The sequence below is a fragment of the Poecilia mexicana genome, unplaced genomic scaffold (genome assembly GCF_051168715.1).
Source record: "Poecilia mexicana isolate PSO_F unplaced genomic scaffold, ASM5116871v1 scaffold_2, whole genome shotgun sequence".
NCBI classification, from domain to species: Eukaryota; Metazoa; Chordata; class Actinopteri; order Cyprinodontiformes; family Poeciliidae; genus Poecilia; species Poecilia mexicana.
Window position 1 is genome coordinate 17,514,542 of NW_028263371.1, and position 243,793 is coordinate 17,758,334.

At 40.8% G+C, this 243,793-nt stretch overlaps 7 protein-coding genes and 1 pseudogene across 9 annotated transcripts; 4 read left to right on the top strand and 4 right to left on the bottom strand.

Annotated features, from left to right (window-relative positions):
- Positions 1-11,839: 11,839 nt before the first annotated feature.
- On the top strand, positions 11,840-13,543 carry LOC148160527 (uncharacterized; annotated as a pseudogene).
- Positions 13,544-76,186: 62,643 nt separating this feature from the next.
- kcnh3 (potassium voltage-gated channel, subfamily H (eag-related), member 3) lies at positions 76,187-141,339 on the top strand. Its single transcript, XM_088012187.1, has 14 exons — positions 76,187-76,423; positions 82,349-82,483; positions 93,780-93,919; positions 101,613-101,859; positions 105,162-105,319; positions 105,730-105,931; positions 115,387-115,731; positions 117,705-117,904; positions 120,755-121,004; positions 128,846-129,060; positions 137,202-137,458; positions 138,201-138,301; positions 138,418-138,470; positions 139,215-141,339. The coding sequence occupies exons 1-14, from the start codon at positions 76,294-76,296 to the stop codon at positions 140,160-140,162; spliced, it is 3,381 nt and encodes a 1,126-aa protein (XP_087868313.1). The 5' UTR covers positions 76,187-76,293; the 3' UTR covers positions 140,163-141,339.
- Positions 141,340-143,745: 2,406 nt separating this feature from the next.
- armc8 (armadillo repeat containing 8) lies at positions 143,746-161,577 on the bottom strand. The gene is made up of 22 exons (XM_014972025.2): positions 161,272-161,577; positions 159,420-159,496; positions 156,878-156,949; positions 155,686-155,828; positions 155,512-155,609; positions 154,570-154,662; positions 154,383-154,463; positions 154,221-154,296; positions 154,049-154,139; positions 153,090-153,150; positions 152,802-153,002; positions 151,839-151,934; positions 151,659-151,741; positions 150,900-150,981; positions 150,719-150,805; positions 150,464-150,556; positions 150,201-150,350; positions 149,177-149,272; positions 148,929-149,024; positions 148,036-148,108; positions 146,062-146,155; positions 143,746-145,979 (listed from the first exon to the last, which is right to left on the bottom strand). Exons 1-22 carry the CDS (start codon positions 161,314-161,316, stop codon positions 145,946-145,948), a joined length of 2,022 nt encoding a protein of 673 aa, XP_014827511.1. The 5' UTR covers positions 161,317-161,577; the 3' UTR covers positions 143,746-145,945.
- Positions 161,578-161,800: 223 nt separating this feature from the next.
- Positions 161,801-167,587, top strand: dbr1 (debranching RNA lariats 1). The gene is made up of 9 exons (XM_014972027.2): positions 161,801-161,955; positions 162,783-162,980; positions 163,064-163,188; positions 163,254-163,334; positions 163,419-163,504; positions 165,297-165,521; positions 165,618-165,695; positions 165,772-165,917; positions 166,533-167,587. The coding sequence occupies exons 2-9, from the start codon at positions 162,784-162,786 to the stop codon at positions 167,212-167,214; spliced, it is 1,620 nt and encodes a 539-aa protein (XP_014827513.1). The 5' UTR covers positions 161,801-161,955; position 162,783; the 3' UTR covers positions 167,215-167,587.
- A 1,072-nt stretch (positions 167,588-168,659) lies between these two features.
- On the bottom strand, positions 168,660-174,606 carry rab5b (RAB5B, member RAS oncogene family). Its single transcript, XM_015011210.2, has 6 exons — positions 174,484-174,606; positions 171,828-172,128; positions 171,588-171,739; positions 171,358-171,480; positions 170,540-170,633; positions 168,660-170,423 (listed from the first exon to the last, which is right to left on the bottom strand). Exons 2-6 carry the CDS (start codon positions 171,991-171,993, stop codon positions 170,308-170,310), a joined length of 651 nt encoding a protein of 216 aa, XP_014866696.1. The 5' UTR covers positions 171,994-172,128; positions 174,484-174,606; the 3' UTR covers positions 168,660-170,307.
- Positions 174,607-176,572: 1,966 nt separating this feature from the next.
- Positions 176,573-183,155, top strand: lcmt2 (leucine carboxyl methyltransferase 2). Its single transcript, XM_015011207.2, has 14 exons — positions 176,573-176,823; positions 177,601-177,725; positions 177,832-177,913; positions 178,563-178,749; positions 178,829-178,985; positions 179,069-179,258; positions 179,555-179,662; positions 179,748-179,835; positions 179,911-180,129; positions 180,226-180,462; positions 180,633-180,730; positions 180,844-181,031; positions 181,799-181,934; positions 182,086-183,155. The coding sequence occupies exons 1-14, from the start codon at positions 176,719-176,721 to the stop codon at positions 182,269-182,271; spliced, it is 2,106 nt and encodes a 701-aa protein (XP_014866693.2). The 5' UTR covers positions 176,573-176,718; the 3' UTR covers positions 182,272-183,155.
- A 413-nt stretch (positions 183,156-183,568) lies between these two features.
- ankrd44 (ankyrin repeat domain 44) lies at positions 183,569-223,088 on the bottom strand. 2 transcript variants are annotated; one of them, XM_088012193.1, is made up of 28 exons: positions 222,536-223,088; positions 212,250-212,333; positions 208,249-208,327; positions 207,660-207,730; positions 206,250-206,450; positions 205,816-205,903; positions 204,898-205,040; positions 203,917-204,129; positions 203,738-203,816; positions 203,547-203,661; positions 203,380-203,462; positions 201,258-201,321; positions 200,912-200,980; positions 200,621-200,761; positions 198,827-198,892; positions 198,638-198,749; positions 197,831-197,902; positions 196,811-197,012; positions 196,522-196,609; positions 196,321-196,438; positions 195,009-195,231; positions 194,632-194,719; positions 194,465-194,548; positions 194,232-194,377; positions 192,684-192,766; positions 192,026-192,108; positions 191,030-191,121; positions 183,569-188,631 (listed from the first exon to the last, which is right to left on the bottom strand). In XM_088012193.1, the coding sequence occupies exons 1-28, from the start codon at positions 222,560-222,562 to the stop codon at positions 188,600-188,602; spliced, it is 2,946 nt and encodes a 981-aa protein (XP_087868319.1). In that variant the 5' UTR covers positions 222,563-223,088; the 3' UTR covers positions 183,569-188,599. The 2 variants fall into 2 exon arrangements, with proteins under 2 accessions (XP_087868319.1, XP_087868328.1); XM_088012202.1 differs by lacking the exon at positions 222,536-223,088 and adding an exon at positions 214,376-217,108 and having other exon boundaries at positions 183,569-188,728.
- Positions 223,089-226,353: 3,265 nt separating this feature from the next.
- Positions 226,354-242,011, bottom strand: sf3b1 (splicing factor 3b, subunit 1). 2 transcript variants are annotated; one of them, XM_015011198.2, is made up of 24 exons: positions 241,919-242,011; positions 240,243-240,418; positions 239,980-240,081; positions 239,751-239,865; positions 237,742-237,821; positions 236,766-236,951; positions 236,208-236,670; positions 235,720-235,841; positions 234,459-234,656; positions 234,269-234,370; positions 233,449-233,628; positions 233,276-233,362; positions 231,676-231,946; positions 230,958-231,103; positions 230,578-230,724; positions 230,176-230,301; positions 229,460-229,681; positions 229,175-229,357; positions 228,984-229,095; positions 228,423-228,543; positions 228,200-228,331; positions 227,837-228,109; positions 227,010-227,226; positions 226,354-226,904 (listed from the first exon to the last, which is right to left on the bottom strand). In XM_015011198.2, exons 1-24 carry the CDS (start codon positions 241,944-241,946, stop codon positions 226,746-226,748), a joined length of 3,948 nt encoding a protein of 1,315 aa, XP_014866684.1. In that variant the 5' UTR covers positions 241,947-242,011; the 3' UTR covers positions 226,354-226,745. The 2 variants fall into 2 exon arrangements, with proteins under 2 accessions (XP_014866684.1, XP_014866685.1); XM_015011199.2 differs by lacking the exons at positions 239,751-239,865; positions 239,980-240,081; positions 240,243-240,418; positions 241,919-242,011 and adding an exon at positions 238,171-238,528.
- Between the last annotated feature and the right edge of the window lie 1,782 nt (positions 242,012-243,793).

Consider the following 243,793-nt stretch of genomic DNA (forward strand, 5'->3'; position numbering starts at 1 on the left):
TTATGTAATCTGACAAGTAAGGTGACATTCTGAGCATCATCTGAGCATGTCTGAAGATGGTCATCTGTACAACTTTTAACCATTTTGGGAGGGAAGTGTTGCAGTTAACAATAATGTGCTACTTTGGGTTGATCCGACACATAAACAACACTGAAGCTTGTAGTGGTTAATGTGGCAAAATATGAAAACGTTGAAGGGATATGGATGTTTTTGTGAGGCTTCCTCTCAGGGAAAACAATGAGAAGCTTTTTCTCCTCTGAATACACAGCAGTCACGGCTTTTAGATAAACTATATGCTTTATGTTACATTCATACTCTGTAAATGGTGCTACACAACCAGAACCTGTCAGTGGGAAACTCAGGTGAATTAAATCCCTGAGAGACGAGAAGAAAACATAAGTTAAAAGATGCAATCACTTCCAGGTCAGTGTTTACATTTACATCATGTTATAATGTTATCTCCTCATAAAAAAAACATACCTGAAGTGTTTCCTTTACTCTTTCATACATGTTTGAGAAATCCTTTGATCTCCCATGGCAACTATCCAGCTGTGCAAAACGCCTGGGTAGGACCTAGCTCCGCCTTCGGGGCACAACCCCTCCCCAGAGCTGCAGTTTTCATGCTTCTGAACTTCCACATTACAGAGCCCTCATAAAGCTCCCTCATTCAGCTCCTTAAGACTAGCCAGCAGCAATTAGCAAACACCTGGTGGAACTGCATATCTACTGAGTTCATTATAGGAGCTATTTTTCAGTGAAACGCTGGTAAAAACGTTGTTAAAGGGTTAATAGAGGATCCATGTTGTGATGACTTCCTGAAGGTGGAGTTTCAGAAAGAGCAGGACCTTCTTAAAAAGACAAACACCCAATTTCAAGGCATCCAATTACAAAGTCAAATTATTTTTAGGTCATTTTTGATATATACAGCATTTCTATAACAACCAAAGCTGCTTCCCTGTTTGCTGGGTGGGCTCTGTTAGCTACAGCGCTAACTCTCGGCTGCAGCTCATTAGCTCATTAGCTAATCCATAAGCTGGATCTGGATCTGGATCTCTTTCCTCTATTTTTCGTAGCTTGATATTGTTGTCTCAGATTTGGGGGCATTTTATCTGGAGGCAATTCGGAAAAAAAACAAAAAAAAAAAACACCCCCCAAGTGATTTTAGATGTTTTTTCTCTCTCTATTGGTTTTCTTATAAGTCTGAATGTCCTCCTCTCTCTCTATCTGTATGTGTGATATTAATGTTCCATCTGCCTCCCTGTCTGTCCATCTGTTCATCTGCTGTCCATCCAAACCATCACTCTGTTTATCCACCTGTCTTACCATCTGTCCAATTATTATACCTGGCCATCAGTTGCACAGTTGTGCTGCTTTGATGGTGCAGCAGCAATCAATGAGGCTGCCTCGTGCTATTCGGTCCATTTCCAACTACCTTGTTTGCCCATATGGCTCATTAACGTGTGTTATGGTGGCCGTTCTTTCTTTTATAGCCTACTATATTTGGATTCTGTAAAATCCTGTGTTTGGTGTTCGTCTTTTCTCAACAATGAGATTCTCATAAGGACAAATCATAGACAAAGAAAGTAACACACTAAGAAGCTTGTTATGAGCAGAGTGGTCCAGTGTGGTGCGTTTTCAGAGAAACGACCTGGACAGCTGCCAGCACTACCAGGCTGTTGCTTGCAGGGTGCTGAAACGCTTTGGGAAGATTTTTCTTGTTTAATATCTGGAACTAACAAAGCCTTAAAAGGACAGTTCTGTGTAAAATGGAATCTTTATTTAGCTTTACATGATGTTATAATGTTATTCTGTCATCAGAAATATACCTGGAGTGTTGCCTTGATTCTTCTACGCATTTTATATCAATAATACTTACAAAAAAATAAAAGAAAAACAAAATTCTGGGTCTTCTTCCCATGGTAGCAGCCTCCACACTGAAACTCCACAGTTTGGTGGAGCTTAAATGAGATCCAAACCCTGGTCCGGAAAAAAAAAAGAAAATGGACTTTTGAATTTTTCACATAGAAGTTCACTGGTCAGGATCAACAAAACTGCAACAAAGCTGCAAGTTTTTCAATTCTTAGTACAGCTCTACTAATATTTATTTTCTTATTTTGTTTATTTAGTAAAAATAAATATAGCCTGAACTGGTGGCTATTTGCAAGCTCTGTTGCCTTGCAAATAGACGATCTTGAGTTTGAATTTCTGTCTGGGATCTTCCTGTCCGGCTCACTCCACTGCAGATTGGTCTCCTAAAAATGCCACTGTAGTTCTGAATGTGTGTGTGCATGGCTGGTAGTGTGCACCCAACCTCTCACTGGTACCAGCCCCTCAAAGATCCAGCAAAAGGTCTTCCAAATATACAAATGGATGAACTAAATTGATGGATGGCTTATGAGGGAAAACGCCTATAAAGAATATTCACTGATTCCCACTGGAATCCATGGTCTCGTCTGTTTCAATGGAGTAATTTGACTACCTGCTATTAGACCTGAGGAGTAAAGGCTGGTTTAACTCAGTAAGAGGTAGGGCTGTTGTAAACGAATATTTTAGTAATCGAGTAATCTATCGATTATTCTTACGATTAATCGAGTAATCGGATAAAAAAAATTATAAAATGAAATATTGGTAAATCTGGCATAATACCGGTGTTACTATCAGATATCAATATCAGTCCAATTTTTCATATTTGAGCATCCCTAACAGTTGCTTTTTTGTAGTTTAGAAAACTAACCTGTAACAATAATAGCTCACTTTCTAAGTTAACCAGAAGAAAAGTTATAGAAAAATCTGAAATTATATTGAATTTAATAACAGAGGCAGGCTCACAAATGTGCTTATAAAAAATGTCTACAATCCAGCTTTTAGTTTATGTATTCATCTTCAGTGAGTTTAATAGATTAATTAAACTCACCTTGCCACCTAACCTGTCACGCTTTGGGTTTGAAAATACGGGAAATGCCGCCTGGAGTGGGAGGAGAGGGCGAATGAACGAACGTAAGATGGGGTGGAGGGGAGGAAATAGACCAGCGGACTGACGAACCGTTAGACCGGGGGACGAACACGGGGGGAAGCAATACGGGATATTTACGACACCTTCACTGGTCACACTCAGAAACTCATCTACCAGCCATGTACGATGCGCTCCGCCACCCGTTTCTTCAGACCGGGATATGAAATGTATTGTGCGGTTCGTCGGTAAAGCTACATTTACACGGTAAGCATCAGCTACTCAGCCGCCCGCCCTGTTCAGTCTATCCGCTCACCTCAGCGCTCTTCCCGCCGTTCGCTTTCAACCAGCAGCCCCGGAGGAGAAATGCTGCCGTACTCCAGGCATTCCCCCAGTCATTTTAAGGATGCTTATTGGTTCCCCAAAAACGATAAAAAGTCGGGCATTATCATCAATCAATAAAATCCCCACGGGCCAATCTTGAAGATTGGACTTTATGCCGCTGAGACTTAGCTTTTGTCAACAACTCAGAGGCGGAAGTGAGAGCTCCGCGCAACGCAAATGAAGTCCCGGCCGGAACACGGTGCGCTAACTAATAAAACATAAATTAACGAAGCTTCGAGGCAGGTAAATTTTCCTCGAGGAATTTTAGTAATCGAGGTACTCGAATCATTCGAGGAATCGTTTCAGCCCTAGTAAGAGGTGTTTCCAGCTCTTTCTGGAAGAGTTTTAATCCCTTAAAGTCGCATCGCTCCTTCCATGCTGCGCTGACGAAACCGAAGCTCGTTAAAATCAGTTGAAGGCTCACGCTGCATACATGAAAGGTTTACACAAGCAGGGAGGAGAAAAAATATTCCCCCTAACCCCCCAAGTCACAGCTGATATCCAAAAAGCAAATCTCAGTGAGTTTTATGACTGTAAAGGGGAAAAAAAAACAAATCCTTATTAACATACTTAGACATCTCTAGTTGATCATGTATAAACCAGTAGGTTTAAGGACCATGTGGACACTCTGTAGACAGATGGTGAAAGGCTTCAGTGTAGGAGAGACATACACTCAGACAGAGGATGTGTTGGCATATTTTCATCCAAACTAAACATCACAAAACGTTACCATTCCCTTTCATGTTTGGTTTTGAATTAGTGCTGACGAAGAAAGCAAAAGGGCCGCAGAGACGAGTCAGAGCAGTTCGGTGGAGAGGCTTCCCATCTCGGGCTCAGCTGCGCGGCTTTGTGCCACATCTTGATCTGCAACACTTAGTCATTTCAGGAGTGCAGAAAGTCCATCTGAAGTGCAATTTCAACAACAAATACGGCGTCCTCTGCCAGCAGAGGAGCAGCACGTGTGCCAGTGCTCACAGGCTTTTTGTGCGACACGCTGTTGCTGTCGAGCCTGCGCCGTGGAGCAAACAGACAAATGTTCTAACCTTGAAGGACTGGCGGATTGGAAAACATTGCTCGTATGCTTGCTATCTGCTGCTCGTGGTTCTTTAACAAGGCACCGTCCTGAAGGAGATTCTGACAGCATGACAACGCTGAGTAAAAAAAAAAACACCATTGTTTTCTGCCAGTAGGCAATCAAAACAAGGATTCAGAAATTTGAAGATTTGGATTACTCGCCCTAATTAGTTTTACTTTAAAAATAAAACAACAAGAGAAAAGGTGGGTGGCAAGGAAGAAAAGAGTTTTTAATTGGCTACATAACACCGAGTCTGTCTCCGTGTCAATGACATTTGACACGAGGCTACTTCAAAAAAAGGTTTTTCTCGCCACAAGCTTTTATTTTGAAAACGTACAATTCTTATTCAAGCTCCACTGCAGCGTGTCTATCTAAACTGATCAAAATGATAGTTACTGTTTTTTTTTTAAAATTTATTTCATAAAGGTACCTGCATGCGCTCAAACATTTAAAGCTTTTTGAGATTTGCAAATTGACGCCCAACTGTAAAAGCACTGATTTGGCAAAAGGCTCCCACACAGTCAGGGATACTTCACTCCACCGAGGTCAAGCAGACCCAAAGTGGACACGTCTAACCTAAACCTAGATGTGTCTAGGTTAGACATGTCCTTATGGGGCAGTGGGTCCTCACAACGTGGCATTTCTTAGAAAAATGGGCCTTGCAATGAATCAAATACAAGGAACACACACAGGTTTTAAAGAAACAGAGGCCCGATTTCAAAGCATTAAAATACAAAGTCAAGTTACTTTTAAGTCATATTTGATAGATAAAGCATCTCTATAACGACAAGGCGTGAAATTATGGGGTAAAATTTCTTTTACGTCATGTTTGATATATGCAGCGTTTCTATAACTGAAGTTAACATAGCTACTCGACTGTGCAATAAAATGGCAAAACACATAACGTTTTGTGCGTCATTGCCTTAATGGCATATTTTTACCCAAGGCGATCATACATCACAGCGGCCCATGGCATTGTTTTCCTACAGATTAATATTGTCTTTAGAAATGCATGTGACAAATGTGTGTCAAGACGGAGCGTGGGCCGACTGTCGCAGCGCATGTATGAACACACACCTTTCACGGCATGTAACAGTTCAATCAATAAACATGGCTCTGCTTCCTGATTGGCTTAAAATACTCGCTGCAGCATGGTGTAATCACCTGTGTAAATGGCACATAATGTAGCAGCCAGGAGACACATGCCCTTCTGACTCAGTGAGCAAGCAGTTCAGCTGTAAGCCAGGCACTGTGCAACTCACACACTGTACACACACACACACACACACACACACACACACACACCGCTTCATCAATTTGCTAAGCCAGGGAAGGGGCACCACCGAGAAGCCGCCTCTCTCCTTTCCCCCTCCAAACGCTGGAAACCTCAGGTGGCTACGAGCATTTGGCAGATCGCTGGAACGGAGTAATGAACAGACTTTATGGACACCTGATGATCCGATAGATCGATACTGTATGTTGTTGGACCCAAAGGGAGTCAACGCGGCAGCACATTCACTCGCTAAATATTTTAAAACACCCCGAGTCACACAAGCATGCACCTGAGTATTACAAAACCAGGAACTTGTACAATCATCCGTCAAACTCTGACTGAGAAATGTAAATAATTAAGATCGTAGAAAAATATTTGTCACTCTGGCATAACGTGAGCCAGAACAGAATGAAGACTGAAGATTTTAACCATTTATCGCCTCTGCAACAACATGAACACCAAGAAAGAAACTACTAATCATCACCCATGATTTTTTTGTAACTTCAAGTCGCGCAGTGTGAGGTAGTCTAGTCAAAGGGTGAACAGAAAACAGCATCAGCGGCCAGATCCAGGTTCCTCTGGTGAATTTTATTGTTTACCATCTTTTGTTTCTGACATCCTGCTTTTTTTTTTTTTTTTTTTTTTTTTTTTTTACCAAATTGGCCTCACACCTGCACTTAATTAGACCATCCCATAATAAAACAGGTCAAAATAAACAACAAAATCTGAACAAAAAAGCAGGAATAAGATTATTACTCTAATTTACAAACTTTTCTACGTCACCAGATGGTCTGCAATATAAAACATTTAATACAGGGCAACTCAAAAGGTTACCTTAAAGAAAACAAACAATACAAAAAAGAAAACCCTCCATTTGGTAAAACACAGTGATGCAATCAGTGACATCACACACCCATTTAAACAGGAAGTGCTGGCCTGGCCCCTCATAGACATAAGAGTAGACCCCGCATGGACCTTACCAAGCTCCGCCCAGAAACGCCCTCGAAAATCCCTCGAAAATCCCACGTGGCTGCATGTCTCACAAACAAAGCCTCGCGGAGCTTAGTTTCCATGTGTAAACATGGCGTCTTTCACTTCGATTGACTCTCTACAAAGTATTTCTGAGTCGATTAGTGTAGCATTTCTGCTGGATTTTCAAAAAATATCAGCCACGACATGGACAGGGGAAGAAACAAGTTCATGTCATCTTTTTTGGAGGACATCAAGGTGTTTGAGCCACGCGATGCCTCCAACATTGTGCACATCGCAGCTAAATGCTACCGGACGATGAGGAAAACAGCAGATCCTCACACCCTCAGCATAAATATAGCTGTGGACAAGATCACTGATGCCTATTGTTCTTGCAAGGCTGGGTAAGTCGGCATTCATGGTTTTGAGGGTTACTTTTGGAATCAGTGATTTCTGTTGTTGGCAAACAACAACAGAACGGGATGAATGTGCCTAGGCCTGACACACTGTACTCGGTGCTAGCGTGGCTAACACTATTACAATTTAATAAAAAGCCTTTTCAGGTAAAACAAAATCTTTAATGCATGTCAGATACGGTACACATTGCATATTGATCTGCTCAGCTAACGTAAGACTATGTAACAGACGGGCTTCAATGTGTAGAAGTTGTATCGGTACTGCCATTATGCTGTACTTAGCTAAAAGGTTTTCATAGCGGATGTGTTAATTATTGACTTTCTTTTTTTCATTCACTAAACACAAAGAAAGCAAAGCAATAATACTTACACCAGCACACACTCCTTTGTTCTTATTGATCCTACGACGGTTGAGCTGCAAATGCGGTCGTGCACAAGCTTTGATCCAAGCAAGGCTTTCCGTTTCAGATTTTGGAAATCTGTTAATTTTAGTTCCACAAATACGATCAGGATACCTGACATCGCCTGAACAGATTCCCCACTGACAGTGGAGAACCATTCTTTTTCGAGTCCTGACGCAAAAACTTTCTGCCGGTCTGCTAGTCCACAATGTACATTAGCATGTGTTTACTACTGTAGCTTGTGTTTGTGAGACAGTCACGCACGTGGTAGCTGCGCTGTGACGTGAAATGGGCATTAGCCAATGAAACGCTGCCCCTGTGGTAAGGTCCATTGGCTGCTTCGGCGCAGAAAATACGGCGGCCATCTTGGAGCGGTACATTCTCGTACTTTGCTGAACCAAAACAGCAGAAGATGCCTCAGTTCTGCTCGGCTTATTCGTGTTTAAATCTAAGAACTGTTGATGTCAGGGACCGGGGGATAACTTTTCACAAGTAAGAATGACATATTATTGTTAGTATGTTGTGAATTTAATATTAATGTAGGCTACTGTATTTATGCCCACCAGCGAAATGACAGCAAATGTTAGCTATCGGTCTTCAGCCGGAGATTTGATGACAGGAATATGTTTCAAACAGGCCCTACTCACAATTTCAGTAGCTTTGGTTAATTATCATTATCAACAAATCTTAATCAAATTTGGAGTTTTATGTTCTTTGAAATATGAAGATCAAAAATAGTGAGTGTAACGTTTTTCTGAATGCTCAGCTTAAGAAGGCAACAAGACTCCATAGTTTCAACCGTTGCCTTTTAAATTGTGTACAAATGTAATGAACATGTAAATATTGTTGTCACAACAGATAAGTATGTGTTACATATATGTGTATATATATATACCTATAGACAATAGGGACAAAATGGGTTTTAATTTTTCCATATTTTTTTTGGTTATTTCTCAATTTTATGTATGCAAATATGACAAATAATGTTTAGGAAATTTAAAGATGCTAAGGTACAGGCTCCCAGTTGCAACATTTTTTTTTAAATATTACATTTTTAACCAACCTGACCTAGAACGTTGTCATCACTATCTGACAAAAATAAATAAAAAATTATTTTTAATGACCCTATTAGTGATATTTTTACTCATTTTACAGACAAATGCTTCTCAAGAAACAAAAGAAATATTATTTAAAACCAAAAACAACAAAAAATCCATCTGACAGAACTGAAGGTGGTGACAAACTAGTGAATAAAATGAAAAACTTGGTACATGTGAAGTAATGCAATTCATGTAAAATACATTAAAATGAATTAATTGCACATTTAAGTGAGATTTGACCACAATTTCACTGAAAGAGTCAGAAAAACTCTGATGGAGTTGACAAAATGCCAAACTACTTCAATTTATATGATATTATTCTGAAGGAGGCCATATTGTAGCTCATCAGGTCCATGAAATCTTTACATTATACCAAAATTAAGCTTTTATTTCACAAAATTTCATCAAAGTTTTGTAAATTGTCAGTTATGGAGTTGACACATCATGGTTGTGACAAGCAACTTAGGAATAAAACAGAAGAAAAAACTAAAGAATAACATAAGCTAACCAGAGCTAACTAGCGCTCTTAGCAAAGGAAGAGAAAAGACAACGTCATGGGGTCCTCAGAAGTTCTGGTGCCCCCCAATAATGCTTGATTTTGTTACATTATTTTCATTTCTGACGGTGTTGACAAAAACTAGGGACAAATTTCAATGGAGTTGGAAAATATATAAAAATGATTTTTAATTCAATTTATTGATACTTTTATAATTATTTATATTAATACTTATACTTAATTGTCACAATATATAATTTTAGTATTTCTTTAATTATTTTAAACTATTATAATGTATTGAGTTCTGCTCCTGGACAAGGGATTTTACGAGCATCATCCACCAACTACAATGTTTAAAGTAAAAAAATATTCAGCAAATACCTGGAAAATATACATTGCTGTGCTCACATGACCCAGGTTAGTTGAGTCAGATATTTAAAAAAATTATATTTTGTGTATATTTTATTCAAATTTTGTGCTTTATCCATAGGACCTGTTTTGTCCCTATTCTCAAGAATCATATATATATATATATATATATATATATATATATATATATATATATATATAATATGTATGAGATTATCTGAATATATACATAATGTTTGTGTGGATAAATTGCATCTTTGGTTGTATCTTGCAAAACATGTCATACTTTAAAATATTGTATTCCACCAAAATTATTTAAATATGCTATTAAATGCGCTGACACTTTATTGTGCCTGCCAAATGTATAACGCTGAGTGGAGTGGTGTACCGCTCCAAGATGGCCGCCCTAAATCTCGTCAGCTTCAATAGGCGAGAGCTGCCCATGAGGCGTCTATCCTTATATTATGTCTATGCAGCCCCTCCCACACACCGGTTCTGGATGCAGCATTAAAGGGACAAACAATGGTGAGTAGAAATTAAAAAATATATATAATAATTTTACCAGAAATGTACCCTGCAAAAAACCCCATACATATTTATCTGATGGTTTAGAAATTTTAGCTTTAAATAAGACATGAATGGATGTAGACCGCAACAACAAACCCAGGATGGTGAGTGAAGCAAAGTTTAAATTAAAACATTATGACCAACTATAGAAAGATTAAATAAAAAGAAAAAGAAATATACTTAAGGGGAAAATGGTAAATAAACAAACTTAACCACAAAATAAATTTGTCACACCCAATTTTATGGTTAATGGAAACGCATGGTCTGGGGTCAGTAGATGGAGAGGGGTTACTGTGCACAGAGGTCAGCAGCTTTCTGACCTCCACAGTTCATGAGATTTTCAGATCAGCTCAGGAACATTGCATAGCGAGCTCCATATGACGGTTTCTACGGCTGTTCTCTGGAACATGAACATACCTCTCGATTTAGCAAACCGCTGGCCAGTGGTGTGGTTAGTTTCTTAGTTCCAGTGACATGAACTCCTAATGCTACGGCCTTTTCAATTAAAACGGGATGCCATGAGAGGAGTGTGAAGGTCAACTACCGAATACGTTTGGCAGTAGAGTTTATGTGTGATGGTGTCACAAGCTAACGGTGTTAATTCAGTTTGCTAAGGGGCTAATTGGGAACTCAAAGCCGTTATGTGAACCAGTATCTGCAACATGACACCGCAGGGAGCCGATGTTCAGAAACTGAGATGGAGAAAAAACGAAACCCATTGCAGGGAGAGAAAACGACGGGCACATATTAGCTATAGAGTTGAGAATAATAGTAAGAGAAAATTAAAAGAGGGCTCCCCTGCAGAGGTGAAATGAATGTTCTGCGCTGCAGTGGGGGGGTGACATCTTAATGAAACAGAGCCAGTACATGAAACCTGATGCTCATTTTCACCCCTGGTTCTGTTGGACCGGACGGCGAGACCGTGGACGGCGGGCAGGACGCGTTGCCGACTTCGCCGGGAGCGGAGATGATAATCGACACGTTGCATCACGACCAACCGCACAAAGACGCTCGGGTTATAAAAAGGCTTCAGACAGCAGGGGCCCCCCATCACCTACAGGTTACATGAGAAACTGGAGCGGCACACAGCCCATGCTCCCAACTGTGTTATCATGCAGAGATAATGCAACCCTGACATTTTCAGAAAGGAGAACACTAGCCTACTGGAGATGTTGACAACTTGCTATGGTGACCAATAAATAAATAAATAAATATGATGGTTATTACCAAAGCCAGTAGCATCTCTGAGCTTTTGAACAGAGGAAGTGCTCATTAGATTCAGCTGGAACACAAAGGCAACTCCTTGATTCAAACATGTTGCATCTTTAGCAGAGTTTTTTTTCCGCTTCTTTCCAGACAGATGTTGTAATTTTCTCAACTCGGTACAGACATGATGAGACTTCACTAAAAGAGCTCACACATCTCAGCTCATACAACTCTATAAGCCAAAAGAAAATCAATTTTTCAATTGTAATCCTTAGCAAAAGATAAACAATGTAACTTTTTTTTTTTAATGATACAATAAGATTTAAAGAAACTTTAAAATGGTATAGGTTGTAGGTTGCTACCAAAATGTGGCTTGATTTGCCCTGGAATGCTGGTTGGTCAGTGTGGTAGAGATCTCAAACACTCGCATCATCATTCCAAAGATGAAGGAAAGCTCTGTGATGTCACAACTAGAGTCATGCTTGTGATGTCATCAGCACTGTATGTATGCAGCAAACTTCTACATTCTTGTCATTGCTTGCTACATTACTGACGTACGCAAAGCCCTTTGAGAGCCGAACAGTGAGTTTGTTTTTCCACGATTGATTTACACAAGTATTGTTTTGCCAAAGAATGTCCAATCAAAGGCCGCAATACTACAACGGTGGGATGAGACCCCAGCTGTGGGATGAGAGAGACGGACATCAACTTCCCATTGACTGCCAGAGAGAGCTGCAGAGACTTGTCTCTCTTCTGGAAATGGAGAGAGCCAGGTGGATTGAAGAGAACCAAAAAGTTGCCTATGTCCAGAGAGAACTGGACAATGCCAGAGCGGAGTTGAAAAGGCAGGAAAGACTGAAGGAGATGACAAGACGACAACCGACAGCAGAAGAGGTTTCCAACTCTCAGTTTCTCAGCTGTGTTGCCATCACTTCCCAGGTGCAGAATGGCATAAAGCGCAAGCGGAAAATGCAGCTGGAGCAGGACTTTGAGCAACTGAAGGCCGCTCATATCGCCAGCAAAGAAGCAATCCAGGCAGAAAAAGAAAAGAGTGAGGCCCTTCAACAGCAGCTGGACCAAATGAAGACCCGATACGAGGAGCTGCAAACAAAATGTGAAGCCGCATTTGAGGAGAACCTGCAGGTTAATATGCAGCTGTTTTATGAAGAGAAAATCAGGCATGAGCAACAAATCTCTGAAAATGTGAGAGCCGAGAAGGACGAACTCCATGAGAAACTGTCCAAAGAGATCGCCTGCCTGCAGGAAACAGAGAGACGCCTGCAGAGTCAGCTGGAGCTGTCTGAGACTTCGTATCAGGAACTAAACAGGAGACATGAAGCAGAAGTTTCTGCGCTGAGACAGCAAGCAGAACATTGTCAGTATGAGGCAAATTGTGCAAAAGAACTTAACTTGGAGAGAGCAAAGCATGATCACCATCTCATTAACACGCTCAGATTAGAAAAGAACAGTCTGGATCAGAGAACATCACAAGAGTTCACTCTCCTGAAGCAGCAATCCTCTGAGGCGATATAACATCTACAGAGTGAACTGGAGCAGGCTCGAGTTTCGTACCAGGAACTCAGGACCACATATGAGAGGGACGTTTCTGCTCTGAGACAGAAAGCAGAACTATTTGAGCAGGCACTAGATAAAGAGAAGAAAGCTCACTCGCTGGACATGAAGAGCAAAATTAACATCATCAACAAACTTGGAGCCGAGCTGGAAAACATGAAAACGGCGCTAAAGGACAGAGAAGAGCCCGGACCTTCAAGAAGAAAAGTGGCCAGGCGTCTAGAACCAAATGAGGAAAAAGAGTCTGACCCTGCAAAACCCTTGAGTGACGATTCATCCATGGATCTTTGCCATGGATCCAAAAAACGAAGAGAAGGAAGAAAATGTCCAAAACGTGCAATTAGCAAAAAGTCCAGATAAGTTCTGAACCGTTTCCAAAACCTCCAAATGCTTCTCACATTTTAGACCTAAAAAAAAAAAATGGCTGTGGGTTTTCTCCGGGTGCTCCGGTTTCTCCCAGATTTCCAAAACTCTGTAAATTGGGGTAATTGACGAATGTAAAGTGTCGTCAAGAGAAGCAGGATTAATTTCTTGCAAACGGTTCAGATTGGAGAAACATTTGTAGTGAGAGAAGCAAGAAAACCTCCAAAACATGCAATTAGCAAAAAGTGTCAAAAGTGCACAGTGGCGCAGCTGGTAGAGCTGCTTCCTTGCAGCAAGAAGGTTCTGGGTTCGCTTCTCCCTGTGCATGTGTGGGTTCTCTCCGGGTACTCCGGCTTCCTCCCACAGTCCAAAAACATGACTGGCCTCTCCAAATTCTCCCTCGGTGTGTGTGCATGGTTGTTTGTTCTGTCTGTTTCTGTGTTGCCCTGTGACAGACTGGCGACCTGTCCAGGGTGACCCCGCCTCTCTCCCAGAACGTTAGCTGGAGAGGTACCAGCACCTCCTGACCCCACTAAGGGACAAGGGTGTTAGAAAGTGGATGGATTTTGGACCCAAAAAAAAGAGGACAGCACGGTGATGCAGTGGTCAGCGCTGCATCTTCATGTTAGTGGGGTTTTCTCCGGGTACTCCGGTTCTCCACAGATTTCCAAAACCATGTAAATTGGGGTGAAGAATATAAAATAATGCATTTTAATGCTTGTGTGTGTGTGTGTGTGTGTGTGTGTGTGCGTGTGTGTGTGTGTGTGTGTGTGTGTGTGTGTTATGTCTACTCAGGAGAGGAGCTAGACTTTTAAAGTTGGGGGGGATGGGAGGGAGGCAGGGCTACCTCTGGGGGCGGGGGGTAAAACTTAAAATGATGTGTGTGTATACATCTATATATAGATTTATCTATCTAGTCGATAGATCAATATATGCATACACACACACACACACAGATATATATATATATATATATATATATATATATATATATATATATATATATATATATATATATTTCTCGCTCTGTTTCAGCGCAGCTACTGTATGGCTAGCTTGCTGTTACTGTCTCTTACTCTGCAGTTGTGGAGTCACAATGTCTGGGTTCATGAGCGCCCCCAGCGATGAGGCAAGAGAACTGCTTGCCTCACCTCGAATCTGTTCTCTGCCGTTTCTGATCGCTCCTCAGCACACGAAACGCATTACACACACAGTCGGTGACAATGAAAACACAGTACATTAAATACGTAAGCTAAATTATGGAAAATCTGTTCATACATTAAATGTTTTTAACGATTTTATTACCGGCATACAGACAGGAGGAGCATGCTCTCATAGAACGGCAGCCAGTGCAGTTAGCGAGAGGTTGTGCAATCCCAGGTGAGACTCAGCTCGCTGCTGCCTCACCGGCTTCGCTTCTGAGCATTTGAATGGGAAAATGCAAAAAATCAGCAATTTTGAAGAAAAAATAATCAGATTTGGTTAAATTAAATGAAAAATGGGTACTTTATAGTACAAACCACAGGGTGAAAATATCTTTATAAATGATTTTATTATTATATATTATTTTTCCATGATGACAGGTGAGGCTCTGCCTCACCTGCCTCCCCTGACCGCACGTCACTGATATACACATATATATGTATATATACACATATATGTACACACACACACACACACACACACATATTATATATATATATATATATATATATACACACATACATATATATATATGCAGTTATATAGGTCTCATTAACGGAATATTTGGTTATTTTTTTAAACGACTGGAAAATTTTAAGCATTTGACAGGTTTTAATTAACACCCTTGACTGTTGCACATGCGCAGACATTATTGACTTTACGCAAAGATTTCATTGCAGAGGCAACTAAAATCAATCAATAAAAAAAATCCTTTCTGAATATCATCTCATGGACTCTGAACTAAATGCGTCTTTCTGACCAGGAGCTGACGGCGTTATGGACCGGACGCTTTGGAGCGTCTGGTCAGAACGCTCATTGCAAACCTTTAGTTGAAATGGCGCCTTTAACTCCAGTCTCCAGTACAGAACAGAGAAAACTAAAGAGAATGCAACGTTGTTTTAATCCATTTATAGTCTAGAGGAGCCAGCAGTTTATTTTGGGGAAATAAATCAGGGGTCCCCAACTTTTTCCTGTGAGGGCCACATAACTTTTCCCTTCTCTAGTGGGGGCCGGAGTCAATTTGTAACAAAAAAAGTGTGACGATTGCAGGAGTGCCCAAATGTAAAAATTTATTGTTTCCCAGAAAGCACAATCAAATAACTCTCTCTGGGTCCTTCACAGAATAAATCCAGGAAATAACACTATTTATGAAATAAATACCATATTTTCTGGAGTATAAGCCACAACCCCAGAGTTTAAAAAAAAAAAAAAAAACCAGTAAACATACATATATAAGCCACACCGGGATATAAGCCGCAGATTTCTCTGCCATTCTAGGTTATATTTTTTACATTTATTTATCACGAAAAGATTAACAATAGATTTATATATGATGGAATTGTTGCATTTGTGGTTTTCCGTACATGCTGCAGCATAAATTGTCTTAAGCCAATTATCCGTTATCATTTTTAAACACAATCCTTTGGAAAGCTAACTGTAGCGTCGTACTTTGAGCTGAAGTCACAGCAAATAAACGGTCGTTTACATGCGATACCCAGCGGACCACCAGCGGTCCATGAACCACAGTTTGAGACAGACTCATCTAAAGCAAGTTATGGTCAACCTCACACATTGCTTATTGGACCAGTTCTAGTTATTACTTCCAATTGAGGCTGCATATTTTACTACAGCCTATGTTTTAAATATTTCTATATAATACATCCACATTATATATTTGCAATATTTTGTAAGCAATATTTCTACACTTGTATTACTTGTCTGCTCTTAGTTCGACACAGTGCAGTGTGACAGTGAACGAAAATGTAGTAAATGCTGCAGTCAAACCAAGCTACAACACTCAGGTCAGCTGGTTTTACTGCTACATGCGAGTCAAACTGCTCAGAAATTATAAGGACTTCTTGAATTGTTCTCTCTTCTGAACAAATCTTTTCTGTCCAAGGTTAGAAAACTTGCACACTATATTTCTTTCAGAAAGCAGAATTAACACAATCGACGCAGGCAGTACAGTCTGATCACCGGACCATTCCTGATGTGGAACATCTGGGCGTTTCCTGCATGTAGACCCAGATCAGGTCTTAAAGGCCCTGACTTGGTTTAAACATTCAATTTCTTCACTTTCATCAAACCTTATTGGATTTACTGATTTTTTTCAGGTGGCTATCATGTTGCAGGGTTCTGGTCTCATTCAGACGGAACTTTTTTTTTTTTTTTTTTTAAATCAGATGACCTCACATTTTTCCTCCAGCTGACCAGCTCCTGCTGTCCCAAGCATCCCTAAATCTGGAAACCTCCATGGTTTGTAGTAGCTATCCGGGTCCTTAATCTAAATTCTGCATCCGGTTTGTGCCATAAAGCCTTATCCTCTATTCAATTTTCCATTCAATTCAGTTTTAGACTAACCTGTCCAAAGAACATTATCCCAGAAGACCTGGTTTGATTGTCTTAGTTATTTTGACAATCTTCAGTCTGGTCTTTGTCTTTCTCCTCGAGAAAAAAAATATTTCTTCCTTGCAGACCTCCAACAGAAGTCCGCATAAGTTTAATGAAGGGTTATTGTTGTGGCTGTATGTCAGATTTCTTTGTGGTAAAGTGTCTTCCACCTGCTTCTCAAATGTCTGTAGATAATTTGTTGCCCCCTAATTAACTGATTTGTGGGACATCAAGGCTGCCTAAAGTGGTGGTCAGTGTCTCAGCGGTCAGGTCCTGATGGAAACACCTTCAGACTGCGTAGCAAAATCAAAATCCCTCTTTAAAAAGCACAAGATGTCCCTTTAATTCCTTACAGAGAGACCCAGCCAGGGTAATTAATTGCCAAGTGTCAACAGTCAACGGCATATTAATGAGCCTGGAAGACTGGAGTGGAAGCTTATTGGCTCCCAGTGCCAAGAGAGCGATGTGAGGGGGGAAGTGCTCTCTAACGCAGAGCCTCGTAAAGAAGCCCCCATCTTGCCAATATTAATCTAGCTCTGAGTTTAATTGACTTTGAGCTGATTTAACACAAACACACACAGGTTTCCCTAAACGTCTGCCAGAAGAAGGGAAAAGACACCAGCGATGCTTTTAGGCTGCTTTGTTTTATTTAGTCTTAATTTGCCGCGTCAAAAGAAAAAAGAATCCCAGCCAAAGGGGCAAGTGATTGGAATTGGTTCGTTCAGATTTGTTTGATGATTGACAATGTATTTGTGTGTTAGAATGAATTTTGTCAATGTAATTCTGTGGTAGAGGCAAGTAGTGACTTGAGTCGGTTGCATGTTATGAAAGGGTCCAAAATACAAAGCTGTAAAAAAAAAAAAAAAGATTGTTTGTTTTTGGTCACACAAACATGTTACAGCATTTTTAAACAATCATCCATCTAATCTGAACAGGTCACCCGTCCAACACAGTGACACACAAAACAAATCACTATGTACACAAACTTTGAGCTAAGGACGAGTTCACACTGCAGCCTGAAGTGCCTCAAATCTGACTCTTCTGCAGGGCAGGTGGTGTTTCCTCAATTTAATCAAAACCAACAGAGATCACCGACAAGTATGTTGAATGTCACGGAGCACAGTGGGCATTATGGGGAGCAAGACGCACGTTAGGGAGCTCTAAACTCGTCCAGAGAGAGGAGGCCATGGTGGGAGAGAGGTGGAGACATTCACACCTCCACTCATATTTAACAGAAGTATAATATCTGGAGCTTTTGTTCATTTTCCTCCCTTCATTTCTCTGTTTGGAGCAGGAGCTGTGTTTGTGCTCTCTGGACACACACTCACACACACACAACAGGCAGAGCCATGAAACCGGCGCCATGTCACTCTGTTAATTGTGTTTTATGACTCCAATTATAATTTGACACATGACTGGATTGGGCAGAATTTCCATAGTTGGACTTTTTTTTTTTTTTTTTTGCAAAAATACAAACTATAACATAAGTACCAGAAGGAGAGTTATAATATAGTTATGTAACTACTACTCTGTGTGTTTGTTTACCTTGTGCAGCCAGGTGAGCCATTACTCATGAACTGAATGAATATTGCTTTTATTGATATTAGATATAGTAGGCGATGAAACCCATCCCAACTAGAAATAACGTTTTTGTTGGGTTTTGCTAACAGTCCCTGTGTCTGGTTCTGTTTAATGTTCTGTTTGGCTCTTGAAAGAACAAAGAAGATTTGCAGAATACAGTGCAATGTTCACAACAGGTCTATAACTCAGTGTTTCAGCATTTTTGCAGTTTTTTGGATATTAGTTCTCAGATTAATAAAGTTTAGGAACTGAATGCTGGTCAAAAGTATTCATGGTGTCTGATTCCCACTGATGGGTTCCCTATGCAGTCTGGAAAAGTGTGGAATTAAATTTCAGTGTTTTCCAAGACTTTGAGGGACGGTCCATGGAAAAGTATTGTGTGTCAAGATTTATTGTGTTTCCCATTTTCTAAATACTATGTCCTTCCTTCTGTTTTCACCAGAAAACGTTCAGAAATTCAGATTTCATCGAGTGGTTCTGGTAATTCTCATCTTAACTGTGACAACTAAATGCCCACTCCTGGCAAGGAGGCTAGAAAAAATGTTTTCAGCATAGTTTTTATTTTATCTTCCAAGACAATTGGTTAAGCCTAACCTGCCAGTTTAGGCTGAACATAAAGTAAAACAAGATTCACTGTCATTACTGCAGGTTAAGATTTCAATGCAAGAACTGTCGAGTTCGGCAAAGAAGTTAAATGACAGATTTCACTTCCTGCTCATGAATTCATGTTATTCATTGGCTGTTCTACTCCTAACTGCACCGACTGAACAAATTAAAGTTGTTTGTATTTGTTTGATCAAGCCTGTGAAGCTGTTGGTCTATTTCAGTGTGCTATATAGCTGGGATATTGGTGCAAACTTTTAAAATACATTTGTAATTCAGTACCTATGTGTTTAAAAAAAAAAACCAATTCTAATCAATTCACTGTTTTTCTGTATCACATCGGTATCGACTGATACTAAATTTCAGATATCGGTATTGGAAGTGAAAATAGTCAATCAGTTGCATGACGTCTCCCAGCACATGCTGACCAAAACTTGTTCCTGGTAAGTAATGTACAGCCCTCCAACATACACACTAAATATTGCATAACACAGGAAGAAGAGGACTTTCATCTGTCACCTTTCTGGCTCTGTGAGCAAAGGGACCTGTGTGTGCGTGTGTGTGTGTGTGTGTGTGTGTGTGTGTTTTAAAGAATGAACTGGTATTGTGTGTTTTTGCTTGAAAGAGAATAAATGAAAAGCATAAGAAATTATTTAATTTGTTATTGTCGGAGCAAAGCTTTTAATAAAATATCCCTTCAAAGAAGACGAAGAAATACATTATTAACCACCTATCAAAGCATGAATGATTAATCACTAAAACTTTATGAGCCTTTTTCTCTGCTTCCATCCAGAGTTTTGGGATTATTGCTGAGCATTTAAAGAAGACGGCCCAAGTTTATTCAAAACGGACATCTTCGAATTATGTAATCTTTAAGGCATAAATGAGCTGGCTCTGGCCTAGTCAAAGTCCAGATACAATTCTGGTTGAGATGCACCAGAGTGACATTTAATGGACTGTTCATGCTGGAAAGCAGTCCGGTGTGGCTGAATTCAATTAATTCTGCAAAGAAGAGTAGAGCCAATAATCCTTCCCAGTGATGTAAAAGTCTCACAGAAATAGAAAAACAGGTGAAATCTGAGGACAAATGCTTATTACAGATCTACAGATGTCACCGTCTAATATTTACTGTAACATACATGAAAGTGCTGATTGCTTACACTTCAGTCCAATATGTTCTGTGCTTTGAAATTGGGTCTCTGTCTTATTAAGAACCTCCTGCTCTTTCTGAAACTCTCCCTCCATGAAGTCATCCCAACATGGCTCCTCTATTAACCCTTTAGCAACGTTTTTACCAGCATTATACTGAAGTATCTCCTAAAATGAGCTCAGCAGATGTTCAGTTCCACCAGATGTTTGCTAATTGCTGCTGGCTAGTCTGGAGGACCTGAGTGGGGGAGGGCTGTTCTGTAAGGAAGAAGCTTGGAAACTGCAGCTCTAAGGAGGAGCTTTGTCCTTGAAGGCGGAGCTAAGTCCAACAAGGCGTTTTGCTGAATGGTTCCCACGGGAGAGTAAAGGATTTGTCAAACATGTATATTTTATGAGGGAATAACATTATTATTTGGTGTAAAGCTCAAAAAGGTGGATTTGACATCTTACTGCCCCTTTAACTCTACATCTCTGAGCACAAAGTAAGTCTGAAACGCCATGAGAACCGTTCTGCTGACACTTTCACACGTGTCACAGACTCATCCAACAGTCTGGATATAAATATTTTCTTCCGCTGCTATGATACCGACTCTTATTTTTTTTTATTTTTCTTACTATCCTCCAGGCTTGTGACTAGATGCTCAGGCTGGCAGCCATGTTTTGTTTTGATTGTGAGGAGACCGTGTGGAAACAGGTGGTCTGGTCTTCTTCGTTTGTGCCGGGTTAGAATCAAAAGGCCTCAAACGTCTTCAGGATTCGTCACCAAAATAGATTCACACAGCCACCGTATAATTGGCAAGTGTCTCCTCGGTGCTGCGTAAGGAGCTTTCAGGGGCCCCCGGAGGGGCCTCACAAGGAATGATTTGTGCAGCAGTTTTGATTGTCGCTGGTTGTGTTCAGAGCCCCTCCGACATATTTCACCTGCTGTCGTTAGCTTGCTCCCCGCTCTCTGTTCTGGGATGGTGTGTTGCAGATTGCTGTGGGTGGATGGTGCTGGATGGAGTGAGAGGAAAGCAGCGTCACACAGGAGCGCTCCGGTTTGTGTGTGCATGTGTTCTTTGGTGCGGACTGGAATGTTGATGATCTGCTTTGTGAGCGAGCGCGGGTCGATGCTGTGACAGGAGAAGAAGAGAACGTCAGAAGAACGCAGAAACAGAAACAAGGGCGAAAATAGTTCCCAGCAGATGAAACCTCTGTGTGTAATAATTGTTCTTGGGCTCTTACAATAAAACTTTCAAACTTTAAAACTAGACTTTGCTGATTTGCTGAGACGCAGCCTGTGCACTGCAACACCATGACGTAAGATTTTAATACCAAACCATGTGCCTCCCAGTGCCAATATGACACTAAACACTTTGATTTCTTCCCCACTCCGAGCCCCGTAGCCCACAGAATCATTTCTGCTTTGTCCCCGCTGGCTCCCCGTCCGGTCTGTGTATGAGCACTCTGGGCGCCTGTGGCCTTTATCCGTACTGCTGTGTGACAGCTGAATCTGTTGTCACTTTTTTCTTTCTTTCTTTCTTTGTGTGTGAAGCTGTTAACTCAAAGAACAGGTTTCCATCGCAACTTAGCAGAGGAGAAAGGAGATGTGTAGAGGGGTTTGTAAATGCACCGTTAGATCTGAGACGATTTAGGGCTGGAATATTAATGCAGCGCTGAGCTGGGCAGGTTGTCTGGACAGACAGACAGCAGCTCCTCATCACTGTTTGTCTACTAGATATGAATCATCTATCTGGGCTATGTGCTGGATCCTTCATTTCTTGTTAATGCTGCAAAAATATCAAATGTCCACACTAGCCAGACAGATGGCTTTTCCTAAATTGCAACAGAAGTTGGCATCTGGAACCTTTATTTAAGATCCAAGTTAAAAAAAAAAATCAGATTGTCTCATAATCATAACTGGGTTGTTTCCGATAAAACTTGGTGTACATAATACTGCTGTTACAAACATGATGCAACACGTGATATGAACATGAATAATGAATAAATGTTTACGGCTGTTGTCATGGCGTTTCATTCGCTAAATAATGGCATTTTCAACGCAAAGTTGACACTCTTAATGGACTTGTATTACAAGCTTTAATGGAACTTTGCATTAAAAGTGTCATTATTTACCGAATGTCATAAACATTTATGATGACTCTGTCATGTTCATGAAAGGTGTTATGTTTGTCATTCTTGTACACACCCCTTCAACTAAAGGGTTATCTTGCAGTCCAACTTCCTTGTATTTAAAACTGCAGACATTTCTTTATCATTTTAAAGCAACTTAACAAAAAGTAAGAAAGCGAAGACAAGTTATGTCTGATTTATTTCTTTAGTGTTGTTACTGACAAGGTGTTTCCATTACAAATAAGTACAAAACTTTGTCAATGTTTCGCCATTGTCGACAAAACACAATTTCGCAATTGTGATGTTTCCATTCAATAAGAACTTAAATTAAAATCACACGTGTATAAGTTTGTTGGCACAATAAGTCATTAAAAACATGCTGCGCCATCATAAAAAAAAAAGTCAGCGAAACGTTTTACCAAAAAATTAATTGGTGTGTTTCCACGAAGCAAATTTATTTTCGATATGGTCAGTGGGAACACAGCTGTAGATGGTTTTGGATGTAGTCACCTTCAGCGTTGTCACTTTGTAGAAATACCTTTCGCTGCTGTCGCATCTGGAAGTCTCTGTTAGCTCGGGACGTCTAGATGTTTTTGTCCCGTTCTTCTCTTCAGAACCGAACAGCGTCGGTCCAATTAGAAGCAGCATCTCCCTGCTTTAAGCCTTGCCTGGTTTTTAGCTCCATCCACCTTCCTCGTCTAAATGAGTTGTAGTTGTGCCTCAGAAATCCTGAAAGAACTGAATCCAGAGCAAAACTGTGTCTCCTTCAGGCATTACAGTGTTTTCGTCCCTGAAAATGTGATTCGTAAGCCTGATGAGCCATAATTTGACTTGTACCAGACCGGATTTAAACTGGCTGGCCTCATGCTGCCTCATGAGGGATTTACTGATGACACGATGTCTTTTTTTTTTTTTCTCTTTTTCCACATTGGGTCCAGCAGCTGCGCTGCGTACTGCGTGTTGAGCGTACCTGCTCCTTGTATCGTGACCCTCTGACTCACGGGCGGCATGTTTTGACCACAGGATCGTTTGCTGCTTTTTGTCACCCGGGACTCAAATATTGGCATGTTAAGAATAATTAAAGTTGCCCCATGTGAGGCAACAACACAGCCAATACACCCTGAGGCTTTACTTGAATCGAGTTAGTCAATTTTATTGACTAATTCCAGTCATTACTGAAAAATGCAGGTCTGTACCTCAAGGGGAGACTGTCTTTGTTTCCACCAGTGTAAAAAAAAAGAAATATGTAAACAGAAACCATAGAGAAAATAATGCAGAGACATATAGACACTGGTAACAACTAAAGACAATTACATTCTACTTTTACTGTGAGTAATAATCTGGGAAACACCATAAAGATAATAGTTTCCATAGCGACACTGGGCACCAGCTGATCCAACCTGAACATGACCGAACACCTCTGCATGAACTCGGAGAAGCGGTGATGTTCGCAATGGAATATTTTAGTTCTCGTTGACGCCAACAGATTGAATGAATCGCGCTCTCTGTATCGCACTGTTAGGATTTTCACCTTCACACTGAACTGTTTTCCTGGAGCCGACATTTTCCAATGGAACCTCAAGTAACTCGGTCATTTATGAAAATAAACTTGCTTGATGGAAACACACCATCCAGGGGCTGGATTTTACCAGGCCTTTACTTTTAACTGCTGCCTCAGTGCTAGTCTCTACACAGCATGTCATATTTTCATCTTAGGACACCGTAACATGTTATCTCGTTGAGAAGTATGAAACAGTGAGAAGAACAAGCCAAGTCATCAATGAGCTGTAATGATTAGCCTTCACTGTTTAGATGCTGCTCCTGTAGCGAAGGCAAGTTGAAAATCTCATTTTCTTTTGCTGCATCGTCTCTGTGAAAACACTCATTTTAGAGGATGTGTGTGTTTAACGGTGTATGTGCATCCTTGCATGTGTCCCTGTGCTTGCGAGTAAGCGAGTCAGGGTAATGGGTTCTTACATCATTTCCATTTTAGCCCCTCGTCTTTCATGGCCGCCCCCGGCTGAAGCCGAGGGGATCAGAGCTCTGCGTGTCACACAGACTAAGAGCTGCCTGTCAACACAGCCGTACGCTTCACTTCCTCAAGGGCCTCCTGTTGGCTCGGGGTCGCTGTCAGAGGGGGGAGAAGGGGCTCCTGGTTTGAGATGTGACCAATGATCACTGTGCCGCGTTGGAGCAGCTATAGGAAAATTACATGCCCACCTAGATCACGCAAAAACTTCTAGACCTTTGTGTTTCCCTGCATGTAAGTGTGTGTGTGTGTGTGTGTGTCTGTGCATGTGAACACAGCAGGTTTCCTCATTGATTTTTTTTTCAGACTGAGGTAACTGTCATAATGCAGTGGTGATGAAAGACCAAGGAAATGTAGCGTAGCACTTGAGAACCACCTCCTGTCCATCCTCCCTTTCAGTTGCACTCACAAAACTCTCCGCATCTTTCTCAACATCTCAAAGGCATCAAAGAGGACACTCTATGGTTTCTGAGGAAGTGTTTTTCTACTCCAGTGTGTTTTTATGTTGAAAACTTTAAAATCTACAAAACCCGTCATAGCAGGGACCGTTCCCCAGAACAGAAAGTTGCGATTTTTGTCTCTTCTAGTCGAGAATTGGTTGCTGTGTTTTAAGTCAGTAGTTCCTTAACATTGACACTATCAGACTATTTCACCTATATTTCCACATGATGCAAGTGAAATGATGTACCAGTGGAACTAGGACTTTTTCGTCAACATTAGGGAATTACTGATTTAAAACAAGCTCCAATAACTTCCTGTTACTTGGAAGTTAGTTTTATCTCATTTGAAGAGTGCTAAGATATTTGCATTGGAAAATTTAAGATTTTGTGTTTTTGCAGTGCTGCATTTTAGATGCAACATCCACAACGGCAAACATTTCTAAACAGAGCTAAATGAACACAGTGAAGCTGTTGAATGGAAGGTTTTACTCAACAAAAAAAAACAAAAAACGCCTGAAACTGTTGAAAAAAAATTTCTTCTGTACTTTAAAACGGGGCACTACAGGTATCAATTGATTTTAACAGAACCACTTGTGTTTCCAGCAGCTCCAGCAGCTACCGTTTCATTTAATCCTCTGTTGCCACATCAATCCGTTTCTTATATATTCTGCTCTTGTAGACTCCAATCCGTCTCCTGGTAGAAGGTTTTTAGCTTGCAGCTTGGTAGGGGTGAAGAAACAATCTGCTTCTCGGCCTCAAAGAAAGGCTTTAGGTGTGAAGGGGCGCCCTGCTTTCTTCCTGCCTCATCTAACTTTCCTCATCAAATACAACAGATTTCTTCTAAGCAAGTAAACACAATCTGCAGCGATGGCTGAAGGTTTTGAGGTTTTACTGTTTGTTTTCTTTGCATTGATTGTAATTTCAGAGTTTCCCTAATTCTAAGCCTGGCGGGTCACCAGACTTTACTTGCACCCTGGCAGACTAAAGTTTGTTAAGTTTGTTTATTTATTATAGGTTTCTTTTTTTTAACAATGACGGCAAAGCGGTTTAAAGCGTCTTCTTGGGGAGAATCACATATAAGCATATAAGCTAAAAATAAAAACAACAAATGGTTCTTATCACTTTTATCATTATCACGATAACACCACAAAATATTGTTCATCTCACCCACTGATCCCATATGAGACCATTTTCAAGTAACATGTTAGTAACGGCATAATAATGCAAGTACACGCTCTCAAAGACCAATAAACTTTGATTTGTAAAGAACACTTCACACAGGAACTGGACTGTATCTTAAACTTCCAAAATAAAACATGACAATCAAAGACATTAAGTAAAAATCCCTTATATTCAAAAATATCAATGAATTGTATTATGACATCTGGCTAAACAAAATCGCCTTTCAAAAAAATAATTAGAAAGAAAACTATAGAGGTCATTTTAATTTATCATGCGATTAATTTATTAATTGCTTACTGCGACAGGCTTAGCTGCTGGTAAGATAGGATTCAGGACTTACATGTTCAAGAGGTGTAGTTGTTGTGAAAATAGATGGAGGAAGTCCAAAAGAGTCCAAAAAGTTTCTGGGAAAAAAACACTTTTCAGAAAAAAAAAAAAAATGTAACTACCATAAGAATCCCTTATATTCAATGAAGCATCTTCAGATGGTGTTGGTTAATGACGTTCTCCTGCTCTCTGGATGGTGTGTGAGAATCATGGTGCTGATGATAAAGTTCAATCTTTAAGATGTCTAAAATCTCAGAAAGCAGAGTGAGACTAAATGGGACATTGGAGACAGAAAGAGACCGGAGTTTGGTCCAAAAGCTGATATCCATTATACCTGATTGGACTGCAAAAGTGTTAAAAAAAGAAAGAAATGACCACACTGTTCAATGTTGATTTATTTTTCTACAAACTTATTGAGAAAAATGTTTTTATCACTTGTGAAATGCTTGGTACTGGACTCAAATATAACTTCCAAACATCTGACAAAAGAATCTAAAAAAAAAAAAAAAAAACACTCAAGCACCAAACCTTGAGAAAAACATTTCTGTTGGTTTGAACATTTTTTTTAGTCACGACTTTAAACCACGAGAAGCAGCTGAATTCATCTTAACCACTTAAGAAAAGCAACCATGGGTCGGTACAGCAGCGGTCCCAAAAGTCCCACTTTCCTTGAGTGATCATCTCTCATGGTGACGATCGGCGAGTTCTTGCTTCCTTTCCACCGTCTGCTTCGTTGCTTTCCTTTGCTCTGCAGCTGGTATGGATTTTAGCTTTGCCGGCTGTAGCTGAGTGAAGGATTTAACCAAACATGGAGTCAACCCACAGCTGCAGACATGAATCCGCCTCTCTGCGGACACCGAAAACCCGCAATAACACACCGGCAGGGCTGTGAATGCAGGTTCTTCAGTACACCGATTAAGGTGCATGCTTATCTCCGCTGCGTAATTTATTTTTTCCTTGCCTAAATGAATAAGAAATCGTCTCGGTTTGGGCAATTTGCTCGAAGAGGTCCGGCGCAGAATGGCTCGGCCAGGCAGCTGTGAGGTGATGGCTCCTGCTCAGGGACCAATTTAACTTTAAGACTGAGGAGTTAGCATTTTTCTTTTCCTTAACACCCACTGCTGACCGACTGTCTCCAGTCAGCCAGCCGTCTCCCGCCTGGTTCTGAAAACAATATGTAGCTCTAAGTGTTGTGCTGGGCAGACTGTGCTCTAAATCTAAACTCTTAACTGCTGACCAAGGATTTATTTCCCATCCAATTAAAGGGGACTCGCATCACGACCTCCTTTAGGAAATTAGGAAACTTTCTGCAGAGTAAATAAGCCAGCTCTGCTGCAGATAGGCGGATCCATTAGGCACAAAGATGAACCAAAGTTAGACCGAACCCCTCCTGTTTTCCACACCATGTCAGGAAGCTGTCCACCAGCTCTGTGGACTCAGTCCTCCTTCGTTTATCTCTGATACCAAAACCTCACTGCATTTATCAGAGTATTTCTGTTCATGCAGGACTCTCACTTGATTTGACAAGTGGCAAATGATCTCGATGACGGCGCATTTGTAATGAAGGATCATAAATGTCTTTGCCTCCTGACACTTTTGTTATTTTGCTTTTCTGTTTCACATCACCAAGCAAACTTTAGTGAAAGACGGAGATGACCTGAGTAAACACGATGCTGTAAAACATTTGAAGTTGATTTAACTTGAAAACGAAAGTTCACCTGCTGCCTTGAAAATACAATTTAAGTCGACAAGAAAGTTGTTTTGGTTTTTAACCCAGAAATTAAAGTTTATGAAGTGGACTTAACAAGAGACAAGTTGTCTCCACGTTGTTTTTCAAGTCCATTCATCTTGAATTGTAAGTTTTAACTTAATGCTGTAATTTAAACCAAATAATTATTTCACAATATGCAAGAAAAAAAAAACTGCCCTCACCCAGTTAAAGAGCACACATTTATTATTATTTTCTCTCACAATTTGACATTAAAATAACTACTTATTTTACTTTAGAATCCTTTAAAATCTTGTTTCAAGTTGCATGAACAAAACTTTTGGTCTGATAATAAATTTTATTAAACATCTCAATGAATTCAGCTCATAAGCGTTTAGTGTTGGTGAGAAAGGTTTTCAAACTCGCAGCTGCAAATTGTTGACAAGTTTTCCCTTAATAAAGCACAATAGTCATATCAATGTAACACACTTTCATCTCACTCACGGTGCCACACAGGATACAAAAACATGCCGCTAAGCACTCTGGGAAATGGTTCCCACGCCTGTCTTTATCTTCTTTAAGTTTTTTTAAGTGCTAACCTAAAATCTCTGGTTTATTCAACTCTTAGAGGTTTTACAACATTAATAAAAATTAAAAAAAAGTCAGCAACTTACTACTGTAAGTTTATCTTTTACAAACTCACACATTTAGGCTCAAAATCTAAAATTAGCTAAATTTCTTTGACTTAAAGAGTAGAATAATGGTAGAAACAACTAAATGCGGTTCAAATGTTTTACAGTGTAAAAGAGAAGAGATTCTCATTGGCTGCGTTTCGACTACAAAGCTGTTGATATTCTGCTAACGTCGAAACAACACAATGCGGTGTGTAAATTAAATAAGAAACAGTTAAAATCTCACGTAAATAAGTTTGTTCACGCGATGTTATTAAAAATCATGACATCATCCTGCAACTACTTCCTGTCATCTTTATGTGTTTTCTAATCTTTGTCTTTATCTTTTTAATAAAGACAAATTCACTTCTGGCATTTCATAGTTCATAAAAAGTCAAGTTCCAGTAGATCGTTCCCTCCGTCCACCTGCAGCATATTTATGTATAATGCCTAAAAGAAATATATAATCAATCCCCCGGATGTTTTATGCTTCTTATTACTTTCACAAATCAATCGTGACCGACGAAACTCCTCACATAGGGCCAGGCTGGTTCGGATCGTTTTCTACGCCTTGGAAAATCAAAAATCACGATTTAACGACTCCATTTTATGTTTACTCCAGTTTTCTTTATGTGGCATGAAATTGTTGTCGTTGATCTGAAACATCTAAGTTTGCGGGGGGAAAAATAAATAAATAAAGCAAAAACAAAAGCGACCTGTAAGTTTTTCACAGCCGTGTTTGAGCTGAGGTAAACAGTCTGAAAGTCTGAACTTTGCGTAGTCCTGGTGCCGAGCTCGACCCGTCCCACGCACACGCAGCAGCTCAACCTGCTTCATGTGTCGCCTCTTGAGACTTTGGAGGCGGGGGGCCGGGGGGGGGGCGCAGAGCGTCTGATGCCTCCTGTGATTCACGCCGTCCTGACCGGACCTTCAGAAATGTTCTATTTCTGGTTTTCCCTTTTTGAAAGATCAACTGAGTGTGCCACTTTATCACTTCCCCCATTCTCCTGTGTTTCTTCTTCTTCTTCTTCTTCTTCTTCTTCTTTAATGCCATACAACTGTCCACCAAACACCATGCTCTGTGGAGATGCTCTGATCTGTGGAAGTACCCAGGGTTTACCCCGGGTTTTCCTTGAAGGCGGTTCATGGTGTGGGGGTTCCAGCAGTGCTGACTTTAACGGCCTCCTTTTTCAGCATCCCTTGATTGCAGAACTGAATGTCTTGTTGCATCTTTGTAGAATGTGTCATTTAGTAGAGCAGCTCCATGAAAAAAAAATTAAATAAAGAAAAACGGTAAAGGAAATGTTGCTGTCTCTCTTAGTTTCTTTCCAGCTATGTTTTTGACCTCTGGCTTCCATTAATTCGCGATGTGGATGTTGTTGTTTTTTATTTTACCTGAGGCACAGTTTTTGTTGTGGGTGATAAGGATATCTGCACAGGGTGGCACACCACAGGGGGCAGACACCTATAGTCAATTTTAAACGCTGAGGCATTTCTGTGGCTTATTAGCGTGTCCCGTCAATGGGAATGGGAACCTACTATTTGGTGTATTTAGTGTGATCACCATAGAAAAATATCTTTGTTCAGTTCAGAGCTTTTAATTTAGTTTTAAATTGTTTTGGTAGCTTTTGTTTTTTAAGGAGTTTTGTCATTTCATTATCCGGTGAGATACACTGAGCATTGACAATGCACCTCTCAGTCTGCAGCCTGTCTTGCTTTTAGTCCATAACTGCTTTACTTTCTGATCACATCTACAGATTACGACTGGAGCTTGGTTGCTGGGGGATTACTTAGCGGTAACCAACATGATTGTACTCAGCAAGCACAACCGACTGATAACGGTGCTGAATAATCAGGAGAAGTCCAGGAATGTGCGCTCAGCAGGTAGCAGAGCACCTGCTGCCAGCTGTCCAAGAGCAGCAGAGGCGGCAGGACGGTAATGAGAGCAGGTCGGGTTGGAAACGGAGACGGTGACAGACAAAGAAACACATTTCTGAAGGTGACTCACAGTATGAGTAAAGGCTGAGAGCGAAAAGTACGGTCGTTCGAAGAGAGAAGGGAGGCCAGAAGGACAGGAAAGATGAGAGCAAAGCAAAGGACAAAGTGACGGAGTGAAGCTCTGGGTAACTTTACACAGTGTTATCACAGCATTGTCGAGTGAAGAGATTGTCTATTTTTACTTCAGCTCCTCCTTTGTGATTCTAAGTTGTTTATTTCTTGTGTGTGCTTCATTTCTTACCCACTCTAGTTTTTGTGACGTCTTCTTATTTTCGTTAGATTGATGCTCTAGTCCCCAGTGTGCTCTGTGGCACACTGGGGACACTGGGGACGCCCCATGTGTCACTTCCTTTTTCTCTCTCTCTCTCTCCACATTAGCTCATCAGCCCAACTCTTCTGTTCAGCATTGAACCTCGTCCTCAGTCACTCCTTGCTGGTTCCTCTTGTGGAATCCTGTTAAACCCAGTTATTTCCCGTTCTTCCTGCTGGCTCTTTGGTTCCTGATGTTTTTGTTCTTCTCTGGCTCCCTGCCTTCCCTGTGACTTTTGTACGATTTCTGCCCAGCCTGCTGCATTTGAGTCCTCATCACCAACACTCGTCATATCAGAGAATATGACATGAATATGTTGATATCAAACATTTGGAAGATACACACCCTCTACGTGTTTATCCTACAGCCTCCAACGGGCATGATGGGTCCAGAGGTGAGATGGAAGAAATGTTCAGAAGGGAAGTCAAGATTTAGATTACTGTTCCAGTAAAAGAACCAATGGTGATCGACTATCAGTTTTCTTATTGAGTCCATCAGGTTTTTGGCCACAAGTCTTGAGTTTATAACGATATGAACTCTCACACAGTTCCAGTGCCTTTAGAGGAGAAGGTAGGCCCACAGGATCACAGGTCCTCCACCAAACTTAACAATCAGCCTGAGGCATAAAATTCCTCCTTGTTTCAATGAGTGTTTGCTGCTCTTGCCATTCAGAAATTCCTAGAAGAAACAGTGTCTGTGTTTCCATTGAGCACATATTTGCGGAAATTTGAATTGCAGAATTAGAAAAAAATTCAAAACAAAGTTTTTCCTCTAGGAGGAGGCAATTTTTCGGTTGTAACGAAATCAGTGCATTTCACAAAATTGCAATGAAAACACCTTTTTCACATCACATGAATCATGTGATCAAAAACCGGATGGAAACGACAAAGAACACAACAAGAAGTGGAAGGAAGTTGACGATGCGGCATGTTTTGAACAAACCTATTTACATGTGACTTTAATTGTTTCTTATTTAACAGAAACACCTCAGTTGCAGGGCTATGTTTTTCCAATGTCAGCTGAATATCAACGTTTTGCGCACATTTGCAATGGAAACACAGATAGTGACATTTTGCACAGCCGAGAGTTTTCAAATTAAGAACAAACTTTTTGTTGTGAAGGCTAAACGTTTCCTCTTGGTCTGTCCAACTCTTCAGGGAGGAATCGTGCAGACAGGGCGAAGTTGGAGGTTTGTTTGCAGAATCCAACGTCGATGTGCAAAACTTTTTTTTTTAATATATATATATTTGAGCTGACATACTAACCTTCCCTGCCTGCTTTGCATTGATGCAGTGTTTAATAACTTAGCTCTGTTCATTGCGTGATCTGTGATGGAACTACACAGAGAAGAGGGATTTATCTGGGAATAACAGTTTGCTCTGACCTCTGCTGTGTCTTTGTAAACCATCAAGCTGGATCAAACTCCTAACTGAATGTGTTCTGGTGTAACTCTTGTGGTCGCTGGTTGAGAACAGCTCAACGTTTAGTCAGTAGGAAATCACATTTCTCCTCATCGTTCTCCCACTAAACCTGAGCACATCTTTACGGTCTGAACAAATGAAGAATATTCGTTTTGTTTAAGAGTCGACTCTTAAGACATTTTAATCTTTCTGCATGACAGAGGTCTTAGCGGTTGCTTTGTTGTGAACGGATCTCCACTGGTGGATAAACTGGTTTGCGTTTTCAAATTAGACAGCGGCAAAACGCTGCTTTTAATCTACAGCTAAATGGCTTCCTATAAGTCTGTCGTCTCCAGCATATAAAATCCCAACTTCACTCCTTTATTCCCGTTTTAGAGTTTAAAGCTGCTCTTGATTTCCCTCGCTGTTTCGGCCGTATTGAACATAATTGCTGCGCGTGCTTCAGGGCGCCAAATATACCTTAGCTAAACAGCGCACTGGGAATTTTTGAGCTCGTGTCACAATCACATCTCAGGCGGAAATGTTCCTGTATTGGTGGCCAGAGATAAGCGCTGGCTGTAATGCTGCTAATTAGAACCGTTCCATGCAGTGAAGTACGTTACCGCGATGCTCACAGCTGAAACGTAAACCGTCTGTCTCTGGTGGCATCGTACCACACGCTTCTTTTACTTACAATGTATACTTTTATAACCAGGGCTGGCCTTGTTTTCTGTGTGTGCTGCTGTGCAGGTTAAGACAGGCTGATAACTTTTGCCAAAGCCTTTGTCCTTAATTAGCTTGTTGAGGTTCTGAATCGTTCAGTCGTTGTTGGAAAAGGCCAGCGGATGCTAATGTACAACCTCTGAAAAGTCTTTGGCGCAACAGGCCTAGTCCAGTTTTGTTAGCTGTCAATGTGAAAGGAGAGAAGGATGAACGATACCATGGACCTGTGATCCAAACAGCAGTAGTGGAAGATGGTAAAAAAGAAAAAAAAATCCTTAGAAACCAAGGTCACACAAACAGACAAAATATTCTGATAAAGCTTTGATATTTCATATCCAAACAACTGTTTTTTTATTATTATTATTATTATTGAGCAGTTCTACAAACTGACTGAAATATTCCCCCATCCAGCCTGCATGCCGCTGTAACCCGTCAGCCTTTAGATGAGCTGCTGATTCGATTGCTGCCTTTACCCGTGTGATTAGTTCAAATCCACAATGGGAGGGAGAATAAAAAGAAGTGAATGGGAGAAGAGAGGCGCTCAGTGGCTGGTAAGTATTTCAACCCCCACATGGGTGTTGAATAAGCTCCGGTGATGACCCAGCAGGCTTTTATTGAGCCATCTCATCTTAGCAATTACTGGCAGAGTCGGTAAATAACCAACATGAAAAATTATTTTCTAAAAAGAAACCCCGAGATGAATAAATAACTCCCGCTGAGTTATGAAAGAAACGCTGAGTTATGAAATAAATTTCACGGACAGACTGTGGAATAATGGTTGCATTGCAGACTGGCCTGGCCTCCACAAAACATCACCATGATGGATCTCCAGAGGATGATGAGTAGGGCTATTTCCATACTGTCCTGCTGGGTGCTTCATCACATGGACATCCAACAGCATTTCATCTCTATGCTGCGTTTTATTGGTCAATATTTACTTGTGGATTTAAAAAATGTCCTGAGCACAGGTAGTCCTGTTCATAAGGCCTTCAAATTACAACGTAGTGTACAAAAACAAGACGTGAAACAAATCATTAGTTTGCTGCATAGTCACAGAAATAATTCATCAAAAGCCTGCGAGGCCAATTTCAGTAACCGTGAACGCAATCATCTCATCCCTCTTATCACGACCGAGCGGTTTGTTATCCGTTCGTTTTCACGTCGGCGCCTGTCCGCGTAGGCATGTAATTGTGAGCGATGGCAGGAACCCCGCCGGTTTCCCCGGAAGTGGCCGCACAACAAGAATAAACCAGGATGGGCGCAGAGCAGAAAGGACAGTGGAGAAAGAGGAGAGTAAAGCTTTGTGCTGATTTTCCTTTACGTACACCGAGTACAAATGTAGATGTCCCCTAACCGTCTCTTTGTTGACTAGGAGCCAAAATAAGACTAACAGAGGGAATATTTTAGATGATTTTAAAGAACCTTCTCCAATTTCAGAAATTTACTTTGTAAGCTTCTCATAACACTAATTTAATTTTACAATTTCTTTTGTTAAATAAAGTCGTACATGTGAAAGTGATTTAGGCAAACATGCATTATGAATAAATCTGCCCCAAAAAAAGAGAAGAGAACCTCAAATTTCCCAAAACTGCAATGGAAACACTTTTTTCACGTAACACGAGTCACATGATCCACAACCGGATGTTACTACTGGCAGAAAGGACAAAGAAGACGACAGGAAGTGGTAGGAGGATGATGGCTTGTTTTTGTTTATTCTGGCTCTCACAGCATCACACAGTTCATAAAAAGTTGTCATTCAAACGTGTTGAATAAGATGCCACGTCTCCTCTGATTGGCTGATAGATGATCAACGCCTGAATTATGAATACATCTCATATAACTGATCACGTTGCCATTATTTTTATGACATGAACAAACTTGTTTATGTGTCTTCACTCCTTGTTTCATGGAAACTACAATTGCAAAATTGTCTTTTTGCAACAGATATAACAGGACATTTGTAACAGATATAAATCTATCGGTGCTCCGATTCAACAGAGAGCATGACGAAGCGTCTCCCACATTTACGTCCCACTTCTATAGCCGTCTCATTGTTGATGCCATAAATGTTCTCCTTAAGCAGGACATTCAGGTTGGCTCTCTAAATTCATCCTTCATCTATATGTGCCACTTGGACTTTTTGCTGTCTTATTTTTCAAGAAATGTATATTTTTAGGAAAAACATAAATAATATTTGTCAGTGTGGGTTAAACGAGAAGCTGCTCTTTTGCCCCACATCCTTGTCCGAGTACAAAAGTTTCTTTGTGCCATCGGAGGGTTTAAAGAGCTGTAAAAGTTTAGAAGTGGGTCAGTGATCCCTGTAAATAAACCTGGAAACTATTTGGAAACCCTGGATGCAAGGTTGTATGCGTCTTTACTCATCTCTTTATTTCCCACTTTGGTGATTTGAAAAAATAATAAAGTTATCCTTGTTTCTTTTGTCTGTGTGTGTGTGTGTGTGTGTAGAAAAATAATTAGGAGAATTATTCTTATTTAAGTGGGATCATTAATTTAGTGATTTGCTAATATGCAAAGGCACTGTTAAAAAGATTTTCGTTTTCCAAAAGCACAATGCTGTGCAGTGTAATGTCATAGTGATAATTGTATTTCTTAGGTTATTTTATTAATAAGGGCTCTTAATTAAAGCAAAATATGTCTCTAGTAAATTGTCTGTATTTAAATTTGTATTTTTTTTTGTAACTTTTTGCCTGTACACATGGCGTAACCTGCATCCCAGCTGTATTGTTTGAGTCTCTTTGAACCTTTTACACTGAGCAACCATTTTACTTAAATTGGCCCACAGCATACTGCAGTCAATGGATTGAAATTTGGAAATTTTTATGTTTTATTTTAGATTCTTGAGGCCAAACTGAAAAGAAATGCCAAACTTACCTGGAATTCAGAAAAGGATTATGTCCGTTTTCACATTTAATAGCAGACAGATGAATTGATGAAGCAAAATATTGAAGTTCCATAAACGGATTAATCTGGGTTCTGCCTCAAACTGCAGGCTGTTGTGTCAAGTCTCAGCGTCTTTTTTGAGTCTGTGGCTCAGAGATTTGAGCTAATTTTTCTTTCTTTATGTTTCCGACTTCTACTGTGTCAAAGATTTGAGCACATTTGTAATTGAAGCACAGCCACCATCTACAGTGAAGTGGGTTTTACATAACCATGGTCTCTGGTGGTTTTCAGCCAAGAAGGAAGAACTTGGTTCAAAGTCTTTGCAGCTGTATTAACACACCCGAAAAAGTTGTAGAGAAATTCTATAATCAGATAAGATAAAATTGTGCGGATAAGTCAAACTGAGGTTTCCAGGAAACACCAACATCTGTCCACTGCTGGGCTACGGGGATTTGGTTGCTAGTGTGGCTGTAGCATTGATGGTCAAAGCCAATGTAATGATGAAACTTACATTGGCTACACTACATCCAAATTCTATGGCATGAATAAATAACTAGATTGTGGAAGGTTGGACAGAATTTAGTGTCCTAACAGGTCAAAGGTCATTCATGTGTGAGAGTAGAATTTGACACGATGCAGCTTTCCCTGTTCTAACAGTCCAGACTGAGGGTGGTGGTGTGTTGGTGTCTCAAACTGGTTTCTTGAACATGATAAAGAGTTCGGTTAAAACGGACTAAACAGGGCTGGTGTGAACAGACCTTTAAAGTCAAAAGAGAAGCCAACCAAGTGCTGGAAAGGTGCGAGTGCAGAGAAATAAACAAAATGACTTGTGTTGAACATGTTGAGTCCTCAGGGTCTTGAGTTATTTTTGAACTTTCACAGAAGAAGCAGGAACTATTCATGGCTGAAGTCCAGTTCATGTGCTCTTGATGCTCTACACGCCGACCCGTCAAATGTATATCAATCAGAAGAAATGAGATGTGCCAACTGAGCTCTCCTTTTAGGTCCCAATGTGTGTTTTTGTCTTCACAAAGCCACAAAGGCGGCTCTTCCAGGCATAAGTCCGGTCGTTATGGAGGCCTCGGTAGCTGGGTCGGTGAGTGAGTCATTTAAGAGAACACACAGAGAGCCCAGAAGGTGTCCACAGCGCCGGCTTGAAGTGTTTCTTCAAAAAGGACTAAAGATGATTCCAATTCGATGCACCATTGCGAAGGTTAAAAGGAACAGGGATCAACTTGTATTCACCTCACATATTGAGAAAGGTATCATCTGGCAGACCCGGGACTCAATCCGGCTGTAATTATTGCCTGATAGCTCTTCATAGTGGATGCTTTAGAAGCGGTATAGTACGGAGAGGAGCATGTCTGTCTCCTTCCCTGTCTCATTTCCCTCACCTCGTCTGCTCTGCTGCCTCTAATACCAACCTGTTAGCAGGCGCCTTGGCATCCTCTGGCTGTGGACTCTGTGGCTGTGCCCGCAGAAGGGGAACACCTCGTGGATTAATCACACGGTTGGCGGTTTAATGCCAGGATTCTTCCGCCTGCGTGTCAAAGTGTCCTCGAAGGAACCAGCGAGCCCCTAAATTGTTCCAAACGCCGCGGCCGATGCTCGGCGTGACAGATCTGTGTGGGAGGGCGTGGGTGAACGAGACGCTCCATGAAGTACTCTGTCCTACTTCGTTGTTAGAATGCCGTAGAAACGCAGCCTGAGCATTCAGCCAGTATTTTTCCCTCATAAACATACATGAGTTGTAGATGTGAGCAAAAGAACGGACATAATCCTCCACTCAGTTTCACCGGGCGGCATTCAAGTTGATCTTTGTTCTGTTTCTGAAACGCCACAGACCTTTTTTTTAGCGCCAACTTAAAAAAAAAAAAAAAAAAAAGGTGTTGCTATCAATAGTCACCTGGTGTGAGTGAATTGCAGCGCTTGGTGCCATTATTATAACTTTAATATTATCATTTAAGGACTTGAATAACAACCACTTATTTTTCAGAACCCTGCTGCTTGTATGTGTGGAAAAGGTGTCGTTTACCTGTTGTTACAATGTGCCACACTTCCCCTTTTCACAAAATTACCCAATAAATTATAGTCCGATTAATTTTCTCCCCTCAGGCAACCTTTTGTCCCTTAAGTTGAGGGAGAGAAATACTATTTTTATGCCAGCCTGTGTTGATTTAGTGAACAAATATTAGTTTTAGCCTGGTGGGTTGCTTGAGTTACCCATTTAAAGGTGAATTACACGATGTGCCTTTTAACTCAGTGATTTAAGAAGATATGATGCCACAAGTAAATGATGCTTCTCCATCATCTTATTACACATTTCAGTATACCTGCAGCTGCATTTCCATTACAAATGTCTACAAGTCGCTCTTTTGCTAATGTAAAAAAAAATGCAGTTAGTGTTTCCATTAAATAAGAAATCTAATTAAAAATCACACGTTAATAAGCTTGTTCACACAGTAAGTCGTAAAAAAAATATAATTGCAGTAAACAGTTATGAGATATATTCATAATTCAGCAGTGATGCTAGAGCTCATCATTTATGAGCCAATCAGAGGAGGCATCAGCGTCTTCTTCAGGCGTTGGCGCGACAGGCCCCGCCTACTTCAGAGGGGCTACGTATGCGCTGTTTTGGGGAAATTGTAGTCGGCCATTTTCTAACAGAAGTCCTGAAAGTTACAGGCTCAACATGATGGATTGACTGTGATGCTGTGAGAGCTCTGGTGGAACCAGCTGCAAACGTTGTCCTTCCCCCACTTCCTGTCGTCTTCTTTGTTGTTTTCACCAGCAGTAACATCCAGGTGTTGGTCATGTGACTAGTGTGACGTGAAAAAAGTGTTTCCGTTGTGGTTTTGTGAAATACATCTATTTCAATACGGTTGGAAAACCGTATAATCTCAGCACAAAATCTTTATCGAAAATGTGAATTTCTTCGAAATCGGTGTCGTACTTTCGATTTGTGCATTTCTGAATAAAAATGCAGTTGGCGGCTTTCTGCTCATAGGAAACTATCCACCTTTCCCGTTTTGAGAAGCTGACTTCCTCACTCATCTTGCAAACCGCTCCGTTCTGTTACAATCACAGCTGATGTGTGTTGTGCAGTGCTTCCCGAATTAGCCGTTTGACTTCCTGTTCTCGTTGTTGGCTCACGGTGCACTCTGCAGCCATTACAACCCCTGGTAAAGACGTGTGAAAAGGTTTAAAATAGGCTCATCTCCTGTGTAGACGATGAGATCTGTCTGAACTCTCAGTCCCGTCTCCCTCAGCATCCTCTCGGCTTGGTAATGGCTGGAAAAGCCAGTGGTTTTGAAAAGGCAGAGAAGCAGTGTTGTGATATTTTCTATCTCTAAAGCAAACAAAAATGTGTTTAGAGTTTGCAAAAAGGTGCGAGACTGATATTTTTCTCACCTTTGTATCAATCTGGGCTGCTGTTTCAGTCCTTCCTTGCATGGTTTCTATAATTGCAATGCATATCAGTTTGACTGATTAAAAAGCTGAAATACTTTCATGATTTTCACACGTGTCATAAATGTATCTGTAGGATTCGGTCGCTTTTTAATCCGTCTCTCCCTCAGCAGACGACAGTCATGCCCAGACACCGATGCAAAGGTCAGGATCTTTTTTTTTCTCCCTGCCATAATGTGACCTTTCTTTGAACATCCACCGACACAGCTCTAAGCTCCTCTGTCTTACCACACCTTGCTTCAAAAATAAGTTCAAGGTCTGTGTGAAAACATTTGTCGAGGCCGAATTTCAACCTCATCGGCTTCAAGCCACGTTAACGGAATGTTAGGAATTGTGGCTTCGTGTCTGGGACACGACATTTGGAGGGATCTGATAAACCCACGACCGGCTTGTTAGCTTTTATTTGCACAAGAAAACACACAGCTGTAAATGCGTAACGCTCCAGCGTTGAGTTCTTCTGTTTATAAATGAAGTCTGTTTTTGTTCTGCTCTCTGGTCTCCATGTCACTCATTGCTACTTTTCAGTGCTTTAGATCCTCGGTTGTCGCCTTTGTTTTTGGGTGATTTCATTTGTGGTTTCTGCAAGTTAACTTTATGTTTTCATTAAATCCTCGCAAACTTGATTCTACATATTTCCTGTCTGCATTTTGGTAGTGTATAAAAGGGAAAAGAAATAAAAAATAGCTCTGCCCAATTTATCCCATTTTTACTTGTTGTTTTTTTTTCAGTTCCATTTCTCAAAAAAGACTAATATCTCCTTATTTTCTTGATTAGGTAAGAAGCAGGTAAGTTCTCCCCGGGTCTCTGGCTTCGTCCCACAACCCAATAAAAATGCATGTTATGTTAACTGGTCTCTCTTAGAGGAGCAGTACTCTGTAAAATCTACTTTTTTGACCTTTACATCATATTAAAATGTTATTCCCTCATCAAAAATGTACCTGCAGTGTTGCTTTGATTCTTTCATGCACGGTTAAGAATCCTTTAATCTCCATGGCGACCATTCAGCTGTGCAAAACATTTGGATGGACCTAGCTCCGCCTTTGAGGACGAAACTCCTCCTCTGAGCTGCAGTTTCCAAGCTTCCCCCTCACAGAGCAGCCCTCCCCCACTCAGCTCCTTCAGACTAGCAAGCAGCAATTAGCAAACACCTGGTGGAGCTCACAAACTATACTTCTCAGTGCAGTGCTGGTAAAAACGTTGTTAAACAGTTACTAGAGGAGCCATGTTGTGATGACTTCCTGAAGGCGGAGTTTCAGAAAAAGTAGGAGCTTCTTAAAGAAACAGAGTCACAATTTCAAGGCGTTGAATAATGAAGTAAAAATCGTTTAAGCGAAATGTGATCATTTTTATAACTGAAGGCAACATAGCCATTTGATTGTGCTAGAAAGTGGCACTATGTGGCTGGAAAACACATAGCACTGCCCTTTAATTGCCCTTGGGTGTGACACATGGAGATCTCCGGGATGCAACTTGTCTCTCATTCGCTGCTGACAAAAGATGCGAAGCAGCAACGGTATAGAAAGCAGATGTCTGCTGGTTGGTTATGTAAATACTTGGGAATGAGAAAACAACACCAGAACTCCCAAATGAAATAATTTGTCCGCCTTTCTTTTCATGTCTTTCCTTACACATTCGTGTTCTCCCTTTGGGAGCGTGACTCACCAGGAGAGATCAGTATTTGGCAACACACAAAAGCAAACGTTTCCAGCACATCAAATATCAGCGGGTTCAGAATTCCAGATGGATAATTTAGCGTGCCTTTCTCATAGCATGTGGCTTAGCCGCAGTCTCGAATTAATTCTGTTATTGAACCACTATGTGCTTTCTCTGCTACTCAAGCTCCAGACAGTCGGTTTGACACTCAAAGAACTCTGACCAGAAGAAAGCAAAGTTTCTTTTACTGTTGAAAAAGGCTGGAGTATTTCTTATTCATCACTCGAAGGTGTAACGTGTTTCTGAGTTTGCAATGACAGCTAGCCTCCTTTAGATGGAAGTGATCATATCTGTGTGCATTATGCACATGGAGTCACATTATAATTAGACTGAAATGTTGAGATTAATTATAATCGCTCCTACAGTTGGTAATTAACCAGTTTAATTCCAAAATGTTTCCCAGACATAAAAATATTCAAATCAAGTATTATTGGCAGACCATCGAACCAATCAAGAATAAATCATTTTAAAAAATAGTGGAAATATATATATGAAAGATAAAAGTGCTTTTTGTTAAATAATTTAGATCATAATATATAAATAATGTCTCTTTATATAACTTGTCACAGACATAGTTTAATCACTGTTCTGTGTAAATACATGTTTCATACTTTATTTCGAAAGAATCAAATTTTCTCTCCACTTGACAATTGTGAACTTTTGAATGTTTGTTCCCACATGATGTGTCAGAAGTCCATTCAGAGGAACGAACAACACTGAGACAGCAGGAGGTGATGAATTATAATACCGGTGTTTCATAGCATTTAAATAGTCATTGGTTTATTGCTTCTAGCACTTGAACCATTTTGAAATTTGCCTCTGAACCTCATTTAATTTGGTGGTTGCATAATTTTGGGTGCTGCTGTAAATCCAACTTAATGCTCTTGGTTTTTAGACTCATTAGAGTCTAAAAACATTCCTGAAAGCAATAGAGCGACGGCGTCTCAGTCACACAGGAGCTGAAATGCACATGAAACTGTCGAGGGTCTATAAAGCAGATTGTTGTGATTGATATCTACCCAGTTACCAAATTATTTCTAGAAAAAAAAAAAAAAAAAAAAAACACTTGCAAATTGGATGGAAGGGATCGTGGATGGCATTAGCTGTTTTCCATTACAAATGTGTTTAAGAAGACATGATGCTGCAGCAAAATGAAGCTTCTGCATCATCTTACTATACATTTCAAGAAGTAGCTGGGTTTCCATTACAAATGTGCGCAAACCTTGGTAGCCTTTCTGCTAATGTAGAAGAACAAAACAAAAAAAACCTATTTCTTAATTGTGGTGTTTCCCTCAAATAAGAAATGAATAAGCCTGTTCATACGATAAGTTGTTAAAAAACATGCAGCGCCATCATCCTCCAACTACTTCCTGTCTTCTTCTTCTTCATCACTTCTACCAGTAGTAACATCCAGTTGTTGATCATGTGACTCGTGTGATACATTTATAGAATCTCCTTCTGTTTTGCATTTACTGGAATGACTGTCAGATGAACTTTGAGTGAGAAGTATTTGGGAGACAAAACATGTAGGCGAACTGCATCTGGAAGCAACATCTATCTGCCGCTGATAAAACGGCGGCTCCAGCATGTTAGCCTCGCCACCTGCTGAGCGCTGTGGCCATGCTCAGTGCCTCTGGTTACAGAAATCGGATTGACATTACAGTGACTGACATCCAGGCAATAGGAACTCCTTAATATTTTATGATAAGGGATTTTTGCTCCTAATTACATCTGATGACTTGGCTGAAAATGGAAGTTGATGGCTCTTATAATTAATGGGTAAACACACACACGCACACACACATAGAGAAACAACACATTACGACACAACTATGAGTCAATACTGACCATTGTGCCCACAATTCTTGGAAATCAATTTCAGATGGTCTTTTAGTGCCGCCTCACTGATCATTTCGGTTTCTCCTCTGAAACACACGCTGACACGCACAAACTCTCCATTTGTCTGCTTTATTTTCCGCCTCTCTCCTTTTCAATCGCCTTCCCTGAGTTCCTCTCTGCGGCGCGCTGCGAGTGATTTTCCTAATTGTGTTTTTCGTCAGAGAATTACAGCAAGAAAACACCGTGGCGTGCTGGACGAATCCGTCACAGCTGAGTGTCCCTGAACCAGCTCGCAGCGCTGCGCCGCCTAATGCTCCTGCTGCTGTATGCCGCTGCGGCTAATTAGCTGATAAGGTTCAAACATGCTGGATGGCCGGATGTCTTTTAAAGCCTATCAGTGATTACAGTCAGACGCGCACGGATTAAATGCCAGTAATAATTCAAGATGTATAGGTTTAGGAAATATTACTGTTGTGTTTAAAAGCCTAATGTGGAGGTGTAAAGTATTGTCTAAGCACATAGTGCCACTTTATAGCACAATCAAGTAATTATATTGCCTTTAGTTGTTATAAAAATGTATATTTCAAACATAGCAGAAATTTGACTTGACAATTTAGTGCCTTGAAATGGGCCTCTGTCTCTTTAAGAAGTCAAGAAGAAGTCATCACAATAATGCTTCTTGCCGTTTACAAGCGTTCTTAGGATTGTTGGACTGGGAAGTAGTTCGTATGATGAGCTCAATAGATGCACAATTCCACCTGGTGTTTGCTAATCGCTGCTGCCGCTAGTCTTAAGGAGCCAAGTGAAGGAGGGGCACTGTGTGAGGCGGACACTCGGTTGGAGACTTTGTGGAAATTGGGTGGAGCTTAGAGAGAGCAAGCGATCTGATCCAGAAAAACAACTGAATTGACTTAAAAAGTTTCCTTTTTAAAACACGCTGAATGTACTGAATTACAAATTGATTTGATAACTCTGCACCAGTACAGCACACTGAAATACACCAACAGCTTCATAATCCTGGCTAAACCTGTTAAAACAACACAACTTTAATTTGTTCAGTCAGTTGCCATTAGGAAACTATAGAGCCCATGTAAAATAAATAATACAAAAACTGAAACTGACAACGAACGGTTGGCTATCTTTGTCAAATATGTAAAAAATAAACTAACAACCCTCTTTCAAACCATTCAGAAAGAGCAATTAGGAAATCTAAATATGATGCAAAATAAATAATGAAGCACGATGTCACTCACAACACAAAGCATAGAATTAGACTAAATAGATCCACCTTATAGATCGGACACATCGTCACCAATACATGATTTTTTTCTTTTTCAATGTTGGCACCGATACCGATGTTAATATCTGATCGGTGCGTCTCCAGCTGGGTCCGTTTGTTTTCTATCCCTGTACAGTAAACTTGATGTGTTCCACCCTGTTCTCCTCTGCCTGTCAGGAGAATACTAAGTATAGTTTAGTAGGTGGAAAGCTCTCTGCTTTCCTTCTCTCGGTCTCTCAGTGCTCTGCTCCTCATGTGCCCAGCCTCCGGGGGATCCTAGTCAAACTCTGATCTGGCTGTGTTTCTCCACTGCCGTGGTTTTCAGGTTTGTGTCTCAGCGGGTGAATGATAGGCAGCCTGTTGGGAGCATAAATTGCAGCTGAAAGGGAAAGACACAACACAACATTTCTATCCAAGTTGAATCCAGGAACAGGACAGTCAGACGTAAAAAAGGGCGGAAACATAATATATGTGTTTAATCTATAATTCATCTTGGTCTGATGTGGTTGGTGAAGAATAAGGCTGCGTGGTTTTATTGGGTGAAAGTTATTTGATGCAGGGGTAGGAAAGCTGCAGGTTTGGGTCAAACACATCCAGATCTTAGATGAACACTGCACTGCAAAAAACAAACAAAAAAACAACAACATATTTTTGGTCTAGTTTCTAGTGCAAATATATAAATACACTTGAAATAAGACAAAACTAACTTAAAAGTACATTTTCTGTAAACCATAGGAGTTTAAGTAAATAATTCTTGAATATCGGTTTTGTTTTCACTTATAAACAGGGGAAAATGTCTTGTTTGACATAAAATAATCTGCCAGTCACACTAGTAGTTTTTAAAATCAATATTAATAAGGAATTATTCAATTAAAACAAGATCTTATATCTTGCTGAAAAGTCACTTGTAAGAATTTGTCTCATTTCAAGATATTTGCACTGGAAACTAGACCAAAAATACTTTGGTAACACCTTCTGCTTTTGCAGTGTCGACGCTCCCTCACACATTATGCAATCATCCGTTTCACACTCCCCTGTCATTGTCTCCTTCGCAGCCTTATTTTTCTGCTCCATCAGACGGCTCTGGATCAAACGGCGTTGAACCCACTTCACCGCGCTCTCAGAAACAACCGGGATCCGCGGCAATACGGAAAAGTAGGAAGTGTGGGGAACAGCGTCGTGTCGTGTTTGAGATAAAACGGCCGTGGAGGAAATGGTCTGAGTAATAAATACTGTCGAGCAGCAGTGCAGCTGAAGTGTAATGATCCAATAACCTGTCAGAAGGAGCTGCATGGCCCTTTGTGAAGGAAATTGAAGAAAAGTGAGTTTTTATTTCATATCAGCAAAAAGGAGATAAGAGGTAATAATAGCAGCTGTTTTACAGATTTATTCCACTGCCTCTGGAACAACACATTTATTTGATTGAACCATTTTGTTTTGGGGTTTTAGATGTTTATTGTGCACACATGCAGCACTCAATCAACACCACTTTTCCACAGCCTGTGTGATAGTATTTTAAAGGGGCAGTGTCATGAAAAATTTATTTTTAGAAATGTTATAATGTTATTTCCTCTTCAAAAACACACTTGAAGAGTTGGTTTGACTCTTTCATGCATGTTTCAGAACTCCTTGAATCTCCCGTGGCAACCATTCATTTGTGCAAAACACTTGGGTGACCCTAGCTCCGCCTTCGAGGCACAGCTAATCCTTCCGGGGGGAGGAGTTTTAGAAAGAGCAAGAGTTTGTAAAGCGACAGAAGCCCAATTCCAAGGCCTTAAACTACAAAATCAATCTGATATATACATTTTCAACTTAAGGAACTCTGTTATTTGATTCTGCTATAAAATGACTATGTGTCTGGAAAACACAAAATACTGCCCCTTTAAAGCATTATTTAGATTAATAACATTCAGATTACCGTTTGTATAATAAACGTGAAAATATTGTGGAGACTGATCAATCAAGTTCTTAGAAGATATGTTGAAAGAATGAATCCCGTTGTCATAATCACATCATGAGAAGAGCTAAATAAAAGAATTTCCAAAACTTTGTGGAGAACAATGTTGAAATCAAATATGTAAAGCTGGTGAGACCGAAGAAGAAAAAAGCTTTCGACACCAACGAGGGAAGTGGGTCACTTCTGTTAATCTTGTTACAGTAAATCGTCTCAATATAAACTTTGGAAATCCTCCCAAATAAAGCAGCAGCTCTCATTAGTGGAGCCTTTCTAGAGGAGGAGGAGAGAAATGAAAAGCAAACTGCTCAAAGTACTTTATACCTGAAGTGATGGGATGGAACCAGAGTCCCTGGTTCTGTGTTTCAGGGGCAGCAGCCATCCTGTAATCTGAAAAAAGTGGCGCAGTGTTTTGCTATTGTCAACACTCCAACAGCAAGATAACATCATCCAAAGGCATCGCATTTCACAGGTCACGAAAAAGCATTAATTAAAAAATATATTGAAAAGGTGGGAAGTAGGTCAGTTACACTAGCAAGACTTTGACAATCTTAACATGGATGTTCAGGTAAAAGGTTTTGGCGTTTGGTTGAGGTGTTTTTTTTTTAATAATATCAGCCCTGGTTTATTTTTCAAAAAGGAAATGGAAAACTTTTTTCACATCACATGAGTTGCAACATCAATCACCGGATGTTGCCACTGGCACAAAGAAGGATTTGACAGGAAGTAGTTGGAGGATGACGAGGCGGTATGTATTTTGATGAATTATCGCAGGAACAAACTTACTCACCTGTGATTTTAATCGCATTTCTTATTTAATTGAACTTCCTAGAGTTAAGGAGGATATGCCAACCAGAGAGTTTCCGTAATTGGTTCTGCCATGTTATAGCACGCTGCTGTTACAATGAAATCTGTATTTCACATTGAGCACTGACTTTTAGTTCATTTTACGTTTTCATGATTGCCGTGTCTACTATACGTTTAGTAGGGAATGTTGGGAATTTTCCCATGTTGGTGTGTGATGCAATTCACTTTTCATCCTAATATACCTGGAGCTGGTTCAACCCAGAGCCAGAGGTTCTGATACGACCACAAAGCTCATCCATCCATCCATCCATCCATCCATCCTTCCATCCATCCATCCATCCACTGCCTATGCCAAATTAATCAAATTTGGCCTACATATGTGCACCTACATATGTAGGTGTGTGACTGGTTGAAGGTTTTTCATGTTTTGTAATGACCCTGATGGAGACTACAAGCTGAAAAGCTTTGGTCTGTTATTCTAATTGGTTTTTCAATATTATCTACTGTCTACAATAAGGGGGAAAGCGAAGGACACCCTTCATGCTTCCATACAATTTAGAAGGAGGAAGAACAATTAGGTTCTGCCAATCAAATACTACTAATGCTCTGCGGTAAGAAAAAACATTCAAACCAAATGAGCACAAAAGACTCTCACCAACTGTCAAGTGTTGGTAAGATCATGATTGAGGCTTTTTTTGCAGCCACAGAACTCGGGCAGTTTGAGAAATGTTGCCGGTGACTTAATTGACCACATGCTCCTCGCATGCCAAACTATTTTATAGTCCGATGTGAAGGCCTCTGTTGGAAAGCGTAAGTCTGGCTGTCATGATTGGCTCATGAAGGGCACAACGGCCCTGAGCTCATCGGTAGATATTTATCAGAATGACAAGTGTAGCAGTCGTTCGCTGAAAGGCCAGACCTCAACCTGACTCAACCTTCAGAAAGCTGTGGATGAACAAATGCTTGCAACCAGAAGTGAGCGAAAACTACAAGCCGAACCCGACAATATCACGCAGAAAACAGATGCAGATGGGTCATCAGCTGGAGAGTAGTGAATTTTTAATATAATTCTGACAGACATGGAAACGTACATCTTCCTCTGACAGCAGGTCTTGTTGGTTGTGCTTTCCTCATACCTGTGGAAGTGATTGCAAACGCTTCCCACCAAGAGGCTTCAGCTGTCTCAAATAAAACACATTAAATATGATCTTATAAACCCGTGGCACAAAGATTAAGTCTAGTTCACACATTTGTGTGCGCTCGCGGCAAGTTGCTTCTTTGCTTTATAAATGATCTGCCATGTATCATGTGATAGATTACATGCCACCATTCTGGTAAAAACCTTCCTGGTATTGTGTAATATCAGGTGTGATATTCAGAGCAAAACATATGAATGATATCAAAGAATTAGAGTAAGCAAAGGCAATAATCGACAATATCGTTTAAGTAGGTGAATGTGTGAAAGCCTGTTGAAGTCTTGGGTTGCTTCCATTGTCAGCATAAAACAAAGTTTATCCAACCAAGCTATCTGGCACAATAACCAGGTAGGTGATCGCGTCATACCCAAATCATCAACGGCAGGTTTTACAAAAATGCTTAAAAAGTTATTTTAGGTTTAGATTGCATGTCTTAACGCTCTGGTCAATTTTTCTTTGTAATTCTGAATCGCGTTAGTTTGGAGTTCGTTCGACAAGAAAATACAGTTCTGTACAGTTATTTGAGGAAATCTGGACACCCTTTCAACCACAGAGTTCTGCACTAAGAAATAAAGTAATTTAGTTGACCTTGTTAAACAAAATTTATCCACAACAATTGTAGATATCTTACCCAGTGGAAGTTAGCGTAACCCCTTTGGTTGTAATACCCTAAAAGTAAGGCGCTTCTCCCAGTTTCTGTCATCAGTCTAAGGAGAGTTCGTCTACGTGAAGGGCAAATCAGAACTAACATAACAGATCTTCTCCAACATGCTTCCACAGGCGCCATTGTGGAATGTTATACTCCTACCAGTTTTAAAACACTTTACACTGTTCTGTCTGAAGGACGTACCATACCATACCAACTTTATTTATAAAGCACTTTAAAACAACCACAGCTGATACAAAGTGCTGTACATCAAAACACAACATAACAATAAAAAAACATAAAATAAGAACTTACAGTTTAAAAACAAAAACATACAATTTAAAACTAGATCCCGCTAGAGTTGAAAGCCAAGTAAAATAGATGGGTTTTAAGACGAGCTGTAAAAGTTCTAGAAAGAAAGACGTAGAAAGTTCTTACCCTGGTGTTCGTTCTTACTTTACTAGTGAGGGACACAAAGTGAAATGTACCTTCTTTGAAAACTTAACTCACCTTACTGAAGGTTTGTTAGCTTTACATCAATTCATTTATTTCTGTTTATCTTGGAGATGATTATTACCAAAAGGAAGCCCAATAACACTGATGGGTTGAGAACCCTGAGTTCAGAAAATCTGTTCATGGACAGCCAAATAAAAGGCTAAGACGATGTGATTAATAGTCAACTGAATACAGTCAGATACAATGGGCCTTTCTTTGAATATTTTCCATATGATTTGGTCAGTAAAAGCTTAACATTTACTTTCTGCACCTTTGTTACCATGGTGACAGTAGAGCCCAGCATTTGGGTGGGGAAGGAGGCGTTAATGATCAACTTTCCAGTGCAGCTCAAGTGCTGTCGTTCTGGCCGTTAACACGGCGAACGCAACGAAGATCCAGGATGTGGAAAATGAAGTGTTTGTTTGTGCTCAGGGTGTTTTTATTGTGCTCATACCTCTGTCACTGTGTGTTTGAGTTCAAGAACTCAGCCATCACCCACGAGCTTGTGTGTGAGAATCCTCTCTCTCTCTGTCTCTCTCTCTCTCTATCTCTCACACACACACAAACGCAGAGTTTGGTTATTAGTTCTATTCCAGGGTTCATGATTACAGAAGTTTGGTGAGCGTTACTGATTAGTGTTTGCCTCTGAGTGAATGTGTGTGATCTCTTCCCTTCTACCATTTCTCAGTAATCCAATTTGGTGTACCCCTTTGGGGCAGATGGGGGTCTTCTGAGGTGAATTTCCCAAATTAACTTTTTTTTTTACTCCAGCAACAATCTGAATTAACTGTATTTTGTACAAAGTTGACCTAAATGTTATTTCAATATAGGGGTGGACAACATGGCTGAAAGAAGTATTAAGATATAATCGTCTCAGATGAGTTGGTATGGATAATCATCGATTAGTTTTTGCCAAACTGGTGAGGTTACCTTTCCTGTTTCATCCACAGTTTTCACTCCACACTGTTGCTTCTCATTTTTAAGCTGTCATGAGGCCTGGCGGCGTATGCTACTCAGCTGGCTGTTGCTAAGTAACAAATAAGTAAGTTAGTTGATACCACCGACCTTGCTCAGCTGGCCGTGAGAAGTTGAGTGGCTAAAGCCTTTCCTCTGCCTACATCCCCCAGAATTCAGTGCAGTTCTGGATTACTAAACATTCTATCTGATGTGTTATCTATTGATATTGATCATTTATGGTTCCTGATTTATTATCCCGCCCTACATAAATCTTCATGTAATTTGTTTTTATTTTTGCTCTCGAACACAATTCAGACTAAGAATAAAAAACAAAGTGGTCAGATAGCCACCGTTACCACTTCCTGGGTTGTTTTCACGCTCTCTTGCTGTCTCTGTCATTTGATCGAGTGGAGGGTTGCCTCAATCAAAAGTCGAGGTACACTTTTGTTTGTATCCCTGCTCTGGTGCATCTCAGTTACCTCCTTGACATGTCAGGACGTTTTTTTGCAAAGTCCTGGTCATCAACCTTTTATTAGATTCGGGTGTTGGAGCAGGTATGTATCCCTAGAGGGAGAATGGCTCAGGGTGTTTTACCAAAGACAAAAGAGAAAACCTATGGCCGCTAAAATCTGATACTCTACTCCACGTGTTTCACATTTTATAAAGAAAGACGTTGTGCACAGTGTTGCTCAGAGGTTTTCATGTTATTTCCTCCAAGTGGTTCTTGGTGTAGCGCCCCCACAGGTGAGGAGTGGAACAGGCTTTTCAGTTATTGCAATTTTGGTCCTCAAACTCACAGAGTCTACCGGACTATCAGGTGTGAAAACACCCTAATTGTAAGTTAATGTTGATAAGTCTGTTTAGTAATAAGCCATTTCTTTGACTGTATCTTAATTGTGTTATATTTGCTTAAAGTCCTGATGATGACAGGAGTGAGGTTCCATTCAGTAGCTGCTCAAACAGAAAAAGCTCTTGCGCAAAAAAAACAAACAAAAAATTATACAAAGAAAACCGCTTCTGGCAAACCTCCCCTCACTTCACCCTCTGATTCTGATGTGATTAAAAGTTTTGGATTTGAACAAACTGGTGAAGTGAAGGTGGAGGGGAGGCGGTAATACACCATGAATAATTTTGTAGATAGGAGAAAGGGTTGAATATTTAACCATGTTTTCCCAATTGAGTTAACTATGTATTCATAATGTTGAACTTGATGATGCATATTTGCAAGTATCCCATATGTCTTCTGAAAGTACTTGGGCAGTGTCATGATTTTTTATAAGTTTTAGAGAGTCTGAACAAATGCAGCTTAGCCAGCGCTGTGACGAGTTAAAACTATCTAAGATGAATTCAGGACACAGACTGTGAGTGCTTCTTTGAAACTGTGGCGATTTGTGAGTTATTTCTAGTTAATCAGTCACACGCTTTGTTTTAAACCTGAAAGAGTTTTTTCTTATCTCAACATCAACCCCCACAGTTCATATCAATACTACTTTTTGTGTGTTTTCTTACTTGATCTGTGTAGTTGTGGAGGCTGCCTTCAGGTCTGCTTCTGCAGGCTTTCTAATGTCATTCACTGCTGTGTGTCGGGGCTTGTACATGTATGAGAGAGAGAGAGAGAAGGAGAGTGAGAGAGAGAGAGAGAGAGAGAGAGAGAGAGAGAGTGTGCACAAATCAAACGCTGTGTTCTTCTCATCAAAGCCCCGCCCTCCCTACAGTCTCTACGGAAACGCAACACAATTGGTACCTGTCGCCTGGCAACATTGCTCGGTATCTTTGGGACGCAGAGCTGCTGGCAGAGACCATACACACACATAGACACACACACACACACACACACACACAATACACTTTGTCTGCCACAGAGGTGGTTTCTTTTACATTTCTGTGTCCAGAAGTTAAATGGCCCAGCTCTCTACTCAGCCGGATTCTTGGACCTAACCCAAAGTTTAAAGTGTGTTATGGACTGAGACCAGTTTTACAAAGTTCATATCAAACATTAGCTTCTGTAAGTATCTAATTTTTAGACCTCATGTTGAGACACAGAAAACATGCTGATAGATTAATTTATTTAATGTTTTAGTTATTTGTGTGACATAGTTTGGCAAGCATAAAAACAATATTAGTACTTTTGACATAAGCCAGTTTAAATATGTGTTTTCATCTGCATATGGTTTTCATTTGCTTTTACAGTTTTTATTTAGGGTATTTATGTGACTTATGATAAAAATGTCATATTGTAAGTGAAATAACCTTCCAGAGTTGAGACATTTACCTTGTAATTTAACGGCTTGAATTTGGGCCTCTGTCTCTTTAAAAGCTTCTGCTTTTTCTTAAACTCCACCTTCAGGAAGTCATCACAACATGGCTCCTTTATTAACCCTTTAACAACGTTTTACCAACGTTGCTCTGAGAAGTAGCTCCTATAATGAGCTCAGCAGATGCACAGTTCCACCAGGTGTTTGCTAATTGGTGCTGGCTAGTCTGAAGGAGCTGAGAGGGGGCGTTGCGAGGGAGAACTGTTCTGCAACAATTAACCTTGGAAGTTTGGAAACTGCAGCTCTGAGGAGCAGCTTCGTCCTTGAAGGCGGAGCTAAATCCACCCAGGTGTTTTGCAGAGCTGAATGGTTGCCACGGGAGATTAAAGGATTTCTCAAACATGCATGAAAGAATCAAAGCAACACTCCAGGTATGTCTTTGATGAGGAAGTAATATTTTAACATGATGTAAAGCTAAAAAATAAAAAAAAGTCGATCTTACATAACACTGCCCCTTTAAGCTATGGGAATCCACTTCTAGTGACAAAATTTTCCAAAGTACCACAACAAGGCATTTATGCAGATGACATGCTGTCCCCACAAATCTCCTGATTTGTGCTTTGTTGTCTTAGAGTGCTGCTTTAGAAGAATAGCCAGGTGTGATTACTCACTGATTTAGAGAAAGTTACATGTTAGAAATATAAGTGGTCCAAAATATCAGCGTGTGAACTGTAACAGGGATGTCCACGTCACCTGCTACCTTTAGGTTTAATTACGGGTGCATGAGTCACTGCCGAATTTTATTGTTTTAATGTAATCACTGGGCAGAACATTGCTCCTAATGTAGAGGCAATTAAACCCTGAAGTTCAGGCCACTCAATAGAGGTGCAATTATTTCAGAACACCCCCCCCCCCCGTGTGACTGAAGAATAAAATGTCAGTGGGACGAAGCTTTCACATTAAAACCTCTCTGTCTTTCCGTTGATTCTCCATCAGTTAGCAGCCATGCTGGTTTGTGTGACTGGCTGCAGCTGCACAGCGAGGATCTGCTGTCAGCAGATCAGCGCGCACACACACACCGCTGCAGCAGAGGGACACGGCTCTGACAGAAACACATTTAGGAGACTATTTTTGCCCGTTCACACACTCACTGAGGCCGGGGGCTGGGTGGGGGGGGGACGGGTTTCTGTTTCAGGTTCTTAAAGGGCCGCCTCGCTCTACAGGTTTCTATGTGTAGGCAGCCTGGAGGTCTGACAGTATCAGGACCATGCTCAGAAAATACAAACACAATTATGAGAATAAGGTCTTAGAAGAATAAAGTCGAAATGATGGGAGAATGAAGTCAGACTATTGCCACTTTATTATTTTAATATTTGGACTTTATTCTTGTACAACATTATTCTGATGATAATATAACTTTATTCTCAAAATATTACAATTTTATTCTCATAATTTTATTTATTTATTTTTATTATTAATATTCAGTCATAATATCTGACTTCACCAATAGTCACATTTAAAGTTTATTCCAGCATCTTTAGATCCAATAAATACGAGTTTTGTTGGTTTTTGTTTGGCTTCTTTGTCATTGGCAAATTTTTGTCCTTCCTTGATAACTAAGTGTTAATTAATCTGATTAATTTATATTCATATTAGTGTTTGTTGAAAATTTCATATAGTATGCCATCCCTTTATTGCAATGCTACAATCCCACAGCATAATCCTGTCACCACCATGCTTTGCCTGTAGTGTCCTTAATGTCTGACAGCCTGACCAGGACTCTAATAAATATTTTATTGTGGCCAAATGCCTCAAGTTTTGTCTGATGGCTGTGTGAACCGTTTCTCCTGAACATAGCCACACAGTTTCCAGTTTCAACTTGAAGTTTTTCATGTTTTTCTTTTAATATTGGAATCATCTAACCACACATACGACCAAATCTTCTATTTTTTAATTTCCCATTTAAATATTGCTTCACTTTAAACGGTGATGCTGATGTTCCAGGTCATGGCAGACTTGAGCCCTGGTTGACCCTGAACATTTGAACCTCTGAGGGTGAGCGTTTGGGTTTTCTTCCCAACTTGCCAAGATGGCTGCAAGATGGCTCTACTTATAAACCCATAAGCGTATGTAAAGTTCTGACCAGAAGTGTGTACAGAGTAAACCAGCTGATGTTTGATTTGCATAAGAGAACATTGTGATGATTCTGGGTTTTGCGTCTCAATGGAACACATTTGCATCAATGCAGAGACGGAAGATGATTGAATTTCCAGCCTACACAAAGTGGCAGGAGACAGTAGTCAGCTCCAGAAAACAATGATTGCATTACGCCAACTCTTTGAAAAGAGAAGAAGCAGAGGAGACGCTTCCACGTTCAGCTGACTGAGATAATGGGAGGGAGACTCGTCAGTAAGAGACAGAAACTGTTTCTGAGGAGAGAATCACATGTTATGAACTACAGGAAGTAGAAAGAGATGCGGAGAGAGAAAGTTGTGGTCATTTTTCTTGGGATTTCGTATGACGGATTGAGCAAAGAAAACAAACTCTTTTGAACATTTTTGCAAAAAAAATCTGCAAAGTGTGGCATGCATTTGCAGAATGTGTCTGCCAGCTTTGTATGTCTAGAAATAAGGTAGAATCAGATTGGATGGTGATCATCCTAAAACACATTTGTATTTCTTGGCACAGACACTGAACTTGATTTTAATCTGGACTTTGACTAGGCAATTCTAGCACAAGAATATGCTTTGATATGCATTTTCATTACAACTCTGGCTGTACGGTTAGATTTTCTTGAGGTATTTCCCTTTTATTATGATGATGTCACCATCTTGTTTCGACGGCATTCTACTTTAGATTTTTTTTTAAAGAAAAAAAGGAGTGCTTTTCTGCAAAAAAAAATTAGATTAATCTCAGAAATTTTCCAGAAAAAAAAGACATAGAAATTTCCAAGTTTCAAAAGTTGAAAATGTTCCAAATTTTGGATGTTTCCCAGTGGGGGGGGGAGTGTCCAGAGGGATGGACAGAGTTAGCTTTAGCCAGCAATAGCACTTAGCTTGTTCAGTTTTGATCACTTCTAATCAAAACATCTTCTTCTACATGTGACAAATTACAACAAACGAGGTGATTTGCTAACAAATTTCAAAGCCAACAGAAATCTTCAATAAATATAGGAATTCTGTTTCTGTTTAGATCTTGCTGACCAAATAAGCCATCAAGCCTGCAGCAGAGCAAGCGTCGGTCTGAACCGAGATATGATCTTCTCAGATATTCACAGCGACGGTTTAAAATTAACTGACTGCGAACGTCAGGAAAAGGGTTCAAAGACGGAGTTCAAAGCGTCAAACCGAGTGCATCTGTCCTCACTGAAAGCTCCCCGTCAGAGACAAATCTGTCCACATGATGCCCCCCCCTCCACAGATGGCCGAGGCCCGACATGTGGCCCCTTCCACATATCTGGCAGAACCTGCAGAGCAGCAGATGAGCGCTTTGCAGTTTGACTCAACTTTCAAAGTATACTTTCCTCTGTTTCTTGTAGTAAAACCAACAAGCTTTCATAAGATACTTAGAAATAAAAACATGAGTAGAAAATATGAGGGATGCCGTGGGAGCTCGGCGGCTGAATGTGGACGAGGATGGAATGAAATCTGCTCGCTTCACATGAGCAGCTGCAGCGCAGAGGCCGATTATTTCTCCTTGTTAAGATACATATCAGTCAGATGAAAGGACAGAAACAGAACATCAGCGATCAGACACCAGTCAACAACTTTATCATTCACTTTGGAGCTCCGTCTGTTGTTGCAGGAATAATGGGAATATATATCTGAACAGACTTATTGTTTGTTCTTAAAAAAAAATAACTCAACCAAGGTGACCTTTGCTTAAAGCTGCAGTATCTATCAATCAATCAGTCAAATTTTATTTGTACAGAACCTTTCAGCAACAAGGCATTTCAAAGTGCTTTACATGATAAAAACATGAAGACACAAAGTCGTAACACACTGTCAGCAATCGAAACATTACATTTTGCCGTCGTTACACATCAGATTGTTGATTAATATTTAATTGATTATGTTTCAAAAGCAGCTATAAACAACTGGGTTTTTAAGTCTGGATTCAAAGGCACTCAGTGTTTCAGCTGTTTTGCAGTTTTCTAGAAGTTTGTCCCAGATTTGTGGTGCATAGAAGCTGAATGCTGCTGAATGTTTGGTTCTGGTTCTGGATGCAGAACAGAACCAGACCTGAGACGTCTGGAAGGCTGATACAACAACAGCTGTAGGTCTTTAATGTATAGTGGTGCTGAGCCTTATGTACTTTTACAAAAATATGTTTTTCTTAAAACTGTCCCTGTCACCAAGTAGTGACTGTATAAGATGAGTCATATAATCTGTGAGAAGATGGAGCTCCTCCCAATCCTGCCTGAGCTGCTGTCGCTGACTGAAGAAACACACCACTCCTCACCAAAAACAGCCAATCAGAGCCAGGGGGAGGGCCTTAGCGCTGCCAATCATCCTCATGTACGCTGCTGAATGTACGAATGGTGGAAAAACAACTTACCCTTACAAGAAAACCTTTTATCTTCCATCATCAGTGGCTGTACTAACTAGCTCAAGCGGTAGCTGGCTGTTATCAGGAGGGGGGTGAGCATGAGAGTGATTGACAGCACTAAGAACCTCCTCCTCGCTCTGATTGGTTGTTTCTGACTGAGTGGTGTGCTTCTATAGTTAGTACCAAGAGCACTGTCACAATATAATGATCATTTTAACAAATATTTGAAAACATTATTTTTGATCAAAGTTACATACTTTAAGGTATCATCACAGTCATGCGTGATAATTCTTTATTGTTTAGACGTTTCTATTTGACATCCTTACTATAATTTTTTTTAATATCCAGAGATTTAGTATTCAGTTCAAAGAACAAACTCCTCTAAAGCGTTCAGCCCCCTTGCAGGCTGTGGAACACTAATGACGTCTTCAAAACCTTTTCATGTCTCTGTGGTCAAAACATTTTGGGAATTTTTCTTGACATCGTCAAAAAAAAAAAAAAAAAGAGTATATGATTGCCTCTGAAATTGGAAAATCAATTTATTTAATCTTTTTTTAGGTCAAGCAGGACAGTTAGAGTACAGCGGAGGCAGTGATGTCATATTAGAGAGAGGAAACTGAAACCCACTGCGTTTATTTCAAGTCACACAGTCGGTAACAGTCAAGAGGATTTTTAAAGATGTTTTTTTTAAAAGAAAAAAAAAGAAATTGTTGGATGCAATTAAACACTTTGACAAAGTCTAAGAACTGAGATGAAACCAGACTGAGACACGTCAAAGCATTTGGTTATAGTTATTTGCAGACTCACTTTGTAGATTTTGCAGTGAACCTGAAGTTGAGTTTTTTTTTTTTTTTTTTAAGAAAGGAAGTTATCAACCAGCACATTTACTGAGTTACATGATGAAAGGGAGATGGGAGAATAAATTTGATTACAGGCTTCAGCTGAGCTGTCCTCAAAAAAAAAAAAAAACGTTTTATAATAATATCTCTTTGGGTAAGTGAAGCCGAAGGAAATGATGCTTTCAAATATAACAGAAAAATGATAAATCAGAGTGACGTCAATTACAGAGACCTTGGAAATATTTAGGCCCTTCATGATAATAAAGTCCAGAGTGTGTCCCTGAGTGTGTGTTGGCTGTTCAACATGTTGAGTCAAACTACAGTTCTTTAGTGTAAAGCTCAAATAAGTAGATTTTTTTATTTTATTTTTTCTTACTAAATTGAAATTAGTTTGTCGGGACGAATTTCACTATTATTTATGTAGATAAAACAAGTCCAGTGATTTTTTTTAACACCAGGTAAAGTTTTTTTCTCTCTCTGTATTAGAGCAGAACAAAACAACTGCTGATACAATAAGCTTATTTTGTTTTGCCTAAGAAAACGGCATTAGAAATGGCCTGCTTATATTTTCTCTTATGACATTAGTGCTGTGTGATAGTCATTGCTAAAAACCAAATTAAACCTACCTTTAAAAAAAAAAAAAAAAGCTGCTTGAGGTAACAAAGTCCACAGCAAGACGATTTTTAAACCTGTGTTTATTAAAAAACTAGCACGCCTAGCGGCTCTCTAACCGTAGATGTGTGACCTGCCTTTAATAATTCATCTTTTACAAGCAAAACTGTCACCACAGAAATGTCCAGCAGTTCTGTTTTTTTTTTGGGGGGAGGGGAGCTCTAACATGCATTTGAGTCGGTATGAGGAGAAAAAGGAGTCAACATGTCAACACCAGGAGAGAAGACACTTGTTTCTGACACCTTCAGGGCCGTTAACTTAAAGAGGAGAGAAAGGAGATGACAGCAAGAACAAAAAGGATGCTGCTGTTCACACGAGTTCCCTCCATGCCTCAGACAGGTCAGTCTGCCGCAGACTCCTGTTCCCTTTCATCTGACAGCCTGATGGAGAGGACTGAGGGTGTTGGTGGAGGGTCAGAGGTGAAACTGTGTGTGTGTGGGGGGGGGATATAAATTAGCTCAAATCTAGAAAATTAAAGCTCCAGCTTGCACATTTTGTGGTTTTTATGTAGGACTGGGCGATGAAAAGATTTTATCAATTCATCAAATTTTCTGTTTTTGGACAATTTAATTTCTGAAAAATCTGGATTTTTTTAATTTCATCAATGTATTTCTTTGGTTGTGTGAGTCAGCCGACCCAAGAACCACCATTTTGTTTGGCTGGAGAGTTTTACAGCTTCTAGTTATCAACTCAAAGAAATTATTGAAATAAAAGCCAGTTTTTTAAGATATTTTCTGTGATTTTTTATTTAATTTTTTAAGGAAAAAGGTAAAAAGAAAAAAAATTAAAATTGAAAATTACATTTAGCATAAATGTTCTACTTTTGTGTTTTTCCTACGGGGATCCTGAAGTCCAAACCACTTCATCAAATTGAATAACACAACGACATCGATGAAGCACAATCACAAATTCACTCCACCAGCGTTCTCTCAGCCCATCGATAACAAAGCAATAACTTTGCTTTGCAAAGTTTTTGACGCTACTTGAAGTTTTTTATTTTTTTTACACAATTTGTCCACTTAACCACAAACGTCTATGTATTTTACGTCTATGTGTTAATGTAAAATAAACACATAAATTTATTGTATGTATGTGTTTATTGACCGTTTTAGACGTGGTCTAAAATGACCGTGGTGTTTCCACCACCACTGGTAGAAACAAAGCTCCATTCATCTTCCTATTATCGGTGTCTCCGTATCTGGTGATGAACAAAAGAACCCCTCCAGCATGATGCTGCCATCACCAGAGGGACGGTGTGTTCAGGGTGATGTGTACAGTTAGTTTTTCACCTCACAGTCCCGTTCGCGTTAGCAGCAGCAGCTCAGTCTAATCAGCTCTGTGTTCTACATGTTTGCAAAAGTGAATCTACAACCATCACAGAGTGTTTACTAGAGGTAGAATTAAAATTTAGATAATATTGATACCAAGTCGGCATGGGTATTGGATGTATACTAGTGTGAAAAGATCACTGCTATGGTTTCTGATTTCTCAACTTTATACCCAAAAGAGATGTTGTTGTGATAATTGTTTGCACTTATTGAGGAAAAAACACACATTGGTGTTCTTCTGTTTTTCTGTTGATCTTCTTAATATCTTAAAGTATTTTGTAGATATCTCTAAACTTTGTTCAAATTCTTTACATAATTCAAAGGAGAAACCACAAAAATACCTAAATGTCAAAAGTCTGACATATCAAACCTAAATAATAAGTATCGGTATCAGTGTCAGTATTGTATTGATACCTGCAATAATCGCCCTGTATTGATTTGGTATCCAATCGATACCAACATGTGCAGTTTCACACACCTCTGGTATTTATAGACGTTGATGTTGAGACGTTTAGCATCATGTCTTCCTAATCTGCAATCCCATAAAACGAGGGTTCCCTGGAGTTATGCAACTCTCCCTTTCCAAGGGCATCAGAGGACACACGTCCACAAACACCCGCTACTATATCCACCTTTCAAAGCAGCAGCTCTTCAAAGGCACTTTGAAGGGACCCTGATTACCAAACTGCCTGTAACTATGATCCAGCCACAGCCTGCCCAACACAAAGAGAATGTCACCACAGACTCATGGGAAATCAACTACAAGATGAATTTTTTTGAATAGAAATGCATTTTGATATTCCCTCCATTTTACATCACCATAGAGGAAAGAAAATTATATTAGTGCTGTCAGTCGATTGAATTGAATTTATTCAGATTACTCACTCTCTAGTGTTGTGATTAATCACAGTTTAACTTTATATGTAAAATTAAACACAGTAACATTATAGCTTGAAATGTAAAAATGCACATTTTTAAAAAAAAATGTTTTATTGTCTCAAACCAAATTTGAGACAATAAAATTTGGTTTGGAAAACATGTTAGTTTTCCAGGTCTTCATATTCAGGAAGGTTTAAAAGAAGTAATTTTGTTTCAAATGTAAACATGTCTGTCTGTCTGTCACACTAACAGCCGTTCGTAATAATCCTGACAGGTTTCCAGTCAGACAGTTCGCTGCATATCAGCAGGAAAAGAAAAGTGACAAACAGGAAAAAAGGGAGAAACACAAAAAGCCACAGACATCAAAGTGAAAGGGAGGGGAAGGCGGAGTGGACCAGCACCGTGTGACCAGAATGAAGCTGCGTTGTGCTGGTGATGGATGCTGGCCTGCACCGTGCGGCTGGTCGGGTCCCCATCAGACCACCTGTGTGATGTGCTCTGCCAGTCAACGCATTCTGTGCTGGTCCATTTAAAATGACCTTTCGTCAGCAACCGGTGCGTCTCGGCCCGCTTCGCACGGAGCGCGGTTCGCCCTCATCAAACTGCGTGATCCATTATTGATTTTTCAGAAAGGACTCATCCTTTTTGGGGTATTCACAGCGGGGTTCAAGGGCAGCTTCAGAAAGGCGCTCTCGGGGTTTTCACGCCAAGGGAGGCAGTGTACAAATGGACTACACTTATGCAGAGCTGCAGTCCTATTGACCCCTCCAAAGTGCCTCACACTCTAAGCCACGCTCACCTGTTTTGCGCGTATTCGTGGAGCCCTTTTACCGTGGATGTTTTGCTTTTCATTGATACGCGTTTGCTGCCTGCGTCCTCGGCGGAGCCAGAGATCTCCTGATTCGCATACGAGCGATTCGACCTTCTGAGCCACGGCCGCTGTGGAAACTATACATGTAGCATAAGAGAGCTGCGGTCGCACTCAAGAACACTTCATCTACATGTCCAAGCACGGCAGCTGATGTCTGCCGCTGGAACATCTGCAGGAGTTAAAGCATTGGTCTAAATGAGGCGCAGCTGTGTGCATATGAAAGGAGTCAAGTGCTGTTTCTGTTTGTTTTTCCATCAGTAAAAGCTGTTTTGATTACAGCTTACACATTTTGTTTGCAGGACTAGAAGGAGATACGAGACATTCACTCCCCTCAAACCTTTCCACAGTTTGTGACGCTGCAATCAAAATGTAAAGGATCCAGCAAACGAGGAATAAGGTGCTCTGATGAGATGAGATTTTAAAAAAAATAAATAAATAAACGGGCGTTTGACGTAGGTACGAAACAAGATGAGAGAAAAGAGTCAAGATGAATCTTTGTTTCTGTTGTACCACAAGCAACAGATTTATTTCAAACTATGTAGAGATTAATAATTTTAAAAAAAAGAGCAGTGCAGCCATAAATTGGAAAGATTAAAATTGATGAAGACGAAACCGTTATTTCAAATGTGTAAAAGAACAAATCTCAGCAGAGAAAAATAAAAACTAATAGGAGTAAGAAATTAAACTTTCACATATAGTTTGAGAAGACTTGGGAATAATTCAGTAGATGAGTCTGGAATCCAAATATTTTCCACATTTTAAATCCTTAGAAATTTAGAAAACAGTCTTAATATTCTAACTCATAACACCCATTTGATTCAGAGAACATTTTCTAAACATCAATTTTTGGTAACTGGTTATTTCTGGTGCTGTACATTATTTGACCAGCTTTGAACATATTTGACCAGATCCATAAATCTGACCATGTTTACCTTCGTTTGTGATTGACAACCTGAACAACACATTACATACATACGTCTAAACTGTTACAGCGAGCCATTGATCAGAGTTATCTGCTAAATGCTGTGGGATTACGAAAGCTGATGCTGCACGTCACCTTGAACGCACCGTGGAGGAGCTGCTGCTCGGTGGATTCCCTTCACAGTCCACAGGCTGAGGATGAAATGATGCAGAGTTTACACAGTTAAATGAAATACGTTCAAGTTTATTGTGATGTGACAAAATATGATTAAGTTCAACTGAATACTGTATTAGGTCTATATTTTATGCACCTTATAAATGAGCTGAAACAGTTGTTTTCCATCAGAGCAGCATTTTTTCTTTCTTTCTATTGTGTTGGTCGAGGATTTCCCCATAAGCCTGGCAGCCTGCCAGGCTTTACTTTCCCTCCCCGCCAGTCTACATCTAGGTCTGTGGCTGACGAATTGAAGTGGGTGTGTGCGCCAGTTGCGTCGGCTGCTCCCCTTCACGTTGTCCTCAATTTCTTTTTTGTTTTTGTACATCGGCATGGAACAGGTTTGTTTGTGCCGGCATTTCTATAAATTCCTCGACTTGGGCTCGTTTTCAGAGAACACTGGACCTGCATGGCTGAGTCACGGTCGCGAGCTTAAAGGTTCACACTGAGCGGTGAAGCTTTTGCACTATTTTCTGAGAACGAGCTCTCAGAGGGGGTTCAGACGAGCTGCCGTACAGGTTAACCTGCTCTGCAACGGCACCTTCCAAATTCTTCAGCTCGAGTGTAAGATGGCGCTCCTTTGCACAAAACGGTAGGATTTAGGAAAGAAAACGAAACCTGAATACAATAAATACTTGAATTGTGTGCACAATAATATTTAGCTTTTTTTTTTTTAGTTTTCTTACTCATCACTATGCATATCTGGTAAAATCTCTTTCATTTATTTTGCTTTTAAATATGGCCGTCTTTACACAGTTTGTCTTAACTCATTGAATACTTGATTAGGATTTTAATCCAAGTGCAAAAAAATTACTTTTATTTAAATTGTATGTTTTGTGTTTTCCTAGTATTTTAACACTCTTTAGTTGGTGCTTCAATATCATGAATAATGTATTCTCATACCGCATAATTACCTAGTAATATTTTCACATTTCCTGTCAGGTTTTAATGTTTTGTTTTGTTATTTTTTTATCCATAAAATCAGCAGGTCACTGGTGGACTGCCCTGGCTTAGCGGGTTTTCTGAGGGAAACTGTGTTTATGTTATTTACTCGACATTTTTCTATCTTTGTCTCAGCAGGGTGTCTGTCTCCTGCTAAGTATCTTGCAGACATTAAGAAATGTAGCAAGGCCTGCAGGTAGTTTTATTAACTCTTCAAATAAACACAACTCCAACTGGCTGCAGGCTTTTTCTTTCAAACATCATACAAAGATTTTTTTTGGTCCAACAAAAGAGATTTACCAATGAGGTCTATAATAAGTCAGCTTCTTTGGAAAGCGTAGGAGAGCATGTGCAGACTTTAATGAAAAGAGTGTGTGTGTGTGTGTGCGTGTGTGTGTGTGTGTGTGTGTGTGTGTGTGTGTGCGTGTGTGTGTGTGTGTGTGTGCGTGTGTGTGTGTGTGTGTGTGTTACCCACTCATTCAGTGAATTTCTGCTTCCGATTAATCATCTTCAGTCAGTGGGCAAGAGGAAGTGCACACCCTTGAGTTTTCACCAATCCATCACAGAGCTAATGCAGAGAGAAACGCAACCAACAGTTCTGTGTTTCTGAACAGAGCAGAAACTCGGCTGAGCCAAACGTAAAGAAACAGAAACTGAAGGAGCACACCGTCTTCAATCACACAGCAGGCAGTAAGGAGTGCAAGGTAACGCTTTATTTGACCAGGTGTGCATAAACATGACATAACATCTGTCATGAACGTGAACGAGTCTTTATGAATGTCTATGACAGTTGTTATGAAGTGTAATTTGGTAAATAATGACACTTTTAATGCAAAGTTGCTTTAAAAGTTGCATTGAAAGTCCATTAAAAGTTCCAACTTTGCATTAAAGTGTCATTATTTCCAAAATAAGACAAAGTTGGCAATGTGCATTAATGGACATTTAAAGCAACTTTGCATCAAAAATGTCATAATTTTCCAAACATTCATAAACACTCTTTCATGTTCATAACAGGTGTTATGTCATGTTTATGACAGTGTCATGTCAGTGTTATGCACACCAATCAAATTGATCTTATTTACATAAAGCCAGCTCTAAGCAAATGATTCAGAGAACTTTACAAAAATATCTGGTTATTTAGCTATAAATATCTGCAAAAGAAAGAAAATAAGAATAAAAATCTTACTAAGTGTTTTTGGTCCAGTGCACTTCATATAGGACAAAACTAACTTACAAGAAGGAAGACAGAAAAACTTATTTTAAATCAATAGTCACTAATATTAAAAAGCAGATTATTTCTCTTATGGGAAAAATATATTGTATGTGAAATCATCTGTCAGTGGAACTAGAGCTTTTTACTAAGCCGTTACAAGCTCCTATATTTTGTTGAAAAGTTACTTGTAAGTTATTTTTATACATCAAGTGCATTGATGCATTTAAACTAGAAACTACACCAAACATACTTGGTAAGATTATGCGTTTTTGCTGTGTACAGAAAGATTTACTTCAATTTAATCATGCAGACAAACGTAAAGCCAGTCACATACATTTCAATCCAAAGAACAGTTTACTATCTAAGACAGCCCAGCTGATTGAACGCAGTCGCTGCGTTTTTCAGCAGTCTCCTCCGTAATGAGTGTGTGACGGCAGCGGAGGGGGCGGCGGCCCCCCTGCTAGGCAGAAGGACAACATTTTGTCCTCGACACTGATGTGTTAAAAGCATTGATGCACGTTGGTGTTTAGCTTGACCTTGTGATCTGAACCACTGAAGAAGATGATGCTGGTTCTGATAGAAGGGAATCAGACCACACAGTTCACCTCAGCTTCTGACATGTGTGGTTTTAATCAGGATGTCCTTGTTGACATCCATTCTCAGGCGAAAGCCTCTCTAATGGCTGAGCTTCAGAACTGGACAATGGGCACAAGACATAGCCTTGCTTCAGCGATGTTGTAGACGATGTACACGCTTTAATAGAAATGTCCATTTTCCCAAAAAGTTCAGGAATGGTTTACAGAGAAGGTTTTTTTTTTACTTTACTTCCAACTGAGCATCAATGGAACGTGCAAAACAACCAGGTCTGAACCCCAAAGGCTCCGTTTTATAAATTAGCATCTCACTCTTACTAGGGCGGTGTTACGTATTTAACAGGCATGTAATGTCATTTTATTGCATTATCAAGCCACTACGTTACCTTTAGTTATTATAATTGTGCTGTATATATCGAACATAACTTAGAAGAGTTGACTTTGTAATTTGACACCTTGAAATTGGACTCTGTCTCTTTAAGAAACTCCTGTCTTTCCCAACACTCTCAATCGTCATCACAGACTCACTGTGCCGTTTACAGACGTTCGTAGGCGTGTCGGACTGAGAAGTGGCTCCTGTGATGTGCCCAGCAGGCTTGCAGTTCCACCTGGTGTTTGCTAACTGCTGCTGCCGCTAGTCTGGAGGAGCTGAGAGGCGAAGACTGCAGCCCTGAGGAGGAGCTTTGTGGAAACAGTCGGGGCTTAGTGAGAGCGAGCGTTTAGCCGCCCCTGAATGGTTGCCAAGGGAGATTGAAGGATTCCTGAAACATGCATGAAAGAATCAATGCGACACTCCAGGCATGTTTTTGTTGACAATATACATACAAATTAATTGACTTTTAATCATATACATTTATATAATGCATTTGCTTTTAGTTAAAGGCAGTCATAGCAGTAAATATTTTATATTTTGACTTATTTTCTATTGCTATATAAATTTCAAAAAAGATGCACAATGACACACCATCTTTATTGGAGCCATTGATGCATGTTGGGTTTAGATGCCTGCGGCAGCAAATGGGGAACCAACAAGCTACGCTGCAAAAACACAACATTGGTCTAATTTCTAATGCAAATATCTTAGTACTCTTGAAATAAGATCAAATTAACTCAGAAGTCAATTTTAAGCAGATTATTTTTCAATGAAAAATCTTGGTATGAGAAATAATTGAACTATCACTTTTTCATCAATATTATGGAATTATTGACTTAAAACACGCTGCAGTATCTTGCTGAAAAGTTTCAGTTCTGTCTTATTTCAAGTGAACTGAGGTGCTTCCTCTAGAAACTCAACCAAGACGTCTTAGTATGATTTGCTGTTTTGCAGTGCGCCATGCAGTTTGTGCCTGGAAATAAATGAGAGTTCCTGACCTGAATTTGGTTAGGAATGACCGAACCGAACCAGGCCGCGGGTCAGCGCCGGCGTCCCTAATGATGCTTTTGAGCACAGGAGCTGCTCTTTTTTCATGCTGCCATATTAATCCGTTTGTTCTCCCGTTCTCTGTGACGACACATCCTGCTCTTCCAGATGTTCTCTAATCCAGTTACATGTTGGGTTGCTTTGAGGGGTGGGAAGGCGATTCAATCTCAATTTGGTTTCCAAATTCTGATAATCCAATAAGAGAGCAGCGCCACAATCAATTGGAGCTGCACAAGCAACACACTGAATCCTCCCATTCACATGAAACGCACACTTTTACTCACACGCACACACACACAAATACACTGTCTAATGTAATCATCTCACGTTGTTGCTGGGCCGGTGTGCTGGATTATTCATCAAAGCTGGGCAGCTGCTTTGCCTTCAGGCATGTTTGTAGGATGGATCCCTAGTTGGTCCATCTCAGCTTCTACTTCAAGGCTGCAACTCGCTGTGAAAACATCAGACAGCCCACTGGAAATAATCAATCCACTTCGCAAATGACGAGAGTTTGTGATGCTCTTTACTTTTCCAAGCTAATATTCTTCATAAGCAGACTAAACTCTCGTAAGTTCGTCTAACTCCTGCTGGTGTCATTATGGGTTCATTGCCTGAAGCGTCTTTGTTGTCTGCTGGATGTTTCAGTTGTTTGTTTCTTTCTGAATGAACGATGGATGCTATCGGGATGCTTATTCATATGTTTCCCTCCACCACGTTTTAATTTGAGTTCGTTTTTGTGGTGATATTGTACATGATTTTTCCCTTGAGATTGCCGTCACAGAGAATTGTTGTGTGTCCTGGGTTTTTTTTTGTTTGTTTGTTTTTTGCTGCTTTGCAAGGTTTGACCACACTGTTACTCTGCAAAAACACAAAATCCTACCAAGTGTTTCTAGTGCCAATATCCTAGTACACTTGATATGAGGAAAAAATACATATTTTCAGCAAGATATATGGCCTTGTTTAATGTAAATATTGATTTTTTTTAAAAAGTGCTAGTTCAACTGTCAAATTATCCCAATTATATCAATACATTTTTCCCATGTTAGAAGTGAAATTATCTGCCAATGGAAGTTGTGGTTTTGCATCAGTATTAAAGAGTTATTGACTTAAAACAAGCTCCTGTATATTTCTGAGAAAATACTTGCAAGTTAGTTTTGTCTTATTTCAGGTGTGCTAAGATATTTGCAATAGCAACTAGAGCAAAAACAGTTGGCAAGATTTTGTGTTTTTGCAGTGTGATATTGCTGATAAATCTGTATTTATTTAAATGGAGGATTTTTGTGTGTGTGTGTGTGTGTGTGTGTGTGTGTGTGTGTGTGTGTGTGTGTGTGTGTGTGTGTGTGTGCGTGCGTGTGTGTGTGTGTGTGTGTGTGTGTGTGTGTGTGTGTGTGTGTTATTCCAGTATTGAAATTTAAAGCAAGTACTGCAGGGGAAAAAAACAGCTAAAATCCTAAATTTGTTGCTCAAATCTATATTTAAAAACATTAGTTGGCTTTTTTTATTATTTTTTTTTTTAAAGTTCTTTAGAGCCACAGAAAGTCCAAAGAGCCACCTGTGGGGCTGGAACCACAGGCTGCAGATCCAGGCTCTCTGTGGAATAACTCACTTCGTGAAAGGAGTGAGGGGAAAAAATTAAATATTCTATGATATTCTAAAGCTTTGAGCTGGACTTGAATACTGAAGTTTGTTTTTTTTTAGTTGGTCCATATTCACCAGTAGAGGAGTTCTTCTTGTCAGCTCCTCTGCAAATTAAAAAGCACGACCAAAGGTCATGTATGGTTCATTTGAAGGGAACTTCAAACAGGAAGCTCATCAGTCGTCTTCACAGGACACGAGAAATCTAAGGGCCAGATATTCAGACAGAGAGAAAACTAATAAGGGAATGAGGAATATGTTGCAAGGCAATAAAATCTACTCTCACTGCTCTTTTCTTTCACTTTGTTGTCTGGGTGCTCTCAGTTTTTGAAGTGATCAGGCAGCATAAATATAAAGGAGAGAGGTTCATCTAAAGGAAAAAGATCACAAATATTTTCTCGGACTGGGTCTGGGAACTGCAGCAGAGCTTAACTGGCAACCGAGCGATTCATCTAATCGTAACTGTAGGAATAAACACTGCGTTGTTTTTTTGTTTTGTTTGTTTTTAGTAGTGCCTATTATATGACATTGTTAGCATGGATCTGAAACTCGTAGGTACCTCCTGTCCTGCCGCCTCACTTCCTCTGAACAAAGAGGAAGTGACGGCGCCCTATAGGTAACCACCTATAGGGCGCCCTGGGCCCTATAGGTGGTTGCCCAGGGCGCCAACTGCTGAAGAGGGCGTTGGTGGGCTTACTCGGAAAAAAAAAAAAGAAAAAGAAAATCTCCCAGAGTTAAATAAACAAAATTTGTATTTTTTGACAAAAAAAATGACAAAAAACAAAAAAACAATTTGTTTAATGTCAAACTGAAAACTGATTTTTACAAAATAAAAACAATTGAATAAAAATATTTAATATATGTCCAGTCCATCGCAGATGTAAGTGGAAGAAAGTTGTGTAGTCTGATGGGCCAAAATGAAGCTTTTCAGCTGTCAGACCAGATGTTGCATTCCTACTGTGAAGCATGGTGGCAGCAGCATCATTGTGTGGGGGAGCAGACCCTGGAGGGACTGCAAAGGTACAACCAAAGAATCGTCGACTAAGATACTGACTTGAAGGGGGTGAATATTTATGCACTCTATTGTTTTATGTCACTTTTTAAATATTACCTTTGTTTTTGTAGATGTCCACTTTCAAATTGACACAAAAAACAAAACACTAGATGTTTTTTGTTGGGGGGTTTGTTGCTATTTTTTGACAAATGTAAAAAAAAAAATAGTTTTATTGTAAATTATATTTTTTTAAATTAATGTAGGCTTGGTAAGTAGAGTCTCTACTTAGTTTTAACAGAAAATGATTTAAAAAAAACAAACAAACAAAAAAAACCAGAAAATATCCACAGATTAAATTATTGGACTGTGCCTTTATTGCTGGTGAGGAGCAGAGCTGCTCTAAATGCTGTTTGGTCAGAACGTCTCTCTCTTTATCAGGTTATTTTGCTTATTGGATGAAAAAGCTGCTCTTGTTTTTACGTTTAAGGTCTGGTTTCCTCATGCCAGTAACATTACCTGAAACCGCTGCTGTAGCTGCTGTGGAACTTTTTTTTTTTTTTTTTCACTTTCTAACTCCGTGATCCCAGCTAAATAATTTATGTTGAACACATCCAGGAGTCTCTCTGCTGCAGGTTCAGGTTCTGCTTGTTCTGTTCAGCAACAGGCAAATAAATCCAATCTACTTCTGTCCTGGACAGACGCAGAGAGAACACACATGGTTACTGTAAAAGCACATTTTTTGCTGTGCTAATAAATTGGTTAAAGCTTCAAACTTTTCCAAATCTCCAAAAGGACAAAAAAAAAAAAAAAAACAAACAAGGTGCACTGTAACTTCCGAATTTATTCCAGTTTTCCTTCTGACACAGTTTTCCCTCATATTTGACCTTCTCAAAAGCGCTCCATTTTAGAGGACAGATTTTTATTTATGAGTAAAAACTATCTCCAGATAAATAGCATGTCCCTTACTTTGAGTGAAAACAGCTGCAGCATGTAAATGTCTGTGTAATTTTGGAGTCGATTCATACAAAGGAACACTGATTGTTTTAAAAAAAAGAAGTCTCACTCACTTTTATTTTTTAACAATTATGAATTCATCTGATTAAAATCAGATGACTTTCATTGTCAGATTAAAGTCGAGGGACTTCAATCAGACAATGTCAGATTTCTGAGGAAAAAAGTCAGAAAATAAAAGTGAGAATTCCAAGAAAAAGAGAGGATTCTGAGAATTAAGTCAAGATCCTAAGAAAGAAGTCACAATCCTGAGCAGAAAGTCGGAGTTCTGAGGAAAAAAGTCTGAATTCTTAGGAAAAAAATCCGATTTTCTTTTTTTTTTTTTTTTTTACTTGAGTGGCCCCAGTCCTCTTCTGTATAAAGTCCCAGGAAGTGAAATAGATAACTAAACATTACATAATGTTGGTCCACTTCCTGTCCAAACCTCCCCAGCACTTTCTCAGCTTTAAATTAAGACTCCGAAAAACAGAATAGTCCATTCATGGTAATATATTTTTGAATGCTGCATGCAACAGTAACCTTGTGAGGATGTTTACAACCATGTTCTGGATCTGAGCTGAACTTTTCAGTTATTTCAACCATAACATTTTCTGCAAAAACAGATTATTTCACTTTGAACAATCATAACATTCTCTCCTAATCTTCTAAGGAAGGCCCTCTGACCTGAGGGGATAAACGAGCAGAAGGCGTTTACACAGCTTCTCGAATGACCTGGTATTAAATGTGTAGCTGCCTTTCTCTGGTGTCACTAAAAAAACTGAAAAGCGTCATTAATTTATTAAAAAGGCTCTTCTCTGCCCCAGAGTTCTCAGCCTGCTAACTAGAAGTTTGGGCTGCAGAGTTGAGGCTGCGGGAGCCGCTGATGAATGATTCATTAGATATTTTTTAAGGTGTGTTGGAGCAGAATGGAGGGCAGAAATGATGCCATCCTCAGACAGACGGGCTGGGGGTCTTTGATGAGCAGGAGAAGCGGTTCCTCCAGGCTCTGCATGCAGATCAGACTGATGTGGTGGAGAATAGACCTAGGCTCCTTGGATAATGGTTGACGGCTTGATGGGATTTTTTGCTATATATTGGCAACAGATCTTTAAAACTACCCGGTAACAATGCTTTCTTTGCACTTTAAGGTGAATGAATGATCGGACATCGCTTACAGCTGGTTGAAAAAAAACAACCAAAAATAAATTCTAAATATTTTTTTTTACATATGTAACTTTTAAGAAATAAATATTTCTTTTACATATTTGTTGAAAATGTTGTCGTGATAGTATGGTATGAGGCATAATCTGTGAAAAAATTGTGTTTCTCTGCTTTCTCCTAATGCTAACTAGAAACAACCAATCAGAGCCAGGAGGCGGGTCTTAGCGTGGTGAATGACCCTCTGTGTGGCGCTGCCCATTCCCTCTCACCTTCCCTCCCTTTCTCTGTGCTACGCTGCAGCCAGGTGGCCACTAGCGGTGGCTATGCTAACTAGCATGACACCGATGACGGCAGATAAATGGTTTTCCTGTAGTGGTAAATTGTTTCTCTGCTAGTGGCCCGTCGAGCAGCGAGTACACTAGGTTGATTGACAGCGCTAAGCTGCTTCTCCTGGCTCTGACTGGCTGTTTTTGGTCGGGAGTGGAACGTTTATTGAGACAGTAGTCACAGATTATTTGTCTCATAACAAGCTGTCGCAACAAAAACATATATATTTTATTAAAGTTAAGCTTTAAGGAAAGTTTTAAGTTCAGTTTTGCGTAATATTATCTTTTCTGAGAGAAATGTAGTAAAATTCCAGCACATCTTTCTGGACACAACACCGAGCGTCGCCGTGCGGGGTTTAAGCGCCTTCACTGATAAAACGTTGTGGTACAAAAGGCCAAGGACAGCACAAAGCGTCCATTGTGAACGATCCGTATCACATTTTCCTCTTTCGGCTCTGTTCTGGGCGGAAGGCTGTGCAGAGGGCTTCACCTGGGACAGAGCTCAGCAGCCTGACATTTGAGGTTTTTCCTCAGGTAGCCCGACAGACTCAGTCCAGAGAGAGTAAGGTGACAAACTGATGAGAATGAGGACGTAAAGCACATTACAGCGGCGTCATGGCTGCAGCATGTCATCTGTCTGGGTTAGATGAGGCCTATAAGGCTCAATTTCAGAATCAAAATGTATTCAGATGTTTGTTCAGTGAGCCCTTAAAATTGAAGATATTGTGCAAATAGTCAGACGGCCAGCGCTCCTTTACAGAAGGAGATTGTCCCTCTGCAAGATGGAGGGGCTGTTTCTCCATGGTTACTAATGATTAGGTGTGTAGCTTCTCCATAATGCAGCTCTTGGTTGCACCTTACTAATCTCACTTACTTATGAAGAACATGAATGTTAATCTTCTTACCTTGTAAAAAGTGTTTGCTGCCAGTCCTTCTGACTGACTGCTGCTATCCTTCTTCCCATGTCCAAAGTTTACAATAAAATGACAAGTTTAGTTTAAATCCTCGTCTGTTTCTGCAGCCGTCCTCCGTTACAGCAGCGTTAGGCCACCAGCTGTCTGTTTTCGGCCTGTGCACAGGATGTTTTAACGCCTGTGATGGCAGAGCAGGACGCTTCCTAAAGAGAGTGACATCATGTGCAAAGGGTCAATAGCGCCCTTTGATAAACATTTAATACGTATGAAATCAAAGCATCCAAATTCAACCAGTTTTGTGGGTGGAGTGGATTTGAACTTCCTCTTGATTCAAACGGTCAATCAGATGTGAAGGGATTCAGCCTGGGGTTAGGGTTAGTTCAGGAAGTGTTTCCATCTTGATCCTAACCCGACAACGTCCAACTTTATGAAAATCACATAAGTCCCACCACGTTCCACACGCCGACAGCCTCAAACGGTTCCTCTGCGTAACGCGAGTCCATACGTCGTCGGCTCTGATTGGTGTGACGGAACCAAATGACGCGCAGTCGGTGAGTCAGCGAGCAGAGGGTGATCTTGATGCTCTGACATTTGTTCGTGATGCTGGAGTTGCTAAGGAGACAAAAATAAATGGCAGCATATGTATCCAACTTCCAGTGTATTTCTGATGCTTGAGTATGGCCCCCCTCCGGCCCTCCTCGCCTCCCTCAACCCAGCTCAGTCTATTGTAGCCTTTGAGTTGCCGGCGTGACGCCACGCTGCCCGTCTCCAGCAGCAGCTTCCCACCTTGCTTCCTTTTACTCACTTCTAAACCGTCTTACAGGGAAAAATACTTCAGACATGCATAGAGCTGTGGAATATGCTGAAAGCTGTTTTTGTCTCATAGCATTAATAAGTTAAATAAAATGATGCAAATTATTGTTGCAATTTTTTTTTTTTTTTTGAAAAATAGACAGTACAGCTCATATTAAATTATAATATGTTTTTGCATTTTATTTAGGAGAAAAAAAACATACAAGTTTGTTTTTCTACTGTTTCTGGTTATCTTGTTAATATGTTTTTAAAGTATTTTGTGGACACCTGAAAACTTTACTCAAAATCTAAGATTTTAACAAAATAATGTGAAAGGGGGGGGGGGGGATCACAAAAACACCTATATGTCATACTAAATAATTAAAAAGTGCATCGGTATATCGGTATGTATCGGTGTTGGCGATACTGTCCCGGTATTTATTTGGTATCAAATCGATATTAAAATAGCATCGCCCACCTCTGCTGTACATAAAGGGATGGACCGCCAGCCTGTCACCTGTTGTTGTGAGGATCCAGGTGCTGGTAGTTTTTACCTGGAAATGCTGCCAAGCGTGGGACCCTGAGTAAACACTCCTGCAGCACATCCAGACCTCTGGGTATCCGGTGACGTCAGCACCGATTCCCAGTGGAGGAGGAAGCAAAGCAGGAAGGTGGTCCTCTCTTCTCCCAGGAGAACAAAAAAAAAAAAAAAACACAAGAGAGCAGGAAGGGGAAGAAAGGTTCATGTTTCAAACACAGGAGTAATTAGCTGATATGGATCGTGTAATGGTTGCTTGAGTGACTGATGGTCCGAAGGATATTACACGCTATTAACATGGGGATTCAGCCAACACTGGTACCCTCTTCACCGCGCGTTGATGTGGTCTTAGGATGGTCTTTTTATGCTCCTTTGATGAGTTCCTTTCCTCAGCACTTCATTTTAAGCTGCCTAATGAGCTCAAGGCACACACACACGCACACACAACTTGTGAATCAGCCATCAGATATTTAATATGTGTTCTTACGGGCCCTCGGCGCTGATGGATCGATGAGAACGACGGAGCTCAACGTAATAGATTGTCCCTTTCGGATGAACATCTACATGCGTGTGCATACACACATTTGTCAGGAGAACGCTGATTAACAGCCAGAATGTGTTTGAAGGCAGCGAGCAGCGTGTGCTCCTGCCTGATTGTAACCGGAGGGCGGACACGTGAGCTTCTGGTGGCATCAATTACAGAAAGCTCGCGGTTTTGCGATGACTCTTGTCATGTTTACTTCACCCGATCGATTCTCGTTAGCTGCCGTCTCCCGAGCCTCCAGCGGGCCGCCTGGGCTCTTCGCGTTGGAGTAAAAAATGGGCCCAGAACTCGCTTTAAGGATTTCTTTGTGTCTCCGTGTTTTAGTTCTCTGATTGCTGTGAGATTCAACCTGCAGGGCATAAAAATATTTGACAAGCAAATATTTTTTTTGCGTGTGTGTTTGTAGGAACCAGAAAAATGTCTTTGATGTACCTCAGTCGGCTTTCATGCTATTGGTTCTGAACAAATCTTTAGCTGTGGAAGCACACAGACCCAGTTCTGAATCTTTAGTTTACCACCATTTTTATTGGACCTCTAGTTTTAGAAATAGTCCAAAAATAATAATAATAATAATAATTTGCAGCACATTGTTGCATGTTGAGGTTCACTGCTGACAAAAATTGGAAGAAAAGAAACCCTGAAACAACCTATTCTGAGTCGCTGAAAAGCTGATGGATGCGGGTAGAAAACTGTTGTGTTTGTTGCATCACTTTGTCCTGCTGTCCTCTGTAACTGTCCAGCATCAGAGGTGAAAGGTCATATGTCAAACTTAAACGATAAAAAGCATCGGTATCAGCGATACTTGTCCTGTATTTACTAAATATGAGGCTGATACAAAAACTATGAAGCTTCACACACCTTCAGTTTCCTGTCAGTTTGCACATAAATGAGCTAACTCAGTTAGCTACAGCTAAAGGGCGCTTCCACCCAATTTTGCTCTGCCTTGAGTGTCTTTGATCTGCTCTAGTTTAAAAACGAAAATACTGGCACACGTCAGACCTGGACCAGATTACGCTACTCTGATAGCAGACTATTTAAAACTAGATTTGTGAAATATTGAGTAATATACAGGATATATATTTGATAAATTATCAAAAAATAAACCATTTATAAGTTGATTGTTAGGAGTGTATTGACATTAAGTAGTCAGCAGGTTCTAAAATGTAAGTGTTTGTTCTCATGCTTGGTTTTTAAAAATGGGGTATTAGTTACTGTAGACAGGAAATGAAAAGTTTCTTCCCACTAAACTCCAACCCCTAATCACCTTTATTTTATTAAAACGTTGACATATTGGTATCCCATGTTTATGGTGTTGCACAACACTCTCTATGAGTGTAATCTGGCTGTTCTGACCGCTGTCCTGTCTGTCCTCCGCAGACAGTAACTTTGTCCTGGGGAACGCCCAGGTCCAGTCCCTGTACCCCATCGTCTACTGCTCCGACGGCTTCTGCGAGCTCACGGGTTACGCCCGCGCCGAGCTCATGCAGAAGAGCTGCGCCTGTCACTTCCTGTACGGCCCGGAAACCAGCGACCGCTCCACAGCCCAGATCCAAGGAGCACTGGACGACAGGAGGGAGTTCAAAACGGAGCTGGTGTTCTACAAGAAGGAAGGTGAGACCAGAACCTGCAGAGTTCTGGATCCGTCAGCAGAAACACTGAGAGTCACTTCAGCTCCTTCTGTTTATCCTGGACGTGTTTATGATCATGTCAGTTCTTTGCTTTTCCTGAGTATTCATAACACTTCAACTTTCTCGCATTTTGTCGCAATATAAGAAGTTTTATTGTATTTTATTAGGATTTATTATTGCCATTGTAGATAAAAAAAAATACAAATTAAAATAAAAAGGAGAAGTAAATTCCCACCAAAAAACAGAAATTTTGAGATTTATCTCAGAAATTGTTCAGAAAAAATAAGAAATTTTCTGAGTTGCAAAAGTAAACATTTTTTTGTACTTTTGAGACTAAAATTTTCAGGGTTTTTTTCAATATTTTCTCCTATAAGTACTTTTTAACATTAAGTAATATTGAACATCTGACTGACCTTGAGCTGTTTTGCAAATAAAAACAGACAAAAATTTCTATTTGAAGATTTGAAGATGTCATCAGTATTTTGGCAGTATTTCCGATATTCAAAACAAAAAACTGACAATAATTATTGATATCGGCCGATATGATACCCTTACTTGCTCCATCCAAGAAAGACACATTAAATCCAAGAAAATTGACTTTGTAGCTGTAATATCTGCATTTGTAGCTGCATCACAAAATGCAAAAAAAAAAAATTTCCAGGGAATGGAAACTACAGCAAAGCACTGAGACCTGCTGTCCCTGAGCTGCTGTTTGGTCCATAAGACAAAAACAATCCCGTTTCTCATTCTGTTGCAGCCGTGTAGGAAGATGCATTTCCATGTGCAAACTGGAACGGTTAGCTGGCTGGTTGTCTCCACTAAGAAGCCACTTTTACTGGACGAAGCCTGCGTGTTGCAGAGAATCAGCCGCAGGGTCGAATCAGTTATGCAGACTCTGCTGAGGTTGTTGTAAACGTTGTCAGATTCGTTGTTGCAGCAGAACGTGAGAGCAAACGTTGCATCACTGCAAGTCATGATACTAAAAATGTGACATGATTTTTCTGCCTTTTTACTAACGTCGCCTATTGTGCAGCCAGACAGAGAGAAGGGTAGGAGTTGAGTTGGCTTCAAGAAACTACAAATGATTTAATTTATCCTAAAAAAAAAAAAAATAAAACATCAATCCAAAGAAAAACAGGGGGAAATCTAAAATGATTGAGTGGAATGAGACTTGTGAAAGAAATAGAGAAGAAAAAAAATCTTCTGGTTAATCCACTTTGAGAAAGCGTGGAAGTTAAAAGGTAAAAACTCAGCTGAATAAAAACAAAGACAAATGGGATACACATATTTTAAGTGTCACATGGGACACATGTCTACCACATGCCATCCATGTTCCACATGTGTATCATATCTTACTGTCTCACATATTTTAACATGTGAGACAAAATTCGATACACGTTTTCTATGTGTATCACGTGTTTCCGCATATTTATCACACATACAACATGTCACACACGTTTTATGTGATGCACATGTGAAAACATGTTTTTCATGAGTTTCACATGTGAAACTCTTTCTTAAAATCTTCCAGTTTTGTGTTGTATAATCACACCACTCCTGATAAAGAAAGAAACAGTTCAAATGAATTATTAAAAGCAACAAAAAAAAATCAATATAGCATTTTCTGATGGGAATTTACTTTTAATGACAAAGCCAATCAAGGACTAATTACTACTGGCTCTCCCACTTCCAGAGTAGTTTTATATTTGGTGACGATACGGACGGGGAGACGAGAAGTGACAGCTTTGAGCGCTGTGATGTAACAGCATACTCCACATCTAAACAGCTCACTGAATAAAATGTTTTCTGTCCGAGGCAGTCTGCAGGAAATACGGGAATTCTGTTTTCGCTTGGATTATTAGCAACTTTAGCTCAAATATTTTGAATTTGGTGTTTTTACTTTTAGGATTTTGCAAAGATTGTACCACGTTGTACTTGAGCTGTTTACAAAAAAAACCTAGTTAACAAGAACAAAAAGGCAAAGGCTGTGCTAATCAGAGTAAATCAGAGGATATGCAGTTAAATGGAATACGAGTATCAGTAGATAAAAAGCAGAAGGAAAAGCGATTTCATTTTGTTTTCCTGTTTGTACATGATTATTGTAATTTGTTTCTTGGCCAAAATGAAAACATCTCCACAGAAGAAGGAGTTTGAAGCTGTTCCTTTACCAAGGACTCTATTTTTAGGGATTCTCCTCCACTCACTCCTTCTGAGAAATCTGCTCTTTGCAACTAGCCCCGAGTTATTAGTGAGAGATGTGTTCATGTGCAGAATCCAAATCATGTTCAAACTGTTCATTTCCCCTTTCAGAAGTGTAAATTTATTGAAAATAAAATCTACAAAGGGGAATTCCAGGAGATAAACCCTAATCATTATCAAGTGAGATATATATTTTTTTCTTTTTATGGTTTAAAATCATAACTTCTAACATTTAAGGAAACTAATTGGTAGATGTAAAACTAATGTGATATTGCAACTCAGACATAATTAAGATGTACAGTATATAAATAATGACACCAGAAACCAGAGAGCAGATTGTGATTTGGAGGAAACAGAAAATGAAAAACGAGTGTGAATGTAGTTAAATAGCTCTGAGGGCCACACACACACCCTCATGAAATCGTTTCAATTCTGTAGAAAACGTCTGTTTCTCCACTCGATGACTGGCAACTGTGTTGCTTTTGACGAATGATGATTCGTCGCTTTGATGCCTGACCTTTGATCTGTGAAAGTCCTTAAACCAAATTCAACTGTTTTCCTCCTACAGGTCAGATAAACCAGCAGGAGTTTTCTCATTGCTCCTAGCAGCCTCCTGGCTAACTGCCAGTGCCAACACAAGCCGAGGAGATTTTTTATCTCCCTGCAGTTTTTCTTCTCAATTAATGTGGTTGCCATGTTCCCCAGCGGAAGTCGTAAAATTTTGTCAATGTTCCCCTTAATGTTGGAAAGACAATTTTGCAATTGCGGCGTTTTCATTAAATAAGAAATGAAATTAAAATCACACTTGAGCAAGCTTATTAGTGCAATAAGTCATGTAAATGTCATGTAAACATTTACATGACATGCTAATTCAGCCAATCAGAGGAGACGTCGGCATCTTATTCAGGGGTTGGCGCGACAAGCCCCGCCTACTTGTGAGCAGGTGTGCGGCATTTTGGGAAATTGTAGTCGGCGAGTTATGGATTCAACATGTCGGAATGACACACAGCGTTTTCTGAACTGTGATGCTGTGAGAGCTCTGTTTTCACCAGTAGGAACATACAATAACATACATGACTTGTGTGATGTAAAAAAAAAAAAGTTTTTCCAGTTTAGTTTTGTGAAATAAATCAAAAACCTCCTCATCCCAGCACAAATTTTTTGATAGAAAAATGTGAGGTTTTTTTCTAAAGTTGTCGCGTTTCCTTTAAGGAAATTTATTTGCGTAATTTCAATTTACGCGATTCTATGCTTAACGGAAATGCTGCTGCTGTGTGATACGGCAGTGGACAGAAAACGCTTGGAAAAATCCTGAAGCACAATCTTTACACTCCTCAGAAGAAAACCAGAGATTTCAGTCCTGGAATGCAGCTTTTCATCCATCTGAAGGATGATGATGGTCTCATCATACCTTCGACTCTCTGTAGTGATTAAAATCATCCTGTTCACCCACAAGGAATCGCTCGGGGAACGTGATGTCCGGGGAAATCAGTCCACATTAATATGTTCACTGCCATCTCTTTTGCACCACCAAGGTCTCCATTGGGCTCCGAGACGACATCACACTTTAAAACGACGCTGCAAAATGACCTGAATGTGGGAATCTTAGTGAAGGAGCACACAAAGTAGAGCTTAATTGTGAGGTGAAATTGAAATGATCCAAGGATTTCAAAGGTTTAATAAAAGTCTGAAATGTGTGGCATGCAGCGGTTTTTTTTTGGGGGGGGGGGGGGGTTGTTTCAGGACTTCTCAGATTTGACACTTTCTTGAGCCACTTTCAGCTACAGCTGCATCCATCTTGGGGTTCATTGCTACTGGCTTTGCACATATAGACACAGAGGTTTTGCACATTCTTTGTGAACCTTGGATAGATTCATAAAAATCATATTTCTTTAAAAGGTCTTGCCATACGTTCTGAATTGGCTTTATTTCTGGACCTTTAGAAGGTCACATTGACACTGCTCAGTCTGTTCTCCATGTCTTTTGGCACCTCTAATAGTTTTTTTTTTTTTTTTACAATTACCCTGCATTTGGCTTAATTCATCTGTTTATCAACTCTCGCTAACTGACATAATGATATAATTGATATGATGTTTTATAATCTTAACTCTGCTTTATACTTCAGCTGTGTTCCTCGCTCTTGATTGTTGCAAACCTCTGAAGCGTTCACAGAACATATACGGTTATAAAAGACTTTTTTTTTTTCATTTACTTTCATTGAGTTTGATTATGTACAGCCACCCTTTTCTGATTCTCATTCATAAAAAAATTGTGAAAACCATGCAGCGTTTTCATTAACTTTACCATTTCTTACTTCGCATTGGTCTATCGAACAAAATCCCAATAAAATCCCAACTCTGTGGGTTTAATGTGACAAAATATAAATAATTTAAAGAGTTTTCTTTGTTTCTGCAACTAAAAATACGAGACAAGATACAAATCACCTAGAGATAACAGAGCTACTGTTCTCTAATGTGGATGAAGTGTGCTTAAAGAGAAAAACTTGTTCACATCTGAGATAAGCTCCCACTCTTCTGGTCGGTTCAGATTGAATGTCTCCACTCATACTGGATCAAATTTAGCTGAATAAGCTGAAAACCCTACGTTTTGCCTCTCTTCTTCTCTTGTAATTTTGTATTCTGGCACCTTTCTGACAGCTTTGTCTTCTTTGTGAATACAAATGTCCTTATCTACCAGGCTAAGACCTGCATAAACACCTGCCAGGATAAGATTTAAATTATCCTTGGAGCCGCTGCCCAGGTAGCAGGAGCCCAGAGCCCCATCCTGGAAGACAAAAGCTGTTTCCTTCTTTCTCTCCCTCCCCCCTCATATGCCTTTAACCTGACAAAATGTTCCCTAGTTTTCAGTTTTTGGGTTTCTCATTACCCACAATGCACCTTGGGAGCGGGTGGGCTGCAGGTGAAGCTATAAAAAGGAAGCAGAGCTTTTCTCCTGGTGAAAATGTGTCCCTTAATATATCGGCTTGTAAAAAGTTACCAAAAATCTCGATACTCGATTTATTTATTTATTTTTTTGCCATGAATGATTTTTGACTGATGTTCAGTTAAGTGACGTGGAAACGTCACATGCGTCCTTGTACAGGATGTTCTGCATATTTTGAACAATATAAGCAAAAACTGCATATTTTGTCTAGAAACCAAAAACAACTTAGGTGGTATTTATTTTTCAGACTAAACATTCTAGTTAAATCCTGATTTAATTCCTTTTTCACGTGGAATCCGAACATTTCTAAAGCGAAATGAGCGGATCTCAAATCAGCTGATTATCGGTTAAGAGAAATTCAAAAATGTATTTCAATTTAATTTGGGCGGGCGGGCGGGAAGTGGTCCAGAAAAACAATAGCTGCAAGCTAAAAGATTCTTGTGATGTTTCAAAGCACCGTTGAATGTGAATAACGGTGAAGAAAAGAGAAATTGTTGTCTCTGATTCAATGAAATTTATTTTATTCATTCTGAGATGTCATGTGGCGTTTGGGACACTAATTGAAAAAATATTATGAGTGGCACATAATAACGTTCAGCAGAGTCTCAAGGCAATCACTTTGACAGGAGATTTCACCGGTAGATTAATGAGAGACAGAGAAGATGAATTCTGGAGAGTTTGGTGAGATCAGCGCGACGTTAATTAGCCCGCCAGCATTGCTGTGCATTCCCTACGAACATGCGCTCACTGTGAGTTCTCCTTCCAGGTACAAAGTTCTGGTGCCTGCTGGACATCGTGCCCATCAAGAACGAGAAAGGAGAGGTGGTTCTGTTCCTCGTGTCCCACAAAGACATAACCGACAAGAAGATGGAGCAGGATCCAGAGCAGGGGCCTGAAACCGGTGAGTGAAAAGCATCACGTGTCCATAAATAAGCTCAGACTGGCTCTGACTTGCACTCTAGAGACTCAGGGTTTAACTTTGACTCGTCATCTGAGAGGCAGGTCTTACAAACAATCTTTATCTCATGGAATCAGAGCGACCACATGGAAGAATGCCAGGAGTTATTTTGGAAGGTTTCCAAAATAAAACATTTTTGCTTCACTTTGGAAAAAAAAAAGAAGTACATTTATTTTTATATTTGAAAATGTTACAATTTAAAATAAAATTTAAAAAAAAATTCAAATTTTTTTCCCAAAATATTTTATCTTTATTTTGGTAAATAAATTAGAAATTTCATATTTATATAAAAAATAAAATTTTACGGATCTGAATACATTTTAATGTTCTGTTGGTTTTCATTTTAACAACACACTTAGCAATCTAATCACCAGCCGTTTATAATAAGGCCAGAGGCAATAGTTTTTGATTTTAATGTTTGCTGCTCAAACATGGAATTGTTGTCAGAAATGTACAAAAATGATCACTGGCTCCAAATGATGCTGCAATGCAAACTGCATCAGCTGGTATCCATTGATAAGTCATTAAAACTGATGGCAGCGGAGGATGTCAACACTTACACACTACACGTTCATAGTTTAGTCCATGGTTTAGTCATAGTCCCAGCGCTCATCATCACCTATCAGCCAATCAGAGGAGACGTTGGCATCTCATTCAGGGGTTGGAGCAACAAGCCCCGCCTACTCGGGCGTTTAGGTGGAAACAAAAACAAACCATCATCCTCCTTCCACTTCCTGTCTTCTTCTTCTTCATGGTTTTTCCCAGTTGTAACATCCGGCTGTTGGTCATGTGACTCGTGTGATGCGATAAAAGTGTGTCCATTACATCTATTTTGATATGGCTAAAAATAAAAAATAAAAAAATAGCTCAACACTTTGTCCGAACGCAAAGATATGTTTATGTTTTCATTAAGCTAATTTATTCTCTCAATTTCAATTTGCTCAATTTTACGGAAAGGCAGCTAGTGTTAAAGATGATCTGTTACAATAAATGACAAAATAAATGCCTTGAATTTGAAGACACACCTTAGGCTTTGATTAGGCATTGAGTGGTAATTGTGGAAGGTTTTGAAGAAGTAAAACGTGTGCCAGCCAATCAGGGACGATCAGAGAATAACGTAGAAAAACCTCAGGATCTACAGATACGTGGATCATGTTCTTTCCTCTTCATAATAATAATAACATAATGTTATCCCAATAAAACACAATACAGTTTGTGTGTTTAATGTGAGAAAATGTGCAAAGACGAACATGAGCAGTTCAGGGAGACGGTTTAGGATCTTGTTCTGCAGTCCCTTAATTAGCAGAGTAATTCTAACCGTCGTTGTAATTAATGTGGTTTTTATGACTCACTCTTACAGGAAATCAAAGTTTTACAGTTGCCGTTGAACGCCGTGCAGCAAGTGCATCTGTACTAATTTTCATTGCGTTTTATTCTTTGAAGTTCATAAAGTTTTGTTTTTTTTTTCTTATGTGCTAAGTGTTCGACACCTGTGGTGATCATCCTTTCACAACAGAACGTAACCATCACTTCCTCCTGGATGAGCTTTCCATAAACATGGCTGCATATATCATGAAAATATTTACAGAGACGAATAAAACGTTCCAAACAGAGCCGCCCAGCTCGCAGGAAGGACAAACGAAGGAAACCAGGATGAAAGGCGGCTACGTTTGGATTCTGAAGAATGTAAATCCGCCTCTGTAAGCTCAGATGTGCGATAATAATTTTCTATCCACATGGAGGGAATCTGCAGCATGAAACACTTTGCCCTTCAGCTCTCAGGTTATTATGAAAGTAAGCAAACAACAATTAACCATCCATTAATAGTTTTAATCAGTCTTCTCCCCACTGTACGTCTCACCCTGACTGAACAGGCGACTCTGTCAATTTGAACGTTTGATGAATGCAAATGGCTTCCCTAAATGAAATGCGCATGCTGCACTGTAAACATTCAGACGAGGATTACGCACAGCTTCCTCGTCCTGAAATGCGCTAATCCTGACGCTGACTGAGGAGGGGAGCCACGTTTTAAATTACTGTGGAGAATTATGTGAGTTAATTAGGAGCAGAGAGGAACGCGTCCTCGGCTTGAAAGTCCCGTACTTGAATTTGTTGTTGTTGTTGTTGCTGTGAATTCTGCAAATGAGGCGTTTTATGAGCAGCTTCTTATACAGTGAAGTTTATCTGCTTCGAACTTAAGGACTCTGTCTGCTCTGCATCCTCATGTGGGGGAGGCTGCGAAGGGTTTCAGTTTTCCTTCAGGAACATCTGAGAGTGAAGATGTCTGAATCAATGGTTCTACGCCATGCCACTTTTATTTTCTATATCCAGAAACGCTAAACGCCTCATAGCTTCTGGTTTTACTCAGCAACAAGTTCTGTGGTGGAAAATTTTATCGGGTAACATATTACAACTTTATTAATCTGATTTTGAATGTTTTACCAGATGACATTTTCCACCACCAACCCCTCTTTTGATAAGAAAATATGTAATATTTTGACATTAATCCCATCAAATTTTATTTAATCTCTACAGTTTAGGGTTTTTGTTTTTTTTTGTAGCAGTGTCGTCCACAGCAGGGCCGCTGAACAATTTTGTGCCACAAACGTTTCCATTTCCCGCTTGTCAGCTATGCTAGCTGGGGGAGCAGCTTCAATTTCCTGAAGCTGCTCCCCCAGAGCAGCTTTATGGCAGCCAATCAGAAAGATGAGCATCAGAAATAACATTTTCCTGAATTTCTCCTCTAAGGACTATTTCTATGTTCTATCTCCATTATTTTTAATTTGTGTTTTACAATACCAATTGAAATAAAAAAAAGATTTTAAAATATATTGGATTCCAATCTCTCTCTTTTATGCATATATATATATATATATATATATATATATATATATATATATATAGAGAGAGAGAGAGAGAGAGAGAGAGAGAGATTTTTTTTTTTTTTTTTTTTTTAAACTCTGGTCTAAATGAACTGCTTAGTTAAGCTCAAGTGTTTTTGTTTACTGTTTGTTTAATCTGTAGGGCCAGTTTTTGTTACTCCTGTAGGTTAGTCATGTTAAAGCTGTGTTTGCATGTGTTTTGTTTTTTTGCTAACATTTTGATGAAAGCCATTCAGAAGTTTGGTTCCCATATATCATCAGCTGCTTGTATCTGTAGGCCAGGAGTTCGTCTATAACCAGATTTAGCTGCATTCGTCTATTTATGAATTCTTTTTTGCTTTGTTGTATTTTTCTCGGCGTGAACAACATTGACTGACCTTCATCAGTTCTTGCTGCCTGCAGTAGTTTTGAATGATTTAGTGTGTTTCTCTCTCGTACCTGTGTGGAAGCAGGGTAGAGGGCCCAATTATGCAAAGCCGTGTGATTGTGTTAGAGCGTGCAGGGTCTCCACGGAAACAGTGAAAGACCCCAAGAAATGTGTTCAGTATTTCCTGAACCTCCAAGCTACACTTCCAAGAGTTTTCACTTTAATAAGTGTTTTTCTAGCACATGGCTGCATAATGTAGGCAGTGTTGTCATCATGCAGAAATATGCATATTAGGTATGAATATCTCTATAAGGATATTTTTGTCATTGATATTAATCATCGACCATCACCAACTCCCAGTATAAAATACTTTATATTCATAAAATTAATGCCACATATTTCATTAAAAACTAGTTAGCTCTAAGATGTAATAAAATAAAGTGCTACATTTGAGCAGCATTGCACCTACATTACTCACCAATGTTGTTTTGGATGTTACAGACTCTCCTGATAATTGGGATCAGATTTAGACATTCCACATGTAAAGCTAATTCATCACACTACAAACTAAAAAGGAGGAGTAAATTTCCATGAAAAAATGTTCTAGAAAAAACAAGAACATTCCTGCTGGTGTTATAATGTTTGCTTGATATCCTGATGTTTGCTGGATTAGACAGTCGTTCCATTGTGATACAGCATCAGTGGAAATTTACTCTTCTTTCTTTTTATTTCTACCTACAAGGACCCTATTACACTGTCGTTTATAAGCCACTGAAAAGTTCACAACTAATTATCAGCAAAGAACAAATTTTATAGTGGTTGATTATAAGAAAAGGCAAACAGCAGAGAACTGCAGAGCAACATGGCAGCTAAGACTTAAAACATACTGGCAGAGGGAACAAACCTGCCATCTGTAGAATCCTCTGTGTCGTCGTTAATTATGAATGTGGAGGAAGTTGCCCCTCTACTGTCTACATCAACTTCATCAACTTTATCACCGTGGCAGCCCAAACCTTTCACACATTTTCTGTAGCAGAGGTGAAACTTCCAGCACCACAGAGTCACTAAATTCAGTGATGCTGATTGGCTAAATATTTATTATTTTTCGCCAGCAACCACACAAATTTGCCTATTTAGCTGCAGGGACTCTTTAGACTATCACCTCTGGAGAGAAATGACATCAGTGGAAATTCACTGCTGTATAAGAGTCGTGTAAGTTATTAATATAGGCACACACTAGTAAGGAAAACTGAGACTGATAGTACTTTTTTTTTTTTTTTTTGAAATATGCACATATGTTTTTTGATCTGCATATGGAGCAGCTACCACTGGATTTGGTTCAATGTGTTGCTCTGCAGATGCAGAAATAATTTCATTAAAACCCAATCTGTTTGACCCACTTCCTGAGCCTTAAGCTCAGAATCTCATTTCAGCAGGTAAGGAGAGCGAAGCATGAGCAGGAAACAAAAAGGGAGAGGAGAAACAGACGTGGACAGAGGGGGGGAACAAACACGGCTCTGCTTAAATAAAGTCTGCTAAACATAAAAAATACAATAAAGGAGAAACTGCTCTCACAATAAATCAATGAGGAGTACAATGCTTCAGAGAAATATTGGTAAATATTTATACTTTTCCACATATATTTCAGCCACAGACAGAAATATTAAGCTAATGTTCTCCAACAAAATCTCTGAGGCCAGAAACAGAAACAGCTGGATTTACTGAGATTAAGACGTAAGAGTAGCAATTCTTCAACATATACTCAAGTAAAAGTATTTGATAAAAAGTCTACTCATCATAATATAACCAAAAATATAAAGTTAAGTGGAAATTTTGATATTTTAAGAAGCAAATAATGACAATAATTTATATAAGCAGCAAAAAAAAAATCAGGCCAAAGAATGTTTTTCCAAATTTGTTTCTTTCAACAAAAACTTTTGAGACTTAAACAAAAACTGCTTTGTTTTTCATTCAGTGGGTAGAGAAACCAGAAATTTCACTCAAGTAAAAGTAGCAACATTTCATAATAGAATTACTGAAGTAAAAGTGGAAAAAGATAAGCATAGCAAAAATACCCCTGAAAGTAAACTTTTTCAGAAAAGTTACTCAAGGAAATGTTGAGTGAATGCAACTAGTTACACAACCCACTTCTGTTTATGGGTATCAGAGTAGAGGGGGCCTAATTCAAGCACATGCCACACTTTACAGGTTTACAAAAATAACTTCTTCTTCTTTTTCCACTTCATGAATTTGCACTTCTTTGTGTTGTCAAGTAATATCTAAATAAAATACAGTGTGGTTGTCATGGAGATGTGATAGAAAGCTCAAGGAAGGAAACTACGATTATCAGTTATTTAAATGAGTTCCGTTTATAGACTAACTAACAAACATTTACCTTCAGCATGTTCACGCACACACACACACACACACACACACCCCCCCACACACACACACACACACATTGTGACATACTGTATGCTCTGACAGAACACAGTCCATGAACTCCTTGTATTTGACCACCCGCCTTTAATCACTGGGCAATTTTCAAATCTAAACCCTTGGGAACTTGGGAACTAAATAAATGTCACAAAAGGAAAGTGCTTAGACTTTTTAAGAGCGAATTGGAGACCTGCACAATTCCAAACCTCAGTGTTCAGAGTCACATGCTTCATCATGAATCGTTTAAGGAGCAGCATTATGTGTTTTCCAGCCACATGGTGCCATTTTATAGCATAATCAAGTCACTGCGTTAACTTCAGTTGTTATAAAAATGTTGCCTGTAACAACTATGACTGAGGAGAAATTTTACTTCTGGGTTTAACGCACTGGAACTGGACCTCTGTCTCTTTAAACTCCTGCTCTTTCTGAAACTCCGCCTTCAGGGAGTCATCACAACATGACTCCTCTATTAAACCTTTAACAAAGGTTTTACCAGCATTTCACTGAGAAATATCTCCTATAACGAACTCAGCTAACGTTCTACCAGGTGTTTGCTAATTGCTGCTGGCTAGTCTGCAGGGGCTGAGTGGGAGAGTCGTGGGAGAGGGTTGCTCTGTGAGGCAGAAGCTCGGAAACTTGGAATCTTGGAAACTGCTGCTCTGAGGCGGAGCTGCGCCTTGAAGGCGGAGCTAGGCCCAACCAGCCGAACGTTTGCCACGGGAGATTAAAGGATTTCTCAAACATGTGTGACAGAATCAAAGCAACACTCCAGTTGTGTGTTTGATTAGGGAAAAACCTTACAACATAATGTAAAGCTCCAAAATGTCAACTTTACATAACACTGCCCCTTTAAGGAAGAAATATTAGCTTTAGCTGCTGGCTTCAGCACACATTTTTAAAATGATGTTTTTAAATTTTATTGTGTCAGTGGAAAACACTGTTTTCACTCACTTTGCAGCAGTGAGCAAGAGTGTGAAACTGCTGACATATGCCTGAAATACTTCCCAAAAGTTTGTTCTTTTTTGTTGTTCTTGTTGCTGTGACGAGCTGCAAAGGCTGTAAATGAAGAAAGAGGTTCAGTCACACAGTCTGTTTGGAGAATAGATAATAAGACTGCACCAGACTGCACTGTCCTCACTAAGAAAAACTAGCTAGAATAATGGCATGCCTGAAGAGTGGATGAAACACCCGGGGGATCGGGAGGCTTAGCGGAGCTACGGGCTAACAAGCCTTCTCCAGAAGGCGCTCAGGCTGATGAAGGGTTAGCATTCTGGCTGACATTTCTACCTGCTTCTATAGGACAGCGGGGAACAGACCTAATGTAATGAATACCTTAAAACCACTGAGTATAGAAAATAAGTGGATTAACATGATTAAGTTATGATTTGGTGACAGTGACAGAATCAGTTTTACAAGTCAAATGAAAAAGGTCACGTTGGGTGTTTAGTTTTATTCCACTGTGACTCTGTTTGTCTAATTTAATTCGTTTTAGTTAATTTGTAAGAGTGGGTCCGCTTGTTTTTATTCATTGTAAGATAAATATTGTTTAGTTTCAGTTTAGTTTTTTATTGGTAGTACTTTTAGTCCTTTCATACTTTGGTTAATTTTTAGGTGCAGGATTCAAAAAGGTCAAACGGACGTTTTCTGACATTTGATGTAAACTGTGTCGTCAGTTCAAATAAATAGATTCACAAACTCAAAAATGGAGAATATTATACTTATAATGTTTTAGTTAATTTTATGAATGCGCTAAATTAGCTATAGTTTTCTACGTTTTCATTTATTTCAGTTAATGAAAATGTTTTTTTCAATTTCAGTTTTCATCACTTCATTAGTTTTAGTTAATTGCGATAACATAAATGTCCTTTTAAACATGCAAAACATGTAAAAAGTAATCATCTTCCTTTCTTTTAATAAAATGCTTTACTGTATGTATATTCACAGTGGTGCATGTGTTGTTCTATATCCACTGTAAAGGGGCCACATGCAATAATCAGACAAGCAGGTGGCTGAAAAGTTGGTGGAAAATATATTTTTAGTCGTTGAACCATAAGCCTTACATTGTCCAGGCACTGTCTGATTACAGTTACCATGGTTACCTCTGAAACTCTGTACAAAATGCATTTACCTCTTACATAAAACAATGGCATAGGCGGATGAGGAAATCAAACGTGGGGTTCAGTTGCTCTATGGAGAAGCTTTTAATCTAAAAAACAAACAGATGCATAACATAAATGAATTAGTTGAAACAGATCTAACATAAAATGCCTTCTTTAGTGGCGACAGTATTCAGTTTCTTGGACAACTTTGAACCGAGACATTTACTAAGTGTGGGATTTAAATGCAGGTTTCTGAGCCTCCATGTGTTCTGTCATATTTTTTTAATAAACAACGGATGTCAGCCCCCAGCTAATTAACCCCAGCCTACACAACGTCCAGCAGAGCTCTGGCTTTTAGGAGATGACTGAGACAATCAAGCTGGGCCAGCTGGTGCCACACACACATACGCGTGTGCACACACACACACAATTCATTTTTTGTTCTTGAGCTGCCTCTGCTTTATGACACTAAGGACACACACAGGCTTCAGTAGAGAAAATGAAATGCTGGACTTTAAGATGTCAGAACACTTTATGTTACAGAAACATGAGTATGTTCAATAACCTTTGTGAAAAGTGCTAGATATTTTTATTTTGATGAGAAAGAACAGAAAGTCTTGTCTTCTGTTAAGTATTAATTATCCAGTCGATGTATATGTAATCACAATAATTCTCTGACCTTTATGCATTCTGCTACTACCTCTATACTAACAGAACTAATAGAAACTCAACTAAAACTAAGCAATATTTAATTAATAATAACTATGGTAGCTAAAGCTAGCGAACACACTCTAAAAACTAATTAAAACTAACTTAATTAGACTAACTAAAAGTTAAAGAAGATAAAACCAAACTATTATGAAAAACACAAAACTACTGTAACCCTGACCTCACAACACCTGCACCAATTTATTCATTTATGCAAAAGGAGCCACAACCGAGTACAGAGTATACAGAAATTACCACAATTTTCAGAAGCCTGACATTTATGTTTTATGTAATGCTTTTTTATTTATCTTATTTATTGTTCTAATTTTCTAACACTTTTATTATTTTCATGCCTTAATCAGCAAAATTACAAGAAACAAAAGCTTGAAATATTTCCATCTATCTGTGATGAATCTATTTGAGTTTCCCTTTCTGAAATAAATGAAGATAAAATGTGTGATTTTTTAACAACGTTCGAATGTCATATGAAGATGCTTTCTTGACCCTCATGGAAAAGAAAACAATTTGAAGCTAAGGACAGATAGGAAGGAACATTTCTCAGGACCCACACTGTGAAAAACAACCACACTGCAAGCTGCATGTATAAAATTACAGCTGCTCCCAGGACAAAACCCAAAGGAGAACAACAAAAGGAACATGAAATATTCCTCTGTTTGGAATTTGACAGGGTTTGTTAATGGAAGCTGGCAAAAAAAAAAACAATATTGGATTGTTAATTAAAAAAAATAATGAAAAGGGAACAAGTGGGAAATCTATTGTAACATTGCTTTTGTCATCATAACTGAAACTGTTTCCCCCTTTAATTACTTACTTCGAGAAAATTCCAATTCATTTACCAAAACAAAGATTTTTTTTTACAGTGCTTGTCAGATGCTTCTGTTTGCCTTTGCTCTGGACCTTCCACTCAAAATATGTGTCTAAAATTCATCTCCTTAGTAGGGTTGCCATACGGAATCGTGTTTTACCTTAACAATGAATCTTTGGAGACACAACTGGCTCTTTGGGTCACTTAATATATCAAATGATAAAATATTGCTCTGTTTCTTTGTTTGTTTGTTTGTTTGTTTGTTTTTGTATTTGGCTGTTAATTGCTGTGTCCCGTATTGAACCGATACGGGACGCGATTTGTTCCGTATTTCTATAAATCTCCGATAGACACGCCTGTCACACACATATCAACATTAAGTGCAACAATAATGACATCACCAGATATATGATTTAGATATGCAGAAACAGATATTCAAATCTACATCACAGTATTTTTAGACAGTCTGTGAATGTTGGTCCTCTGCGATAATTTGGTCTTCTTCGTGTCAGTTTATGTAAAAATGAGAACTCATCAAATATAAACGTTCTCTCTCTGTAAGGGAGCGAGTTCAGCTTATTTTACTGGAGATGTTTCACTTTGACAAGCATTACACAACAAGATGAGAACATAAAAGAGCCTGCATTCAAATGCTGCATGTAAAGCAGTTTATTTGCAGTAATGGAATAGAATTAAAAGATGTAACATTAAGAGGTTAAATTAGGTCTTTTCATCACTGACCATAACATTGACTATTGTAAGTAATTTCTTATTAGCCAGACATCATATAGACAAATGTTGCTCCTTTAAACTTTAAAATAATTCATAATTTTATTCAGGGTCTTTTTTTTATTATTGTTTTATAAATCCCTATATTAGGTCAAATAAAAACTAATGCCTTAAAGCTGACTTCTTTTTTGAAAACATTTACACTTTATTGTATTGCCCTGAACTATTTGTACTAATTTTGTTATGTTATATAGTCAAGTTGCTAAAATTCCTATACATTTTAGGTTGTTTGTTTGTGTTGAGGTTTTTCACAATTTTATTTAGTTGGTTTTTATGTATGTGTTGTGAATACAAAATGTATACGTTATGGTATCATTTGAAGTTGATTTTATATCTTATTTAAAAAAAAAATTGTGACAGGCCTTGATTTAAAGAGTCTGTATGTAAATAGGACTGTCTGTAAAAATACCGTCCACTCTACCATACAGCTTCAGCCACCCATGCTGTCTTTCTGCACCGTCTAAAATGCTTACGATCTCTCCTGGACGTCGTGAACAAATTTCATTTACTTGTAGAGAATGAATTGATTTGGTTACATGGGTGGGTACTTTCCAAGAAAGACAACATATTATGGGCAGGGGAACATCTCAAATAGGAAATGAAATAAACAAGAAGACATCTTCTGCCCGGGTGATGACTTAATCTACCCATTATGAAACTAAGCCCCCCTGGTTTAATCCATTTGTGTGCTTTTGTTTCTTTTTCCTGCATGGAGACCTTTGTTCACGTGAAAGAAAAGATGACATGAATGAGGTTTTGTGGGCTGTTTGTCATTAGTATTGATTCCATTCTGTGGACACAGATATGGAGCCTGTTTGAATTGCACACTGACAACAGCTCCAGTCAATAAAGAGGCACAACACAGGTCAATATCAGGTAAGCTATTACCACAAAAGAAGTACGCGAACAACAGAACAGGTGGTTTCACCGACACTGCATCATTGTTACGGTTGACAGTCATTGAGTCGAGCCGCATTATCTGTCAGTCACTAAAATATCGCTGTCAATGCGTCGATTCCAGGTCAGAAACAGTCTGTTAAAAAAAAATCGACATGCACAGGATCAGACAGATACTGATTGAAATTCTCCCTTTGGATTGAAAAACAGCATGTCTCCGTCTCATCCCCAGATGAGGAGACGGGTCTGCAGGTGCATCAGGTAACTCGCCCTCCAGGCTTCAACGCCAACCGTCGCCGCAGCCGAGCCGTGCTCTACCAGCTGTCGGGACACCTGCAGAAACAAGACAAGAGCAAGCTCAAGATCAACAATGTGAGTTTCCCGGCGTCGGCGTGGATGAATCTCTGCTGCTTTGTTGTGAGGAAAAGAATCTAAGGCTGGGTGGAAAGCAGTCAAAAAGACAAACGTACCCTCCTGCAGTTAGAAAACTTTTTGACCACAATCCAAAATATTTTCTAGAAGTTGGGGAGACTTCTTGAACATCCATGTGAGAGAAAACATCCGTAGCATGATGTGCCAGTCTACATTCTCATCCTTTGGCTTGTGTGACACCCAGTAGAAATGCTTGTTACCAAATAGCCTAAATTGTTTCCATCTAATGGTTGTTATGGAGATGGACAGAAAGAGAGCAGCTCCAATTGCTCCATTGTTCAGACTTGCATAAATATTAATAATTACTTGGTAAGGTGGAAAGTGCCATGGGCTTCCTGGTTCCAGCTGACGTCTGCGGCCTTGTCTTCAGCACGAGTCGCTGTTGCATTATGGATTGTGTAGTGCAGTTGGTGTGATTACTATATAACCTACTGGTGGGCCATCATCAATACTAGAACTACGGCCTGGCAGTATTGTTTCGAGCTGCATGTGGCTAGCAGCCTTGAGCTTCACATTCCTGATCTAGAGAGCACATTAAAAAATCAGTCTCTAAATATGTTTTTATTGAATTTGGAACCTGACAGAACAGAAAACAGGTCAGGTACGCGACCAGAACCAAGACAAAGTTAGGAAGTTACCAAATACAAACGGTTTCCAATCACGCAGAATTCAACTCATCTTATCCGTTATCCATCCTTAAAGCAAGATTCTCTTTAAACACTGGGAGACCTTGAGCATTAAGAAATTCAAGGACAATCTGCATTTATCTTGCTAATACATGTCTACTATCCTTCAGAGTTGATCAATTTTATCTTTCAAAATCTAGAACTAATGTTTGCTAATAAATAATGTCTAACTCGACCAGTAATCTGTGATCTTGTTTGCCTAAATACAACGAGAAGATTGTTTTTCCATTATGTTCATCTCATTAGGTAAGGTTCTCTGTCGTAGAGAAGGAAGGGAGTCAGGATCTAGAAATAGATTTTTTTTTATTTGGAGGAAAACATAGAGGAAGAAACACATCGTTATTAGCGAGTCCTGTGTAAAAGTTTGCATTGTCCCAGATCTGAAATGTCCTTCTCATGCACTCGGTTGCTTTCTGCCAAATTCTAAATCTGGCTCTGTACTCATCAAACAGGCAAAATAAAAGCTTTTTCACTCAGTTTTCATTTGCACTTATATTCTTCACTGAGGATGAAGAAAATGTCTTGAGTTTTTCCTCCTTAATATAAAGCTCTTTTTACCCTTAAATTCAACAATGCTCTCTGGGAAATAAGAGCTTCTTTCATAGCAAAGGCTTTGCCCAGTCCACTTCACCTCTCTAATCGCTGACAGGTTTAAGGGAATAAATATTTCCTAATTAAACAATAAGAATCAAATAAACACTTTGACGCCTGAAGAGCTGAAGACGTCCAGTAATTAGATTATGTTCTCGTTGCTTTACGCGTGGTATTAGACGCTAGAGGACATCATTTATTCAGAGATATTAAAATGCTTTTCTTCAGGATTCATTCGTCTCTCAGCCTAATTAAAATCTCTTAAACCTTCAACAACTCTTCAGTCAGACTGAGAGGCAGTAGATGATAAAATATCCAAACACAAGAAGGTGAGATTAGCTCTAGTTTCAGAGCAGAAACTCGTTTTTTTTTTTTTTTTTTCTTGCATGAGTTGTTGGTGTGCTCCAGTGCAGCCAGCAGCTCTGACCCCAACATATGGTCTGAAGTTTTTTCACATCTGGCTGACTCCAGGTGGAAAGAACTTCACATTTTGCTGACTCGGGTGATAAAGAAACTGGCAGAACTTTGTGCAGCTTGCTGCTGCTGAAATGTCCAACTACAACTATCACCCTGGTTCTCATCTTCCTTGGTATCCAGTGGAGTTTGTGGTTAACTATGACTGCAAGTCATTCATCCTGAGGTGTTTCGATAAAAAAAAAAAAAAAAAAAAACTTGGCCGGAAATCTCCACTTTGTTCTGAACGAAACACAGAAGGGGTTCTGTTCTGTGATTTGGTCTGATGCAATTTTTCAAAGCAAAATCTGGTGCTGTTATGTTTTTCTTTGTTTTGGAGAGAAAATGCTTTCTTTTAGCAAAACAGCGCCACAACCATATTTGGCGATGCTCTGTGTAATTGTCCTATCAATAACTGTGGAGTCTTAGATCGAGCTCTAGCAGCTTTTTGCAGTTTATCTGGAGCGTTGGACAGTCAGACCATGCAGTGAATCTGCTGGGACATTTACATTTGGGAACATTGGACCTGTCTGGAAAGTTTAGCTGTTTATTATAAATATTTATCTCTTTAGAATTAATTTTTCTTTAAAATATAATGGGAAAACTTGAAAAGTGCTTTGTATTAAAGTTCTCTTTGTAATATTAAAAATCAGAATGTGAATTATTTTTACAGCGTGTGGAACCCCCACACTGTCTGATAGAGGCTCATGGAGGGATTTGAGGGAGCAATAAAAATACAAAACTTCTCAAATGAGTTTTTATTGGTTGGTGGCAGTGGATCTGAACTCCTATATAGATGAGAGAGAAGCATGGTGGCAGTGATGCAGCATATTTATGATATAGCCATGCGCACTGATGAGATGCTATCATCCTCCAACCATAGGTGAAAATCCCGGGGGGGTCGGGTGGGAGTCCGGACCCCCCCCCCCAATCTTGGAAAAGTCCAAAATTGTCTGCCCCAAAGAAATCATGAAAGAAACCCTTGTATTTAAACAATATCAATATAAAAAAGGCAATAGAGACTAGGGCTGTTGTAAACGAATATTTTAGTAATCGAGTAATCTATCGATTATTCTTACGATTAATCGAGTAATCGGATAAAAAAAAATTATAAAATGAAATATTGGTAAATCTGGCATAATACCAATGTTACTATCAGATATCAATCAGTCCAATTTTTCATATTTGAGCATCCCTAACAGTTGCTTTTTTGTAGTTTAGAAAAGTAACCTGTAACAATAATAGCTCACTTTCTAAGTTAACCAGAAGAAAAGTTATAGAAAAATCTGAAATTATATTGAATGTAATAACAAAGAGGCAGGCTCACAAATATGCTTATAAAAAATGTCTACAATCCAGCTTTTAGTTTATGTATTCATCTTCAGTGAGTTTAATAGATTAATTAAACTCACCTTGCCACCTAACCTGTCACGCTTTGGGTTTGAAAATACGGGAAATGCCGCCTGGAGTGGGAGGAGAGGGCGAATGAACGAACGTAAGATGGGTGGAGGGGAGGAAATAGACCAGCGGACTGACGAACCGTTAGACCGGGGGACGAACACGGGGGGAAGCAATACGGGATATTTACGACACCTTCACTGGTCACACTCAGAAACTCATCTACCAGCCATGTACGAAGCGCTCCGCCACCCGTTTCTTCAGACCGGGATATGAAATTTATTGTGCGGTTCGTCGGTAAAGCTACATTTACACGGTAAGCATCAGCTACTCAGCCGCCCGCCCTGTTCAGTCTATCCGCTCACCTCAGCGCTCTTCCCGCCGTTCGCTTTCAACCAGCAGCCCCGGAGGAGAAATGCTGCCGTACTCCAGGCATTCCCCCAGTCATTTTAAGGATGCTTATTGGTTCCCCAAACACGATAAAAAGTCGGGCATTATCATCAATCAATAAAATCCCCACGGGCCAATCTTGAAGATTGGACTTTATGCCGCTGAGACTTAGCTTTTGTCAACAACTCAGAGGCGGAAGTGAGAGCTCCGCGCAACGCAAATGAAGTCCCGGCCGGAACACGATGCGCTAACTAATAAAACATAAATTAACGAAGCTTCGAGGCAGGTAAATTTTCCTCGAGGAATTTTAGTAATCGAGGTACTCGAATCATTCGAGGAATCGTTTCAGCCCTAATAGAGACAAAGAAAGAAGTAAATCTGCCATTCATCTAAGAAAAAAAAAGAATTAATTTTTAGGTCCCCCCCCCCACCATTATTAGAACAATGGTTCAGTCCAAAGTGTAGGCGGAGCAACCATAGACATAATATAAGGATAGACGCCTCATGGACCGCTCTCGCCTATTGTCGCTGACGAGATTTAGGGCGGCCATCTTGGAGCGGTACTCCGCTCCACTCAGCCTTATGTGTTTAGCAGGCACAATGACGTATCAGCGCATTTAATCGATCATAACACACTTTTTTGTTTCTGTAAACCATATTCAAACATCTATCAAAGCAACATTTATAAACAATTGTATTTTTAAGTATGTTTTTAATACATAGTTCATTATATTTAAATATGCTTAGTGGCTATAACAATAGAATAGGAATGGAATATTCTGATATCGATGTATGAAGAGCATATTACAAAGCACACACCCGTTCATAATTTATTTAATACATTTAGTAATATCAATACATATTTATATAACTATACAAACACTAATAAATAAAGATTAATAATGGCACAAATAAATAATGATTAATACTGAATTATATATATATATATATAAAAAAATAAAAATTTAAAATAAAAAAATTATATATATATTATATAATATATATATATATACACATATATATATATATATATATATATATATATATATATATATATATATATATATATATATATATGTATATAATATGTTTTTCAGCCGACGAGTCCAAAATCCGATGTGAGATTCATCCGTGCTGCAGTGAATCCGTCTCTCTTTATAGATTTCTCCCTCTTCTTCCTCACACCGTGTCTTTAGGAAACTTTCAAAACAAAAACGGAAGATTTAGGATGTATCTTACTTTTGACAGAGTGAAAGAATATAAATAATAGTCTTTACCACCTGTGTAAACTTTGCCGGTGAATGTTATAACACATAATATAAGTTTTATAATATGTGTTATATTGTTTCATTTCTAATATAGGCCCTTGTGTCAGATAATCTAAGCCAATGTTAGAGAATAATTATTTTTTTTTTAGATTTACGGAATCTCAGTTAGCCTTCATAGCGGGGCTGAACCCGTATTACACCAAGCACTGTAGCTAATATTAGCTGGTATCTCGCCGGTGGACATAAATACAGTAAAGTAATATTCTAATCACAATATATACACAATAATATGTCCATCTTACTTGTGAAATGTTGTCTGTCAAGCCCTCACATCAATAATCCATCGACCAGAACAACAATATCCCTCAGTGCTGAGGCATCTTCTGCTGTTTTGATTGAGCAAAGTAGGAGGGTATACCGCTCCAAGATGGCCGCCGTATTTCCTGCGCCGGAGCGGTCCATGAGGCGTCTATGCTTATATTATGTCTATGGGAGCAACAGCTGCGCTGCTGAATGGCTCGGGCTCCGTTAGAGCCGCTGAAGAGAGGGGCTAACAGTTAGCTGTGGCTCTGCAGCACTAACAAAAAACCCTGCAGTAAGTAAATACTTAAAGCAAATGACATGTAACACGTTTTATTTACTTTCACTGCTCAATAGGAAGAAACACATTCACAATAAACAGTTCGTTATTTCATTACTAAGGTTGAATCATGATAAACTGCCTTGTTATGCCTCGGAAATCAAAACTAGCTAAACTGCTACATTGCTTTCATAGACTTAGCTCCTTTTTCTGTGGAAGGTAGCCAATATTTAAATTATATTTAGATTAAATTATACTTATTTTAATAAGAAGAGTTTGAAACGGGAGGCAGGCTGAGCGTTAAGCACTGGCCGACAGCTCTGTATGAGAGCCGAGGGGCTACTGCAGTCGACAGTAAAAACAAAAATAAAGTATGTATGCCTTTATTTCTTACCATCTTCAACGTAGAGCCTTTAAAACCACAAAATAATATCTGAATATTTTTCTAGAAAACTCTGGTGCTGAGCCTTAAGTTTAAGTTATGATACTTTTCAAATATTCAATTGCTACATATTTAACATGAAAAAAGAGAAAAGTTTAAAGCAATTTAAGTTATAATTTAAATAACACATGACTTATATTGAGAACCACTGTAATAAATCAATATTTATGAGGAGTTTTATTAAGTGGAGTTACTTTTTATTTGTTTTTATTTAGGGCCTTAAGTTTTTGTAAAGGTGTAGCAGAGATTAGATATGTGACACTGAACCAAACTCATATCTAAACAACATTTGAATCTTAGTTTGACTTCTGTGGGTCTCAGCAGGTTGTTTACTGAGAAAAACACTTTTGTTATTCATTGTTACTTACTAGTCATTTTTGATGGTGCAACTTAAACACACACACAAAAAAAATTAACCACATTTTACTATAACTTTGCCGATCCCCCTAAAATTGCTCTCAAAATATTTCCCTGTTTATGGTCGCCCCCGATAATGAGATGGGATTTACGGCCTTGCCTCCGACCACTTCCTGTTGCCTTCTTCGTGGTTTGCTTCAGTAGCAACATCTGGTTGTTGATCAAAAGTAGTGCTTCGATTGCAGTTTTGCGAAGTAAAGGCATTTTCATATGGCTTTTTAAAAAGCACCAAAACTTTTTTTTATCAAAAAACAACTTTTTTTCTGAAATTGGCATCCATTAAACGTTTTTTTTTTTTTTTTACCAAATGTCAAATTACAATGGAAATGTAACTGTTGTTAATGTAAGTAAATCTGTGATTTGCTGAAAGAAAATTTGTTTAATTGCTTATATCTGATGCAAAAACAATGTATATATTGATACATCGATCATAATCACAAGCTTCCTTCTATAAGTTACAAATGCAGATAAAATGAAAGAAATAATGAACGCAGTTTAACAGAAAACAGCAGCAGAAGACTCCCTGTCTTCTGACGACCTTCGTAGACAACATCCAAGGCTAAGCTAACCTTTTTTTTACAAAGTGTTTCCTCATCACCAAAATCAACAGATGAAGGTGAGGCAGCACTCCATCAAGACTCTCTGCCTTCACTTAAAGGAGTTTAAACCACAAGAACAGCAAGACAGAACATTTAGCATCTTCAGACTTTTTAAACCCTGGGTATACTTTGATCCCGGTATCTTCTGCAGCCTCTCAGTCGGTGTAATTCAAACTGTTATAATCTGCAAATGTAGTTTCAAAGTCACAAAAATATAGGATAACAATAACATGCGGCCCAGATCTGAAATGTTTTAGAAAGTCTCATTCTAAAACCTTAATATTAGGGTAACTCTTGATCTTTAAATTAAATCAGGACAAATCATAAGCATGCAGTCTTAATAATAATAATAATAAAAGATTGTGTTTTGTATAATTTCCACAATTCTAGAGTTTTTGAGGTGTGTTTAGATTTTTACAAACTTTTTTTTGTAAATAGAAGAGAGCTGCATACTATTTTTATCCTGTTTTTGTTTGGCTTGGGGTTTTTTCAGAACTTGTGAAAATCAGATGGGGTTTTAGTTTCTATTTGTATGGAAATGCTGAAAGTTGGAAGTTATTTGAAGACACCAGCAGAGGCCTTTTCCCAAAGTATTTGACCTAATTTGTTCTGTGCTTTACACAAACTCATGATTAAATTCAGCAGAAATGACTGGGTGTGTTTTTGGCAGCCGTATAACAGAAATAAGATCACGTTCCATTGTTGATCAACTTTTGGAAAGAAAACTTGTGAGCAGGAAGTAAAAGAGGTGAGTCGAGGCCCCGACGTGATGTTGCCGTTAAAAACCGTGTTCCTTTGATCCGATACAGAACATGTTTGGGCAGAAACCTCCGATCCCAGAGTACAAAGTAGCAGCCATCCAGAAGTCCCGCTTCATCCTGCTCCACTATGGCACCTTCAAGGCCGGCTGGGACTGGCTGATTCTGCTGGCGACCTTCTACGTGGCCGTCACCGTTCCCTACAACGTCTGCTTCAGTGGAGGGCGGGACGAAGGCGGCACCTCGAGAAGTCCACCCAGTGTCAGCGACATCCTGGTGGAGATCCTTTTCATTTTAGGTGAGAATCAACTCAAAAAAAAATAAAATAAAATAGGTCAATAACAAATTAAATGAACAACTCGCTCATGTTATTTATCTCCTACAGATTTCGTTCGATTGGTCACTTTCAGCAACACGGCAGTTTAAAGCCTTTTACACGATTAAAACACAAAAATATAAAGTCATAAAAACATCATACAGTCACCAGTACAGAAACAGACGTTGCATTTTGTCGAGTGTCATCATCAAAATGATCAATTACACATCAAATATATTGGTCAATGTTCCAGTGAAGATGTGGTAACGTGATTTTCCAGGCCGTCATTAAACACACCATGAGCGTATCGATAAACTTTTCCAGCCGTGGGTCTGATCTCAGAGGGGAGAGCAGCTGCTGAGCCCGGCTGCAGGTCTGTGTCAAATTCAGCAATTAGCCAGAGCCAAACGTCACAAGACGTTACTGAGTTTTCTTCCAAGCAAACTGTGTGTGTTGAGTAATGCTAAAGCTAAATGATGATTAGTTAATCTATGCCAGTATGTCATATTAAGGCCAATAACAGGAATACTAATGTTATGTTTTTTATCCTCTTTGCTGGTTAGTTAATGCCAGGAAAAAATCTAATCCTCTTTCATTTCTGTAAGAAGTTGTGCTCAGTGTTGCTTTCCTCAGATTTAAAAGGAATATTTATTGCCACAGTAGAAAGAGCAAAAGGTCAAGGAGGAGACATTAGAGCAGAGTCCAGCAGCAGGACGGTGTCAAGAGGGATTAGGACTTTCTGAGAAAAAGAGATCTGTTGCTGGGAGAATCCAGGCAGCTATCTGTTCAGCGTTTCTGCAGATAGTTCAGAATAAATCATTCACATTCCAACATGATCAATAATATAAAGCAGTATTGTCAAAAAGTATAAAACAGTCAATGCAACTGTACTGAAAACGTGACCAGTTTAAAAGGTTAACAACAAATGAAATGAACAAACATGATCTGATTTAAGGTGGAATAAGGTGTTAGGGTTAAGAAAGTTTAGAAAAGTTTGAGTTTCCACTTTAGTTTTTATGCTTTCCTCTGCCTGCATAGTTCCAGGAATTTTATTTCAGCGTTGGTGTAGAGAGCAGTAAAAGGAAGCAACATGAACCTTTAGATCCTGACTGATATGAAACCGGCTGGCAGAATGTTGTTGGTGGTTGTGTTTGCCTCCTGCCGGTTGGAGGTCAGCCAATAATCCTCCATCTCCAAAACCTGTAAAGCTTTTTAATGATGCATGACGCAGTAAGAGGATATGAGCCATTTACATCAGGCCATTACTTCTCGCTGCCGACTCTTTTTCCAAGAAACCGGCATGCCTCTTTGTTCCTGTCGGCCTAACTGCGAGAGTGAGATCTCTTCAGCGCACAATTAGTTTTATTGGAAAAGTCATAAATTACAACTTGACCCCTCGTCCTGAAAGTTCACCGTTGGATTCATGGAAACCAACTGCAGTGAGATGTGTAACTTATGTCAATCAATATCCCATTCGTTAGGAAAATAGGCCAAGCCTGCTGATCAATACTTTCAGTTCACCCGTTCACTTTGCAGACGACCTGTTTAAGTTGTTCCGTCAGGTTAATTCATGCTTTTAATAAAGAAATGTGTTGTAAAAGTGAGCAGATGGCAGACGAACCACCTTCACTCACTTCCTGTTTATGCTCAGCAAACAGAATTGCACTTTGAAGGATAATGAGCAGTTGAGTCCAAAAAAAGGATATAAAGTCCTGATCAGAGGTGTGCTGTTGTTACCTCTCGATACGGTGGCATGTCCGTAAAAGTTTCTACTGAAAGACCTAAAGCTGATGTGTTCTTGAAGTCTTGCTTCTGTATATTGTTCTTTTAGTTAATATTAATTTTGATCAATGAAAACATCTGGAAAAACTGGAAAGCTTCTCTCTCACATAGGTCCAGTGGACTCATACTTCATCTGAAGTGCGGAAATCGGCTCTCGTTAGCTGAGTTTCCATTAACCCTCTGAAGGTGTTAGGAAAATGTCACAGTCTGACAGCGGGGCTGCGATTTTACAAAAAGGACCTTGTAAAATCGCACGCAGGGTCAGTACGACCCCGCTGGACTGCGTGCAGAGTAAAAAAGCTTGTGGGGTCTGAATGACCCTTGTCTCTTAAGACAGTGGGAGGGTTTACCGTAAAATTGGGCAAACAGAGATAATGAAAATAAATTTGCTTGATGAAAACGCAGTAATTTTGAAGAAATCCATGCTTTTCAATAAAAACGTTTTGTGTTGGAAGGAGGTGGTTTTTCAGCCGTATCAGAATAGATCTATTTAGCAAAACTGCAATGGGAACACTTTTTTTTTTTTTGCATCATGCGAGCCACGCGTTCTGATGTTACTACAGGCATCATGTTGTGATGACTTCCTGAATTCATCACAGTTCTATCGTGAGGAGTGGTGAAATCAATAATAATAATAATTTGGTGGTGTTTGTTTGTGTCTGAGGTCACATTCACTCGACATAACTTACAGTAAATTCAAAACAGTGCGCCGAATTCTTACTTTAAAAATGGATTGAGGTTGTATATTCAACCTGAATCTGAGCTCCTATAAATCACAAAAAGCTGAAACGTGACATTTATGTTGCTGAAGAGTAGAAGTACACGCTGCACCAGAATTGCTCCACCACCCTCTGGCTTTCATCCTAATGAGGGCTTGCTTGTTTACTGATGCCGGCGTTTGGGCATTGCTCAACAGAAATGACAAGAAAGTTTCAAATAAATAAAAGTTTGTGTAAAAACAGAACATACACGTTGTTGTTGTTGTTGTAATTTTTTCTCCTTTGCTTTAACAAATGGAAACCGACAACATAAAGTGTGGATATAAATTGCCATTAGCATCTGCATGTCTCTAAACTAAAGCTAAGAGTCTACACTGAAGGCATCATTATGTAACTTGGATAACAGAATCACAACAGTGATGTTTTGCCTGCCTGCCTATCTTCTGAGATATCAGCCAACAGACTCAATGCAGAAACTACAACCTTCCTGTCCAGCTACTGATGAATAAAAGCTACTCGTACAAGAAAGAAGAAAGATAGAAGAGTTTTAGCTGAATGGAAATATAAACCACCATACTCTTAAAGTTTTGGGCAGCAGTGTTGTTCCAGTTTGTCTTTTACATGAACACTTCTAGATTCTATTCAGCTATTATAAAAATAAACAATAAATAAGCAAAAATATCCAGGCGGAGATTTTAAATATATGGCATAAAAGGGTAACAGAATGCTGCTCCATTGTTGGCACGTATCTGTTTTTTAACAGCATGTTGTTGTTGTCCTCAGACATCGTGCTGAACTTTCGTACGACCTTTGTGAGCACGTCGGGTCAGGTGGTCTACGACGCCCGCTCCATCTGTGTCCACTACGTCACCACCTGGCTCTTTGTTGACCTTGTTGCTGCCCTGCCCTTTGACCTGCTTTACGCTTTCAATGTCACTGTGGTGAGTTCACTCGTGTAACCAAAACCTCTACAAATATTATTATTATTATTTTTACAAAAGACAATCTCTTGACTGTTATTTAATTCGTTAGCACAGTCCCATTTTCTCAAATGATTGGATCATCCTTTCTTTCATTTTGCTGTTGAACACAAACACATTTCCTCTCTAATTAGTTTGGCTCACCTGCAAAGAATTCTGAAAGGTAATGAACCCAAGGCTAAATTAGTTCAGCTAAGTGCTAACTGACTCATTGTTCAGTTTTATTAGAAGCTGAAAGACGTTGGATTCTCTATCAACAACAAATTTAGAGATCCAGCTGATAAGTGAAATAGTTGTCATTCCTCTGCTTTAGAACACTTATTTGTTCTTCAGACTGACCTTTTGACCTCTCGTTGTGCCCCTGTGTGCAGAACTTCAGGGTCCACCTGCTGAAGACTGTCCGGCTGCTGCGGCTGCTGCGGCTCCTGCAGAAGCTGGAGCGCTACTCGCAGTACAGCGCCGTGGTTCTGACTCTGCTCATGTCCATGTTTGCCTTGCTGGCCCACTGGATGGCCTGTGTCTGGTACTACATCGGCCGCAAGGAGATCGAAAGCTTGGGCTCCTCGGACATCGGTGAGTGGGCACTTTTACTATCCATGCATGTTTCTTCTTCGGTTTTAACTTACATACAGTTCCTTGCAAGAACATATGTATCTTTTGGATGGATTTTATTAGAATTGTATGCACTTGACCAATGCTAAACCATTCTGATGGGGGAAGAAAAATGAGAGACATGGTTTTCACACATTTTACAAATTTAAAGCGACACTGTTATGTATTTTTCTGGTACACAGTGGGATTTTATAGCACAATCAAGTAACTATGTTACTTTGAGCTGTTACAAAAGATGTGGCATATATGAAATATGGCTTAAAAGAAATTTGACTTTGTAACTTGATGCCTTGAAATTGGGCCTCTGTCCTTTTAAGAAACTCCTGATCTTTCTGAAACTCCCCCTACAGGAAGTCTTCACAACATGGCTCCTCTATTAACCCTTTAACAACATTTTTACCAGCGTTGCGCTGAGTAGTAGCTCCTATAATGAGCTCAGCAGATGTTCCACTAGGTGTTTGCTAATTGCTGCTGGCTAGTCTGAAGGAGCTGATTGGAGGCGATATGAGTCAGGAGAGGCTCTGTGAGGCGGAAGCTCAGAAGCCTGGAAACTCAGAGGAGGTTCGTCCTCAACGGCGGTACAAGGTCCAACCAGGCGCTTTGCACAGTTGGTTGCCACGGAGACTAAAGGATTTCTCAAACATGGAAGAATAAAGGCAACACTCCATGTATGTTTTTGATGAAGGGATATTATTATAACATGATAGAGCTTAAAAAAAGTTGATTTGGCTGCTGAAATGTTGAAAGCTTAATGATGAATGCACCATAAAACGTCCTTCCTGTGCAGCTGCAAACTAAAACTGCTTTGACTGAACATAGTTAGCATAAATGCTGTAGACTGCATAGCAACAAATCAGTTGAACATTTTTGGAAAATGCAGAATGGATAATTGTGATATAGAGGACAAATTATATACAAATATTTATAACATGGGAAGCATTTGAATTCTACTTTCTACACTGAAATATGCTTGATGAGTAAACTGGGGGTTTGATTTAATAAGAATTTAGTTATTCCTACTCCAATTGAACATTAAAATGTTATTTTTATGTTGATGATTATTCCTATTTTATTTTCTTGTTCTTATCCTATTTTACCCTTTTGACATTTGCTGCTTACATGTTCACAATATAAATTTCATCATCATCAAAACGAGAGCCTCCGCTGTACGCTTTAACATCCAGTGTTGTGCAGGATCACAGTTTTAAAAACTGCCTCAAAGATCAAATCTGATGAAACTGTTTATGTGCTTCAACCTTTAACAGCCCTAAATGAACAGACCCATAATCATTTATCATTCCTTTCATAAAATTGCCCAAAAACAGGAAATGATGTGATAATTAGCATGAAAAACACATTGACCAGTAGCGCTGGTATTTTTCTTTGTCAGTTTTATTGTATTCACACAACTAATATGTGGGCAACATTCCTTTTCATCATTCATCATTTATCATTGCTTTTCATCCGTTTGTTCTCAAAAGGCAAAAAAAAAAAGTTTTATAATTGCATTTCTAATCTTGGTTACATTGAAATAATGTTAAAGATCTTTTCTCTTCTATAGTAAAATCCTGATTTTATCAAAGGAAAACCGTCTGATAAAAACTTTGCTCACATAAATTAAATGAATCTTGGTTGTGTTTGCTTGTGCAATTACAAAAACAAACAAACAAAACTAGAGAAGGCACAACGTCTGAATGTTTTTCCATGAACTCCTCCCACTCACGCCTCCTCTCTGTTGTGCCTGTGTGGAGCAATCACTGGAGAATCGGCCATGCAGACATGACTCAACATATGCATTCTAATCCTGATGGCTGACTAAACCATCAGCCTTTCATTTTTATTGTTGAGGTCTGAGGGGCAACACACACACAAAAAAAGAACACTCCTACTATGTTGTATTGAACAGCCTGAGGCTGAAGTGCAGCAGTCTGGTGTGTTTCAGCACAAACATCCTAATGTGTGTTCAAGGCACCAGTAGGGGCGTCTCCATTAACGAGACGCATGGCAACGCGTCCGATGTGTTCTTCCTTTAAAGTGAGAACTTGCATTTAATCGATAATAATCATTAAACATCTACCACACTACGCACACACAGAAGACACGTCGTCTGGTAGTATTTCAGATATTTAAACGAAAAACTAATCGATGGTCAACAGCCCAAAAAAATCCGCCTGGGGTTTTTCAACAGTTTTAAGGTCATTTCGATGAGCTGAATCCAAAAATCTGATTGGTTTTCCTCAGTCAGGTCAACTTTCTGAACTATGGAGCAACACAAGGGTCAAAATGCAGGACTTGTTCTCACATCTGGATCGGTTTCCTGAGAATCTGATGAGTGAGTGAAGAGCAGGAGGAGAGACTCCATCAGGACAGGAAGGAGAATTTTACACAATGAGGACGCCCTGCTCAATTTACATGCACTTACCCTTATCAGTGTTTATTATTCAATTTACAGAAATCCAAGTTTGTAACATTTAATTAATACACTCTGTTAGAAAACCTTTGTTTTCTGTCTTAAAATCTTTTTTGGATGAGAAACATTAATGAAAATGAACTGATAATGTCACAAAAATATCATCAGTTTAGTCAGATCAGCTTTTTCTAAACCAAATTAGAATAAAAACCTGACCTGCTTGAGAAAAATGGATGTCATGTTTGGATTCAGTGGCGCAAAATAGTCATAATTCAGTTGAAAATACATAGAAAACTTCCAAAAAATACTTTTCGTAACCCAGTGTTATTGACATTGACTGATATGAAAGACTTATATCTTCTACGTTTTTCACTCATATTGTCCAGCCCTACTTTCTTTTACTTTGTTTTTTGTGTTTGAAAAAGCAGTTGTGGAAAAATCCTCCCTTAACATTTTTAGTCTTTTTCTCCCCCTTTTTTCTGCAAAGCATTTTACATCTTTTGTAACTTTTTATTAGTTTTTTTTTGTCCTCCTTCGATGAGCATTGTTTTGTGATTAGCTCAGTCTGTTTTGCATTCCTCCCTAAAGTCCTGCTCAGTCCTGCTTCTCAGCTACATTTGACTTGCTTTACAGACAAATCAAGAATCCGTAGTTCAAACTTTATAATTCCACAAGCGTCTCAGTGGGGAACGTGAAGTCCTGCAGGCGGTGTGAAACCCTGACTCACAGTCTGATGAACACGTACAGACACACAGACAGGGAGTTTCCAAGGGCAAAGGAGCAAACTTTAATCCTTTTGACTGAGACCTCAGGCGACACTCAAGCTTTATGTTCCTCTTTTATATTTAGCAGCGACATGAGGAACACGAAAGACGCTGAAAATGAGTTTGTTCTCTGATCTGTGGACTACAGCTCGCCGCGTTTTCCTTTCCTTCTCTGATTTCAGCGCATCGCGCCGTATCGTCCTCTCTCGATCTCCCATCTCATCCGTTCGCACCGTCCAATCTGTCATTATCCTTTCAGCGGAGCGGTGGCGCGCTGCAGTCGCTTCATGTCAGCAGAGCCTCAATTGACCATTCAGAAAGGCCGAGGCAATCCAGGGGACAACAAAGAGCAGCCTGCGGCCTGACCTTTACGTGCCACCAGCTGAGATTCACAATGGAGGACTGATATCAGAGCAAGCATACGCTGGGCTGTTCAGTGTGTCAGTCACTGGACAGCATTCTGCTGCTGCTATGACTTCACGTCAATAATTTACAGACTGCAGAGCTGCAGCGTGTGGTTGAGAGTTCACTCAGCCAGTGGAGAAGCAATACATCCTGTGTGATATAGGAGACGCGTCTTGGGATGTGGATTTGGTCCCTTTCAAATACTGATGGACGTGGCAGGAAGGATTGGTGCACAGAAATATGAAGGAACTGTGATTTGACTTTCATCCACAGGTGGTCACAAGTCAATTTTTTCCCCCAAGCCTCCAAGATTTCGTTTCAACCCAGAGTCGAATCTCACACCCTCGAAAAACCGAAAGAAACATTTTCTCCTCAAATCTGCAACACTTTAGGTGACCTCTGACCCAGGCATGTCATAATACTCAACAAATCAATTAATCGCATGATATATTAAAACAAACTAAATTTATAATTTATCATTTTTCTCTTTTTCTACCAAAAAACTGGATGATAAAAGTCTTCAGTCTCGTGTTTTGGTCATGATCCATTTTATTTGTTGTTTCTGTTTTGTTTATTTATTTTGGATATTTAAAATGTTTTCCAGTTCCAGTGGTAAATGTTCATCAAAATTGAATGTTTATTGATCTGTAAGAATGTGTTATTGCTCGAAATGATCTCAAAACAGCAATATTATCGTTCATCTCGATAACTTCTTGGACAATTTGTCATCCACCAAAATGTTTTATTGTGACAGATCTGGTCTAACCCGACATCGCTATAGGTTTCCACCTGTTAAAGGGATAGTATTGTGTAAAATCGCCTTTTTTCAGCTTTACATCATGTTGTAATATTAGTCCCTCATCAAGAACATACCTTAAATGTTGCTTTGATTCTTTCATGCATGTTTGAGAAATCCATGGATCTTCCATGGCAACCATTCATCTTCCCTGTGGGAGCTCCCCCACTCAGCTCCTTCAGACTAACCAGCAGCAATTAGCAAACATCTGGTGGACCTGCACATCTGCTGACCTCATTATAGGAGCTACTTCTCAATGCAACACTGGTAAAAAGCTTTGTTAAGAGTTTAATAGAGGAACCATGTTGTGATGAAGGCGGAGTTTCAGAAAGAGCAGGAGTTTCTTAAAGAGACAGAGGCCCAATTTCAAGGTGTTAAAATATGAAGTTAAATATCTTTGAAGACGTTTTTAATACGTATATCATCTTTATAGCAATTGAAAATAACGTAATTACTCGATTGTGCTACAAAATGAACTCAAATAAACAGTTGTCTTTTAACTTTTAATAAAATATGGAATCTATTTTCTAAATCAGTATTTAAAACCTTTGTTCTAAATTTTAAATGGACCACGTGTCAAATGAAGCACTCACTTCATAAACTAAATACAGCAGCATAAGTTCACTTCAGCAGAGAGCTACATGTTGACAGTAACAGGAAAGCACCACAGAAAGCCAGACTGCACTGGATGAGAAACACTGAGGTGATTTTTATCGTACCTCTAAAAAGGCTGAGAGCTAGACTTGGAAACAAAATCTGGCAACCACTGAGCGCACTGTGCATGTAGACTGTACATAATTAGATACAAGGTGATAACTAACTGAGCAAAAATGTAGTGGAGAGATTAGTTGTAAGCTTATCTGACAGAGGTGTAAAAAAGACAGTGTGTTAAGTTCCAACAGGAAATGAGCCAACAGAACATGTTGGACCTGAAAGCAATATGTGGAGATTCATACTGGAGCAGCCAAGTACTGAACAGCTTTCAGTACACAGACAGCTGAGAGAGAAAGTTTACTCCACCTAACGAGAGGGACAGGAGACATCAGCACCATGGACAGAGGCAGACCCAACACAGAAACCAGCTTCAGTTTTTACAACTTTATTTACCTCCTTTATAGAATAGAATAGACTTTATTGATCCCCAAGGGGAAATTGCTTATTTGTTGACAAGCTACTCCATCCAAGGTCTAAAATATTAATACAAATATAACCATAAGAGATAAATTTATAATATTTATGCACCTGAATTGCAACACAGAGTGCACTAATTTCATACAGGTGCTGTAAGTGTGCAAAAATCTTTGTCCGTTTTCCACAAAAAACCACACAATTTCACAAGTGCATTCTTTCCATTAAATAAGATATTAAATTAAGATTGCACGTGAATACATTTGTTCACGCAGTAAGTCATTAAAAATTATGGCGGCGACGGATGTAAACAGATATGTTCATAATTCAGTCATGGTTCTAAAGAAACCATCAGCCAATCAGGAGAGACGTCGGCATCTTACTCGGCTGTTGGAGCAACAAGCTCCTCATATGTGGGAGCAGCTACTTATGCGGCGTTTTGGGGAAATTGTAGTCGGCCAAAAAAAACATGAGGTTTTTTTTTTTTTCAAAAATTGATGTGCTTCTGTTAAGAGAATTTATTTTGGCCATTTCAATTTGTGCAGTTTTACGGTTAATGGGAACACAGCTGCAGCTTAAACCTTTCTTTTAGAAAAGGTAGATCTGCTCCATGGTATTGTCAGCAATACCATGAAGCAGCATTGATGAGGCGTTTTGTTTTGCTTAAGCTGAGTTTGTGTCTCAAGGAACTCAGGCTGTCAGAGAAGCCAGAGGAGGTGCAGCGATATGCTCATCTGGATTTGCTCTGTAGTTTATGATTCCATGTTTCTCTCCTCCAGCTGGTTTGAAAAAATAAATAAATCACATTATTACCCAAGGCAGACAGGCAGGGTACACTCCGGACAGGCCACAAGTCCATCACAGGGCCACACAGGACAAACAGCTGTACACACACACACACACACACACACACACACACACACGCACACACACACACACACACACACACACACACACACACACACACACACAGAGAACCTGTAAAATCCCATCCCATGCAGAAAAAACTTCTTCCTCCAAGGAAACAGTCATGCCAGCTGTTCCACTGTACAACACCCGTTGCAGACTAAGGTTTTTCATTTTTAAGGTTTTCCTGGCCAGAGTGTTTGGGTATTATGTAAGGTAGATTGATGTCATTACTGTGCTTTGTTATATACAAGAGCTTTTACATTAATTAGTATGTTGACAAATCAGCAGTCCATTCACTTTTTAATCTGACATAAAAAAAGTCACCTATAAACAAATATTACTTCAACAAGAAGTAATATCCAGTCAGTTTGTATCTACTGTGCATGCTTGTTTTTTCTTATTAATAACATTTGGATTTTTTTGTTGTTATTATTCTTTGTTTGAAAACCAATAATATTAATAAAGAAATTTCAGGATGACAGAGTAGTATAATGTAGAGGAGGAAAAAGAAAAACTATTATATTTCCTGCGGCGTCATCATGAGAATCTTGAGTTTGGAACAGCTGAGTGTTCAGAAACAGACAGTATTAATAAAATGTGACAAAAATCATTTATTTGGTATATTATTATTGTTGTTATTATTATTATTATTATTATTATTATTATTATTATTATTATTATTATTATTAGGGGTGCACTGATTGCAGTTTTCTGCCCAATCACCGATTATCGACCTTTTAAAAAGCTTAACCTGTCGATTCTGATTTTGGCTAATACCGTTTTTTTATTTTTGTCTGAAATGTTGCTCAATATAGCAAGAAAGCCGTCGAGTTGGCAACAGTGGGGTCACTATTGTTAATTGTAAACATGCAGACAGAACTTGGGCCGGTCTGTCAGTCAAACTTCTCTCAGTGGAGAGCAAAAGAGGACAGAGGTTGATTCTTAGACCTTTGCTTAGCTACATAAGATCAGTGGATCAGATCAGCTTCATATGTAAAAACTGGCCGATCACCGATCTCCCAAAATTAAGGAAATCGGTACCGATAAATTAGTGCACCCCTAATTATTATTATTATTATTATTATTATTATTATTATTATTATTATTATTATTATTTGATTTGAGTTTTGTAACCTGTTCATTAAGAGAGAGCTAGATTTACAAATCTGTTACTTTAAATGGGGAGAGTATTCTAGCAATCAATTATTTCACGTCAAATATTTCTCTTTCATTAATTTTTGTTTTGTTGACATCAGAATCAGAATATACTTTATTAATCCCGAAGGTGAAATAGGAGTTTTACAGAGTTTGCTTAGTAATTTTAGTGATTGTGATTGATTTGTAAAAGCAATGAGCATAAAACGGCCATGTGAATACTTTCTTTTAGGTCCTGTTAATAAATGAACAGGTTTTGTGCAGCTATCGGGCTGATAACCTGATCGGTAATCTGAAAGTCACACACTGATACCGTCCTCAATTAAAACAAGTAATCAGTTTTGGTTTTTCCCGTTGTAATCCACAGCTGCGCACGCTTTGGTGAAACAAACTTCCAGTCAGGCCTGTGTGTTCGGAGCTTGGCAGAGGTTAAGTTGCACTAATGACGATGTAATCAGGAAACTACTCAGGTGTTAAATCCTCTGATGCTGACGGTTTAGCAGCTCTGCTGGGGATCCGCTCGCAGCTCCGCTGTCACTTCTGCTTATTGATGCTGGCGGGCGCACAAAAGCCGCTCCCTGAAGGCCTGGATCCCAGGGATCAATAAATAGACTCATCCATATTGCACTGTGTAATTCTTATCAGAACATCCGTCTACTGCGTTCTGCTGCTGCTGTCACAGACTCCGCTGGGTTTTATTACAGCCTTCATTTACTCACAAATGGCAGAGTTTTCCTCCTTTTTGTTCCTGTGCACTGAGGACATCTGCTTACTTCATCTAGATGCTTTGCATATTTCATATTGCTCATCCTGGATGCATTTTCTAGCACTTCTGATCTACGCTTAAGTTTTATCACATTTTGTTGTCCTACAACCACAAACTTCAGTTATTTACTTGATTTATAAAGATTTGTAGGGGCAGTATTATGTAAAATTGACTTGACTCATGTTATAATGTTATCTATTCATCAAAAACATACCTGGAGCGTTGCTTTGATCTTTCATGCATGTTTAAGAAATCCTTTAATCTCCATGGCAACCATTCAGCTGCTCAAAACGCCTGTTTGGACCTAGTTCCGCCTTTTGTGAAAAATTTGAGAAAATTACGTATCCTTCCACTTCAGAGTTATGCACTGCTTTGTGTGCGTCTGTCACATAAAATCCCAGTAAAATACATTCAGTATTTTATTAATGGAACAAAAATTGTTCCAGAGTTATGAATACTTGCACAAAATAAAGAGTTGGAGAGAGAACACGTCCTTGTTAAGTTGAAATAAATATTTTTATGCCACTGAATTCAGGTTGAAGTTGAATTTAACTTACAACTAATATTTTTTCAAAGGTGGCTTTTCATTGTAGAATAGAAAGAACTGAAAATATTTCACCTGTTTTTATGGAAGAGACTCAGAAATGAATCAAAGTCTTTTATCATGATGTGCACTGCAAAAGCACAAAATATTACCAAGTATTTTTGTTCTAGTTTCTAGTGCAAATATCTTAATGCACTTGAAATAAGACAACATTTACCTGCAAGTAATTTTTCAGTGAGATATGAGAGCGTGTCCTTAGCCAATAATTTTTTAATACTGATGAAAAAGTACTAGAATAACTGGCAGATTATTTCACTTATGGGAAAAATGCCTTGTTTTAAGTGAAATAATCTGCTAGTGGAACTTGTACTTTTTATTTATCAATATTAAGGAGTGATTAACTTAAAGCAAGCTCATTTTTTGCTGAAAAGTTACTTTTAAGATATTTTTTTCTTATTTCAAGTGTATTGAGGTATTTCCACTAGAGATGAGACAAATATACTTGGTAATATTTTGTATTTTCCCTTTTCTCCCCACAGGTTGGCTCTATGAACTGGCAAAGCGCCTGGGGACCCCGTACTTCATGTCCCCTCTGACCACACAGACCCCTCCCGCAGTGAGCAGCCTCCCAGCCAACAGCACCCAGTGGAACGCATCGGGGTCAGAGGTCGCGGGGCAGGGCCCCTGGAACTCGAGCCAAGACTATGGGAACATTTCAGGATCGGGGGGCCTGAAGATGCTGGGCGGGGGCCCGTCGACCCGGAGCAGCTACGTGACGGCCCTGTACTTCGCTCTGAGCAGCCTGACCAGCGTGGGCTTCGGGAACGTGTCTGCCAACACGGACGCAGAGAAGATCTTCTCCATCTGCACCATGCTTATAGGAGGTACACTGCAAAAACTCACCTTTCACAAAAAGTTCCAAAATAAGCTATACATTATTTAAAATAAGAAAAATTATCTGCCTACAGAACAAGAAAATGAGGCTTGTTAAGACTTTCTGGAAAAAAGTAAAAGTATCTCTCCTCAATGAAGCCACAATTACCTTAAAATCACTTGAAACGTCCATTTTTCCTTATATAAATGAAATATGTAAGACTTTCTTGCTGCATATTTAGGAATATATTCTTTAATTACGGAAATATACTGACATCATATCGATTGGCACTGTTGTTTTTCTAGAAGCCAGTAAAGTTTTACTAAAATCTACAGTTAGTAGTACTTTTCTTGATATAAATGCTTAAAATTTTTGTATATTTGAATTAAAGCTCAAGCAAAAATCCAATAATGTATCCTGTCAGTACCAGAAGAAGAGAATTACAACCTGCACTGCAAAAACACAAAATCTTGCCAAGTATTTTTGTTCCTTAATACGCTTAAAAACGCTTGAAATAAGACAAAACTCACTTAAAAGTAACTTTTCATCAAGAAATTAGGTTGTTTAAATTAATAATTCCTTTTTCCATAAGTGAAATAATCTGAAAATGGAAATAATACTTTTTTTAAAAATCAATATTAAGGACTTTTTGACTTTGAAAAGCTACTATAGATGTACTAAAATACCTACACTAGAAACCAGATAAAAATTACTTACTAAGATTTTGTGTTTTTGCAGTGAAGCTTAGTTTATTTAAGCTGGGAAATAAGCTAAATTGTACTTTTTGGTATCATTCATTCCATTTAAATGGTTGTATAGCAGTTGTCAGGTTGAAGATTCAAGTTACATACAGTCCAATTATAATATATAACATTCAGATTCAGCTATAAAATGCCAGAGGGTAAAAACAGTAGTAGGTTCCAGCATGTCATGGTTAAAATAATCTGATAAATTCCACTGGGTAACATACTGTATTTTAGACAGAAATGTGAACTTCTCCTAAGCCCTGTTCAGCATGGAGGAATCAGAGAAACTGTATCAAATCATGATCACTTGTCAAAACAAGCTGCAGCTTCATTAGCCCGTCTGAATCTAAGTGGCGAGCTGCTGCCCAGAGGCGCTCTGTGCTGCAACCAAGAGACGCTTTAAAGTCAGAGTTTGCCTAAATGTGCCGCGGGTTGATCTGCCTGAGGGGACGGTCGTTAGTCTGTCAGTGAACTGTGGACGTCCTGCGATCCGACACTGATTCTGCCACTTTTTAGCTCGCTTAACTTTTTCTCTGCTGCTGATTGGCTTTCGGGCAGGTTCACAGCAAAGCTCAAATCAAGGGACCACTGAGAAGGTTTCACTACAACATCAAGAACCATCAGAATAGTACTATGTTGAATCAGGGCTGTGGTAGACGGATCAAAATCAGGAGTACATTTCCACCAAAAAACTGCAAAATTTTGAGAGTAAGATAAGAAATTTTCTAAAGACACAAGGTCAACACTTTTTTGAAACTCAGACCTTTCCATGTTTCTTTCTCAAAAATTTCTGAGATTAATCAGAAAATTTCTGCGTTTTTTCAAGCAGATTTTCCCCATTCCAAACTCAGAAATTTCTGCGTTTTTTTCTAGACAATTTCTGAGATGAATCTAAAAATGTGAGTTTCTTTGGTGGAGGTGTACTATTCTTTTTTTCTTTTTCCTAGCTACAATGGCTCCAATAAGCCATTGTAGCTAGGAAAGGAGGTGTGGAGCTTTAAAATAGCTTTTCTGTCTGCACAATCCAAAAGTTGTATTGCATTTCAGAGTTATTTTTTCGTCATAACCTGGACATTTTGTGGTTTTAAAGCAACAGAACAGAGTCATTTCTTACCCTACAGTGTTCTAAATTCTCCGGGTTTGTGGAGACCTTTGAGTAAAACTGTGTTCCTTCGTCCTTCATTGTCCCTCGTCTGAACCAGACGGAGTTAACAAGAAAGCTGTCCTCTGCCCACAGCGCTGATGCACGCTGTGGTGTTTGGTAACGTGACCGCCATCATCCAGAGGATGTACTCCCGCCGCTCGCTGTACCACACCCGCACCAAGGACCTGAAGGACTTCATCAGGGTGCACCGGCTGCCCAAAGCCTTGGAACAACGCATGCTGGAGTGTTTCCAGACCACCTGGTCGGTTAACAACGGGATAGACGTCAATGAGGTACATTTAACACCTGGCACGCTACTCTGCTCACACTAAAGGAAATGTATATGTCAGTAGCTGCATTTCCGTTACAGATGTGCAAAAAATGTCCAAATTCTGCTGACGTCAAAAAAACTAAATTTTGCAATTGTAGTGTTTACATTAAATAAGAAACACAATTAAAATCACACAAATATGTTTGTTGGCGCAGCAAGTCATTAAAAAGCATGCGGCACCATCATCCTCCCACCACTTCCTGTCGTTGTCTTCGTAGTTTCTGCCAGTAGTAACATCCAGTTGTTGATCATGTGACTCTTGTGATGTGAAAAACATGTTTCCGTTGCAGTTTTGTGAAGTAAATACATTTCGATATGGTTGAAAAACCACCTCATCCTAGTGTAAAAAATGTTTTACTAAAAAACTTGAGATTTTTCAAAACTGCCTTGTTTCCATTAAGCAAATTTATTTTTGTAATTCCAATTTGAGCAATTTTATGGTCAATGGAAACTCAGTGAGTGTTTTTGGATCATAGCAACATGTCAGAGATGTTTCAGTAAAAATAGTACCAAAAACCCTTTATATAAACCTTTTCAGCAGATGTCCACAATATGTCAAATCACAATCATTGCGATATCCATGTGTGCCTTTTTCAAATTCAAATTAAAAAATACTTTATTGGTCCCAGAGGAAAAGCAAGTGTTGTTGAAGCTGATATTAATTCAAATTCTTCAAAGAAATATGATGATTTGCAATCATCAAGGCCTGCTTCAAAGTACAGTGGATCCATGAGATTCACAGGGGCTGGTGACCACAACCACATGTGAAAAGCTAAAATCAGCAAGTACTCGAGATACTCTATGAAAGACTTAAATTGTCTATTTTAATAGTTCAAACACCAAGTATATGGAAAACGTCTTAGCACTGGAGAAGACGGTAATGTTTGAAAGACTCAAAGCAAAACTCCAGACATGTTTTTGATGGGGGAATGACACTATAACATGGTGTAAAGCTAGAAAAAGTCGATTTTACATAATACATTAAGCCCTTTAAGACAAGCACTCACCAAACTGTTAGGGGGAATCAAAGCACCCAACTTCCATCTACAAATTAGCCAAATATTATCAGAAATCATTCCTTTAATTACCTCATCAGTTCCGTTCAGTTCACTTTATTGTTATTGCAGCTAGTTATATTGAAAGTCATCTCAGGGTACATAAATCGCAACAGCCCAAAGCAGAAGTAACTGCATGTAATTTGAATTAGTTTAATTCATCCCGTTCAAATAAGTCATAACTCCGTATGTTCTGGTAATTAGGTTGGCCCAGGGAGATAAAACACCAAACCAGTGATGGAAATCTTTCCAAAAACATGTGACCAACCCCAGCTTTAAGCTCTCATGCTTTGTGGGATAAGAGTTGGACCTAAAAAAAGGGGGGATGGGAAAAGGTGAAACAAAACCCACACAGAGGCTGAAGTAGAGCTCAAGCAAGTAACAAACCAAAGGGAAAAACAATAACTCCAAATAAAGGAGCACTATTACGTGTTCAAGTAACTTCTGTTGTTATAAAAATGTTGTATAAATCAAATTTGACTCAAAAGATATTTGACTTCTTAATTTAACGCCTTGAAATTGGGCCTCTGTCTCTTTAAGAAGCCTCTGCTCTTTCTGAAACTCCACCTTCATGAATTCATCACAACATGGATCCTCTATATTAACCCTTTAACAATGTTTTTACCAGTGTTTCACTGAGAAGTAGCTCCTCTAGTGAACTCAGCAGATGCGCTGTTCCACCAGGTGTTTGCTAAATGCTAACTGCTAGTCTGAAGGAGCAGGGGGAGGTGCTCTGTAATGCGGAAACTTGGAAACTGCAGCTCCAAAGAGGAGCTTGGTTCTTGAAGGCAGTTCTATGTCCACTAGTGCCTGGTGGACAAACATGCAGAGTCAAAACAACCCTCCAGGTGTGTTTTTGAAGATGGAATAACATTATAACATGATGGAAAACTTTAAAAAGTTTCACTTACATGATAGTACCCCTTTAAAGAGCGCAAAATCAGAAATAACAAAACATAAGAATCAATAAAGAAACTTTTATCTTTTGTTTTAAAGTCCAAAACATAAACCTCAGTCTATCAGATGGCCTCAGTACGTCCACATATCCGACAGCAGCATCTCTGTTGTGCAGGCCGCCACCAAGCATGAAGACCGGGGAAAGTTTCATAAGTCAAGGACAAAGTCATGCTGAATTAGAGATCAAGACAGGGCCATTGACCAAAACCCACAGACTCAGCAGGAAAGGCATTAATCAGAGAAGCAACAAAGATAACTCCACTGGTAGCTGCTCTGTGCAGATAGGAGGATGAGTCTACTGGCGCTCTGTGAGCTTTACCTGGGCCAGAGCTGGGCACTAAGGCAAGAAAATAGCTGCTGCTTTTAGAAATAATAAGGTAGGACATCTGAAATGTATCCAAATTTATGTTGGATACTGCTTAAGTCTGTGATTGAAGAAGCTAAAATCGAATATATACCTTTTTACGTAGAAATACTTTCTCTTAACACACCAGTTCTATTTAGACGCAGTGAGTGTTTTGGGATCTTAGCGATATGTCTGAGATTTTTCAGTAAAATAGTCCCAAAAACCCTTTCAGCATAATGCGTCAATTAATCATTGGAATAATTGATTAATCGTTTATTGCAGTCCTTTTCATTTTTAAGGTTCTTTTTCTTCATTTATTACTGCCTTTTCTGTGTTTTCTCCTGTCTTAATATTAAAGACGGTTCTCTAACGGAGTTTTTTTTTTTTAGCTAACTGAGCTAGCTCAGTTTTTAGACAGTGCAGCTGTTCAATGTGAACTGCTCTGCCTTCCCAGTTGCTGAAGGACTTCCCAGACGAGCTGCGGGCCGACATCGCCATGCACCTGAACAAGGAGTTGCTGCAGCTGCCACTGTTCGAGTCGGCCAGCAGGGGATGCCTCCGCTCCCTCTCCCTCATCATCAAGACCTCCTTCTGCGCCCCGGGGGAGTTCCTCATCCGGCAGGGTGACGCCCTGCAGGCCATCTACTTCGTCTGCTCAGGGTCCATGGAGGTGCTGAAGGACAACACTGTGCTGGCTATTCTGGGTGAGTCTGTGAAAAGGGTTACCGCTAGATTCTTTCACATATGTGCATAAAAGTTGGGAAAGCACATTTGTTCTTCAGCAGTTTAACTGTGCAGTGAAGATTCATTGATTTCAGAGATTTTTGCTCCAGTGTTTCCAACAACGAGGCAGAAAATACACAGAAACAAGGCTGAGTGGACTGTGTGCACTATAAAAACACAAAATCTCACCAAGTATTAAATAAGTATAAAATATTTTCCCTATAGAAAAATGCATCCTAACGTTAAACACACAACAAACAAACAAACAAAATCCTTTGTTGGGACATGATGACACTCAAGATGGTAGAAAATCATTCAGTTGCATTGGCCCAGGTGAGGACACTGTTCTTTATTCAAAGAATAACTAATATTTCCTGTTTATTTAAGGACTGATCCAATGAGGTCCATCAGTGTGTGTTGGTGCAGTGATGGTGGTTAGAATAATTTTACAACACCTAGTTCGGTTTCATCCAAGCAGAGCAGCCCCGACTGCTCTAATGAACATTAGGTGATGAAGGAGTGAGGAGGAGGAGGGTCTTTGTGTAAGCTAACAGGGAGGGCAGGGCTAAAAGCAAGCTGCTAAAGAGCTGCAGTTTGCTCTCTGCTGCTTAAAGGCGTTATCACCCAGGTGGAGCCACACAAAGAGTTGCTGCTTGGTGATTGTCCTCCAGGAATCCTGTTAGATTCAGCGGAAGACGGTGCAAAGGGTGATATCGCACCTCCTAAATGATAAAAAAAAAAATGGAGGTATTATCGCCTCCCTTTATAGTCTTTTTATAGTGCAACACTTTACCGTCTCTCTGCTAAAGGACCCTCATCTGTCCGGTGTTACATACTACTTCAATGAGTTTTTAAAACAAACTCTTATCATGAACTTAGATGCAAAGAATTAACCAAAGTGAAACCTGCTGAGAAAAGGGCTGAGATTCTGGTTCACGTTTAATATTCAATTTAAAACAATGCTTTAAGAATGGAAATGTTCCTCTAACTTTTAATTTAATTTACACCTGATTAAATTCTGTTTTTATTATGAGAAAAAAATTCCAAGTTAGCCAGTTCGCTATCAGTAAGGTGTCTGAAAATGAAGATTATGGGGCAGAACAAGTGTAAGACATCAATATATTGAAAACTTTTAATTGTAATAGAGATATAATAACATCATAGAAGCTAGAAGTGGCTCAAATCAATCTGGGCAGGTCAGAGCTTCATAGAAACTGGAGATCAGAAATCTGTAACTACTGCATCTCTACTTAATTATTTAAAAAAAAACCTCACCTTTAGTCAACATTTGGTGTTGGATGTAAAATCGACAGTAATATTGTCTCACCGAAAATAATCCAATTGGAGGGGTTATGTTGAGCCGAACTATTGCTGCTGCCAAAACAAGCATTTCTTTTGCTCTCACAGGTGGAAATCTAATTTAGTTGGGATGTGACTCAAAACCTTTGTAAGGCTAATCCAGGAAGCAGCTTCGCCGTGTGGATGAGGAGCAAACAGAAACAACAGATCAGGGAGGAGCTGAAAGGCCTTCTTATGCAGTCATGGCAGGAGCAGATGTACATGTTTATACAAAGGTCAACGTGGATTGGATTAATGATGAGGGCTTGTATTTCTATGTGTGCGTGTGAGAGATTGAGAGAGAGAGAGAAAGAGAGAGAGAGAGAGAGACCAGGTTATTAGATACTTGTGGGGACCTGTTTCTGGTCCCCATGAGGGGAAATGCTGATTTTGGGTTATGGGTGATGGTTAGAGGTAGGATGAAGGTTAGGCTGTAGAAAATGAATGGAAGTCAATGTAAAGCCCCCAAAAGTCACGAAAACTCGATTGTGTGCGTGTGTGTGTGTGTGTGTGTATGTGCGTGCGTGCGCGTGTGTGTGTTTGTGTGTGTGTGTGTGCGTGCGTGTGTGTGTGTGTGTGTGTGCTTTTCACTGATTGTGTGTCTCACATTTTACTGTCACAAGATACCAGAAGTTTTAACACAAATGTAAAAAACAACACAAAAAAAAACTTATTTTTTATAAAAGTTTCACGCTGGAACTTTAACCAAAGTACAGTGATGTGTGTGTGTGTGTGTGTGTGTGTGTGTGTAATTATAAAGTGAATGAGATTTTCCTTGAAACACCAGGCCCCTCAGCCTGTATTTGATCTGGATCATGACACACTCGCATCAACAGGCAGTGTGTGCTGCGGTGCAGCTGTTAATAATAAATAGATGTTGCATTATTGAAACAGCATCGTTATTATGAGAGAACAGCAGAGCCCAGGAATCCATTGGCCTTCTCGGCCCGGTGGACATGCTGTTCTTCCAGGAAGGATCCACTTTCCTCGTTGGTAACCAGAACCTGACGGCGCTCTCCTTCCTGCAGCCATGCATGTCTGAATGTTTCAGCGCCACGACTCAAGCGACTTTACAAGTGGTTGAACATTTTTATTTCTGCTGTTAAGTATCAATAAGTGATCAGGGACACATGTCCAGCAGTTAGAGGTGATCATTTTTCCTGCTGGTTGGTTATGGTATAAGAAAGAGAGAAAACCAAAGTCAGTGAAATGAACCAATTAAAATCTGGAAGCGCAGCACCAACTATATCTGGCCATATTGATGCTTTTCTTTTTTTTAATATGCTGTAACGTGAGTTAAAGTAGAAAATCCCCTCGACTGTCTGCCGCACCTGCAACAAGACTTGGTAGCAGCAACCGCCTAGCATTTTAGTTTCCACTAGAAGGCTGCTGCAGCTAGAAGGCTGCTGCAGCTAGAAGGCTGCTGCAGCTAGAAGGCTGCTGCAGCTAGAAGGCTGCTGCAGCTAGAAGGCTGCTGCAGCTAGAAGGCTGCTGCAGCTAGAAGGCTGCTGCAGCTAGAAGGCTGCTGCAGCTAGAAGGCTGCTGCAGCTAGAAGGCTGCTGCAGCTAGAAGGCTGCTGCAGCTAGAAGGCTGCTGCAGCTAGAAGGCTGCTGCAGCTAGAAGGCTGCTGCAGCTAGAAGGCTGCTGCAGCTAGAAGGCTGCTGCACAAAGGAGACCATTTCTGACGGGATATTTAATTTGACGCATTTGTTTAGCCTAGAACAGAATTACCACTCTGAGTTTTGTCTACCATTGCTGGTTTGAAAAGAACCGTATACACTGCAAAAACAAAATCTTAGCAGGTAATTTTGGTCTTGTTTCTAGTGAAAATGTCTTAACACCCTTGAAATAAGACAAAACTAACTTACAAGTAGCTTTTCAACTTGTTTTTAGTAAATGAAAAACATTTAATGTTGATTTTAAGAGAATGCACCAGAATCCATTGGCAGATTATTTCACTTACAAATAGGGAGGAATGTTTTGTTAAACTAAAACATATCTGCCAGTGGAACTGGAACTTTTTTATCCAATAACTTGCTGAAAATATACTATTAAGCTACCGTGTTTCCCCGAAAGTAAGACAGTGTCTTACTTTCTTTTTATCCCCAAAAGCCCCTCTATGTCTTACTTTCGGGGCATGTCTTATATTGGAAAAAAATTGTTGAATTTTTTGTTTTAACCATAAAACGCGGAAGTGGGCAGGAGGCGGCGCTCATTTGGATCAGACGGAGGTGGCAGACGCGGCGACGTATGGAGAGGGGGACGGTGCGGACGTGGGCAGGAGGCGGCGCGCAGCTAGATGAGAGGTGTTTCCCCGAAAAGTAAGACATATGTCTTACTTTCGGGGTACGGCTTATATTAGCCGACCCCCCTGAAACCCCCGATGCGTCTTACAATCGGGGGTGTCTTACTATCGGGGAAACACGGTAGTTAATCGGTTGAGCTCTACATAATATCATTCACAGCTGCTGCAGTCGTCTGTTATTACATGTAATGTAACTTTTATCTAAAATTTTATGTAATCTTATTGCGAGCTGATTGTAGCCATTTAGATCTGTTTGGTTGTTTATTTTGATCGTCTTTTTTAGTGGGAACTTGAGTCTGAGATAAAGTTTCTGTCTGTCTTGTTCTATTTCAAATGTTATAAGATATTTTCTCTAGAAAAAATATTTTAAAAAATTCTAAGATTTTATGTTTGTCACAAAGACAATGTTTGTCCAGGGGGGGTTGAATAAGAACGGGACAGCAGAAGCACTCAATGTATTTGTTTTGTTGTTGCTTTTTTATTAATTTGATGAATTAGTTGTTTAATTATATTACCTGTTTGTATGGTTTTGGTAATGAGCCTGTTTTCCAGTGAAGGCTGAACAGTTTTATGTCAGCTGTAGCTGTTTGAAGTCAGAATAGCTTTCATAAGCGGTGATCCAATCAACACCTGGGCTGATATTGCATTAAATATTGAATTAAAGCCATGATGAAGGAGCAGGGCTTGTGATGTAACACCTCCAGCAGCCTGTCAATTTGTGCCTAAATTAACCTTTACTTTGACCATCACACTAAATCACAACAAGTATGACGCTGTGCATTACTTCAAGCTGAATTAACAGCATGTGACACCAATGAAAACACTGACCTTTTATTCTCTTACACCCCCTGCTAGCTAAGATGCATTACATCTTTTGGATGTGTCTATTAGAAAAGGCGAGGTAGGGCCGTTGTAGATAGAAACAAAGGAGTACATTTCTTCCAAAAATCTGAAAAAACAGTTTTAGAAAAAAAACAAGTCAATTTTGGTCAAAGATTTGCAAATATATATATATCTAATGTTTAATGATAAATCCCAGATATCTCCCAGAAAACACTTGGAAATTCCAAATTTCTCAATTTTCCATGTTTTTTTTTCCTTTTCAGAATATCTCGAATATCTAAGTGTTTTCTAGCAGATTTTTTACTTTTCAAACTCAGACATTTCAAATTCAAATTTTTGAATTTCAAAAATCAAAAATCTGCTAGAAAAAACGTAGAAATTTGAGATTATTCCTGGTGAATTTCTGGAAAAAAAAAAAAAACTTGGAAATTTGAGTCCTAAAAAGTCAAAAATTTACCTGAAAAACCTCATCAATTTTTAGAAAAAAAAATTTAATTTTGGAGTTTAAAAAGTGAAAAAAAAATGCCAGAAAAAACTCTAAAAATATAAGATTAATTGCAGAAATTTTAAAGAAAAAAAATTTAAATTTCTGAGTTTCAAATATTTAAAATTTTTGAGTTTGAAAAGTCCAAAATTTGCTAGAAGAAAATCAGAAAGTTGAAACTTTCAGATTTTCATACCCAGAAGTTATTTCTATCAAATTTCTGACTTTTCAAGCAATTAAATTTCCTTCTTTTCTTCAGTGTTTACATAGCAGAATCTTCCTTTCATTTCTTACTACCTTCAGTAGCTCTAATGCTCTGTCATAGACGTGTCTGCGTGGGCCTGAATCTGGGAGTATTATTGTCCTGCAGTGTGAACATCTCCCTGCAGCTGGTCTGCATTATATTCAATTTAACAGCAGTAGGTGTGAAAAATTGGATCAGAAATTGCACTTGAAAAGAGCAAAAATAGAAGAAAGAAAAAAAGAAAAAACAAACCTGACAGTGGTAATGTTCACGAGGACTAAGAGTCGCCGACACTGACAAAATTAACTTCGTTGAAAGGCATTTGCTCCCCATCTTCATCGCTCTCACCTACACTTCCCAAAACCAGACAGACGCACTGAAATGTCACTTCCGAGTAACGTTTCATCTTTATTAAGAGCAAAGCTTTCTGTCGCCACCGCCACCCATCATCTCCCTGTAAAGACAACAATAGAGGTGGTGGGGGCGGGGGGAGGCGGTGGGGGGGCAGAAATTTGAAGAAGACAGCGAGGCAGACGGAGATTATGAAGAGCCCATCTCCTCCGCCATGTTAAGAGCAAGTGGTGGGTGGGGGGGGCGATGGCAGCAGGAGGATGTGGAGGTGTTCAGAGATGCTCCACTTCCTGATCCCCTCCTCTCTTTGGTTTACTGGTGTTAGTATGCAGACACACACACACACACACACACACACACACACACACACCTCCTCTCCTTTACCCTCCTTTCTGTCCACCTCCACACTCCTCCACCCCTCTGCAGTCCCTTCTCCGCCTCCTTCCATCATTTCTGTTTCCTCTCAGCTCATTTTTCTTCCTTTTTCCCCCACCATTTTTCTCTCTCTTTTTTTTCCTCAGCCCCCATGAGTCTTTTGTCAGATCTTCTTCTTTATCCCAAAACTGCGGAGGCTTTTGTCTGTTTCAAAAGGCGTCCAAATTACAGATTCCCCTTATAGACGGCGATACATTTCTGGTAATTTTTTTTCTTTGTGTTTTTTGACATCACTCTGTTGATTATGAACAATCCATCTTCAAACTGTGGTTATTGATTAAAAAAATTTCAAAAAGGCAGGAATGACAAAATGAAGGTCTGAGCAGCAGCAGCACTGCCATTTGCTGTCTGTGAATAACACTGTAATTCCTCCTGTTTTCTTTTGCTTTGTTTTTTTTTCTACACATTTTTGTATTTACAGCGAAGGCAGAGCTGAAAAGGAATATTAACTGGATTAGTTCTGCATGTTTTGCATTGATCCTGTTGCAGTGAGGCCACAGAAAACAGGAGATCTGTTGACTAAAATCTTCTTTTTCCCTCTCTGCTCAGAGACGAAAGTGTGTTTACGTTTATAGAGTTATTTTAACAGCAGATCAAACCAAATGATGTTGTCTGATACATAAAGTTGTGCGCTGAAGAATTTCCCTCTGCTTCAAAAAAAAGAAAAAAGTTTTGGTGCAGTGACCTTGAGAGACGAATCCCTGAGTGGTGAGCTGCGGCGCCGGGACGGCCCCGGGCCCCGGGGCCGTCCCAGCCCGCTCAGCATGCTGCATCACAGCTGCTTGGTCTCATAGTAGCCAATCTGCAAACATCTCTAATGCCTCTTATGTGAACAAAATGCATGTAAATTATCCGTCACAAATAAAGTTCAGCAGCCGTGGAGTCAGGAGAAAAAAAGTTACTGTTATTCTTTGCAGGTTTATTGTTCCACCAAAGAGCTTTAAAGTTTGGTAAGATTAAAAAAAAAACTAAAATTCAAACTACACACTGCAAAAATGCAAACTCTTACCAAGTAGTTTGGGTCTAACATCTTAGTAAGCTTGAAATAAGACAAAACTAACTTACAGGTAATTATTCAGCAAGATGCAGGAGCTTGTTTTAAGTAAATAATTTCTTAATATTGATGGTAAAAAAAAGTACTGGTTCCACTGGCAGATTATTTTACTTACAACAAAGCATTTTTCCAATGTTACAAGTGAAATAATCTGAGGCTTAATTATTCAATATTCAAGAGTTATTGACGTAAAACAAGCTCCTATATCTTGCTGAAAAGTCACTTGTAAGTTAGTTTTGTCTTATTTCAAGTGTAATAAAGATATTTACACTAGAAATTAGACCAAAAATACTTGGTAAGATTTTGTGTTTTTGTCTTGAACCTGATGTCTGCTTGAAACTGAAGTGAATTTCCTTGTATGTGGACCAATAAAGCTGATTCACATAAAAAAATAAAAAATAAATCACCATTCTACACTAACCGCAGCCGTTATTTACATGTGGGGGACACTGATGGTGGTATTTATGGCTCATACAGGAACAAAACTCTGAAATCTTTTGTTCCTCTTCCATGGAATTGACTCCAAAATCAGCCACATTTGGCAGAGCTGTCTTCCTTCGTTGAGTGAGTCTAACAGAACGTGAAATGAGTTCGTCTGTAGTGAACCAATGACTATAAAGCTTCTAGCAACGAAAATGTAGGGCCAAAATGGGACATATAAACCCCAAACAGCAAAACCAGTCAACACAGAAACAGCTCTGAAGCAAACAGTCCCTCAAAGTGAAACCGGTTTTACATCCTCCTCTTGTTCTGGACTCATCCCACCAGGCAAAGGGGATCTGATTGGTTCGGATTCTCTGACGAAGGAGCAGGTGATCAAGACGAACGCCAACGTCAAAGCGCTGACCTACTGCGACCTGCAGTACATCAGCCTGAAGGGCCTGCGCGAGGTGCTCCGCCTCTACCCGGAGTACGCGCAGAAGTTCGTCAGCGAGATCCAGCACGACCTCACCTACAACCTGCGGGAGGGCCACGGCGCGGACGTGAGTACAACCCGCCCACAGAGACCCACTGAGCTAACAGAGGAGCTAACACACACCCGTTCACACCCGCGGTTCTTTATCCAGGCTGTCGTTTTGTGTGTGTGTGTGGAAACGCATGTTCAGGCCAAATGAATCTGAACAACCCAGACTCTGACGTTTTTTGTTGCCATGGATCCCAGTTACAAACAGTTCAGGGGATTGTTGAACAAAATTTAAAACCAGAAGTCTGATTCAAATGAATTATAGATGTTTGCAACAATCGCCTACACTGAAAAAACACAAAATATTGTCAAGTATTGGCCTGAAGATTGATTGATTCATTCATTCATTCATCATTATGAAGTTCTGTTCAGAGTTCATGACCTTTGACCTTTATGTCCAGTGAATCTTTTCACGCTAACATCCACTGTAGGTGTTGAAAATCCTAACTTGTTCTTATTGGGATTGTTTTCCCTGATTGCTGCACTGTAAAAAAACAACAAAAAAACCTCACCAAGTGTTTCTGTCTAGTTTCTGGTGTAAAGATCTCATCACACTTGAAATAAGACAAAATCTAACTCACAAGAAACTTTTCAGCAAGATGTAGAAGCTTGTTTCAAGTCTAATTCCTCAATGATGAATTTTTGTACAAGTTCCACTGAGATTATTTCGCTCATAACTTGGGCAAAATATCTTGTTATGAGTAAAATAATCTGCCAATACAACTACTACTAATCAATATTGTTTTGTCTTATTTCAAGTGTATTTGCACTAGAAACTAGACAGAATATGCTTGATCAGGTGGGATTGTGATAAAATATGAAAAATGTCCAGGAGGTTTACTTATGAATGTATATCATTTATAGCCTTTTAGGACTGCTTCACCACTATTTATAATAATTGTGTTGTAGTTTCCTTTTTCTGTATTTACTGATCGTATTTATGACATTTGTGTAGCTAAGTCACCTTGCTTGTATAACAGATGACTCGTTTACTTAAGGACACAAGATGAAAAATAGACATTTATTTTTTGAAATGCTAATTACTTTGCGTTGCCTCTACCAAACAAATGAAATATAACTAATGCTGGAACGTAGGAATCGACTCGGATGAATCAGAGGAATAAAAACGGGTATTTCTGTTTAAACATATCCATTGTAATGTGGAGAAAACCCAAAGAGAGGATGGATAAAAGCCGTGTCTGACCCTCATAACGCGGTTTGACACGTGCCTCCATTTAAAGTCCATGCCATCAAACACACACTACACACACACTGGATCCTCCAGCGCTGCTGCTGCTGCTGCTGCAGAGGGAGAAAAACACACAGACCAGAATAGATGAGTGCTGCCGTTTGAAGCTCTCCTGCAGCTAAAAATAGAGGAGGGGGGGAAGCATGGGTTCTCCCTGACTGGCTCTCCCTCCTCAGCTGCTGCTAAGATTGGATCCTGCTCGCTAAAAATAGAGCAGCCAGTCAGGGAGAAGATGAAGAGGAGAAAGGAGGAAGAACGTGAGCGATCTCGTTTTCTTTTCTCTGCACTGCAGTGGTTTGTTGGTTTGTCTGCAGAGAAAACGTCGCCGGCATTTGTGCAATCTGCTGCACATGCATCCGGGCCGATGCTGCAGATGTCTGTCATATGCATGTGAAAAAAAAATAAACAGCTATTGATTACCTGAGGGAATCCTGCAGACGTGTCAGGCATGCCGACAGGTGCCCGATCCAAAAATATAACGCATTATGAAATATGACTGTGAATTAAAGCTGTTAAACATGGAGAAAAAGGGAGGAGAATTTCACAAAAAAAGGGGAAAACAAAACTTGGAAATTTCTGAGTTTGAAATGTTGAAAATTTGTTAGAAAAAACCCTAAATATTGAGGTTGAACTCAAGAATTTTCTAGGGAAAAAAAACAAGAAAATGAGATACAAAAGCCAAAACTTTTCAACTTTTCAAACTCAGAAATTTCTACGTTTTTCTAGACTATTACTGATATTACCTTCAATGTTTCTGAGTTCTTTCTAGAAACTTTTTGACTTATCAAGCTCTGAAATTTTCTTGTGTTTTCTAGAAATTTTCTGAGATAAACCTCATAATTTCAGAGATTTTTGTGGCCGTAACAGACAGTCAAATGATTTGCAGTCGTCGCTCGTCGTGCACTTAGTAACAATCTCTCCATCCGATCTCACTGTGAAATCACCAGCCGTCCACCAGCTCACATGATCTCACTTCGGCTTCTCTCCTCCTGGGCTTTTTTTTAGTCTCTGATTGATGAACATGACAGGGAGAGCGAGATCTGCCAGCGCTCACACACAGAACCATGAACAAAATCACGTTTTTTTCCCCTGCCTGCAAGAAATGTGTGCAGAGTTTTCATTTATCTCCACACATGCGGTTAGATCTCTGACGAAAAAAAAGAGCTCTGTACACAAACCCTCACACACACACACACACACACACACACACACACACACACACACACACACACACACACACACACACACACACACACACACACACACACACACGCCTTCACACGGGGAACTGCACACTTATCACACCCACGCATCCCACAGAGCTCCTTGGTTTCCCGCGGAGCTGCGAGCTAAGATTAGAAACGGAGAGCTAAAAATAAACCCGGCTGCCACAGAGGAGGAGGAGGAGGACAAAAGAAACGATAGAATGCTGAGCCGGCAGGGACGGAGTGGAAGGAGTGCGGGTTGATTAGGGGAAGGAGAGACGATGGAGGGGGAGCAGAGGGGCGTTGGCCGCCAGAGTCTCATCATGCAGCCGATAAAACGAGACGATGTGATGAAGGTCTGGCTGAGATCAGGGTGAGAGCCTGTTGGAGGTTTGGTCTGTTGAGAGCAGATCTGCTAAATGAAGGAATTTTCAGCTTATTGTCATTATGTATGAAATGTTTCTGATGTTTATCCACTCAATAAACGTCCCACAAGGCACTTTGTTCTCTGTTTTAACAGATGTGAAAATTAAGAGCAATATTTATGCACTGCTTTATTTGTTGACAATTTTTTTACTTTTATTCATTCAGATTATCTCATTGAGATCCAAGATCTCATTTGCAAGAGAAGCAATAATTCAAAACGACCAAAACTGCAGCAAAACAAGCAATTATGTCATTTGACTCGACTGCATAAGCTAATAAAATATGAGCTCAAACAAGAAAAACAAGAGAAACACGAGAGGCAATCGGGAGAAAATGGTCTGGTTCTGGTCTTTGGCCGACTGATTGATGCAGACAGGAGAAACAAAACATTCAAATGATGAGATGTTCTACTTAGTGGAACCATAAAGCCTAATAGTTTCAAAATTCAGTCCAAGCACACAGACTGCTCCCAGAAAAACCTCCTCGTTCGTCTTTATTCAAGCTGTTTATTATTTTCTCACACGTTTTCTGTCTGAACCTTTTCGGTAAAGCAGCATCGACATTTAAAACGCTGTAAATAATGTTATTTGTGAGTTTTGGTCATGTGTGTTAAAATCGTCAGCTCAAAAGTATGTGTGTGTCCAAAAATATATACATATCATTTATAAGAACTAAAACCACCCTATATGTTGTGATTTTCTTTTTTGTCTACTGACTCAACAATTAACTGAGCATCTGAATGAAACCAATAATCAGATGTTTTCGTAGGAACGAGATCGCAGATCCAAAGCTTTAAATAAAAGGCTTCCTTTTTGCTTATTAGTTTGGGTTCGATTGAAGAAATCTGATCAAAGATTTCATTTTGTTGTCAGCGATAAAAACGGGATCCGTGTCCCCCTTCGTTATTTTTTATTTTATTTTTTTTTGCTGTAACAAGTTTTACTACAAGCAAACGCAGATCTGGGTGCACCGAGGTGTTATGCAGAGCAAGTCAATGAGTGGATGTGCTCTTAGTTACCACGGCAACAGAAGGAAACCATAACACTTGGGAAAGACGACCACTCTGTGCTGCGTCTCACGTGTTTGTGAGCAGATTTTGATTTAAATGCTCCAGTTTTGTCCAAACGGGCGTGAGCGCGTCGTCTCTCTGCAGGACACAGGCGACGTCCACGGTGACCTTAAAAGAGCAACTTCAATCTGGGAAGGGTTCAAAGGTCATTTACAAACAAAGTTAGGTCACAGAGACATACTCAGGAGTGAAAAGCATTTTTTCATTTAAATTTTTTCCCAGCCACGCATTTTCCCTGAATGGACATCCAGCGAACTCACCCCCAAAGTCACAACGTGCCAATTGCTAGAGAAATTATTACACACACACAAAAAATTAAGAGTTCCATGTTAGACTCTGCGGGAGCCATTCAGTGTGTCAATTAAAAAATAAATGAACTAAAATGTTTTGTATTTGGAAGGTTTGCTTCTCCTGCAAACATCATGGCAGCAACATGTGGTTTTGTAAAGCAGCTTTGAAATCAAACACAAAACTTTAGGAGCTTTACTGCAGTTAGAGGTTGTTTCATAAAGCTCAAAAACGTCAATCTTTACACGATACTGTCCCTTTAAGAGGATTTCTTCATCCCTTGTGTTCCTCTCAGCCTGACTGCAGACTTTCACCTTCCTCTGCCTTGGTCAGCGTTCAGTACGGACCACCTGGACGCTCTCTTTCTGCTCTGCGCTGACCAACAGGAGGACGTCAGCCGGATTAAAGCGCCTCGGAGCAGCCGGCCTGAAACGCTTTATGAATACAGGCTGCTGCTTCTTGGCGCTGGCCTGCGCGGTCTGATCACACAGCCATGGAAACAATGAAATGGCCTCAAATAATTGAATTTTAGAGCAGGAGCTGCGTTTCTGTCTGAAGGAGAACTGGGATCATCGAGTCCCTGAAGCTCCTCTAGTCTGGTACAGTCCAGGTTCTGGTTCGCCTGAGCATATGTTATGTTTTCACTCCAACTGCTTTTCCACCTAGAACACTGCAAAAACTCAAAACCTTACCGAAATGCTTCTGTCTAATTTCTAGAGCAAATTTCTTAGTACGCTTGAAATACGACAAAACTGACTTACGAGTAACTTTTCAGCAAAATACAGGAGCTTGTTCTTGTTTTAAGACAGTAATTGTTTAATATTGATGAGAATATATTAATTCCACTTAAGATTATTTCAGTTATAGCGCGACATTTTTTCCATCTTATCAGTAAAATAATCCGCCGTGGAACTAGTACTTTTTTTCATAAATATTAACCAATTATTGACCTAAAACAAGCTCATATATCTTGTTGAAAAGTTACTTGTAAGTTAGTTTTTGTCGCAGTTCAAGTGTTATTTCAAACTAGACCCTAAATATTCAGTAATATTCAGTGTTTTTTGCAGTGCAGACATGGTAATCGAGTCTCCACATGTTTACATTTTATAGTTTTCATTATAAAGGTTTAAACTTTTATTAAGGACAGAAATGAACTTTCTAACCTGTAGCAGAGCCTCGGTGGGATCAAATAATTTGATTTTCAGAAAGTACAAAAGTATGTTTCTGTGTGTTTAAACTGTTTACTGAGCTTCTCCATGACTTTTTCCGTCAGACGAAATCTAAAGAGCATTGTGGGATGCAGCTCTGAAAATATTTCTTAGCTCTCTTTGTGATGTGAACAACCTAAAATACTGCAGTTCTTTTTCCTACCGGTGCATTTTTGAGCAACTGTGTAACATCTAAATGCATTAGGATGATGTTTCTAAAGTGCATTTTTCTGTCTACACACAGCTTCTCCATTGTCTCTTTGATTTATGCGAAGCGACATTTCAAGAAGAGCAAGAAAAGTTGTCTTAATTTTATATCAAACCTTTAATCTGCAGTTTGTTTTGGGGAAAATTTTGATATAATGAAAAAGGAAATTAGTTTTCCTTCATTAATTAGACTTTCGCATTCAAAACAAACAAACAAGCTTATTGAAGAATGACGAGAGGAATAAACTCAGATAAAGCAGAGAGTCGTTTGAAGTGAACATCCCCAGGAGCTGTGGAGGAATCTCCAGACAAAATAAAACCATGTGTTGGGGCTTCAAAATCACTAAATATTACCAGATATTTTATCTCGTTTTCACTGCAAATATCTTGGTACACTTTAAATAAGAGAGCATTAGCTCACAGGCAGATTTTTTTGTTCCACTTAAAACATGACATTTTTCCTTTTCTGTAAGTGAAAAGTCTGCCAGTGGAACTAATACTCTTTTTAAAATCAATATGAAGGAATTATTTACTTAAAGCCCCACTCTATTACGGAGGCCCCTAGAATTATTTATTTATTTATTTTATTTTTATTTTTTTGCGTTTCCTCGCAGTAAGCTTACTGCAATATTTGCTGGTCTATTTTGTACACAGTCCCAAATGTCAATGTAACATTTCAAATACATGCACATTTAAAGAGGCGCAGTGAAAACGTGTGTATTATTAACTCCTTGGTGCAAAGAAAACTGATTGGAAATCGGTTTATCAACTGCTTGTTCATCTCTGTATATGGAACTGCACATGAAAACCAATAACCCTTCAGACCAACGCAATAGAGACACAATCAAAACTGTCAGATGACTTTATCACCCCGCCATAATAACTCACAAATAGTCTGAGTAGTTTGGACGTTTTTTTTTTTTTCTTTCTTTGCAATGGAAGTTTCTGTTTATATCATCGGTTTGTGGCGCATTTCTATCCTAAAGAAAGACATAAAACTTCAGATATTTCACAAGATATTATCATACATGGAAAAACCTCACCAAAGCCTTACGTAATAGCAGAAAGTACAATGGCCACTGGAAGAAAGGCTTACAATATTCAATTTTATCGCACAAACTGATTTGTGCATTAATGCGAGGGAACGCAAAACAGGAAAAAAAAAAAAAGTCTCCGTACTCTACATTACTGAAACATTTCTTGTAAGTTAGTTTTTGTCTTATTTCAAGTGTCTTTGCACTTGGAACTAGGCAGAAATACTGGGTGAGATTTTGTTTTTTTACAGTGCAGCATTCAGGTAAAACAATACACCTCCAGTGGATCCTAATGCAGAAGAGGGTGAAGTCTCTGGGCGTAAAGGAACTACAGCTGGATGACTTTAGACATCTGGACGTCATTTCATCATCCATCCATCCATCCACCCATCCATCCATCCATCCACCCATCCACCCATCCATCCATCCATCCATCCATCCATCCATCCATCCACCCACCCACCCACCCACCCACCCATCCATCCATCCACCCCCTCCATCCCCCAGTCTGCCATCACTCCTGTACCTGACACAGAGATAGTTGGAATAGCCTGAGGCAGAGACTGAGCCTCCCACCCACTTCGTCATCCCTCTGTGATCGATAGAACCACATGGGTTCCAGGGCAGCTCAGCAAAACACTCCTCACACTTCACCAGTCCATCTACAAGTGTAACCTGACACTGCGCTGAACGTCGGCAAACACAATTTAAAGTTAAATTTTTTATTTCTGTTTATTGTAGTCTTTGAACAAGTGTTCTGTTTACAACTGAACCGAACACCGACGAACCTGAACGACGGAGCTGATGAAAGTAAAGACCTTTTAAAAGAAAAGGAACGGAGTGCACACTTTGTCCAGCTTGTTCACTACAAAAACACAGAATCATACCAACTACATTTGTTTAGTTTCCTCTCCAAATATCTTATCACACTGGAGACGAGACTAAACTAACTTACACGTAACTCTTCAGCAAGAGATGGGAGCTTGTTTTAAGACAATAATTCCTTAATATTGATCAAAAGCATTTCTTTCCACTGGCAGATAATTTCACTTATAACTTGGGGAAAACATAATTATAAGTGAAGTCATCTGCCAATGGAACTAGTACTTTTTCATCAATATTCAGAAATTATTGACCCGTATTTCTTGTTGAAAAGTTTCTTATATCTCCACTTGGTAAGAGTTTGTGTTTCTGCAGTGAACAAATTTGGATTTTTTATTTTGAACAGCAGCTTAAACAAATCATCACAGACAAACTCTTGTATTTGCCTGACATCTACTGGTGAAGCTAAGACACTGCAGTCCGTTCTCCTTCAGCTCAGTCGGTCTGACTCAAAATTCAAATTCAAAATATACTTTATTGATCCCCAAGGGAAGTACAACGCTCACATTCATTCAAAATTCTTCAAAGAGTTTTTGTTATTGCTGATTACATTGGGAGGTGAGTTCTGACCTCTGACCCTGCTGTGTGTCAGAAGGACTGGGAGAGCAACGGCGGCCTGGTGAAGAAGCTGCCGTCCATCCGTGAGGACGAGGAGGGCGACGAGGAGCAGAGCTCCGTGTCCCGGGCTCCCCGCTCGCCGCTGCATCTCAGCAGGGGCCTCAGCTCCCCGCTGCGCTCCCCCCTCCTGGCTCCGCGGCCCTTCAGGGCCCCCACCGAGCACTCACGGCCCTCCACCCTGCAGATACCAGTGGTTAGCTTCAGCAGCGCTCCACCCGAGCTCAGCCCCAGGTAACACACACACACACACACACACACACACATATGCACGCTTTCTCTGTATGTGCAAACTGTAATCATAAAACGTGTAATGACACAACCTCAGAGCCACAGAAATAAACTGCAGTGGACTCGGCTGCAATCGGTGTCTGGTTGCCATGGCAACCGGTAGATTGCATAGCTGGTGGATCATATGGGACCTGCTGCTGCGTGCAGGGTTTCCTACTGCAGCTGAATGGTTTGCATGGATGTGTAGATGTGTAAAGACCCGGGGAGAGGCGGCGCAGCGATTACTGTCCGTTCAGACCGGATCGACGTTCTGACCACGTGCCGGGGCCGATGGAGAGAGGAAAAAGATGCATGTACATTTCTGCAAAAAAAAAACAAATGTTCTGAGATTCATCTCAGAACAAGGGAATTTAGCTTTAAAAGTCAAAAATTAGCAAGAAATAAAACCCTGCAAAATTGACATTAATCTAAGAAAATTTCAAGAAAGAGTTTGAAATGTAAAAAATCTTCAACTTTTGACACTCGGAAAATTTTTAAAAGTCGAAAATGTTCGACTTCAGAAAATCTCAGACATTTCCAAGTTTTAGTTTTTTTTTTTGTTTTTTTTTCTGGAACATTTCAGAGATTCATCTCAGAATTTCTTTTGAGTCTTTTGGTGGAAGTGTACTCCTCCTATCTGTAGCGGCCGCCGCGCCGTCATACGTTCTTCATGCTTCTGACCTTTAACCCTTTCTGTCCTGCAAAGATTCGTCGACGGCATCGAAACGGAGAGCATTTCCACCTCCTCACAGAAGTTTGAGTTCAGTCCCAGCCTGTCAACTGCAGCTCCACCTTCCCCTTACCCAGGTAAAACACACACACACACACACCCACACACACACACTTACCCCATCTATGGTGTGTGTTCTCTTCCTTTCCTGGGAGCTTAATATGGAAGCCTTGAATATTCCCGCTGTCTGCAGGGATGCGTGAGCACTCTGAGATCAAGCAGAGCGTGGCGAAGCTGACAGAGGAGGTAAGTTTTGACCTGATGCATCATGACTGTCGCATTTTTCCTGCCGACTGAGATTTTTTAGGCCCGGATTGTAATTTTCATCCCATTCTATAAAATAAACGCTGACTCAGGTCATATTCAGTTTAGTTTACTCATTGCGATAATTCACAACAAATCATCATTAGTAGACTGATGTAATTCGTAGCAGCGTATGATGACTCCTGACAGGTAGCGGATGCTGATGCATGTAATGTGAACAATGCAGGTGGATTGTTTTTAATGCTCCTCTGATCTGGAACAAAAACAACTGAGTTCCTTTAAATCCAGGCTAAAAACCCTGGTAAGGAAAACCTCCTGAGCTTTTGACCCATAATCACTGGAATATTGATCAACATATTTTGATATGTATTGATGATTTGGATCAAATGTATTGGTTTTGTTGCTGGTTTCTCATTTGGTGACTGTGTGATGTCTTTATGACTTCTTATTTTTGTGTTTTTATGACATAAAGAACTTTGAACTGTTGCCAAAACCTGCTATTGAAATGATTTTTTGATTGATTGATTAAACTGAAAATTGTCTGAAAAGCTTAAAGTGATTTTATTGTAGCTCCTTTTATCCGTCGCCAGGCAAACATTTCTACGTCAACGTTCAGATGAGGTTCTGGGTCTTAGGCTGGAATTGGTACCTGGTAACAGGACTGACAGAGTTCTTTAGTGAAGCGATGTGACCGTCTGGTTGTGTCTCTGTCTCCTCCTCTCCCAGATGAACTCTCTGTCCAAACAAGTGTCCAACCTCAGCCAGGAGCTGCGGGAAATGGCGTGCCTGCTGAAGCCCCTCCTCCAGGTTGCCCCGCAGCCAATCCTGATGAGCGCAGTGCCAAACCTGGCCCCGCCTCAGGGCAGTGCCAGCCAGCTGCTGTCCAGCCCCTGGTTCCCGCCGGCGCCTGCAGCAGCGCCGCGTTCCCCCCCGATAGAGGACGCCGGCTCCCTGTTGGACAGCGGAGACCCGGAGGGCGACGGTTTGCCGCGATGCCTTCTCCCGACTCATCACTCACCAAAAAGGCCTGATTCCTCTCCATCAGCATCAGCACAGCCCCCAGCCAGCCCCGTGGCAACTGGCTCAAGCTTCCTGTCATCGAAGGGAGAAGCTCTGAAGGGGTCCCCAGTGTCCCAAAGCCCCCAGGTGTCCCCCAGCAACGGGATCCTCCTACCGTCCCTGGAGGACCAGCCTGCGCTGCGCTCCAGCAACCCTTCACTGTCGCTGTCCTTCTCCGTCTCCCTCTCCTCCTCGCCATCTCTCTCTTCTTGCCCATCGCGGCCCACTAGCTGTGGCAGTAGAGGCCTGCTCCCCCCGCCTCCCTCTCAGGACACGCCCCCCCCCCTGTCTTCACACCGCTCGGCTCCCTCGTCCGTCTCCTCGTCTCCCAGGGGTCGCCGGCTGAGGCCTTCCCTGTCCATTGCCGTCGCGTCCACCGCAGCGCCCGTCCATCCCTCCACCATGTCCCTTCCCGTGTCTCTGGACTTTGGGAGCTCAGCGAAGCGAGACGCTCACACTCCGGCGAGGTGCAATCTGCAGAGACGCCACGAGGAGGCCAGAGCCGCCGCCAGTCCGCAGGAGGTGGAGATGCAGGAGTGGGGCTGGCGGGGAGAAGAGAGCAAAACCTCCACGGAGGATTTCAGCTTCATCGACGAGGACGATCCTGGGCAATAGGCGGGTTTCTGCTGCGCGATGCAGCCGTGAACAAAGCAGTCGGTGCAGCAGCAAGCTGGTCCGTCTCAGACAGGAAGCCTGGGATGGTTGGGAGGCTTCCTGACTACGCTAACAGTCTATGCTAACAGCCTTCTGTTAGCATATCACTCACCGGCTCACCCACCGATTATTAGTGACACAAATCCTGCAGAACTGCGGCGTGAGTCGATGCCTTCAGCTCCTGACACGCAGAACCAGACAGCATTCCTCTGTCCCTTTCTCTCTCTCTCACACCCTCTCCCATCTGATATCGGTTTTATTTTTTAAATACCAAGATGTCTCCCCCTGCAGAGGCACGGACAAACACACACATCCCCCAGCTGGTGGGTCCGAGTCCTCACAGCAGGGCCTGGAATGTAAAGTCGCTCATTCTCACTCCACATTTTATTTTCTAAAGGAAGGCAATCATCTGCCCCTGTACACTCACACACACACACACACACACACACACAGATGCACACCCTCATACCACTCATTTCCCTACAGCAGCGAGGCCTGGTTCTCTCATGGTGTAATTAAAGTACTTTGTACCTTTGGGTTCAATGCCAAAGAGGAAAACAGGACCACAGTTTAGATCCTAAAATGCTCCATAAGCTGCTTCTCAACAAGCTAGACTCAGAAACTTTAAGTTAGGAATTTCAGTTGTCAAGCAAAACTCATGTGTTTTATAGGTTCAATATATATACTATATTATAAATGTTTGTGTTGTTTTGATGACTATGGCTTACAGCAAAAGAAAATTCCCAATCAAACCGACATAGAAAATGGTTTTAATGCAGAGATGCACTCTATACTTTAGTATGTAGTACCACACCAGTGCATTGTGGGATGGAGGTAGAGCTGAGCAACAGCTAAATAATACATATATTATGATAGACGCGTGATCAATATCAATAGATAACACATCTGATAGAATGTTCAATAACTAAACAAAACTCATTTCCAGAACCAAACAGCATTCTGGGAGATGTAGGCAGAGGAAAGGCTGGAGCCACTCAGCCTCTCATGGCTCAATATGCTGGTATGGTGGCATCAACTAGCTCACTTATTGGTTGCCTAGCAACAACATCTTCAGCAGCTTGCGCAGCAGCAGTTTCAGGTTTTGCGACTCTGCTTAAACCTGCTTAAAATAAAAAACGATGGCGTCGAGTGAAAGGAGAAAATGAGCACAACAGGTGCAGTATGTAACTTTAAATATATATATATATATATGTTTATATATATGTTTTTTTATATTTGTTGAAACTGTCACCATATCATGGCATTATGTTATGAGAGAATCTGAAAAGCTTGATCTCTCTGAGCTATTATTGCCATCTGAATAAACAACCAATCAGAGCCAGGAGGCAGGTCTTAGAGCTGTCAATCAATTTCATGTACTCGCTGCTCAATGTGCTGATGGCGGCGAAACAAACTTACCATTACAAGCGGGAGAAGCGCCTCATGGTGGGGTGATTGACAGCGCTAAGACCCACCTCCTGGCTCTGATTGGTTGTTTCTAGTTGGTACTGAGAGGAGTTCAATTTTTCTCCACAGATTATCTGTAATGGTGACGAATATGTGAAAGTATATCTCTTCTAAACGTTCCATACTGCAGCTTTAAAACAGGAAACGCCGCCACACATCCAAAAATCCTTTTTTTTATTGCTCTATCCTTCATTTTAGGGTTTGTTTTTTAGCTGTAGGCCACAATTATCAAAATGAACTCAAAACGTCACCATGAATAGTTTCTGTTCTCGAAATAAATTGCTGAAATAAACCAAACCATTTAATGCCATTTTCATGTACTGGGCTGCATCTGTAGTTTTCAAGTCAAGCACATTCAGATTGTACGTCGCACATTTCCCCCTGAGCTTTAGCCATCCAGCCATTCGTGCCTTCTCCATGTGAAGACGCCTCCCCCCCCTCTCACCGGCCCACAGGTCCCTTCAGTCAGTCCAACTTTACCCAGAAGAAGCCATCAGTGCCCCCTGCTGAGAACACTCCGACCTTCCTCTGAAACGCTTACCGCTCCGTTTAGGCTCTGGTGCAGAGGAAACGCGGTGGGTTGGTACTGCACGTCACGTGGAACCCTTCACAGTTCTTATGTAGCACACACACACGCCGCCTCCGACCGCCTGGGGGGGGGTTACGAGACTTCAGCCAGAGCCACTACGCTACAGAAGCCTCAGGACCTCGGCCTGGTTTGTTCGCTGTAGACCCTGAGCTTTCTGGTCCCCCACTTTGTTACAGAAACGGCAGAGAACGCTTTCTTGGACTTTCTACACACTGGAAAACAAAACTCCTATGAATGTGTGGAGTTCAGATCCTGAGCGCCACGTGGGGGGGGTGGGGTTGGTTGCAGTGAGATGTGATGCGGAGTGATACCCCACTGGGATTTAAATCAAATGCATGTTTTTTTATTATTATTTTTGCATGAGAAACGTGCCTGCTTTTGAGCTGTTCAGGCCGGAGGGAAAACTGCCCCCCCTGGTGGAGGCTGCTGGGTTTCCGATGTATTTTATTACAGACTGCTGTTACATACAAATTTAAACTGGGATTACGTACATTACAATAAAGAAGTGTTGTTTTGTAAGAGTGGAGTCTTTGAGGTTTGTTTGTTTTTTGTTTTGAAAAAGAAACAATTTCCAAACAGCAGGTAGGAATTCAGGTTAAGCACCCAGAAGGGTCAGCTTGATTTGGGTGTAATCTGGTTGACATGGAGACAAGGTGATGGATGAAAATGATTTGGGTTGCAACAAGTTGGGACCGAGTGGAAGAGGATTAGGGCCACCAAGAAATAAAATTCAGACTCTGAATCCAGGCTCGTTAGCTGAATGGCTGCTGCTGAGGGAATTCAGCCATTTGATCCCCGTCTGTTGAGAACGGATGGATCTTAAAGTTGCAGGACCGTAGCTCTCCAGAACCGGACCGGACCGGAGCAGTCCCGGTCTATTCAGTCTGCCAGGTTTTGTAACGTCCAACTCTGAGTGTCATTAAGTTTTTTCAGAACTCATTTGTAAATGTATTTATAGACCAACATATCTCCATGTGCATACTTGTTATTCATTTTATATTGAGCCATTTTGAAATCGCCTATGATATCACACTTGTGTACATATTTTTGAATAAATTTTATGTTGTTTCTGGTTACATCCATTTCTAATAACACTTTGGATGAAATATCTTGTCAATTTCCCTCTTGGGGATCAATAAAGTGTATTCTATTCTTTTCTACCTGAAATCACAAAAATAATATATTTTAGTTGTAATGTGACAAAATGTGGAAAAATTCCAAGAATGTGAACACTTTGAAAGGCACTAAACATCCATTCATTCTGGGTGCAAACCAGAGTGCGTCGAAGCGTTCCAGCCTCATTTTCGGCGGCGATGACGTCGTTGCTCTGATACAGAACCCGGCTGTTCAGAACCGCCGACAGTCGGAAGCCATTTTCCGTGGAAGCGGAGCAGAACTGGAGTCTCTCAGTGTGACGATGGGAGCACTGGTGGCACGACGTGACAACAGAACGGAGTCAAACCTAATGAGCAGGTGGGGACATGGACATTAACAATGACTCACTTTTATTTCACTCCAGATGAACCAAGAATATTAAATGTTTAGTTCAGCACCTTCATTTCATTGGATACTTTCCTTTGCTTCAAGCCAGAAACACTAAGAAAAATTAGAAAAGAGGCCATTTTGGGCCTGACATCTTTGTCAAACGATACGGAGTTACAGTCACAAATGCCACGTTGTTAGTGTCGATAACAAACCCGTTCTTTAACCGTACTCAGCCGTGACGGTGACCATCACAAGGTCGAAGCATATATATATAGCTCTCTCTCTCTCTCTCTCTATATATATATATATATAGATATATAGTTAAATTAACCCCGTATTGTTATTCTTGTAAGAAATTAACCCAAAACAAAAAAGACTAAAAGGAGCATCTAGACGCTTCCTAGTACCAAATATTAAAAGTCAGGCTCTGCAATGTTGTGGGTTTACATCAGAAATGAATACATCAAAGCTGCAGTATGTCACTTTGTCACTTCTTTAAATATGTTGTTTTTAGATATATTTGTTAAAACTGTCACCATGTTTGACAAAGAGTATGAGACAAGACAATCTGTGGGGAAAAAAATTCAAGGTCCTCCACCTCCTCTCTGAGCTACTATTGGTGTCTGAAGAAACTGAAAACATCCAATCAGAGCTTGGAGGCGGGTCTTAGTGATGCCAATCAATCTCATATACTCACTGCTAAATGACAGAGAAATGGCCTATCATTACAGGAAAACCATTTATCCACCGTCATTGGTGGCAATGCTAACCAGCCTAGCATTCAGGACAGGTTCTGCTAGCTGATTGGCAGCGCCGAGACCCGCCTCCTGGCTCTGATTGGTTGTTTCTAATAAGTACTAGGAGCACTGGGAGAAAGAAGGCAGAGAAATAATTTTTTTTTTACACAAATTATCTCTCATACAGTTTCAACAAATATGCAAAAAGAAAAAAAAAAGCTACATACTGCAGCTTTAACTAGCTTTATCTAGGTTTGGGTCTGAAACAAAAACTCTATGCAGCCTCCCTACAGAAGAAATAACACACAACACAAAGGAATCCTTCTGCGGGTCTGCATATATTTTCCACTTTGTAACATTCATTCTATCAGAACTTCAGTACGGATTGAAATGTTAGAGTGCAACACTAAAAACCCCCTGGATGGAGGGGAGGTTCTACACCGGAGCGCTAGGTGGACCTATTGGAGGAGGGGGCTTCCTGTCCATGTTTTCATTCTGACAAACACACAGACAAAGGAGTAGAGGGGAGAAGGGGGGGAGGGTGACACAGTGAATCCTCCTCTGGTCCACTGATAACGGAGCAGATTGGTTTAAGCACCACCAGCTCTGGATCTACACTTCTCATGGGGACTGAAAGGACACTGGGCAGAGGTGACGGGCGTCGAGTGCAGGCAGCCTCTTCACGGTCACCAACGGAAACTTAGAAATCTGGGATCCTTGGGTTTGTTTTCCGTTCTCACCCCTGCAGACAAAATTCAGGGCTTAATGGCGATCCAATCAGGCTGCAGTTCCAACTGTGCTGAGAGTGGAGGTGTAGCGGGACAGGATGAAGTCAGTGGGCTGAGAACAGGGGAAAATAAAAATCCAAAAATATATATTTATGTTTAAATTTATATATATATATGTATATATTTATATTTATTTACGAGGTATATGTCCACAAAAAAATAAAACACCCAAAGTTTCAAAATAGGCATTTCTTCCAAATATATCCTTGCTAGTGATGCCTTGGGTAGACATTAATATTAACAGCAATATTAATCCAAAAGAAACACCAGGAAGTTCTCCTGTTCCAAATCTCCACCATCAGGAGTCCCAGAAGAAGAGAGGCCTCAGACCAGCGCATGTACGGGAATCTGACGTCAAACCCCAGAAAGTTACCTCTCAAGCAAAAACAGACAAAAGGACAAAAAAAAAAAAAAAAAAGTAAAACTTCCCTAATTTCTCCAACAACCAAACAGCCACACGCTCGGAGCCTCCTCTTGCTCCAGGAAGAGTTGGGGCCGAGAAGAACCGCTGGAAACGGGAGGCAGGAGAAACGCGGGCCACAGGTCCAAGACGAAACAAAAAGGTGTCTTTGTGCAAGTCTCAAAACGAAAGCCAACATAAACCCAAAGAGGCAGCGGCAGGCGTCCTCTAGATGACCGTCAGTTAGGCTGGCAGTAGAGGATCGCTGCCCACTGTAGTCATGCCAGGTACTGCTGCAGCGCCGTCTTCGCCCTGGCAGAGACACAAACACACCGTCGTCATGGTTACGGTCAGACTTTGGTGACGGAGGAGCAGAGGGGGTTTCTGGAACAACCTGTCGCTGAGGTTGGGGTCGGCTGACTGCGTCAGTTTGTGCAGGACGTCCACGAAGCCCATCTCCCTCAGCTTGTCCTGGCGATCCTGAGAGCCTGGCGCACAACCGGGAGCAAACGGGAAACTTCATCATCGTGTCGAAGACTCCAGGATTTTAAACCTGATTCTACTTTTAAAAAAAGACTCAGGTGGGGACATGGTATCGATTGATACCTAGTCTTCAATCGTTCTACAACGGCGAACTGGGGCCGTTGTAGACAGAGTAAATTACTGCCAAAAAAAATTCAGAAGTTTTTATTTTAATTTCAGAAATTTTTCAGAACAAAAAGTTGGAAATTCCTGAATATTTACACATTTTTCACATTTTTTGTTCTAGAAAATTTCTAAGATTAATATCAAGACTTTGCTGTGCTTTCTAGCTAATGTTTTGACTTTGGTTGTGGCTGGGTCATTAAATTTTAAACCAGATGCCAGTGGACAAGAAAGTACTTTGAAAAATGATGTGGGAGAAATCTGAAATAAACTGGAAACCGATCATTACAACCAGACACTCTAATGTTCCTCAGTGAAAACACATGAAACACAATTTAAACTAACACCGTTTTGTTCTGGTTGATTGAAAAGCGTAATTAATTACCGTATTTTCCTGCACTATAAGGTGCACCTTAAATGAATGGCCTATTTTAAAACTTTTTTCATATATAGGGCGCATAGAACAAGACGCTACAGTTCGGGACGCGATTTATTCCGTACTTTACAAATGTGGATGTGTGATAATAAAAAGTTGGTCCCCGAGTACATTATATAGAAGGCTGGCCCAGTCATTGTTTCGCTCGTGGTGTTGGTGTTGCGATATTGTGCCCAACTGCTTTCTGGGTAACGCAGACCAACTGACACACTGCCGCCGCAGTCTCTGTCTCCTCCCTACCCCGGCTTTAAATGTATAGGGGCTGGTCCCTTGGTAACCCTAGTGAAGCACCCTGGTGAATGTCTATAGCAGGGGTCACCTACTCCAGTCCTCCAGTCCTACCATCCTGTAACTTTTAGATGCGTCTCTGCTCAAACACACCTGGATCAAATAAACTGCTCGTTTCCAGCCTATTGCAGAGAGGAATGAATGCTGGTGAGGGAATTCAGACATTTTAGACCAGAGGTGAATCTAAAAGTTGCAGGATGGTAGCCCTTGAGGACTGGAGTTGGTGACCCCTGGTCTAAAGCCACTTTGTTGACATAAAGAATGTCAACAAAACAGTCCGACTCCGGTCGGCGAGGAGAGCCTTCCGCGACTGGGCCGGGGCGTGGATGGTCACCCTTCTCCGTTCGCGCACAGCATGTTGGTGGAGAACGTGGTGCTAAATGACCTGCAGACAACCTGATTATAGACGGTCGGTAGGTAGACAGGTCAGTCAAACTTTATTAACAAACCAGCGTTCTGACAACAATCCCAGCATGCACCGCGCGCTTCTTCTTCTACAGGCGAAAATGAAGTCGGCAGCTGCTTACCGTAGTTGCTAGACCTGTTGTGGCTCAATATTGGTCCATATATAAGGCGCACTGTCGGCTTTTGAGGAAATTGAAGGTTTTTAGGTGCGGAAAATACGGCATATTAAACATGCAACATGGAAACATGCTGCTGATCTGTTTGTGTTTAAAAGTTAATGTCAGAGCAACTTATTGTTGGGATTTAAGAGAACAGAAACAAAATCTAAACAGAAGTTAAAACTAACACACCTCCATATTTAAACTTTACTTTGTCATGATAAAACTGCTGACTGGTATAATGTAGCAATTTTGCCCAGGTTTGACTTTTCAGCTTCACAACAAAAACCGATCAACTTTTAAAAGGGTACATTAAAAAATGACTAAAAGAAACCCTGCGACTAACAGAAATGTAATAGAAACTCTTTTTCTGCCATGTTTGTTTTAATCCGAGTTCTTCTGTAATCCGAAACTGGCAGCTGGCAGCAGTCCTTACCGTCCTCCTCGTTCCAGATGAGGTTGGACACACAGAAGGTGGCGGCGAGCTGCAGCTTCACGTTCGAGTGTCCCTGTGGGAACGGAGGACAGAGAGGACGTCAGAGACACACGTCCCCGCTCCGCAGCGAAACCAACGCCTTCTGAGCCGTCAGCACAATTCAGAACGACAACACGACTGAAAAACTCATCATATCAGCTCATATACCAGTCAGTACTGATAATTGTCAATATTAGTAATTATTGGTTAGTTTTTTTTTAATTATGTGGAATACTGTCAGACTGGTGATGAGACTTCTCCTGTTCTTTCCAGAGTTTCACTCCACTGTTGTTTTTTAAATTATTTTTAAGTAGTTATGAAGCAGTGCAGCAAAACATAAAACTGCTGCTACCCAAGTTACTTAGCAACAGTTGTTGCTAGGTAACCAAAGACTGAGTTAATTGATGCCACCAACTAGCTGAGCTCGCTGTCAAAGGTTGAGCAGTTGAATCCTTTCCTTTGCCTACATCTCCCAGAATGCTGTGCGGTTCTGGCTTGGCGGTTCAGGGAATATTCTATCGGCTGTATTGATATTGATCACATGTCTATATTCATCATTATTGATTCATTCCTCAAATATTTCCTGAAATCCTGAATCGATAGTTTTACTCTCAACATTTTTACGTCAGTCATAACAATAAATCATCAAAGCGTTCTCCTATAGAAGTTATTGATTATTCTCAACGCGAGTAATAAGAGCATACGAAACGTCCTCATGTGATACGAATCCAATTAAACAAAATAGAAATAAATGTTCAGTTTCTAGCTAAACAAATGCATTTCTTTTAAAGAGGCTGAAAACCAGAATCAGAAAGTTACAGTGAAGCAAGCTTGTGTTCAGCGCTGGGCCGTACCATGTAGTATTTAATTTTCTGGAGCATGTCATCGTTTGTCATGATGAGCTCCTTGGCTGTGTTTCCATCGGCGATGTTGGCGAGGATGCAAAGCGTCTGAGTGGAAAAAAAACAACAAAAAAAAACAAAGAGTGGGTGCTTTCATCTGAGCTGACCACAGATTTAACTCGGACAAAATGCAGAAATCCCATCCTGCAGTGCAGCAGCAGGACAAAGTGCTGCACAGAAATCCTCTTTGGTACGCTCACCTGCTCTTTGACCTCTATGCTGTGCTCGGCTTCCAGGATCAGGGTCACCGCCTGCATGATCTGCTTCCCGTGAGAGCTCATGATCTGGTCTATGTGCTGGCAGCACGAGGAGAGAGCAGAGGGAGGTCAGTGTTTAAAGGTGCATGGAGAAAATCCTTCACATTCGGCACATTACGGCTCAGGGAGACGCCTGAACGCAGCGCTGGCTGAGCCCTCAACCAATAGAAATCCAGCCTGAATCTCACCTTTAACTGGTGTGTCTGCATTTCCTGCACAGCGTTCTGTTTTTGATTATTTCTACTGTCAGAGGCAATGGATGCCCCAGAGCAGTGTCAGCATTTTTATGCTCCTCTAATCCGGAACAAGCAGCCAGAAAACTGCAAAACAGCTGAAACACTGAACTTCAAATCAAGGCTAAAGACCCAGCTATCTGATCTGTATACGCTTGATGATGGTATTTGGCAAAATGTAATGTCTATTTCTTGTTTCATAATTAGCTGCTTTATTACATTTTTATAGTGTAGAGCATTTTGAACTGCCTGGATGCTGAAATGTGCTCTACTAATAAACTTGACAGGAGAAAACGCTGCACCATGGAGGGCCGATATCAGCCTCTATCTGAGCCTGTTGCAATAAGCAATTAATCAATAAATCAATTAATCGCATGATAAATTAAAACAAGCTCAATAATTTCCATTTGGATGATTGATTGTTTTTATCATTTCTCTCTCTTTCTACCAAAAACTACATGATAAAAGTCTTTATTCTGGTGCTTTTCAGTCTCAGTAAGATATGGGAGCTGCAGAATCAATAATTCCTTATTATTGATGAAAAAGTAATAGTTCCACTGGCAGATCATTTATCTTATAACAAGACAATGGAACTGGTACTTTTTTCACCAATACTGAGGAATTATTGTTTCAAAACTAGCTTCTATATGTTGCTGACAAGTTACTTGTAAGTTAGTTTTGCCTTATTTCAAGTAGAAGCAAGAACAGAAGTGCTTGGTAAGATTATGTCTCACCGGGCGCGTTGACAGCAGGTTACGCAGCAAACCCAGAGTCTTCATCAGCACGTTGGTGTCGGGGTCGGAGAGCAGGCGGAACAGCTGCTCGGTGCCCAGACACCTGACGATCTCCACCTTCACCTTCTGGTCGGCCTGGAACGCCATGTTCTGGAAACGCATCATGTGTACACATAAGATGGGAGTTTTCTCCATCACCATTTTTTTCTCCTTTCTTTTTTAATACAATGAACTCTATAATGAAACAAAAGTTTGCTCGTTACCATCAGGGCCCAGATGCCATTTACCCTGAGAGCAGGGCTGTCGCTCTGAGTCAGACTGCATAGTAACTCTATCACCCCAGACTCCAGGATGGGCTGTTGGAAACGACAACGACTTCATTTACAGAACCGCTTGGCCTACTGTCCGTTACATTTAAAAATGTACTCTCTTTACAAACTGAGCCACATATAATTGATCAACTATCTCTGAGAACAGCTGGATGTGACGGCTTCTTCAGGGTCAAGTGACATCGTCACCTCTTTACTTGGCGAGAACTCCAGCAGCAGGTTGCATAGTGTTGAGGAGGCCATGACCAGGACTTCATCTGGGGCGTTCTGCAGCAGCTGCACACAAACACATCGTGAACAGCCTGAGGGCTGCAGCAGATTCCAGTCTCACTTCAGCGAGAAAGCCGAGTGGAGGTCGGATCAAACGGACCTTCATGAGGGGCTTCCACACGGCGTGATCATGAAAGCTGGTCCTTAGTTGCTGCACTGACCGGGAAAGACTATGAAGACACCTGCAGAGGAAGGGGGGAAATGCACACATGAACAAACATTACAGCAACTTTTATTTAAAAAAAGAAATGGATTCTATATATTTGTTAAAACTATCACTAACTAATGTGAGACAAAAAAAATTGGCTCCTCTGCCTCCTTCCTACAGCAAATACACCGCTCTGAAAAAAACAACCAACCTGAGCCAGGAAAAGGGTCGTAGCTCTGTCAATCACCCTCGAGTACGCGTTGCTCACAACCTTTCACTTTTTCTCCGCTACACTACATCTGGTTCACCAGATGCAAGTCGTTTCTGCACTATCAGCACATGACACGGCGCGTATGCGGCACTGATTGACAGCGCTAAGACCCTCCTCCTGGCTCTGATTGGCTGTTTCTGACTGTGAGCAGTACGTTTCTCATAGATCATCTGTCTCATATTACACCGTTTCAACATGGTGACAGTTTTAACAAATATCTAAAACACATTTTTGTAAAAGTTGCATACTGTAGGTGTAACCTTTAATCTTGGGTTCATGCACTATTTTAGTTCAGCGTATTTACACTGAAGTTCAGTTTATGGTTTTATCATCAGTATGGCATCAGTATGAAGAGCTCCCAAGTTGAAATGAACCCTGCAGGCATTACTTGATGCACAAGTTGTTCTTCAAAGTGGAAAACGGAGTTGAGAGAGGCTCACCTCACCGCTGCCAGCCGCACTTTAATGCTGGATTCCGATAGGCCGCTGACTATTCGGTCCATCATGTTTTCCGTCTCTGTGATCTGAAGAAAACAAAGGCGGTGCATTGGGACATGAGCATGTGTTCGTATCACCACACATGCAGGGGGTGAGAGGGAAAAAAAAAACTGACTCCAGAACCTTTTTGCGAATGTCCTCGTCATTTGAGCCCAGAGAGGCGTAGAGCTTGAAAGCAGCTTGTCTCAGCTCATGTGCATGTTTAAGGTCATGGTCCAGCTGCAGGGTGGGACAGGCGCAACATTTCAGTACGGACAGCTTTTAGTTTTAACCAATAAAGGTTCTGTAAAACATTTAAAACAAACCCATCCAGTCCCAAAAGCCCACTGGGAAAGAATCAGAGGTTAAAGGGGGTGAGGGGAGAACGCCTGAAGCAAATGATTTTCAAATTAAGTTGCAAAGAGTGTAGAGTACATAAATATGCTGTCATATGACACAAAAAAGACATAATCGCATCACAATCCAGTTTGGCCGTCCTGATTGTTTGATGGCACAGTTATGAGCAAGTATTGAAATGGACAGTTTTAGAAATCACCAAAACCTTTTAGGTCAGGAGTGATCTGATCTGATTTTCATTCCCATTTTTTATCCAATTTTTACACATTTACTTAACGGCGGCGCACAGACAGAAGGTGAGACTGAGCCCAGACAAAACACAAGCAGCCGAGACCAAAGACTGACCAGGATTTCTGTTCAATTTACAAACCCAGCAGTTGGTGGATTAAGACAATCGCCCCCTAGTGGCCAATAAACAGACCTTTTAAATATTAAAGTTGTCATGTCTTTATAGTCATGACAAAAACAATAAATTAAATGCATTCGATGTTTAAGTTATATTTTAGACATACATTTGTCATATAAATATTAATTTAGAATTCAACTTTTTTTTTCTCCTTGTTCAAGCCATTACTCAGGGTAAACAATCTGTAAAAGGTTTCCACCGAACTGAGGAGATCACCACTCTCCCACAAACCGTGCAATGAAACATCTTTCTACAACTGGTACAGGAAACATAGGTAACTTGTTTCATATAACCTAAATGCTCCATTTCAATCAGATGCATGTAACAGGCCTGCTTAGACCCACCCTCTTGATGTCAGCGATGGCAGACACAGAGCTGGGATACTTGAAGTAGTCGGCCAACATGGCCACCAGGTGGTCGGTGGTGCTGGCGATCCTCTGCAGCTCCACGTCGGGCTCCATCAGGTAGGCTAGCGTCTCTGCACCTTCCACTCTCTCCTCCAGCAAATGCTCTTTACTGCACATCCGCACGAGGCAGGGCAACGTCTGGACACACAACAGGAAGTGACGTCGCACAGAAACGGCTCACCGGCGGTAGTTAGGACAACATGCAGCGGCAAAAAAGATCCAAACCTTTAGTACTATGGAGCCGTCGTCTGTCCTGATGGCACCTGCTCGACACATGTAGGTTAGACTGGAACGGAAACAGCAGCCGCACATGAGGTCCACGCCAACAACAAACACGCTCTAACTGTAAGGCTGAAGTGTGTAACTTTTATGAAAAGTGTGTTTTTTACAGATTTGTTCAAACTGGCAACATATCGTTCCAGGGTGGAATAAAAAAAAAATCTAGCCCTTCCACTTCCTACCAGTGCTTAATTCTTAATTTACAATCTGCAGAAACAGACAGCTACCGACCAAAAACGACCAGTTGGATCCAGGAGAAAGGCCTCGATACTGTCAATCATGCTCGTGTATAAGCTACTTAATGGCGGAGAAACAACTTCCCGTTCCAGAAAAACTATTCATCTGCTGTCACTGGGTGCTATGCTAACTAGCTTTAGCATTCATGACAGATTCTGGTCTGAGAGATTTTAGACATTTAAAAATAAATGAACTAATAAAATTTGTGTAAGAAGATGTACATTTATTAAAATGTACAACTCTTGTTCTTTTCTGCCACACAATGATGGGCATTTCAACTAAATTTTCCTATGAATACTTTCTAAAAATATGCCAAAGGAAAATCAGCCCAAATTTTAACAACCCAACCAATTCTGTTTTTACAGGCCAATGTGTTTTCATAAGACGCCCAGTTGGGGTGATTGGCAGCGTTAAGACCCTCCTCCTGGCCCTGATTGGTTGTTTCTGACTGGAGCGTGCGTTTCTACAGACAGCCGTTAAGAACAAGGAGCTTGATTTTTTTTCACAGATGATCTGTCTCATATTATATTGTCTGGACATAATGACAGTTTTACCAAATATGTAAAAAAAAAAAAAAAAAAAAAAAAAAAAAGAAGAAGCGCATTATTTGTAAAAGTTACACACTGCAACTACGCTGTGTTACTGGAAAAACCTGGTGCAACACTCACCATTTGGCTGCCGTTAGCTGCATTTCAACGGGTTGATCCCTTTGCATCATTTTAACAAATACCTGAGTGAGCTGCTCACCATCCACCAGCACTGCCAGCAACAGAACAAGCAACAGAGTTCAGAAGAGGAGGAAAAAGTGGAGGGAAAACCAAAAGCAGGCGAGAATCTCACCATTCACCAGTGTCATGGAGACCTGAGTGTTCTCATAGGCCAGGACTGAGAAACACTTTAACGCCTGCATCCGGACCTGAGGAGGGAATGACGTAGAAGTTGATGTTCGCGTCACTGACGGTGAGAACAGATCAGACGACCTCACTGGGAGGAGCTGCGTACCTTATAGGAGGGTGAAATAAGCAGAGGGGCGATATTCTGGATGGCGCCGTGGTTGAAAAGAACCGTCTGGTGCTCTGGGGTCTGCGGACAACAATCAGCAGCGGATTACGGTCTGGATGTGTGTGTGTGTGTGTGTGTGTGAGATTGAATCCATCATGTTCATGTGTGACCGAATACTGTCAAATACCTTACAACAGTGGGAGAAGATCTGAGTGATGTACTCCTGGGTTCTCTGGGAGTTGCTCAGTAGAGACATGAGATGGGGAATCACAGTGGGATCCTTCAGTAAAACATACAACAACACTATATATGTGCATGGCCTCACAGAAACAAGCACCTTTACATTACAGTTCTGAAAATAAATGTAGAGCAAAGTGGAGGATATACATGTGAAGTTGATCCTTTGGGATCAATAAAGTATTTTTGAATTTGAACAGTGAAGCTGCGATTAAGTTCCTGCAGCATCAAATCCTCACTGAATCCAGTTCGGAAAGCATCGACTTCACCTCAGAGGCGTCACCAAGTGGTTTCTAATGCTGCTGTAAAATAAATCAACTTGTTCCTCTGGATGTACAGAAGAGTCATCTGAAAAATAATGCTGTAATCAAATAGACACATGCCTAGACACTAAATATAACCAAGTATTTTTGGTCTCGTTTCTAGCGCAAACATTTTAGAACACTTGAAATAAGACTAAACTAACTTAAAAGTTACTGTTGAGCAAGATATAGAAGATTGTTTCAATTCCTTAATAGTGATGAAAAAGTAATTTCACTGGCTGATTATTTCACTTGTAACACGGGAAAAATGTTTAATTATAAATCAAATAATCAGCCAGTGGAACTTAATATTGATTTTTTTCATCAATATTAAGGAATTATTGACTCAAAACAAGTTCCATCTTGCTTTACAGCTTCTTTGCAAGTTAGTTTTGCCTTATTACAAGTGTGTAAAGATATCTGCACTAGAAACAGCCCTAAAAATACTTGGTAAGATTTAGTGTTTTTGCAGTGCATAGGACCTAAACGATGTATTAATATGAATAATCACATTGCAAGGATCTAGAATTGCAAGGGAAGGAAGGCCCTGTAAACATGGGCTGCACAGAGTCAGGTTCAAGGTGACCTACTGTATACAGCAGCTGCACAGGCGTAACAGGACTGATGAAGACAGTTCTGAGACATCGAAGACAGGCTTCAGTGAAGACCAGGTCTGGACACAAGAGACCTGCAAAGTAAAAGGAACGACTGTTTTGCCCTCATTTTCTTATCTGCATGCACGGCAGTGTGTTTTATAGCTTCACCTTGGAGCAGGGTGGGGATGATGTGACAGTCCACCAAGGACTTGATGTTGTTCTCGGTGCCCATGGCCAGACTGCCCAGCACCACGGCGCACTCCGTCCTCAGCTGCAGGCTGGATGAGCTCTGCTGAAGCAGGTACAGTAACCTGGAAGCACAGAGAGAGAGAGAGAGAGAGAAAGAGAGAGAGAGAGAAAAAAACCTGAAACCAACTTCATCACCTGCAAGGGACAAGACTGACACTGCAAAAATAACTAATCTTACCAAGTATTTTTGGTCTACTTTCTCCTGCAAATATCTTAGTACAATTGAAATACGACAAAACTAACTTACAACTTTTCAGCCCTACATGGGAGTTTGTTCTAAGTCAATTATTCCTTAATACTGATGAAAAAGCTCTAGTTCCACTGGAAGATTATTTCACTTGTAACCAGACATTTTACTCATGATGTACATGAAATTATCTGCCAGAGGGTCTAGTACTTTTTCATCAATATTACATAATTATTGACTTATAATTCAATAATAACTCCTATATCTTGCTGAAAAGTTAATTTTGTCCCATTTAAATGTAATACGTAATATTGCGCTAGAAAGCAAACAAAAATACTCGGTAGGATTTTGTAGAGTACCGAACATCCAACTATTAAATCTGTCACATTAATTCTTCTTTCATTAGATCACTTAAAATAACATTTTGAATTCGGTATGTGAGAGTCAGATTTGATATTTTGTTCAATCATGGCCTCATTTATTTCTCTTAAGAATTTTTACTTTGTTTCCAGGTAAACGGACCAATAACAAGAGGAGAGCATATAAAGTTGAGAAGCTGAGGTCAGCAATAAAAAGCTCATGTTGTTAAAAAAATGCCTGGATTATTACAAAGCATTGCACTATTTTCAGTGTGAATGCAGGATCTGGTGTTACATTTGCTACAGATGAGATCATCAAACAACTTAAAGACCAACACTTCAGTTTTATTATGTCCCATAAACTACTAAATGTAAATTAGATCACAGACAGCAGCACACAAGGAAGAAAGCCATAAAAAACCCCACAGGTTTGGAATAGTCAGCAGACCTGACACAGCAGATGTGATCTATGCTAATGTTTGTTTACCGCCATATTTATGCTGATGCGCTTGAAACAACAGAGAAAGAAAAAAATAAATGGAAAGAGAAAAGATGTGCAGAGTACCTTGGTACAGCTCCAAGGACAATCAGATTGGCCTTCTGCTTGTTGTTTCCTATGACAGCATTCTTCATATCACTAAGGGAAAGACAAATAAGAAAACAAAAAGATAGATGAGAGTTTTTTTTGGATACAGTAGTTCATTTGTTTGTTTGCTTGCTTTTTGTGACACTTAAATATTTAAAGCTGCAGTATGTAATTTGCATATGTAAATAAAAAAGTTTTTTTTTTACATATTTATTAAAACGGTCATTTTGCCATGACAGGAGAGTAGGAGTGTGGTCCTACCACCATCTGCAGAAATGTACCGCTGCCGCTGCTCAGAAACAACCAATCAGAGCCAGGAGGAGGGTCTTAGCGCTGTCAGTCATGATGGTGTATGTGAAGTGATTTCTCAACTTTACAGATGAGGTTATAATCAGGTCTTAGTGCGGGTAACGAAATTGAATGGAAAAAAATCTAGTTAAAAACAATTAATTCATGATTTAGCTACTGTATTTTAGATAGTTTTGCCTTATTAAATAATATAATTTGTAAACTGCATTTTGTTTTTACCCATATCATCTTTGTTTAATTTGAAAAAATAAAAATAAAAACATTGTACAATCAGAAACATTAAAGTGTGGCAAGAAAGTAACAAAAAGAAGAAATTTGTAAGAGAGCAAACCCTTTATCATGACAATGTGATGACCACGTTGTTATGTTAATTCATTTTTGTCATGGAAAAGTCATATTATAACCAATTGTCATTTTTTTAGTCAAACAAAAAACAAAAACATGGTTTAATAATTGCACCAGAGATGAAAGACTTGATACGCTTATTTGAGGTGAAACAGAAGATATTCACATGTAACTGATCAATTTCTATAAATCTGAAGCCCAATATGCACTTAATCAACACATATATATTGACACAACTTTTCTTCTGCTGTGCCAGTGACCAGGGTTACATCAAACAGGAGCTGAGTGGAGCTGGTGGAAAAGTGCAGCTGGAGTTTAGATAGCAGAGAGCTACGAGCCGTAACTAGAGCTAGTAACCTCACGGGATAAAAATAACCAGGAAACAGTCAGACTACGTGTCATCTACCTTATGCCGAGTTCTGATACAGAGTATCAGATGAAAACATGTACATGTAAACACGTCGGTTCATTTCAGGAAAATCTCTCATTGGAAAAATGGAGCTTCCATAATATGCTGAAACACGAGCTACGTTAAAATAACCCAAATCACGGCACGCAGTTATAGAATTATTAACTGGATATGATCTACAACCTCTACATGCCAACAGGACAACACTCAATCTTCTCAAAACCTTTACTTAGTTGGAGCACAGAGAGAGGAATCTGACCTGTGCATCTACACAAAGATTTTCTACAGGATTTAGGTCTGGGTGTTGAGATGAAGATGAAAGAATATTGATTTTATATCTGATGAACAACTTCTGTGTTGCTTTGTCCACGTATGGTTATGGCTGAAAAATAAGTGAATCCATTCTTTGAAGGGAAACAGGCCCACAGGATCTCTGATCTGTTACGATTCTCAATAATGGTCATACACTCCTGTTACAGTTCCAGTAAAGTTTAGCAAACTCCATAGGTTTACATGTGTCTACCAAGCTACCAGTTGGGACCAGTTAGCTACCAGTTAGCATCTAATGGTTGTTGTGGAGTCTAGAGATACAAGTCTCTGCTGAAGTTCTCCCAAAAAGGGCTTTGGGAATTATTTTATTTTATTTGAACCGCCCTTACCGTACAGCTCACTGCCAAGATAATTGTGTCCCCCATGTAGAATTATAGCCGAGAAACAAAATAACTAAAAGGAGAAACAGAAAATCAAAATATCAAAGACCAAGGTAGGCTTTGAAAACTAATGTGACAGGCAATATGTGTGGTGTATCAAATGGTAGGTACCTAGTTCCCCTTTTTTCAAATCATTTTTAAAAGACAGATTGCAACCTGTCAACTTGATTTTCCCTATTTTTAGGTTTTCGCATAAACATATTTACATCTTCATATAGTTTGTAAATGTTCCCCCCCCCCTTTTTTTTATTCTTCACTTGTAATCCATAATGTTCCAGGAGGCTTGAGGGAATTCTGTTTCATTTAAGGGCAACTTTTAAGAATAAATGTCATCATTAATAATGTTTATTTTAATTGTACTTTGTGTTCAGATAAAAGCCATCTTAGAAACTGGATTCATTTGAAACTTTAAACACTAAAATCCTCCAATAAAAATAGAAAAATACATATTGTGATACGCTTTTTTTCCCCATATAACCCAGCACTGAGATGACATATAATACCCGTTATATTTATAAACCAGGAAGACAAGAAATCATAGAAACTACATGTAAAAAATACTTCATCTTCATTTATTATAAACTGATTCATTTTGGTAAAAAAACAGTGTTGTTGCTTATTTGTATAAGCGAATCATTAATGTATTTTCCATACAGAACAATTGGTCAAAAAAAGAATCAAAAGAAAAAGGCAGTTTTTTTTTAAAACATAATGCTTAACTGAAGTACTTCAGCGCTGCTAGACTCACATGACTCCCTGCAGCACTTTCTGTGGGTCAGGGTCGAAAAGTCGGTCAACATAATGGCGACTGGTGGCGGTGACTTCCTGCATAGACAAAACCAGTAAATATAACTATACGAATCCAGAGAGATGAACTCCGAGTGTTCAGATTATTTGGTTTGCCACATTAAAACAACAACCTTCAATGCATTAGACAGGTATTGCATGTGACCAACACAAAGTTGTGCATAATTGTTAAGTTAAAGGAAAATCATCCCCTGGTCTCCAAAATATTTAAAGCGTGGCCCTGGACTCTGGATCTCTCACTGTAGCATCGTCCTGTTTGGATGCTGTTCTCCAGCTTGGGCAATCCTGGAAGAAAGCATCCAGCTGCATTTACAGAAAAATGTGGTCATAGTTCTACAAAGGACTGACTCAGGGAAACTGAAGAAAAATGGATGCCACTGTTGGTCTGTCAAATAAATACTAAATAAAGTACATAAAATCTTGTGGTTGCGACACCACAAAAAGCAAATTATCTGGAAGAGCGCAATTACTTTTGAATACAATGATTAAGTCTTCACCTGTTTTCTTACACAATACAAACAACAACAGTGCAGATTTGAGTAGAGAGGGCTACTAAACTTAAGCAAATCTAAAAAATTTCCAGCACATTGTTCTTTTTTGACGTTCATGCTGGGCAAATACGTAGCATTTCAGTAAAACAACAATTTCATGAGCTTTTCAAACATAAATCACAAAACACAACTTAACTCGCACAGAAATAATCATGTGCTCTCTGATGCATACAGAAGTCTTCAGTCTAGCAGCCCCCTTACAAAGCTGTTTTATGTGTCATTTAATGCGGCTGCATGTGACACCAGAAAACTTGTTTATTCCACTGACAGCTTGGACCAGAACTCTCCACATGACCCCTGAGAAGCAAAGGTCCGCCAGCTAACAGCACCGTGATACTGTTGGATGGCTCCGGATGCCCACACACGCACACAACATGACAACACCTGCAACATCACGGGTCTGCACAGTTCTGTTCGCAGCTTCCTCACATAGTTTGATTGCATATTGGTACAATATACATATTGCAGTAGCTTTTCATGCTAAAAAATACGCAAACAAAACAATATTTTAGATTCTGTGTAGCTAAAATTTGGGTTTTCTTTTTAACCTTCACTAAAGTTTAGCTAAATAATATCAAGTAACCATTAACTCTAGTTTAAAGGTTTTGTAATATCCTAAAAATGGCAACACTTTGGCTTATTTTCATTCACTTAAAACTATTATGGAGCTGACAGATGTATTAGCTGCGTTAGCTTAATTGTACACTGCTAACTTCACAGCATTTGACGTTAGCTTAACAACGCCAAGTTTACAAACGTAAGACTAAATAGGAGATTCAGTGGTTTAAAACAAATTATAACAGGTAGTGGAAATAGAAATTAACTCCCATTACTGTCTTCAATTGGAGCTTTATGTGGTATGTAAACATGTTTAAACTGTTTAAACACTTTCAATTTGCAGCTAGCTGCTAACTCTCTCCAAATGACACTGACATGACAGCTCCTGTGGTTGCTTCATTTGTTTTTGGGTGAGCACCGCTGGGGCGGGCGTCCATGAGACAAACTCGTCAGTAATAGTGTTTCATATGTTTCCACCCGGCGGAGCGAAGGGGCAGTAAAAAAACGTTCCCCTTAACTGCTATATAGGAGCACAGCTACATGCTGCTGAGCCCGTTTAGCCTCCAAAGCTAATGCTGGGGTTTAACTCTCCCTAGCTGTTTATGACCGTTTCCATGATATCAACCGCTTGATTTTGGGGGGAGCATTTTGCAAACCGGCTTAAATTATGAGAGTGAGACTCACAGACAGAACACTGATGCGGAGAGGGGCCTCCAACAAGCACGCCATCTCTCTTCCTCCAAACGGGCGCCCCAATCGGCGCAGCACTCCGCGGACACTCCGCCCCCTAGAGCAACTATGAGCGGCTTTAAAAAGTAACGGCGGCCGTCCCACGGGGCTTTCCACGAGCTCTCCTTTCCTAATAACGCACCAGAATCCTGTGTGAATTCGGTTGTGACAGTTATTACTGGATATAGAACAAAACAGCCCTGGTTTTGTTGGCGAGCTGTCTGACAGTCTGTGGCTTTACCGCTTAGGTAAATGTTGTTTATAAGAGTGACGTAGATGTCCTCCTTTTCAGCCCGATTCGATACGTTACCAAGATCAAACCAGTGTCAAAATTAAAACAAAGTTAAGAAATCCTCATTATAATATTATTTTCATCATATAATATATTTAGAAACACAAATCTTAAACAATAATAAAAAAAATTTTATCAACACATTCATGATGAATCTGCTTCTGAGTTTAAAAACATTCTCAAAGAGTACTGCGCATGCGCGTTGAGTGGTAAAAGCACGGTGGGAAAATTCGTTCTGTCGCTTTCAACTGTGGATTAGTAACAAAATCATGTGTTTTGAAGAAAATTAGAACCTCTATGGACAATCCCTGGAGACCAGTAACCTCCTCAGCTAAAACTTGATTCACGTATGTACTGAATTGCTATACTTCTGCTTCTGTCGTTGCGTTGTTTCGTCTCAAAAGGTATTGCTAGCTGAGGCGTGCTGTCTTTGGTTTGTTGCTGTAGAACTTGAGCTACTACTAGTAATCTGGCTGCTAGAATGGAAATATATTTTTTAATAAATTAGGCTTTGCCAAAGCTATCCTTTGGATAAATAGCAGCACCAAGTCAGAAAAATACTTTCATATTCACGTTCTTAAAGCATTTTAAGTCAGTATTTGCTTGCTTTGAATATATTATGTACAATTTAATTTGTAGGTTGTCATTATCAAAAACTGATAAACTGCATGCAAAGGCTTAGAATGCAAGACACAACCATGGTGACGTCATACAATGAAAAAAATACAACGATTTATTGAGTAGTGTAAAAGTTAAAACCATCCGTCTTTTAAATCAAGTTAAATCAAACCAAACTTCTCTTGTTTAGTTAGAATCACCAAATACAATAATGAAAGAAAATGGCACAGATGCATTTCATAATGTCTTCAAAGTCAGAAGTTTACATGCATTTCCTCAATATTTGCTTGCATTGCCTTATAAACAGTATGACTGACTTGTGTCAAACATTTTGGGTTTCCTTTTCACAATAGTTTGCAAATTTTGGTGTAAAAAAAAAAAAGTAGAACTCATCTTGCACATTCTCCGTTTACATTCTCATAACCTAAAATAAAAATTTGACAGAAGTCAAATTCCAAATATTCGTAATAGTTGATGGCCTCTCATGCCAAACAGTAAGCCTCACAGCGTGAATGTAAGTTTGTCTGGTAATCTGCAGCTCACCTGTTCCCCGCAGCATGAAGATCGCAGTAGAAGGCTGTTGCCATGGCGAGCTGGACAAGATCTATGAGACCATCGAGTATCTGGAGAAGAAGGAGTCGATCAAAGTGGATCTGCTGCTCTGCTGTGGAGACTTCCAGGCGGTTCGGAATGAGGGAGACTTGAAGTGCATGGCGGTGCCTGCCAAGTACCGGACTATGCAGACATTTTACAAGTCAGTGGTTTGGTTTTGGTTGGCGATGATGATGATGATGATGGTGGAGCAGACGTTGCTGAGACATGATGGGACTGTTGCAGGTATTACTCTGGAGAGAAGAAGGCTCCAGTTCTCACCATCTTCATCGGCGGGAACCATGAGGCTTCCAACCACCTGCAGGAGCTGCCGTACGGAGGCTGGGTGGCTCCAAACATTTATTACCTGGGTAAGCAGGTTGTAGACCTGGGAATCCGATACATTAACTAATATTAACTTGGGTTTTGTCTCCAGGTTACGCTGGTGTCGTCCGCTATAAAGGGATCAGGATCGGTGGCCTGTCTGGAATCTACAAATCACACGACTACAGAAAGGGTCTGTTCATTTATATATATATTTTAAATATATTAAATATTTTGATACATTTTATTTCCACTGACAGAGCGTGTTTCCTTTAAGGTCACCACGAATTCCCTCCGTACAATCCCGAAACTCTCCGGAGTGTGTACCACATCAGGAATATGGAGGTGTTTAAACTGAAACAGGTACATCAGGATCTAATATTCAGCTGCAAATCCTTCAGATATGCACAAGCCTGTCACAATAACACATTTTGCTGGTTGACAAATTGTCCCAGAAGTTATTGCGATAAACGATAATATTGTTGTTTGGAGTCCATTTTCAAGTAATGTATTGATGACGGCATAATTCAAATCCACTCTCTTGAAGAGCAATAAACTTTAAAGGTGCAGTGTTTTGTAAAATGTACTTACCGTATTTTCCGCACTATAATTCTTCAATGATGGCCTATTTTAAAACTTCTTTCATATATAAGGCCCATAGAATAGACGCTACAGTTAGGGACGCGATTTGTTCCATACTCTACAAATGTGGATGTGTAGTAATAAAGAAATGGTCTCCGAGTACTTTATATAGCAAGCTGCCCCAGTCATTGTTTCACTCACGGTGTTAGTGTTGCGATTTATATACATCTAATTTAGTAGATGTATATAAATGAAGAAATTTACTGATAAGAGTTCAGCGTTGATCCAAAGTGAATGATTCAGTAGGTGCAGGGCAGGGCATTCGTCGCCCCTGTGCAGTTTTCGAGTAATTTCTGCAGAACCACTGAAGGCACCAACACCGTGCCCAACTGCTTTCTGGGTAACACAGACCTACCTACCGCAGTCTCTGTCTCCCTCCTACCCCGGCTTTAAATGTATAGGGGTTGGTCCCTTGGTAACCCTAGTTGAAGCACCCGGATGAATGTCTGTCAACAAAACAGTCCGACTCCGGTCGGCGAGGAGAGCCTTCCGCGACTGGGCCGGGGCGTGGCTGGTCACCCTTCTCTGTTCACGCACAGCATGTTGGTGGAGAACGTGGTGCTAAATGACCTGCAGACAACCTGATTATAGACGGTCGGTAGGTAGACAGGTCAGTCAAACTTTATTAACAAACCAGCGTTCTGACAACTATCCCAGAATGCACCGCGCGCTTCTTCTTTTAAGGGCGAAAACAAAGTCGGCGGCTGCTTACCGTAGTTGCTAGACCTGTTGTGGCTCAATATTGGTCCATATATAAGGCGCACTGTCGGCTTTTGGGGAAATTGAAGGTTTTTAGGTGCGCCTTATTGTACGGAAAATACGGAATTTGAGTTTTACATCGTGCTATAATTTTATTTCCTCATCAAAAGTATACCTGTTGCCTAGATACTTTGATGCATGTTTGAGAATCTTTTAATCTCCATGGCAACCATTCAGCTGTGCAAAACGCCCGGGTGTCTCTAGATGAAGCTCCTGCAATTTACAAGCTTCTGAGCTTCCGCCTCTCCCACAGCAACTAGTCTGAAGGAGCACACAGCTCCTGTAGACTAGCCAACTGAAATTAGCAAGGAGTTTTTAAAGAGACAGAGGCCCAATTTCAAGCTATTAAATTAGGTAGTCATATTTCTTTTTAAGTCATATTTGATATAAACTTAATTTTAGTAAAAACTCAAGTTAACATTGTTACTTAAGTGCAGTATAAAATGGCACTATGTGCCTGGAAGACACATAATACTGCCACTTCAAATTTGAAAAGAACTCTGGAACTGGAAGATTTTTTTAAATATCCAAAGTAAAACACAAAAACCAAAAACAATAAATAGAGCAGAAATAAAAAAAAACCACAGAAAACTAAAACCATAAATAAAATGGATTATGAGGTCTCAGCTTATATTAATTGATTATTGGTTCCTTGCTTATTGTCACAGGCTTACATATGAATTGCATATTGTTTTTTTGTTTTTTTGGTGAGTATTTTTGTGTCTTACTGGTAAATTACTGTTTCAAAAAAAAGATCCAGATGCCCATAGACATTTTCATGAGCCACGACTGGCCTCGAAGAATCTACCACTATGGAAACACGGAGGATCTCTTGCGGAAGAAGAAGTTCCTGCGGTCGGAAGTGGAGACCAACACACTGGGAAGTCCGGCTGCTGAGGAGCTGCTGGCCCATCTGCAGCCCAGCTACTGGTTCTCTGCACATCTCCATGTAAAGTTTGCTGCCGTTATGCAGCATCCAGTAAGTGTCTCACTCCCTCCAGGTAGAACATGGCTCAGTTAAATGCTAGTGCACATACAAAAAAACAAAAAACAAACTTGGTTCTCCTCTTCTCAGCCTAAGGGTAACGCAGCCCCACGTGTCACCAAGTTCCTGTCTCTGGATAAGTGCCTCCCCTACAGAGAGTTTTTGCAGGTCAGAGGAAGTCTTGTTCATAGATACTACGCCATTTCTTACGTGTATATTCATATTATATCTCCGTATCTTTCAGATTGTTGATATTCCAGACAGATCGAGTTCATCTGAGAGTCTGGAATATGACCCGGAGTGGTTTGCTGTCCTGAAAGCTACCAACAGTTTACAGGTGACCACTCCTCAGCGCTGGAACCCCCCAGAGAATAATGGCCTCCACGAACGGTACGCAAAAGGTCCCCAGGATAAATGGCACGATATACACACAATCATGAATCTCAGTGTACTGTATGCTTAAATTTTTTTTGTTTTTAATTATCAAATAACTTTGACATTTGTAGAGAAACTGTTGAGTTACGTTGCAGCATTTTCAGCTCGACTGACTGATTAGGACCTCAGAAATCCAATAATGCTTTAGGGATCACAGCAACAAAAACACTCTTCAGTGTGAAAGCTGCTCCTGAGGAAAGAAGACTCCATGTTAGTCATTGTCAGTGTCTAAAAGCCAAAGATGTAAGACACTGATGGAAAGGAAACCGTGTTTTCTCTGTCATGACATCTCTTACATGTAACAGGAAGGCAGAGCGGCTCTGTTTTAGCTTTCAGTTTGTTGCAGAACATGCTGGATTTGGAACTGTAGACAGCCTTCGTGTGTTTTCATAGCTAGCAGTCCGGTAGACTCGGTTTAATTGAGGGCCAAAATTGCGACGTTTGTTTTATTTTCAGCGAGCGCCATGCACACTGTGCTGCTCAACGCTCTCTGGCAACAGAATTTGTGATTTCGCTGGTCGTGAACAGTGGTTTCCCCTGACGCTGCTGTGGGTTGTCTGTAACCGTCAGGTGGGACTTCAGAGCTTCGGAGGCGGACATGATGCAGGTGGTGGAGGATCTCAGCGGGGAACTCGCCATTCCAGAAAACTTCAGCCGTACCGTCCCGCCGTACGACCCCAGCCATCCCCAGCCACACGCCCCCCCGAGCTACAACACCAACCCACAAACGACAGAGCTCTGCGCCAAGCTGGGCCTCACAGACGTCTACTGTAAGGTCGGGCAGAGAGGCGACGACGCAGGCAGGTCCCAGAGCGACACCGGGGGGGGCGAGGACGAGAGTCTGGATGAACCCAGCGAGTATCCGACGGATACGTCAGGGTTGTCCAGTTCTTTTAACCCTGATGAGATCACCATCGAAGATGAGTGGGAAGAAGAGGAGGAGGAGGAAGGAGCAAAGGCGGACCTGCCCTCAGATACCCACACCCCCGGTCGGATGGTCCTGCCAGAGCCCAAATCTACCGTCTCCCCCTCTGTCCTGATGGACCTGCCACCCCCCTCCCACTCCACCCCCAGAGCTCCTCCCGCTCAGCCAGAGGGCGAACAGGAAGGACGGTGCGGTGATGAGGAGGCCGCCGCTCGCATCCTGAAGCGGAGCGGCGGCGAAGCGGGAAGCGGGAACACGACTCCGAGAATCAAACGCAGGAACCAGGTCATTTACCAGAGCACTGACGATGACGAGTGTGAGGGTTAGAACGCAGGAAACGGACTTCTTTATTAAGATGTCATTTTATATGTTTTAAACAAAGCCAGATCATTTTAGAAAACAGGATTTGAATTTCAGTTTTTTTGGTAATAGGAAATTCTAATTTAATGGCAAAGATTAAAGAAGCTGATAATGTTTTTTTCTTTTCTTTTTTTTATAATCTATCACTAAAACTAAAAAACAAAAAGAAGTCAACTGTGGTTATTAGAAACAGCATTTTCAATGCAGTATGGCTGAGGGTTCAGCCATACTGCATTGAAAATGCTGTTTTTTTTTTTTGTTTTTTTTTATCTTCCAGCAAAATATGAATTAATTTTAATTAGGAACTTGCAAATAAATTTCTCTCACTATCCTAACAAAAGTACTGAGAGTGCATTTTTTCCTAGTGACTTGCTAGCAGAATTGTGCATTTCTTTTTTTTTTCAGCAGATGCTCCAACTTTCTAATTAGTTTTGGATAATTTTACCGACTTCCAACAAGACTCAGCTCTTAAATAAAATTGCATCAGTTTCATGCTAGAAGAAAAACTACTGAACTCTAAAAAGCTGTGGGTAACATGTTGCAGAGCCTCCAAAATGACATTGAAGGAAAAAATAAACCTTCTCAAGTGCACAAGATCTGGTAAGCATGAAATTGGATCTGGTACTCATGTTTTCTTTTTTTTTTCCTTGCAATGTCCTTTTTGGGGCTTCATACCGTTCCATGTGTTGCCGTGACTATTGGAAAAGTTCTTATAACCAAGAGATGTGTTGGTGGGAAACGGGCTAATGTCAGGAGTTGTTGTTTTCTACACCTGGACACCATTCCAGGAGGAGAAAAAAAGATGCTACAGGTTCCTGAATATAGGTAATAGTTTTAAATCGAATAAAAAAACTAAGATAATCCCCATATGCGTTAAAACAAATCTCCTAAACTTTTTTTATATATATAAATTCAAAAATGTGCATCCCATTGATTGTGTTTACACTCAAAATATTGGTGTTACATATATCTGCCTTACTTCACATTGCTAATATTTGGATGGAAAGGCGTTAGCTAATATTAGTTAACATGCTAAAATTATATCGTCGGGTAATGCTCAATTCGTATAGTAGTTATCTATTGCAGGCTAATATACAGATAGTAATTGCTAAAGCACAACACAGTTTCCACTAATTTATTAGCTAGTAGCTGGCTGCTAGCTAGTAACTAATAGTATAATAATTCATTCTTGGCTTGTTAACCAACATGCTAAGATTGACGCGATTGCTACAGAAAGCTACTGCTAGTATACTAGCTATTGTTAGCTTTATTAACTGCACCTCCTCATTTGTAAGTCGTTTTGCATGAACTCTTCTCCAAATTGCATAAATACATTTTTCACGCTTTTAAGGTACTTGTAAAGGTTTTTCCAAGAAATTGTAAAAGGGAAAATATTGCACTGGTCATCACTGTTGGTTTAAATCAAATAGATTTATAACACTGATTAGAGTCCTTTGAACAATCCATTCCAGGTTTACAGGTGTGATCTGCTAAAGTCAACATACACTTTCATTAAAATAAGGACAATATATGACATACAGTGTCTTTGACAAGATCTCTTTACATCCATTCAAAGAGCCATTACAGTGTAGCTTAACGACAAGACGCCATGTTGTTTTAAATACAAGCCAGTGTCAGGGAAGTGCTTTTCCTGCGCCCTGTCCACAAAAAAAAAAATAAAAGTCACACCAAGGAAAAAGAAAACTTGGAGTAGGCACTTCTGTTCTCGTGTTTTACCAACAATTTTTTTTTCCTGTTTTCTTCGGCCAGGTTTGACAGCTAACAAGCACACCTAACTCATTTCAAGAGCATTGTCTGAAAATAAGTTAATTCAGAAAACCATCTAAGATCACCGTGACAAGAGACAAACAAGGGACACTTACCAGAAGACGGGCAGAAAAGATCTCACAGGGAAACGTGGGTTATTTTGAGATTCATTTTAGATCTTTTCTGCTTTCTTCCACATAACTAAACAAACAACCCCAGGATATCAGTGATCTGAGGCGAGAATTTTTACATGCACAGAAGCAGACACCATGGCATTATCTGCAATCGAATCACCTCTATTACTCAGTGCAGCCCTTCAGTCGGTTTAAGAGATCACTGACAGCAGGATCCTGGTATTTCATGCCAATCCGAACCCTTTCGATTTCCCCGCTGTTCATTGTGTTTAGTGCCCAACATCCCCTCCACATCAAGGCCATAGTGTTGTGGTAAAGTTTCCCCTCTTTCTTCATCACTGCCCATGCACTACATTGCAGGGAGTTTCTCAACTTTGCATCTTAAATACCTAAAATACAAACAGGTTTAGCTTTGTGTGCGACAACATGTTGGCCTCATGTAGTAAATTTAAGTTTCTACCTAGACTGCAGGACATGATTTGGATAGGCTGGAATATTACAGCTGGAAGGCAATGAAGTCTAAATCATCACACTAGAAATTTGACCAGGCTGACACACTTGAGACATTGTGATATGGATCTTTTCAAGCATGACAGACGGGTTACAGGTCATTCCAGGACGGTGGTATGAGGCAGTATTCACAGCAGACTTTTCATCAGTTCAAAATGAGAAAGCTAGCTCCACAAAGAAGAAGAAAGCTCCCTTTTCTAATGGTTTCTGTCCACTCACAAGAATGTGCTGTTCAGTTTATGCAACAGGACAGTGGGTAAACTGAAGCAAGGCAGAGAGAAACAGGATTTTCACAATTAGTGCTAAATACTACAACAGGCTTGCCGCAACCTTGCACATTTCCTTTGTTTTGCACTTCTCAAACTTGGTCTTCGCCTGTTATTTCCAAAAGTAAAATCTCAGAGTCTGGTGGGCAAACTCAAGTGTCCGCCCTTAATTCAATTGGCATCATTCTTCTTTTGTCTTCCCCCGTTCCTTTGGGTTTCTGTCTGCTTGGACTGGAGGATGGGCGCAACACACAGAGGGGAGCGGACATCAGGCTCACCCCTGGATGTTGCTGCAACACGACGTGGCGGTTTCAGGACTGTGGTGGAGGGGAGAACGGATGGGTGGGGGGGATGTTAATACACAGCGGGGCGGTTCAGGAGCTTTAGTTTCCGCCGCAGCAGGCTCGGGTGGAGTGGGCGTCTGGATCCTGGAGGTTCACTCCCCGATGTCGTGCTGCGTGTGTTGGGTTCTGCGTGTCTGTTTTTGGCATCTTTTTTGCTACAGCAGAGTAAATGAGAGTTGTAATAGGATTAGCAAAGGACAACGCATATTCCACATTATTAACTCATTTACAAAAGAGCTAAATGTTTTGAATCTGGTACAAGGTGTCTCACCAATAGCCAAGAAAAGCTCGTTGACATTCATGGCTGTCTTGGCAGACGTCTCCATGAACAGCAAACTGGTGTCCTCAGCATATGTCTGGGCTTCCTTCGCAACACAGAGAAGGACAGCTGATCAGTGACAGTGTCATCTTGTCCTTATCATTGGAGGGGTTTAATGAACTGGACATCGTTTTGAACGGCCTTACCGGGGGAGGTGACTGCTCTAGCAATACAACCATTCTGCCATAAAGTAGTGATACACAGAGGTTTGAAGAGTTCATCCCCCCTTCAAAAATATCCACACCTCATAAGCTTTCCATCATTTAGTCATGGCACAGCTAAAACGTTTGTGTGTCTTGGTCTTGTGTGCGGGCTTAAACTTTTGTACACTGAATTCAAGACCATGGTTTCCAGGGATATCCTTCTATTATTCAACAGGACAATGTAAAACCCCACTCTGCACACCGACTGAGGAAGTAGCAGGACAAGCAATGGACTGTGCCTACTCTCCCAAAAGAGAAGGTGTAAAGCAGTTGTCTCAAACTAGGGGCAGGATCCTGCAACTTTTAGATCCGTCTCTGCTTCAGCACACCTGGCTCCAATATTAGCTCATTACAGAGCTCTGTGGAGCTTGACTGCATACTGTTGAGGCAATTTAGCCATTGAAATCAAGTGTGTAGGACAAAGGACACGTCTATAAAATTTCAGGACTCTGGTCCTCACGGAATGCAGTTGGAGACCACTGGTGTAGAGGACTTAGAACTTTTGTCAATTTCTTCCTAAACTATGGATATAAAGAGATTAAAATAGAAAAAAAAAGCAAGTAGTACCTCGTATTCTACCAGTCTCTTCTCAGCAAGATCAGCCTTGTTTCCGGCCAGAGCGATAACAATGTTTGGACTGGCCTGCCTCTGCAGCTCCTTCACCCAGGCCTTGGCTCTCTCAAAGGTCTCCTGCAACCACATAATCAGAGGTCAAATAATGACCTTCACATAAGACTGTATAATTAAACCCATTCTAAGACTAGCTCGTAAATAATGTGCTCTTTGCCTTCATGTACCGGTTTAGTGATATCAAACACGACGATGGCGGCCTGAGCTCCGCGGTAGTACATGGGAGCCAGGCTGTGGTATCGCTCCTGTCCTGCTGTGTCCCAGATCTCAAACTTGACTGTGGTGTCGTCTAAACAGACTGACTGAGCCAAGAACGCAGCTGGAGAAACGCGGACGAAAGAGCAACAAGTTAGCATCGAAGCATTCTAATAAGGAATGCTCACCTGATCAGCACCGCTGCGTCTCACCCCCTATAGTCGTCTCCTGGAACTCGTCGAACTGTCCCTTGACGAAGCGTAGCACCAGGCTGGACTTGCCCACAGCCATGTCCCCCAGCAGCACCAGCTTGAACTGGCAGATCTTGGTCTGCGGTAGCGAGCCGTTGGATCGGCTGCCGCTCCCTCTGGAGCTCATACCGACCTGTGCAGGAGACGGCTGGGGGGCTGGGCCTCCTCCCTGGAATGCTGCTCTAACAGTGACCCGAGTGGCCTCCCAAGCAGACACTCGTTACTGGGGCTGGCTTGATCTTTGTACTCTTCTGGTGTTTTTCTTTGTGCAAAAGGAAAAACTTTAACTTTTGTGAAGTTAATTCCAACAAAAGGGTCCATACTTAGTAAAATCCCCGGTTTCACTATCCACTGGTCTAAATTAGAGGAGAGCTGTGGTCAGTGCTAAGTTTTAGTTTGCACAGTCTACCTCCAAACTGACTCCGAGCAGAAAGAAACCTGTAGATATTTAACTGAGTCAGATATTAAACACAAATCAGCTCATGTTGGAATACTTTTCAAAGAAATCTGAAGAAATGTTAATAAAACACAATGTCAGTGTTGGGGGGGCGTGACTGTAAGACCCAGGGAGAAAACACAACCTTTGTCTAATGCGATTAGAAACATTGTGAAGATAAAAGACATACATGTAATCACTACGCTATGTCAATACAAATCTTTTTTTAGCTAACCTCCCTCCTCAACTTATGGCACACAAAGAAAAACTGAGTCCCTGATGCAACAGCTTGTAGAACCGCCTTCAGCAGGACTATTTCTTTAGAACTCCAGCCACAGCGTTTCTTTTCCTGGTTATTGACAGGTTGTTGCTGTGTTTGCACTATTTGTTCTCATCATTGCCCGGTTTGGGTCAAGGTGGAGCCGTCACAAATGGCTTCATATTTGACACGGGAAATTTTGTTGGTGAAGCAGTTTATGGTCCCCTCAATGACTGTAAGATGGCCGGGTACCCGTGGCAGCAAGCCATCACCTTCCTTCGCATTTGGTTACGACGCTACGGCTCCTCACTTTTTTTTTAGTCTTTCCTATGCAAAAAAACTGTTCCAAAAGTCCCATGGTTTGGTTAGATACAACCATGGACTGGTAAAATTCAGCCCCTTGTTCTGCGCTTTGCTTTGTTCAGAGCACTGAAGGGAACGGAGAATTGGGCAGAATTGCATAGAAAGGCAGAGGCTCTGCTAATATAACTTCTCAAATCTATGTAGAGCTGTTTAGACTCTTTTGGTGAGACAAATCAATTCTCTAGGTACCGTTCCACAACAAGGCAGCCTTTGGTTTTCCTGTCATGAGCTTCTCTGATTAGCGCACACTCTGACCGCAGACTGAACTCAATGGGACTGGTAGTTATCCTGAACATATCTGACTTTTGAATCCTCTGTATTGCTGCAGCAACATGGACTCTACTATTTGAAAATGGTTCCTGTAGCCTACAGGTGTAAATCTCCAATCCTCGACGGTCGGTATCCTGCAACTTTTAGACATGGTTCTGCTGCAATCCCCCTGAATCAAAGAATTAGGTCATTGCCAGGACTCTGGAGAAATTGTCTACATAATGAGGAGGTAATTCAGCCATTTGATTTCCATGTGTTGGACCAGTGGCACACCTGGTTGGACCTAGCTCCGCCCTCGAGGCGCAGACCCTCCGTAGAGCTGCAGTTTCCAAGCTTCTGAAGCCCTCACCCACAACTCCCCCACTTAACTCCTTCAGACTAGCCAGCATCAATTAGCAAACACCTGTGCATCTGTTGAGCTCATCATGCGTGCGATTGCTTAGTGCAGCGCTGGTAAAAATGTTAAAGGGTTAACAGAGGAGCCATGTTGTGATGACTTCCTGAAGGTGGAGTTTCAGAAACAGTTGGAGTTTTTAAAGAGACAGAGGCCCGATTTGAAGGCGTTAAATTAACAAGTCAAACACTTTTAAGTCATATTTGATGTATACACCATTTTATATCAACTGAAGTAGTTATTGATTGTACTATAAAATGGCACTATGTGCCTGGAAAATGCACATAGTGCCATTTTTTTAGCACATAGTGAATCTTAAGTTACTGTTAATAAAAAACATTTTCTTTAGATCATATCTTTCAAGTGAAATATGATGTTTTACCAGGACTGTCCTCTGTGACAGTAACACCCCCCTCCTGCCAGGCACCCTAAGACGAACAATACGAGCTAAAAATGCAGGACTGTGAGAAATTCGCAGCGCGAAGATAAGACAATTTCAGATCGATGTTCTCACATGTCATGTCAGACAACAGAGGTCTGAATCAGATCAACCGTGAGACCCACGGAGGGTGGAGGTCTCAGCACGGGTTCTGATGCTGCGCCTCTGCGTCTAACCGACACAATGAGGAGAGGGAGTGTGGGTGGGGGGGCTCCATCAGTCCATGACTCCAGCTCTCTGATTCTATGAGCAGATCGTTACGACGCTACGGTTCCTCCCTCACTGAACCTTATCTTATCTCACGGCGTGAGCTAACGACACACACCGCCGGGTCCAGACGAGACACCACTCAGTCTACAGACCTTCGTATTTCGACGCTGGACTAGAAACAGAGATTATTTCTCCTTCTACCGACACGGCGTGTTCTTACTGACGTTCTAGCGAAAGGATATTTACCGTGTTTGAGCGGCAGCAGGTGTCCCAGGCTTTTCTGTTGACAGTGGAGCTATCAGCTGCTGCTGGAAGAAAAATGTTAACGCTTCCTGTAATCTGGCGCATGCGCTGTGAGTGCCGCATTGTCAAACTGGCATGAAGGGAAATGAAAACAAGAACTGTTATCTACTCGGTTTATTGAGTTATTAAGCAAAAACTAAGAACGTATAGAATAGTTCAAGCAAGAACACACTGCGTTCATAATAAATGTAACTGAAATTAGTTATTCTTTAACAAGAAGTAAATGCAGTGGCTGTGTTTAATAGAAAAGACGCGTTGGTTTGTTTAAAAATAATAAAGATGGCGGATTGAAATAATAGTTTCCAAGAAATCCCATATGGTTCTCTTCGTACTTATTGGCTGGTGATAAGTTCAGGGGAATAATTGAAAGTCGGAATTTGAAATACAAACATTCCTGTCAAGCTTTCTAGTTATCTTTAGCAAAATCTGAAAACCGACGTAGAAATATTATTTTTAGTCATCACTGTTGTCCTTTGTGGAAATTTTTTTTTAATTTTAGAGATGATCCGCACGTTTCACAAAAAGCATGAGAGCACAGTGGTGCTCAATCGAAGAAAAATAGAAAAGCACTGATGATACCTCACTGGGAGCCAGCACCCATGAGGTTTACATAGTTTCTGCCGAAGTAAAATGTTATGAATGACACAAAGTATTTATCTTTTAATAATCTTGCTTTTTATTGCTTTCCTTTTAATTTCCTTGCATCACAAATGTCCACCAACCTTTACTCCACAGCAAAACTGGGGGCCACCCAAACCTGCATTTAATTAATTCATTAAATGTGGTTTGTTTTTAAAGAAAAACTGACAGGTGCTTGTATGTTTTGTCTGTTTTATAACATTGTATTCTATGTTGTTTTGTATGTTTGAAATTTCTGGCTGCAAAACAAATTTCCCCCTTGGAAGACAATAAAGGATCTTAACTGAACTAAAGTGAACTGAACGGTTCTTGTCTCTGTGAATAGACAAGAAAATAAAAAAGTGTCAGTCACACCATAAAATGTTCAGGCTGTGTGCGACTCTTCTAATAAGGCAAACCTAGACAAGTGGTTTTACAATTTGGATCCATCTTGTCAGTGCTCTCCACACCAGAACTGATCAAGAAGAGAAACTATTTAAGGCGTGTTTCTGTTAAGCAAAACTTTATCTCATAGTTGCTGTGCATTATGACTAGAAGGTTACATAAATTACCTCTGCTGACTCTGACAAAGTTCCCAGATTTACTCCTCCTCAGTCTGCCACTTGTAGGGTGTTGCCAAATATGCGGAAGTCAAAAGAAATAAATATGAAAGCTGTAAGCAATAAAACAAGAACTTATCAATGTTTCACCAAGAGCTTTTTTCAATATCTTTTATAGAGTCACTCAGAACCCTATGCAAATGTCTAACTGTAGCAGGTTTTAAGAGTATTTTACAAATTGATGGCAAAATAGATCTTAATAGGAGCTCAGGTAGGATTACAATGTGGCATTCTAAAGGCACAAACATTAACTTCTAATTTCTTTGCATTCTGAAACCAGGTAAAATCCCATCGAACTAACATTAACAGATGTTCAACAAATTAAGCTTGGCAAATTCCAAAAAGGAAGTGCATAAGAAGATATTAATGTAGCAACCAAATCCCTTCTTTCAATCCTTAAATCGCTTAAACCTAAAATCTTGAAACCATTATTTTTGTTGATCATAACGAGCAAGGATCATATCTCCCGTCGTAATGTCTGTCCATCTTTCTAACTGTACAGTACAGGAAGAGAAAGATTGTAAAAAGGAGTGGCAACCTCTTCCAAAGGGGGGGAAATAAGCTTTTCTTGCAGTTTCTCATTAAAAAACAAACAAACATGGTTTTAAAGGTTGTTTTTTTTTCAAGATTAGAGTGTAAAATAGGATTGTGTTTTTCAATCAAATTCTTGTCGTTTAATGTTCTAACTTTCCCCTGTAAAGAAATGTTTAATTGCTTTGTATAAAAAGCATGGTGATGCTTCTACTAAACAGCAAAAACTTGACGTGATCCTTCCACCTCCAGGCCGCTGGAGGGCGACCGAGAACCACATGAGAAGGAAGTCGGGAGTTTGCCTCACGTGGAGGATGTTTGTATTATTTTTGATGGAGTGCTCAGATGAAAGAGCCAAATCTTTAATGTCAAAAGATCCCTATAAGATTGCACTTTATTTTACCTGGTGATGTGGTCCAGAGAAACAGAAGAAGAAGAAGTTTGCAGTGGGAAGCTCGGTGGCGTCATGGCAACAAGAGCCAGAAAGAAGCAGAGAAAGGGCAGCGATACGGCGGCAAGTTAAAAATCCCAGTCTTTACCAGTACTCTGTGTAATTTATATGTGGCACAGTTCGTAAGCAATACTGCACATGAAATATGACTACAGTGTGACGTGTCTCTTCATGAAGGCTCCACGAGGGAGAGTTTTCTCACGGTCTTCCTCCTCTCGCTGAGAGTTAGTCAGCGTTTAATGTGAAGCTGCAACAGTGAATAACCAAACTCCATTTTATATTAAACGTCTCTGGAACAGCAGGTTGACTGGCAAAAAAGAAAGAAAGAAAAAAAGAAAGAAAGAAAAGAAGAAAGAAAGAAAGCAGAGTATATGTAATATTAATAATATTAACTTAATATTGTAAAGAAAATACATGTATTAAAAACAAAGTGTTTTATTGTTGTCCACAAGACAACTACAAAAATATGCTCCACAAAATTTGGACAATCAGTTAGGAAACTCATCTGTCAGTAGAATGGGAGGCAGAGCTGTCTGGAATAACTAAAGTAACTAAACTTTCCAAATACAGTACCGCAGGGACACTGTATCGACCAGTAATGCCTAATAATTGAATGACTGCCAATCATGTAATAACTGACCATTTTTAATCTATAACACAACAACTGGCAAATGAACTGAATGTGATGCATGTCTTTGATTGCGGTATGGCAATAACAGTTTCCCAATGGTGTAAACTTTGTAGTATTGCAGCATAAATACATTTCAAAATAAAAGACTTTCCAGGGCGGGTCATTGTCAAACAGCCTTCTGATGGCAGCGGTTTATTTTCCCTCCTCAGGTGCAGGGAACCAACGACAGCAGCGTGGTGAGCAAGGCTTCAGCCGCCGCGCAGGGATACTTCAGGGACCCCTTCATCCAGCACTTTGTGTGTAAAGTATCTCGAAGAGCCCCGCTTATCAACAGGTGAGAAGATGTCTGAACCTCCTCACAGGTGAACCAGCCGGACCATCGCTGTGCTGCAGTCAGTCAGTCAGTCAGTCAGCCTTTAATGCATGTTTGGCTGTTTTAGGGGCTACTTTGTGCGCTGGAGAGCTGTGGACCACTGTGTGAGGCATTTCCTGCACATCACTGCGAAATGTCCGAAGAGACAGGTGAGTTCTGTTGAGTGCGTTTTTATACAACCAGTAAATAAAACCAGGTCAAATTAAATGTTATCTCAAGTCCCTCCTCATAAATGGACATCAGGGTGTACTTGCATCCTTAAAAAGTCTTAAATGAATGTATCTCAAATTAAGACCTTAAATTGTCTAGCTCGATAGCAAGTATTAGCAGCAAGTAATGGATGCTAATACTTGCTAGCTAAGTACTTTTTGTACTTGCTATAGCTAGCATATGGTCAAAAATACTAAGTGTATTGTTATTATCAATATTAATTATTGATAGCTAACTAGCAAGTAATATTAGTGAGTAATGCTGTTAGTACTTGCTAGCTGGGTAGCAATTATTAGTATTATTTACATCCATGACAGATGCAAAGAATTTGCTAGCTTTTTTGCCTTCATCATAGATTTATTCTGTACAATAAATCTTGGGACTACTGACCTTAAAGCTGCATACCAATTCCTTTTGAACATTTCTGCCATGGTAACGGTCTTAAAAAGTATGACACTGGAGTTGGTGAAACCTGTCTAAATCCCACCATTGGACAGTTGATCGAATCGATAACAGCAACAATCCCTCATGCTGTTTCCTGCATTCCTCTGCGTTCTCCCTCGTGTTTCTTGTGCTCCGCTGCTGCAGATTCTGTCGCTGGGCGCCGGCTTCGACTCTCTGTATTTCCGCCTCCGTGCAGACGGAGCTCTGGACGGAACCGTCGTGTTCGAGGTGGATTTTCCCGACGTGGCGCGGCGCAAAGCTGCTCTGGTCACTTCGAACGCAACACTGAGAGGGTTGTTGGACCCCTGCCTGCCTCCGAGTCCTCACACAGGTTCCTGATGCCTAAAATGACGCCGTTGTTGTCTAAATACAGCTTCACTTTTATTCTATAATCGCATATCTGTTCTCAGGGCCCGTTTACCTGTGCAACAGCCAGTACCGCCTGTTAGGGGTGGATGTTAGGGAGGAATCCCAGACGGAGGCGGCACTGAGTGCAGCTGGTCTGGACTGGGCCGCTCCCACCCTGATCCTCTCTGAAGTGGTGCTCACCTACATGGAAACCCAACGGTACAGCAGCAGAGACGGTGACAGAGCGGTGTCCGTCGCACTGCAAAGGCTTTAAGAGCTGCGGTCCGCTGTGTGCCTCGCAGGTCAGACGCCGTGATCAGCTGGGCAGCAAAGCGCCTACCACGGTCCCTCTTCGTGATGTACGAGCAGATCCGTCCCGACGATCCCTTCGGCCGCGTCATGCAGGACCATTTCCTGAAGCTCAATTCAACGCTGCACGCCCTGCAGCAGTACCCAGATCTGCCGGCACAGAGGCAAAGGTTCCTGGACAAGGCCAGTGCACCAACACACCACACAGCCTTTACTTTTGTTACATCACCGTCACAAACTTTGATTTATTTTTTGTGGTGGACCGTCAGAAAGTTGAAACCTCACTGGAGCAGGAAGGAGCATGGCACAGCTGCAAACCTACCAGGACATGCTTGCTTTAATTATGCAAGCATGTATGTTCTGCTTAATGAGCACTGTGTGTGTGTGTGTGTGTGTGTGTGTGTGCGTGTGTGTGTGTGTGTGTGTGTGTGTGTGTGTGTGTGTGTGTGTGTGTGTGTGTGTGCGCTTGTTGTCCTCAGGGCTGGGAGCGGTGTGTGTGTGTGGATATGAATGCGTTCTATTTGGGGCTGGTCCCCCAGGAGGAGCGGGACAGAATAGAAACCCTGGAGCCGTTCGACGAGCACGAGGTTAGCCGGACTCCTCCGTCAGACCGAAGCTCTCTGCTGGTAAAAGCCAACCCGACCCTTCCAAAGTCTTCCTGTCCTCCCTCAGGAATGGCACCAGAAGTGCTCCCACTACTTCATCCTGACCGCATCTCGAGGCGCTCTGATGGAGCAGGCTCTGCTCGGTCAGGCGTCAGGTAGCGAAACCTTTCTGCTTCGGCCTCTGCGTCTTTCTGAAACCCCTCTAACTGAGTCCGTCTGACCATCTCCAGTGCCGTCCGTCAGTCCGAGCTGGAGCTCCACGGAGCTGAAGGCGAGCGCGGTGCCGGTGTGTCTGGAAGGCTTGGGGTTGGCCTCTACCTGGATGAGGTTAGAGGGGCTGCTGCTGACTGGAGGGTCCAGCAGGGGAGGCAGGGTGACGCAGTGCAGATCCCTGATCAGGGATCAGAACGGCTGGAGGTCCACCACCGTCGAAGCATCAGCAGATCTGGGTCAGATCAACGTTTCCTCCTCATTCTACAGGTTTTGCTAAACTTGCCGATGATTGGCCTCAGAGGTTTTGTAAATGTTTTCTTCGTTTGCTCTAGGCGTGCGGCTCTATCACACTGTTACCCCCCTTCCCGGAGGAGGAGGAGCGGTGGTGTACGGCGGCCGCTCCTCGCCGCTCCGACCCAACTCCGACCTGTTTAAACTGACCTTTGACCCGTCCGCTGCCAAAGCACCGCGTCCAGACGCAGAGAAGGTTCAGGTGGAGCCGATGGACTGTACGGGGAATCCCCCCCCACCAAGATTTAGACACACAGCCACCGTGGTCCGGCACGGAGGTGAGCCGAGACCAAACCAGAGGTCCGTCAGTTTTGACCCCCAGTCTGTCAGTGTTGACCCTCGGTCCTCCAGAACCAACTGGACTTCTCTTGATGACTTGAAGACGTTTCACTTCTCATCCAAACGTCTTCTTGTCCCAGGCTCAATCCTTGTTTCCTGTTCATGGCAGGCAGACACTTCCTGTTTGTGTTTGGTGGGAAAAACCAATCAGCTTGTGCTCTGGGTGACAGCAGCTTCCTGAGTCTGGACCAGCAGCTCTGGACTGAGGTCAGTTTTTATCTGAATTTCCCATAAACTCGCACGTCTGCTCTCTCTGCTCTGTTTCTAAGCTTCTGGAGGTTGATCCAGGGAACTTTGTTCCGTTTCGTCATGATCCACAGTTCCCAGTAGGGGGCGATGTGCCAGCGGCTCGTCATTCTCACTCAGCTTGTTCGTATCTCGGATCCGTTGTTGTGTTTGGAGGTCTGAGCCGAGAGGGTGAGCCTCTGGGAGATCTGAGCCTCCTGACGCCGACGGAACAAGGCTTCGATTGGATCAGAGCAGCTGTTCGTCCACCTCCTGTTCCCAGGTCAGCGGTTTTCCTCTGAACTGTTTCAATTTGATTCTAGAAACGATAAATGTGCCGAATTTCTATGGACCCGTCGCATGTTACTGTGCACGTCTGGAAATTTTGTGCGCTCGTACAACGATGGAGGGCAAGAACACGATTCTTTGACTTGTCATCCATGGCCAGCCGCGCTGCTGCAGTAGAACAATTCCACTAACAAAATGAAACCTGGAGATGGAGGCGTTGTTAACTTCATGCAGTGCGCCACAGCAAAAGAAACAATAACACAGAAAACCTGTTGAAGAACTCGAAACCATTCATTCTCTATGTATCCGCTTAGCTACACACACACAAACACACAGACTCATTGCCATAGCAACTGACTAACAGCAGCTCCATCGGTGTATCGGGATTCAAAGCCAAAAAACACGCAGACATTTCCAACACAAACAGAACATTCAGTCCGTTAGTTTTATGTTTTCAGGCTTGATGTTTAATTTGCATATTAATAAGTGATCGTCTGAACACAGGTGGTTGATTTGCTAATTTAAACTCCTGCTCTATTAATGTTCTGTCAGAAAGTTGGTGTGTGTGTGTGTGTGTGTGTGTGTGTGTGTCGTCTTACTTTTTAACTCAAACAGACAGAATTCTGCAGCACATCTACATGTTAAGGTTGTCAAGAGTCAAGCTAGCATAGCTGACTCACTATTTTGTTTTTTAAATTAAGACTTTATTCAGACTTGAGAAATGTGATACTTTGGGCTCCTTTCTTCCTGCGTTTGTTTCAGGTATTCTCACTGCGCCCACGTGCTCGGGGATAAGCTGATTGTGGTGGGCGGAGTCTGGATGCATTCAGACGGCGCTCCTGGCGTCGTCATCATCAGCCTCAGCACGTACAGCAGCGTGGAGTTCAGACTGGACACGGTCAGCTTTCACTCAGCTGCAGTTATGGGGAAAAAGAAAGTACACCCTCCTTTGAAGGAGTTTTCACACCTGACAGCATAGCAGGGTGTACTTTCTTTGTACCCCGACAGATTATGTAGTGTGAAGGTCTGATTCTGATGTGTGTGTGCAGAGCTCCGTGCCCTGGCCTCTGATGCTCCACTCCTTCTGCTCCGAGCTGACGGACTCAGGAGAACTGGCTCTGCTCCTGATTGGAGGAGGCGGGAACTGTTTCTCCTTCGGGACGCATCTGAACCCCCAGCCCGTCTCTGTGTGTCTGCAGCCTGTCAGTGACTACCTGCAGCCTCCTGGGCTTTAAATCCCGATCTGGGACACAAGATTTTTTTTCAGAATTATGATATATTTATAGCAATATTAGGTATTTTCAATAAGGTCAGATAAATAAACCACACATCCAAATTCACATGATGTCAGATTTTATGGCTGAGCTCAGAGCTGAGACCCTGACTGATGCAGGAAACTAACAATTTTTACCTTCATTTTGGTTCTTCAACATCTATTAAAATCAGTTCAAATGTTCTGTTGTACAGATAAAACCGAGGAAAACTGGCCTACCAACAGAAAATAAACTCTGCTGTGATTGGTCAGATCAAGTTTTGTAGCTGCGTTTCCATTAAAAATGTGCACGAAAGTTTGTCAATATTCCGCTAATGTCCAAAAAGCACAGTTTTGCAATTGCAGTGCTTCCATCAAATAAGAAGCGTAATTAAAATCGCACGTGAATAAGTTTAAGGTGATGGGTCATTAAAAATGTGCGGCGCCAGTCTGCCATCAAACCACATCCGTGTGAGGCAGAAAAAAAACGTGTTTCCATTAGTTTTGCAAAATAAACCCATTTGAATACAGCTAAAAACTCCTCACCTCATCCTAGCGGTAGAACTTTCTAATCGAAAAAACTCATTCTTTTTTTTTTCCAAAATTTGGTTCCTTTAAGCAAATTTATGTCCGAAATGTCAAATTACGCAATTAAATCGTTGATGGAAACTCAGTGTCAGTATTTTACTGCTACTACTTGGCCAGGTTGAAAAACTCTTCATAGCACTTGAACTGTTTTACATTGTGGCAGCATTGCAGCCACGAACCTCAATGAATTTAATTGGTATAGTAAAAGGGTGATGACCGAGAGGTGCAAGAAAAAGGATTTAAGTGTTTTTACAAATAAAACTATGTCTTTCAGACGGACACGGGCTCAGCGTGTTCATTACTTCACCCTTCTTCATTGAACATTTTAAAATACAGTAAATGTATTACCTTTGAAGGGCTAAAAGGCAATGGAGTAAACACTACTGTATGGAAACCAAGCACCCACCACTCGGTACAGGCCAGTAATGGCCGACAAACATTCACCACGGCTCACAGAAAACGGTTTTATTATTAAGGAAGAGACCTGACCAGTCTGTTGTGTTACTCGTTCATTTGGAGGCATCAGGGTAAAGAGGTTTGAATACTTTTTTTTTTTATGTATTTGACATTTGTCAAAATTTGCATGCAAACACAGGATTACCTTTTATTTTTTATATCTGAAAGCGCCAAACATGGAAGCATTTTATTAAAAGAAATCAGTGAGAGAGAAAAAATAACCACCACACAAAAACTTCAAACAGATTTTAGTTTTATTTGTACAGCTGCTATAAAAGAAAGGTTGCTGACAAACAGCCCTCAGCATGTCATACTGCATCAGGAACTGGTATGAAAATCATCAGACACGTGACGATGGAGATTGTCAGGCCTGCCTAAGCTCTTCTTCTTCTTCTTGTACAATAATAATAATAATAATACTGGTGGCCAGACTCGGACTCACAGGCAGAAACACACTGTGCTTGTTCACCATCTGTGTGCTTATTAGTTCATAATCGTTTGAACCCAAACACCAACCATCCATTATGGGAAGTGTTTTCGTACAAAGCTGTGACTAGTCGTTTTCATATCAGTACCTAAAGCCAACTTACACACACAACTTTAAAGAAAAACCTGGAGGTACTCCTTTGTTTATTGTAACAGCAGAGGGGTCTGTTCAACATGTCCGATTAATTTGGTCTCATCCTCAGAAATGTTGGCAGTAAATCTAAACAAAGGAAAATCTCCAGACAGGAAGTTGGGGGGGAAAAAAACACTTTCTCATTCAAAGTAAAGTCCATGTCTCCACATATTAAAGGATAAGTTCACACAATAGCATAACTTGATTTTCTAATGGCAACTCAATCTCTTCTCAAGGCATTTCCAATATTGTCTTCACGGATTGAAACCGGCAGATTATTTTTAAAATCACGAAGTTTTCCCGACGTCTGACTTCATTTCACGGAGAAGAACCAACAAAAAGTCAAAGCAGTAAACCCAAGGCGAGAGAATCTTCAAGTATTCAAGTGAATTTTATTAACATACAAGTTATTTGGAGTTTTTGGTGAACTTATCCTTTAAAAGAAAAAAAAAAAACAATTTCCGAAATTTACAAATAGAAAATATTATAAAACGAACCACGTGAATCAACATCAAGGCACTGGACACGTTAGAGACGATGGCACGTTGCTGGTATGCAGACAAATGGGTGAGGAAAGAGGGAGGAGTGGTCAAGGCCCTGTGTAACTTTACATTTAAGTGCTGGCAGTATTTGTACCATCATGATGAAGTTAATAAATAGCACAAAGAACTGAGCTAAGAAGACATTTTCACCACAGGAGACTTTTGGTCTTTTTCTGGGAATCTGGAAACCGTGCTACTCTGAACTGTAAAGTGTGCAAACGCGCACAACCGGGTGGTTCACATGGAGAGGTCAAAGTGCAGGAGGCCGTTTAAGACTGCGGGACAAAACGCATTAATCTACGTGATAATCTCATCATTCATCCACGTCTGCACAAATACTGCGTTCCATCGACGGGTACGCCGCTGTTCCCTCAACGAGTCATCCCCACACATCATCTGGACCGATCTGCGGTTTTCTAAGGCCAATGCCCATACCGATATTTAAAAGTAAGGCCAGCTGGTATTCTACGCAAATACTTTTTATTTTGTTTGTCCCCCGCCCCCCAAGTGTCAATTTCTTTTCACCTTGAAGGAGAATTTTGAATGTTTGAAGACATTATAGATTCATGTAGCAGCGGCGTCTTTCTCCTGTCTCCACAGATCTGCTGGTGAAGACATTTTAGCCGACTCACTTGGATCAGGTTCTGTTTTCTACCAGAATAAAGAATTTCCTGGTAGAAAACGCGAGTTTCCCATGTAAGATGACTCTTAGCACTTTACACACGAAGATCTGCTAAGAAACGTTACCGTGCTAATTTGTACGTCTCGTACCTTCATCCTGAATCTTTTTTATATCTGTAACTCTGTTGTACCAATGTTCCTCTATGTAAAGTTTTTTTAATGATTTTTTAAAGACAGCAACAATATGCTCACATCCCACATATTATTAATGCTGTTGGATATTTTGTTTAAATCTCAACATTACACCCTGTTCTCATTTACTTCGGTTCCGACCAGCTGACTCCTGTGAAATATGACAGATTATAAAACCAGATTTAACAACAACTAGCTGCTCTTCTGCTAGCTCATATTAACATTAAATTGAATCACATTTTCTTGCAGTAAATTAAATAACCTTAAATCATTGGTTGTCAGTCACAATGTTTAACAAAATAACTCCCATCTTCTCGTTGGGGTAAATCGAGTTGATAATTTTATCCAAGCTAAGAGGAGTTTATGCGTTTTGTTTAAAATGGCTATAATATTAGCAATTTTCACAACATGGCTAGCATTAGCTTGTGTAACAAAATGCCTGGCATCTTCTGGCTGGGACAAATCTAGTTGCTAATGTGCAAGCTAACAGCTGACGGTTTAAATAAGACCGTTTTGTTTAAAACAGTTATTAATGTTCACAAAATGACAACCATTAGCTTGTTCTGTGTGACACAGAAACCTTTCTCTGTTAAGGAAAACATGTTTTAGCAGATGCGGCGTGTGATGGGATATCATTCGGGCAAACAAAGAAGCTACTATGTTGTTTAATGGAGTAGCATTTTTGTTAGCTGCCAAAGAATTTGACTGAAATCAACTAGAAAATAAAAGTCTTCATCGGAGAAGGAACAGAGATATCAATGAGTTCGTAACGCATTTATATCGTACCTTGTAAAATCTTTCATTTTTGGTAAAATCCAGCCAATGATGTGTGTGACTTTTTCTGTTGGTGGAACTGAGATGTACCCGTTCTCTCTCTCTCTCTCTCTTCTGGTGAACATTAAACTACCAAGCATCTCATTGAGGCTGCACTATTCACATTCTGGACACATTTCATTAAACCACGCAGCCAACTCCGAACTTGTGCTTTTAAGCTGGTAAAATATTTCAAAAAGTACCTGCTCATGTAACCCTTCAGTACATGCTAATTATTTATGCATGGAAGTCAAATATTTGGTACAAGTTTTAAAAAACTTAAAACTACACTTGAATTTCTTAATAATCTTAATTGTGTACAAACAGTTAAAATGGCTTTTTTTTAAAAAAAAAAAAAAAAAAAAAAGAAAGAAAGAAACCTTGTCTCAGAGTGGCATGGCTCTGCCATGCAGATGCTAAGTACCGAGGTTAGTTTAGATTGAAGCACCCGTGAGCGTAAGCACCAACTGCGGCGTCAGTCGGTGTAAGCGTGCAGACCGGCCCTGAAGCCGGTCCCGATGGAGCTCTCCTCGTTCGGGAACCGAGTGGGCCGGCCGGCCGCATGGCGCCGGTCCAGGGAAGAAACGAATAAGAGCCGCCGGACGTCCTGCTCCGAGTCAGAGGAGAGGAACTGTCCGCAGACGCAATGTGAAAATGTGGAGCCCCAAGGGTTCACTGGGTAACAGCTGGACTACGTCATCTGTTTAACTAAAAACTAACGCAAAAAAAATAAATAAATAAAAAATACTACTTCTTCATATTAATTTCAATCAAGTCTGAATGTTTAGAAAAATTAAGCAAGTCCTCTTATTGCTTTTAAACCGACACGCGTTTCAGCTCTCGGCTCCCAAACTGCATCCGTTTGTGTTTCCACTGCAGGGCTGAAAGACGTGACACAATATTAGGGCTTCATATCAATCGATATCAATAATTGATTCGTTTTTTTGTCTTAAATATGTGAAACACTGCCAAACCGGTGACGTGACCTTCCCTGTTTTATTCACAATTTCCTCTCCAGCTTCTTCTCTTTGCAATGCATGCTGTTGTTTTTTATATTGAAGCAGTGAGACACAGGGGTGAAACATGAAGCTGTTGCTGCGCAAGTTACTTAATAGATTGTTGCTAGGTAACCAAACAGTAAGCGAGTTTGTTGACGTCATCAACTGTGCTTAGCTGGCCGGCTAAAGCCTTTCCCTCTGCCTACATCCCCCAGAATGCTGTTCGGTTCTGAAGCTCAATGAAATGATTGAAAATTCTATTGCATGTATTGAATTACTGATATTAAGTGTCTATCGCGATATATATTGTTATTCGGTTATTGCCCAGAATCAAACCAAGACACAAAACTGACTAATGCAGCATTGATTTCAGATTTTTTCATAGCGCCTACAGTTTCAAAGCTAAGGAAAGAACTGTAAAACTGTAGAGGGATTTTAAAATAATAGCTCCGATCCTGGCGTCCTGTTTAACCACCAAGTGGATAAAACTAAAAAGCTATGATTTTAACCGAGGAGTAATTGCACTTAAAAAGTACGTAAAATTGTAACAAGAACTAAAGTCTTCCTGTGCAGACGACTAGAAAGATCTCCAACCTGAACCTTAGCAGCTGACTGCTTTACAGTTGCTGGTGAAACAGAAGTAGAGTCGCTCCAGTTTGAGGGAAATTAGTAATATTCACAAAGTTGTAATAATTAAAGCTCGCTCTCAGCTTTTCGGAGAAGTCCAAGCTTCTTTTTTTTTCCCAATGTTCGACTGATTTTCGTGAATGAACCCAGAGACTGGCCAAAGAATAGCCCAGGAACCTGAAAACGGCTCCTACAGTGGAAACACAGCTAATGGTGCAATGACCAGTCAACATCCAATTCCGAGCAGATTTATAGATTCCTCATTATTTTTTATAAGCTATAGATTTTTTTTTTCCAATAATCTAAAATTTGAAAGTGAAGAAAGTTAGATTTTGATTTGACTTCTTCATGAGGCGCGAAAAGTTTATTACGTTTCTCACAAAATCCCAAGAACGTATCGCAGCGAAACAAAACCCGGCAGTTAGAAAAAAAGGATTTAAAATAAATTTTAGTTTGTAACAGATTCAGACATGATTCAAAAAAAGAAAAGAGAAAAAAAGCTAATGAAAATATTATAAATTATTTAAAGGATAAATTAGAAATTATTTTCTGAGATTATTATTTTATATATTTTTTTTGTAATATCTGTAAATGATGATTGTAAAGTTGCTTCTTTCCGTAACACTGAATCCCTTGGAGCTTCATGCTGACCAGCGTCCCGCTCTGCTTGGCAGGAGCGCCGTTCTGCTGAGGAGTCCGGGTGACCAGCTCGAGGTAAGGATCATCAAAACGTTTCAGAGTCCTCCGAGTCGTTCTCAGTAGTTCCCTCGCTGGAAGGTCCCGAGGGGTTCCTGGGGCTGCGGGGTCCCCGAGGGCCGGCGGCCACGCCTTTACCCCCCTGGTGGGGCAGCTGCCTCAGCAGGGAGCCTGGGGAGGGAGCTCCAGAGCTGCAAGGGGAGCAGAAAGGCATCATGGTAGCCAGAATGAGAGCCAGACAGTCAGCCACCTCTCTGCTAGGAGCACAAGCCAGAGCAGGGGTCAGACCTGAGGCAGAGGGACAGAGACGGACCAGAGAGGAGGAGGAAGGAGACAGGGAGATGTGGAGGAAGCGAGGGAGGCGAAGCAGAAGACAAAGATGGAGCAGCATTCCATTAGTCTCCAGCCAGCTGACAGGTGGAGCAAAGAGAAGGGAGAACACTGAAGACAGGAACGACAATCGGTCAGGGCTGGACGGACTGAGGAACCACTAAAGGTTTTAGATCGCAGTGAGTTATTGATTAATGAGCTGATCTAAAGCTGATCAACTCAAGATAATTTGATCAGCAGCCATTTGCTTAAAAACCTGAGTTTTCTCTTGTATGAAGAGGCCCAACCATCTTACCATAACATGGATGGCACCATTTTCTGTAATGTGCTGAATTAAAACAGGAAATCATGATTAAAGTAACATATATTACAGTCAGCTGTGTTAAATACTGACTGAATCAACAGATAATTCAGTCATTAGACGTTATGGTCATTCATGTTGATTTTTTTTCCAAATCATAATCAATTAAATTTTTTTCTTTGAGTTAGTTTGGAATCGAAATCTGTAATTAAGTTTTGTATTTGGAAATGTTCAGATTACTTTGGTAACTTTCAAACCCTCCCATTCATTTAAGAGATGAAGAACACACCAGGGGCGGGATGGATTTGTTTGTTTGTCGAATGTCCGGTGTGGTGACGGGCTTTTTTTGGGTTTTTTTGCCGCTTTTTGAACTTGTATGTCAGTCTTAGTTAACTTTAGTTTTCATCTAAGTTGTTCAAAATTTGTGTTATTTATTTGTTCATATTTTTGCTAGAAAATATGAAAAAACTTCAAATATTTTTTCAAACAATCAAGTCGGAAGTGCGCCTGATGCCGCCCACGGTCTTTTTGGAATAATTTTTAGTTTTGAAGCTTAGAAGGCCTTTACAACATGGGTTGCTGAGTAGAAAAATAAAAGATGGAAGAAAAAAAAGAGATATTTGAAACGCGTAATAAATTTTAAAACAGAACCGGAGAAAATGTGTTTAGCATCTCAAACCGAACTCTGATTGGACTGTTTTTCTTTCCCGTTCTAGTTTATGTTTAAATTAGTTTTCGTACTCTAATGGGAGAATTCAAAAAGGGTCGATTTGGACTTTAGTTGACAACTTGGGTTTTAAAAACAGCGACATCCAGCCCTGACCAGTAAACAGAAGACAGCAAGTCAGCAAGCAACCTCAACCGCTCAGTCACTGCTCCCACCGTCTGAATGAATTCAAAAGCATTTAACATCAGAACCCTTTGGAAAGAAAAATGTTTATTATGAGCCAAAAATCTTATTAAATGTTCTTCTGGAATCAATGTGTTCCAGAAGAGATGCTTTGAAATTAAGGATGTACGATACAATGGTATTAACATCAGTATCGGCCGAAGTCAGGCAGTTTTTAATATGTCAATACCGGTCCGATAAATCAAACTGGACTGATATTAACATCCGATATTTCTATTTTGTTACTGATCTGATCTGGAGGGGAGCAGGTTGGTCATGTGACAGTGATGCACCAAAGGATTATGGGGAGTTTAACTGAAGCAAAGACACATTGGTGAAGTCAAAAGGGACAAGAAATGTATATGATATTGGTAAATATCACTTATTAATATCGGCCCAAATTTTTATATTGTTGCATCCCTAATTAAAATCTTTTCAAAGGGCTGAGGAAGTATTATAGGAGAGTTGCTACAATTATAAAAAGAGAGAAAATGCACAACAAATTTTGCCTGAAAAAAAACACACAAAATCTTACCAAGCAATTTTGGTCTAGTTTCTGGTTCAAATATCTTAATGCACTTGTAATAAGCCAAAACTAATTTATAAGTAACTTTCCAGCAAGACACAGGAGCTTGTTTTAAGTGAATAATTCCTTAATATTGACGAAAAAGTTCTAGATCCAATAGCAGATTATTTCACTGATAGACATTTTTCTTATAAGTGAAATAATCTGCCAGGGCAACCACTACTTTTTCATCAATATTAAAAAGTTATTGCCTTAAAACAAGCTCGTTTCTTGCCGAAAAGTTACGTATAAGTTAGTTTTCTCTTCTATTTGCACTAGAAACTAGACCAAAAACAGTCAGTAAAATGTTGTGCTATTGCAGCGTAAGCCTGTAATGTACATGTGCAACGTCAACCCAGTGGGAGCTGCTGTTAAAAGTGGAGCATCTGCAGAGCAGAGAGAAAGTCGTTTCCAAACCCTTCAGCAGTAAAGTGCAGTTCATGCTGCAGGAGAGAGAAGCGTTCATGCAGCGCGGCAATGATGGCGTGGAGCTGGTCGTCCTACCGTTCTCATCGGCCGTCTGGACGTTGGCTCCTCTGGACAGCAGCTCCTGGACCGCCCTCTTCAGGCCGCTGCGGGCAGCCAGGTGGAGCGGACTGACGGAGACAGACAGTTTCACACTGACATTGCTTCACTGGATCATATCACACTGCTGCCCAGGCTAAAAAGAAAACAACTTTTTCCTTTTGTTCCTTCTCTTCCAGACACACCAAACCAGGGCAGTTCCACAACATTTAAGTTTTATAAACACTTTTTCCAATAAGTAATCCTACAAATTTTAGCAACATATAAAGTCAAACCTGGAGTATAAGCATGTATGCAGCGCCAAAGTATTTACTCCTCGTGGACATTTTTAGCATTTTGTTGTGTTACAATCACAAGCCTCACTGTATTTTATTGCGATTACAATGTAATAAGCAAACGCAAAGTATTGAGTGATTGTCAAGTGGAAGGAAAAGATACATGACTTTGAGACTCTTTACAAATAAAGATCTAAAAACAATGTGGAACACATATGTTTTCAGCCCCCTTCACTCTCATACCTCAAAATAAAATCTATAGTAAAAACCATTTATCCTGCAAAAATCCATCTAAAGTACATAAAGTTGTAATATGACAAAAGCCTCGTCTAAAATGGAAACGTATCTTTATAAAAAAAATCACTATATTGTTTAAAAAACATGATATGCACACGGGATCAGTTTCAATTTTCATCCACATGAACCTGCACAACCATGCCAAACACATAGGGGGCAGTGTAGCGCAAAGCTAAAACCTGTTAGACAATACAAGTCATTCAAGACCAAAATTACTTCCTGTTAGGAATCAAACATTAATGAGTATATTAGATTCTAAAAGTTACTGAAGCACAAGATGATGTAGACTGTTAATACAACATAAAAATAAACGGAATGCATTCGCAATATATGAATGTATGAATTATCTTGCAGATAATTCATACATTTAGCTTCATTTTTATCCAGCTTCTTAGACACTCACGTTTGCAGCGCTGCGTTTGTGGCATTTATGAGTGAAGAGTCAGACATCTTCTCCATGATCAACAGCACACAGTCTTCTTTCCCCTGAAATCAGAACATGCTACAGGTCAGGAGGAAAAAAAATAGGCACTTCAGGTAAACAGAGTAAAAACGCATCAATTTTCTCATTAAATGTCCCAGTAAAGTATTTTAAATTATCCGTTTTGGGGATAACTGACTAAACTCGTGTCATAAAACTCAGTTTTTGTGCTTAGAACTTAAAAATCACAGCTGGTTTTCCTCTGCACAGCTTGCGTAACTCCCTTAAGGGCCGTGCACAGTATTCTGTTGATTCTGTCAAATCTTCATTTGTCCAGACAATCTGAGTGTTTTTCACCTTTCCTATTGCATGCACACGTGTAGTGAAAGATTAGTAAGTCTGTGACTGTCTGTGTGGAGGAGAGCTGTGCAGAAAGCAGCTGAAACATGCAGCCATTAAATGTTATGACAATCAAAGAAAAAAAAAAACATTTATAGACACCAGAACAACTTTTTATCCAACTTTTGTCCACACACACTGTCGGCCACAAGCTGAATTACAAGCAACTCATGTCAAAACAGAGACCAAATGTGCTAAAGTTAGCATACCGCATTAGCAAAAACTAAAGCTATGCACTTACATTACTGCAAGCCAGATGCAGGGCAGTGTTGCCATCTTTGTCTGTTAGACTGAGGTTGGCATTAGCGCTGGTCAACAGCAAGTCTGCAAGAGATGTTGCAGAAAGAAAAAAAAAATGTTAATACGCAGCAAAAACAACAACCAGACTGACTGCTGGGAAGGTTTTTAAATGGACTCAAATGGTCATTTTCCACTGGCACCTGCTCAGCAAGGCTCAACTTGACTCGACGCAGTTACAGATTTTCTCTAGGTTTAAATTAAAAACTAGAAAAATAAAAAGTCAGAAGAAAAAAATCACCAAAAGAAAGCAAAAAAAAAAGTTTTTCAAAGTAAAAACTTAGAGAGAAAACTCTCTTGATTTTCCTCTACAGCAGTGGTTCTTAACCTTTTTTGAGGTACCGAACCCACCGGTTTCATATGCGCACTCACTGAACCCTTCTGTAGTGATAAATAAAATATGATTCTCCTCCCCCCAAATTCAAGGCTCTAGTTGGTGACCCAACTAGAGCCTAGTTGGGTCACCAACAAAGTTGGTTTTCAGCAAAGTTGAGCTGAGTGAACAGGAACGACTCAAGGTATTTAAAATTTGCCACAGTTTCAACAGGTTGGCCATCGAGAGAAACTGGAACCACTTTAAGGTCTTGTTTAGATCATTTGATTAGCTTTACATTCTTAAGAGAATGAAAAATTCATAATAAATAATAAAGACTTTGCGGTATTCTGATTTTGTACTGTAATTATATTAGTTGTGTTACCACCCCACACCACTAGAGGCAGTACCAACCCCGAAAAGACACTAAGGAGCAGATTTAGAAGTACACCGAAAGCTACAGAATTTGGTAAAAACTGAGTTTTGCTGAAGTAATTAAAGACACAAGTTCAAATCCATGCTGAGAGTGGAGCTCCTTCAATCAGGGCTCCTCCGCAGCTCTGATTGGCTCAGCAATGTAACGTGATCCTCTGCAGCAAAGCGGGGCGTCATCACGACTTTACACAGTGTGTCTTTACCTCCGCTGCAGAGGCTCCGCCGAACCCCTGGGGTTCGATCGAACCCAGGTTAAGAACCACTGAACTAGAAGTTACATGGCAGCTGTTCTGTCTCAAAACAGATTTGGTTTCGATTTGCTCACGAATGATAATTTTTGCACCTTTAGGAAAAATGCACATAAACCATGTTCATATGTTATTAAAGCATTTTGTAGATGCCTATAAATGTTTCCCAAATTCTTTCTGAAGTTTGAACAAAGTAATAGAAAGGAACAAACACAAAAATACCTAAAAGGTCTGAAATCTGATGATATATAAAGCTTAAAAGAAAAGTACTAGCCTCAGTATTGACGATTTATTTACTTGGTATTGAATTGATACCAACATATAAAATATTGCACAGCGCTAGTCATGTACACGTCTGTCGTAATACTTCTTGGACTCTGGGGTCATCCATATGAAGACCCCGCCCGCTTACACCTGTTAATCTTCTGGAAAACCAGAACTGTGCAGAGTCGAGTCGAGCTGCTAGGTAGAAAAGCGCCAAAACGGGAATCATCACCAAGAGCTTCGGCCCGGCCCTTCTCAGCTGCCATCATGAGTGCAGTGCGGCCTGACTGGTCTGCGGGGTCCACAGGTGCATCATGGGAAAGGAGCAGCTGGATGCAGTCTACGTGGCCGCTGAACGCCGCGGCGTGGAGAGGAGTCCTGCAGGAGCGAAAACAGAGTAAAAAGCTGCAATGCAGCGCAGACCGATGGCGCTGCAGCACCAGTGCCTTCGCACCAACGTCTTACCTGCCCTTAGCGTCACTGCAGCCAGCGATGTCCGACCCCATGGCCTCCAGCAGCAGCGACGCACACGGCTCATGATCGTTCAACCTGGCAGTTTAAGCATCGACACATGAAGGACACACAAACGGCAAAACAAGAGAGCCGCAGAGAGAGCCGGCAGACAGACTTACACCGCGCAGTGTAGAGGAGTGAACGGATTCCCGTCGATGCACCGGCAGCCTTTCTGCTCCAGCAGAACCTCCACACACCCTTCATGGCCTGGAAACACACACTCATTGTTAGGGGGGCACCAGTGGAGTTTACTTATCTGGGTTTATGTTTTCGTTTGTGGAAATTTATTCTGTGAAAATGTTGTCCTCGTTTCCATAAACCTGCATGTTTTCAACATTTTAATGTCAAATTAACCTATACAGCTGAATAATTTCTGCACAGTTGGAATAGTTGCCTAATTTTGGCAGATTTAGCTTAAAAACAGTCCAGTTAGTTCCTGGCAGTTATCCAGTGGACCCGACCTTCTCCCAGCGGCGGGCGTCTTTCAGTCACTAACCGTAGTAGCAGGCCCAGTGCAGAGGCGTGTACCCGCCGTGGTCTCTCAGTGGGGGCAGAGAGGGCGACTCTGAGCAGGCGATGCTCAGAAGCTCGCTCAGCCAGGAGGCGTGGCCTCGTGCGGCGGCCAGGTGGATGGCGGTGCGACCCCGAGAGTCTCCTAGCAACACTGAGGCCTCTTGCTCCAGCAGACATTGGATGCACTCCTCCTGGCCACACAGCAGCTGGGGCGGACAGAGAGCAGGCCAGAGTGTAACTTCACAGGAACAGTCACATGATCAACAGCAGCAGGTCTGACAGACTCATTCATGACAGGCATCGGCTGGATCAGCGCTCTGCAACCTGCGGCTCCGGGGCCACAAGTGGCTCTTTGGATCTTTCACAACGGCACTTAATGAGTGCACTAAAAATCACATATAACGAACTGTTGTTTGTAAATGTAGATATGATAAGAAATGCCAGCACTTTCATGGAATAATTGCATTAAATGATACTAAAAGAATCGATCAGTTCAATAACCTGGAGTACACACACTCTACAAAACGGCATCTGCTGAAAGAACGACACATTCTGAGCAATAATTTAAACAGGATTACATACAAAATAAATAATGTCCATTTTGCAAATACAATAACAAACCTTATCTATCATTATGTTCGACACAGAACTCCTCAAGTGGCATTTTTAGCTTCACCTGGTAAATTGTTTAAAACAAACCTCGTATGCGACACCTTTAGCTGTTGAACTGGACTTTCCACATGATGTTAGAAGGATTATTTGGCTGAAGATGAATCCTTTGCTACAAATTATCAAGTGTTCACCAGAGGAGTCCTGTTACTCAATTTTAGGCAGTAAAATGTTTATTTTGCTACTTTAAAAAGAATTGCAGCATCTGCCTATTTTCATTTTTTATGTATTGCATAAAATAAGACTGAATCATTTAATGAAAAATTAGCTGACTGTGATAATTATTTTATTAAATGAACCGTCAAAATGATAGATTACTAAAATAATTTAGCTGCAACCCTAAAATTATCACTACATTAACCATCTACTTTTACTACATTTATTTTTTTACAAATATGAATATCCCATAAAATGAAATGCATCCATTCCTTTTTTAAGCTTTTTTTATATTGTTCTTTAAAACCTAAGAAACAAAACTGTATTTTTCTTTGTAAAATAACTTCTTACAGTAGATATTGTTTTAAAATTAAATATTCTCTTTTTTTAAAAGGCTTGTAACATTTGCAGCGCCAAACAATTTGTATGTAGCTTCATAAAGGCTGCAGAGCCCTGTGACAGAGACTCACCCCGAGGTGGAGGGCTGTGAGGCCGTGGCTGTCGGCCATGTTGACGTTGGCTTCCCGCTCCAGCAGCAGCGACACGGCGTCGATGTGACCTCCAGCCACCGCCAGCATCAGAGGCGTCCTGCAGGAAACAGGGGCGACGCTTCCTTAAAGCAGCAGACACAAAAATAATGCGGGACGGCAGAAGGGAAAAGCACAACTCACTGTCCCTGAGAGTCGGCGGCATCAATGAGCTCCACACCGTCCGATTCATCCAGCAGGAGGCGCACACACGTAGTATGGCCGTTCATCACTGAGCAGAGAGGAGCAGACGTTGGTCAGCTGACTAACTGTTGAATAGTGCGACAGAAACTGGATCCAAGCCAGACAAAGACGTTATAACCATGACTCAAACATGGTTGCAGCGCTGCACTAACCGTTCCCTCTAAATGAAAGGCGATTTGATCGAAAATCTAAAATTTAACCTGGACTCTATCCATGACCGTTAACCCACCTGCCAGGTGCACAGGTGAACGGCCGTACTGCTGATCACTGGAGTGTGGCGACGCCCCCTGGCTGAGGAGCGTGTGAACGCAGTCGGTGTGGCCCCGGAGGGCGGCCAGGGCCAGAGGTGTCCGTCCTGCCTCGTCGGTCTGGTCCACCTCCCTCTCCCCCTGCAGCAGGACCTCCAGAGCCTGGGCGTGGCCGTGGTATGCCTGACGGAAAAACGAGCTCAGAGTTAAAAACGTTAATAAAAAAACGTTTAACAGGGAAACAATTAATAATTCTTCATTAAAATCTCTTAACGGGGCAGTGTTAGGTGTTTTCTAGCCATTTTATAGAATAATCAAATAACCATTGTGCCTTCAGTTGTTATAAGATGCTTGACTTAAAAGAAATTTGACTTTGCGTTTGAACACCATGAAAGTGACAGACTTTTGCCTGTCTCTTTAAGAAACTCCTGCTTTTTCTGAAGCTGCGCATTCAGGAAGTCATGACAACATGGCTCCTCTATTAACCCTTTAACAAAGTGTTGTTCTGAGAAGCAGCTCCTATAAAGAGCTCAGCTGATGCTCAGGTCCACCAGGTGTTTGCTAATTCCTGCTGGCTAGTCTGAAGGAGCTCAGTGGAGGAGTCGTACGGGAAGGCTGCTCTGCGCTGCAGCTCCGAGGAGGAGCTTCGTTGTCAAAACGGGGCTCGGTCCATCAAGGTGTATAGAACAACTCAATGGTTGCCATGGAGATTAAAGGATTTCTCAAACATGCATGGAGGAATCATAGCAAAACTCCAGATATGTTTTTGAAGAGGAAATAACAATATAAGATGACAAAAGTTGGATTTTTCATAATACTGCTCCTTTTAAAAACATTTTGTTGACATAAATAAAGCAGAGACAAACCAGTAGAGATGATGTATTAAATCATTTACTATTAACTTTACTTGGAAACCGACCATATGGAACACCTTCGCTCATAACGCATGACGTTATGTGGATTACAGTAAAAAGACGAGCAGGAGAACAGAGGAGACTTACAGCGAGGTGCAGAGGGCTCCTGGCATGAGGAGACTCAGGATCTTCTTGAGGTCCATCGTCTCTGTTCAGCAGCTGCATGTCAGAACAAAACCAGCATGAGACCCGGCTGGCTGGCCTCAGAAAGCCGTCAGATGGGATTAAAGGATGCTTAATGTGGGAGCTTTAATCACCTTTTTTTCTGAATATTTAAAGAATATCTCAGATTAAGGTGAGGGATTATTAGGGATGATTAACTGGCTGATTCATCAGTGTTTTAGCTGGATCAGTCATTTCAACTGTTCCCACAGAGGCAGGATGTTTACATTCAGACACTTAGAAAACTTCCAGCCCATGTGGGATTTATTTACAGTCTAGCAAAGACACACAGAGACTTTACAGTCAGCAAATTCATCTAATCCTGATAAAAGATGGAAAAGACGGTCAGAAAAATATCATTCTAGTCTATTCACTAGAAAAAAAAAGATTCAAAAGTTAAAATGCTGCGACGTGGGTTATAAGGGAGATATTGTCATTATTTTGTCACTTCCTTCAGCCTTTGGCCATGCACAGAAAGCCCATTCCCAAAATATCAGCTGACCACATTAACATGAGCAAACACTCAGAATGACAAGTTGCTGCTTTCACCAGCATCAGACCAACATAACATGGCAACGACTGCAGGGTGAAAGTCCTTACAGGCAGTTTTAGTCAAAAAACCCCACAAAAGTTACTGTGTCTTTGTTAGATTTCACTGGGCTGTGTGTGTGTGTGTGTGTGTGTGTGTGTGTGTGTGTGTGTGTGTGTGTGTGTGTGTGTGTAGGGACCAACCAGTTCCAGACAGTGCCTGTGACCAAAGGCGGCAGCGTAATGGACAGGACTGTAGCCCTGTTTGTCTTTGACCGAGGCCGTCGCTCCGCTCTGCAGCAGGAACTCCAAACATCTGCAACACAAACAGAGACTCAGCGGAGGGAGCAACCGGCAGCAGAACATCCAACATGTCCGAACGATTCCCCTCACAGCGCGGCCTCCTTCTCCCTCTCCGCCTGCACTCCCTCGCTCTCTGGCTCCAGGGCAACACGCCGCCTGTGGAGGGGTTGAAGCTAAATGTTAGCATAAACGGCGTCATCTCACCGCTTATTTTACAGCACTATTACCAGCATGCTCTGAAACACGTGCTGAAGTCAAGGACTGGGGGCCAAATCCGGCCCGCCACGGCTTTTTAAATAGAGCTCTGTAGATAACTGCTGTGCCGAACGCTTTTTTGGCCTCTGGGAAACAAAAATGGAAAAAAAAAAAAATGGACGGTGCAGCATCATGAGCCGACCGTTTAGGATTGGGATGAGGCGAGCAAGGTTATTTACAGGATGAAAAAAAAAAAGACATTTCTGTGAATTTACAGATGGACATTATTGCTGAACATTGGAAGAATTATGACACAAAATGTATGTCTGTGGTTATTTGATGTAAACGAAGAACTGAGCATATTAGTTTTCAAAAAAATCTTAATTGTTGTCTCTTTCAATTTAAATTAAACTTTGCTACATGTTAATGTCCCCTCTCTGCTTTTCTGATTAAATTTCATTAAAAATTATGTACATGTTAAAAGGGAAAAAAACATATGATCTTTTTGATCTTTTTCTCTCTCAATTTCCTTTTCTTTTTTTGATTGATCTAGATCTGATTGTATTATAACTAAAGAGTAACAACTGTGTTTTTAACATTGGGATCAGCATGATAAATAAAACTGGGCAGATATAAACAACAAATACTTATTTCCACCTTGTGTCTGTTTCTGGTTGTTTATTTTTTTCAAAGGTTTAGAAAGAATAAACCTTTGAAAGTAATATACATAACACTGGTAAATATAAGTTATAGGCCGCAGCAGCCAGAGGCGGAGCCAGAGGGGGGGGTCATCTGATTGGCCCCCCTAGATGATTGACAGGTAACAGCACCAGGTCATTCCTGTACATTATTTGGAATCATTCTAAGCCAACCTAATATCTAAAAGAAAAACAATAATAAATATATGAAAAGAAAATGTATAAAACTTTATATAAGTCCATGTGATTACATAAATAATTAGATTTATATCAGACGCGATACCAGCCTCCTTTGTACTTGTACTCATAAAAACGAGCTGATATTGATCTCCTGGATGTTTCAAATGTGCTGCGCTGTGGCGCAACTCAAAGGCTAAAGCCCTTCATACCTGGTGGTTGTAAAACACCAAGAAGTTATTTACTAATCCTCCACAAAAAAACAACAAAAAAAAAACGAATAAGGGCCGACAACGTTCGTAGTTTGGAGCAGAGGTGGCGCTAGAGTTTTTTTGTTGTCCGTCAAAGAAAAAAATCATTTTATTTCCAATCTGTAGTCATCAAACGAAACATTTAGCATTTTTCTGCGAGAACGTTTTTGAAATCAGGTAACATTCACGAAATGACGTGACTAGAAGAGGGCAGAACTCTGATCGTTTCCTGATCCCGCATCACTTCCCTCGGCCTGCGGGAGAAAAACCCCGCAGAAGCGGATCAGCTGCGCTGGACGCTCCAAATATATGTATATATATATATATATATATATATATATATATATATATATATATATAGACTAGATAGATATATAGATGTGCGCACACACATTTTAAATTTTGCCCCCCCAGAGGTAGTCCTCGCCCCCCCAACTTACTGGCAGCAGCAATATTAATATCGGCCAAACTCCCTAATCAGATAATCAGAACACATCTTGTGGACAGGTCTGGTTTGTGACATCATGTTACCTGAGCAGGTAACAGGCTCTGTACCAGCTCACCTTCTGTCCAGGTCTGAGGCAGCAGCGTAGTGCAGGGAAGAGCGCCCCCACTGGTCGGTCGCATTAATGTCAATGCCACAAGCTACCAGGGTCTCCAGACACTGAAAGTGACGGCTGGCTGCTGCATAATGAAGCGGAGTCCTGAGGGACACGGAGACCAACGTATTAAAGCGACACCAGCAGAAACAACAGAACAAGAAACAAGACCCCATCTGAGGCAACAAGTCAACATGAGAGAATTTAAGCAGACTGAAGCACGGCTCAGTGACAGGCTGTTGTGCCGTTTCCTACCTGCCACATTTGTCTCTGCGGTCATGTTCCCCCCCACTGCTCAGCAGCAGTTTGACACAGTCCACATTACTGCACAGAAAGAGAAACCTGGTTAATGGAAATGTCTGGCTGTTAATGTTTACAAAGGGTTGGGTTATTTTCATTTTGGTGTTTAAAATAACACCTTTTAAAATAACATTTCCACATAACTTTATATTTCGGTTGGCTTGTTTGTTTGATCTTTCGAGTCGCCTTTTTACTTGGTGACATTTTTTTTCTACCTTACTTGAGTGAAAATAATTCTGCCACAATATCAGATGAACTCATGAAGTTCAAGGCGGCCCAATCTGCGACCGGCGGCCCTCACCCTCCAGCAGCGGCTGCGTGCAGGCACGTCCTCCCGAGGCTGTCCGGGGTGTCTATCTGGAAGCCTGCGGACAGGACCGAGTCGTTACACATAATGCCAAACCTCCGACCTGAAGGGGGCGGCACAGGGAGACGCAGGGAGGCCAGACAACACACATCGGCAGAGACAGAGACAAGAAGAGAAGCAGGCGGGCGAGGAGAGAAAGACAGGTGTTAGTGGGACAGGAGGGAGGAAACGAGGCTCACGTGATCATACAGGCGGACAGATACGAGCCGTATGTTGCAAACGCAGACGACAGAACTTGATGCCTTCAGGTTACACATACAGTCGGACAGTCTGAGCAGCTCAGAATCGGTGGGGACGTTGAACCCGAGGCCTTAGCGCGACGCTCAGGAAGAGCGCGGCAGAAATAAGACGCAACAACACACACACACACACACACACACACACACACAAAACCTTGTAAAAACACACGCGGGGTCAGTGCGACCCCGCCGGAACCAAGCATAGATTAAAAAGCTCGCGGGGTCCAAATTGACTGAGTCCCTTAAGACCACGAGACAGAGAGTTGATACACTGATAGACAGGAGGCGTGGAGACAGGAAGAAGGGAAATGCTTGATTATGTTTTAGCACAAGGCTGCACAGGGGAGCAGCTGTTGCCTTGCAGCCAGAAGGTTCTGGGTTCGCTTCTCCCTGTGCATGGTGGGTTCTCTCCGGGTACTCCGGCTTCCTCCCACAGTCCAAAAACATGACTGTCAGGTTAATGTCCTGTGTGTCCTCTGTGTTGCCCTGCGACAGACTGGCGACCTGTCCAGGGTGACCCCGCCTCTCGCCTGGAACGTTAGCTGGAGATGGGCACCAGCACCTCCCGACCCCACTAAGGGACAAGGGTGTAAAGAAAATGGATGGATGGATGTTTTAGCACAAGCTGAGCTCAAATTACTTTGAGAACTTGCGTTTTGTTTCGACATCTCAGTCATTCTGAAACACGTTCAGACCCGTTTTGGACAAGAAAGCGTCTGTTTTTCCTCTTCCATCCTCTTCTGTGTTCCACTTGAGAATGTAATGAGCGATTCACCCCAGTGTAAACACCAGGTTTCATCCCAGCCCCACATCCAGCGCCTTGTAAAAATATTCCCAACCCCTCTACCTTTTCGTATTCCAACATGTTGCAACCACAACACCCCTCAGTGTGTGTTATTCGGATTTTATACGACAGAACAAGAAGCAGCAAATACATGTGGAGTGGAAAGTAAAATAAAGTTGCAACTTTAAGTAATTTTATGCCTATGTAATGCTCATTCCAGAGTGGCACGCTGGCAGCATTGAAGAAAGTATAAAGTAACTTATTGGTAACTTATTGGTAGTCCAATGAAATGCTCTCAACTCACATTTTCTACCAAAACTGAGTGACTGAAAGAAGCGAAGAAAACAGACATCTCCTGAAATGTTGCAGTAAAAACTTTGAGCTCCACTTTTAACTGAGGGTAACAAATGCGGCCCAACCATCCAGCAGCTGTGCATGGGCTAGAAATATAAATAGTTCTTTGTGTTCACTTCCACAATATAACCGAACCACATGATGAACCCTTGTTGTCTGTGCTCATCGCCTGAGGACACAACAAGCACTGGAGTCTTGAAATCATCAAATTTGTGTGGATCCAGAGTCAAAACATTTTACAGTCTTGTCCTCTCTTCCAATTTCTCTATAGCGTGGCAAAAAGAAGAAGAAAAACTCAGAAAGAGAACAACTTGTTCAGAGAAAGAGTGGAATCCGTCTCAGTAGCTGCATTTCCATTACAAATGTACACAAAACTTTGTCAATATTCCACTATTGTAAAAAATATATATATATAATCACAATTTTGCAATCGCAGTATTTCCACTAAATAAGAAACGCAATTAAAATCACATGTAAATAAGCTGGTTGACGCGACAAGTCATTAAAAAACATGCAGTGCCATCATCCTCCAAATGATGCCTTCTTCGTATTTTCCACCAGTGGTAACATCCGGTTGTTGACCATGTGACTTGTGTGGTGGGAAAAATCATTTCCATTACAGTTTTGCAAAATTCTGCGCATTTTCCACCATACTTATCAGTATGTGAGGGTAAACTACCTGAGGACAGCAGCTTCCTGCAGCAGTCGGAGTGAGCGTTCAAGGCTGCCAGGTGGAGAGGAAACATCCCATGGACTCCTCGTCTGTACAGACAGATGGACAGCATTTTTAATGATTAGAAACCTGCCCTGGCGACGAAAACACTTGCGGACAAGCAAACGCCACACCTTGTGCAGTCCGCTCCGCTGGTGATGAGCGTGTTTATGAGGAGTTCGTGGCCGTAGCGGGCGGCAACGTGAAGCGGGGTGTTGCCGTCCTTGTCCATGCTGTCGATCTCTCCGCCTGAAACACAAAGCGTGGACGCGTGAAGACAAAAGAGCAGCTTTGGGAAGGGACGATGAGCAGACCGACGACCCACCGTTCTGGATGAGGGTCTGTGAGCGGGTAAAGCGACCGTGAACCGCCGTCATGTGAAGAGGACTCTTCCCGTCTCGGCTCTGGTTGAAAACAAAGCAAACAAGGATTCAGGTTTTAACAGAACAGAACTTTTACTTCAACTGAGCAGCGTGTCGTCCGTCCCTAGGAGCCTGGCTTTACCTGCACGTTAACGTCAGCCCCGTTGTTGACCAGGAACTCCAGGCAGAGCGCGCCGTGTGTGGAGGCAGCAGCGAAGTGCAGCGGGGTGAAGCCTTTGTTGTTGGGCTGGCTGACGTTGGCGCCGTAGTCGATCAGCTCACTGACGACGGCGTCCTGGCCGTTGAAACAGGCGATATGGAGCGCCGTGTTGCCAAACGCGTTGGCCTCGTCAATCTGTTGAGGAAACGTGACCGTAAGGGCAGGGGTGTGTGACAGAAGTGCTGACTTACAGGCAACCTGCTAACTTGAAAGAAATGTGACTTTGTAATTCGACGCCTCTGTCTCTTTAAGAAACTCCTGGTTTTTCTGAAACTCCGCGTTCACGACATCGCTCCTCTACTAACAATTTCACAAAGTTTTTACCAGCATTTCACTGAGAAGTAGCTTGTACTATGGGATAAGGAAATGATCCCATAGTACAAGCAAACAGTGTTTGCTAATTGCTGCTGGCTAGTCTGAAGGAGCTGAGTGGGGAAGTCAAGGGAAGGGCCGCCCTGTGAGTTGGAAGCTCAGAAGCTTGGAAACCACAGCTCACAGGATGAGCTTTGTCCTCAAAGGCGGAGCTATGTCCACCCAGGTGTTATGGTTACCATGGAGATTAAAGGATTTCTCAGACATCAATGAAAGAATCAAAGTAACACTTCAGGTATGTTTTAGATGAGGGAATAACATTATAATACGATGTAATGCTAAAAAAAAAAGTACATTTAGCATGATAATGCCCCTTTAAAAAGATGGAGCTGCCAGATTTGTGTGTCTCGGTCAATGGTTACCAAATACAACACGAGCTTGACTTGAAGAATTATTGTAGACGTTTATATTCAGTTTACGTCACAGGAGGAGGTTGTAAAAATCCAACGAGGTTACTTGTTTATTGTAAATGGGTGGAATCCTGTAAATACGAACTGAAACACAGAGTGGAAAGGCTTCATCTGCCCTCACCTCTACAGCCAGGTTGAGCAGGTGTTTGACCACGGACAGCTGTCCGCTGGACGCTGCAGCGTGGAGAGGCGTGTACCCCCGCTTGTCCTTACAGCTGATCTCTGCACCCTGACTCACCAGCTGACGCACTACTTCCAAATGACCTGCAGGGGGCAGCAGCACACAAACCGAGTCGCACCTGAATAAGGTCTGGGCTTGAACCTTTTTCTCAAACAGGAGTCGGATCCTGGAACTTTCTGAGTGATTCAACATTCATGCTCTGTTTTAGTTGAGAGCTCCACTAACTCCAGCCTTCGCTTTAGCTAGCAGACACAGCCTGACACGCTGAGAACTGAGATGGAAGCACGTGATTGTGGTCATTTTTCTGATTATCAGCAGAAAAAAATGACCAGGACATTTTACTGAAACTGACTTGAAGGCAGAACATGGAGAGAGAAAAAAGACCTCATTATAAGAATAACAGTATCAGACATTAAAGTCACCTACTGGAAGACTCAGCCAGCCGAATCTAGACTAGCCAGTGTTAAACATTAAAGCACAAAGTGGCTCTATGCTGAAAAATAACCAGCTTCAGACTAAAAATGAGGTTTTTATTATTTACTGGCAGCATGTTTTCCTGTTTTCTCATTTTGAAATAACAGATTGAAGTCTTTGAAATGTGTGGCACAGTTTGATCTAATGAAATTGTTTCATATTTCTATTTCCAATTTTGAATTTGTGTCTAAGAAGGAATACAGTGAGAAGAACATAGGAGGGGAATAACGGGAAGAAGAAAGGAGGAACGACTATAAAACACTAAAAACAAACATTTTTAGGCTTGCATTAATTAAAAAAGCAGCAATAATAATCTTTTTACACATCTTGGACAGGAATAAATGTGACATTTAGTTCTATAAGAAAGCGGTGAGTTGGTCTCACCCATGAAAGCGGCCCAATGCAGCGCCCGGCCGTCCTTCTTGTCGAAGGCGTTGATGTTGGCTCCTTTAGCGAGCAGCAGGTTCACCATCTGAGGGAAAAGCAAGCAGAGGAGGAGGGATTGGTAGGAACAACATGATGAACAAACACAGCTCGTCTCCCGGCTCACTTGTTGCATGAAAACTGTGGCGGACTTGTTGTTGGTGGTGAAACAGCAGATTAATTTTAGCTTCGGCACATTTCTGAATGATTCCGTCAGAAATGAAAAGGCACCCCCCACTCCAAAACCCCACCGATACAGCTGCTCTCGCCCACCTGTTTCCTCTATTCATCCAACCAACCAGAATAGCAACAAAGGGCCGCTTACATCACAGCCGCCCTCTTCAGGAAAACTGCACTGGAAAAAGCTGCTTCAGTCTGGACTCTGCCTGCAGTACCTCTGTGTGACCGTTGAGGGCGGCGTGGTGCAGCGCGGTCCGCCCGCCGCGGTCCGACACGTTCACGCTGCTCAGCAGGGGGATGATGACCTCGGCGCACCTCAGAGCGTTGTTGGCGGCGGCAACGTGCAGCGGGGTCTGCCAGTTCTTGTCCCGCGCGTTCACGTCTGCAGAGTGTCGGATCAGAACCCGCACGGCGTCCTGGAGGGGAAGGCGAGACAAAACAGACCGGAGGACGACTTTAACCAGAGTCACTATGGAAAACAAGAGGGATGATGAAGTTAAAGGAATACGGATTATTTATTAAGATTTGTTAAATGGCAGCACGATGAGACAAAACGTTTCACTAGGCCTGTCGCAATAAGCAATAAATCAAATTTTTTTTTCTCATGTCTCTCTCTTTCTACCACATTGTGAAAAAGTTCAATTTGTATGAAGAGTTTTTCGGTCAGACCAAGTCGTAGCAGTAAGAGACTGTTTACTAGCTGCATTTCCATTGACCATATAATTGCGCAATTTGACGTATGTAATATAAATTGGCTTAATGGAAACACGCCAAATGCATAGAAACTCTCGTTTTCTACAAAAAGGGATGGGGTGTATTTCTGGCCATGTCAAAATAAGTTCATTAGTTCAAAACAAAAGTTTTAATTTAATTATAATGTAATTAAAATATCGGATATTAAATTGGGTTTTTTGAAATGTTTAAAAAAAAAATTGTTCATTTCATAAAACTGAAATGAAAACACCGGCGCAAACCCTTGGAAGGACAGAAATTGTCTCTTTTCGACGTAAGCGGAATATTAGCTGCTTCCATTACAAATGTGAGCTAAATTCCGCAATTTTATTTCCATTAAATAAGAAACGCAATTAAAATCAAACGTGAATATGGCTGAATAAGCCATTAAAAAACACGCCATGCCTTGATCCTCCAACCACTTCCTGTCGTCTTCTTCTTCGTGGTTTGCACCAGTTGTTGATCACAAGCAAAAAAAAAAAAAAAAAAGCGACTCCATTGCATTTTTGCGAAATAAAACAATTATGATACGGCAAGAAAAACCACCTCATCCCAGCGGCAAAACTTTTTATAAAACAAAAAAATACTTTTTTTTCCCTAATCGCAGTGTTCCATTAAGCAAATTTATTTTCAAAACGTCAAATTGCGCAATTATATGGTCAATGGGAATACAGGCAGTGACAAAGTCGTGTGAACTTTTGTAAGAGAAGCGCAGCTACTGCCTGAAGTGAAATCAGACCAAACTCTGTTTGTTTCAGAGAAGTTTGGTCTGATTTCTTTCCAGACTGTGAGAAAAGAAGTTGTGTAAATCTTTTTACTTGATGTATGTAAACTCGTGGCTCCACTTGAGTGTGTATGTGTGTGTATGTATTTGTGTGTGTGTGTACACTCACCTCACTGCGGGATGCCACGGCGCGATGCAGAGGGGTAAGCCACATGTTATCTTTGGCATTGACTCTGGCCCCTGCAGCATGGAAACATTCATGTGAACACGGTGCTGCTGATCTGCACCTTCACACATCAATATGGCTGTCAGATGGAAGAACACACTGCAAAAACTACACCAGCCATGACGGCACACACACCAGCTAGCTAAAGTAAGACAACTGTGTGTTTCCTTTTTCATCTTGTCTCACATTTTAGATTAAGAGGAAAAAAAAAAACAAGGACAAACTTAGAAAAACGCTTTCCACAGAAATTCAATCACCAGATATGGAAACTGTGAAAATACTTGCAATTTAAAGTGAATATCTGAAGCTAATCTGCTACACAAGTTCTTTAGTGAAGAACATCAAGAAACACAGGATGCAGAGAAGCTATCAAAGGATTTATGCTTCTGAGATCATTTAATAATAATAATAATAATAATAGTTTTCTGTAAATATTTTAACTTCAGGTTCATATCATAAGTGAAAAAAGGCCCTTGCAACATATAATAGTAGTTGGAAAATGTGAAGGATGAAGATCAGTTGGATTTCTTACCGGAGAGGATGAGGAGCTCGATGATCTCTGCATCTCCCAGGAACGCTGCTGCATGCAGCGGGGTGCGTTTCTCTGGATCCTGCAGGAAAACCCGCAACAAGTCAAGATGCAGCAGGCTCCAGAAAAACAAGCACCCAGGAGAAACCTCAGAGGGATTAACCTCTGAACCAACAGAACCATGCTGGACTCTGGACAGAAAACAATCCACTTCTAATCACATAACCAGCCCAGAGCTGTGCAGACCGCAGTCATGTTTGGTAGAATATTATGCCATGCATGGTAGTTGTGCATGTTAGTCGTATTTCTGGCCTGCTGGATTAACCTTCACAGCCCCTCATGCAAACATTTAATGTGCATTTTTAAAGGCCAGGATGTTGGGACGTTGTGATGAAGGTAAAAATGTGGGTTAACCATAATCAATATCATCATCACTATATTCACTAATAATAGCAAAGCTGACCTGTTCTAGCCAGAACACTTTAGCAGCCTCTGATTCTGCTGTGTGCTAAGACATATTAGCACACAGCTAATACCTCTTGTTTTTTGGTGGAGTGTTTTTTTTTGTTTTTTTTTTGATGCACCAAATTGAAAACTTGGGCCTATATCGATATTTATATTATGGCCGATAACTGATATGTACCAATTTTATGTACATTACAGCGGGGGGAACAAGTATTTGATCCGCTGCCGATTTTGCAGGTTTTCCCACTTGCAAAGCATGGAGAGGTCTTTCAGTTTTATCATAGGTACTGTTCAACTCCAAACTAAAAATCCAGAAAATACCCCTGAATGATTTTTAAGTAATTAATTATTCATTTAGAAAGTAAAAAGGTTGTAATTTATCATCAGAATCACAGTAAAAGACCCAGAGGTAACTAGAAATCGCCGTCGGTCGGTAAAAGCCTGACCGGTGCTTCAGGTTAGCACCGAGATAACACATTATCTTCTGTTGCTGTTGACTGTTTCAAGTTTACTTTTTGAAAATGGGACATTACACATCAATTAACATTTACATATAAATGCATGAGACTATAGCCAAAAGGCTAGTTTCCATCTCTAGTCCCATCAGCAGGTTGATGTACATGATGTTTAAAAATAGTAAGAAGAAAAAGCAGCCTCAGGTACTGCATCAAAAACTCTACATAAAGTAGAAAAGGGGATAACTAAACAGTTCTTTGTCTACAAGGGCTCAATACGTAGCAAAACATTAGCTTAAAGGCGCTAAAAACAGAGGTGCATACGATACAGCTAAGCTATGCTAAGCTAAGCAGGCTAATTGTGCGACTAGAAAAAATAGTCACTGTAACAATCAAATCTACTACACAGTTTTCACATGCTAAACAGATTCATGTGTTTTATTTTGGGTAAATAAATAGTTTTACTGAAGTTTTGGCCTGCTGTTCACTGGAATCTAAGACTGCAGCTCATTTAGTGCAGCTCTAATGTCCCGTCCTTCTACAGTTTGTCCCCCTGCCTGGCCTCCCTAAGTAAAAAACCCAGACTGATTGGAAGACATTCCAAGTGACATTAAGTCGCAGTTCAGAGGTGGATGTTTGCAAAAAAAAAAAAAAAAAATCAACCTATTAATTAAAAAAAATAAAAAACTCTTCAAAGTCTAGCCTGAACCATGTGTTAGTACTGGAGCTGCTCTGACAGACCAACCGAAACGCTCATCACAGAGTCTGATGAAAGATCCTTCCACTCACAGGAACTCTGTGCTTTTTTAAAAATCGACTCCTGGTCAATGCAGGCTGGTAAAAGGTGAAGTCGGGGTTCATAAATCATCTCTACATCACAGGAGTACAAGCGACAAAGCCCTGTTTACCGCCGGGTTACTAAAACATGCTGCTCGTCCTCCAGCTCCAAACAAATCGGTTGCTATGACACCATTTCAGCAGTTTACATGGAACAAGGTGCTAAATGGAGCGAGCTACACATGGCGGGCTGACGGATCGGGAGTTTCAGCTGACGGACGTCCTGCTGGACATTCGGCCACAGAAACAAACTGAAGTGGAAAAGTGACAGCCGGCCCAAGTCCAACCCACATCCGCTGCAGCTCAGCTGCACGAGTTGCCTATCTATAGCCAAATTTTAGAGCATGTGTAAATAAACACACGCTCTCAACTGTGGCCTCGCTGACCTCTGACCTCCCAACTCAGGAAGTGAGGGGGCGGGGGCGATGGATTATCTCCTTGAAAGCTGACTGAACTGGAGCTCCTGAAAAGCAGCTGCATGGAGACACTTTTAACCTGACGTGTCTTCTTTCTGACATACTTAAAATGTTATTTTTTCTTGTGTTTGATTTTTTTTAATGCAGATCTTGTAGAAAATCCTTCATGCACAGTTTGAACAAGTGGAAGAGAACCCAGCCCTGGTAAGATGTCAGTAGTTGGTGATGTGAAACAGTGAGAGCATTTCAAAATGTATTTCGCCTTGTTGTGACTTAGAACCTTGTAAACTGAAAAGCAGCTGAAACACTGAGCTCCTTTAAACCAAGGCTAAGCACCCAGCTGCTTGGAGCCGCCGTTCATGAGCAGCAAACGGAACAGATTTGATTCTGATTCATGATTTGACAACATTTAACGTTCATTTCCTGTTTGCTGTTATGATGTAAAGAACTTTGTTGCCTTGTTGCTGAAATTTGCTATACAAATAAACTTGATTTGATTTAAAGAGGCAGCGTTATGTAAAATCAACTTTTTTGAGCTTTATCTCATGTTGTAATGTTATTCTCCCGTGGCAAACATTCAACTGTCCAAAACACCTGGGTGAACTCAGTTCTGCCTTCAAGGATGAACTGCCACCTGACAGAGCGCACCTGCCCCACTCAGCTCCTTCAGACTAGCCAGCAGCAATTAGCAACGTCTCCTAAATTGTTAATAGAGGAGCTGTGTTGTGCTGACTTCCTGAAAGTGGAGTGTCAGGAAAAACAAGTTTCTTAAAGAGACAGAGGCTCAGTTACAAGGAGCTAAATTACAAAGTCCAATTTCCTTTAAAGCTATTTTTGATGTGTACAGCATTTTTGCAAAACTGAGGTCAACATTACTTAGTTGTACACTAAAATGGCACTATGTGCCTGGAAAATACATAATACTGCCCCTTCAACCTGTAGAAAAACATAAAAAATTTAAGTGCTGCAATATCCCAGTTGCATAAGTTTGTATCTAACACTTCAGTCATTTTTGTACATCTTGACTTAATAGTTGATATCTGATAACTCAATCTTACGAATGTGCTCCAAACCTAGAAGACTGAGGACAAATCACTGCACTGTTTCCATCTTATGCACTTTGTTGCTATATTTTGACTTCACAAACCAAAAATAATTTTTAAAAATTGGAATCAGCGGGTCAGTCTTTTTACAGATCGCCCAGAAAACTGTTAGTGGTTCAACACGTAGCCCACAGATTTTTCTTTTGTCTGTTGTAGTTCAGGACTTTGACTAGGCTGTAATTTTCATCCTACAAAGCCATTATGTTGTTGATCTGGATTCATGCTTGATCCTCAACAATGCATTCGCTCCTCATCTCCGTTTTTTGGTCAACATTGACTGGCATTTATTTACAAAGGGTCATAACTTCATCCACTTATATAAAACAACTTCCAACTGAAGTGACTTCACCATGATGCTGCCACTGCCATGTTTCATCGTTAGCATGACATGTTTCAGTAGCCAAACATAAGCAACGCTTCCTGACAAGTTTTTAGTCTTTAGCTAATGGATGCAAATATCAGGGGGAAAAAACTACAAGAACAGCCAAGTTTTATTTCAGGTTCATCACAATGACTGTATATTAGTTGGGTACAGAAGAAAACCAACCGTCGAGTCAATTTAACATACTTCTGCTACCAGGTTATTTCAGCTTTCTATTATTTTTCTTTTCTCTCTTTTCTGCAAAACGCTGAAATTATTTGTTATGGTTTCACTTTTTAATGCCACAAAAGCCTGGCGTCGGCAGCTTCCCGTGAAGCCCTGTGTCCGTGTCACTGTGTGTCCTCACCAGGGCATTGATGTCTTCAGATTTGTATATAAGCATTCGGATCTCTTCAGGGTCTCCGCTGAAGATCGCCTGGATAAGAGGAGGCTGGAAGGGAGCGGGGGAGAGAGAAAAAAAGAAGAAAAAAAAGAAACGGTCACATGACCTGAAGCACAAACATTTCTCTTAAGCGCTTTGTCAAAGTGAGGCGACATGATGAGAGCGCGTGGGAATATTTCCTGAACTTTACAACAGGAATTCATTCCTCCAGTGTTGCAAAGCGCTGGAAGTTACTCGGTTTAGGAAAAATATTCCCATCCCCTTTCCTCTCTTCTCCCAAACAGACAAACCACTGTGGAAAACACATTGTAGATACAGATCAGAAAAATAAAATGCTTGTGTAGAGAAACGGCCTTTGTGAAAGGCGCGACGTGGAGGTCACATCTACAAGGCCCTTATTTTTCTTTTCAACATCACAGACATGAGGTAAATGCAGGCCCTCATCACTCCTCAGGAGACTGAGGAACACCAGAGACAAAAGGACGGCAGCAGGCTAACTGTGCTGTCAGGAATGTCGAAGCGTTGCGCCAAAGCAGCTCAGTTTGTAAGTTTTTCAACCTGCTGTTTTCTCAAAAAAAAAAAAAAGTCTTAAATTCATGTAACTATAAATAAGGCCTTAAAATGTCTTACAAACTCATTAGACAAAATTTAGTGAGCCTTAAATAAGTCAACCACAGCTCTTCAGACTATATGCATGACTATTTAGTCTCGTATATTTTATTTTGTTTATATTTGTCACACGACGTTTGAGTCAGGCAAATGTTTGAGTCCCACGCAAACATCCTCATTATGCTCTTTAACTCGAGGCAGTTGAGGCTCCTGGTAACTAGCAGCTACTTACTACAAGTAACTAGCGGTAAGTAGCTGCTAGTTACTAATTTCAGTAGCTACATAGTTAGATTTGCTAGTTTACTAGCATCTAGCAAGTCTCAATAGCTAGACTTGCTAGCTATCTCACTGAACTGCCTTGTTGCTTAAATGTGCTATGCAAATAAACTTGACTGATTCGTTGGTCTAATGAGTCTTCATAGCTAGACTTGCTAGCCACATAGCAAGTCTATCCTTGCTAGGTAGCTAGCTAGCTTCTGTATGCCATGGGTAAGTGCAAATTTAAAGCCAGTTGGCTAGACATGTTCTTTTTCACCACCGACTCATTTCTGCTGCCAACCCATACAAGGGTAGGTGCATTCTGTGGATGAATTCTTGAATTTGACTTTCTGAAACTTGCTAATACCCCTTTTCTGTTTTCAAGAAGAGAACAACACCTTCCCTGTGGTGTTCACGGCCACAGTAAGGTGAGATACGCTGAGGTTTCCAGAAAAGCTCTCGGCTTTGAAGTTACTCTATAAAGAAGAAAAAACCAAAAACATAACACTGTGGTCAGGGTACTGTTAGCCTTAATACTGCCAAAGTACCGACATGGTGAAGCATTGAAACATTTTTGTGCAATGCGCTAGCTCAGTGGTTGAAACTTTTTAAAAAGGACCACTTCAGTAGAAACTAATGTTTTCCACCATCTTCACAGGCATTTTAGATTCTTGTGTTTTGTCATTAAAAAGAAAAAAACTCAGAACCTCTCCTCCTTGTTGTTTGGGTTGGGGGGACTCCAACCCCGTTGTTTGAAAAGGGGTGCAGGTTGGAGTCCCCCCCCTCCCGTTGTTTGAAAAGGGGTGCAGGTTGGAGTCCACCCTCTTTTTTTTTTTTTTTTTTAATTTTGGCAGGGAATTAAATTTTTGATTGCTGATTCAATGTTGCATGACTGTGTTTTCGTGTTTAATGATGTAAAGCATTTTGAAATGCCTTGCTGCTGAAATGTGCTATGCAAATAAAATTTGATTTGATTGTTTGATAGCTTGCAGCAATTTTAAACATTGACATGTTTAAAATTGCAAGTATGAAGAAAAATGAGCAGAACCGTTGAAAACCATGTCGATTTTTATTGCCAGTTAGCATTGTTATGAGTTCATCTATATATGCAAGACAAACTACTAATATAGAAATATTTTTAATCTTGACCCCCTCCAAAAAAACTCTACAGAAAAGGATTAAACCTACTCTGTTAAATAATTAAAAGCTGAGCTCAGGCTCACTTTACTTCCTGTTGTATTTCTGCCACCAGCTGCCTCACTTCCTGTTGCACAGTCTCTCCTTCTCAGAAACACCAGAGAGGAACCGATCGCAGAGCAGCGTTTCACTTCTGCTTCAAACAGCCAGCGGTACTTCCTCATCGGACCCGTTTTGTCCCCCTGAAAGTGGCTGTGGCGTGGTGAGATCATCACGCTGCTGGTGGACACAGCGGAGCCTGACTGTACGGCGCCAGCTTTAAAGCAAACCAGAGATCAGGTCGCATCAGTTACCACAGCTAGGAATTCAAAGAATTTGCTTCGTCTTTAGATTTTATTTCTAAAAAAAAAAATAAATTAATTAATAAATCTATAAACATGTTAAAATCTTGGCTTCAACATGTGTGACATATTTTAAAAAGTATGCAAAAAAAAAAAAAGAATCAGTGAGCAGAAGCATTCAGCTTATTTCATTCTTCCTGCAGATTGGTCACAACGAAAGGAAACGTCTGTGAGCCAGTCAGCGTCTCTAAACGTCTCCAGGTGTTTCTGGAATCCAGCTCAACTATTCCAGGTACAGACGGAGGAATGTTCTGGAGCCTCTCCAGATGTCTTGTCTGTTTCTTTCTCTTTATTTTGGTCAGTCCAGCAGAGCCAGAGGTGTGTCCCACTTTCAGGTCTCTCCACTATAAAAGCAGGTTTCATTTCAACACCTCTCCTTCTGAGTTTACCTTTACATTCTTCTGTCTGCACACACCGACTCACAGCATGATGCTGCCACCCCCGTGCTTCCCTGTAGGCCTGGTATCGTATTTACCATGTAACTAACATGCTTATCAGGAAATCATAAAATGTCTTAATTCATTTCATATGATCCTGAGTATGCACTGCACTTAATGATGTTCGATAAATTGATTTTATCGATTAATCGAATGCTTGGCTTTTAAAAATTAAATCTTTGGAAAATCTGGATTTTTTTTTTTGTCACCATTTCCCTCTGTGGGTTTGCACAGTTCAGAGTGATGTCAGTGCGTCCTGTTAGACAAGCATGTCTTACAGCTTCTTTTCATTTGGACTTTGAATTCAGGTCAACTCTATCGCTGAATACAAGGGCCAGGCTTTGTTTGGTTTGTTTTTTTACGAGAACAAAGTTATAAGATAATGAAGTCGTAATAAAAAGAGAGCAAAGTCTTAATATTACCAGAATAAAGTCTGGATACTTTAAGAATGAAGTAGTAATTTTAAGAGAGCTCCAACACAAATATTATATTTTTTTTAAGTATTATTTAAGCCTTTTTCTCATTAAAATGACTTTTTCTCATGAAAGACGTTCTTTACATATTATGACTACATTCTTGTAATTAAACAACAGTTTTCATACAACTGACAGAAGGAATGTTTGAAATAAAAAATACTTTTTTAAACCATTTATAATTTCTTTTTTAGAAAAATGAAAAGGGCTGCACAGTGGCACAGTTGGTAGCTCTGTTGCCTTGCAGAAAGGAGGTCATGGGTTCGATTCCCGCCCCGGGGTGTTGCTGCATGTTTTCCCTCTGTGTACGAGTATCTCTAAATTAAAATAGGTTTTGTACAAATCAGAGTTGTACATAAACACAAACTAGCCTAATTCACATCCAGTTCCTGTTGCTATCTCCTCCGCAGAGACCGGAATGCAGTTCAAATGTCACAGCTGAGGGAAAAGCTGTCGACATTTGGCAGACGCCGACGGCTTTGGGCTTCTCCCCTCTCGGCTCTACATGCATTCACATAACGTGGTGTGGTGGGTGACAGCGCTGTCAACAGCACTGCTCCCAGACTGTTCTGCAACCAGCCTGATACCTAAAGCAAGGAGAGGAGCAGAATGGAGCAGAGGCAGGGAGAGCGGAGGCCTGACAGGAAGTGACATCAGGAGTCTGGTTCATCTTCCCTGCAGGCCGCCCTGAACATAACAAGTCATTGTTGCAGCGGAAACTTTCACATATATACCCTGCCACCCCTTTCTCGCACACGCACACACACACACACACACACATATTTGTTATTATCCCGTAAGGACGGCTCAATGTGACCCAGATCCCATTAGAAACCAAAACAATAAGAAATTCTTCTCCAACATGCAGCGGCTGCTCGTTCCTGGCAGTTCTTATTAAAAACAGGTTGAACTAGAAAAGGACGACACAAAAGTTCAAATTGAGTTGGTCAGATTGGCTGAAATGTCCTGCTTTCGTCAAATAATCCACATGCTGAAGGACATTCTCCTTTAATTAGCTGCAAACTGTGTCAAATACCGATAATTTGGCACATCGAAAGGCTGGAAACAGACAACGCTTTATGACTGAAAGGGAAAACAGTGAAGCCGCTATTGATTAACCGATCAGTTGCAATGGGTATTTTGGGAAGTATTTATGAAGGAGAATTTGCTTCAAAGACGTTTGGCTCCAAACAGTTACTTTTATTTTATCTGACAGGAAAGATTTTTTTTATTATTCTGCAGATTCCAAAATCTGCAGATCTCTGGAAAATTGGCCCAAATTTTATTCTTTTTGAGAGATTGGTGATCGGCCAGAGAACTGCAATCAGTGCTACCCTTTATCTTTTACTATCAAATTTCTCCATCAAATTATTACAAGTAGCCTGATCATGACATATGTACAACGCTAATCATTTTGAACCTGTAAACTTTGACAGGTTAAAAATGGGAAAAACCAAAGATGTTATGAAGGAAAGCAAAGAGTAACCATATAAATAAATAAGCATATCTAAGCTTAGATATTGATGCATCCCCGTCAGAACTGGGGATGCATCAATATGAAAATTTGGGCAGATGTTGATGTCCAATATTAATATTGCTGTTTTGGACGATAACCTATATTTACCGACATTATATACATTTATCAAAATGTACAAAATGTGCCACATTTTGTACATTTTGAAAATGGATGTTTATTTTTTTCAAAGTTTTATAATAATAATTACTATTATATTTCGAGCGAAATCAGATTTTATTTTACAGAGATTTTAGGATGGAATATGGAAATAAATATAGGTTGCTAATATCGGCCCAGTTTTATTTATCGGGCAGATACTGAGACGTAAAAAAAAAAAAAAGACTAATATCAGCTGATACCGATGTTGGTGCTGGTATATCGTGCATCCTTAGTCAGAACCTCCAGAACTTTAGTTTTATTCAGCATGGAGGAGAGTTCTGTTCTGGAGGGCACAGAGAGTAAAGGGAAGATGAAGAAAAGCACACAAGAACACCAAGCCTGCGGGTTTTAGCTGAGTGCTGAGTGAAGGCATCCAGTTATCAGTCATCATCAGCTTGTTGTCTGAAAATAACAGGAAGTCCTGCAGTTCTGGGTTACACACACACACAGACAAACTGAAAGGAAAAAAAAAAAAAAAAAAGCAGCTCTTCCTTCCTTGACGACACATCTGATACGAGCGCCAAATCAGGGTTTCTACTGAGACATGTCCACCATAGAGCAGCTGCGAACGCCACTCTGCAGAGGCTCCCAAACAGGTTCAGAGACCTGTAGGATGGCTTTCTGTGTTCAGCACCATGAGCCCACATTAAAGCCACGGCATCAAACAACAGAGACAACGACTGCATCGTCTAACAATGCCAGCTTTCTCCGTCAGAACTGCCAGAGAGAAAAGTGAATAGGGAGGAACAAGCGTTTTATTCAGTTTGATGAACATTTCCGTGCTGAGTGATGGAGATCACCGAGGCGCTGCACGACCTTCGCCACCGAGGACGCTCCCGTTTCTGTTTCTGTGTGAAGCTACAGTGCTGGGAAAAAAATATTTGTTCTTTTGTTTTCGTTAATCTTTCAGATCGAGAAACTAGGTGTGTGACCACAATGATTAAAGATTCACCGATGCGATATTGATATCTGGATCGGTCCCCGACATTTACAAATAAATTCAAGATCAATTATCAGTGACGATGTGCCTGATTCTTAAAGGTGGAGCTTTTAAGTCTAATTCTGTGCTTTGTGCTCGGAGTGACATCATGATTTATTATTTATTTTATGCTAATTTTAGAATTTCTAATTGCACTTTCTGAATCATCTGAAAGAAGATTTGTTGCATGTTTATTTTAACATGTTTGACCAAGATAGTCGGCCTATTGTTAAATCAGTTTCAGTGTCTTTATTATTTATTCTACATTGTTTTACTACTACCGTGTTTCCCCGAAAGTAAGACAGTGTCTTACTTTCTTTTTATCCCCAAAAGCCCCACTATGTCTTACTTTCGGGGCATGTCTTATATTGGGAAAAAATTGTCGAATTTTTTGTTTTAACGTATGGAGAGGGGGACGGCGCAAGCGTGGGCAGGAGGCGGCGCGCAGCTAGATGAGAGGTGTTTCCCTGAAAAGTAAGACATATGTCTTACTTTCGGGGTACGGCTTATATTAGCCGACCCCCCTGAAACCCCCGATACGTCTTACAATCGGGGGTGTCTTACTATCGGGGAAACACGGTAATTCCACTGACTGAACAAATAAAGTCGTGTTTACATGTTTAAGATTATCGTTTATGGCTTCAAATAACTACAAATAAGCTGCAGTTATTTGACACCTGCAACTTATTTGTTCCAGTTATCAAATACATTTGGAATTCAGTACATTTATGTCTGTGTTTCAAAAAAAACGAAGCATTTTAAGTCAATGTTCGGTGCTGTTTTTTCCGTATCGGATCGGTATCGGCTGATACCAGACCTCTGATATCGGTATCCGCATCAGAAGTGAAAAGAAGTGAATCGGTGCATCCCTAGTTACGACTCCCTTAGCAACAACATCTTCAATAAGATGCTCTCCACAACTGCCATGGAGTCTTTTTCCCTCCCTGTGGAGGAATTTTGTCCCGATCTTTTTTTGCAGCATACTTTAGCCGCATCATAAGTTTCTGAACACCTTAACAGCCTGTTTTAGATAACGCCCAAGAATCAATCAGATTCAAGTCCAGACTTTGACTAGACCACGTCGGAACCCGATTCTGCGAGAGCTTCAATGACGCCAGGCCGTTCAGGTCCAGACCGTCACTCTACCATCACGGCTGATGGCGGGTTTTATTCTGAAACGCTGTGTTAGCTCCACAGCAGCTGCAACGGGACACGCTACTTCTGAAAAGTTAAACTTTTTCATCATCTGACCCTTAAATATTTTCACAGAAGCCTTGGCAATCGTCAGGATGCTTTTTTTGGGACGCCCTGTTCCGCTGGGTCAGCAGTGGTTTCAGTATTGGAACTCTCACACAGACGGGGTAACTTCTTAGTGCTGAACTCTGACCTTTACTGAGGCTAGAGCTTTAAATGCAACCCCCTGCGTGAGTCACAGACACTCTTGGAGTTCCATGTTTTCTCCATTTGCGGATAACTGTTCTCGTTATGGTTCCGTAGTCACGCAGGCTTAAAAATGGCTTTCCAAACTCTTCCCAGACCAAACTCTGTCAATGATTTTGTAATGATTCAGGTCATCTAGATTGTCAGAATGAAGGACAAAACCCCAAAGAAGCCTGAAATTTATCAAATTCTGCAGATGAGTATAATTATGATACAAGTGAAAGCTTGAAGGAGAAAGTATGTCTCCTTGGGAGAAACATGTTATCTTTCGGCTGCTCATGAGTTCTCTATGTGGGATGTCTAACAGGTCAGCAGTGCTGATCTGCACTGAAGCAGCACTTTTATCATGTTTAATGACTAATTCTGGAGGGAGAGGTTATTCATAACGTGTCAGTCTAAGAATGCACCACTACAATGAAAGTAGATCCTCTGATTAAAATAGAAAGTGCTTCAGGAATAATGTACAAAAATAATCAAGTCAATTTTAGATTAATATGTCGGGTGAAGTCATTAAATATTTGACACCAACTTAAAAAAGTTATTACAATGAATAAACAAACAAAGCAAGTTTTGGTTGTTATCCCTTCATTAAAATATGAGACAACTGTTCATAATCAACAGGTACGGTAAAAAAAAAAAATCTACGCCCTCTTTATCTTCCAGGATTTTATCTATCAAGACATAATGCATCAATTTGATCTTTATCAGGTTGTAAAATTATTTAAATCTAAAAAAAACAAAGCATACCATGGTCTCCATTGCTATCGACTGTTAAACAAAAACAAAGCTAAAATGGAACAATGAAAAAACAGTAAGTACACCTCATGATTCAATAGCTAGTATACCTCCACCCAGTAGTTAGAATTTAAATTGTCTTCTGTCTTATTTTAGTTTTGGAAGAAACTTAAGCTCAGTCAGGGCTTTGACTGGACCTCTTCTTCAACCATCCTAGATTACACTGGGGATGTGATTGTTGTCCTGTTGATGTTTCAGCTTAGTTGTCAGGTGACTTCACACTGGACTATCTTAAGACAAAAGTTGACTTATGCACAGCAAGGTCCCCAGCCCTGCAGCTGACTAACAAGCCCAGAGTATCACCACCCACCACCGTACTTGACAGCTGCTATAAAGGACTGTGTGCTTATATGGTGCACAGCAGTAAGTTTGCCACCAAACTTGCTGCTGTGCATCATGGCCGTTGTCATCTGTCACAAGGAATTTGCTCTAGTGGTGCTATAATTACTTCTGATGCAACTTTCTCCTTTCCCCACGTTCAGTCTAATTTAAGTGTCATTAATTTCAGCACTTAACATGCTAACTGGAGCCTGTAGGGGTACCGGAGCTCCTGGGGTTTTTTTTTTTTTTTTTGCAATTCTCTGAGAAATGCATGGTCTGACCGTTGGTTTCTCTAAAGAATGATGAATTTCAAATATTTTTGGAAATGTCGATATAACGCTTCCTCGATTTATGCGTGGTAAGAATTGCTTTTATGAGTTCATTGCTGATGTTTTCCACCTTAGGATTTTGTTAATATAAACCTGTGTGTTCCAAAGCAGCACACTGGCCTTTTCTAAAAAGGTGCTGCCACTCCCTAATGATCAATTATCCAATTACGTTTCACTGGAAACACCTGGGTGCTACTTTCCTTCTTAAATCCTATGAAAACAGCAGGGGTGTACTTAGTTTTTTTTTTGTTTTTTGTTTTCATGCACATCTTGAACAATCTGGGGATGCATTGTTAAACTGATAATGACTGTGGGGAACCTTTTGTGTGTTTTTGTTATTTTAATGTTAGATTTAAACAATTTTAAAATCTGATAAAGACACTGTCATTTTTAATGTAGTCTGATGTTTTAAACAGCAGAATTGAAAGAAGGTAAACTAATATTTGTCCTATAACTCAATTAATTCAACAGGATTTGTTACTGCCAGAACTGAAACTCTACCAAAAATCTCACAAACATTAAACAATAGACCTATTTAAAACTAAATTTCCAATTCTCAAGGACACTAAACACCAGCGCAGTATAAATAAAGTGGTGTGGCTTTTAGCTAGTTTTTATCTTTATAGATAGTTAGCATAAAAAATTGAGGGCATTTTTTTCTATTATGATTTAGTTTTCTATACTTCTAATAAAATAAAGATTATGGAGTAAAAACTATTTTTTTTCTTTTTCAAATAGCAAAAGGTGTGAAAATGAGTCGCGTGAATTTAGCTAAGGCTAACTCGTTAGCTACAGTTAGCTGGTCTTCACTGTACTTTTTTCTCTATCATATTTTATGTATTTTTATTATGACTCTCGCAAAGTTTGTTAAAATTTCTAGCCTTAGAAAATTACATTGTTTCTAATTTCATTAGAGTAACTTTTCACTTTTAAAGTCATACACTGGTCTGAAGCTTCTGGATCCGGGCTATTGACTTGTTTTGTTACTGTCGGGACTCCTTTTTTAAAACAGATTTTTCTGGAAATCTTTGCAGAGAAGCTACACACAGAAAACACTAGAGTTAATTATATCATGTGTTCTTACAGGCGCGGTACTTTGCGACCTGCTTCTGGTGGAAGGAAACAAGCAGGAAGTGGCTGAGCTCTATTAGGAAACACTCACACACATCATCACATCTTTGCTCATTTTTTGTGCAGATGTCATGAAGGTGCACTGTGAAGTCTATATTTGGGTGAGAAGTACTGCTTCCGGTTTGGATCTTACAGTCAATGCTCTAGAGAGGAATGATAAATAAAAAGTGAAGTTGATATATTAATCGCATTTTAACGAGGCAGCGCATCAGTGATGCTGAGCTGCGGGGCTCGCGCTAAGCTAGCAGCGGCTAGCGGGTCCTACCTGGTCGGCCAGTTTCAGAACAGCCATCTCTGGGTCAGCTTCGTTTGCGCATCCACTCGCCCCCAAACCGCAGCACCATGCACGGTGCGATGCTGCGCCTCGCTCTGCCGCTACTTCCCCCTCGAGCTTCCTGCGGCACTACAGCCGATTGAAAGGCGAAGTTTTAGACCGTAATTCTCTACCAGGCACTCAGACGGGTGACTGTGGTGATGGTGAAGGCCGGTAGGAGCTCCACGGCCATCAGCCCCGCTCCACCGAGGCTATCTGCGGCAGGGCTGCTGAGCCGAGGCAGGCGCGCGGAGTCGCTGGGAGGCAGGGAAACAGGAAAAGCTTGACCCGCTGCTGTGAACGATCCACATTTATGGCTGCTTCTATTACTTCTGGTGCACGGAGGTCCCGGGCGGCTCTCGGAGTTTTGCAGCAACCCTCACAAACCTTCCTCGTCCCCGTTCTGCAGAAGCAGAAAGCTCCCGGAGAGGAAGCTAGGCTGCAGTCAGCTGAACGAGATCACACAGGAAGTCCTTGCTTCTCTCCTGCTTTCAGATGCAAGAGTGGAGGCGAAGCTTGCTAAGCATCACCAGAGCTGCAGCATCTCCTCGTTGCCGCCACCCAATGGCCAAACGCTGAACTGCAAACTCCAACAATAATTCTAATAGATTTCATGTTTGTTTTGGGGTTTTTTTATTGAAACATCAAGGCAGACATCTCAGAGGTCTACCGTCAGGCGGTCACTAGTTAACCTAAAAGCGACTCCTAATGTACTATAAAGAAATCCACACAAACAAATAAGTCTACTGGAAAATATAAAAAACTTATTACAAAAAACTCAAACTTAAAAGATTTTGAATTTTATTCATATTCTACCAAACTCAAATTGCAACCATCTGCTTTCAGGAGGTATGTCCTCATGTTTGCAGCACAGCAGCAGCATTAGGGATAACTTTAAGCAAGGGACGTCTCCTAGTTCTGTTTTCATGATGCATTCCAAAGGTTATGAAGGAAGGAAACAGATGGATGAATCTACTGCAGACACTGTAACAGTGTGACAGGAGGACTAGACTGTATGGTGTGGTGTCATATTTCATTCACAGATGTCATTCAGTGAACATTTTATTTCTTTTTGACCTACCGAGCCTTTGCTGCCAAAAATAGTACCGATATTTTGAGGAAACAATGTTCCTGAAGTGTTTGGTTTGGTTGAGATGTGGATTATGAGGTGTGACTTCTCCTTCAGATAGAATCTGATCAATATCTGTTGTTTTTTTTCCTTTTTCTTCTGTTTCTGGAGTTAGTCAAAACCAGTTTTTCTAAGAAGCCATTGCAGCCTCGCTATGGGAAGTACTTCACAACTTTTTTTTTTTAAATAAGCACACATCATTACTCTGCAACTGACACGACAGAGGGTTCTCCCAGAAAAACATTCCAAAAAGATGAGCAACCAGTTCCGGATTCTAATTCTATAAAATTTTCTCAAACTGCTGCTAAGGTTTAAAATCTTTTAACACCAGAAATCTTGCCAGATGAGTGGCTTTTTCTCTGGGTATAGTGATAAATGAAATCATATGTTCCCTGTGATGAACTGGGGGTCTTGTTTGGAGACATGTGGATGTAGTTCTGGTCTGCAGTTGTGAGGACAAAATTGTTCTTAAGTTGAGCTCTGCCAGAAAAGCTCCTCGTCCCCGATCTCATCTGTGGCACTCCTGGACAGGATCTCGGTATTAGCTGCGGGGGAGAGGACCTCTGATTTTGGAAACTTGGGAGTCGTATCTATGCTTTTTGCAGATGATGGGTTTCTGTTGCCATCTTCAAACCACAACCACCACGTGAAGCAGCTGGGATGAGACAAAGTCTAGACCAGGGGTGCCCAAGTCGAGACCTCAAGAGCAGTGATGTATAGATTCTTTGCTGCTCCAACATACAACTGGCTTAAGTCGTTCTCTAGCAGTAATTCGGGTTGGCAGAGGCCTGGTAACAAGCCATTAATTTCATCCAGGTATGTTAGAGAAGGAATTAATCTAAAAGTTGTAGGGTGGTAGCTGTCAAGGACAGGACTTGGGCACCCCTGGTCCAGTGTATTATTCCTCAACTGCAGTCCTTTGGGCTACTGCCCTGCATATTTCAACTGTGTCTGTTCCAGAACTCCTGATTCAAATGATTGGCTGATCTCCTCTTTAGCCACAAAGTGCTGCTGAAACCTGTTAATCACCCACATATCAAAGTCGGGTGTGTGGCAAAAGAGGGAAAACCTAATACATGCAGTGTGGTGGTTCCTAAGGATCGCAATTGAGAAACACTAGTCTCAACCGTAAATAGGGCAGGTCAAGGGTGTCAGAGTTCAGTCCTTGAGAACTACCATCCTAAAACGTATTGATGCATTCCTTCTCTAACACCTGGATAACATGAATGGCTAGTTACCAGGCCTCTGCTTAAGCTATTTGACCTGGTTGTATTGGAGCAGCGATGCATCTAAAAGTTATAGTGTGGTGGCGCTCGAGGCCTGGACTTGGGCACCCCTGGGGTAGATTGATTGTTCCTGGTTGGGGTCAGGCTCTGCATCAAGTGTAGGACCTTGCTGTCTTGTTCACAAGAGATGGTTGAACTGAGACAAAGCCTAGAATGAGACATTGGGGCCTGATATGAAGAAAGAGCAAACAAAAAAAAGTGGTCTGTTCAGACCCTCACTAATGGTCCCAAAATCAGTGAAACAAGCAACCTGTATGAGTGTCCTCCGTCCAGCCACCTTCAGCCTTACAGATAAGATTAGGAGCTTCATCATCTGCTGCTGCTGTACATGGTCAGCGAGTCAGTTGAGGTCATTTAGAAATACGAACAGGATGCCTCCGAGGCACCTTCTTTTGGAGGTATTCAGGGCACATCCTGCTGGGATCAGACCCAAACCACTTTGGAGAGGCTATATTTGCCTTCTGGCCTGGGAACGCCTTGGGATTCCCTATAATGAGCCGAGGAAGAGGATGTCAGTTTCCCTCTTCAACCAGTTGACACAAGGACTGATTTCAGTAAAGCTGAAAACAGCAGACAGATGTACTGAATATGGAGAAACTGTGCCGTCTTTCTCCAGCTGGGCACTGCTGAGGTTTCACTTTCTGTCCTTAAGAAAGACAAACATAGCTCTTTGGAAACGCTCCTGGGAGTAAAAACCTTTGCTTAAAACCCGTTTAGACAAATGTTTTAGGCATATTTCAGCAACAAGCATAGTTGAAATTTCTTGACCCGAGGTTTTATTGTAAGGCTCTTTCTGGCATATAATTAGACCAGGGTCATTTCTCACTGAATTATCTTCACTAGTATGCCGTCCTGTGAATACTAACCTCTCCATCTGGTATGCAGAGAATGTCTTTTTGCATGTGATCCAACATTCATACTTATCTTAACCGTAAGAATCTGTACTTTTCTTGCCACCTTCTACTCTCTCCTGCATGCTGAACACAGAATTTACTTTCCCCCCCCAATGTTCAAAATCAAAACAGATACAAATACTTTGCAACAAACGTCCAAAAGTGAGCAAACTACACAAACGGATCAGAGAGGGAACAATATGGCCTCAGTTCAGCCGTCTGCAGGGGAATCTGGGTCAGAGAGTCTGTGGTGCAGGAGTGAGCTGAACTGAGGGGAGGGGGAGGTGCGACTCACAGTTGGTGAATATGTGGAGGTTTTTATTTTCTTATTCTTTGTCGCTTTATTACAAGCTCATTTGCTACCCAGGACAGTAAAGAGAAGACAAGATCCACGGCCTTCTTCCTGCAGGAAGATGCAAATGCAGAATGGGAGGAAGAAAAGAAACTCAAGCAGAAACAGGATTTTGTACACAAACCTTTTATTTGGTTAAATAAAGCCTTGATCTAAGTACAGAGGTGGTGTGAAAAATGGAGAGGGTCTGGGCGGTACAGAAGTCTATCATAACCAATTAAACAGACAAAATGATCCAGATATTTAAAATGTGCTGACGACAGCCCTGTGTTCCTAGACAATCTTCCGACCTCAATTACTTCTTACAGGAAACACAAGTTAAAAGTAAAAAATACATACAGACTCTACAAGGTTCCTTCTTTCACGTTTGGATTTTTTCACTCAAGTAGAAGAAACTGAATGTAAGCATGAAGCCACTAAATAAAAACTGACCCACAGGCGACAGATCTAGAGCTGATCAGAGTTGGGAAGGAAAAAAAAAACAAAAAAAAAATCTGTGTATTTACAAAACGTATTCGAGCTCATAGCGGACGTAGACGTTCTTCTCATCGTTGTAGACCTGTGGGTAATGAGAAATCAGGGCGTCCTGGGAACCAATGTAGATGGAGTTGTAAATCTTCCAGTAGACGTCTCTCACCTTTCGGGCCGGATGGAACAGACCCTGCAGAGACAGACGGGGTTAAACAAAGTGGTTCGTACATATTCATCGAAACATCCTCTCTAGTCATACAGTTCTAACATCCCTCATCCTAACCCTGGTCCCTACCTGTAAGCAGTACTGCAGCATGCGGCAGGGGCCGAGGGCCACTCTCAGCCCCTCCAGGGCGCCCATAACAGCCTGGATGACGTGGGGAGACGTCTCAAAAACGTTGGGCCACACATAATTCAGTAAATGGTTGAGAGAGTCTTCACAGCCAAAACCGTAGACACCCAGAGACATGTGCTGGACGACGGCGCTGGCGGTCTGCCTGTGGACCAAATCTCTGCAGGATGACAAAGAAATCAGTTCAGAACGACATCCAAACAACGCTCTTACGCCAGTCACATGGTTTTATCCCAGTATATTATAAGCCTGGCGGGCCGCCAGGCTTTACTTACCAAAAACACATCATTAACTCGTCATCCTTTCACATTTCCTGTCAACTTTAAACATTTAACTCAAAAACATGCTAGGCTGCTGGATGTCTGCCCAACCGCCACCTTAGCAAACCTAGTAAGTTTTCTGGGTGAAACCCTGAGTCATGCGTCTGGATAGGTTCTTCTCCACACACATTTCTATTTTGCATCTTGAATGATGTAATTGGAAAGGCCAATTCGATAAATGAAAATTAAATGTTCCATTTCGTATATATATGGTTTCTCCAAGGCATCTATAGGTTTCAGCAAGTCAAATTTAAAACAATTTGGCTTTTCCAACTCATCAAGCCCTGGGAAAAACACCTAATTCCCTAGTTTTCCTTTCTGGATGGGAATCCAGATAATAGCTGAAGTAAACTGTATTTAAATATATCAGTAAGCAATTCCAACTCATCAGGGAGTTGTTTTAGACATGCCAATAACTTGCTAGAAATCTTTCAAACTGAGGTGCATCACCTGTCCATTAATGCATCCTCCAGCAGAGGTGTGACAGCGTAGATGTAGTCTTTTCCCATTTCTCCGATGTACTCGAACAGGAACGAGAGCGACTTCAGGACGCCGTTCTGCACGTTCAGCTCGGGCACTCTGTATTCGTTCATGAGCGCCGGCAGCACCGTGAATGGCGAACAGGTCTCCGCCACGATGGCGATGGCCACGGTTGTACACACGCGGTTCTGACGCTCCTGGACCTTCAGGTTGTTCAGCAGAGTGGCCAAGACGTCATGAGGCCTGAAAGGAGAGAGGGAAACCAAAATGGGGTCAGACACAGAGGAAAGACTCCTAAAGGTTAGCATACAGGAAGCAAACATCTGAACTGACCCGATGGCTTTGGCAATATAACCAAACGTGTTGACGGTAGCTCTGCGGATTGCCTTTTTGTGAGCTTTGAGCAACTCCAGCAACTCAAAGCAAATCCTCATCCACTCTCTGGCTGACACGTACTCGGCACCCCTACGTGAGGCACAAAAGTTAGAACGAGATCTGCCAGGAAACGGGCTGCACAGCACTGAATCAGATTGTTGTTCGTGCAGATTGCACCGACCTATCAGCGATCCGGCCCACCAGGTCGATGCAGTTCTCCTGAACCTTCTCATGCCGGTTCTTCAGGATGGGCGTCAAACGAGGAAGCAGGTCTTTGATTGGTGGGGTCATCTTGTGCATACCTATCATAAGCAAATGGCAAAATCTTTCCATATAAATCTTAAGCTTAATGGGTAATTAGAAAAATAAAAAATAACGGCTAAAAACTTTAAAAAAAAATGTATAATACAAACAGCATATTTAAAAAAAATCTAGTTATTAACACCTTAATAGCTGACGTGTAAAAAAAACCCAAACCTTTGACATAAAGGTGGGCAATATGACGTAACATTTTTTTCATACCAGTTTAGATTTTTAACAATTTCTCACTTTTTCTTAAAAAATAAAAAAAATAAAAATTGTAAATGAAATTAAATATTTTCAAAAACTGTCTTCTGTTTAACGATTCCTTCTGTGAGCTGACCTGAATTCAAAGTCCATATAGTTAGAAGATGTAAAAACCACAATTTAAAACAGGACGGTAGCAGCAGTGTTGTTGCTAAGGAGACGCTCTCCGACATACCTATGACATTAACGATGGCCTTCAGCGCTCCCAGGATGCTGCCCAGGACCTCGGGGTACTCCTCTCCCAGGTACTCGTACAGAACCACGCCCAAGTGACCCATCAGCTTCTCCTGCAGGGACAAACAGCAGAGAGCATGAGCTGGAACAGTCGGTCAAACCCGGCGGGCTTCGATGTGGCGCGGCACTCACCTCCTGACAGGTTTTCATCACCACCGCCGTGCGGGAAATGAGGTCGGCCGCCTGCTGGCGGACTTTGGCCGACTTGTTGTTGAGACGCCACAGGACCGTACCGCAGATCTGAGGCAGGTACGGCTTCACGCGCTTCCCCAGGGCGTTGACCACTGTACCAAACCCATTCAGCATTACAGAATCCTGCACACAGTGGGGGCGGGGGGAGGAGGAGGAATTCAGTTCAGCTACAGTAAAAATCCAAATGTTTAGATTAGGGTTTAGTGAACAGAGCTCCTTCCTCACCTCTGTAGTCTGCTCCTGGAAGGCGTACAGGATGCCGTCGATCAGCTGCTCCTCCAGCTTGTGGTCGATGTCGGCGGCTCCCAGGTTCCCCATGATCTTTTCGATGGTCTCCATCACCATCTTCCTGTACTGCTCCGCCTCGTCTTTCAGGTCGTCAACAATGCGGGAAATGATCTCGGCTGCTCCCACTTTGTTAGCCAGCTCCACAGTGGTGTCCACCAGCTGGAAACACAGAAAGGGCAAACCTTAGCCATGTGCGTCGGCTATTCAGGAAATAAGGAAGTTGGAAAACCTCTGCATGTCCCCTCCCCCTTATAAAGATGGACAACTATTTATTTTCTTTAGTTTCTGTCCAAAAACAGCAAAAAATAATGCGAGATGAATTATTAACGAGTCATTAAATCAAAGAAGAATCAGGAACTGAGTTTATTTTCATTTCTTCCATGGATATTGATATAGCAATATTATTTTTGTCACTGGTGTCAAAAAGCCACTAGTATTACTGTAAACAAGACGACATGGATCACCCCAACTCAATACTGATAGACGTCTTTAATAAGCATTTTCTAACACTGAAGACATCAGTCGCAAATTTGATGTAAAAAGCAATAATAATAATAATACTAATAATAATAATAATAAAGATGCCAAAGGAGCACTTAAATTTTACAGCTCCTTCGATTTCAGAGCTTCAACGTTAAATGCTGCTCACTGACCTGTCTGTAGTTGCGTCTGTCCAGAGCCATCCTGTGCTGCCAGAAGTGCTTGAAGAACGGGGGCAGGATCTCAGTTTTGATGTAGTTTGCTTCCACACCATCGGTGCCACAACACTGCTTCACCACCTGAGAGACAAAAACAGAAACGCTGTGGGATTTCCGTACAGTTTGCCTTTAAAATCTATATTCACATCATTGTAAATAAAGAGCCCTAGGTGATCAGAGTGAGAATGTAACCAGCGGGTGCAGGGTGAGACCAGAAAGAGAGCAGCTGATATTTCTGGTGAGTCTCATGCTGGTGGTGTTGATGTAGCGGACTACTAGCCCTGCTGCAGCCACGTTACGGCTGAGCAGGCGAGAATGAGCCGCCTCCAGTTCAGGACGCTGCCAGTCGCCGCTTACCTTCAGCACAATCTTCTTCATCTCCTCATCAGGCGACTGGAACTCTCTGATGAGAATCAGCATCACCTCCCTGGTGTAGTAGTTTGCGTATTCGGCGTCCATCAGGGGGATCAGGTAGCCGATAGCTTTGAGGAACGCAGCCAGACCCTGAAGACGTTAAAAGTTAAATGTTACTCATAGATTAAATTTTTTTTCTTTTTATTTAAATTTTGTCCGCTGCTCCCAGCTGAGTAACGGTCTGTCACCAGACCTCAGCCGGCAGCAGCAGCTCCTCGACGGAGACGATGTAGCAAGGAAATATTCACGCTGCAGCCACATCCAGGCTCAGCGCTGGGTGTGGATCTTGCGTTAGGAAGAGTGAAGCAGAGAGAGGCGCTCACCTTTCCTCTGTGCTGCCGGATGCCCTTCCACAGCGGCTTCAGCACAGAGTCAAACGACTCGATGCCGTAGGGAGTGGCGGCCTCGGCCAGGGCAGCTATGGCCAGAGCGCTGATGGTCCTCACCTTCTGCTGCTCGTCCACCAGACCTGCAGCGCCACCAGGGGGACAGTCAGGGTTTATCAATTTCACACATTTGGGTGGAAACTTTCTATGGCAAATAAGAGAAATTCCTGGGAATAAACCTGGATTTAAATAAACTGCAGGTTGACTTGCAGTTATGATTTTAAACATGGTCGGGGAAAATATGTTTAGGATAATCTTGGCTAAAAAGACATTTTCTAAAAGCTACAAGATATGGGGGGATTGACTATTTGTGTTTTGCAAAACAAAACAGATTTATATTTGGGCATGATGGTTTGTTTACATTACAATCTGTTCCCATAAATAAGTTAGAGGTTTCCACAGAAAGCTTCAGAAACGACTCCGGAAATCTAAACCTTTTAAATTTAATAACTCTAGTGAGAGGTGAAAAAGCTGCCAAAAGCTGGTTGAAACTAAAACTTGAGTGGTAATCTGCAACTACAATAATATTCTGAGAGCAGCATTTTCAACAAATGCTGCCAAGATGAGTGATTAGAATTCAAAGCCAGGTGAAACAAACTACAGCCTGGTGTGTGTGGAGCCAGTGAAAGTTTCCAGAGGTCAGCGCTGCACTGACCGTGTTCAATGATCTCCACCAAGCTGCGCAGGTGAGGCAGGATGGCGCAGCCCATCAGGATGGCGATCTGCTGCACGATCTTGATGCCCGTGTGTCTGGCCTGCCATGACTTCTTGCTTTTGCACACGGCTTTGAGGAAGGGGAGGAGCGAGGGAATGCCGAGGGCGGAGGCCACCACGGCGAAGGCTCGAGCGGTCGTGTTTCTGACGTACTCGTCCATGTTGTCGATGTCAGGTCGCATCGTAGAGATCATGGTGGCCAACCCGGCAGCCTGACGCACACAACAGAAGGACAGGATCCAGGTAAGACAAGACAGATGAAGATGTGGACAATTATCTTGTCCACAGAGCAGGGTTATCCAAAGAGTGGCACAGGGGCCATTAGGGGCCCCTGGAACAATTTTCTCCCAAACGCAGGTGGTTAATGCAGATCTAGACCACATCAACAGCATTTACTAGTCAGGGTGAAATTATCAACTAGGGCTGAAAATTTATTGGATTAATCTCAATGAATCAATTATTTAAAAAAAATCAGCTAATTTGGTAAGCAATCGTTAACTAGAGTATAGACCCAAAAAAGGCCATTTGCTGAAAAAAACTCAACAGAACAGAAAATATATACATTTTCTAACAAGGGTTTGAACAACTAACCGTATTAATTGTGATCAATCAATTATTGAACTCACCATCAACTAATTTGGTAATCAATTAGTAGTTAACTGGGGGATAGACTCAAAAAAGGCTCTTGGTTGGAAAAAACCCCCAAAAGAAATTCAGAGCGGTAATTAAACCAAAACAGAATATATGTATATATTTTAGGTTTAAGATAAAAACGCCTCTGTTTGTAAACATGTTTTAGCCAAAACTCCTCAAATGGAATCGTTTTAACTTCACCTAGTTCAAATTGACTGAATGAATGCTGTGGTACTAAAATTTAGCGAATAAAATGTTTATTTTCTTATTTAAAAAACAAAGAATTTAATTGATTATTTTCATTTGAAATTGATTTGTTAGCTTGCAACTTTTAACTTTATGGCCTTAATATTTAAGGCCATAAATTCCTAAATGAAAAACATTTAAGAATTTAAATGTGGCTCTACTATAACAACCACATCCATCATATTGAACAGCTGACTTTGCTGCACCCAAATCGGCTTTTATTCAATTGATTAAACGTGGCTGAATACTGCAAACGTGCAAAATCCTTTTTAAGGACAACATCCCTTTTCTACATAAAATAAAGTCAAGTAACTTTATTTGCTTGATGTTTTTTTTTCCTTGACAGGCAAGTACTTTTGATTCAATTATTTTGGCCGACTGGACAAGAGAATATTCCTTCAACATGACAAAAACTAAAAAAAAAACATTGTAATGATAAGTTCAGAAATAATAAATAAATATATATATATATAGTCCAAGACTTGTGCCCAACTGGTGCAGGTTGAGAACAGACGGGTTGTGAACATCAGGTCTGCTTGCTCTCATGTTGGTATCACTCTGGCGAACAACTAGCCCTGTTCTGACCACAGACTGGTCCAACAGGCGAGAATGGTTCGCAAAAACGCCTCAGGACAACAAGAAAACAAACTGTTCAACATTACCTTTGCCAAGTTGGAGATGATTTCTCTGCCTTCAACTCTGGCGTAGTAGTCCTCATCGATCAGCAGTGGCTCAATCACCACCAGGATCTGGACAAAAGAAGAAGAAAGGTTTGAGAGCCGATGCCGACAAAGCGAGCCCACTGGAGCGAGCACGGATCTAAAACTGAGCCCACCTTGTGCACGTATGGCCGGACCAGGTCGTCCAGTTTGTAGAGGATGCGGTCGATGACTTTGACCAGCAGATGGCGCTCTTGGTCCTCCAGGGTGGGGGACATGAGCAGCGGCAGGATCTGGTTGAAGAGCGGACCTGCTCCGAACTCTCGAGCTTTGTCGGTTATCTGGCGCAGAGCGGCCTGACGGGGGAAGACAGAACTGCTCATCACCTGCAGGTCTACACACTGTTTCCATCTACATACTTGTTCTTTCTCACACTTCTACATTTGATATTACTATGGTTCTACATATATTTGCGAATATTTAACACTTTGGATGGGAGTAGCTTGCCAACAAATACGCAGTTTTTCCCTTGGGGATCAATACAGTGTATCTTGATTCTAACAGCAGTGGGAGAAATGACTCATGGTCTTTTAGTAAAGACAAATCCTACAGCTGTTAAAATCTGACAACTTCATTTATGTTCACATTTTGTAAAGAAAGTTTTGTTCAGTGTCTTCTTCAACGGTGTTTGTGTTGCTTCCTTCAGTGGATCTTGGTGCAGCGCCCCCACAGGGGCGACTTTAATTCATGAACATTTTCAGAATCGAGGGAAGTGTGACAGGCTTCTCTGCAAATAGGAGCCTTGATGGCTCATGTCCACTGCTCCCAGTAGAGAACACCAGTCTAGACTGAGCTCCACTGACAGCTGCAGCTCCTCAGAGAGGAGCTTCTGTAGCAAACACTTATTCACGCTGCAGCCACATACAGGCTCAGTGCTGGGTGTTGATTTTGCGTCTCCACTAAACAAACTTTGCATCATGACAATCAGAAACCAACCTTTCTCATGGGTGGAGTTCCATTCTTGATCTTCAGCAGCAGCTTCATGATCTTCCTTTCCTTCTGTTCCTCGGGGCTCAGAGTTGATTCATCCACCTCCACCTAAATCAAACAGTTAATGGCTTCAAACTGTCCTCATGTACAGTTTTAGGTATAAATGATTATTATAGCAGAGTGTACTGGTGCTCACCAGCAGCTTGTCAAAGTACTGAATGTCATCAGGTTTGAGGAAGGGGAGGTTTCCTGAGGGTTGGTCGTTCATCTGCTTGGTGGTCCGGTCCTCTGCCTGCATGTGGAAGCCCGTCATGCCTCCGATTGGGGTGGGAGTGGCCGACAGCTTACGGGCCGGGGTGCGGATCGGTACGTACCCCGCTGGAGGAGGCAACACCTGCAGACAGGAAGGACAGACTGAGTCCTGGGTCTCCCTGGGAAAAGCTCACAGCAGGGCAGGGCAGCAAACCAGTAACAATATATATATATTAGCGCCACAGATACAGCATCAATATCTATGGAAGCCCATTCCTGCCACTCCGTTAAAAAAAATTAAATAAATCATCTCAAAACAATCTCATTATTTTGAGATTTTTTTCTTTCAACAGGGTGGCGGAAACGGGCTTCCATAGATATCAATAGAAAATGCATGCAGTAAAATGTCACTGAACTTGGATGCAGAACCGCACAGCATTCTGGGAGATGTAGGCAGAGGAAAGGCTCCTCAGTCCCAGTTAACTAAGGTTGGAGGCATCAACCAGCCATGTCACCAGTTTGGTAGTAGTTCAAATATTTAAAACAAAAAAACTAATCAATAATTATCAACAGACCAGTGCTGAAATTATTAATTGTGATTAATTAGTTATTTAAATCATCATTGATTAATTTAGTAATTAAATTACCTGGAGTATGTGAACTCAAAAAGCCAAAATAAAAACGTTTGAGCTTCACCTGGTTCAAATTCAGTAAAAAATAAACTGATCTTTAATTAAACACCTTTTGGTATCCAATTATCAATGGGTTGATCCAACATCAGCCTTACTGTGTATTGGTGTTAACTCAAGCAGAAAAAGCTCTGATCTTTTCACATGTGGAAGGTAGATGAATTATTTAGCAGCAGATGCATCCTTTGCTACAAATCATCAATTGTTCATTAAAGAAATGTTGTTGCGTTCCAGGCAATAAAATGTTTACTTTCTTATTTAAAAAGGAATAATGTTTTTTAGTTATTTGGATATTTTAATGCATCTCTAATTTTGCTTAAAACTAGCTTATGTGGTTAAATGAGCAGAAAATGCAGCAATTTTTTAATCCAACTGATCGTCAGGATAATCGATTGCTAAAATAATTGTTGGCTGCAGCCCTGAGATCGACTGATATGAAATTCGTACATCGTGATACGTTTTTCAGATTTGGCTGAGCCCAGTTTACGGTCTGTGACGCCTAGAAGAGCAACAGACCTTGTATCCTTCCGGGAACATGGCGTCCAGCTCTTCGTCGGTCAGAGGTCTGTTCCTCTCATCAATCTCCCGTTCCCACCTCCAGGCCTGGAGCTGCTCCGGGGTCATGCTCATCAGGTGTCCTGGAACAAACAACGGTTTGATTCAGAAAGAGACAACAGCAGAAGAAGTAATTCTCCGCTTGCTGCGTTTCCATTACAAAGGCGCACAAAACTGTCAATATTGTTGTCAATGTCAAAGACATAATTTCACAATTACAGCGATTCCATTAAAGAAACGTGATTGAAATCATACATGGATAAGTTTGTCCATGCAATAAATCATTAAAAAAAAACTTTTCCATTAAAAGACAAGTTGTTTTTGTTTTTTTAAACTGTGCTACCATTAAGTGAACTTATTTCTGAAATATCAAATTGAGCAATGACATGGTGAATGGAAACAGCTTATGTGTTCATGATGCAGAGGGGGAATGACAGGAGGATGTGTACCGGGTGTCGGTGTGGCCATGTTCATAGCCGGCGTTCCTAGTGGAGTTTTTCCAGGCGTCAGCAGCGGTGTGGAGGAGCCCATCTGGCTGGCGGGCGTTTCATCCCACCGAGACTTCCTCTTGCTGGCTCCCGGGGTCGGGGTCTCCCCCACCGACTCCTCCCCTCTGTCCGTGCGCGGTGTCTCGGCCCAGCCGCTGCCGTGTCCCGGCGTCTCGCGCTCCGTCTTTGGGGTTTCGTCCCAGCGGTTCTTGCGGACGCTCCCCGTGGCGCCGCCGTGGCCGGGCGTAGCGTGGCCTGGCGTATCCCGGCCAGGCGTGGCGGCGCCGGCTGGGGTGTGGCTGGGGGTGGGGTCCCACATACGGGTGCTGGGCGTGGCCCCTGGAGTCTCACTGCCCTTCGGGCGGCCGGGAGTTTCGTCCCAGCGGCTGTTGGAAGGCGTGTGTGCAGGAGTGTGTCCTGGAGTCTGAAACAATCGGAGGGACAATCTGCAGGTTCAGAAGAGCCTTTTCCCCCCGCTCAAGCGGAGCAGGACGGACAGAGTGAATGTGATCGGCTCACCTCAGCCCCGGCGTCTGCCTGGTCCCAGCTGGACAGTTTTTTGGGTGTGGCGTTGGACGGAGTTTGGTCAGCTGTCTGGTCCCAACGGCGCTTTCGTTTGGCAGCAGCTTGGGAGGCAGCAGACCCATTGACAGCTTTCAGATCCCCCGACTTGGCCTTCTCTGCCAGCTGCAGACGAATCTCCCTCTGCAAACAACAGATGATGGCCAAGGTTAGCGGCAACAGGACTGTAACTGCATTCCTGCTTCAAAACCAGATGCAAACATCTATGGTGATCTCGTTACAACAGAGACACTACTTTGTCTAGGGCTGTCTGACAACCAAGAGAAAATTGTGACTGCAGGCCAAAAGTCAGGGTTTTCAAGTGCCCACTATTTGTCCTCTTCACAACAAACACATATAAAAAGTTAAGTCCTCAGCCGCCATGTCCCCATTGGCTGGATGTATGGCCACTTCAGAACGAGCTGGGCCTGTATTCTCAGAGAATCCAAAGACTTTAGGAAAATTCCTAAATGGAAACCTACATTTTACAGGACAATATGGTTTAAAAATCCATCCATTCATTTATTAAAATAAAATCTCAAATTCTATTTTCAATTTTAATGGATTTTTTTACTTGGTAAAAAAAGAAGAAAAAAAAGATGACAAGATATTTTTAAGAAACTGGCTTTTATTTTAATCAGTCTGACTGTGAGTTGGCCTGAATTCAAAGGGGAAATAAATAGAAGCTGTAAAACAAAAAAGGTAGATGGGTGGTATTCATATAGCAGCTTAAGAGGACTCCTAATGTGCTAGACACCAGTGGAAAACTCAAAAGTAGAGCTCGTAAAATAAATGTTGAAGATGGTAGAATTGCATGGACATGTGGACTGAAAATGTAAGGAAGAATTTTACAATCTTTACAGTTCAAGGTGAAGATAATAAACACAGACTGAAACCGATAAAGTAGAAAAGAAAAGCTGGTGTAGAACCGTACCTCCTCTTTGGAGAGGTTCTGTTCCATCATCACGTCCACATACGACCTGACCTGCAGCTTGGGGTCCGGTGTTTTGCCCCCTGCGCGAAAGAGCACCAACAGGACAAAGGAGACTTATCAGGATTCTGAAAGAGCAGCCATCACAAACACAGCAAGTACAAACACAGCCAGCTAACCCTGTCTCTTTACTTATGTTTCTGCTCTGTGTAAAACAGCTGATTAACAAAAGGAAAAAAAAACTTGTACTGAATTGTATTAAGAAAAAAAAATCTACAGCGTTTTCTTACATCGAGTCATAGCATTTTTTAAAAGAACAACAAACAAGATACATGAAAAAAAGCTGAGGTTGTGATGATTTCTTTAAGTGGATTAAGAAGTCTAGCCATCACTGATGCAGGGCTCCTGGGCTGTGCTCCTCAGAATACGTACACTTTCAGTGCCAAGGGTCCTTCTGCAGTCAGACTTCAACCGGCAGAAAAGAAGCCTAGAAAATTTCTCTTTACCATTAGTAACACTTTGGAAAAGGGTTTGAAGTCACACACAACAGTATACCACCTGTGTTGCAATGAGTCATGGCATTCATAGGACAATGCATCTTCTTGGGGATTACCCACCAAAAGTTACAGAAAAATGATTCTTGACTGTTACTTTTACTAAAAGACACTAAAATGTTCAGGGTAAGCTTTGGCAAAGTAACATATTTATTTATTTGAATGTAAGCAAAACATTACAACTATAGAGAAATATGTGGGATGCAGTGGCCACTCTGATTTCTGATTCACTCATTTTGGCCTTGACTTCCTCGTATGGAAGAGTGGATAAAACAAAAAACAAAAAAAATCTGAACTTTTATGTTGGATTTCTGAAAGGCCAAATAAAGGAGGCTGAGGTTTGAAGTAGCTGCGCTGCATCTCATTCCCCCTCACAGCCTCCCAAACAAGCGGCCAGTGGACCCTGACCAAACTGACCCCATAACCTACACAGGATGAGTTGCTGCACCCTTTACAGAGTGCAGTACAGGACTGGCAAAGCAGTACTGCTGTAGGAGAGAAATTAAGGACAGTTAGTATGGGCCTGTGGCATTTTGGCACATAACTTTTCTTGGCAACATATTTCTATTTTACAGGGGAGAGCTGTAAAATAAAAATATATTCACATGACAACTTTATACAGAGAGCTCTCGCTACATGCAGGCTTTCAGAGAAACTACAACCAAACCTGAAACACTCAGGTTGTTTAAGCTCTTATCAAAAAGAAGGAAATCTGCTTCATAAAAAATGAAATTAATGATAAACAGCTAAGGTTTGTTTTCAGTATTTCTAGGAATAAAGACGCTAACATTTACATTGAAGGTTAATCCAGAGGCCAAAGACTGAAATCTTCTCAAAGACCAATTTGACTTTTTTTCGTTAGCTTTTTCAGGGCCTTTGACACAGAACTGCAACAATGGTTGCTATTTGCCTCTACGCTGGCCGCTCCACTCTGACTGCCGAGGATCTACATGACTGTGCCCAGTATGAACAAAGCACAGCTCATCCAAACCCTAACCCATGTCTTCACATGCTCTGTATGCCAGTTTTGGGATCGTTAACCCTTCGACACACACATACATCACAATCTGCGACCCACGTTTGTTAGGCCAGACCTAACCAGCTCTCCCCCTCAACACATGGTTAGCCCTGCAAGGTTTGAGAGGCAAATCAGGAAATAAAGCGTTTCATTTGCAAAACCAGAACACTAACTCTCTCCCCAACCAAATGATGAGCCCATACTTCTACTCGGTGTAAAAATAGAAAATGATATAAATGTTGTTTGACCACAAAGGATTGGCCACAGGGAAGGCACGGAGTCTGGGAAGCAAGCTAGTGCAATGTGGTCGAAGGGTTGAACAGTAAAGCTAAGCTACTGATGTTCAAGAAGGGGGATTTTCACTAATGTGAGCAGTGGGGAGGGGGATAAAAAGACAGGGTGTGTTTGATGTGATGGAAAGAAAAACGACAAAAATTTACCGTCAGCAAAAGGGTCGAGACGCTCAGGCGAGATGATCATCTGTCTGCGGCGGGCTTTGTACTCGTCCTCCCGATCGGCGATCTTCTGCGGACGATGTTCTGCGAACGGGTCGTACTGCAGCCCAAAAAAATAAATAAATTTAAAAAAAGAGGTGAAAATTGTTTTTCTTTTTCCTGCTCAAACAATCGTTCTGGAAAAAATAACGAAGGAACTCGTATGGGGACATACCTGCTCATCCGACTGAGGGATGGAGTTGAGAATTGCCACCGGTGCGTGGTAGCCAGGTTTCTTCTGCCCCAGTAGGCTAGTGGACGTGTCGTCTTCATCGTCCTGGGGAGGGAAGGACAAGCAGGAGTCTAGTCAAATCTCGCCAAACTGGCAAGATCCTCCTAGCTCGCAAACAGAACACACACATATATATATGGGGAGCAGTCAAGCTCCCCGGGATAAGACTTGAATCGCCAAGCAACAGGACTTCACTTAATACTTACGTCCTCCTGCTCATTGGCTGCGATTGAAGTGACATATCCAGCGAAGCGGCTGTCGCTGCCGCCATAGATCTCCTGGTCGTAGAAGCCAGTGGAGACCAGACCCACGCCCTGCTCGCCATTCTCCTCCTGCAGGCTGGCCTTCATCCCCTGGATCTCCAGGATCTGGGCCTCGATATCTACATGCCAGACAAAAAAAAGGAAAAAGGAACAAAAATTTAAAAAAATAAAAAAATAAGTCATAGGACATCCTAATATGCAGTCAGGGTCAAATGGAGTAGGGCTGTTTTAGTAAAAGAAAAGAGACATTCCCAAAAACATGCTTAGCAATTTACATATTAAAATCAATGTGTGTTTTGCCTGAAGTACCAAGACCAATGCAATTTTTATTAGTTTTTAATATATTCTGTGATTACTCTTTGAACAGGCTGAAAAATGTCAAAAATGTAAAATATAACTTTTTTTTAAATAGACAATGTTCTTCAAGACGTTCAAGGGAACCTTTAGTGTTGAACTATTGTAAACTTTTTTTTGTTCTTGTAGCAATTTTCATTTCACATTTCATTTTCACAGAGGATCTGCCTCCACGTTCACAACGTCCCCTGGCATAGTTTTCTTTACATTGGTATGATTTCTTTAAATTTCCCTTCCCCCCACCCCACCAACATCTTCATAGCCAACATTAAGTATCCATTACATTTACTATCCCTCACACACAGCTATGCAAATCCTCTTTGTTTTCTCAACCTGAGCCACAGTTCTAATATACCAACTTCTGACTTTCAATGAGACTCAATCTTTGGCGTAAACAATGAGTGAAAATATTCTCTAAAGAAATCACGAGCAAACACAAAACTCACAACAGTCTATTCAACTGCCTTACTTTTTAAAAACATGTTTCGCCAAAATATGTTGATGGAAACAAAACGAAATGACACCGTGACTCTTTATATTGCATGTCATTAGTAATTAGTCTTTGAAGATAAAGCACGTGCTTTGTGACAGGTGAAAAGGAAACAACTGACATGCGCAACTTTTAAAAACTGGGCTAGTTAATATTAATTATAACCAAGGTAAAAGCGAGTAACTGTCGTCCTCTGGTAAAAAAAAAAAAATCTTTCGTAATGGTCGGGTCCGACAAAGATGAATGAGTTAAAAGGATTATTTTAGTTTGCCTCCATTTAAGAAAGAGTTTTAGCGTCAGTTGAACGTAGGCATACCCGAACTGCGTGTCTGTGTCTGAGCTTCTGGTATTTTGTTACATGGGGGTCATGCTAAAAGCTTTGGCCTCATTACGACAAACAATGGCTATAAATTGTGAAGCTGCAAAAGCAAAAAAATAACCGCAAATGAGGTAGCATGGCTACTATATACAGTTAAATTTAGCGTATAAAGCAATCTAAAAATAATCCCTTTCTTTACGTGTACAAGATAGAAGCGCCAGAAGGTTGCTCAGTTTAAGCTAGCTAGCTAGCTAACATTAGCAACCAGCGCCATTATATAAACCCGTCCGCGTTGCGTCGTAACAGGCCTGCTCCTTATCCTCTTTTAAACGTCAAACTACAAATGATAACGAGGAATACTACCGGAATTACTGATGGTTTTGCATTCATTTCCAAAACTCACTGAAAAGCATCGCGTAGATATTGGATATATGTAATATTTCAGTAGAATCTTACCTTCGTGTGTTTTGGCGATCTTCGCCATTTTGGTGTTGGTGGCTCGAGACTGAAACCGGAAATGCGTTGTTTTTGAGTTCCGTCTCCTTCCTGCGGGGAGCAGTAAATTCATGTCTACGGATAACAGGCTATAAACATAGAACGCCCTTAATTTAAAGCTCCAGACTACATGGTATAGAAGGTTGTTATCGTTTCGAAATGTTCTCTTATCACGCTCATATTTGCAGATGAAATACCACAGCACTATAGAAATGTTATAATTACAAGTCAAAACAAAGCAACAAAGACGAATCTTAACCGAATTTGCAATCTAAGAACTTTTTCACATTTATTTAAACAGCAATAAATTAGTTTAAATCATTTTATTTAGATTTTACGTAATACTGCACAATTTTAAAATGACAGGAAAATGATTTGTCGTTTTCAACAATCTTTACAAATAAAAGGTTGAAATTAAGTATTTTCGATGGAAATGGTGCCATTTGATAGCACATTAAATAATATGTTTCCTTCTGCTAATATAAAAATGCTGTATAATAGCAAAAGTAACTGAAAATAATTGAAAATAAAATTTACTTTGTAATTTGACGCCTTGAAATTGGTCTGTCTCTTTAAGAAGCTCCTGCTCTTTGCGACCTCATCACAACAGTGATGAGATCGCAAAGAATGATGGTAAAATTATGCATTTTACCATCATTCTTAAGAGTGTTGGACTAAGAAGTAGTTTGCATGATTAGCCCAGCAGACTTGCAGTTCCAGCTCTGTTTGCTAACTGCTAGACTAGCTGTTGCTAGTCTAGAGGAGCTAATTGGAGGAGTTCAAGGTAGGGGTGCTCTGTGAGTCAGACTGGCAAGTGTTTAGGTGTTTAGGCTGCCACAAATGGCTGAACAAAGATTAATGGATTTCTCAGTTGCATGAAGAAATCAAAGAAATACTCCAGGTATATTTTTGATGAGAGAACAATTCTGTAGCATGATTTAAGGCTCAAAAAAGTCAATTATACATTGTATCCCTCCTTTGGAGTGTGTAAAGAATAAAAGCAATGTCTGCTTGGGAATGCACTTTGCACACTAAAATTCTTTTTTTTTTTCAACATGTTGTTTTTCTGATTAAATAAGACATATTTATTTCATAAATGAATGGTGTTTTACCTATTTTTCTATGTTTCTATTAGAAATATAATTTTTGTATGAATGCTGACATAGGATAGGTTTGATATTAAAAATGCAATGTCAAAAGTGCCATCTGCTCCATTCCAAAATGTGACATCCTCTGCAGTGAAATTACATTTCAATTGTTTGGATCATCAGCTTGAATATCACCTTCCTAAAATAATGGCCTATGATCTTTTTGGCCCAAAGTGATTTTACCCAAAAAAAAAAATCACTTATGGCAAAAAAAAAAGGTTTAGGCCATTATTTTAGTATTACATTTTGTATTAAACAAACATAATTTTGTCATTTAATATAAAAATCTATTCAAATTTCATATAGTAAGTGTTATAAATCAAACTATTTTGTTCCGAACAGTCATTACTGCTGTTGCTCTAAACACACTTTGTTTAACTGGACCAAAGGTAAAAATGACTCTCAGAGTTGTTGAGGTTGCTGACCCCTGGTCTCGTGTGCTACAGAACAAACAGGATTTTATTGAAGATTATGAGAAACAAGGTTCATGCTGGACTCCCGCAGGGTTTGAAGTTGTTTGATTCAGCTTTTGTTCAAGTAGAAATACACTGCTGATTAACACACGGTCGACAAAACAAGCAAATTTATGTCTGACATGAGTTCATCACACAAACGGCAAACCCTCTCATTATTTTGACCTTTAATATCTGAGCTAGGATGTCATAATGTAAACAGTGCCTTTGCAGAT

What these genes read in the sequence shown, in the direction of transcription:
- kcnh3 (XM_088012187.1), top strand. Translation starts at nt 76,294, where the DNA reads ATGCAGAAGAGCTGCGCCTGTCACTTCCTGTACGGCCCGGAAACCAGC. An exon ending in ACGCTTTCAATGTCACTGTG is followed by an intron (nt 105,320 to 105,729) that starts GTGAGTTCACTC and finishes CCCTGTGTGCAG; the next exon opens with AACTTCAGGGTCCACCTGCT. An exon ending in ACGGGATAGACGTCAATGAG is followed by an intron (nt 117,905 to 120,754) that starts GTACATTTAACA and finishes CTGCCTTCCCAG; the next exon opens with TTGCTGAAGGACTTCCCAGA.
- armc8 (XM_014972025.2), bottom strand. Translation starts at nt 161,316, where the DNA reads ATGGCGTGCTTGTTGGAGGCCCCTCTCCGCATCAGTGTTCTGTCT. An exon ending in TGTGGAAGCCCCTCATGAAG is followed by an intron (nt 150,806 to 150,899) that starts GTCCGTTTGATC and finishes GTTTGTGTGCAG; the next exon opens with CTGCTGCAGAACGCCCCAGA. An exon ending in ACCTGCTGTCAACGCGCCCG is followed by an intron (nt 149,273 to 150,200) that starts GTGAGACATAAT and finishes TCGTGCTGCCAG; the next exon opens with CACATAGACCAGATCATGAG.
- dbr1 (XM_014972027.2), top strand. Translation starts at nt 162,784, where the DNA reads ATGAAGATCGCAGTAGAAGGCTGTTGCCATGGCGAGCTGGACAAGATC. An exon ending in ATCACACGACTACAGAAAGG is followed by an intron (nt 163,335 to 163,418) that starts GTCTGTTCATTT and finishes GTTTCCTTTAAG; the next exon opens with GTCACCACGAATTCCCTCCG. An exon ending in AGGTGTTTAAACTGAAACAG is followed by an intron (nt 163,505 to 165,296) that starts GTACATCAGGAT and finishes TTCAAAAAAAAG; the next exon opens with ATCCAGATGCCCATAGACAT.
- rab5b (XM_015011210.2), bottom strand. Translation starts at nt 171,993, where the DNA reads ATGAGCTCCAGAGGGAGCGGCAGCCGATCCAACGGCTCGCTACCGCAG. An exon ending in TGTTTGATATCACTAAACCG is followed by an intron (nt 171,481 to 171,587) that starts GTACATGAAGGC and finishes ATGTGGTTGCAG; the next exon opens with GAGACCTTTGAGAGAGCCAA. An exon ending in AGAGACTGGTAGAATACGAG is followed by an intron (nt 170,634 to 171,357) that starts GTACTACTTGCT and finishes TGTGTTGCGAAG; the next exon opens with GAAGCCCAGACATATGCTGA.
- lcmt2 (XM_015011207.2), top strand. Translation starts at nt 176,719, where the DNA reads ATGTGGTCCAGAGAAACAGAAGAAGAAGAAGTTTGCAGTGGGAAGCTC. An exon ending in GAAAGGGCAGCGATACGGCG is followed by an intron (nt 176,824 to 177,600) that starts GCAAGTTAAAAA and finishes TTCCCTCCTCAG; the next exon opens with GTGCAGGGAACCAACGACAG. An exon ending in ACCAGCAGCTCTGGACTGAG is followed by an intron (nt 180,731 to 180,843) that starts GTCAGTTTTTAT and finishes CATGATCCACAG; the next exon opens with TTCCCAGTAGGGGGCGATGT.
- ankrd44 (XM_088012202.1), bottom strand. Translation starts at nt 214,561, where the DNA reads ATGATCTCACCACGCCACAGCCACTTTCAGGGGGACAAAACGGGTCCG. An exon ending in GAAATACAACAGGAAGTAAA is followed by an intron (nt 212,334 to 214,375) that starts GTGAGCCTGAGC and finishes GCTCCCTTCCAG; the next exon opens with CCTCCTCTTATCCAGGCGAT. An exon ending in CGCAGAGACAAATGTGGCAG is followed by an intron (nt 200,762 to 200,911) that starts GTAGGAAACGGC and finishes CGTGTCCCTCAG; the next exon opens with GACTCCGCTTCATTATGCAG.
- sf3b1 (XM_015011198.2), bottom strand. Translation starts at nt 241,946, where the DNA reads ATGGCGAAGATCGCCAAAACACACGAAG. An exon ending in CATGGCCACACCGACACCCG is followed by an intron (nt 235,842 to 236,207) that starts GTACACATCCTC and finishes TGTTTGTTCCAG; the next exon opens with GACACCTGATGAGCATGACC. An exon ending in GGTGGAGATCATTGAACACG is followed by an intron (nt 231,104 to 231,675) that starts GTCAGTGCAGCG and finishes GTGGCGCTGCAG; the next exon opens with GTCTGGTGGACGAGCAGCAG.